The sequence below is a fragment of the Bufo gargarizans genome, chromosome 4 (assembly GCF_014858855.1).
Source record: "Bufo gargarizans isolate SCDJY-AF-19 chromosome 4, ASM1485885v1, whole genome shotgun sequence".
Classification (NCBI taxonomy): domain Eukaryota; kingdom Metazoa; phylum Chordata; class Amphibia; order Anura; family Bufonidae; genus Bufo; species Bufo gargarizans.
Window position 1 is genome coordinate 267,662,550 of NC_058083.1, and position 288,358 is coordinate 267,950,907.

At 44.3% G+C, this 288,358-nt stretch overlaps 3 protein-coding genes across 14 annotated transcripts; 2 read left to right on the plus strand and 1 right to left on the minus strand.

The window, feature by feature from the left end:
• The first annotated feature begins 23,098 nt into the window (after positions 1-23,098).
• Positions 23,099-28,241, plus strand: PRSS35 (serine protease 35). Its single transcript, XM_044289964.1, has 2 exons — positions 23,099-23,350; positions 25,810-28,241. The coding sequence occupies exons 1-2, from the start codon at positions 23,319-23,321 to the stop codon at positions 27,113-27,115; spliced, it is 1,338 nt and encodes a 445-aa protein (XP_044145899.1). The 5' UTR covers positions 23,099-23,318; the 3' UTR covers positions 27,116-28,241.
• Positions 28,242-40,343: 12,102 nt separating this feature from the next.
• SNAP91 (synaptosome associated protein 91) lies at positions 40,344-203,203 on the minus strand. Of its 12 annotated transcripts, none has more exons than XM_044289042.1 (28): positions 203,148-203,203; positions 164,555-164,692; positions 121,367-121,509; positions 118,653-118,728; positions 114,505-114,607; positions 112,214-112,307; positions 100,617-100,728; positions 98,822-98,928; positions 98,585-98,626; positions 95,303-95,323; positions 90,989-91,056; positions 89,025-89,030; positions 88,518-88,539; positions 87,822-87,931; positions 85,448-85,548; positions 76,044-76,151; positions 71,621-71,698; positions 71,435-71,506; positions 65,255-65,332; positions 64,834-64,914; positions 63,422-63,592; positions 48,143-48,289; positions 46,341-46,371; positions 45,618-45,729; positions 45,445-45,528; positions 43,533-43,637; positions 43,355-43,456; positions 40,344-41,634 (listed from the first exon to the last, which is right to left on the minus strand). In XM_044289042.1, exons 2-27 carry the CDS (start codon positions 164,682-164,684, stop codon positions 43,364-43,366), a joined length of 2,295 nt encoding a protein of 764 aa, XP_044144977.1. In that variant the 5' UTR covers positions 164,685-164,692; positions 203,148-203,203; the 3' UTR covers positions 40,344-41,634; positions 43,355-43,363. The 12 variants fall into 12 exon arrangements, with proteins under 12 accessions (XP_044144977.1, XP_044144971.1, XP_044144981.1 ...); XM_044289036.1 differs by lacking the exon at positions 203,148-203,203 and adding an exon at positions 174,996-175,081 and having other exon boundaries at positions 98,585-98,623; XM_044289046.1 differs by lacking the exons at positions 95,303-95,323; positions 203,148-203,203 and adding exons at positions 74,052-74,333; positions 174,996-175,081.
• A 22,148-nt stretch (positions 203,204-225,351) lies between these two features.
• Positions 225,352-227,286, plus strand: LOC122935366 (E3 SUMO-protein ligase ZBED1-like). The gene is made up of 2 exons (XM_044291129.1): positions 225,352-226,596; positions 226,798-227,286. The coding sequence occupies exons 1-2, from the start codon at positions 225,352-225,354 to the stop codon at positions 227,284-227,286; spliced, it is 1,734 nt and encodes a 577-aa protein (XP_044147064.1).
• Positions 227,287-288,358: the final 61,072 nt, after the last annotated feature.

The window sequence follows — 288,358 nt, forward strand, 5'->3', positions numbered from 1 at the left end:
TGGCAGAGGCTCCACTGGTAATGGCAGCAGGAGGCGGCAGCAGCAGGTGCCGCCTCCACCTGTGCGCACCGAGCCTTGAACAGACGCAAGCCAGCACCACCCCATCTGACAGGAGGACGGTGCGTAAGTTGCTTGGGCTTACTTCACCCTGGTAGCAGATGATATGACAATTGCCATCTGTCAGCTGTGCCTCGCCAGGGTAAGGAGAGCTTGGCTGGGTACCACTGCTCTTACCCAGCAACTGAGAGTCAACCACTGGCGGGAGTGCAGATGCAGGGTGGTCACAGCAGCGCCAGCAGCAGTGCGCAGGGGACAGCAGCTCCTACCACTGTCCTGCGGCCACCCCATCCCCTTCCAATAATGCATTCCCACTCCCCCACTCTCTCTGGTACCGGCAGCCAGACCACTTCTTCCTCTGCACCATCTTCTATCGCCTCCACTGCCGTCTGGCGCCAGCCATCGGTTGGCAACGCATTTGAACGCACTACGCCCTATGCCCCCGGGGACCGATGCGTGGGTTCACTCAATGGGCTCCTGGCAAGGGTTATCGCTGTGTGGACGGCAATCCAATCCGGAAGATGTTGTAGCAGGCCCAACCAAGATGGCGTGTACCCAGCCGCTATTACTTTGCCAGGACCGGCGTCCCTGCCCTACACCAGCACATTGTGCAGAATGTATCCATGTCGCTGGATCACGCTACCAGCGACAGGGTGCATGTGACAATGGATGCCTGGACCAGCAGACATGGGCAGGGATGATACATCAGTTTCACAGCCCATTGGGTGTCTCTCCAAGGCGCCAGGGAGGGATCATTAGATGTGGTGGCATCTCAGTTTGTGGTACCGTCCCAGGGTGTCTGAGGAAGAACTGCTGCTCACCCTCAAGCCACTGTCTCCACTGCTACTGAGCCCCCCAGCAAGTGTCCCCGTAGCTACACGAGTGTGGGGTACGTCCGCTGCCAGGCCGTGCTCCAGCTTGTGAGCTTAGGGGAGCAGAGACACACTGGACCTGATGTTCTGGCCGCCCTCCAGGCTCAGTTCCACAAGTGGCTGACACCCTGAAGGCTCCAGGTAGGTATGGTTGTTTGTGACAATGGCAGCAACCTCCTCGCCGCCCTTAATGCTGGCAGTCTAACACACGTGCCCTGCATAGCACATGTCCTCAACCTTGTGGTACAGAAGTTCCTACGCACATACCCAAGGTTGAGCGACATCGTGCAACGTGTACATAGGATTGCCAGCCACTTACGACGCTCCCCAACCTCCACCGTGTCCCTGTCCAAAGTGCAGCCGGACAACAGCCTGCCACCTCACAGGCTGATTGTTGACAGCGTGACGCGGGGGAATTCCACCTTCCCACATGTTGGCGAGGTTGTGGGAGCAGCGACGGGCGGTCAAAGAATACCTGCTGGACCAAGGCACTTCCGGGCCATCACACCCACTCCCCTACATCACCAATGCGGAGTGGGGGCAGATACACCAGGTCTGCCACGAGTTGGCCCCATTCAAGCAGGCAACCAAGATGGTCAGCAGGGAGCATGTCGGCCTCAATGACGTGCTCCCCATAGTGTTTCTGCTGGACAGAACACTAGATCGCCTGCTCGATGCCTTGGTGGAGCAAGAAGAGGCAGGCAACAACGCTCCACCAACACCAGGCCCAGGACGAGAAGGAAGAATTTTTTCAGGAGTTTGCCGACATCCAGGAGTCTGGGCCTGGTCAGGATGGAGAGCCAGTCCTGGGGGCACAGTTAATCCGGGTGTGAGGCAGATCCTATAGGGAGCAGCAGCAGGAGGACCAAGATGCCATGGTCCCGGGCAGCCAAGAAGAGTTACAGTGTCCTCTTCCCCATGGCTGCCCACATGCTGCGATGCCGCAGTAGGGACCCCCGGATCAAGAAAATTAAGGAGAGGGATGATTTTTAGTTGGCCACCCTTTTAGACCCTCGCTGCAGGGGGAAACTGGAGCAGTTCCTCCCAACCAGCCAGAGGGATGCCCGTATGAATAACCTGCAGGCCTGTCTGATCCTCCGGCTGGAGCAGGCAAACCCTCAGCCTCACGCTCCAGTTCTCCCCGCCCATCTCACCCAGCAGGTGGCTTTCCTGAGCAGCTCCAGCAGAGTAGGTGATCTTATGGGTGAGATGAGGTTGTTCTACCAGTCTGCGCGATCTAGTAGCAGTCACCACCAACGGATGGCCTATATGGGTTCTGTCGGTGCTTCCGACAGCATGAGCACCAATGACCCCAATGGAGTACCGGGTTGCCAGGCTGGACACCTGCTATGAGCTCGCTCAGTATGCGCTGGAAGTACTGTCTTGCCCCCCCTCCAGCGTACTGTCTGAGTGGACATTCAGCACGGCAGGTGGGGTGGTCACCAACAAGCGGACCCGTCTGTCCACTGACTCCGTGGACAGACTGACATTTATCAAAATAAACGAGTCCTGGATCTGCAGCGATTTCTTGGCCCCTGCCGTCGGTTCTGGGCGCTGAAGGGTCCCTTGTCAATCCAACTCCTTGGTTCTCCCTCCCAAACGTCGATGTTTTTTAACTTCTTTATATATTTCTTGATTAATTTATTTATGTATGTTTTGATGAATTTATTTATGTATTTATTTATGGATGCATTTATTAATATATTTATTAATTGATGACTTTAGTTATATATTTATTGTTGAATTTCTTTGTTTTGGGCGAACAATTTTTATTTTTTTTCCATTAATTTATTAAACCTCATTGATTTATTCATTAATTTAACTAATTGTTGAAATATATATATATTACACATTAAGCCTGTTAGAATAATGGGCGCTAGAAGAGTAGTGCATAAACATTAGTAGTTACAGTAGATCTTAAATGTCAAGGGAACTTGACCACTAATGTGTTTCATTTTGTACTAGGAAAAACTAAAATGTAAAATTTTTGCAGACTTTGCTTATGCCCCGAGTGATGTAAAAGATATATATGCCAAATTTCAAGAAGATTGGATAATATTTAGAGGTTGCACACAGTTTTGTAAAAGTAGGCAAAAATATGATTTTTTTCAATGTTAATTACTTTTATTGGGAAAACTAGAAATCACAAATTTAAAATAATATTAAAACTAGACACTAAGGCTACTTTCACACTGGCGTTTTGGTTTCCATTTGTGAGATCCATTCAGGGATCTCACAAGCAGTCCAAAACGGATACGTTTTGCCCTTAATGCTTTCTGAATGAATAAGGATCCGCTCAGAAATGCATCAGTTTGGCTCAGATTCGCTCCATTCCGCCTCCATTCCGCTTTGGAGGCGGACACCAAAACGCTGCTAGCGAATCCTAGTGCCTTTTTATTCTTTCATGTTCTACATCCTTAATTCGGGTATCTAAAAATTAATACATACTAACTGATTTGATGTCCCATTCTATATTCATACCAAACGGCTGCAGGGTACCCATTTCGTATATCCATTGTGCCTCTTTTTTATTTATTTGCTTCACAGGGTCCCCTCCTCTCCAATATCTAATACATAAAACCTCAAACCGCTTGGATTTTTTTAAAATGAGCAGATACACTATGCGTTTCTAATCCTTTCCTTATGTTCCTTACATGCTCAGCTATTCTAGTTTTTAACTTTCTCAGCGTTCTTCCTACATATTGGAGTTTGCAAGGACATTCTAATGCATAAATCACTCCTATCGATTCCCATTATATTTTTCCTTTTATATTATAATCTCTTTTCTTATTCGTGGATCTAACATTCTATTTACTCATCAATTTCTTGTCCACCGCCAACCGATTTTTACAACCTATACAGAAACCGCACCATCTGAATGCGTGTCTAGTACATTTCCGGGGATTGCCGTTTGCGTTTAAAAAACTTTGGACCACTTTATTTTTAATTGTAGGTGCCTTCTTATAAATAAAGGGGGGTCTCTTTGGAATAATCTTTCCCAAAAACGCATCATTTTTCAAAATGTTCCAGTTTTATTGGATTACTTGTTTTATACTCGAGCACAATGCAGAATACGTAGTGATAAAGGCACATTTAAAACTATCCTCCTTGTTATTTGTGATTATTTTTTTTTCTCTGGTTTTTCTTGTCTTAACCTCTCTAGGGTATCTTCCTTGTACCCTTTTTCTTTAAACCGGTGTAAAACTATATCACTCTGTTCCTTATAATCTTTAATGTCAGTACAATTTCTTTTTATTCTTTGGAACTGGCCTGGATAGGAATATTGTTTATCCATGGGCCGTAATGGCAGCTGGTAACATCTATATAGCCATTACAGTCCGTGGGTTTAAAATAGGTTTTGTTATGATTTTGTACTGATCAATCATAATTTCTAAATCTAGAAATTCCGCTTTCTGACAGCTAATTTTCTCTGTAAGTACAATGTTCCAGGTGTTATTATTTAGATATACCGAGAACTCCTTCAATGTAGATACATCACCTTGCCATATACAGATGCAATCGTCGATGTATCTTTTCCACAACATTAAACCTCCCAATAGGCCATGAAAATATTAGCGAAACTGGAGGCGAATTTCGCACCCATCGCCATGCCAGATGTTTGTAGGTGAAAGGAGTCATTGTATCAAAAATAATTGTGTTAGACAATATTCTATACAATCTAACAAAAAATTTTTTTGTTGTTCATGTATTTCTGTATCCTTATCCATATAAAATTTCACTCCCTTCAACCCCATCTCATTGGGTATAATGGTGTACAGAGATGTCACATCTGCAGTCATAAGTAAAGTATATTTTGTCACCAATTTGAAATTTTTTAAAATTTCTAAAATATGGCCAGTATCTTTCAAATATGATGGCATAATTGGTACATATTTCTGTAGGAAGATATCTATATACTCGGAGACTCTACTTGTAATTGAACTGATCCCAGAAACTATAGGTCTCCCAGGGGGATTTTTGGGATCCTTATGTACCTTCGGTAGGTAATATATAGTTGGAGTGATAGGATGGGGATTATTTAAGTACTCATATTCCTTTTTATTTAATATTCCTTGAATTAGTCCCCTATCAAGTATTGTTTTCAGATCTTTTTTATATTTTAGCACTGGATTTCCCTAATTTTTTTTATATGTGCCTTGATCATTCAAAATTCTTTGCATTTCACTCTCATATTTCTCCTTATCTAAAATCACGATCCCTCCTCCTTTGTCGGCAGGTTTTAGTACTATTTTAGGATTATCATTCAAAATTTTCATAGCCTCTTTTTCACTTTTAGTCAAATTGTATTTCATGCTTGCTTTTTTTCCTTACTCCATATCCTCTAGACCCTTTAACCTTCTCCCGACCGCCTAACGCAGGGATGCGTCCTGCGGGCGGCCTGGTTATTCCTTATTGACGCGTCAGTGCGTCATCCCGCGAGAGCATTCACAGCGACGCGCGGCTGACAAGTTAATCTACAGCATGCCAGCAGCGATCATTCGCTGGCAGGCTGTAGATGTGATTTTTTTTTTTTAACCCTAAAAAAGTATATTAGATGCTGTTTTGTTAACAGCGTCTAATATACCTGCTACCTGGTCCTCTGGTGGTCCCTTTTGCTTGGATCGACCACCACAGGACACAGGCAGCTCTGTAAGTAGCACCATTTACTACACTACACCCCCCCCCCCGTCACTTATTAACCCCTTATTAACACCTGATCACCCCATATAGACTCCCTGATTACCCCCCTGTAAGGCTCCATTCAGACGTCCGTATGTGTTTTGCGGATCCGCACATTGCCAGAACTATATAGAAAATGCGTTTTCTTGTCCGCAATTGCGGACAAGAATAGGACATGTTCTATAGGCTCTACAAAAAACGCAGTGTTCGCCCGATCAGGCCTGATCTTGTGTGCACACTTGCGTTCAGTTCGCCCCACCGCAGTGACAGAAGTTATTTTTTGTGATCACTGCAAAAGCACCGTAAAATTGGCGCTATAAAGATCATTTTTGAGGGGCATGGCGAGTTCATAGAAGATTTTTTTTGGGCACAAGTTAGTGCAGATTGATTTTTAATTTATTTATTTTTTTTCCTTACAAAGTCTCATATTCCACTAACTTGTGGCAAAAAATAAAATCTTACATGAACTCACCATACCCCTCACGGAATCCAAATGCGTAAAAATGCCCTGTGAAATCCTAAAGGTACTCATTGGAATTTGGGCCCCTTTGCGCATCTTGGCTGCAAAAAAGTGTCACACATGTGGTATCGCCGTACTCAGGAGAAGTAGGGCAATGTGTTTTGGGGTGTATTTTTACATATACCCATGCTGGGTGAGAGAAATATATATTGACAACTTTGTATAAAAAAAAATTAAAATTTGTCATTCACAGAGATATTTCTCACACACACAAAAAAAAAACTTCTATGAACTCGCCATGCCCCTCACAGAATACCTTGGGGTGTCTTATTTCCAAAATGGGGTCACATGTGGGGTATTTATACTGCCCTGGCATTTTAGGGCCCCTAAAGCGTGAGAAGTAGTTTGGAATCCAAATGCCTAAAAATGCCCTCCTAAAAGGTACTCATTGGAATTTGGGCCCCTTTACGCACCTAGGCTGCAAAAAAGTGTCACACATGTGGTATCGCCGTATTCAGGAGAAGTAGGGCAATGTGTTTTGGGGTGTATTTTTACATATACCCATGCTGGGTGAGAGAAATAGCTCTGTAAACTGACAACTTTGTATAAAAAATGGGAAAAGTTGTCTTTTACAGAGATATTTATCTCACCCAACATGGGTATATGTAAAAATACACCACAAAACACATTGCCCTACTTCTCCTGAGTATGGCGATACCACATGTATGACACTTTTTTGCAGCCTAGGTGCGCAAAGGGGCACAAATTCCAATGAGTACTTTTAGGATTTCACAGGGCATTTTTTACGCATTTGGATTCCAAACTACTTCTCACGCTTTAGGGCCCCTAAAATGCCAGGGCAGTATAAATACCCCACATGTGACCCCACTTTGGAAAGAAGACACCCCAAGGTATTTCGTGAGGGGCATGGCGAGTTCATGTACAATTTTTTGTCACAAGTTAGTGGAATATGAGACTTTGTAAGAAAAAAATAAAAAATTCAATTTCCGCTAATTTGTGACAAAAAATAAAAACTTCCATGAACTCCCTATGCCCATCAGCAAATACCTTAGGGTGTCTACTTTCCGAAATGGGGTCATTTGTGGGGTGTTTCTACTGCCTGGGCATTGTAGAACCTCAGGAAACATGACAGGTGCTCCGAAAGTCAAAGTCCGTAAATTCATTTTTTTGCACCATAGTTTGTAAACGCTATAACTTTTACCCAAACCAATAAATATACACTTATTGCTTTTTTTTATCAGACATGTAGAACAATAAATTTAGAGAAAAATGTATATAGAAATGGAAAAATTTTACAACAGAAAGCGAAAAATGTCAATTTTGATTAATATCAAAAAAAGTAAAAATGTCATCAGCAATGAAATACCACCAAATGAAAGCTCTATTATTGAGAAGAATAGGAGGTAAAATTCATTTGGGTGGTAAGTTGTATGACTGAGCAATAAACCGTGAAAGTAGTGTAGTGCAGAATTGTAAAAAGTGGTCTGGTCATTTAAGGGGGTTTAAGTTAGGGGGGCTGAAGTGGTTAAAACTCCTTTTTTGAATGCTTCTATGCATTCATTCCCTTTATTTTCTGGATAAAAAGTTGATTTATTTTTCAAACTTGTATCACCCTGGTTACTTTCTGGTAAAGCTTTCTCTATTGGATTACTGATAATGTATTTTTGTATATTTAATTTCCTAATAAAACGGTGGACATCAAGATAAGTGTTAAAATTGTTCCCCTTATATGTTGGTGCAAATTTAAGGCCTTTGTTTAGCACCAAAATTTCTTTCTCTTTTTAATGTATGGGAGCTGAGGTCATAAATACCTATTGCTTCTCCCGGCCCTTTTTCGCTTGTGGACTTATTTTTTCTTTATCCTCTATACACCTTTTTTTTCCTGGTGTTTCCATTATTGGTCCCTCCTTTTCTTGCACTATGGAATTTGTCCTCCCCCCAATTAATTTTTGGGGAAAATTTTCCTTCTCTATGTTAACTTCCTTTCCTCTGTCTTCCCTACCACTTAATTCTTTCTCCCTTCTGTTATCCTGTGTGTTTAACCGTCCCTTCTCTGGTGTAAAATGTTCTCCATAATGGTTTCCTCCTCTACCATAATTCTGTGGGCCTCTATAATATCCTCTATGATAATGCTGATTCCTATTATTATACCTTGGATTATGGTTTGCATATGCGTCATATCTCCTATAATTGTTGTAATGTTGCCTAGGTCTCTGGTTATAGGGGACATATTGCGGGTAACCCCCCCCCTTCCCTTCTGGTCCATTATATCCCCAATATTGAAGGGAATTAGACCTATAAGAGGGTGGTTCCCTATATACCCTTCTCCCCCCTTGTTGTTGGTTTTGGGGGTCTTTTTTTTTGTTTTAGGGTATCTAATGTTTCCCCCTTTTTCTTATATATTATATCCGGATCTCCCTGTATCGGGAAAGGTATCTGTGACTTTATTTCTTGAACCGTGTCGTCGGCAATTGCTTTTCTATCTCTCCATTTATATACTTTGTTATTTTTATAATCCTTCAAAACTTTCAAATATTTATTTTGTTTTTTCTTTTTAACCTCCTGTTCTACTTTCATTATTTCTTTCTGACATTTCTGAGATAACTCACGGTATTCACCTAATTCTTTGAACGGCTCCAATTTTTCTTTAATCTCCTCAATCCTTTTACATAGCACAGTCAATTTATTTTTCCTTCGTTCTATAATGAATCTTATCGCATTGATGCCACATGAGTTCACAAAATACTCCCAATCAGCCAGCTCCTCATTATCTGTATTAAGATGGGAGCTGCCATCTGAGACCCTCTGGAATTTTTTCTTCCACCACATATTTCTCTAAAGAGATCACATCCCAAATAGTTCTAATTTCTTTTACCATGAGAGTCTCCAATTCAGTGAACACAACATCAATATCATTCATCTGATGGTTTTCCTGTTTTTCACAATAGAAAATGAATATAGAATGGGACATTAAATCAGTTAGTATGTATTAATTTTTAGATACCCGAAATGTAGAACATGAAAGAATGAATAGGCACTAGGATTCGCATGATATTTACTTACCACTTGTCTCCCCGATCTTAAAAGCATAGACATAGTAGCCAGTCAGGTTTCTGTCCCCCTTATATGAGTCTGTGTAGAAGGAGTTAGAGTATGGGCAGTACTTTGGAGGATTACGGTAGACTAATAGTTTGGAAGGTGTGCGGTAACACTGCGTCTGCTCCCCACCAATATTGGAGATGGAAGAGGATTTTTGGGTATATAAATAATGGGACCTCGGTTTATGTTAGTTTTATTTAATTGATAGAAGGTACTAAACAAATGTGGGCTTATTCTTTTTAGCTATTTTAGCCATGAAATATTTTAATGTATGGACAATTTGATTAATGTAATGGAGAGATTATTTATTATATTTTTATATGACTTGTTGTTTTATCATAGCTTGTTTGAATATATTGAGTTATTTATAAGATTTGTAATATGTTGGATTATGTTAAATTTGACAGAGGAAAGCAACAAATAGACTCACATCATGTGATTAAGCACACAGGTATAAAATTGTCTCAGGTACTTGGTTTGTTAGGAGCCCCTGAGGAAGCAAGAGGCAAAACCCGGGTCGGGCGTTTTTATCTGTATTTGATATGCTGAATACAAGCCTGCGTTTGTGAGTACAATAAAAGTGCTTTTTTCCGATACACTTGGGGTATTGCACAATATGTTTTATCTTTATATAAGGATGCCTTGGTGACTGGAGATCACCGGTTGGAATCTGTGACGAGGTTGCTGAAAAAACGCAGAATTTGGATGTTATATTTCTACGTTCACGTGTCTACGGTATGGTGAATAACGCGGACCTGAACGTTATTTTTTTTTCCCCGGAACTTGGAGGAAAATAGGACCTACTCCTTAAGGCCTCATGCACACAACAGTTTTTTTTTAAGGTCCGCAAAAACGGGGTCCGTAGGTCCGTGATCCGTGTCCGTTTTTTCTTCCGTGGGTCTTCCTTGATTTTTGGAACATCCACGGACATGAAGAAAAAATCGTTTTGGTGTCCGCCTGGCCGTGCGGACCCAAACGGATCCGTCCTGATTTACAATGCAAGTCAATGGGGACGCATCCGTTTGACGTTGACACAATATGTTGCAATTGCAAACGGATCTGTCCCCCATTGACTTTCAATGTAAAGTCAGGAGTCCCTATTATACCATCGGATCGGAGTTTTCTCCAATCCGATGGTATATTTTTAATTGAAGCGTCCCCATCTATCACCGTTGTTAGAATATACTGTCGGATATGAGTTAGATCGTGAAACTCAGATCCGACAGTATATTCTAACACAGAGGCGTTCCCATGGTGATGGGGACGCTTCAAGTTAGAATATACTAAGAACTGTGTACATGACTGCCCCCTGCTGCCTGGCAGCACCCGATCTCTTACAGGGGGCTGTGATTAGCACAATTAACCCCTCAGGTGCTGCACCTGAGGGCGGTTAATTGTGCAGGGGCCGCACACTGGCCACCAATGAAACTAATACAATAGAGGGAGGGAGGGGGGCCGGGGGGGGCGGCACTGGCCACCAATGAAATTAAAACTGGGGAGGGAGGTCTGCCCCCTGCTGCCTGGCAGCCCCTGATCTCTTATAGGGGGCTATGATATGCACAATTAACCCCTCAGGTGCGGCACAGCCCCCTGTAAGAGATCGGGTGCTGCCAGGCAGCAGGGGGCAGTCATGTACACAGTTCGTAGTATATTCTAACTAGAAGCGTCCCCATCACTATGGGAACGCCTCTGTGTTAGAATATACTGTCGGATCTGAGTTTCACGATCTAACTCATATCCGACAGTATATTCTAACAACGGTGATAGATGGGGACGCTTCAATTTAAAATATACCATCGGATTGGAGAAAACTCCGATCCGGTGGTATAATAGGGACTCCTGACTTTACATTGAAAGTCAATGGGGGACAGATCCGTTTGCAATTGTACCATATTGTGTTAGAATATACTGTCGGATCTGAGTTTTCACGAAGTGAAAACTCAGCTCTGAAAAATCTTTTATGCAGACGGATCTTCGGATCCGTCTGTATGAAAGTAACCTACGGACGCGGATGCCAATCTTGTGTGCATCCGTGTTCTTTCACGGACCCATTGACTTGAATGGGTCCGTGAACTGTTGTCTGTCAAATAGGACAGGAAACACAGATCACGGCTGCTGATGAACAATGGTGCACTTTCCGAGTTTTCAACAGACCCATTGAAAGTCAATGGGTCTGCAGAAGATCACGGAAAACGGAACAACGGCCACGGATGCACACAACGGTCGTGTGCATGAGGCCTAATTCAGGACTGCAGCTAGGAAGAGAAAAAAAACGTGACTACACACTTCAATTTTATATTGGTTTTTATATTTTCCTTAACAGCCTGAGTAATACGTTCGTCCTAAAAAGCCAATCCTACGTTTGTTTCTGACAGATACCAAAGGTGTCTTAGCAACTGTGAGAGCACTTTTATTTACGTCTGCATCTGGGTAAGTGCTCAGAAGCTGTAGCATATCCAAATCATTCTTTGGAGCCCATCGACTTACAATTGCCTTGTGCAAAAAGCGAACATACATGAGGCTGACAAAATGTGCAACCCGTTTCACTCCTTTCAATTCTCGTTGAGGTGGACTTTTTAAAGGCACAGTAACAGGTCTTTGAGAGCTAGAATTCATGCTGTTTCTCAGGTATTCAAATACTTATGTTCAGCAGTGCAAGACAAATAAATTCTTTAAAAATCATACAATGTGATTTCCTGAATTTCAAAAAAATATATTTGTCTCTCAGAGTGGGAATGCACCTACAATGTGAATTTCAGACACCTCCATGATCTCTAAGTGGGAGAACTTCCAAAATCGCAGGGTGTTTAAATACTTCTGTGCCTCACTGTATAATATTCTTGAAGCCATGTCACCATTTTGGGAGTTATTCTTATCATTTCCAAGGTCATGTGACCGCATAGACAGGATGCGTTTGTGGCTCAGCTTGCGTTCAGTTTCTGGTGCGAACAAGTGATCTGTTATCATGTGAACGCCCTGTCTATGGACATTAGTGGCCTGTGTGTGTTCCTCCTTCGATGCGATCACATTATTGCATCACATTTTTCTTTATGTAATGCGGAAGCAATGCGCCAACATGCGCTTTTAACCAAATGGTACGCTATATTGGATCCATGTTGGTTAGTTCTTGGCCCCCTCCATTATGTGTTTAATTAGTACACCGGTAATTTTAATGACAATTGCTTTTTGACATATTTTTTTAATCTGGAATTGTGATGAATTAAGCAGATAATATGAATTCACATACTTTAAGTTAATAATCTCTTAACAGTATGGATACTTGTATATTATTGATTTTTTTTTTACATTATTTTTTATGTTTAGACACCATACGAATCAAACACATTAAATCTAATTCAATTATTAATGTTTTCATTAAATAATCACCTGAGTTTGTATTTGTAATTGGCACCATTCACTTTTGTCACTGCTTGAGAAAAGGTCCCATTGTGTGGCGCTTTTGGTTGAATAAACGCACATTTCTCGTACTTTTTTCCATTGGGGGACACAGACCATGGGTATAGCTTAGAGGTATTAGTAGGAGGGACACTATGCAAATGAAAGAGCTCCTCCTCCTCGGGCTATACCCCCCCCGACTCCACCAGGAGGAACTCAGTCTTTGCTTAGTGTCTGTCCAAGGAGGTGACGCTTACTCTTCTCCTGTTTGTTATTTTTTTCTGTTTTCAGATGGGGACGCAGGTCAGCATTGCGCTTTCCTGGCCCCCGTGGAGTGTCTGCCACCGTCTTTTGACGTGTCCTGGCTACCTCCCATCCCCCCACAGAAGAAAAGTGGATCCAGGCTCAACATGTCAGCTCTGGCATCCCACCAGCTGCTGGGACGCCTGCTGCCTACCCTCCTCCAGAGCACTGTTCTCCTGGATTGGAGTCAGAAGTCTGAAGAGGCGCATCCCTGCTGGTCTGGACATCGAGGGAGCATGCTGAGCAGATAAGTATTGCCCAGTCCCTCCCCCTCCCTCTGTGTCTGTTTGTCTGTGGCTACCTGGGTGAGCTTGAAGAAGGATCCTGATGGGGCACTTTCTTCATTTTGGCACTGGAGTACTGGCATCTCTTCCCCCTTAAACTGTGGGCTTCAGCGCTTCTCTCGTCGGGCCTTGGCTGCTGCGCTCTCTCAGCGCCCGCCGGCAGGCCGCTCCTCCATGGCCTCGTTAACACCTGCTGCACCACGTGAGGGGAGTCGTGGTGTTTCTTTAAATCGCGCGCGCTTATTTTCGCGCATATTTTCGCGGCGCGCGCTTATTTTCGTGCACGCTTGTTTCGCGCGCTTTTTCCGCGCCATAATGACGCGTTCGGGGGGGCGGAGCCTCGGCATGCCGCTCTGACTCTCCTTACACCGGAGACTCTGTTTGCTCACGGCCGTGCAGCTCCTCATCACTCTACTCCGTTTTGTTATTTTCTTTCTAGATGGGGACACAGGTCGGCATGGCGCCTTCCTGGTCCCCCGTGGAGTGCCCGCTGCCGTCCTTGGACGCTGCCTGGCTGCCTCCATTGCCCCCCAAAGAAGACAAGTGGATCCGGGCTCGACCTGCAGCTCCGGTATCCCACCAGCTACTGGGTCTCCTGCTGCCACCCTCCACCAGAACACTGCACTCCTGGACAAGGAGTCAGAAGCCTGAAGAGGTGCATCCCTGCTGGTCCTGGAGAAGATCTGCAGGAGCAGATAAGTATTACCTGCATCCCTGCCTTACCCCCCTCCTCCACCCCTCCTCCACGTCCCTGGGAGCCTGCGGTCCCCGCTTGGGCATCTGCCATGTCCAGCGCGGCCGCTAAATTGGTCTTAGTCGCCAAGGCAACCATGTCCTTTAATCCTGTGGCGCTAACGACTCCATCTCTCTCAGTGGTCCCCACAGTGGGTGCCTGACTACGAAGAGGCAGCGTGAGCGGCAGCATCCCACCTCGGATGTCTCCGTCTCTCCACCCCCCTCACCTCGCCTGTGGCGCTTTCGGACTGCTCTTCCCCCTCCCTAGGGAGAGTAATCCGAAGGGGAATTATCCGGCTCGGACGAGCCAGGTCCTTTTTGGACTATAGGGCATTTTCAAATCCTGTGACGCCAACCACCTCTCTAAGTGGTTTTCCACAGAAGACGCCCGACTACTAACAGGGAGCGTGAGCAGCAGCATCCCTCCTCGGATGGCTCCGGCTCTTCCCCCCCCCCCCCCTCGTCTAGAGGCGCGTTCGGGCGACTCTCCCCTCCCTTAGGGAGTGCAAGTCTGAAGGGGAATTTCCGGCTCTGATTAGGTCATGGAGCGGGACCCCTCGCCTAAGCTCTCCACCAGGGTGGCTGACTTAGTGGCGACTGTCCGAGACACCTTTATTCTCCAAGGGGATTCTCCTCCTTCCACTGGTCAGGAGTTCCCCCTTTTTCCGTCCAGGCAGTCGGAGACTACCATGTTCCCGGTCCATGAGGGATTTTTCCGCGGTCATGTCCAGGGCCTGGGGTAGTCTTAATAAGGTTCTCGACCACCCAGCGCATGAATATACTTTCCTTTCCCTGCTGACGGCGAGGAGAGGTGTGTCCTCCCCCTAAGGTGGATCCTCCGGTGGCCGGATTAGCCAATTATATGGCCCTTCCTGTCTTAGTCAGTTCCTCTTTCCAGGATGCTGTAGACAGACGCATAGACTCTCTTCCAGGTCCTTTTTTCGCTGGCAGCGCGTCCCTGTGACCTACCTTTCACTCAGCAGGGGTAGCCAGTGCTCTCTTGGTGTGGTTACAGCACCACCACCAGGAACTGGCGGTACGAAATGCGGCTACTGACACACTGGAGTTGGTTCTCCAGATGTCTCAGGCTTCTAAGATTCTTTGCGAAGCTTCTAGGGACATTGTTTCCCTCTTTGCCCGCAGGTTGGCCATCTCTGTCACTCAGCGCGAAGAGATCTGATTGAAGGTGTGGGACGCTGACGCCTCCACCAAGCGTTCCCTTGCTAATCTCCCCTTTGGGGTTTCCAGACCTTATGGGGATCAGCTGGACGAGTTCATCTCTGCATGCCTTTTGCCGTTTCTCATCTGGTAGGCCGTCGCCTGCTTCCTCCGCCGGGGGTCTCAGGTCGCCCGCAAAGAGGCCTTCCTTTACACCAGCCTTCCCGGCACTAGAGGGCCCAGTCAGCCCGCCCTGCTGCTCCTAGGCCTATCACATGTCCCGATTGCGGAATCCCACCATCGATTCCTGCGCTTCGCCATTAAGGGTCGACACTGTCAGTTTGTCGCCCTTCCTTCGGGTTGGCGACCACCCCGCGGGTCCTTGCCACGGTCCTGGACCGCTCATGGCGCTTCTTCGTACCAGGGGCATTCCTTTGCTGCCCTATCGGGACGATATCCGGATAGAGGCCCCCCTCTCTACCGCAGACCAAGGACAGCGTCCGGATCACTGTTCAGACTCTGGAACGGTTCGGCTGGCTGGTAACTTTCCCAAACTCCTGCCTCTTCCCGTCCCAGAGGCTCTCCTTCCGGAGGATGATTTTGGACACCTCGGCTGCCAAAGTATTCTGCCAGCCTTCAAGTCCTCCCAGATCCAGGGGGCAGTGTCGCATCTGCTGCGCTCCCCGTGCCTCTCCATTCGGGAATACTTGCAGGTCCTGGGTCTTATGGTAGCCTCTTTCGAGGCCTTCCATATGCCCAGTTTCACACTCGCCTGGCGCAACAGGAGATCCTTTACCTTTCAGCGGGTTCGGGCAGCTCTCCCTTGGTGGCTGTTCCCAATGAACCTGAGGTCGGGGAGTTCCTTTCTCACATTCTCCTGGACGATCGTCACCACCGATGCCAGCATCCTGGGTTGGGGGGGCGTTTTCCAGTCTCGCACGGTTCAAGGGATTTGGTCGGCGGCAGAGTCTCGCCTTCCAATCAACTTTCTGGATCTGAGGGCGATTTTTTCCGCTCTCTCTCTCTCCTATTGGACCTCTCTCCTTGCGGGCCTCCCAGTGCCGGTTCAAACGGGCAATGCCGCAGCCGTGGCCTATATCGACCATCAGGGCGGGACCCGCAGCCGGATGGTGATGCAGGAAGTGAAGAGAATTCTGACGTGGGCGGAGACGCACGTTCCGGTGTTGTCAGCAGTTTACATTCCAGGAGTGGACAACTGGACAGCGGACTTTCTAAGCCACAACAAGGTGGATCCAAGCGAGTGGTCTCTGCATCCAGAAGTGTTCGAAGAAATCTGCCACAGATGGGACCGTCCGGATGTGGACTTAATGGCGTCCGGGTTCAACAACAGGATCCCAGTGGTCCTGGCTTGCGCCCGAGATCCGAAGGCGTACGGATGGATGCGCAGGTGTCTCCGTAGCAGGACTTCAGCCTCCTCTGTTTTCCTCTCCTACCAAAGGGTCTACGCCAGTTCGAGGCGGAAGGGAATCTGACCGTTCTCATCGCCCCTGAGTGGCCTCGCCGCGCGTGGTTTTTCAGACGTGGCTCGGTTGCTGGCGGACGCCCCATGGCCTCTTCCCGACAGACAGGACCTACTGTCTCAGGGCCCGTTCTTCCACCAGAATTTACGGTCTCTTTGTTTACCGGCGTGACTGTTGAAACCGCCATCCTGATGAAGATGGGGTTCTCGGATTCAGTGGTTAGGACCATGATCAGTCCGGGGAAGTCTTCTTCCTCCCGGATTTACTATCGTACCTGGATGGCCTTCCTGTCCTTTTGTGAGGGTTCGGGGTTCCCTCCCCTTCGTTTTTCCATCTTGATGGTACTGTCTTTTCTTCAGTCTGGGCTTGTGCAGGGACTGTCGCTTAGTTCCCTGTAAGGTCAGGTTTCGGCGCGGGCCGTCAGAGGTCCCTTGCTCTTAAGGGTCCGGTGGTGACCTTTCTTCTGGGGGTGGCGCATTCGGTTCCCCGTATGTTCCCCCTTTGTCTCCTTGGGATCTCAATTTGGTTCTGCGCGCTCTGCAGTCGGCCCCCTTCGAGCCTTTGAGGAGGGTCTCTCTGACTGTTCTCATCTGGAAAGTGGTCTTCCTTGTGACCATAGCTTCTGATACAGCTACATAGCGTAGTGATTAAAGTTCTGGGCTATTATGCAGTGGCTGTGAGTTCACATCCCATCACGAGCTTTTAAGTCAGACTGGTGTCGAAGCTGGCCGCTCTTTCCTGTCAGGAGCCTTTCTGGTTTTCCACCAGGATTAAGTTGTGCTCCGTCCAGTCCCCTTCTTTTTGCCCAGGGTGGTCTCTCCCTTCCACCTTGATGAGGATCTTGTCCTGCCTTCCTTTTGTCCTTCTCCGGCTAACCCCAAGGAACGCACTCTGCATTCCCTGGATGTTGTACGGGTCCTGAAGGTGTATCTCGCGGCTACTGCTTCCATCCGCCGTTCATGGCGCTTTGGATCTGCTTGGCTATTTCCGCGGCTTGTCGCGCTTGTGGTGGAGTTCCCCCGGCTAGGATTGCCGCTCACTCCACTAGGGCGGTGGGGGCTTCCTGGGCAAGACGCAATCGTGCCTCTGCCTCTCAGCTGTGTACGGCGGCCACCTGGTCGTCCTTGCATACCTTTGCATTCACCAGTTGCATACCAGTTGCATTCACTGGCTTCGGCTGATGCGGCTTTGGCCGCAGGGTTTTGCAGGCTGTGGTTCCTGTTTGACCGTTGGGCGTTCCTCCTAGCGGTGCTGATATTTTTTCCCACCCCATGGACTGCTTTTGGACGTCCCATGGTCTGTGTCCCCCAATGGAAAAAAGTACGAGAAAAGGAGATTTTTGTGAAACTCGCCTGTAAAATCTTTTTCTCGTCTTTTCCATTGGGGGACACAGCTCCCACCCATTATTCCTGTTGCAGGAGGGGTCTTTAGTTCAGTTTTCTGTTTCTGGTTGGACCTTATGGCTTGGTCCGATGGTTTCCATGATTTTTTCTTGCTCCTTCTCCTACTGCTTGTGCAACGCCTGAGTTCCTCCTGGTGGAGTCGGGGGGTATAGCCCGAGGAGGAGGAGCTCTTTCATTTGCATAGTGTCCCTCCTACTAATACCTCTAAGCTATACCCATGGTCTGTGTCCCCCAATGGAAAAGACGAGAAAAAGATTTTACAGGTGAGTTTCACAAAAATCTCCTTTTTCTTGATGCTGTGCAGTGTCATGAGTTTATATATATAAATATATATTTTTTATTTCTTGTGGGCTTTACAATCTTAAAAATCCTTTGAAATAAAAATTGTCAAAGGAATATATTGCAATTTGTATGCATGGGAACATATTCCTGCTGCCAACAAAGAACACGCTGCTCTTAGAGGTGTATACTTTTTTTGGGGTTGCCCCGGTCTGGCGGGGGCCCATTCCTGGGAATATATTCCTGCTACAAACAAAGAACCGGCTCCAGTCTGTTCTGACTGAGTTTGGCCCTTATACTACACCATTATCATGTACCTGCTGCTGTCTGTCCTGATGAGTTTGGTCGAGCTATGTGTACGCTTATACTACACCATTACTGTTACCTGCTGTCTGTCCTGATCCAGATGAGTTTGCCCCAGGACTAAAGGGGCCTTCCTGCAACCTTATAGGTTAAAATTAATCAAAAACATAACAATATCTAAAAACGAAAGCACATGTTAGAACGTAAAGAAATATTTATTAACAATGTTGGGGAACAAATATGCCTTTAAGTCAACTTGTTTAGTTGATTATGGAGGTCCAGCAACTCCTGAATCCCCTTACGGTGCAGCTCCTCCAGCTGATGCACCTTCTTATCCAGATGCTGCTGCTGCTGATGTAACATCCTTTGCTGCTCCCGTATTATCTTTTGGTGGGCTCTGATCTCCAGCATTGCCCTTTGGTCGTCCTGCTGCAGCTGCATAATTTTTTATTTACTGTGTACTGTTAGGATTAAAAAAAATATAATAAAATTACTTTCAATTAAGATCAAGAGGCAATTAGTGCATTGTGTGGAGTATTTGTTAAAGCACTGACGATTTACATTACAATTAGTTAGTTAATGATATTTATGATGATTATATAGTTGGTTAGTTATTGATGGTTCAGTATAGTATAATGTTAATCTTCAATAAGTTTTTATTGAATACTTTGCATAACATAGACAATGCGTGTGCATCATGACACAATATCACAATGCGAAGTATAGCAAAGTACATTTTTCCAAAAACATACAGCACATAACAAATGAGGTCCTGTATAGTATAATGTTATTTAGTTGGTTAGTTAGTGCTAGTTCAGTAGAGTATAATTGTATTTAGTTGGTTAGTTTGTGATAGTTATGTTGAGTATAATGTTATTAAGTTGGTTAGTTAATGGTTTTTATGTAGATTACGGAGTTAGTGTCTAGTGTTGTTATTTTCTATTACTGTAGTGTGTGTTGTCCCCTCATTTTTGGCCCTTAGTTTCTGTATATGTTATGGATACAGAATTATATTGCTGTGTGCACATATTTACCTTCCTGGAGGGGGCTGGTGACAACCTCCTCTTCTTCCTCATCAGGAGCTGGGGGGGGGGGGGGGGCGATAATTCAGCTGCTGAGAGGGACCAGCCTCTTCGGCCTCCACCTCCACCATTTTGCCAATATCAGGTGGTGGTGGAGCATCTGCATTCTGGGAGGGTCCAGCATGCTCTCCCTCCTCCTCCAATGCTGAGACCACAACCACCACCATATTCTCTATAGAAGGCCTGCGCTGTACAGAGGGAACTGGAATCACACAATGTTCATATTTTAAACAAACAACTCAGAACCCATGACAAATGCAAATTCACCCCTTAATGACCGGGCCATTTTTCACCTTTCTGCCCAGGCAATTTTGAGCAAATCTGACGTGTCACTTTATGGTAGTAAGTTGTAACTTTAAAACGCTTTTACTTATCTAGGCCATTATGAGATTGTTTTCTTGTCACATGTGGAAAAACTCTGTTACAAAATTTTATTTCTATTTTTTTTTTAAATACAAATTTACAAAAAATTTGATCACTTGGCAATACGCTTTTTGTGATGTAAGGTGTCCAAAAATTCCTTTTTTGACACAGTTTACTTTTTTTTTTTACGGTGTTCACCTAAGGGTTAGGGCATGTGATATTTATATACTTCTGGTTTTTACGGATGTGGCGATACCTAATATGTTTAGGGTGATTGCCCTTAAACTTCCTTTTGAGCTCGGAACGGATCTCACTCACAATGGCCTGCTTCTCAGCGTGGACCCGGGTCCAGTCATAGCCCTGCTCCAACATGCAAGATGCAAGCGTATAATCCCAATATTTTTTTTATACAAATATTGTAAATAATGTCCTCGGCAAAATTTTTAAATAGTATTTTGTCTTCGAAGGGGAAATATTCGATTTAATGTTACCTTTATAAGATTGTATGGTATTGCGATTGTATGTGTGTGGGGTCTGAGCAATTGGATATTGGCCAGCTGAGCAGAGATGTACCTGTCTAGTGAAGTGATGGTAAGGTATGGGGTGTAAAGCTGGTTCGCCTCTCTGTGGTGCACCCTGGGTAACTCTAAATGAACCAGCAAATACTGGCGGAAAGACAAAGAAAGCTTCTCCCGAGTCCTGACCAACAGGACACAAACTCTAATCTATAGACTGTTTTTGTGTGTGTGTGTGGGGGGGGGGGGGGTGTATATAGTGTGTGGCAGGAAAATGGATGTGCAATGTGCATGTTAGAGATATTTCTATGCTGTCCATACGTACATGCTAAGACATAGTGCTGTGATGTTGCAACAATACTTAGCACACCAATCAGTAATATCTACTTAGACACGATAAAAAGTGAAGTTATATGTGTAGTGAAAAAACATTCGGCTCATAAGTGGCGATTTTCGCAATCACGAATATTTTATAACACTATCTGCATATAAAGCGATTGGTCTGACATGCATGTGAAATGTAATCAAATACACTGGTGTAATGTGAAATTACTTACAGTGATCAGGAGTTCTTCCTCACTGTCTCGAAAATTGCTTCCGACCATCTTTTCCAATCGCCTCAAACTTCCGGTAGTTCGAAAACAGTTGCTAGGCCACGCCTTGCCCAAGCCGCTCAACACTACTTGTTTTAGGCTATTGACATTTACTCGTTCCGACAGGGGAACATCCTGTTGGATCTGTAACTACAGTGTACATCTGTGAGCTGCTGAAAGTCTGCCCGGCTCCATTCACTATAATGGGGAATGGTGTGGATCCGGCCGTATATGCCAAGAGGAAACAAGTAAATGCCAGTGTGAAAGAGGCCTTATATTTCATTAAGAAATTTAATAAAATAAATTAAACAATCCAGGGCGATATAATTTTCACTTGATCCCAGTTGCTTAGACAATCGAAACATGTAAGAATTAGTGTTGCTATGTATTTGCCATGGGAAAATTATTTTTATATAATGGAATAAAGTTCAATTAATGTTCCTGGTGCTGGACTACTATTTCCAGAGTTGTACACGGTCTGGAACGAGACCCGTGCAATGGAACGGAAACTGTCTATCCAGCCAAGCTGGAGTGATTATTTTTCTTTATAGGTACACACCGTGTTAACAAGAGAAATGGTAAGGACCAGTTGTCAATTTATTCAAACAATTCCAAAAGGAAATACAGAGAAATGACACAGATCTCTAAGAAAAGGTACTCTGGCATTCTTACTTCACGGGAAATGTATTACTATAGATACTCAAATGGACATATAAGGCTACTTTCATATATGCGTATTGGTTTCAGGTTTTGAGATCTGGCAGAGAATCTCAAAATCTGACCAAAATGGTTCCATTTTGATTACACATCAAGATGCGGTTGTGTGAAATTGAAATGGAACAACCCGTCACTAAATACATTGAAATGGGTGACAGATCCAGTTTTTTAGGATCCTAAAAAAACGTATCCATCACCATTGTTTCTAGTGACGGATCCAGTTTGTTCTATTTCGATGACCGGACACAAAACCGCAGCATTCTGGTCGCAAAACCGAATGCTGACGGAACTGAAGGCATCGTGAATGGATCTCTTTCCATTCAGAATGCATGGGGACAAAACGGAACTGTTTTGGCCCAGTTTTGATATCCTCTGTCAGATCTCAAAGCCAGAAGGCCAAAACTCATATATGAAAGAAGCCTAAGGAAAGATGACAGGTCCTCTTTAAAGAGAATTCGTCACCTGGATTTTGGACCATTACCTACAATAATACATGAGTAGTACTGCGGATATGGGGTCCAGATCACTATCTTTTATTTTCCTACTGCCCTCTGTTTCCCCGCTGTCAGCGCTCACAGCTGCATTGAAATACATTGACAGGGCTTCTGTGCATGAGTCCTCTCCAGTATGTTAGCAGAGCAGTCCAGACTGTGCATTTCAGCGCAGCTGTGGGCGCTGACAGCGGGGGAACGGGACAGTATGAAACAAAAAAATAGAGATCTGGACTCCTTATCTGCAGTACTACTCTTGTGTTACTGTAGATAATAGTCCAAAATTGGCAGATTACAAATTTACTGACAAATATCCATGATGTCAAGTAGATGCAAGATCTTTAATAATATAATGTGTTCATATAGTTTTCCAGCTAATGTCTACATTTTTATTCATATCAATTAACAATGTTAATTATGCAAAAAATAAACTAATTTGATGGCTATGGATATGTGTAAATTCCTAAAGTAATAGTTTTGAAATCTTCCTTTCCAGATAGAAAACCATGTGGCTAGCTACCTTAATGTAAAGATATAGTGTACTACATCGGCTGGAAATGGAAAGGAACATCAGGATGAGCAGTGAGCCTAGTGATGTGCATAATTCCTCAAATACAGCAAATCAGGATTAGGAGACAGAGCTGGACATCTAAACCTCCAGATCACATTCTGCTTTAGGTGAGTTTATAGAAGCCAGCACAAGAACAATGCTTGTCAGTGCCCCCTGCCTGTGGGAAGGGCATGTGCACAATCCAGTTATAAAGAGGGCTGTGCACTACTCTGGTACCTTCATTCCACCTCCTACAACTGCTTTATCCTCAAATATCTCCTAGTATCCCAGCTAAGGCGGCTCAGTACTACTCTGTTCCTCCCAAGCCCACACTTTCTGCCTGCCCTTCTCTTGCCCAGTGCATTGTATGTCCCTCCCCTCTTCTGCATGGGCTGGGGGTGCACTAAGTCCTGCTGCTACCTCCAGGATTGGACCTCAGTGTCTGCACAGAGTGGGAATGAGGAGCTGTCTGCCTGATGACTGGTGTTCACCTGTTCTTTACTAGGAGGTAAGACTACACCATACACATCTGCAGCATCTGTGCCAGCAAGCCACCTGAATGCAAAATACAAGGGTGATGTTTGAAGACCTTGCACTTGCAGAATAACTACAGGATGCTACTACTATGACAGATGACAGTTTATCATGTAACTAAAATCAGAGACAGCCTTTATGATGTGTAAGTGTGCACACCTAGATATATAGGCAAGTGGATGGATATGAGATATAGATAGATATGTATGGATATCTGGATGGACACCAGTGTCCTTTGAGGTTGCAGCATGCAGAATACTGAATATAACCCTATAACCATAGTGTTAAATATTGTTTTATGATTGTTGAAAGCTTGGCTGTAACATTAATGCATTGTGTGCAGGGCCAAGTAGCTGACCATTGCTCTATGTTTGCTGCAAATGTTCCTGTCTTATTATAATCATGTATTCTGTAATAAATGAGCTGGAAACAAATCAGTCTTGTTGTTTTAGGACAGGACCCAAATATGTCCCATTTCTTATCCTCTCCCTACTAATTGCTGAAATTAAATCATAAATCCTCCCCTGAAAAGGATCTGCAACATATTAAATCAGGATTATACACCGGGGCTTAGACTAGGAAGGTCAGATCAAGTTTTCACTATGGGTTTGAATAGAAAAAAGAATAATGTTCACTGCACTAATAGTATAAATTATATATACAGGGCGTATACCATGACAATTAACTGAGGTGATAGGACAACCGTGGAAAGCACTACATTCTACATGGTTACTTTATCTGGTAGTTTCTATATGAATAATAGCAATAATCTACCTCCCAAGTGTCCATCTTTTAAGGAGAAGCGTGGCCCAAAACCAACTGATATGTCTATAGTTTGGACACCTACTAAGAGGTGTAGTCTTATTTCATGGGGTATTGATGGGTCATGCAGCTAGTTTTGAGATAGTTTGTAAATGACAGAATGCTGAAAAGCATGGACAGATCTAAAATAGTGGATCTTCCAAAATGTTGTAAATTATCATCATGTATTGTAATGAATAATCATTAATAATAATATATTACACATTTTCTTTACTTATACAGAGAAAGTTCATGGTATTGTTATATGAAACTACTTTGATATAAACTTGTGCTGCAGTTAGTAACTGGCCCCTTTCTTATTCTCTCCTGCCACCTACTGGATATAGTGAATATTACACACTGAGTTTTTCCCAGGAGCATCACTCATCCCCAGTCCAGAGGATAGGGGTCTGACCGTGTTCCCCTGTTTAAATGGCCAGCCAGCCATTTGAATTAAACTCTGTGGGAAAGACGGAGATAGCCGAGTACAGCACTGCTCATTCATTTACAAATCTTTGCTCATAAAGCATTTACAATAATTTATAATAACATATTCCTCAGCAGTGTATGCAGACTGAAATTCTTACCATAGAAGATTACATGGTCTTTATATTCCATGCATCCAAAGGGAGAGGGGGGGGGGGGGGGGAGACCACAGAAGATCTCTACCTTCTTTATATAAATTAGTTTTGGTTGAAAATCTTGACTTGTAACCAGATGCACAGTATTGCAGCGCAGTGCATTTATTTGGGTTAGGAGCAGCGGCTTGCGGCATTGAAAGTGAATGGGGCAGCTTAAGTGTAATTATACCTGCTCAAAATTGCTATTGTGACAGCGAGCAGGTCAAAAGTGAAGAGAAGGCAGTGCTTGTACGAGTCCGCCCTCCGCTGATCTGAAGATAGGAAAATAATATAAAAAGCAGAGGCCCCTTTAATCCAGAGAACATGAAATTAGATATAAAGTGACCTATTTCATTCTAGAGACATCTGAGGCCAAATTCAATGTTTTGGACTTTGCGCGATTGGGTGCATATGGTATAATCTGCCACTGTTGGATACTTACACTGTGTAACTAGCAGAGAACTGTTATGATTGAGCCTGCACATCAGAAAATTGGGTGCATGTGATACTATGTGAAGCGAGCCTAGGAGATTGCAGAGGGCTTCATAAGTTCAACTTGTCAACTCAAGAATTTTGAATAGCAGGCATATGGGATTTCCAGAGCATCTCCTAGCAATGGTCAGTAAAAAATACAACTGACAAAACACGGATGGCATCTGTGTTCTGTCAATAGTTTTCAAAGACACTTAGACTTTACTTTAATAAGTGTGATTGGTCCTCATCATGGACCAAAGAAGTGCATGTCCACAGTCAGTGCAAAAACAAGGATGTTTAAAATTCATGAATATTTGTGCTTTCTGTGGTGAACACGGACAGCACACATCTGCGATTTACTGACTTGTGAATGATTACACTGATTTAGTGTGATTATTCAGGCACACATTAGTAGGCTATGTACTTGTTACTGTGCTGCTGATACAACTAGCTGGATGTGTGAAATGCTATTAGTATCTGTCTTATTAAACATACAATATAGACTAGAAATTATAATGTATATTTTCTTTTTTTTTAGGTCAAAACCATTGGGCAGAATGTATTGCTTACATCTTGTATTCCTCCTACTCTTTACTGTGATGCCAAGCATCAGTAAGGCAGATGATGAAGGTCAGGAGGGCTACAACTGGCACATCAAGGAAATACCTCACATTCTTAATTCAGATGTTGTCCAGCTCAGTAGTCCAGCATTTCAAGCAGAACCAGTACAGGAACTTCATGGAACCTGTGGAATTGAATGTCAGAAGAACTTACCACCACCAACTCAAGATGACCTTGAAAACTACCTTTCCTATGAGACAATATTTGACAATGGTACACGTATCATGACAAAGGTAAAGTTTCAGCTGCCTGTTGGGTTTAATCAGACCAGTCCCCCAGTAAGACATACCCTGCGAAGAAAGAGGCAGATATATGGCACTGACAGTAGGTTCAGTATCTCTGACAAGCAATTTATGACCAACTTTCCATTCAGCACTGCAGTTAAGCTGTCTTCTGGATGTAGTGGCATTCTTATTTCACCCAAACATGTGTTAACAGCAGCCCACTGTGTACATGATGGCACAGATTACATCAAGAATACCAACAAGTTACGAGTTGGAATCCTTAAAATCAGAACAAAGAGGGAAGGCAGAAGACGTAAGGGTGGCAAGAAAAACAGAGAAAGCCCACCTACTGAAGAGGACAGTGCAACAAAGGGGGGCAAACAGAAAAAACTGAGGGGAAAACAGAGAAAATCAGTACAGAAAAGGTCAGCAGGAGAAGACACAGAACAGACACGGCAGAGATCTGGTAGAGAAAGGGACTCCATAGCTGGAAAGCCTTCCTTCCAGTGGACAAGAGTGAAAGCTATTCAGATTCCGAAAGGCTGGTTCAAGGAAGTATCAGAACATATGAGCCTGGACTATGATTATGCAGTTCTGGAACTGAAACGCCCTCAAAAAAAGAACTACATGGAGCTTGGAATAAGTCCTGAGATCAAGAAGATGCCAGGGAGTAGGGTGCACTTCTCTGGATTTGATGATGACAGACCAGGACAGTTAGTCTACCGTTTTTGCAGCGTGTCAGTGGAATCTAACGAGCTGTTTTATCAGTACTGTGATGCAGAACCTGGTTCTAGTGGATCTGGTATTTACATCCATCTCAAAGAACCAAACAAGAAAAAGTGGAAACGAAAAATCATTGCAATCTATTCTGGCCATCAGTGGGTGGATGTTGGTGCTGAACAGCAGGATTATAATGTAGCTGTAAGAATAACTCCACTCAAATATGCGCAAATATGTCTCTGGATACATGGCAACAACGCTGATTGTTCTCAAGGTTGAACCTTTTTCAGAATATTACCTGAAACTTATGACAGGAAAACTACAGAGAAAGTTAATTAAGGCTTTGAAGGGAAAATGCAGATTTTTAGAACATGCACTATTAGAAGCAACTTCTAGTGCTTGTCCTAATTGTCCTTCCAAAGCAGCAATGAAGGTAATATTGGAAGCTGGAGAAGAAACAGCGCTACCTACAAGAAACAAGGAATTATGCAATGTGGATATTTATTGGAAGAATTCAGCAGCTCTGCTGTAGATATAGAGAACTCAGGACTGTCCTTACGTATGCAAATTGTTTTACAAAATATCCAAGTATGTTCAGACAAATGGCGCTTCAGAATCACTTCATGTTGTGACTTTTGGTTTCATCATGGTAGCAGACAATCAAAGTAACACTTTGGCATGAAAAGCACATGAAACAGCTTGGTTTGTCCCCAGGCATGTACAGCACTTGGCAAAATAAAAGAAAATACAAGTTATTGTAGACATGCTTGCCTATAAATCACGGCCCACACTCTGACATGGTCAACCTTTTGATAGGTTATGGCCAGCTCAAATATACAGCTGTGTACACTAGTTTGCTAGATGTATTCCCTGACACATGTATTTAAAGATATCTATAGCCCTTGTATTCTTCTCTACTAGAGCAAAGTTAGATTATTTGGCCCCATGTAAACTGTCAACTGTGTCCATGTCAGGTGTCACTCTGGCTGGTCACAGGAGACAGTTTTGTTAAATGTTGGTAATTGAGAACACACCAGTCAACTAAACATACATGTCTTGGAGATATGGTGGACATACCATGAAGTAAAGGTGACCTGTCGGAAGGATCTGAAATATTTTACACCCTGATTTTCATACAGAACCCTACTCTCCTGGGAGAAAGCAGGTTGTCCCAGGCATACTTAACTGGCAAAGAGACATTCCCTTTGTAGAGACAATAAGTAAAATGGCTACCTGTGACTAAGTGTATCTAGATGATTGACCATAGACAGGTTTTACCATCTTATTTCTATGCTAAGATATAATGGGGGCCATGTACTAACATTCTATGCCAGTTTTTTGGCACAGATAATTTGTAAACCTTGTCGCATGTGCCATTTTGAAACAAAATGTGGGACTGTTTAACTATTTCTGACACTATTGCCATTTTTCACAAAAGTGGGCAGGATGAGCCAGGTTACGGATGAGATGTCTTCTGCCCGACTTATTTGCCAACATGTGTCCCTGAAAACTGGCACACATGACACCACATTTCCACCTCAGATCCAGGCTGGAGTAGATTTCTTTTCTGGCTCATGGACAGAAGAAAATACAACATATTTATTAAGAGGTGTGCACCACTTAATAAATTGGTCATATTTCCTACCTCCTGGGTTTTTAAGACTGGAGTTTGAAAGGCCCATAGGTATATTGCACCTTTGACTTGAAGTCTTCAGAAAGAATCTGACAATGACATTTCTGACTGCTGTATGTTGTAACTTCATGAAGATCTTGTGTGGACTGAATATACTACATACTGTACTTCAATGTCCCCTCATTTAAACAAATAATGTACAAACCATTTATATTTCGATCCATATAAGATCTGTATGACAACACTGCACCTACCTGAGATCAAAAGGGGATATGCTAGAATTCTCCCAGGAACTCACCATTCAGCTAGAGTTCTGTAACTTCAAGAAATCACATCTCAGCATAGAAGTAAGAAATCTAAAAAGTGTCTACATTTTAATGTGTTTTTGGCAGGTCTTTAAAAACTACCACCACTGCTGGACACATTTTGAAAGGGCATTTATGGTGGCTTTTTCTTTTTTCCAAAGACCATATTCTGCTGTATGCAGATCATTGCAAAGACAACAATGTACTGAGCCCCTGTATGAGTCTGCTGTTATTGTTACTATCTACCAGTTTACTGTGCATATTTAAAATGGTTCCATACATTATTTAAATTGGGTTACAAGCAGGAGCCTAGACAAGTTAAGCCAAGCCCTAGCATTCAATAAAAGCAGGCTATTGCTTCCATCTGCTCGCACAGATATGCATCTAGCCTTTCTGAACGATTCCTCATAGGACTACTAGAACAGGCAGTATTCCAACTAGTTGCAAACTATGACCTCTATCTACCCCATCCCATGACATCCTAGCAGTTGTGAGCCACAGGTTGGAGCCCAACGGGTTAGGCCTAATTCAGACTACAGTCATTTCCATCCACGTACTATCCAGACTGCACATGGGCAGACTGGGAATAAAAGTGGTCCCATGTTGTAGGTAAGTACAAACTGACAGAAGGCAGGGAAACACAAGTAGGGAGCCAGAATTGAGAAAGCTCGTTGGAAGAACGAGTGAAACGTTTTCAAGAAATCTACAGTACGCCCAGTTGCCTTGATTTATTCTTTACAGATACAAGTAGGGAGGGCCTGCAATACTGTAATGTAGCACAAAATACTGTCCCAGCAGAACCAAATACCACAGTGCAGCACAAAATACTGCCGCCCCTCACCACAGTATTCAGGAGGGCACTTGTGGTTTTTGGCCAGGTGCATAAGTACCTGGTGCTTCTATCTTTCATTAATGCTTCGAGCATCAGATTGTTATGTATCCACCCAGCAGCCATAAAAAGGCAGTGGGAATTGGACCATCGGGAAATTTTCCTGTCAGGTTTATGGCCAGTCTGGCTCTTGCCCACGTAGCATGTGGACCCGTTAAAGTAAATAGTTACTTCTGTGCCAAGAAACTTGGAACATGCACCATTTTTGTCCGTTGACCATACGTGAAATGGAAAAAACAAACACAACCAAACACCATACCAGATATGTCCATGTTTTGTAGAGGGAAATCAGAACAGCTGTCTGAATCCAGCCTAGAGGGCAACATTTACGGTATATAAATTATCTGACGTAATGTTCACATTTCACTTTTTAATCCAATGTACAAACGTACAGTATCTTCTGAAACTCCACAATAGGTGCATGTTTGGTTTTAAAAGTAGACTACTGTCCACACACTGCTTCAAAATGACTATTACAAGGGGTTGGCCACTTTCTAAAAGAATCCCTATAATGCTGTAGGCTTGTGGGCACTAGCATAGGAAACCCCAAGCCCCCTCATTGCTTACCTGAGCACCCTGGTTCAGTGTCCTGCGCTGGCCATGGAACAGTGGATGCTGGCAGAAACTGCATCCATGGAAATCAAGATGGCGGCGGTTACTTGTGACTGCTTTCCTGAATACATCATGTTCTGCGTAGATGTTGAAAGCATTCAGTGCATGCAGAGACACAGGAGATTCTGCTGCGTGTTTCTGCACATACCTTCAGCGCAGTATACCTTCAGCTCAGCTGCAGAAGATGGGTCCAGGATAGTAGTTGGTAAATCATGTGACTGCTTCCATCTTGATTGCCATTGCCAAAGTAGCCACCAGCATCCAAATCCAATGTTTACAGACCACAGACCATGGGTAGTAGGGGGAAATAAGGGTGCTTGGTATGCTAGTGCTCACAAGGTTAGGGTATTATATGGATTATTTTAGGAAGTGGCTAACCTCTTTAAGGATATATTCACATGTTGCAGTCAAGTAACAGTCTTGTAAATACAGCCTCAGGGCAAGGTCAGATGTTCAGTATGATAGATGTGGATATATGGAATTCAGAGCACACTGCGGATGTCACCATGCCTGGTTGATACTTTTTTTTGTAACAAGTTGCTATATCAGGGACTATTGTACCCATTATTAGTTTGCATGGAACGGGAATGTGCGCTAATCTATATGTCCTAGACCTAGATCAATCAGTAAATTATTTAATTGAACACATAAGATGAAAGGGGGTTTTCAGCTCTATGATTTCCAGACCTATGATGCCATGCTTGGCGGTTTTGCCATACAGGAATTGACTGCTGTTTCTACGTTTGATCTGTTTATGGAAGCTTTACATGGTGCTTCATCAGGACATATATACATGAAGGCATTTAACGTATAATGTAAGGAATGGTTATGGTGCTAATGATATTTAGCCATTCATTAAAGATATTTTCAATAATGGACGGAGCGCATTTCATTCTCTGTGCCATCTAGATAATATCACATTCTGACAAAAATATCAGGGCTGACATATAACGGGGCAGATTTACTGACCTGGTAGATGGTGTAAGCTTAGATGGGTTTGTCAGGACCTGTACTAGGTTTATCACAGGGACTCAGGGATAGACACTTTTGTCACTATACCAACTATTGGTTGGCTTACTTTGAGACAGAATTCTACAACGGAATTGTGGTAGCTTTGCCACAAAATGTTGCATTTTAGGCCATGTCCTTTTCATGCGAAGCCACACCCCTTTCCCATTAAGCTATGACCCTTTTAGGCGCAGGCACTTTCCTTAAACCAAGATGCACAAACCTGGTCCGTTTTTTCTTTTGGGGGGGGGGTCAAAATCTAGGTGAAGGGGGTTGTTGAACCCGGTACGAGATCATTCTTGCCTTCAGGGAAGTAGTTGGACTTTCTGTAAGGGTATGACCACATGGCCCAGTTGCGACATGGCTGGTCTGTCATCAACACACAGATATTAACAATGCAGACCAACTAAGCAGTGTGGTCTTCATTAGTTACCAAGAGCCAGCTGCTGCCTGTATGGCCACGTAGTACTCAACCGCAGCGCGACTACAACATGGTATCATACCCTTAGGGATCCATGCCTGGATTGGACCGCAAATGGTGCGTCTGCAATATACGACAATGCCCGTGTGCGCTCCATGCTGCGAATGTGGACCCATTGAATGGGTCGGTGATCCACAAGATATGGCCAAAGATAGGGCATGTCCTATCTTTTGCAGAGCTGAGGCACGGATCGGAAGCCCATGAAGAGCAGTGAGGTGTTGAGGTGAAATTCCTGTTTTCGTCTGAGACACTAACACAACTATGGTCTAAAGGGGAACTCCCCAGTGGGCCCCTGAGAAAGGTAGGCCCCCAGACCACCAGCAAAGAATCTCAAATAACCTATATCAATATAAAAAACTGGGTAGACTATCCAGTTTGTTATTATAGACACATCAAAAGGTTAAGATGACCTCTAGGAATAGAGGCAGGCAGGCCAGCCAGAATCCTCTCTTCCTTGGGATCCAGCTTTTTAAGTTGTTGCAGAAACCCCCATAATCAGTCATGTGTTGGCATAATCAGTCAAGGTAGGCCCATGTGTAAAGTTAAGTCCTAGGACCTCATTGAAATGGCAGCATTCTGCATTAGTATTTTTTAAGCCAAAACCAAGAGTGGAACCTACAGAGACAAAGCATATGGAAAGATTAGCACATCTACTGTGTTGTGGACTAATGCAGTGTGAATGATGCCTTAGAGCTCATGCAAAGGGAATGCGTTACTACAGGCCTGTCCTGAGGAGCGGTAGACACTCAGGGTGTGTACTGCTGCATCTTTTCCAAGAAGCCATAAGTAATACCTCCGTAATATAACATGTGCTAGAGCATGGCACCAAAAAAACTTTATTTAAAAGGTGGAGGTAACATGTGAGCCCATTGGTGCTGCACTGCTACTCCTTGACCATACATACAAGCCCCTTTTCTTGCTCAGGAAACTAGTGCATATTCTATAATCTACTCCACCATGGAGGACCCACTAGCATTATTTAGTTGTATCTGCATGTAAAATATACCCAGAAAGAAAAGGCCTTTAACACAATCTACTGTATGAAGATTCATGCGATGTATAGGGAGCACAGGGCCGCTGAGGCCTTAATGATACGCAGGGGAGCACCCAGGAATATTGTCTAGGGGGGGGGGGGGTCCAAAAGGTCAAGAAATGTGGCATGTGCTGTGCTAATTCAATTTTTCAAAGCCCCCTTTATATTTAAAAATGCAGGGAAGGGGTGTAGTGTGTTGCGCCAATTCTTTTACTTGGCGATTCTAAAAGCTCTGTAGGAACACAACAATGCAGGCGCGCTGTAATTTTTTGGGACCGCACATTATTAAAAGCCCCTCCTACATATAATAGGCCACTCCCAACAAACACTGTACAGCTGACATTCTATAGTTGCGGCCTGTCTCTACACATCATACGGAGACGGGAGGACCAGTCCTGGCTGCACTGTCTGCTTCACATTATACAATAAACAGCAGGCTACAGCCAGGAAGCTCCTCCGCTCTCCTCCCTCCCCAGATTCTGCTCAAGGCCTGTGGTTCCCCCCCCCCCCCCCTACCATCTGCCACCCGCCCGTGGTCTTCTGCCCCCCTTGACCGTCCTCACCCAGCTCTGAATCCCCCTTCTGCAAATGGCAGGGGGGGGGAGCTGGAGCATCTCCTCTCTTACATAGCACCACATACCTCTTACATCCAGTGATGTCACCTTTGTTGTAGACCAGGCATGTCCAAACTGCGGCTCTCCAGCTGTTGCAAAACTACAACTCCTAGCATGCCCTAATAGCTGTAAGCTATCCAGGCATGCTGGGCGTTGTAGTTTTGCAACAGCTGGAGGGCCGCACTTTGGACATGCCTGTTGTAGACGTTCACTTTCTTTATCTTCTCCATTCAGACCAGACCACTATGATGATTTTTCAGCCATCTCCCGTCTCTGCAGAGATTGACAGACAGACATTAGTTTCCCACATTTCCATCATCTTCTAAAAGAATCCCTATAATGTTGTAGGCTTGTGGGCACTAGCATAGGAAACCCCAAGCCCCCTCATTGCTTACCTGAGCACCCTTTCCTGCCACCCCCAATACTATACTACAGAAATAGTCCCCCTGGAAATACTACTACCACACAGATAGTGCCCCCTTCAACAATTATTGGCACACAGTGCTCTAAAAAATAACTGCGCTCAGACACTAATAGTATAAACATAATGTCCCCCAAAAATTATTGTGCTAAGCTGATACTGTGCCAGGGTGCCCCCCAAAGTAGAAATAATTCTCTGCCAGAGTACACTTAGTAGTAATAATGCCCCTATAGTGCCCATACTAGTAATCATGTTCCTCATAGCCCCCCAGTAGTAGTAAAGCTCCGCGTAATACCCCCTAGTAGTAATAATTCTCTCTACAATATGACAGTACATAAAATACCCCTGCTTAGTGCCCGCTGTTGAGCTAATGTCCCCATAATGTATGCCAGTATAAAATACCCCTATATAGTGCCCCGGTAAATGCCCTCATAGTGCTCCTCTCCCCCTTCCCCATAGTGTCCCCCATAATATGCCAGTAAAAAATGCCACCATATGCCCCAATAGTGCTCCTCTCCCCCATAGTGCCCCCAAATAATGCCCCATAGTGCCGCTGTCCCCTATAGTGCCTCCCATAATGTGCCAGTAAAAAAATGCCCCCTTAGTGCCACCAGATGCCATAATGTGCCAATAAGAATAAGGGCCCCTTTAGAGCCCCCACTTCCCCTTAGTGCCCCCAAATAATGCCCCTATAGTGCCACCAGATGCCCCATAGTGCCATTCTCCCCTATAGTGCCCCCATTATGTCAATAAAAAAAAAAGCCCCTTTAGACCCCCCAGATGCCCCATAGTGCTCCTCTCACCCATGGTGCCGCCCCATAACGTGCCAGTAAAAAATGCCCCTTCAAAGTGCCACCATATGCCCCAATAGTGCTCCACTCCTCCATAGTGCCGCCCTCCTCTATAGTGCCTCCCATAATGTGCCAATAAAAAATGCCCCCTTAGTGCCACCAGATGCCATAATGCCCCCCCATGTGCCAAAAAGAACAAAAGGCCCCTTTAGAACCCCCACTTCCCCATAGTGCCCCCAAATAATGCCCCTATAGTGCCACCAGATGCCCCATAGTGCCGTTCTCCCCTATAGTGCCCCCCATGTGTAAAAAAAAAAAAAAAAAAGCTCCTTTAGAGCCCCCATAGTGCCCCCCAAATAATGCCCCTATAGTGCCACCAAATGCCCCCTAGTGCCGTTCTCCCCTATAGTGCCCACCATAATGTGTAAAAAAATATTTAAAAAAGCCCCTTTAGAGCCCCCATAGTGCTCCTCTCCCCCATAATGTGCCAGTAAGAAGTGCCACCCCCAAAAAAAAATGGGGCTGTAAGAATTGTCAGATGCCCCCATAGTGCCAGCTCCCCCCCTCCAAAAAAATAAATAAAAAATAAATACACTGATACTTACCTCCGGCTCCATCAGCAGCGATGCAGGCCTCTTCCGGCCTGTGTCCCTGCTGTGTGCTGCCCGGCTCATGCGGCGCGATGATGACGTCATTGTGCCGCCTGAGCCGGCCTCTGATAGGCTGCAGGCATTAGTGCCTGCGGCCTATCAGAAGAACAGGGGAGGGACACACCTCTCCCTCCCCTGCCGCAGCACAAAAAAAAAGTCTGTCATCTATAGTCAAGCCATCAGATATAACCAAATCTGTTCCAGCCCATCAGACAGGGATGAGCATTTACAATATCTGAAAAGGACATTTTTACACCAGGGCTATCATCCTGCTTTAATTGAAGATCAGATCACAAGAGCCGCCAAGATCCCCAGAAGTCAACTTTCTGAAAAGAAACAGAACCAGCGCGTACCTCTGGTTGGGACCTACAACCCACAACTAGAGCTACTGAGGAAAACTGCCAAAAAATTACATCATGTCCTACGTAAGGATGATCGACTAAAACAATCTTCCCAGATCTCCCCTTACTAGCTTACCGACAACCTCCAAATCTAAGGAACATTCTGATCAGATCAAGTTCAAGGCCATGTACCAGAGAAAAAGGAACCCATCCCTGTAATATAAGAAGACGCAAAACCTGTTCCCATATAATGACAACAGATAAGATCCTGATCCCCAACACACAGCAAGCACTATAAGATCCCTGGGACATTCACGTTCTACATCTAATGTTGTTTATCTGATTCTCTGCACTAAATGTTCTGTTGGAGGCCTCTACGTTGGGGAAACAGGACAGAAACTCAATGCAAGGATTAGGTCCCACCGCCACACAATTAAAGAGAAGAAGCTACACTTTCCTGTGGCTAAGCATTTCTGTAGCTCAGGACACAATGAAGAACACATGAAAGTTCTCATATTAAAAGGTAACTTCAAATCCCAAAGAGGTAGAAGAATTTGGGAATACAAATTTATAACACTGCTTGACACTTTAAATACTGGACTGAATTTGTCCCCGGGACTTATGCCACACTACAAGATCTAAAGAATCTTCTATAGACATAGTCGGGGCACCAGGTCTCTGAGATAACATAAATTTAGAGAAGATAACATTTTTACAACCCCTTATCTGTAAGATAATTAAAGGGATTCTGTCACCAGGTTTCACCCCCTCCAGATAAAAATATGGTTATGTTGAGGGAGCTTTAACCATTCCTAATGTGGTCTTATAAATGTAATCTGTAGGCTCATTTTGCTAAAAATACGCTATTACTAACCTGTCATTCATAAAAATAAGGTGCCCAAGGGGATGTAAATGGATCCAAGCTGCCGCCCGCACCCGCCGCCGTTCGTGTCCAGCTCAGCCTTTCCCGACCTCAGCGCCGCCTCAATCTTCTGTGACGCCTCCCGCTCTCCGTCCCTCCCTCCTGCTGTAACATTGGAGGGAGAGCGGGAGGCGTCACAGCGATGTTACAGCAGGAGGAGGGGGGAGGCGTCACAGCGATGTTACAGCAGGAGGAGGGGGGAGGCGTCACAGCGATGTTACAGCAGGAGGAGGGGGGAGGCGTCACAGCGATGTTACAGCAGGAGGAGGGGGGAGGCGTCACAGCGATCTTACAGCAGGAGGAGGCGTCACAGCGATCTTACAGCAGGGGGAGGCGTCACAGCGATCTTACAGCAGGAGGAGGGGGGGAGGCGTCACAGCGATCTTACAGCAGGAGGAAGGGGGAGGGAGGGAGAGCGGGAGGAGTCACAGAAGATTATGAGGCGGCGCTGAGGTCGGGAAATTTGGAAATTAATTTTCAGCTGAGCAACGTCAGTGAATTACGAATGACACACGGATGGTAAAAACAGACACGGACAAACCACGGATCCTTCACAAATGAAAGACGTGCGCTTTTTTTTTTACGGTTGTGTCACTGACGCGGAAATGTGAACGAGGACTAATCCTTTGTATAGGTTTCTGTGTTTCGCTTTCAATGAGCTTGAAGGGGTCTCATGTGGACAGCTAACATGTCCATGTGCCCTCTTAGGGCATATCAACGTAATAAAGAGAAGGCAGCACACGTCACACCCCCATCTATGAGCCAGAAGGAAGAACTGCTCTGCTGGGTCTCCACATAACACTAGTGCAACATCCACCATAAGGAAGTGGTCTGGGTGTGGCAGCTCTAATAGCAAAGAGGATGTCTGTGTTATGGCGATGCATCATGCCTGCTGCCATGCCGCTATCTAGGGTGGCTACCGATGCCACATCACTCACCTAGTGTCACGGCCATGCCCATGACCGTGACTCCTTGACCGCATGCGGTTGCCTGCGGTTTTGTATGGGTATTCAACCATGGGTGAGGGCCGCTGGTGTGTGGCCTCACTTGTGGTTGCCGCAGGCAACTAGCGTGGTATTTTGCAGCAGAGCAGCTTGAGCGTCGCTAGGCAGCTTGCTGCCCTGGCATGCGGTCTCACCTGACTCCCTTTTTGTTAGGTGTGTGTGTTGTGTGCACGGTGTATTATGTTTTGTGTGCACTTCCCCTTATATGTGTGTTTTCCCTTCTGTGTGCTAGAAGGGTTAACTTCCTTCCCAGTGTGTGTGATGTCACTGGGTGTGGTTGACCGGTGGGTGTGGCCTTTTGGCCTATATAGCCTGAGTCTCTTGCAGGCTTCAGTAGGTTGCTTCAGCCCTGCTAGCTGGAGCAGCCTCCTGTGTATTTGATCCACCTGTGAGAGCCACCACTGTGGTCATAAGTTTATGTTCAGTTTGTCTTTGTCTGTGTGATGTTCGGTTTATGCTTTCTTGTATATTTCTGTGCTGCCATGTATCTGGGTTCCGGTGTGTGGATGTATTTGTGGACTTCAGATTTCCTGCACACTGGTCCAGTCAGCAGGGCTGTGGCAGGTGGCTGGAACTAGTGCAGCACCTGCCATATACATTGGTTTGCATTTGTGTTCCCCTTTTCCCTACAGCTTGGCCATTGGGACTCCTGATCCTCCCTGTCTTGGAGGAGTGGGTTGTCCTACTCTGTCACCTAGGTCAGGGCAGACTTGAGGGCTTGTAGGGACTTTAGGTTCCGGCGTATAAGCCCTCCTACCATCAAGGTCGGCTCATACTGACAGGAGACAGGGTCAGCGTTAGGGACGCAATAGGAGATGACCTGCTCCCTAATGCTGTGGTCCTGGCCAAGCAGCGACCGGACATCCTCCAACAACACACGGCTGAGGATTTCCCCCATCCTCAGCCGTGACAGTATGACCACAGTGGTGGCTCTCACAGGCAGATTAAATACACAGGAGGCTGCTCCAGCTAGCAGGGCTGAAGCAACCTACTGAAGCCTGCAAGAGACTCAGGCTATATAGGCCAAAAGGCCACACCCACCGGTCAACCACACCCAGTGACATCACACACACTGGGAAGGAAGTTAACCCTTCCAGCACACAGAAGGGAAAACACACATATAAGGGGAAGTGCACACAAAACATAATACACCGTGCACACAACACACACACCTAACAAAAAGGGAGTCAGGTGAGACCGCATGCCAGGGCAGCAAGCTGCCTAGCGATGCTCAAGCTGCTCTGCTGCAAAATACCACACTAGTTGCCTGCGGCAACCACAAGTGAGGCCACACACCAGCGGCCCTCACCCATGGTTGAATACCCATACAAAACCGCAGGCAACCGCATGCGGTCAAGGAGTCACGGTCATGGGCATGGCCGTGACACCTAGCTTCTGAGCCACTAGACTCTGGTGTCCCATGCTGCAGCCTGGCTGCTAGGTATGTGTATTAGTGTCTATTCATTACTCACCCTGCAAGGGTTAATTCCCCTCTTGCTCTGTGTTTAGCTGTTTTGACTAATGAGCTAGTCAGCCCTCATATGCTGGGCTGTTTGTTTCACTGCTTTCCCAAGCACCTGTTTCCTTTTGGTTTCATTTGCTTGCTAGGCCAGCAAAAGAGCTATAATCTCTTTGTGTACCGACTTCTGCCTGTTTCCTGGATCTTGACTCTCTGCCTGGTTACTTGACTTGTGCCTGTTCACTGTACTGACTCTAAGCCACCTGCCCAGTCCTCTGAACTGTTTCATGGATTCGTACATACTCTGCCTGAGGACTTCAGAAGAGAAGGATTTGGGCGTTCTGATATCAGACAGCTTCAAAATTAGTGCACAGTGTGGACAGACAGGGAAAGCAAATAAGATGCTTAGCTGTATAGCTAGAGGTATAACCAGTAGGAAGAGAGAAACTGTGATCCCACTGTACAGAGTGCTAGTGAGACCACATCTAGAATACTTTGTCCAGTTCTGGAGACCCCACCTACAAAAAGGACATAGATTAAATGGAACGGATGCAGAGACAGGCTACAAAACTGGTGGAGGGTCTTAAGCATAAAACATGCCAGGATAGACTTAATCTGTATAGTCTTGAGAAAAGAAGGCAAAGGGGGACACAATAGAAACCTTTAAATATGTTAAAGTGTAAATAAGGTTCAGGAGGTAAGTGTTCTTAATGAGAAGCTAAACACAACAAGGACTCAATCTGAAACTAGCTGTAAGATCAGGATAAGATCAGGAGCAATGTCAGGAAATATTTTATTTAAAGAGTGGTTAAAGCTTGGAACAAACTAGCAGCAGATGTGGTTGTGAAATCTACATTAAGTGAATCTAAACATGCCTGGGATAAACAGATATATATATTTAAAAAGAAATCGAACTAGATGGACCAGGTGGTTTATTTCTGCCGTCAGTCTTCTATGTTCCTGCCTGCCCTGACTTCTGCCTGTTTCCTGACTACGTGTATTGCCTGATCACCCGCTGTTTTGCACAGGTGTCTCTGATCCCAGTGGGTCAGGAGCCAACCACATCGGGAATATTCCAATAGGTAGCAACCTGGTGGCTCCCCTGCAGCAAAGGCCAGATCCCTGTATAGGGGTTAAAGGATGAGAACCAAGGAACAGCCAGGATAAATCCCTCAGGAGTAGACCAAAGCCAAACCAGTTGGTTGGAACAGTGGGTCTACACTCACTGTCCATATCAGTCTGTAATGAGATAACCCCTCGCATTACAGAAAGTATCTTAATTAAATAAAACATAACAAAATAAATAAAAAACAGACTCAACAAGCAGTTTGCATTTGCTTCTGTTCAAGGTGTTTATTGCATCTTACAGGGCATACATGCACTGGGTCTTTAAACCATGATACAAAGGAAAGCCAGTTGGAAATTGATTTTAAATACTTGATCCCCATTTAGAGTGTATGTTATCCCCACAGTAAATTCAGATACGACCATCGAATAAATAATTAAATTGAAAGACTTACAACAGGTGAACGTCGTTCCTATCCAGTAAACTTCTACAAACAGCTGCCAAGCCACTTGTAACACTGATCAACAGTGACCTTATTTGTATGCACCAAAACCTTAAGCCAAAGCGGTCAGCGCACAACGGGATGAGTGTGTGAACGAAAAAATGAAATGTGCACAATATGTACAAGATGGGGTGGACCTTGCTGATCAGCAGGAAATTTGGTCACAAATGGTACAAAACTACTCACAGTGAACTCAGAGGGAAAAAAGTGCTAAAATAAACACAAAACAAGATGTACGCGTACAATAAAATTTAAGATAAATAAAAATTATATTTTTTTTGTAACACTCCACGAAAATTAATAGCCCTGCTGCAACTACAATGAAGAGATGCGCAGACTGATTTTGCAAAATGGACCAATATACTAGTTTGAATGCAAAAACTGAAAAATATAATTAAAATATATATTATATTTAAAATCAACAAAAAGATAAATATGATATATTTCTGATATGATTTGTCTCTATAGCAGTGCATAACTATATATGTGGAGGAAGATTTCATTTCATATTCATTTAAATTATAAATAACTTTAAACATATAAATTACCACAAAAACAAACAGCTTCATTTTCCACAATTAATAGTCCTGTGGGTAGTTCTCGCACACAAAACAGAGGGTTGAATTGGAGTGTTTTCTGCTGTGATCACACAAGATTTCATACTCGATAGAAGAACAGGGGATGTCCAAACATTATATACATTGAAACGTTCAAAAAACACAGACACATCTGTCCAGACTGCTCAGCACACAACAGCTGCGTGTTCTGCCCCCATCAGGCAGGGACAGGAATAGCACTAGAAGGCATGGGGGAAATTACACCCACTCATGGAAACTGGAAAACACAGAGAACCCAAAAACACAAAAATGAACAAAATATGGTATATAGTAGCGGGTTACTGCTAGGGCAATACAGAATCCTAATGATCACTTTCACAGCTGTGCTACGCGTTTCAGAAGAGAAATCTAAGCACTGGGTTTGGTACTGGTGGCTCACTTAGAAAACTCTGAGCAGCAATCTGTTCTTCGAAGGCTCCAGACATATGTATTCAGGTCACAAAACAGAATCTAGGAGAAAAAAATAAAAATTAGCTTTATGTAGGACTATAATAATAGGTCTACAAAGCCTGTATTAGACCAGCAGATGAGGCGGACAATTGTCAGGATGGAAGCGTTCCTTCCCGACAATTGCCTGCTCGTCAGTGGAGACCTCTGCATTTACATGTAGAGATCTCATCCCCATACATATTTGCGGTCAGCAGACCGTGATTAGACAGCACGATCTGCCATACATTTAGCCTCAATTGCCTTCTGATATATCGGTTTGCACAGCCAGAGCAAAACCATTTGGTTATAGTGGGATATGTATTACACAGCTAGGTATGCACCTGCATAGGACATTACAGCATTACAGACGCACAGTTCTTCTGTACTGCCATATTTTCCTGTGTAAGTACAGATGTAGCTGTCCTGATAATTCCTTTCTCCTATGTGGTACGCCACTGCACTGGCTGTCTGTTCATTTTAGAATACAATTTAAAGTTACCGTTCTCGATCACAAAGCTCTCCCCAGTGCCACACCACTCTACATCTCCTCTCTCATCTCAGTCTACCTCTTTATCCACCATAATCCAAACCTTCCACTTTTTTTCTCTAAGAATTTCTAAGGTTTCTTGAGCTGCTCCAGTTCTTTGTAATGTTCTACCCAGTCAATAAAATTAGCAACATCCACAGTTTTAAGTTTGTCCTAAAGATACATATTTTAAGGCCAACCTATCACACTCCCTAATGTGACTTGTATGCACTTATCCTCCTTATTCTAACTCCTCTCTATTTCCCTCTTTCTATATTATTCCTCAGAACCCAAACCCTCCATACACCAGTAAGCCCTACACCTCACTAATGCACTTGATATCTGTGCATACAGATGCCGACTGGGTGATTTGTTATGACCTTTAAGTATAGTACATTTTTATAAAAGATGGCTGGACCTAAACAAGATTTTTCATATCTTTTGTGCATGAATTGCTGCGGAATATGTTGGTGCTATATAAATTATTTTATTAGGAAAGAAGGAAAAATCGGTGAGATTAGAAGCAGCTATAGTAAACTACCCTTTAAGACCATATTCTGATCTTCAACTCACACGGGGGGAGAAGACATTATTCTATCAACCGAAAATGCTGTATGGCAGTAAATGTAGCTAAGTAGAGGTCCATGGTCCAGCGACCTGTAGGAGCTCCCCGTGCAGCAGTAAAGAGTCAAATTCTCACACTAGATGCATGCCATCACTGGATTTTCATTGTCATATAGCATAGAGGTTAAGCAACTGGTTTTGTTTGTGAAGATCCCAGGTTTGAATCTTAGTAGAGTTTTTTTTCTTCAGATATTTTTTCTTCCATATTTATGCCATAAGAAAAAAGTCTATGTGCTTATTATATTGAGAATAATGTTTTTTAGAAAGCTAATAAATATTACTGGGTTCTTCATAATCCTGTATTGTGTCTAAGAATAAAGCAGTATTCCCGTTCCGCAAAGAAATAGAACATGTCCTATTATTGTTCGCATTACGGACAAGGATAGTACTGTTCTATTGGGGCCAGCTGTTCTGTTCTGCAAAATACGGAATGCACATGGACGTCATCTGTACCATTTGTAGATCTGTTTTTTGCAGACCGCAAAGTACATACGGTCGTATGCATGAGGCCTAAGACTTTTCTGCCTTCTGCTATATAACATCTTCAGGCTCCAATGGTAAATAGTGCCCACAAAAGTCTGAGAGAATTACCTTACAGATTTACAAGAAGTCCTTGATGTTGAGATCCGCTAATGGATCCTTTGAGGGGGGTTTCTTGGGGCTTTGTGAAGCAGGAGTCATACTCGGAGATAGCTGTAAGTAAAACAAAGTAAACACACAGCAACTCAAGGGCACTATGACCAAAACGCTATTAAAAGCAGAATGTTACCGGGGCACCAGGAACAGAAGCTCCACCGAATGACGGCCTTATCATAGGCTGGCCATACATCATTGGCTGTTGGGGCATCATTGGTACCCCTGTCCCAGATGCAGGCTAAATGAAAGCAAGGGTAACAGTTTTACATCACCAGTATCAACATATATGCAGGCACTGTACTTGTAAATCATTAACTTTTCTAAAACTTAGAAGACACATTTATAAATTGCAATAGTGCATCTCAACTACACCCCAAAGTCATATATGAAAAAACTCATTACTAAAATATAGTTCAATACCGGACTACTGGGTGTCACATGCAAATAAGGTAACAATACAAGAGATAATGATAGAATAAAGCCTCTTTCACACGAGCGAGATTTCCGCGCGGGTGCAATGCGTGAGGTGAACGCATTGCACCCGCACTGAATCCGGACCCATTCTTTTCTATGGGGCTGTGCACATGAGCGGTGATTTTTTTACGCATCACTTGTGCATTGCGTGAAAATCGCAGCATGTTCTATATTGTGCGTTTTTCACGCAACACAGGCCCCATAGAAGTGAACGGGCTGCGTTAAAATCGCAAGCATCCCTTATAACATGGTTATAAGGGAAAATAATAGCATTCTTAAAACAGAGTGCTTAGTACAAAAGAGTTTGAGGGGTTAAAAAAATAAATAAACATAAAATAAAACTCACCTTAATCCACTTGCTCGCGCAGTCGGCATCTCTTCTGTCTTCTTCTGTGAGGAAAAGGACCTGTGGTGACGTCACTGCGCTCATCACATGGTCCATCACCATGGTTATGGATCATGTGATGAGCGCAGTGACATCACCACAGGTCCTTTACCCAGGTCCTGAAGAAAGAAGACCGAAGAGAAGCCGGGCTGCACGAACAAGTGGATTAAGGGGAGTTACATTTTTATTTATTTTTAACCCCTCCAGCCCTATTGTATTATGCATTCTGTATTAAGAATGCTATTATTTTCCCTTATAACCATGTTATAAGGGAAAATAATACAATCTACAGAACAGCGATTCCAAACACAAACTTCTGTGAGGAAGTTCGGGTACCAAACATGCCAATTTTTCTCACTCGCGTGCAAAACGCATTACAATGTTGTGCACTCGCGCTGAAAAATCACGCATGTTCCTGCAACGCACCCACATCTTTTCCCGCAACGCCCGTGTGAAACCAGCTTAGGGTGTACAATGAAATAGAACAGCCTGATATCTGGGTGTGTAACAATGCCAAAAAGATATTTTCTAAGGCTCCTTAGCCACATTTTCGAACGTACTAGAATAGGCTTACTAATCCTGTCTAACATTTTGACAGCATAAACGTGAGCAGTCTAAAGATCCACCACATTTATCACAGTGGCTCAGCCTGGATGATAAATCTGGACACTTTTCTCTGACTTGACACCACCTACTGGCGGCACGTTGTAGCATTTTAAGCCACTGTGACTGTCCTTCCAGCTAAGGCATACCCCCTTTTTAATCTAAGCCACTCTTCCTTGGGTTTTTAAAACTCAAAATCAATGTGGGCCAAGGCAGGTATGCCTTGAGCCAGAATTAAGATGCATTTAGCTTAGTAAAACTCCCCTACTGGGAAAAAAATGGGCACATACTGGTGCCAGAGCATGATTTATATTTCCTACTTGGAAAAGTGCTGTAAAACAGCAAGTCTAACCTGCCATTATACTTCCAGAGCATGTGCACCATGTTAATGAATAAAGAGCACACTGAATGGGGAGAAACGTGCTCCACCTTACAGTGCACCAATATTAAGAAATCGCACATCAAAGTTTAGCTGATGAATATGTATACAGCAACAAGGACGCCCCCTTTCTGGACCGAGGAAACAAGCAATTTAACCAGGAGCTGTTCTTTTTAAGTATTTCCTTTATGTCAGCAAACTTACTAGACCAAATCCTGGTGCTGGCTGTGCACCTGGAGAAGCACTTGCTGCCTGGGCTCCTGCACTCCCTGGAGGAACTGATCCTTGCTAAAAAATATAAAACAGGACGAGATACAACATCAGTTAAAGCTGTTTACATAATAAGTATCATGGCAATGGCAAGTGCATACAATTACCATAGAAGCAGTTGATGGACCACCGGATGCCCATGTGGCCGGAGCTACCTTTGGTTGCCAGTTAGCACCTCCTGTCAACTTCTTCTCTCCCGCATTCCACTGAAGGTCTCCCCTGTAACGTTACATGCCATGTTAATATACTGAAACATAACTAAGTCAAGCCATTAAGTATGTGAACCCAGGCTGACTGGTGGACTGCAGTAAATGCATGATCTGTCACACCGTCTTTTAGGCCTGGGCTACATTGGGACTTTTAGCACCACTACTGATTAACCAACTATTGAATGACAGCTGGAGTCCACCAGACTGCATACAACCTAATGTAATCTTCTGGACTGCAGCTGTACTTCAATAGTAAAAAAAGAAAAATAACCCGCCGAGACAACTGTTCACACAAATAAAACCTGAGCATATTGCGCCGCATACCTATATATTCAGCAGCAGTGAACAACGATATCTCTGTGTGAACAGGAGTCTAAAGGAACAACGTGGAGAATCACCCTTCATCTGATAAGCGATTAGAGCACTTTAAGCAGCGTGGATCTGACTTTTTATTGTGTTTTAGGTTTGAGACTTGACCTTCCTCATTCAGACCCAGCAGTGCTTAGTGCTGATAAACTGTCAACTGCATTTTTTTTTTAAAACCTCCTGAATTTCTATTTAAGGTTTCTTAATTTCAACAATAAAAACACCACATTGGTGCGCTGGTTGGAAGCTACTTACTTTTTAACAGTGGTTCCAGAAATACCAAGATCTAAAAAGTCAAAAAAAAAAAAAAAGTTTACGATTGTGCATCTCTGCTGCAACATTATTGTCATGATACCGCCAAACAGTGCATTGTACAGCATTAGAAGAGTCTACACTGATAATATCTGCATATTATGCTAACAGTCAGTGCTCTAGTGGGTGCTAAATGAGCAGTTAAAAAAAAAAAAGCCTCTGACAGCTGGTGAGCACTGAGGGTATAGCCAAAAGGTCAGGTTTCTGCATGCAGTTTTGAAAGCCAAAATCAGGTTGTATCTGTCCTTTATACTTTCAATCCTTTATTGATCCACTCCTGAGTTTTGGCTTCCAAAACTGCACCAGGAAACCTGACCATGTGGCCGTACCCGAACTGTTCCACTGATCTCGTCAGAGAAAGCAGGCTTATGAGCAACAGGGCTGTTGCTGTGCAAACAGGTGAAAACACACACACCATTCTGCCACAGTTTTTTTTTTTTTTTACACCCTTTCCTATAAAACGGACTCGCGAGACTTCGCATAATAACTTCAGAAATTGATTTATACTGTAAAAAAACATTTCCCCAACTCTGGTTCGGTTCCAAGTAGTACCTCCAGTAAATGTTTTTATACAGTATAAATCAATTTCTGAAGTTATTATGCGAAGTCTCGCGGAGTCTTCGGCTCATCGGAGCCAATACATTCTAATACTGTACGGAGTGCTGGCTCTGTACAGTATTGAAACAAAGTTTTATGCGAATCGACTTTGGATGTTTTATCTGAAGTCGATTCGCTCATCCCTATTTGCTATATTCTGACCCCCCCTAACTTTTTCACGGAGCTGTATGAGGGCTAATTTGTTTGTGGGACGATCTGTACTTTTCATTGATACCATTCTGATGTGAGGAGGTGAAGTGACTAAAAAACGTTGAATTGGCCATTTTGTCTTTTTATATTTTAATACTATGGACGTTTTCGCACGTGACAACGCTCATGATGTTAATTTTTTAAAATTATTTATGTATTTTTATTTTGTGGAGGGGGGGTGATTAGAATTTTTCTTCTTTTTTTCACATTTTTTTATAGTTCCCATAGGGACCTATAACAAGCAATGATTTCTCATAGACTCAAATGCATTAGCATTGAAGTTTGTGTTATTATACTTTGTTCCTTTGTTCTGTGGCAGGGGCTTTATAGTAACTAATTTGCGGAAGCCATGTACGACGCTCCCGGTCGTAAACTTCCAAGATGCCGTGGTCACAATGACCATGGCATCAGGGGGTTAAATGTATGTGATCGACGTTATCGTCGATTGCATACATTGGTCCCACTCGCAAGCGGGCCATTTTTAAGTGCCCGACCGCCAACATAAATTTACGCTGGGCGGTCGGGAAGGGGTTAAACCAAGCACTTGTAGGGCTAGCTCAGCTGAATGTAATGATATATTTTGCTTAGCGATCACTTGCTTCATTCTGAAGAAAAATATGCACCCTTTCTCCTCCTGCCAGCCACTAGCTCAGGTCGACTGACAATGTTCCTGCATAGTTATCTCCCCTGGCTATGTTAATTAAGAAGGAGATGGAGAGGCTGGCAGAGGAAAGCGATGGAGCAAGGGTGCACAAAATGGATGGGCCGCCTTTGGTGCACTTTACTGCTCATTTGCATATGGGTTAAATACGGTAATTTCACGGTGACTCCCTTTAACCACATTTTGATAACAATTATTCACAGTAATAGATTACAGAACAAATCCACAAATATGCTCAGAATTGACTTTGTGTATCTATAAATATTACAGGACTTACTGCCTACTAAACTTGCAAGAGAAGAATCAAGGTCACTGGCAAGACTTTTACCAGCGGCGCCGGCATTGTTTGCGGATGCGAGTGAAGATGCTGGCTGAGATGAGGGGGTCATTGTTGGCATAAGAAGATCTTCTAAGCCATCAAATACTGATGTGGAAAAGAAAGAAAAAAGGTAAAAAATAGTATTAGGTTTAGTAATGGGTTTTAGGTTTCTAAGAAAAAAAAAAAAAACAACACCATTCTAAATATAAAGGCCTTTTATTGTTATTATATGACGATATATTATTTATTGTAGTATAGCTTAGGCTACATGCAAACGACAATGAAAAAGCTAACACATTACTGGTGTTTATCTAATCATATATTGTAACACATATTACTGGTGTTCATCTAATCATATATCGTGCTTGTGAATAAAGCAGTAATATGTATATTAGCTTTCTGAGCAGATCTCAGTGTGGCGAAACTATAGACCAGGCATCCTCAAACTGCGGCCCTCCAGCTGTTGCAAAACTACAACTCCCAGCATGCCCGAACAGCCTACAGGTATCAGCCTACAGCAGGGCATTGTGGGAGTTGTAGTTGTACAACAGCTGGAGGGCCGCAGTTTGAGAATGCCTGCTATAGACCATAGAGAAGATGATATGTAGATGCTAGGACACAGCTCTGCCCTCAGCATGTCTAGCCCTGTCAATCAAGTGGAGGGAGGAGTGTGCAGAGCACGGGGAGAGTTACAAAACAGTGCTCAAAGAATTCAGCCCCACCCCTGGTGCTCCAACTCGCTTATTTGCATATGAATCAAACCACTGATAACTCTGACATACTACACTAACAGAGTATCTGACCAATCAAACCAATAATTGGTGTGAATAACAAAAGATCTGTGTGTGTAAAACGGCCATCTGACCAATGATTGCTCAGAAAATCTGTCAGATAATCTGTTTGTGTAAATGCACCCTAAGCCAGATGCTGAAACATATTCTTTTCTACTTATTGGCTTTCATTTTCTGAGAGATTTTTATATTCTGTCTTTTCTACAGGAATACGAGGAGTCGGTCATCTTGTCCGAGTTGCTGCCCCACAGTTAGAGATTTGCCTTACAGCAGCCACATGCATGTATAAAGACAGAGGTCATTGTGCAGGGATGGGGAGGAGGGAAGCCTTAGTGTTCCCTTTCATTGTAATCCTGCCTGTGATCAAAATATGTTGACTGTTGAGAATCCACCCCTACAGAGCAGGGAGTGTCTGTATATTGTGAGGCTCATTGGTCAATGTGAAAAGTGCAAGATTTCTTTTTTTAACGTAGAAAGGGACATGGAAAATTTGAAAAAGGCAAATCACCCAAACGTTTAAAAATAAGATAAGTATAAAAGGTGTTATCCGTCCACAAATGCAAGTTTATTTTGTGATGTTAAACAGTTTAAAAAATAAAATAAAAAATATACTCATCTCTTCACCACTAGGTGCCAGTGCCACAGGTCCTATCCTTGCTGCCATGTGGACTACAAGTCTGACATCCCATCAGTGGTCACATGCCCTGCTGCAGCCGTTTACTGGCCTCAGGGAAGACACGTCCTCAAGCGGAACATGACCAGGCTTAGCAGCCATATTACTCTTGGCAACACGTCATTGTTAAAACCAGTGCACGGTTACAGGGTGAACATGCCAACAGACAACATAGGCCATCCATATCAGATCTGGACTCCCTACATCCATGACGATCAGCTGTTACCATGTAGCTCCCATTGATGTGAATGGAAGCAATGCTGCCTTTACAAGCTCCATCCACTTACATAATGGATGGAGCCGTGTAGTTCTGGTGCCAATTTCCGGCACTGGAACAACACGGTCACAGCTGATCAGCAGGAGTGCGGTGTGTTGAACTGCATGCGGATCTGATACTGATGGCCTATCTTGAAGATAGGCCATCAGTAGGGATGAGCGAACTCGAACTGTATAGTTCGGGTTCGTACCGAATTTTGGGGTGTCCGTGACACGGACCCGAACCCGGACATTTTCGTAAAAGTCCGGGTTCGGGTTCGGGTTCGGTGTTCGTCGCTTTCTTCGCGCTTTTGTGACGCTTTCTTGGCGCTTTTTGAAAGGCTGCAAAGCAGCCAATCAACAAGCGTCATACTACTTGCCCCAAGAGGCCATCACAGCCATGCCTACTATTGGCATGGCTGTGATTGGCCAGAGCACCATGTGACCCAGCCTCTATTTAAGCTGGAGTCACATAGCGCCGCCCGTCACTCTGCTCTGATTAGCGTAGGGAGAGGTTGCGGCTGCGACAGTAGGGCGAGATTAGGCAGATTAACTCCTCCAAAGGACTTGATTAACTGATCGATCTGCAGCTGTGGATCATTGAGCTGCTGATCCTCAATTGCTCACTGTTTTTAGGCTGCCCAGACCGTTTGTCAGTCACATTTTTCTGGGGTGATCGGCGGCCATTTTGTGTCTTGTGGTGCGCCAGCACAAGCTGCGACCAAGTGCATTTAACCCTCAATGGTGTGGTTGTTTTTTGGCTAAAGCCTACATCAGGGTGAAGCTGTCACACCAAGTGCATTTAACCAGCAATAGTCTGTTCATTTTTTGGCCATATACTAAATCAGGGGCAAGCTGCGCCTGTCACCAAGTGCATTTAACCCTCAATGGTGTGGTTGTTTTTTGGCTAAAGCCTACATCAGGGTGAAGCTGTCACACCAAGTGCATTTAACCAGCAATAGTCTGTTCATTTTTTGGCCATATACTAAATCAGGGGCAAGCTGCGCCTGTCACCAAGTGCATTTAACCCTCAATGGTGTGGTTGTTTTTTGGCTAAAGCCTACATCAGGGTGAAGCTGTCACACCAAGTGCATTTAACCAGCAATAGTCTGTTTATTTTTTGGCCATATCCCAGTCTAATTCTGTCACTAAATCCATACCGGTCACCCAGCGCCTAAATACTAGGCCTCAAATTTATATCCCGCTAAATCTGTCCTTAGTGCTGTAGCTGGGCGAGTTATTTAGTGTCCGTTCAAGCACATTTCTTGTTCTGGGTTGAAATACAATTCCCAATTTAGCAATTTCATAATTTAGTGGTTTCTGCTATATCAGAGCTATTTGAAATCTATCCCTAAAAGGGTATATAATATTCAAGGTGCACATTGGGTCATTCAGAATAACTTCACACACACCCGCTACTGTGTATTTCCAAGTCTAATTCTGGCACTAAACCCATACCTGTCACCCAGCGCCTAAATACTAGGCCTCAAATTTATATCCCGCTAAATCTGTCCCTAGTGCTGTAGCTGGGCGAGTTATTTAGTGTCCGTTCAAGCACATTTCTTGTTCTGGGTTGAAATACAATTCCCAATTTAGCAATTTCATAATTTAGTGGTTTCTGCTATATCAGAGCTATTTGAAATCTATCCCTAAAAGGGTATATAATATTCAAGGTGCACATTGGGTCATTCAGAATAACTTCACACACACCCGCTACTGTGTATTTCCAAGTCTAATTCTGGCACTAAACCCATACCTGTCACCCAGCGCCTAAATACTAGGCCTCAAATTTATATCCCGCTAAATCTGTCCTTAGTGCTGTAGCTGGGCGAGTTATTTAGTGTCCGTTCAAGCACATTTCTTGTTCTGGGTTGAAATACAATTCCCAATTTAGCAATTTCATAATTTAGTGGTTTCTGCTATATCAGAGCTATTTGAAATCTATCCCTAAAAGGGTATATAATATTCAAGGTGCACATTGGGTCATTCAGAATAACTTCACACACACCCGCTACTGTGTATTTCCAAGTCTAATTCTGGCACTAAACCCATACCTGTCACCCAGCGCCTAAATACTAGGCCTCAAATTTATATCCCGCTAAATCTGTCCCTAGTGCTGTAGCTGGGCGAGTTATTTAGTGTCCGTTCAAGCACATTTCTTGTTCTGGGTTGAAATACAATTCCCAATTTAGCAATTTCATAATTTAGTGGTTTCTGCTATATCAGAGCTATTTGAAATCTATCCCTAAAAGGGTATATAATATTCAAGGTGCACATTGGGTCATTCAGAATAACTTCACACACACCCGCTACTGTGTATTTCCAAGTCTAATTCTGGCACTAAACCCATACCTGTCACCCAGCGCCTAAATACTAGGCCTCAAATTTATATCCCGCTAAATCTGTCCCTAGTGCTGTAGCTGGGCGAGTTATTTAGTGTCCGTTCAAGCACATTTCTTGTTCTGGGTTGAAATACAATTCCCAATTTAGCAATTTCATAATTTAGTGGTTTCTGCTATATCAGAGCTATTTGAAATCTATCCCTAAAAGGGTATATAATATTCAAGGTGCACATTGGGTCATTCAGAATAACTTCACACACACCCGCTACTGTGTATTTCCAAGTCTAATTCTGGCACTAAACCCATACCTGTCACCCAGCGCCTAAATACTAGGCCTCAAATTTATATCCCGCTAAATCTGTCCTTAGTGCTGTAGCTGGGCGAGTTATTTAGTGTCCGTTCAAGCACATTTCTTGTTCTGGGTTGAAATACAATTCCCAATTTAGCAATTTCATAATTTAGTGGTTTCTGCTATATCAGAGCTATTTGAAATCTATCCCTAAAAGGGTATATAATATTCAAGGTGCACATTGGGTCATTCAGAATAACTTCACACACACCCGCTACTGTGTATTTCCAAGTCTAATTCTGGCACTAAACCCATACCTGTCACCCAGCGCCTAAATACTAGGCCTCAAATTTATATCCCGCTAAATCTGTCCCTAGTGCTGTAGCTGGGCGAGTTATTTAGTGTCCGTTCAAGCACATTTCTTGTTCTGGGTTGAAATACAATTCCCAATTTAGCAATTTCATAATTTAGTGGTTTCTGCTATATCAGAGCTATTTGAAATCTATCCCTAAAAGGGTATATAATATTCAAGGTGCACATTGGGTCATTCAGAATAACTTCACACACACCCGCTACTGTGTATTTCCAAGTCTAATTCTGGCACTAAACCCATACCTGTCACCCAGCGCCTAAATACTAGGCCTCAAATTTATATCCCGCTAAATCTGTCCTTAGTGCTGTAGCTGGGCGAGTTATTTAGTGTCCGTTCAAGCACATTTCTTGTTCTGGGTTGAAATACAATTCCCAATTTAGCAATTTCATAATTTAGTGGTTTCTGCTATATCAGAGCTATTTGAAATCTATCCCTAAAAGGGTATATAATATTCAAGGTGCACATTGGGTCATTCAGAATAACTTCACACACACCCGCTACTGTGTATTTCCAAGTCTAATTCTGGCACTAAACCCATACCTGTCACCCAGCGCCTAAATACTAGGCCTCAAATTTATATCCCGCTAAATCTGTCCTTAGTGCTGTAGCTGGGCGAGTTATTTAGTGTCCGTTCAAGCACATTTCTTGTTCTGGGTTGAAATACAATTCCCAATTTAGCAATTTCATAATTTAGTGGTTTCTGCTATATCAGAGCTATTTGAAATCTATCCCTAAAAGGGTATATAATATTCAAGGTGCACATTGGGTCATTCAGAATAACTTCACACACACCCGCTACTGTGTATTTCCAAGTCTAATTCTGGCACTAAACCCATACCTGTCACCCAGCGCCTAAATACTAGGCCTCAAATTTATATCCCGCTAAATCTGTCCTTAGTGCTGTAGCTGGGCGAGTTATTTAGTGTCCGTTCAAGCACATTTCTTGTTCTGGGTTGAAATACAATTCCCAATTTAGCAATTTCATAATTTAGTGGTTTCTGCTATATCAGAGCTATTTGAAATCTATCCCTAAAAGGGTATATAATATTCAAGGTGCACATTGGGTCATTCAGAATAACTTCACACACACCCGCTACTGTGTATTTCCAAGTCTAATTCTGGCACTAAACCCATACCTGTCACCCAGCGCCTAAATACTAGGCCTCAAATTTATATCCCGCTAAATCTGTCCCTAGTGCTGTAGCTGGGCGAGTTATTTAGTGTCCGTTCAAGCACATTTCTTGTTCTGGGTTGAAATACAATTCCCAATTTAGCAATTTCATAATTTAGTGGTTTCTGCTATATCAGAGCTATTTGAAATCTATCCCTAAAAGGGTATATAATATTCAAGGTGCACATTGGGTCATTCAGAATAACTTCACACACACCCGCTACTGTGTATTTCCAAGTCTAATTCTGGCACTAAACCCATACCTGTCACCCAGCGCCTAAATACTAGGCCTCAAATTTATATCCCGCTAAATCTGTCCTTAGTGCTGTAGCTGGGCGAGTTATTTATTGTCCGTTCAAGCACATTTCTTGTTCTGGGTTGAAATACAATTCCCAATTTAGCAATTTCATAATTTAGTGGTTTCTGCTATATCAGAGCTATTTGAAATCTATCCCTAAAAGGGTATATAATATTCAAGGTGCACATTGGGTCATTCAGAATAACTTCACACACACCCGCTACTGTGTATTTCCAAGTCTAATTCTGGCACTAAACCCATACCTGTCACCCAGCGCCTAAATACTAGGCCTCAAATTTATATCCCGCTAAATCTGTCCTTAGTGCTGTAGCTGGGCGAGTTATTTAGTGTCCGTTCAAGCACATTTCTTGTTTTGGGTTGAAATACAATTCCCAATTTAGCAATTTCATAATTTAGTGGTTTCTGCTATATCAGAGCTATTTGAAATCTATCCCTAAAAGGGTATATAATATTCAAGGTGCACATTGGGTCATTCAGAATAACTTCACACACACCCGCTACTGTGTATTTCCAAGTCTAATTCTGGCACTAAACCCATACCTGTCACCCAGCGCCTAAATACTAGGCCTCAAATTTATATCCCGCTAAATCTGTCCCTAGTGCTGTAGCTGGGCGAGTTATTTAGTGTCCGTTCAAGCACATTTCTTGTTCTGGGTTGAAATACAATTCCCAATTTAGCAATTTCATAATTTAGTGGTTTCTGCTATATCAGAGCTATTTGAAATCTATCCCTAAAAGGGTATATAATATTCAAGGTGCACATTGGGTCATTCAGAATAACTTCACACACACCCGCTACTGTGTATTTCCAAGTCTAATTCTGGCACTAAACCCATACCTGTCACCCAGCGCCTAAATACTAGGCCTCAAATTTATATCCCGCTAAATCTGTCCTTAGTGCTGTAGCTGGGCGAGTTATTTAGTGTCCGTTCAAGCACATTTCTTGTTCTGGGTTGAAATACAATTCCCAATTTAGCAATTTCATAATTTAGTGGTTTCTGCTATATCAGAGCTATTTGAAATCTATCCCTAAAAGGGTATATAATATTCAAGGTGCACATTGGGTCATTCAGAATAACTTCACACACACCCGCTACTGTGTATTTCCAAGTCTAATTCTGGCACTAAACCCATACCTGTCACCCAGCGCCTAAATACTAGGCCTCAAATTTATATCCTGCTAAATCTCTCGTTACCGCTGTCCTGTTGTGGCTGGGAAAGTTATTTAGTGTCCGTCAAAGCACATTTTTTGTTCTGGGTTGAAATACAATTCCCAATTTAGCAATTTCATAATTTAGTGGTTTCTGCTATATCAGAGCTATTTGAAATCTATCCCTAAAAGGGTATATAATATTCAAGGTGCACATTGGGTCATTCAGAATAACTTCACACACACACGCTTCTGTGCATTTCCAAGTCTAATTCTGTCACTAAATCCATACCGGTCACCCAGCGCCTAAATACTAGGCCTCAAATTTATATCCCGCTGAATTTGAATACAATACATTGGGCCAAATAATATATTTGTTGTTGTGGTGAACCATAACAATGAGAAAAACATCTAGTAAGGGACGCGGACGTGGACATGGTCGTGGACATGGTCGGACATGGTGGGTGACGTGAAGCCTCATTCTCTGCTATGACATGCAGACTGATTCTCTGCTGTCATGAAGCCAGATTGTCTGTTACGGGACCTCTCTGCTCTGCCTGTGTGCTAGGCCTAAATATATGCCAATGGACTGTTGCAGTGGTGGGTGACGTGAAGCCTCATTCTCTGCTATGACATGCAGACTGATTCTCTGCTGTCATGAAGCCAGATTGTCTGTTACGGGACCTCTCTGCTCTGCCTGTGTGCTAGGCCTAAATATATGCCAATGGACTGTTGCAGTGGTGGGTGACGTGAAGCCTCATTCTCTGCTATGACATGCAGACTGATTCTCTGCTGACATGAAGCCAGATTGTCTGTTACGGGACCTCTCTCCTCTGCCTGTGTGCTAGGCCTAAATATATGCCAATGGACTGTTGCAGTGGTGGCTGACGTGAAGCCTCATTCTCTGCTATGACATGCAGACTAATTCTCTGCTGACATGAAGCCAGATTGTCTGTTACGGGACCTCTCTCCTCTGCCTGGGTGCTGGGCCTAAATTTATGACAATGGACTGTTGCAGTGGTGGCTGACGTGAAGCCTGATTCTCTGCTATGACATGCAGACTGATTCTCTGCTGACATGAAGCCAGATCCTCTGTTACGGGACCTCTCTCCTCTGCCTGTGTGTGTGCTGGGCCTAAATATATGCCAATGGACTGTTGCAGTGGTGGCTGACGTGAAGCCTCATTCTCTGCTATGACATGCAGACTGATTCTCTGCTGACATGAAGCCAGATTCTCTGTTACGGGACCTCTCTCCTCTGCCTGTGTGTGTGCTGGGCCTAAATATATGCCAATGGACTGTTGCAGTGGTGGCTGACGTGAAGCCTCATTCTCTGCTATGACATGCAGACTAATTCTCTGCTGACATGAAGCCAGATTGTCTGTTACGGGACCTCTCTCCTCTGCCTGGGTGCTGGGCCTAAATTTATGACAATGGACTGTTGCAGTGGTGGCTGACGTGAAGCCTGATTCTCTGCTATGACATGCAGACTGATTCTCTGCTGACATGAAGCCAGATCCTCTGTTACGGGACCTCTCTCCTCTGCCTGTGTGTGTGCTGGGCCTAAATATATGCCAATGGACTGTTGCAGTGGTGGCTGACGTGAAGCCTCATTCTCTGCTATGACATGCAGACTGATTCTCTGCTGACATGAAGCCAGATTCTCTGTTACGGGACCTCTCTCCTCTGCCTGTGTGTGTGCTGGGCCTAAATATATGCCAATGGACTGTTGCAGTGGTGGCTGACGTGAAGCCTCATTCTCTGCTATGACATGCAGACTAATTCTCTGCTGACATGAAGACAGATTCTCTGTTACGGGACCTCCCTCCTCTGCCTGGGTGCTGGGCCTAAATATATGCCAATGGACTGTTGCAGTGGTGGCTGACGTGAAGCCTCATTCTCTGCTATGACATGCAGACTAATTCTCTGCTGACATGAAGACAGATTCTCTGTTACGGGACCTCTCTCCTCTGCCTGGGTGCCGGGGCCTAAATATCTGAGAATGGACTGTTCCAGTGGTGGGTGACGGGAAGCCAGATTCTCTGCTATGGAACCTCTCTCCAATTGATTTTGGTTAATTTTTATTTATTTAATTTTTATTTTAATTCATTTCCCTATCCACATTTGTTTGCAGGGGATTTACCTACATGTTGCTGCCTTTTGCAGCCCTCTAGCTCTTTCCTGGGCTGTTTTACAGCCTTTTTAGTGCCGAAAAGTTCGGGTCCCCATTGACTTCAATGGGGTTCGGGTTCGGGACGAAGTTCGGATCGGGTTCGGATCCCGAACATTTCCGGGATGTTCGGCCGAACTTCTCGAACCCGAACATCCAGGTGTTCGCTCAACTCTAGCCATCAGCACCAAAATCCCATTTAAGGTTTCTGTTTGCATCTCTGCTGGAGATTGTCATATTTGTTGGAAAAAACAATACAGCACAGCATGCAGAGCTATTTTGGAAGCTTAGTATTTCTAACCACAGTTTCAACATTTTACAATACAAAGGCAAGCCTGATTGGCTTTAAAATGAACATTTCCCATTTTTCTAGGGGGCCCTAATGATCTTTATGTCTGAATAAGCAACTAATATTTAAAGAAATGTTCCAAAGTTATAACTAAATATATGGCTTATAGGGGTATTTTAGTCTCACAATACTGATGATCCCTCAAGATAGGTCAGCAATATCGGATCGGTGGGGGTCAGACCTCTAGCTCCCCAACCTATCACCAATTATCAGCAGGTGGCAGAAACAAAAACAGTAAAGCCTCATTCATAAGCCCGTGTCCATGCTCAAATCTGTGAAAAGGTAGTCAGCGATGCATCCATGAAGACGTCCGTGTTTCACGGACACTGTGCAACAAAAAATTTTTTTTATCTCTTTCAATGATCTGTGAAACATGGAACCATAGACTATAATGGGTGTAACGGATCTATCCATGCTAAAAATCTGGACCCACAGACCATGGTAAAATGAACACACATTAAAATAAACGGGTATGTGTGCTGTCCGTGGAGAACACGTACAACACATCTACGTGGCACACTGAGCGAATGAGGCTTAAGACTGTTTTGTTTCTGCCACAAGCAGCTGTCAAAAAACAGCTTGTTGGTGGGGATGCCAGGTGTCTGACCCCCACGTGAGACTGGAAATTCCCATAAAAACTGATCAATACAGATTTGTACTTCATCAAGACTAATAATAATGTCAATATTATCTCAATTGCTAAAGGGGTTGCCTAGATGAAACCACCTCTAGTAAGTGCCCATATTGAGGCACTTTGACATAAGAGAAGGAGGGTCCCTGGTGGACAAACCAATGCTTTTCACTGAAGATGGAGATGAAAAAAAAATATATAGTAGCTATGCAAATCGGACACTTGCTGCTTCCTTATCACTGGAGAAGCATTACTGGTGCTAATTAACAGATTTTAGAGAAAAACTCACCAAAGTAACAGTGCAGCAAAGCCCCAGCATGGAAAGTGTCAAAATGAAAGGAAAAAAATGAAAGCAGTACAAAATGATAGCACAATGATGGCCTAAGCAGTTTATAGTAAGCCCACAACGTATTATCTTGTGCTGTGCATATGGAAATATAAAGCACAACCATAAACCTCAGCTACATCATACACCAAGCATAGGATCCGTCATGCAAATCAAACACTAATGTTAAGGGCACCAACAAAATATATAAAAATACTAAACCATATAAAGTATCCTGTGTAATTAAAAGGCAATTTGTGTTCTAAGATGTACTATGTAATGTAACAACCTATGTACAGCATAAAGCTACTTATTACAACAGTTTAAAAGGGCTGTCCAGGCTTAAGAAATTCCTCTGAGGGTAGGTTCAAACTTGCGTTAAACAGATCACTGGATGCACCCTAGCTAGATACCGCCATTCACCTCCAGACCCCACTCACTATAGTGGGTTCTAGCTGCTTTCTGGCATAAGAGTTGGTTTTCGGCTGGACAACAACTGTTGCATGCAATGTTGAAAGCTGACATTTGGTCAGATCCCATTACATGGGGTGCTGCAATGAATGCCAGTATCCAGCTAGGCCGCACACAGTGAATGTCCACAGGCTGTTCTCTGCTGGAATCCGCTTAAGCGTACTTTCACACTAGCGGTTTTCGTTAACGGCACTAAGTTCCGTCACAGGGGCTCTATACCGGAAAAGAACTGATCAGTTTCATCCCCATGCATTCTGAATGGAGAGCAATCCGTTCAGGATGCATCAGGATGTCTTCAGTTCAGTCTTTTTGCCTTTTCAGGAAGGAGATAATACCGCAGCATGCTACAGTTTTATCTCCGTCCAAAATTCCAAAACACTGGAGGGAATGCTGGATCCGTCATTTTTTCCCATTGAAATGTATTAATGCCGGATCCGGGCCCGAGTGTTCTGGAAAAACGGATTCGGTCCGCGCATACTCTGACCGAAAAAAAATTGATAAAAAATAAATGCCATATCCATTTTTCTGGATGACACTGGAGAGACGGATCCGGCATTTCAATACATTTGTCATACAGATCAGGATCCTGATCTGTCTGACAAATGCCATCAGTTTGCGTCCGTATTCAGCGGGTAGTTCCGGCGACGGAACTGCCTTCCGGAATCCTCTGCCGCAAGTGTAAAAGTACCCTAATGCAAGTGTGAATCTACCCTAACAGCAGGAAATAATGTAAAATTAAATTAGCCATTACTTACCCCTTAAAGAGGTTGTTCAGGCTTTTAATATTGATGACCTATACTCAGGATAGGTCATCAATATCAGATTTGGGGGGGTCCAACACCCGGCACCCCCGCCGATCAGCTAGCTGTATGAAGGGAAGGCACATGTGCCAGCTCCCTTCCTATTCACTAATGAGATAGCAGCAGCAAGCAGAAAGAGAGACAGCATGCACACACGCCTTCCCTTCATACAGCTGATCGGCAGGGGTGACAGGTGTCGGACTCCCAACGGTGACATGCCAAATATGAAAGCGCCAGCATAAAGGCGGTGATTGGCAGCAGCAGTTATGCGATTCACGTATATGGTATCATCGATGCAGGTAAGTAATGGATATTTTTATATTTGACACAAATTTCCAGCTCTTGGGGACATTTCTTAAAATTCTTGATGACCCCTTTAAAGGGGTTATCCAAACCCTATAAAACTACCCCCCTTAATGCCTGGGCACCTCATATAGGTCTTACTTACCCTGCTCCCCAACACCCACGTCACTTCTGGTCCCCACACGGCCACTGTTGCATCTCCCCGTCGCGCAGATCAAAACATACGGCAACGGGGGGGCAGTGGCAGTTGTACGGGGATCAGAGGCGATGAGGGTGCTTGGGAGCAGGGTAAGTATAACTGATATGAGGGGCCTGGGCATTGGGGGGGGGGGGGGTCATTATAGTGGTTCGATAACCCCTTTAAGGGTCAAAAGCAGGAGTGGATCAAAAAATAAACATAAAATAATATCAAGAAAGACACAGAAGTAGGTTAGATCTGTGTATTTAGAGGTCCCCGTGTGGATTCAGCCCATAGCACTGATGCTCATTTAAGTTTAAAGCTATGCACATTTTTGCAGTTGTGATTCTTATTTATAGCATGTAACAGAAATTGAAAAAAAAAAAAAAAAAAATGCTTGCATGTCGTCATATGAGTGATGTATATTTCTCCATATCTTGGCTACAAACTAACCAGGAGATAAAAAATGAGTAGATGACAGCCACTGTCATCTACTCATCATTTGAAGCTGAATGTACCTGCCCATGTCAGATAACAGATGTTACACGGCTCAAGTTATTCTGCGAAAAACATGGCAAACTACCCCCATCGGAGCCCCTGCCTCTTTCTTCAGAGCTACACCCACCCCTTCTCGAGTATGTCAGAAAAAAAGTGTAGAAACCCTAGATGTGATAAATTGCGCCACTTTTTTTAAACACAGTTTTGGCACAGATACATGATGAAATTTGGGCCAGACTGTTTACACGTTGCAATAAAACCACACTTGCAGGAGAAATCCATTTAAATAGTCCCTAACCAATCAACAGACATAAATTAATACCAAAGTAGAATGTAAATATCTCTATAATGTATCTTATCAAAGAAAAAAAAAGCCTTTTTTTTCCCTCTAGCCTTCCTTCTTACCCCTCCTCACTCCATAGATTTCAATGGGCAGCATGCAATTGGATCGGTCTTGTTTCTCAAGATGGATTGAGCAGAGAATATTAGGTTAGGAAGGGGGGGGGGGGGGGGGGAGGAAGATGCATTTCTCTGATAAATTACATTATAAAGTTTCTTTATATTCACCTGTACTATTGATTTACACAGTCTGTTGAAAAGTTAATTATGAGGTCAATTTTCACATAGCAATTATTGCAAGAAAAGATCACAATTACAGGCAAAATTTCAAACGCACCAATTTTCGGCTTCATTTATTAAAGCTAGAGAAGACATAGTGTCTGCACAGATTTTTATAAATGAGGCTGCTGGCCCACTTGATTTAACTACCACTTTATGTCCCCTATAGTAAGATAATTTCTAGTAACAGTTTGCAAGGCTGAAAAAAGACATTTGTCCATCCAGTTCGGCCCGTCATCCTGCAAGTAGATCCAGAGGAAGGGGGAAAAAAAAAAACTGAGGAAGGGGGGAAAAAACTGTGAGGTAGAAGCTAAGTTTCCCCACTTAAGGGGGGGAAAATTCCTTCCCGACTCCAATCAGGCACTCAGAATAACTCCCTGGATCAACGACCCATCTCTAGTAGCTATAGCCTGTAATGTTATCACACTCCAGAAATTCATCCAGGCCCCTCTTGAATTCCTTTATTATACTCACCACCTCCTCAGGCAGAGAGTTCCATAGTCTCACTGCTCTTACCGTAAAGAATCCTCTTCTATGTTTGTGTACAAACCTTCTTTCCTCTAGACCAGGGATGCCCAACCTGCGGCCCTCCAGCTGTTGCAAAACTACAACTCCCAGCATGCCCAGACAGCCTACAGCTATCAGCCTACAGTACAGGATGATGGGAGTTGTAGTTTTACAACAGATGGAGGGCCAGGTTAAGCATCTACCCGCTCTAGATGCAGAGGATGTCCCCTCGTCACAGTCCTGGGGATAAATAGATGATGGGAGAGATCTCTGTACTGACCCCTGAAATATTGTACACGGTTATTAGATCTCCCCTCAGTCGTCTTTTTTCTAAAGTGAATAACCCTAATGTTGATAATCTTTCAGGGTACTGTAGTCCCCCCATTCCAGTTATTACTTTAGATGCCCTCCTCTGGACCTTCTCCAGCTCTGCTATGTCTGCCGTGTTCACAGGAGCCCAGAACTGTACACAGTACTCCATGTGTGGTCTGACTAGCAATTTGTAAAGTGGTAGGACTATGTTCTCATCACGGCATCTATGCCCCTTTTGATGCAGCCCATTATCTTAATGGCCTTGGCAGCAGCTGCCCGACACTGGTTTCTACAGTTTAGTTTACTATCAACTAAAATGTCAAAATTCTTTTCCATGTCAGTGTTACCGAGTGTTTTGTTGTTTAGTATGTAGTAGTAGTAGTAAAGTACAATCTCTAATGACAGATACAAAGGTTTACCAGAAAATGTAGTCTTCAGTATTTTAAGTCAAAATAAGCAAACTAAAGTTCAGAGGCTGACACTCATTGTGCTGTCAAAGTGGCGGTCTCCATGAGGTGGTAGAAGAGAATATTTCATTTGTTTCTGTAACTGCCCCATAGATATGCAAGTAAACTTTACATGTGTTCTGCAAAACCCAATGTATGTGAAAGGTTATTACAATCCTGTGCAAAAGTGAAAAGAAACCCAGCCTTGTAAAGCAACCATAACATATCTATTCAGCACTTTATTCTTTACAATATGTTCGTCCTCACCTGAAGAGTCAAAAGTGCTGCCAGATGTTGCGCTGGCTGCTGCGGGAGCAGGGGCAGTGGCGGTAATTGGCTGACTGGCTCCAAAAGATGTATCAAAGCCTGGCTGAATTAAGTTATTCTGTGCTGGGGCGATGGGTGCAGGGGATGGCGAAATAAATGACCCTCCAAATCCTTCCGACAAATAAGAAAATAAAGACATCTGTAAACTCCTTTCAAATCTGTTCCAACTTTTTGAAATCCACACAATGATCTATTTTAATTACTTGCAAATAGTGTTCTGACGTAGAAGAATAGTCAGCAAAGCAAACCACTGGTTGGCATATTTTTTTTATAAACAGTGCCACACCTGACCATGGGTTGGGTCTGGTATTGCAGCTTAAAGGGAACCTGTCACCAGTTTTATGGTGTCCTAACTAAGGGCAACATAAATAAGTGACTGATTCTCTTAGCAAAATGCTGGGTCACTTTCTTTAATTTACCCAGTCAATCTGCCAACAGCTTGTATTGAAAAGCTCCAGCTCATAATGAGGAGTCCTGAATATTCATGAGCTCCTGACTCTCCCCGCCCACCTGCTGCTGAATGACAGTTTGTTTCCATATGAATCAGGAGCAGGTGGGCAGGGGAGTGGCTATAGCTCTGAATTAAATATACGCTGGACTCAATGACATCACGCCGGACTCCAATCAGCTCATTAGCATGCGGCATGAGGTAACCATCTGTCACACCAGTAAGTGAATATATCTAAGGCACTTTTTAGTAGTTAATGATTGTATATAATTAGTTAGATTATAATCAAATATCCACATGACAGGCTCCTTTTAAGGGCTTATTCTCACATTTGTCTCTGTTTTGCATCCATGTGCTGTCCGTGGTTTTCACTGACCCATTGAATAGAATGCATGTGTTCCGGCAGAACAGGCCGAAGTACTGCGGGTTCCCATGGATTTCCTGCAGTGCAGACTAACAGTCCACGGAAAAACCCTACGTCTGAATATGCATATAGTGTTCAACAGGTCTGTGCGCTGTCCATGGAGAAAGACGACAGATTGAAGAAGCCCTAACTCCACTGAAGTAAATGGGATAGAGCTACTATACCACAGGCGGCACTGGTTATGGAAGAAAGCAGCCATGTTATTTTTAGTCCTATACATATGAGGGCAGTGTAATACAGGTCATGATGAACAGTTTAAGTACCTTTGAAGTAACGTAACATTCTTCTAGAAATGATGCATAAAATACATGTGTATGTCGCTCCTAGGAAATTATGGAAGATGGCTCTGGGTGGGTCGGGAAAGTTATTTTTTTTCCCTTTCTGATGTTGAGCTTTTTTGTTACTTTTGCAAAAATGTCTGCTGCAAAGGATTAGGAAAAACTAAGATCATAGAAAACTATTTTATCAGATGGTAGTTACCTGCCAGGAGATCTGCTGCAGCTGATGAACTCGTAGGTGCCAGAGCTGCGGGCTGTGGTTCACTTACACTTCCAAAAGCATCTGTCACATCATTATGGATGGGGACAAGAGGGAAATAAAAGATCACTGGTACATTGCAGAACTATTTTCTGTTGGATGCAACATGACAAGACAGGAACGACTGGTCAAGAACACTTCGCAAAATCTTCGGGTGATTACATATTTTATGTGGCACCAAAAACCATTGGCAGCACATCACTTCATGTTAACAGGGATGTGCTGCCAGCAATGTGCAACCTCATGGGACCTATGGAAACCCCTGGTAAATGGCTCTCCAACAGTGTCATATCTGTTGTGACCCCCTGGTAAATTCTAATTATCATAACTCTGCAACTGCTTAGGAAGGAAAGCAGGGACCTACCTCCAAATAAGTCAATCACAGGTTCAACCTTGGCTGGCGATGCGGTGGGCACGGGTGTTGGAGCAGCAAATGTGTCCACTGTTGTAATCACAAGATGAGAAAATCTTACCATATTACTGTGTACAACTCAAATTAGCATTTAAAGGGATTCTGACAGCTAGTTGTAGCATATAGAGCTGTGTCCATGCACTGCTAGAGCGCAATTAGCACGTCCGCAATATACATTTTCCATAGCTATGATATGAATGATTTTATTAAGTCTGAAAAACTATTTTATATATATGCAAATGGGGCTAGAAAGGAGCCCAAGGGGCTGTTACCAACGTTTCGGTAGCCCAGCCACGCCCCGCATCCTCCAAATCCACTCCTTGCACTCCCGACGTCATGCAGTTAAAGCGCCATAAACTTGCGCATGCGTGAGTGTGCTGCATGTCAGCGCCGGCATGGTGTCCCTGCCCAGTGTTGGTATCAGCCTCAAGGAACAAACTGCACATGCGCTAGCCGTTATGCGAGAGATTACGGAGCTTCAACTGTGTGACATCAGGGGAGCAAGGAGGGGCTTTGGAGGATGCAGGGCGTGGCTGGGCTCCTGAAATGTTGGTAACAGCACCTTGGGCTCCTTTCTAGCACCATTTGTGTGTATATACACATACACACACACACACACACACACACACGTTTCTGACTGACTAAATAAAACCATTCATAGCTACGGAAAAGATATATTGCGGACGTGCCAATGGTGATCTAGCAGCACATGTAAACAACTCTATTGGCTAAAACTAGCTGTCAGAATCCCTTTAAGACTTTTCTTCAATGTGTTAATTGAGAAGGGTAAGGCTGGGTTTGCATCACTTTTTTATTATAGGTTTAATATACATAAAAACACGTATATGTTAACGGATGCCTCAGACAGATGTCATACAGTGCCATTTTTTGCGGGACTTTGCAGGTGGTGTACTATGCTTTTCCATCCTGTGAGTCCTGCAAAAAGTATAAGTTAACATATAACAAAAAACGTGATGTGAGCCTAGGAAGAAGTGTCATAGAAAAGGCATACTATTTAGCAGCTTGATGCTTGCAGCTCCTCCAGTATCCCCATCCGCTCTGTGTTGTCACAGGTGCCATTAGGGTCACATATACCTGTACACATACCATAAAAAGGCCTCTCTTACAACAGTCCTATTACTCTTACAGGGGTTGTGCAGTGATAATAAGTGTGTAACCAGCCATTTTTCTAATAACGCTTTGCAGGTTTTGGCTCCAAGTGTCTATGTGAGGAAAATGATACCACATGGCATGGTGTCTGCCGACCATGTATGACTGCTCTGCCCCCTTAAGAGCGGCAGTCTCAGCAAGTGTTTTATTGAGGTCAGCCAGTGGAGTACCTGTAATAGAGGCAGACCACGTGACTGCCATAGGGGGTGGGGGAACGCCCACATGAAAATTGCTCTTCTCTTCCCAGTGTGAAAGAGCACACAGCCGCCACTAGGGGGAGCTCAATGCAAAAGAGATTGTTACAGCTTCCATGATAGTTGTACTAATTCCTATTCACTGAGCTCCCCCTAGTGGTGGCTGCAGTCAGCCACCCAGCTTTGTAATGGAAGAGAAGCAAGAGATTTATCAATGTATTTTTGCCAGTTTTCTGGTATTAATACATTGAGAATTATGTATGGGATTTAGAATGACTGCCATATATTTGAAGCACCTGTTCCACCTTTTCAGACATAAAACTCTGATAAAGTAGGTGAGGCCAAAGGCAGCTTTTCTTTTAACACAGTTTGTATGTAATTACAATTTCTGCCACTTGATAAAACTATGTAAAATTTGTCCAAAATCACATGTTCTGCATTGCCTGGGAGGTACTGATCCATGTACACAAAAAAAAAATAAAAAAAAAATAAAATAGGTGCAGGGGGCCCATACTAAGTTTTACTATGGGGCCCTATGAAATCTGTGTACGCCTCTGAGACCAGTAGGGAATTCTGTGTGTGTCTGTGCAACTGAAAATAGGTGCTCATGCCAAGGCCAAGTCCATCTAAGGGGCGGGGCAACTAATGGCGGAGGTCTCGTGACTTGCAGACCGGATGTCTTGCCCCATCACTGAAGGCAGGACTTGTGACACACTGCACATGCGTGCCTGCTGAGCCTAGCATGCTCCATCTAAGGGCTCAGGCGCATGACCGTATGTATTTTGCGGTCCGCAATAAACGGATCCGCAAACATTACGTATGACGTCCGTGTGCATTATGTATTTTGTGGAATGGAACAGCTGGTCCCTAATAATACAGTACTATCCTTATCCGTAATGCGGACAATAATAGGACATATTCTATTTTTTTGCAGACTGAAAATACAGAATACACACAGAGCACCTTCTGTTTTTTTTGCGGACCCATTGAAATGAAGGGTTCCGCATACGGTCCGTAAAAAAACAAAAATGGAACGGACACGGAAAGAAAATACGTTTGTGTGCATGAACCCTAAGGGGATGGAGCAATCAGTGAAGGGGGTCACATGACTGGCAGACAAAACGTCATGTTGCATCACTGTCCCATGACCACAGGTAGGAAAGGGCAGCTAGAGCCCAAGCTTTAAACAAGTTATTAGTAACCGACTGGTTTTATGAAAACCTAATCATTTTTATACAGTTGTATATAACTGAACAACCCCTTTAACAGATAGCACCTCAGTTTACAGAGCTAAACTAGCTAAACAGGACCATGTATGTCCATGCTCTTGTAGTCCAGTCCTCTTCACCTGAATGGGCATGAGCTATAAAAACAGGGACTGTTTCCTGTACTAGTGGTTACATTATAGAAATGGCTGCTTTGGGAATGTCCTAAAGGTGATGTTCACACTGTGTTTGGCTCATAAGAATATATGTATATCTGGAAAAAACACCCTTTTGCCATCCTTTGGCCCTGTGGAAACATGGGAACATTAATATATATATATTGGGGATCGACCGATAATTGATTTCTTAGAGCCGATAACCTGTGAACTTTCAGGCCGATAACTTATACCGATATTCTGTGCGTTTTCAGAATATTATAGGATTATTTTTTAAAAATATATTTTAATAGTTTGGACTTTTCGGATGTGACAATATGCGATATGTTTATTTATTGTTTATATATTTTTTATGTAAAATTGGGAAAGGGGGCGATTTATACTTAATATTTTTTTTTACTTTAATAACTATTTAATAACTATTTCCCCCCTTAGGGGCTAGAGCCTGGGATCTTTTAATTCCTTGTCCTATTTACCCTAATAGAGCTCTATCGGGGTGAATAGGACTTCAGTCTCCCTGCTGCCCTATGCATAGTACACACAGGGCAGCAGGGAGCAGACTATGGCAGCCAGGGCTTCAGTAGCGTCCTGGCTGCCATGGTAACCGATCGGACCCCCAGGATTACACTGCTGGGGCTCTGATCAGAAGCTGCCACTGCCACACACTGCGCTACCAATGTTTTTAATACTGGGGGGTGGGTGCACTGTGCCACCAATGGTAATTAACGTTTAATACAGGAGGCGCGTGTGGGGGCGCAGAATCACATAGCCGGCACCCTGCCTCTGACAGGGAGCTGCGATCAGCAGCAGCAGTTAACCCCTGAGGTGCGGCACCTGAGGGGTTAGCTGCCGCTGATCGCAGCTTCCTGTCATATAGGCTGGGCACCGCCTCCTGGATTTGTATTAGACATTAATTATCATTGGTGGCACAGTGTGCCCGCTCCTCCTCCTCTGCCCATTGGCAGTGCGGCACAGGGGGCAGCGGGGAGGGAGAGACTCCTTCTGCCTTGTGCTGCTGAGATAACATGAGCGATCTGACAGCAGCACTCATGTTCTGTGATGGCGCACTGGACGCATTATTGGCATATTGGCAAGGTTAGATGCCGATAACTTTAAAAATAATATCAGCCGATAATATCGTAACATATATATTAGTTTTCCCATGTTTCTACGGGGCCAAGGGCGTTTTTTCCAGATATACATAAATGGAATATCTGAATTAAAAAGTGTGAATAGAGGCCACCACATGCTCCTGTGATACTTTTATTTATTTATTTTTTAGTTCACATAAGGGTACTTTCACACTTGTATTGTGAAGATCCGGCAGGCAGTTCCGTCGCCGGAACTGCCTGCCGGATCCGGAAATCCATGTGCAAACGGATAGCATTTGCAGACTGATCCGAAGCCATCTAACAAATGCATTGAAAGACCGGATCAGTCTCTCCGGTGTCATCTGGAAAAACGGATCCGGTATATATATTTTTTTGCATCTTTAAAGGTCTATGCATGCATTAATGCCTTTCAATGTAAAATAATGTCTTCCGGAATTTTGGACAGAGAAAATACCGCAGCATGCTGCAGTATTTTCTCCGGCCAAATTAGGTGTGACTGAACTGAAGACATCCTGAACGGATTGCTCTACATTCAGAATACATTAGGATAAAACTGATCAGTTCTTTTCCGGTATTGAGCCTCTAGGACGGAACTCTATACCGGAAAAGAATAACGCTAGTGTGAAAGTACCCCAACTTTAAAAGATGACAATTGCAAACAAGACACAAAAAAAAAGCAAAAGCTTCAGAGAAATCATTTTACAATGGTCTCTAAATGCCACTGGTGTTTGGCCTTGGATGCATTAAACTAACTCCTATGATGGTGAGGACGAGGGTCTTCCCTCAGAAGTTTTAAGGTTACAGATCCAAAGAAAAATCTGCAGACAGATTTTGCTGCGGACTTCACTTTATGCATTTCAAAGGGTTGAATCTGCAGATAAAAATGACCACGCGGCAGATTTAAAATCCACAACATGAATTTCCACATTGATTTTGTACTCAGTGTGTGGAGGAGTTCTCTTTAAAATCCGTCCACTTTGCTGCTACTGTAAAATGCGCAGCGCACACGGCCCCGTGGATATACTGAACCACTGGACCCATGAAGACTTTTTTTTCAGGTCTAGTACAACGACTTTAATAAGGGGTTCTAGATAAATGGGGATGTCTGTAAAAGTTAATAACTGCAATGATTTAGAATTGGACATTGTAACATTATAATATATACATTATAGTATATACATACAGTACATAAAATATTAGATACAAATAAAACCACAGTCCACACAATATTGTTAAAGTGTAATTCCAACCTTTTTAAAGGAGTAAAAAAAAATTATGGCCTATCCTTAGGATATTAAAGTGGCATTACACTGTCCACCGTACGGGCAATGCGAGTGGCGATGGATGATAAAACATCCATCAGCGCTAGTTTGCACCAGCCTGATTACACAGACCGATGTAAATTGAATGCGGAAGAAATGAGTTGTTCCTCCCTCATTCTGTTTTACTATTTAATTGGCAGCACGTCCTTACACAGGAAGGTGTGATGCCTATAATTGGGCATCTTTCATCCTGACGAAAGATGCCCAGCAGCTGATGAACGCGCATCGGCTGCTTAATTATACGAGCCAATTATTGTGAAAGAGCGTTCCTACGAACAATTATGCACGATCGTGAGGTCTAATAGGCCCTTTGGTGGGGGTCAGACTGTGCATCCAGCTGCAATACCAAGCACAGCTGCTACAAAAAGTGTAAGGTTGTGCAATAGGGACTGCAGCGCTCATACGTACTTTGGGCTCCATCAAACAGCTGGTCGACAGTGTGGACTCTCCATTGATTACAACGGTCCATGCTGTAAAACATTGTACTTTTTGTGGCGGCTGCAGTTGGTATTGCAGCTTTGTCCCATTCACTTCTAACAGTTGATGGGCGGTAGTGCTAAGAGGCTGGGCAGTGCCCTATGACTTAGTACCGTTGACTTAGGTAGAGAACATTTTTATTAGGCAGTTGGCCTGGATCCTCAACTAAAGGAACAATGATTTCTATGAAGTACCAAGCTGTGAGGGATTAATATAATATTCAGGCGATGAACGGGCACATGCAGTTACAAATTAGCAGAGCTGAAAGGACACTGCAGGCGACTCTTCTTCTAAGCGTAGGATGTGGGTGATAAAACACAGCATAATAGGCAGCGACATGGACGGTTGGTCAGCCAGTGGAAGTTCATACAAGATAAAATAGGTTAATAAAACCTTAATAGCACAAACATGGCCAACTGTTGCCCATCCATTAGGCCTACATATCATACAAGTGCTTTACACCAAAAAGCACTCACCAGATAAGAGGTCTCCAGTGAGGGAAGTCTCGGGCACAGGAGAAGGCCCATGTGGTGAGGATGAGAAAGCATCTTTCCAAAGCAATAGAAAACAAGAGCCAAGTCAGTTTAAGCAATGAGGAAATTAGAAGTGCGGCAACAATTCATGGAGCCAAAAATGTGAATGAAAAAGATGTCATGCTTTACCTGTACCAAACAGGTCTATGCTAGGTGTAACTTCTGGCTTAGGCGCAGCAGCCACCTCCGAAACAGACTCAAATAAATCTAAGACCAAATACAAGCAACGTTATTCCTTCGATGGTGCCGAGAGGAGCAGATCGTGAACGAACAATCTGTTTCGAATGAGAGACAGGCATGCAAAGAACACTTGCATCGAAAGCAAGGAACAAGCAGATTTCATTTGTATCACAAAACATACAGATGAATCCAGACATGCTGAACCTCAAGTTCCATATTATCACAGCAGAAAATCCATACAGCCATGGACTTTATGGGACAGACATTATCTAGAAGTCTAAACTGTAATCTGAAGTTAATCAAATGTTACCTGAAGGCCTCATGCACACGAACATATTTTTGTTCCACATCCGATCCAGTTTTTGTGGATCGGATGTGGACCATTTAGTTTCAATGGGGTCCCAAAAAATGCAGACTTCCACATGTGTATATGTGCCACAGTCACATGCAAAAAAAAAAATAGAACATATCCTACACTTGTCCGTTTTGCAGACAAGCATAGGACATTTCTACAGTACAGAAGTGACAAAGAAAATGGCGGCGTACACATAGCCGGTATCCGGGTCTTCTGGATCCGCAGTTAGCAGACCACAAAATATATAGTTGTGTGCATGTGGCCTTAAGTGAATCTCCACCCAGGGGCATATCTAGGAGGGGAGTGATGGGGGCATGTGCCCTGGGTTCCGAGTGTAAGGGGGCACCACCAAAACACTTTGCCTTGGTCAGGGTATTTAAATACAGGGTTAGGGCAGCAATCCAAACCTTTGTAGTAAATGCAGCATTAGTTACACTTGACATATACGCCATCTTCTATCTGGAGTAGATTTTAGCACCTGGTGCACAGACTTCCATGCACCTCTTAATAATCTTGCTGCATCTTATGCCAGCTGCCTTTTCACTAGGACCCCCATATGAAACACGAGTCTTAGTAAATGTGTGAATAGTTGTAGGCTCCTAAGCTCCCTCTAGTGGTGGCTCTAGGCAGCCAGAAAGCTCACCTTAAAATATATGGCTATAAAGAGCATTTGGAATTCTACATCAGAAAAATGGTGTGTCAAAAACTCCCGAGTATGAACCTCCTTAAAGGGAACCTGTCACCTGGATTTTGGGTATAGAGCTGAGGACATGGGTGTGCTTTTATTGTGTAAAAAAAACGATTTGATACATATGCAAATTAACATAAAAGAGTCATATCTTACTTGTGTGACCAGAGAAGAGTCATATTTTCAAGCTCTGACTCATCTCAGGTTAAATCATTTTTTATACACAATAAAAGCACACAGAGCTATGGGGACTGGGTATTGCGGATGTGCTAGTTGCCATCTAGCAATCCATGTCCTCAGCTCTATACACCAAATCCTGGTGACAGGTTCCCTTTAAATGGAACCTGTCATCAACTTTATGCCATCTATACTAACAGCAGCATAAAGTAGAGACAGGGGAGTTGATTTCAGCGGTCTTTCATTTAAAAGTAAGTGGTTGCAGAGAACCAACATCACACTCATTGCAGACTGGGCCTGGAAAAGAGTCCCGGCCACCGGAGAAGAGTCCTGGTTATTCATGATCTCCTGCTCTCCTGCCCACCTGCTGATGACTCACGGTCTTCTACCTAGTTTTCTCGCTTTCTCTCTAGGAGAGAACTGCCAATCATCAGCAGTTGGGTGAGAGTGCAGGAGATTATGTCTAACCAGGACTCTTCTCAGGTAGATTTGACTCTTTTTAAGGCCTGGGCTGCAATGCTTATGATGCTGGTTCTCGGCAACCACTTACTATTAGCTCATGAGTGACACATCGCTGAAATCAGCATTTCTGTCGCTATTTTATGCTGCCCTCAGTGAGGTCAGCATAAAGTTGATGACAGGTTCCCTTTAAATATGCACCTGTAGTAAGACAGATACAAGCATTCTGGTACTCCAGCTGATGTGAAACTTCAACTTACAGAATGCTCAATTCAACCGAGCAAGGGCATATACTGGAGTCATAGTTTCACAACTGCTGAAGTGCTGGAGGTTGGTCCCTGATTTAGATGGAGGCCGCTAGACCAAAGTTTGGTTTTGTACGGCTGTTATACTTTTAGTCAGGAATTTGTCAGAGAGTGGCAATTAGATCATAGGGAGATTTTAATATATATATATATATATATATATATAAATTTTTTTTTTTACACAAACACTGAAACATCATTCCTATGCATGTGATATATTACAACTTGAGATTTTGATGTCTGTCTCATTAACATGGTCTCAAAAAAATAACTGAAGCTCAGAAGCTGAACCGGCAATTACAATGAATGGAGAAAGAAAAATAAAAGAAAGCAATGAGAACGGAAATCAAGAAAAACAAGAACACATATTAATCAAAAACCCACAAAGTCATTTACCACCAAAGATATCTAGAGCAGGAGGAGCAGTAGTTGTTGTGGTAGTGCTGGCAGTTGTGGTGGCGGCGGTGGTAGTGGTAGTAGCAGTTGTAGTAGTAGGAGCTACTGCTGCAGCAGGAGCAGGAGGAGGAGGAGGAGAAGGAGTAGTGCCGAGAGCAGCACTAGCAGTGGTTGTACTAGTCGTAGGGGTAACTACAGGAGTGCTGCTTTCAGCTGGCTTCAAAGCAAAAAGGTCCAGTTCAGGAGCAGCTTCTGCACTACCTTCAGATGGGGCAAAAGGGTCTTAGGAGGAAGAAAGTGGAAAACAGATGGACAAGTCAGGAAGGAGTAAGAATTCTTTATCTAAGGATCAGGAACACAGTTCATGCTATGAGATATTCAATGAAAAGGTAATGGTAAAATGTACTACATAAGCAGACACCCTCACGGCAGCATCTACCTGCTCCTACACAGATGACACTGAACCAGCCCGAATAACTATTACCATTAGTAAATGTAACAAATACATGCAAAATATAAGAATATTAAATACACTTCAAGAACAAAATAAATAAAAACAGTAGGGCATCCCATGGCACCTCTTAGATGTAGTTACACTACCGGAAAATTACATAAAATATGAACACCTGGAAGGTTTAATGTGGTTGAGCTGAGATTGGCAAAGTATAAACTGCTCGTGGTGCTTGGTCAATGATCACACAATCAAGCTAGTGCACCCTTTATTTAGTGTTCTGCAGTATAACATATGTGAACTCATGCAAACCCTGCTTTCATCACTGAACACTACTGTTTGCCATTGATGGCTACATCACAGTTTGCAGGAGAGCACCGGTAGAGCAGCTACTGCCATCATGCATAGTGTGCAGACACACAGGACCAACACTAGGTGTCATGGTTTGGGTCGCCATTAGCTACCGTGGTCATTCCTGTCTCATATGTATGTCCAGGACATCATAGAAACAGTCCTACTACCTTTTTTGAATTAGGACAGGTTATTCCAAACAAACTAAAACACCCGTCCACACCCTACCTGCGCTACACAATGTGCTCTTCAGGGTATCCACCAGCTCCTCTGACCAGCTTGATCGCCAGATCTCTCCATCACAGAGAATGCCCGAGACTGGATGGGGTGATGGTTCTCCCATGTATAGCAGCCAATGACCACCATGGCTGAAATACTGGTCAAAGTTGAAAGATCCTGGCATGACATACAAACATCTGTATGACCCTTAACATGCCAGAGTGGCAGCCTGTATCGCAACAAGAGGAGATGCCACCCAGTATTAATGTGACCCTGCTGCAGAACCCAAAGCAGTTTAAATCTCAGCTCAATCACATTAAGTTTTCCAGATGTTCTTTTATCATTTTCTGGTAGTTTAATTTTATAAAAACATATCATAAAAAACGACTGGTTGTTTTGGGCTGGATATCCACTTCTCCTGTGAACTCTTTTGTAATACTCCGTCCATCATCCTGCTTCAGTGAAAACTTCTAGAGCATGTTCATACTAGCGACATGGCTTTCAATGATAAGAAAAGCCATGACACTGATAAATCCATCATCTCACGTTCACCGATGGACCTCATCGACTCTAATAAGGATGTGATTAGTCTGGACAAATCTAAAAAGTTGATATGCTATTTTGAGGAACCTGAAATAGCAATTATTCAATACAGAATGTTATTACTGGTATTGTAGCAAGGTACCATGACTTTTCCGCAGACAGATTAGAACAACTATAAATTGTTTCATGAATGTAAAAACCACCGGATTATCAGGTCACGCCTAAGTCTCAACCAAGGAAGCAATACCAGCAATGACATTGTCATAATGAACTGCTATTAATGCACTATATATATATATATATATATATATATATATATATATATATATATCCTGCAAACAGAAGAGATTGCCTGGACAGGCATCAACAGAAAATCAGGTCAATGCAAGGCATGCTGACAGGTGACAAGTAGCAGATATAAAACCCACCGTTTCCAGAGCATGCATCAAGAGCCGCTGCAACAGGGGTAGGGGGAGGTGGTGCTGCAGCCCCTTCTAATGTTGCAGGTGCTTCACCAGGAGAAGCAGCAAAGGCATCTAGGGTGAGGGGTTTTAAAGGAAGCAAATAAAATAAAAATCAAAAAAGGGAGAAAAGAAGAAGAGTAAGAAATTATGATGAAGATTACATTTCCCTTATACAACATGCGTAATCTTTTCTGACTGCATAAGTAAATCATAGCATATACTAGAGAACGGGCTTATATTGTATAAGGGCTCCATGCATGTGGTGCGAGGGTCACAACCACAAGAATCCACTTACCAGCCAATACAAAGATATTTTTGCTTGAGCAAAGCAGATTTCACTTTATTTATTCTGTGCTTAAGCAAAAATATGCCCCAGGCTTTGCATGACAGAAGCTACACAAGTGTAGGGTAAAGATATATCCCTGTTGGATCTGAGGGCATGTTCACAAGGGGATTCTGAGCATAGTCCATGCAGAAAACCTGCCTCCCTATGTTTTCAATAGGAACCTGTGTCGTATGAATTCTGGTTGGAAATCTGCGTTGTTGGAAAATAGAAGTAGGGAGAGTTCACCTCTTGATGCGGAACCACAGTGGGTAAACCACATACAAATTAGCTCCATTACATGGGGTTTCTGTGTGCAGATCTGCAGAATGATAAACTGCTAATCTCACACAGAAGTCTAACCCTGGGTTCACACCTGAGCGTTTCTGAGACGCGCGTTTTACGCATGTATCTGTCGTGTGTTTTTATACGCGTTTTTATGCAATAGTAAACGCATTTGACACACGTTTGTGTGATTGACTGCAGTGTTGTCCAATGAGTCTATGGGCCAAAACGCCCCCCAAAAAAGCTCAAGAACTTGTTTATGCGTCGGGCGTTTTACAGCGCGTTCAAACGCGCTGTAAAACGCTCAGGTGTGAACTTAGGGTCAGGGTCTGCCTTGGCTTTCAGCAGCAGACTGCATGGCAGATTTCTATTATGGGAAAATCCACCATGTGAACATGTCCTTTGAACATAAGGTAAGAAATACAAAAATTTAATCAGGAGGACAGGAAAGGGGGTCCAGCCCAATAAATTTGTTAAGGCCGATTTCACATTGTGTTTCTGGATTCCTGTTCCATTATTTCAGCCTCTTTCTCAGCCTGTGATGTCCTGTCCATTGGTCACATGGGCTATGTGCAGCTCAGTCCTATTCAAGCCAGGCATGCTCAACTCCCACAATGCCTTGCTGTAGGCTGATAGCTGTAGGCTGTTCAGGCATGCTGGGAGTTGTAGTTTTGCAACATCTGGAGGGCCGCAGGTTGAGCATGCCTGAAGTAAACGATAGACAGCGCAGCCCTTTCAAACACCTGATCGGCAGGGGTGCCAGGAGTCAGACCCCACCGATCATGTACTGGTGACCTACCCTAAGGTCTCAGAAAACCCCTTGAAAGGGCATCTGTCCGCAGATTTGTACCTATGAAGCTGGCTGACCTGTTACATGTGCGCTTGGCAGCTGAAGGCATCTGTGTTGGTCCCATGTTCATATGTGCCGCATTGCTGACAAAAACGATCGTTTTAATATAAGGAAATGAGCCTCTGTACTTTGATTGACAGGGCCAAAAGTGATCACGCCTGCCTGGACCTGTCAATCAAACTACAAAGGGCGTGGCAGTTGGAGAGTGCAGAGCCTCTCGGTATAAGGGCAACGCCCCTGTTGCATATACTAAAATGGTTGTCCCATGAAAAATATTCTACCGTTTTCACACCAGCACCTGGATCTGAATACTTTTGTAATTGCATGTAATTCAAAATTTTGTATAGTCAAAGTTATTACGTAAAATATATCTGTATATCGCTATCTGCTCTTTGTTTGCTGATCATAGTACACATCAAAGATATACCAGGACGCATTTCAGCCTTTGTCAACAGGTCCTAAACACGTCCTGGTATATCTTTGATGTGTACTAGGATAAGCAAATAAAACAAGAATACTGATCAGTAACTACACGGCTGCTGGGATCTTTTTGGCATAGTTTGTTGAGAGCAACTGTGTGAAGGTGAATGGGGCCCTAAAGCCTTTGAACAAAGATGTAATGGCGTCAGTTCTTAGAGGATCCATGTTTAATAGAACAAATCAGTTTTCACCTTTCCTGTAACAGATCCTAAGCAGTCACATTTTATAATGGGTTCACCACATTTCCATTCCTTTCTCAAGACGCTACCTACTGCTAGAGACATTTAGTATGATGCGTCATAAAACAGATTCTGCTCTAGCTAATAGAGGTGGTCCTGAGCGAGGAAGCCCCTCAATGACATAACATAAAAGGGAATTGTTTAAAGGACATCTGTCCACAGATTTGTACCTATGAACCTGGCTGACCTGTTACATGTGCGCTTGGCAGCTGAAAGCATCTGTGTTGGTCCAATGTTCATATTTGAATATATGCAAATGAGCCCCTAGGAGCAATGGGGGCGTTGCCATTACACCTAGGAGCTCTGCTCTCTTTCTGCAACTGCTGTGCCCCGTGAAATTTGACTGATAGGGTCAGGCAGTGAAAACGTCATCATGCCTTGTCATGACTTCTAAAGTCAAAGTCCAGAGGGCGCGGCAGTTGCAGAGAGAGCCGACCTTCTAGATGTAACAGCAGCTCCCCCATTGCTACTAGATGCTCATTTGCATATATTAAAACGTTATTTTTCTCAGTAATGCAGGCAGATATGAACATTGGACAAGCAACAGGTCTGCCAGTTTCTTATACAAACCTGCTAACAGATGCCCTTTAAGCCTTTTGCTCCCATTCAGCAAACAAATCTTGCAAATGATGAGAAAATTAAACAAATCCGGTTTCCATTATAGAACATTTTATCAATATCTAAAAAATGGAAAATCCCCTTCAGCTTTATTTACATTCAATGATCCCTTTAATATATAGTTAATTCCCAGGGCTGAGGTCAAATGTTGAACTATAACATGCAAACCCATCCAATAGAAATCTATCATCATAATATAAAACATTCCCTCTGCAGCTTCATGTTTGCAGAATCCTATAGGCACTGGGAACCACACAGTGCCTTTCGCCTGGCCCTCCTTCTGTGGTGTATGTCATGCCACAGCTTACCAGCTTATGTTCTGGCAGCAACAGGATATAAATACAGCAGCAGGAAGTCTATCAAAAAGGCACCAAAAGTCAGAGTATTCAGATTTACCTTGTACAACTTCAGTGCCGCCTAAGGCACGTACCATATAAAATACCAGGCCATGGCAAAAGTTCTAAAGATGCTGGCAGAGATATACAGACTCGCTTTACATGTGCCAGCAGAATACATGGTAATGAACTGAAGTAGCATGCCAAGGCATTGCGTTTAATCTGTCCAAGCAGCCACACTCATAACCAGTGAATTATGATGTATCTCAATGCTATCAAATGGAGGGTTTATATCTATAAACCACCAGCTTAGTCACCAGTATACATATAAAATACGCACACATATACTACAGGGGAAATCTAACAAGAAGCAAACTAACCTTCTAAAACAGTGACTGGAAATGTGCCCGCCTGGCAAACCCCTGCTTCTAGGAAGCTATGCGCCAAGGCAAAGCATTCCTGAGTGCTGTATTCTAGCTGAGGCAAAGGGCACACCCGCGCTTAAATTCCAGTTCCAGCATAGAAACAGAATACTGGATCCACCATACACTATAACTGGGTCTGTTGGGAGTCTGCCGTGAACACCAGCATTTTGCCAAAGTACAGCTGTATGCATCGGTATTTCGTCCTATTTCCGAAATCTATGATGGAGGCTCCTGCTGGAGCCTTCATCACAGATGTGAACCTAGCCTTTGATGTTCTCTCACCAAGCACTTTGGAGAAGGCTGAAGTCTTGCCAAACTTTCTACTGTAAAAGTGACAGCTCTGGCTGCTTTTATCTTCTGGGGAACCATGACTTGGTTCCAAGGAACACCAGAATTTTGTGGGACCCTCGTGAAGGTTTTGTGGTCTGTGTAAGCAATAAGACACCTTAGACTTTTATGATCATGGCTACAACTACTGAACTATTGAATTGCTGGGGGGAATTCCATGACCCAATATTGCAAGGCCGCAGGACCACCCACAGTCATCTTGCCGCTGTCAAAGGCTAATACTGTAATAGAAAAATTTTAAGTAATTTTTTATTTATCTGACAGCATCACTGTGTTCCTGAATACATTTTGCTGTTAAGTCCATTTGAGGGGTTGTCTAACTTCTAGATATCGATGACCTGGCCTTAGCACAGGTCATCAATGTAAGATTGGACGGGTCATCAGTGTTGAGCAAACTTCTGTTTTCAAGTTTGGCATACAAGGTTTATAACTTATGGTCCGTGGTAGCGGAATCCATAACGGAATTCTTAGATAACCCAAACCTTGTACGCCAAACTTGAAAAGAGAAGTTCGCTCAACACTACTCATTAGCTTATGCCAGGTCTGGAGCTGGAAGCTCTATCCACCATGTAGTCACTTTGCTGAGTTCACTTGAGTGGGACCTGAGATGCAGTGTCCTGGCACAGCCACTACACAGTAGATGGAGCTTCCTGCTTCAAAGTCCTCTGTTATTTCTGGTGCGGGCAGCTGCTGAGGACAGGTCATCAAAATCTAGAACCAGACAACCCCTTTAATGTGAAGACAATTATGCAGATTATTATATTGTAGGATATATATATGTGTCAGGAAATGAAAACAGATGCTTTACGGCCTTACTAACCTCCAAAGAGATCAACATCAACACTGGCAGTACTAAGAGTGGCAGGTGCCGGAGAAACCAAAGGTGCTGGAGTTCCAATGGAAGCAGCAGGAAGGGCACTGGGCTCAGCTGAAAATGGGTCAGAAAGCTGAGGAACCTCTGAGATAAGAGAAGTAGAAGGCGCAGAGAGAGAGTCTACATAGGAATAGGGAGAAACGTTATCTGTCAGCAGAAGAGACAAAAGAGCAGGCAGAAGAACAGCAAAGAAAGGAATACACCACTCACCTTCGCCCAAAAGATCTGTGGTCATCCATTAAGCAAGCGGTTAAAAAGAAAACAAGTGTAAGAGGTATGAAAAGGGGAGAAAGTGTGAATGTTACCTGCAGAGTGTTGAAAAGGAGACAAAGCAGAAAGGCCAGTGATGCCAATGATTTGGAATCCTCCCTACCAAAAGCATAGAACGGATTGAAGCACAGCTCTGTATAAAACAACCCTACGATACGCACCCACACTGCACAAGGTGACAACACATTCTTCTATGGTAACAGACAATTAGGGCTAAATAGAGGCAGAGCTGCACATGGTGTCACATTGTGGCAACAGTAACGGGTGTGCTATGTTTTGGTAGGTAAAATTTAGGATACCCATCACCTATCCATCCTCTATCATTATTTCACATCTCGTTGAGTGAAAGCCCAGGCTTTATGCATTCATGGTCCAAACACGGAACCCACATGATATACCGTGTCACTGAAATTTCAGATACAGTATATGAGGTGAATGCACACACTCCTTTCTACATAGGGACTAGATAGGGTAGTGCAGACGTACTGCAGAGAAAAAAACTTTCAAAAGGGACCAGAGTGCTAGAGGCTCTTCAATTCTAGGACCAGTGGGCGTCACAGCCGTTGGACCTCTAATCTTAGGAGAATGGCATATCCTAGCAATACAATCGCTTTTTGGAATGGGAATTCCAAAAAGCGAATGACATTTATCATGTAGACAACGTTAACACAAGCGAATTACTAATGTATTGTGATTGTCCAGATTGCCTCTTATGCTGGCTTGATTCATTTTTCCATCACAATATACATGGCTCATTTCCAGGGGTTACGACCACCCCGCAATCCAGCAGCGGTGGTCAAGCTTTCACACTATAGGAAAAGATGCCGGCCTCTCTGATGGATGGGACGGTGGGAGCTCACATAGGCAAGTATGTGCAGCAGCTTCTGTACCGGCCAACTCATTTGTGCTGCAGTGGTGGCCATGACCCCTGAATATGAGCAGTGTATAATGTGATGGGAATATGAATCAAGCCAGGCAATATGGACAATCAGAATACATTAGTAAGTGCCTTGTATTCATTTTCTCTACATGATGAATGCCATTTGCTGAAGTGAAACAACCCCTTTAACTATGAATACATCTGAAGCGTATCATTGGGGAAGGATCATTTCAGAGTACACCCCATAGAAACAAAACGGTCTGTACGAGACTAAAATGCCACCATTAATCATGGGCTGTGTACGGTATTGCAGCTCAGAGCCATCCACTTTAAAGAGGATGCATTGCAATAACAGACATACCGTAAGTCATGGGCAAGTTATGCCTGGAAGAAAACAATCAAGTACCAAGATATATCATACACCAAAGACAGTTCTCTGGAGTCAAAAAGTTGCAAAATATTGTGCAAGGTCCTGCTTGGGAAAATATTCCACCGTGTTTACCAAAAGTGGGTGATATGGAGGGGCAATGCAGGGCGGGGCCAAGCCAGCCTGGCAAATTCAGGGTACTTTCACACTTGTGGCAGAGGATTTCGGCAGGCAGTTCCGTCGCTGGAACTGCCTGCCGGATCTGGCAATCTGGACGCAAACTGATGGCATTTGTCAGACTGATCCGCATTGAAATACTGGATTCGTCTCTCCGGTGTCATCCGGAAAAATGGATCCGGAATTTTGAATTATTATTTTTTGCATTATTAAAGGTCTGCGCATGTGCAGACCGGGAAAGCCGGATCAGTTTTGCTGGAACACTTAATACCGGATCTGGCACTAATACACTTCTTTCCGGCAAATGATCAGTATCTTTGGCTGGAGAAAAAAACTGCAGAATGCGGCAGTATTTTCTCCATCCAAAAAACGTAAGAGGGACTAAACTGATGCATCCTGAACAGATTGCTCTCTATTCAGAGTGCATTAGGAAAAAACTGATCAGTTTTTTTTTCCGGTATTGAGCTACTGTGACGTAACTCAAAACCGCAAAACAAAAACTCTAGTGTGAAAGTACCCTCATGATTTTTGCCCAAAAGCTCTAGTGTAATATATTTTTTTCCAGCACTTATCAGCAGGCCCTAGTGTACACAGGTGACACACTCCACTACTATATATCCAATATACTACATTATCAGCAGGCCCTAGTGTACACAGGTGACACACTCCACTACTATATATCCAATATACTACATCAGCAGGCCCTAGTGTACACAGGTTACACACTCCACTACTATATATCCAATATACTACATTATCAGCAGGCCCTAGTGTACACAGGTTACACACTCCACTACTATATATCCAATATACTACATTATCAGCAGGCCCTAGTGTACACAGGTTACACACTCCACTACTATATATCCAATATACTACATTATCAGCAGGCCCTAGTGTACACAGGTTACACACTCCACTACTATATATCCAATATACTACATTATCAGCAGGCCATAGTGTACAGTCGTGGCCAAAAGTTTTGAGAATGACACAAATATTAGTTTTCACAAAGTTTGCTGCTAAACTGCTTTTAGATCTTTGTTTCAGTTGTTTCTGTGATGTAGTGAAATATAATTACACGCACTTCATACGTTTCAAAGGCTTTTATCGACAATTACATGACATTTATGCAAAGAGTCAGTATTTGCAGTGTTGGCCCTTCTTTTTCAGGACCTCTGCAATTCGACTGGGCATGCTCTCAATCAACTTCTGGGCCAATTCCTGACTGATAGCAACCCATTCTTTCATAATCACTTCTTGTAGTTTGTCAGAATTACTGGGTTTTTGTTTGTCCACCCGCCTCTTGAGGATTGACCACAAGTTCTCAATGGGATTGAGATCTGGGGAGTTTCCAGGCCATAGACCCAAAATGTCAACTGTTTTGGTCCCCCAGCCGCTTAGTTATCACTTTTGTCTTATGGGACGGTGCTCCATCGTGCTGGAAAATGCATTGTTCTTCACCAAACTGTTGTTGGATTGTTGGAAGAAGTTGCTGTTGGAGGGTGTTTTGGTACCATTCTTTATTCATGGCTGTGTTTTGGGGAAAAATTGTGAGTGAGCCCACTCCCTTGGATGAGAAGCAACCCCACACATGAATGGTCTCAGGATGCTTTACTGTTGGCATGACACAGGACTGATGGTAGCACTCCCCTTTTCTTCTCCGGACAAGCCTTTTTCCTGATGCCCCAAACAATCGGAAAGAGGCTCCATCGGAGAATATGACTTTGCCCCAATCCTCAGCAGTCCATTCACTATATTTTCTGCAGAAGATCAATCTGTCCCTGATGTTTTTTGGGGAGAGAAGTGGCTTCTTTACTGCCCTTCTTGACACCAGGCCATCTTCCAAAAGTCTTCGCCTTACTGTGCGTGCAGATGCGCTCACACCTGCCTGCTGCCATTCCTGAGCAAGCTCTGCACTGGTGGCACTCCGATCCCGCAGCTGAATCCTCTTTAGGAGACGATCCTGGCGCTTACTGGACTTTCTTGGACGCCCTGAAGCCTTCTTAACAAGAATTGAACCTCTTCCCTTGAAGTTCTTGATGATCCTATAAATTGTTGATTGAGGTGCAATCTTAGTAGCCACAATATCCTTGCCTGTGAAGCCATTTTTATGCAACGCAATGATGGCTGCACGCGTTTCTTTGCAGGTCACCATGGTTAACAATGGAAGAACAATGATTTCAAGCATCACCCTCCTTTTAACAGGTCAAGTCTGCCATTTTCACCCAATCAGCCTGACATAATGCTCTCCAGCCTTGTGCTCGTCAACATTCTCACCTGAGTTAACAAGATGATTACTGAAATGATCTCAGCAGATCCTTTAATGACAGCAATGAAATGCAGTGGAAAGTTTTTGGGGGGATTAAGTTAATTTTCATGGCAAAGAAGGACTATGCAATTCGTCTGATCACTCTTCATAACATTCTGGAGTATATGCAAATTGCTACTATAAAAACTTAAGCAGCAACTTTTCCAATTTCCAATATTTATGTAATTCTCAAAACTTTTGGCCACGACTGTATGCAGGTTACACACTCCACTACTATATATCCAATATACTACATTATCAGCAGGCCTTAGTGTACAGACTAAACTGCTATATATCCAATATACTACATTATCAGCAGGCCATAGTGTACGCAGAGGACACACTAAACTGCTATATATCCAATATACTACATTATCAGCAGGCCTTAGTGTACAGACTAAACTGCTATATATCCAATATACTACATTATCAGCAGGCCATAGTGTACGCAGAGGACACACTAAACTGCTATATATCCAATATACTACATTATCAGCACTTTGCAACCTGCACATAATTTAGCTGATGGTACAAGTTCAGGAAGCCAAAACAAAATGTGACAAAGCAATTAAGGATGCTGGATTTACCTCCCCAAGCACTGGCGGCTGCAGGGGCAGCTGAAGCTGAATGACCGGTTGAGGTGAAGTCTGGCTGCAGATCCAGAAGATCATTGGAGAGCTTTGCTGAACTGCAAAGAACCAAGTCAAAAGGGATTAAGGAAAGCAAATTCTTTACAGTTAATCATATGCGTGCATTATAGGGCAGACATTATAGACTCCTGTGATCTGAACGCAAACCTTTGTTGTTCAGTTATGACTAAATTAAATCTAGATATGCAGAGAAGAGTCATGGGGTCGGCTCCCCAAAAGCTTCTTCCTCTGAGGCTTTGTTGACAGATCTCTCCCCATTTGTGTATAGGGAGAGAGACCTGCCAATTCAGTCAAGCGAAACGTTATGAAGTTAGTGGGGAGCCACCCAGATTTCATAGTAAATTTCATAGTAAAACATAGTTCTTTGTAATGAGGGAGAGCGTCGGGATTTCATGATACCTGTGGTTCAGGCAGCATTATTCTCCTGACAGCTTCCCTTCACATTAATACTTCCACTAATTTGCACTTCTATGTGTGGCGCTCCTCCAGGACTCTAGCCTTCTCATTAAGGTACAAGAAAACTATGGCACTACATGCTTTACCACATGGTCAAGATTATTGAAATGGAAATTTAAAAGTTTACAAAGCGTTTCATACATTTTGATATGTCTCAACATTACATTTTTTTATCATTAGGGGTCTGGGTGATGAGACCTCCACCTATCAAAATCAAGTGGCAAAAGCACTGAGCACTTTGATTCTACTCAGCTCTTGGAGCAGTGGGGGTTACTGGTGGCGTAAAAAAGGACCTGTCACCATATAATGCACTGCAATCTGCAAGCAGCATGTTATATAGAGTAGGAGCTGAGCAGATTGACGTATAGTTTTGTGGGAAAACCTTCACTGTAACTTGTAATTTACACATTTTTATCAGCTTTTTCTGAAATTAACAACACTGTGCACAACTATCAGTGACTGACAGCCATCTATGTATACACACTTACACAGAGAACGCTATCAAATCACTGATAACACCTCCTCCACGTACAGCTATCTGTGACTGACAGCTATCTCTGTATACATACAAAACTTTCATTCACCCGTCCGCAATTTTTTTCCGGATCTGTTCCGGATTTTAAAAAACCCATTAATTTTCAATGGGGCCGGAACGGATGTTATGTGCTGCCCGCATCCGCAATTCCGTCGTCGTCCCCAAAAAAAAAAAAAATTGAAAAAAAGGAAGAAGATAGAACATCTCCTATTCTTGTCCGCAACTGCGGACAAGAAAAGGCATTTTCTATTATAGAGCCGTCGATGGAACGCTCATTGCCGGTGTTCGTGTTTTGTGAATCCGCAATTTGCAGATCCACAAAACACCTACGGACGTGTGAATGGACCCTTACAGAGAGAATGCTATCAATAACTGATAATACCTCTCCTGTGTACAGCTATCAGTGACTGACAGCTATCTATGTATACACACTTACACAGAGAATGCTTTTAATAACTGAACCTTCTTCATGTACAACCAAGATCAGAAATTTAAGAGTATAAATTACAAGTTTTACTGAATCTTTTCCCAGAAAACTATATCAATCTGCTCAACTCTTCCAGCTGTATAAATACTGCCTGCAGATTGCACTGCATTTTATGGTGAAAGATTATCTTCAAAGGGCTTATGCAATGATTAATGTAAAAAATGAAAATCAGACATCATATTGTCATGTCCTAGGAGTCAACAGAACCTATGAACATATCACGAGAATACAAAAAAACATGCAAACGGATCAGAGAACAGAAAACAAGACTTTATTAAACACGACCAAACACAAAAGACATAATCCTGGACAAGAGGCAAGGTAAACAGTGGCTGATGGATCACCACTGGACCAAGTGCACCAGTTTGACTTGGGGCCAAACCCTAAAGGCGTTGTCTAAGTGAACCCTCGATCTTCACAGTATCCCTGATGGTGGGGATAGATGTTCCCGAGGGTTCACCAGGTTGCTACCTCGTGGGATAGTCCCGATGCACTTGGCCAAAATCTTCAAGATAACACCAGCAGTCCAGTCTCAAAAAAAAAAAAACTGGAGCCCAAATAACGAGGAAACAGTTCAGACATAAACCACATACTGAACAGAATAATACAGGACATAAGGCAAACACAGACAAAGATAGATGCCTGGACCCCATGCGGAAAAGATGCATGGTGGTCACAGACGGAGTTGTTGTAATCGTACTGACCCAGAGAATGAAGGTTAGTTCAGTTGAGGTCAGTTTTGCCACAAAGGTAATGCCAAAGGGACAAAACTGAGGAATTGCATTTTTTTTTCCCAACGACGATGACGACTGATCAAAAGTAAGCAGCCTTACCAAATGGGAGATGCAGCGCTTGCAGTTGCAAAAAGGTCAACGGGTGGAGAGGTGTCTACAGTCTTGGATGGAGTAGTGTTTGGAGACGTGACTGTAGTAGCAGGGGAAGACTATAATACAAGAACACAAATCACAATAAAACACGTAGCAATACTGTCCTACTCCACCGCACTATTGTAGCTCTAGGATAACGCAGCTCTTCCAGGATAGCTGCCAATCATTTAGACCCCAGGCTGCAGCAATAAGCATACATTAACTATTTAATTTACCCGTCTGAGCCACATGCTGGAAACCGCTGACCAGCAATGGCTCCACCACTGAATGACTGCCATTGCTCCTGCAGGCAGATCCACTGTTTGCAGGGGTGGCAGATTATAGGGGTTGTCTGTGATGACAACCCCTTCAACAGCAGCTGTCCAGTAGTTTGTGTGCAACGGCTGCAGGAAGACACTTCGAAAACAGACTTCCCAATAATAAATTTAAAGCTCTGTTCACACTCCTGTTCAAAGCTCCCATGTAGCAAATATGGTCCATTAGGTGCCGGTGGTATTTGTGGCATGACAAATCAGACACTGTGTTGTGGTTCTAGCTATAAACAGAAACCACAAGGCGGGTGTGAACATGCCCCAACACATGAAATATACTACTCATCAGTAATTACAAGTCACAAAAGACAAATCTTATCATATTCATTACCTTGCCTACCGGCGATCCAGAGCTGAAATCACAAAAATTATTTAAAATTATATACAACCTTCAGTTTCGCGTGCATATATAGATTTTACGACACAGACGTTTGTTTAAAAGCCATGTAGCTTCATACATTACACACGTTAAAACCACAAATTTTATACAAAAGCAATAATGGGAGACACCGCATGACAACAGGAAAAAAAAAAAAAAAAAAACACAAAAAAATAAATAAAAATCCAAATTTAAAAACCATGGCAATTTAATAATGACAAACAAACTGGATTACACAACAGTGTTACATGTATGTGGAGCTCCATTACACAGAGCGGAGGGTACCTTCCAGCACAGGTCAAGACCACAAAAAGGAATATGCACATGTACATCATTGAAATGTAGGGAAAATGTGCAGTGACATAGCAGTTCCTCCACATGTCACAACTGATGGCAGTGTGACCACCCTAGAGGACCAGCTAACTGGGGGGGGGGGGGAAGCTAATTTTTGGAACTTACCCATCACTGAATGATAAAAGACACAGAGAAGAAACAAAGAAAAAAAAGGGAAAGGTCAGGTCAGCAAACAAGGCCATACGTTTGACATGTTAAACATAAGGCTGTCCTTTAGTGAGGCCTCTTTCATATGTCTGTGTCCACGATGACATCTGTGACAAGATGGTCAGTGGTTCATGAACACTGTGTGTGGTCCATCTGTCATCAGCATTCCACGGATCCTGCCAGGCTGAAAATTGGTTTCCAGAGCATGTCCCAGCAACGATCCTTGAAAACCACAGATGGAATCTGTGTTGTGTCTGTGGTTTTCAGGGACCCATAAACTATAATGTGCATGAGGGATCCGTAATCACGGAAAAAAATAGGGTATACTTCGCCGATGCAGTTTTGGAAGCCAAACTCAAGAGTGGATCATAAAAAGGAGAGAAATTATAAAAAAGGACAGATATGACTTCTCCGAGCTTTTTTAGTCACTCCTGATTTTGGCTTCCACGATTTCAACAGGAAACCTGACCGTGTGGCCGTACCCATAATGGATTTATGCCAAAATACTGGTGGAACAACAATAGTAAATCTGGCTCAATGTGAATAAAAGCCTTCATCAGGATTAGGCCTTTTTTACACTACATTTTTTTGTTTTTCCGTTTTTTGCATTCCGTATACGGAACCATTCATTTCACAGAGTCCGCAAAAAAAAAAAAAAAAAAAAAAACTGAATGTACTCTGTATGCATTCTGTTTCCGTGTTTCCGTTTCTCTGTTCCGTGCAAAGATAGAAGATGTCCTATATTTGGCCGTAAATCACGTTCCGTGGCTCCATTAAAGTCAACGGGTCCGCAAAAAAAACGGAATGCATACGGAAATGCATCCATATGTCTTCCGTATTCGTGCCATTTTTTGCGGAACCATCTATTGAAAATGTTATGCCCAGCCCAATTTGTTCTATGTAATTACTGTATATGCCATACGGAAAAACGGAACCGAAACAAAAAAATAAATAATAATAAATGAACGGATCCGTGAAAAACGGACCACGAAACACTGAAATAGCCATACGGTAGTGTGAAAGAGGCCTTATACTGCATCTCATATGTCAAACCTCACAATATACCGTATTTCGTTCCAAGTTTACAATTGTAAGTACATCAGTTTGAAGGATTTTTATACCATAACGGTTTCTGCAAAAGAAGGATTGTGCATGTACAATAAGGTTTCAAATTATCTAGTAACCAAAACAATTATTTATTGGGGGTGTGTTTCATAATAGGGGGCATATGCAAGTCATTTTGCTCTCTAAAAGTGCCAGACACTTTCAACAGCTCCCATATAGGTGCATGAGACTCTGTATGAACCCAAAAGAAATAAGATTGTAGCATGTTCCGTATGCATCAAGGTGTTATATATACACCTACAGATCCTCAATACATTACCATACAGAGCCTAAGCCCTTGTTTATACCTCCGTGTCCATGATGACACCTGTGACAAGATGGTCAGAGGTTCATCCATGATTTTTTGCTCTCCATGTGTCATCCATGGACACTGCTCAGCTGAAAATTAGTTTCTAGAGCTTCTCCTACCAAGGGTCCGAGAAAATCTCTGATATAACAAGGATGCCATCTGTGTTGTGTCCGTGGTTTTCAAGGACCCATAGACTATAATGTGTGTACGGGATCCGTAATCACAGACAAAATAGTTCATGCTTCCTTGGTGTCACCAAGGACCCATGGTCCGTGGAAAACCACAGATATGTGAACACACACATTAAACTCAATAGATGTGTGAACGGTCCATGGAGACCACAGACGGCACATGTTCATGATTCTAGGACGTATGAAAGAGGTCTAATGGGGTCATCCAACAAAGCCACGCAGAATGAGCGAGAACAAACCTCAGTACAAAGGTTCAGTACGTGCCTATACAACACATACGTACGGAAGTGTATACTAGAACAGATCTACATACAAACCTGCTGCCTTTCTTCCCTTCCAATGTATTTAAATGTTGTTCCAAAGTTTCCATAAGACTGCTCGGTGCCTATGACACAAGCGACACGATATTAGAAAAACGCAAAGCAAAAAGAGCATTACCCTGTAATTCCACAAAGTCATTTTTGTAGATGGAACGGTTATACACACTATAGGTAAAGAAATAACATTTTAGGAACACAAAAAGGAAAATCAGCTCTAGTAAGAGAAGCCACTCACTGAAAACTGGAGCATGCAAATCAAGAAGAATTATAATGAAGCCTTAAGAAAGACGCTGGTTCTCACCATGACAAGGGAATGAGCTTTCTAAAAATTAAAATAAGAGATATTGGGCACACAATATCTAGTGCTGCAGGAACGAATCACAAACATGTATTATACAAAGAGAAAATGCAAGAAGAATAAATGAATAGCTATAGTTAAACCCTTAGAAACTTGCGTATGTCATTTACTCCCATTAGGTCAGGGGTGCACAACCTTTTTTGGTCTGGGGGCCGCATTGTCACATCGCTCTATTTCAAGGGGCCGCAAATAAAAAAAATTTGATCGGCGCTCATCTGCCTATTACACAAGCCAGTGCAAAGTGACTGGGGAGGAGTGATCGCTGCCACAGTCGTGCTGCAGATAATCGGACATCTTTCATCCTGATAAAATATGCAAATCAGCCGACAAATGAGCAATTCCTTGTTTATCGACTGATCAGCTGCACGATTATACTGGCCAGATATAAGATATGAGCGCTCCTATGAACACTTGTTCCCAGTAATTGTCCCAAATATCGTGCTGCAGCATAGCCCCTGAAACCGAAGAGTTATATTTACCTGCTCCCCGCCTCTCCGGTTCTTCGAACTGCCTCCGCTGTTTACACCTGGCAGTGCATGGACATGGTCATACACCACTCAAGACATTGACTGGCTTTAGGCGGTGATGTGGCCACAAGCAGCGTGTCACTGCTGAAGCCAGTCTTTGACTGGAGCCGTACAAGTGACCATGGCCATGCACTGACCGGTGTAAACAGAGCAGGAACCGGAAGATGGAGGCAGCGGGGGCAGTGCAGAGGACCAGAGCGGAGTAGAGCAGGTAATTATGAATTTTCGAAAACTGTACTTTTTTTTTAAAGTATATTTTTTTCAAACTATAGCTCCTTATTCTTAAAATATGCAAACTGATACCAAAATAAATTATTATAATTAGTTGTCTATTTTGTGTAGGCCGTTTTGCTATATAATATGAAAAGTTTCACAAGAATGGGGCGGTAATGGTGACGGTTTTGATTGGTGTGGGTGTTTTTTTATGTATCTTTTTTTTTTTTACTTAATATAAAGAGACATAAAAAGACTTTGGGGCACACTGTCACTTTTTCATAAAAAGACTGTGGTGGGACAGTAAACGCACTTTTTCCTTTTTATTTAATTTTTTAGTTTATTTAGTTCTCACAGTTTTTTTAATAGTTTTTTAACTTTTTTTTTTATATATATTTTTACCACATAATTTGTCCCCAAGAGGTCACTGAAAGACCTTTGGGAGACAATAAGTGACTTTTTTTTGTACTATTACCACTGTAACTGGAGCATCCAAAGGAGCCCCAGTTACCGTACAGGGAAACCAGCCTGCTGCGGAGGCTTTGTACCAGGGCAGGGCTCCTCTGTTCCCGAGACACCCAACGATCACATGATCGCTGGGTCCACACTGCAGAGTGCTCATAGAGGAGAAGGTAGAAGCGCTAATAAAGCGCTTCTGTCTTCTCCTCAGCTTCCCCGCTCTCACTAATAGCCGGGGACCCTTTCTGCTCCTGCTACAGTGCAGGAGCAAAACCTGTGATCCATCTGCTGTGCGGCGCTCTGTGCAGAAACACAGCTGATTGCAGGATCAGCTGTGTTTCTGCCCAGCAGGGCGGGGGCCGCAAACCATGGCTCTAGGGGCCGCATGCGGCCCGCAGGTTGTGCACCCCGCATTAGGTTGATAAGAGTTGGTATTTTCGTAACCGCAATGGGAGTAACGGATCACATAAATAGCAAAGAATATTTTCATTGATGTAAACCCTGACCCTACATCGGTCACTTTGAAAATATATAAATCACATTTCTCTTATATAGTTTATAGAAATAATAGGAGTGACAATAGAAAACACTTATAATAAGGCGAACCGACAAATTGACACCAAATTGTAGGAGTGCTGTAGTGGATAGTGCGAAATATTAAGACTGCCTGCACCACACATTTGATGGCTTGCAAACTTACCACACTGTGGATGAACTGAAGGACTATTGTTCGGCAGATAGGATTATCAGCCAGCAGGTTGTTACTCCCATTGCGGTTACCAATATATCAACTCATCAACCGAATGGGAGTAAAATGACATATGCAGGTTTTTAAAGGGTACTTTCACACTAGCGTTTTTCTTTTCCGGCACTGAGTTCCGTCCTAAGGGCTCTATACTGGAAAAGAACTGATCAGGCATATCCCCATGCATTCTGAATGGAGAGCAGGATGCATCAGGATGTCTTCAGTTCAGTCTTTTTGACTGTTCAGGACGGAGATAATACTGCAGCATGCTGCCGTTTTATCTCCGTCCCCAAAAAACTGAACACTTGCCTGATCCAGCATTTTTTTCCATAGGAATGTATTAGCGCTGGGTCCGGCATTCAAAATACCGCAATGCCGGATCCGTCCTTCCAGTCTGCGCATGCGCAGACCGCTAAAAATTTGAAAAAGAATTGAAACGGATCAGTTTGTCCATATGACAAACGTACAGACGGATCTGTTCTTGCAATGCATTTGTAAGACGGATCAGGAACCTGATCAGTTTTAAAATGCAATCAGGTAGCATACGTTTTGCCGGATCCGGCAGGCAGTTCCGGCGACGAAACTGCCTGCCAGATTCCTCTGCCGCAAGTGTGAAAGTAGCCTAAGGGCTGTTTCACACTAGCGGATGCCGTGCGTGACATCCGCTGCGTGAATGACAGCCAAGACCCGATGCGGACAGCAGAAGCACGGAGCAGTAACATGACTGATAATGGTCCGTGCCACTCTATGATCTCTTTACTACAAAATCTCAGTGAGATAAAGTTGTCACTGTGATTTCGTAGTAAAGAGGTTACAGAGGCACGGAGCATTATCAGTCATGTTACTGCTCCGTGTCTCTGCTGTCCGCATCGGGTCTTGGCTGTCATTCACGGAGCGGATGTTACGTACAGCATCCGCTCGTGTGAAACAGCCCTAAGAGTTTTACTTTAGCTATTCATTTATTCCTCCTGCATTTTCTCTTTGTATAATACATGTTTATGTGATTGGGTCGTTCCTGCAGCACTAGATAGTGTGTGCCCTCCAATATCTCTTTTTTTACATTTATTCTTGCGTGTGTCTTTGGCATGAGCACCAGTTCTATTGTTCTGGGAAAGTTGAGCCACTGTTCACACCTACTTTCTAAAAATTACATTTAATAGCAAAAATATCCTGTCTTTCAATAAGGTGGGGAAAAAAACCTGCACCAAAATCCATATGAGAGAACACACCCATAGTCAGGGATTCTTCTATTATACTGCTGTCCATGCAGTGGTTTAGTGGTGTTCTGTTACAGGAGTGTGAAGAGAACGCTGTGGTTTATACAGCCCTCGGCCATTCAGCTATGATTTAGGTCAGTGCAACATTATTCTTTTATCAATGCTACCATCTGACCATCAGTACAACGTTTTAGATCTAATCTCGCCAGGAGTCTGGCTTTATAAAAGCTTCTACTAATGTAGCCAAGTATGTGCATGCAGGTTGCAGCCTCCAGTATGTAACATATACTTTCAGAATTCAGCAATTTATCATATTCATTTTCAGATTAAAATAAATAATAATTTGATATTTAGACTGTATTACAGACAAATCAGTCAGGCTACCTGCACACGATACGTATTACGCAGATTAGACAAGTGTCATGTACACTTAGATTTTTTTTTTACTCTGTGCAGAAATTGACCTGACGTGCGGATCTTGAAATCTGTCAACTGTTTGTGCGATTTCTGGTACGGATTCTTTTCAATAGACGGGGGAAATATAAGGCAAAAATCGCATGAAATCCACATATAACGCATGCAGATTTTGGTGCAGAAATGTATGGAAATTTGTGTGGAATTTCTGCAGGTCCACGCGCACCTACGTGCAGTTAGCCTAAAGGTTCTGCTACCAATCTGAGGAGATTAAAGGTAATGCAGGTCTTATCATCTCACTAAAAAGTAGATTATAGGAAGTGAGTAAGGACACGCTGAAAGCAAAGTATTAATACTAAAACTTAGCGCCTAAATTACCGGCTCATCGACGATACCGTCCTTAAAAGGAAAAAAAGTTATAGTTAACGTTGAAGCTCATCTAACATAACATCATAATCTGAAGGCAGAATGAATTCCCTTCCTCAGACGCTCAGTTGTAATGTAATGATATGAATGCGTCTACAGGGCATTTTATGGGCTCTCCCAGTGCCCTTTAAAAACACACTGGTAGATTAAATGGCTTTAGAATAAATTGGCCCTGGTGTCTGTTTGCGTGTCTGTGGTAAATAGATTAGGAAAATTAGAAAGTAATTAAATTGAGGTCTCCAGTGCGGCCGACGTTCCTGATGGTGATCCGCTGTACGTGGCTGGAAAGTCTGTTAGCGCAGCAGCTCATGAAATTACAGAGGACCTACAGTGCCTTGCAAAAGTATTCACCCCCCTTGACTTTTTTCGTGTTTTGGTGCCTCACAACCTGGAATTAACATGGATTGAGGATTGGCATCATTTAATTTACAGAGCATGCCCACAACTTTCAAGATTTATTTTATTTTATTATGAAGCAAACAACAAATAGGACAAAATAACAGAAAAAGTCAATGTGTATAACTATTCACCCCCCCAAAGTCAATGATGATGGCCGAAAAGTTTAATTTTGGTCTCATCAGACCAGAGCACCTTCCTCCATACATTTTGGGAGTCTACCACATGTCTTGCCGCAAACTCACAACGTGCCTTATTGTTTTTAGCTGAAAGTAATGGCTTTCTTCTGGCCACTCTGCCATAAAGCCCAACTCTATGGAGCGTACGGCTTATTGTCGTCCTATGTACAGATACTCCAGTCTCTGCTGTAGAACTCTGCAGCTCCTCCAGGGTCACCTTAGGTCTATCTGATTAATGCCCTCCTTGCCCGGTCCGTGAGTTTGGTGGGCGGCCGTCTCTTGGCAGGTTTGCTGTTGTGCCATGTCATTTCCATTTGGTTATGATAGATTTGATCGTGCTCCTGGGGATCATCAAAGATTTGGATGTTTTTTTATAACCTAACCCTGACTTGTACTTCTCAACAACATTGTCCCTTACTACATTGTCCCTTACTTGTGGAGAGTTCCTTGGTCTTCATGGCAGCGTTTGGTTAGTGATGCCTCTTGCTTAGGTGTTGCAGCCTCGGGGGGCCTTTCAAAAAAGGTGTGTATATGTAATGATAGATCATGTGTCAGATTGCACACAGGTGGACATCATTTCACTAATTATGTGACTTCTGAAGGTAATTCGTTGCACCAGAGCTTTTTATGGGCTTCCTAACAAAGGGGGTGAATACATGCGCACATGCTAATTTTCTGTTTTCTATTTCTAAACAATAGTTTAATTTATATATTTTTCTCATTTCACTTCACCAACTTAGACTATTGTGTTCTGATCCATCACATACAATTCAGATTAACAAAACATTGAACTTAAGGCTGTAATGTAACAAAATACGAAAAAAGTCAAGGCAGGTGAATACTGTTGCAAGGCACTGTATCAGCTCTCCTGACGTGAGTTTTTTTGGAAGACAGGTACATATTTACCAAGACTTGTCTCATTGGTTTCTGAGTGACCGGGAAAAAAGTCAATACAGACAGGAAGAATAAGCCTGGTCAGGAGTGGAGTAAAAATAAAAGATTGTTTGTGCGCCTAATTCAGGAAAAAAAGGCGCATCTACATAAATATGGTAGGTCGGCAAAAGTTTTAAAGCTTTTGAATTAGGGTCCATTCACACGTCCGCAAAGTGGGTCCGCATCCGTTCCGCAATTTTGATGAACGGGTGCGGACCCAATCATTTTCAATAGGGCCGCAAAGCATCACACGGTGTGCTGTCCGCATCCGCACTTCCGTTCCGCAGCCCCGCAAAAAAATAGAACATGTCCTATTCTTATCTGCAGACACGGACAAGAAAAGGCATTTCCATTATAGTGCCAGCCATGTGCGGTCCGCAAAATGTGGAAAGCCATCATGCAACGTGGAGCCATAGTGGTTAGGTGTAATACACCTTCTTACTGATGACCAATCAAGATTTTTGCACGTGCACTTTATTAATATATACCAGCAGTTCACCATCGGTCCTCTTGGTTTTTAATATGTATTGTGACCTGTGTTAAATGTCTGTGTGATTTGTGCCAATCATGTGTTTGTGATTTTCTAATAAAATTATGCTATTTTTGGATTACCTTGGTACTATTAGTGTTTTTTGTATTGTATTGACCCACTCCTTTTTGGTCTGTTTTCATCATATAGTAAATGTGCCCCAGTGAGTCCAAGACAGCCAAGCCATGGTCAGGCCGGGATATGCAGCCGTCACAGGAACCATTTTTCCTGACTGCACACACACATTGGACACAGACTATATTATAACTCTGTGTTCTGCCATTCCTGTTATTCCTCCTAGAAATAAACAATTGGGTGTTTCCGGCTAGGGGCAGGCCCCTACATAGCTGAAAGAGGAATAGCACAGAGCAAAGTTTTGGAAAAAAAAGATGCTCCAGATTTGTTATTTTACAAAAAATACAGTATTTACTAAAAATACACATGTCAGGAAAGGTGACTGATACTTATTAATCTTTTTATTCTAAAACTAATGCTGGGTAATTCATGAATAAACCAAAAACCATCTGCAGCAAGTCTATGGAGCTGCAGTCTACACTGTCTGAGTAATGCATCCACAGGCTTCCTCATTGGAAAACAGCAACTGCGCCCATAAGGGTATGTTCACACATCCATGCGCAAACCCTGATCCCAAATATAGAACAGACTTTTCAGTCGTAGAAATTTCTACAACAGCACGTGGGAATATACTATAAAGCCTAGGCACAACGATCCCAGCTCAGAAACCGGGACTGCACAGAAAGCTCCTAAAAGGCTGTGGACACATTTGGTGGCAATTTTTCATCATTGCATTTTACTCATTTTGGGCTAAAAATCATTATTTCAATTGGTCTTTAAATTGTCAATAGTTTTTCCTCTACAGCTTTCACTTTCACTACATCTACAGACTACACACTGAATCCATCAGGGAGCTGCTCTGATGGACTCAAACAGTCAGACCAGCTCTCTGGTGAGAAGAGGGAAGCAATAGTCTGCAGATGTACTGAAAGTGAACTCTCTAGAGGAAAAAAAAAAAGAAACTGTTGAAATTTTTTAATAAAGACCAATTGAAACAATGATTTTTAGCTCAAAATGAGTAAAATGCAATAATAATAATTGCTCCCAACGGCGTCAATAGCCTGTAATGATAAACAAGCATGGCTTCATTGTAAACATCACATAGTATTTAATACTCCTCACCTGAGTAAGATCAGGCATGTCACCTTTATCAATGCCAACCTGCTGTAACACAAAGGAAACATATCAGTGCCACATACTGAGAAACTTAGGAGGTTTACAAAGCAACATAAAAAGAACACAATTTGGGAAATGCAGAACTGTGCAGCGATGTCCAGGCGCTTTATCAGCAAGCAGCATGTGTAGTACATTTCTACATCAGACTACTGGGGATTAGAGGAATTCTTTTATACAGCTTACCTCTGCGACTTTCATAAACTCTGAAACTCTTGTCATTCTGGTCAGGAACCGCTTGTAAATCTCTAGAGCATCCTTGCATTGGCCTTTCTTCATTTCAAAGAATTTCTCTGATACGCGAGAAAAAAAGAAAAAAAAACAAGGGAAATTATATGTAATATAGTTTTCTTAGAGTAGAACTATAAGGCTCCATTCACACATCTGCAATTCTGTTCCACATTTTGCCCAATCATTTCTATGGGGCCACACAATGTGCTCTCCGGATCCGGCAATGCAGATCCGCACTTCCGGGTCCGCAATTCCGTTACTGAAAAAAATAGAACATGTCCTATTCTTGTCCGCAATTGCGGACAAGATGAGGCATTTTCTATTATAGTGCCGGCGATGTGCGGTCCGCAAAATGCGGAACACACATTGCCGGTGGCTTAGGGTCCGGATGTGTGAATGGACCCTAAGCCACACACTTTTGCTTTGAGGTGTCCCTATGCTGGAAATTTTGGATAGCCAAAAAGGGCAATTTAGACAATTTACTGCTGACCACAGGCGCCTTTCCAGGACACGAAGTAGCTAGACAGATGCAGAACAATGGCAGATATCTGTTGCTATGTTATATTTTCCTGTCATTGTCGAGGGAAGGAACAGAGAAGTGAACAGCAGATCTGCTTATCATTTGTAAAAGCTCTTGTTTTATCATTTAGAACAGTGTTTCCCAACCAGTGTGCCTCCAGCTGTTGCAAAACTACAACTCCCAGCATGCCCGCACAGCCAAAGGCTGTCCAGGCATGCTGGGAGTTGTAGTTTTGCAACAGCTGGAGGCACACTGGTTGGGAAACACCGATTTAGAAACAACCTCCACAGGTTAAAGTCTTTCAGAAAATGGCCACCTGAAATCCATAACGTATGGCCAGCTTTATACAGCAAGGTTCAGATAAGTGAAGGACTTTTGGATGATATTTTGAGTAAAGCATATGTAAAGAAAAGGCCATAAAAGGTATACTATTCATAGAGAACACAACCATACAAAACCAACAGGGAACATCAGGGACAACTGGGAACGGTCTACCTTCATTTTCATGACATCATGTGGGGATGTCAAGTGTCCACTATGGGCCAAATACCTGCTAAACCAGAGATGCTCAACCTGCAGCCCTCCAGCTGTTGCAAAACTACAACTCCCAGCATGCTGTAATAGTTGTAGACTGTCCAGGCATGTTGGGAGTTGCAAAAGAAATGGAAACCTAAACGGACCCTCAAATAGGTCAAACCTGTCATGGATCCTGTAAAAATGGAACCCATGCTGTCGGTGTGAAGGCCTTACTACTGTGCATTAGAGAATTACTACTTTTACATTTATAACGCTAAGGCTACTTTTACACTGGCGTTTCAGCTTTCCATTTGTGTGATCCGTTCGGGCTCTCACAATCGGTCCAAAACAGATCATTTTTGCCCTAATGCATTCTGAATGGAAAAGGATCCGCTCGGTATGCATCAGTTTGCCTCCGATCAGTCTCCATTCCGCTCTGGAGGCGGACACCAAAACACTGTCTGCAGCGTTTTGCTGTCCGCTTGACGAAACTGAGCCAAACGGCACAATAGAAAATGGATCTGTCTCCCATTGACTTTCAATGGTGTTCATGACAAATCCGTCATGGCTATAGAAGACATAATACAACCGATCTGTTCATGACGGATGCATGCGGTTGTATCATTGCAACGGATCAGTTTTTGCAGATCCATGACTGATGCGCCCAAAACGAAAGTAGCCTAACCTAGCAGTGCAAATATGACACATACTCACCCAATAAATTAATTATTCCATCATTGTAGCATGCAAACAACTTGATAAGATCTTTAAAAAGAAGCATAAAAGCAGCATTTATAACCCCATTGGTCAATTCATTAGGGTGAACCTGAGGACAAAAAAAAAACAATCATAAGATTCAGAAAGCAGCCTGCAGAGGTAGTGATAATCTATTAAAACAAATGTCATGTTCAAGAAGACCATGTGCAGTTAAAGGGATTGTCCAGTTTCAGGAAAAAAATAAATAAAATCTAAATAAAATCAACCCATGCCATCTGCCTACAATAAAGAATAGATTGTTACCTGATAAATCCAGCACCGCTGCTCCAGTTCTCCGGGCCGGGCTCTTTCTACCCAGCTGCAGGAAAGTCACCTCGACAACACCTGACCACTGCAGCCAATCTCTGCCTCTTTGGTGCAGTTCTGAGGGCAGTGATTGTCTGCGGCAGTCACGTGTTGTAGACGTAACATCACTACTGCAAGCTGATAAACAGACCCTGGCCAAGAGCGGTGGCATGTGATGTGTCAGGCAGGCAATTTTTTATTTCAGGCGGTTCGGATCGTATGCGGTTTCCAGTTTCCTCCTGAAACCACACAACCCCTTTAAATCCACCTACCCTATGTGGTCATGTGCCAAACATGCTAGCATCACCACTGAAACCTGTGATTGTGGTCACGTGGATGACCCAGGAACAGACAGAAACCACTGAAGCATTGGCCCTGGTATGGAGCGGTATTTAATAGGCGAGTAACAGTTGCTTTTTTTTATTCTAATTTCTTAAACTCCAAGACTTTAAGATCTAAATCCTATAAGTTACTGCCCCACTTAAAAGCCCCAAAAAAGGTTCCTGTGTAGATGCACAAGCTATATGGCTGTCAGAATCCCAACTGAAAGAGCAAAAGGCTCATTCATATATTCAAAAAATACAGTCTTCAACAGCCCAAACCCTTTACCACACTGAACAAATTGTGGCTAGCTTTACAGAGTATTACACCCAATTATACTATCTAAACCTAACGTCATCTCCCCATGAGCGACAAACAAGAGTTACCAATACAAAGCAATGGATCTCCTCCCATGATCTACCCAAGCTAATGGAAAGAGAATCGCAGGCAATATCCCGCCCGTTCACAATGACAGAATTGAGAAAAGCCCTTAAGGACTCTTCCCTCCATAAAACCCCAGGTCCAGATGGAATGTCTATGAAGTACTATGACTCTTCAAAACATCCTACTACCTAAACTCCTTCAAGTTTGTAATTCAATCTGGGAGGGGAAACCTTTACATCCACATATGCTAGCAGCCCAAATAACCATTATTCCCAAGGAGGGAAAAGATCCTTCCTTGTGTGCCAGTTGCTCAACACTGATCTGAAACTGTTGGCAAAAATGCTGGCCTCACGTTTACAACCCCTCTTACCTCAATTGATTCACATGGAAACAGGTGGGCTTTGTGGGAGGGCGAGAAGGAAGAATGAACATAAGCCGCTTGATTAACATAATTCAACATGCACATTCCACATCTACTCCACTAGTCCTTCTTGGCACGGGTGCCGAGAAGGCTTTTGATAGAGTGGACCCTGAAAATTTTTGGCATCTCAGAAAGTTTTATAGATGCGGTAATGGCCATTTATATAAATCCCAGTGCAAGTCTTAGTCAATAATACACTATCCCCAGCTTTTAAAATTGGCAATGGTACCAGGCAGGGCTGTCCCCTCTCCCCAGTTCTCTTTATCCTATTCATAGAACCGCTGTTACAAGCTGTACGGCAAGACCAAAAGATACAAGGCATAACCATTAAAGGAACCACCCACTCACACGCTGCATTTACTGGCGACCTCCTTCTCATTATCACCAATCCTATTGAGGCTTTTCCTGCAGTCCATGAGTTGCTAGAACGCTTTGGAACACTCTCCAACTTTAAGGTAATCCTATCCAAGTCACAGGTATTAAATATAACGCTCAACTCACAAACACAGAATAACCTGGAGTGGAGTACACCTTTTACTTGGTCAACACGCAGTATTCCCCTCCTAGGTGTGAACATCACCTCTCGTCCTTTAGCTTTATACTCAGAAAATTACAAAACTATACCACGTATAGTTAACAAACTCATTGCATCTTGGGACTTATCTTTTACCTCCTGGTTTGGACGTAGGACACTTATTAAAACGATAGTACTCCCGGGGGGCGGAGTCAGCGCTTGTTCCGGATGGACGTGTAGAGCGCGGCTCTCCTGCCTGCATATCCCTCACAGCACCTTATTTTAAGCCTGCCAAAGCCAGAAATGGTTAAAATCAGGGGCCAAAAGCCCACTGACCAGCCAGGAGGCAATCGCTCGCAAAATCAAGCGGGAGAAATCGAGAGGTTTATGAAGAAAGCAGCCGCTGCGGCTGGAAGCCGTGAATCTAAGATGGCGCCCGGCACCCCACGCTCCGGTCATAAACAATCAGCCGCCTGCGGTGGTGACCAGGTAGGAGACGACTCTGGTGAAGCGGAATGCCTTCCAATCTCTAGGGCCTTTCTGAAGGAGGCGCTAGCAGAAGCCCTGGGCCCCATAAGTGTGGACATTTCTTCTATTAAGGAAGACGTCAGGCACATAGGTAGGAGAGTGGAGGCCCTAGAAGAAACGCAGGCCTCAATTCTCCAGCACCATGGGGAAGTGTCATCTAGCTTGTCGCTAGCACAGAGCCACTTGAACGCCCTATATACAGCCATGGAGGACCAAGAAAACCGAAGCAGGCGTAACAACCTGCGTTTCAGGGGGATACCTGAGACTGTTACGACAATAGATATTCCTGAAATGATTACCCAGATATGCCTCAAAATTCTGGGCCCTGACTCGGCACATGAGGTCCTGCTTGAACGGGCGCACAGAGCCCTTAGACCAAAGCCAAGGGAAAACGAGCCGCCCAGAGATATTATATGCAGATTTTTACACTTTCCGGTGAAGGAAGCCATTCTAGCCGGCGCGAGGAACTCTAACTCCATAGAATGGGAGAACAACAACATCTCCATTTACCAGGACTTGTCGCAATCAACCCTCAGAAAGCGCAAAGCTCTGAAACCCCTTACAGATTGGCTGAGACAGAAAAGAATTATCTATAGATGGACATTTCCTTTTGGCTTATCCTTCCTCCATGACGGTCGTCGCATCCATGTATCCTCATTTGCAGATCTGGACAAGGCTTACGATCTTCTCCAGCTACCTCCATTGCCTATTGTTAACTGGGACATGGTACAGAGTCTGGACTCTCTTCCGGAACTACCCAAGACCATCCCCTGGGAGCCCCAACGCACCCCAAGACCACAAAGGAGCAGCAGAAGAAGAGGTTCCCTCTCCACCCCGAGACGTCTCTCTATGGTGGATGGCTAACTAACCCCTTTTTCTTTCCTCCTCTCTTTCTCCCTTTTTTGCAATCTAGGAGACCAAGGCAAGCATCAACTGGGACTTTAAGTAGCTGAGTCTTTTATCTTATTTTATTATTTTATTTTATTTCAATTTTGATTTCTTGACTACATGCAATACGCTTGGTGTGGAGCTGGGCCTGCTCTATTTTCGGGCCCTGCTCTCCACTGAGTGGTAGACGTAGAGACAGTGGGGATTTCTCCTTTGAGTTCTCCCATCTGTCTGTATGCCAGGCTAGTCATGCTATAATTTATTTTAATCAGTTTTTTCTGCACTAATGATTTTCAGTCTACACGAGTTCACCTGCATGGAGAAGATTGAATGTGCTGTCTTACCCGCATATTTTCCGTTTCTCCTCCCCTCTTTAAAGACTCTAGACTGCCTTCCTCTTGGACGCTTGCCTGTAGTTACAATCTGAGAGTTGTAGCAACTTCAAAAAAGGTTCTCCAGCCTCCCCCCGTTATTGATACCTAATACTGCATAGGCTTATTCAGTTTTGGTCTTCCTATTATTTTAGAGGGATAGTGCTTCTGGGTTTATTGCCCTTCCCCCCCCCTGTACTCGTTTTGTTACCTCTGAACAGGCAGAGTATGGTCACACCTTTTCCTGTCTGGAGGATACTCATCCTCCCACTGTTTTTATTCAAGTTTTTTGGTTTTAGTTCTATTTGTTCTCACCCTGACAGGTACTTAAGACACATTTCTACATCCTTTTTAGTATGGGAACAGAGACACCCATCGGGAGGGAGGGATTGTGGAGAGGAGGGTCTTTGGAGGTGGATGCTTTGCGGGTCCTCTCGTGGCTGTACTCCCCGCCTCACGATATATCTGATTGGTCATTTACTCAAGTGTATGCCACCTGTAGCTTACAGTCGACACACCCCAATGTACAAGTATGGCGGATTTTAAACTAGCCTCCTATAATGTAAAGGGGCTGAGATCCCCCTCAAAGAGGTGCCAGATCCTATCCCTCCTACACAAGGAAAAATGCTCAGTGATATTTCTCCAAGAGACACATTTTAAGCATAATAACTATCCTAACCTTTCTTTTTCTAGATTCCCCAGCTGGTATCATTGTGGGGCTGGGGGTGCAGCTTCGAGGGGAGTCAGCATAGGTTTCCGCAGAGGCCTTCCATTTCAATACAAGTCCCACATCCAGGACCCAGAAGGTCGATATTTAATCCTTAAAGGTCTGGTAGGACAGTCTATGTTCACATTTGTAAATATTTACGCCCCCAACACTGACCAATTTGATTGGCTTAAAAACACTTTTTCCTTAGTAGAGCAGCATAGAGAGGGATTCCTGCTGGTTGCCGGCGATTTTAACATTGCTTTTAACCCTTTATTAGACACATCTTCTAAGAAATCCCCTATCTCCGCAAAAACTCTCAGGCAGCTACATACTACGCTGCATAAACTGGGAATTATAGATGTATGGCGTTGCCATAACCCAGACTCAATAGATTACTCCTTCTACTCGTCCCCAAATAACTCCTATAGCAGGATTGATTACATCCTAGTCCCACAGGAGAAACTGCAATATTGTACTATGCCCAAGATAGGAGACATCACGCTATCGGACCACTCCCCAATTTTCTGTACTATATCCCCGGATATAAGAAGTGCTAGACAACCTAATTGGAGGTTCAATGAATCCCTCTTGAGTAACGCGAAGCATACTGCCCAAATCTCCTCCTACCTAGAAGAATACTTTCTTATTAATAGCACCCCTGAGGTAGCCCCTCAAGTTGTCTGGGACGCTCATAAAGCGTACATACGGGGTAGATTGATCGGCCTTTGCTCCTTCTTAAAGAAAGAGTCTGAGAAGAAACTTAATACCCTGCTTTTACAAATCCATCAGGTAGAAAAGGCTCACAAGCGAAGTTTGATAGCACAGAAACTTGTAGAACTCTCTTCTCTTAGATCTCAGCTGAAAAACCTTCTGAATGAGCGTTCGGCCAAATTTTTTCTGTCCGCTCAACAGAAGATTTATGCTCATGGAAATAAGGCTTCAAAATATGTTATGAGCCGTATCAAGCAGAGGAGAGACTCCCGTTACGTTCAGTCCATTAAATCTCCCCAGGGTGCTCAATTGTTTAAAGCTGAAGAAATAGCTGAACAATTTAGACTTTTCTACAAATCTCTATATAACCTCCCACCCTCTAATCTCCCTAACCCCTCCATGAGCAGAGAGAATAATGTTAACTTGTTTCTGGAGACCCTTGACCTCCCAACGTTAACTCCGGCACAACAAAACTCCCTGACTAAACCATTCACTATCCCAGAACTCATCACTGCAATTAAAGCTACCCCTAGGGGCAAATGCCCTGGTCCCGATGGACTTCCCATAACTTATTATTCCTCCTTCCAAAATATTCTACTACCCCACTTGCTTCATATATGTAACCTCTCCTTGGCCAATAAACCGCTCTCCCCTGATATGACCAAAGCAGTCATTACGATAATCCCCAAAGAAGGTAAGGACCCCTCGAGCTGCTCCAATTACCGCCCTATCTCCTTACTTAACGTGGACCTTAAACTCTTAGCTAAAATGCTGGCCACTAGGCTCCAAAGCCTACTCCCGGACCTTATTCGGCCTGATCAGGTGGGATTTGTTAAGGGTAGGGAAGGCAAAGATAACACCACTAAAATTTTAGACGCCCTGTTCTACGCTTCACATAAATCCTGCCCCCTGGTCTTGCTGGGCACGGACGCCGAGAAAGCATTTGATAGAGTGGACTGGACTTATATCAGATTGGTCCTGGCTAAATTCCAAATTCCTGTGCAATACATTGACTCTATATTCTCTATGTACACTTGCTCCTCGGCGTCCGTGTCGACAAACGGACTGCTTTCCTCCCCTTTCCCCATTAGAAACGGAACGAGGCAGGGGTGCCCCCTCTCTCCACTCATCTTCGTCCTTGTAATGGAATCCCTCCTCCAAGCCCTTAGACAAGACGGTGAAATTCAGGGCCTTAGAGTAGAGAAGCAAGAGTTTAAATTGGCGGCTTTCGCCGACGACCTGTTGATCATCACCACTAACCCGCAGAGATCCATGCCCAGGATTCTCTCGATACTTGACCTCTTTGGCTCTCTCTCCAACTTTAAGGTCAACCCTTCTAAATCCCAGATCTTACATATAGGCCTATCCCCCACCAGTATTGCCTCCCTCCAAATTAACTCCCCTTTCAATTGGCAAACCCAACAACTAACTTACCTAGGGATTAAACTGTCCTCTCATTTGCCTGACCTCTTTCAATTGAACTATAAACCCCTCCTAGCTTCAATGATAGCTCAAATGGAATCCTTGGACTCTCCCTATCTCTCATGGTTTGGGAGGAAGAATATTTTTATGTCATTGATTATGCCAAAGCTTACATATATGATGCAAGTCCTCCCAATCGCTATCCCTGATTCGTATTTCGCTTCTTTAAACAAGCATATCCGTAAATTTATTTGGCAAGGCAAAAGCCCTCGTATATCCTTCGATACCCTAACTAAACCCAGAACTAGAGGAGGTATTGGCCTCCCAGATCCTAAATCTTATATGCAAGCTATACAGCTTTCCAGAGCAATTGACTGGATTAGGGAACCCGCACATAAATCCTGGCTCCAGTTAGAGACTGCTCTTCTCCCCTCCTCTCCCAGGGCCCTGTTGCTGGCTGACAGACTACCCTCGTCCCAGGCCTCGATACCTAACCCTATTGTTCGCAGCACTTTAAGGGTCTGGGGTGGTCTCTCGTCCATCAGCGGAGCCCCAATACCTCTCAGCTCGCTTATGCTCATAAAGGACATAGTTAATTTGGCCCCCAAAGAATTGAGGGAAAGCTGCCCGTTGCTCATTAGGTCTTCATTGATCCCCATTACTCAATTCTTGGATGTAGAAGGATGTATTGTTCCTGACTTGGAGATTTGCAAACTTTTAGGGACGCAGATTCATAACCCCACCCTATTACACTTCCTTAAGACTGAATTACTTAGCGGGGCAAAAAACTTCCATGTGTTGGAAGAAACAAAATGGTTGGTGGACATGCTAAGCAATAAGCGATATCCTCCTAAATCTATCTCTACAATCTATAAGCACCTGAAATCCCCTACCTCCTTTGTTAAACCGGCAATAGTAGGCAAGTGGGAAAAAGATCTACAAAGATCACTGACTCCTCAGGAAACTTCAAAAATTTTAATCCTACCACACAAATTATCTAGATGCATACGTGTCCAGGAAAACGGCTACAAGATTCTTATGCAATGGTATAAAACTCCTGATAAGACTTGTAGGTATAGTACTTCAGCCTCTGATCTGTGTTGGAGATGCCACAATATTAAAGGGACTTTCTTGCATGTTTGGTGGACATGCGAGAAGATCAATCCATGGTGGCACACTATCATCAAATTATGCAACCAGATATGTGAGACGTCTCTTCCTTGCTCCCCTGAATTGGTACTGCTATTGCTAGGGATGGAAAACCTAGACAGACATAGTAAATCCCTCTTTACCCTCCTTTTAGCAGCGGCTAGACTACTTTTACCCACTCACTGGTTATCCTCTGAAATTCCCACTATTGAACACTGGACGAATAAGGTTGACCAGATATATAGATTGGAGGAGATCTCACATTGGGAGTCACATTCTAGACCTCTCTTCCTGAAAACTTGGACGCCCTGGAAGCGTTACAGGAACTTCCCCTAGGTGTACATTATTTGAGGATTTGGGTTTTTCGCGTCTCTCTCTACTACATCCCATCAGACAACAAATTTCTATCGCTATTCACCGCTTCCTCCCCCTTCCTTCTCTTTCCCCCCCATCTACGAACCTATGATATAGAAGTGTGTACTTTATTTTTATGCCTTTGTGACAGTCCTGGCTCTGCTGCCAGGCTTATACTTTTTGCTGATACCTGTCAAGTTTTTGGCTTAACCGCCTTCTGTTTTCTTGTTTTTAGTGGTGACCCCTTACATTAGGTGTCCTTCGCTTGTGATTCTGTCACTAATAATGTTGTATGCCTTGCTTAATGTGCATTGTACTTTGCCTTGAAAAAATTGAAAACAATAAAAATTTTCAATGGAAAAAACGATAGTACTCCCAAAAGGTATTGTATATTTTACAGGCTTTGCCAATCTTCCTACCTAGAACCTTTTTTCTTCAATTAAGAAAAGTCCTGACGCGCTGTCTGTGGAGCAGAATACCAGATGTGCTTAGCTACTACAGGTCTATACAGGGTCTTAGAATGGCTACGTAACCCTCCGGGGAGGTTAGATGTAGTATTAGAACAAGACCTGACAAAAATTCCACTACGCTCCTTAGTCCTAGCCAAAAGGTATCGACCCGATATTCTGAAACAAATAGCAAATCCACTGACGCGAAACCCCCTTAAAGTTTAAAATTAGTGTATGGCAGGAAAACTACTGACAGGCCCAATCTCCCCTGTATTGCAAGTTAGGGACGTTATGTGGGACTCTACGCCAGAATTAAGAACAATAAACGAGAGAACAAGTGCGAACTCGACTCCAGTTTGGGATCTTATATTAGGATCTCACGGTGGTGATGAGGCTGTTCTTGATAACCTCCAAATGGGGGGTCTAACCCATTTCCAAAGGTCCCATCTCTTGCAGTCATTCGCCGGGGTTCAGATACCTAGTAATAGTACCCCCACGAACTTCGAACAAATGATTATGGGAATTAGAGAGCCCAGTAAAAAAAAAAAAATCCAAGATATGCTCTTTGCTTCAAGTTATTCGCCTTCAACAACAGCTATTAGCAGTAGCAAGGGTGCGGATTGCTTCTAATTGGAAATCGACCGTGGTACCAGCTATCTCACAATGGCTGTCTCAGTGCGATCAAGTGTATCGCTTAGAGCAGATTGCACACAGGGAGACTGGAAAAAATACTGAAATCTTCACGGATTGACTATGGTTTTCCTTGCGATCAGAGCTTCTTCCCTCACTCAAGGTGCATTACAGTCTCAACTCGTGCTGATGTCCATCATTGCTTACATATGCAATTCTATGTCATCTCTCTTGTATTCTCCTTTTAACTTAAAAATTAACATTGTTACATGTTTATGTGTATGTCAGCATATTATGTACCTATGTGCATGCGCACTTCTCTGTACCTTGCTTTCCTATGGTACTGACATTTGTACAACCTTATAATAAAATATTTTAAAAACTACCGTATATGGCTGTCAGAAATGCACGCTGGGTCTGAACAGAAGCTAATTGCCTCGATCGGCTGCATCACACAATTAATCACTCCGTAACAGACTCCCCGCTAACAGCAGAACCTGCCATGCATCAATTATGAATTCCTTTTACATTCAAAAACCACCATTTCTCCTAACAGAAAAAAAAAGAGTCATTATCCAACAAGCATCAGGATTCCTCTAACGCAGGTATGCTCAACCTGCGGCCCTAGCAAAACTACAACTCCCAGCATGCCCGAACAGTCTACAGCTATCAGCCTACAGCATGGCATTACGGGAGTTGTAGTTTTACAACAGCTGGAGGGCCGCAGGTTGAGCATGCCTGCTCTAACATAGCGCTGGATAAATACATACTCAAGTCTTTATCTCCTGTGGGCCAGAGCGAGACGGCGCATCTCTGGCCCTCCGGGAGCAACAAACTCAAAGCTGGTGTAGACTTGAGCTATAACTTATGCCAGTTTCTGGGCCATGGAGACTTCACCCATAAGCTCTGACCTGTTCTTGCCACTTTACAAAAGTTATGAGAAGCTTATAAAGTCAAAATTTTGGCATTGCGTGTGCTATAATTTGCTTCTTTTAACGCCACAAAAGTGGGGCTGTCAGAGATTTTAAAGGGGCTGCCCAGGCTTCTTCTATTGATGAGCTATCCTCAGCTGTTGGAAGGGACAGCGCGCAGTGTGCGCGTGCCGTCTCCAGTCTTTCTTTCTGCTGCTGTCCCATAGACATACAGCAGTGAGCAGGAAGAGAGAAGGCAGACGGCACGTGCACACTGCACACGCCGGCTGTCAGGGAATTAAAACGCAACTGATCTGTCATCAATAAAGGGGTTATCTGCCTTTTTTTTGCCTTATCCTTTGGATAGGTCATCAGCATCTGATCAGCGGGGATCTGACAGCCGGGACCCCCGCTGATCAGCTGTTTGGCAACTGCCAGCACCGCTCCCTTCTCAAATAAGAACTGAACATATAATGGACAGGTAACTTGACAAATACTTAGCCAGTGTTTCTTTTCTCTGTTTGTATACATTACTGCTTGTTAGAATCTCTGCAGTGCACGGTTTTACTTTCCGTGTAATGCCTGCCTCCTCCCCTAGCTCCGAGGGACAGGCGTGTAACACATTACATCGCTTATTTGGAACCGTATAGTCCTTACGCCATTCATGGCATTAGTGCTATCAAGCAATTCCACCAGAAGCTGAATCCACCAAATTCCCTCAGTCCTCTGAATCATTTACTGTGCAGTCAGTAAAACTGTATACCGGTACTTAATATTAACAATGTTTTTTGCTCTCATTGCTCTGCAGGGCTACAAGTATGAAACCTGCGTTAGTTTAGCCAGCATTCTTCATAGTCATAGGATTACCTATAATCTTCATTAAGACTATTTTAATTGTAATTTAAAGGCATATTAACCAGCATACAGTTAGGAATACAGATAATGAGCTTAAGGACACATGCACACAAACATATTTTGTTTCCATGTCCATTCCGTTTATTTTTGCGGATAGGATGCGGACCCATTAATTTCATGGGGTCAGCAAAAAATACGGACAGCACACAGTGTGCAGTCCGCATCAGTACGTCCGTTCTGTAGCCTCGCAAAAATACTGTGACCAGGGATCAGCAGCCTCCAACACGCCAGCTGTTCAGAAACTACAACTCCCAGAATTCTTACTTCTGTAGGAGTTAGAAGAGCAGCAGAGCATGTTTGCATGCTGAGAATTGTAGTTTCACAGCAGCTGGCGTGCTGAAGGTTGCTGACCCCTGGTCCAGAAAGATTGTTCAGCAAGTAGTAATATGCAAGTATCTTGGTGATAGCAGGCCTGCAGCACCTACTATGCAATATAAAAAATATCCCTTTGCTCCAAACATCAGATCTAAGCATCTTTCACATTTCAGCTCTTAGCCAGAGGGCCCATTTATAGGTATCGGAATCCTGGGGAGTGACCATTACCGCAGCAGTTAGCCATATAGCAAACTTACATCAAACTCCAGTAGAGCATCAATTTGTCCCTGTAGTATTGGCATGCCCTTGAGTAACTTTTCTGGAACCATTGTTCGCATCACTCCTTCAGCACTAAAAACATAAAAGGAAATTAAATATTTTATCAAATCAGATTAAGGGTCCATTCACACGTCCGTTTTGGTGTTCCGCATCAGTTCCGATTAAAAAACGGAACGTTATGCGAACCCATTTATTTTCAATGGAATCCGCAATAATCGGACAGCAGTCAAGGTGCTCTCCGATTCCGTTCCGTGGGTTCCGTTATTCGGATCCTGGAAAAAAATATACCCTGTCCTACTATTTGTCCGATTTTGCGTTCCGTCATGCCATTGTAGTCAATGGATCCGTCAAAAATGCGGAAGACATGCTAAAAGCATCCTCATGTCATCCAGATTTTCAGATCCGCAAAAAAAACAGGAACGTTTATCTGACGTGTGAATGGACCCTTAATACATTACTTTACAGTTTCCACTTCTTGCAAATGTTCATCAAGTGAAGGCCTTGCTGGTGCAGACACCTATCTATTCATTACTGGGCAGCAGATGGTGCAGCTGAAACCGTAAACTGCTGCCCAGAAATAATGAATGTCTATGGGAATGAATGATCGGTCTGCCCCATAAGGCAGTGGTGACTGCAGCACAAAAATGCAGCTCTCACCGAAACAAACAGTGCATTCCCAATAGTTGCCTGTGCAAAGAGGAATTTACACCCATCAGTAATCCCCAGTAAGTGGCCAAAAGTTGAAGGAGGTGGAGCAACACAAGCCACAAGTGGGCACGGACAACAGAAGGTAGCCGGGGCCAGCAATACTGCAGTACAGCACAATACACTCCCAGCAAAATTTGATGTATGGTAGTACACCACAGCTTTGCTGGGAGGATAAAATACTGCCCTATCATCATTCTGAGAACAGTTGAATTTAGGAAGGCATCTGCATGCCAGGTTCTCAGAGCATTATGTACCCGGCAGTAAGGATGGCACGGGTGGCCCCCTGTGCATCAGGAGTGGCCAGGTTTTGAGATCCTCTGCCGGATCTGAAAATCAGAAAGCCAAAACGCAGATGTGAAAGTAGCCTTAGGCCTCTTTCACACGGGCGTCAGTTTTGTTTGCCCGGATAAGAGGCGGGTGCGTTGCGGGAAAATGCACGATTTTTCCAAGCGAGTGCAAAACATTGTCATGCGTTTTGCACTCACGTGAGAAAAATTGCGCATGTTTGGTACCCAAACCCGAACTTCTTCACAGAAGTTCGGGCTTGTGATTGATGTTTTGTAGATTGTGTTATTTTCCCTTATAACATGGTTATAAGGGAAAATAATAGCATTCTGAATACAGAATGCATAGTAAAAGAGCGCTAGAAGGGTTAAAAAAAAAAAAAAAAAAAAAAAAAAAAAATTTTTTTTTTTAACTCACCTTAGTCCACTTGATCGCGAAGCCCGGCATCTCCTTGTGTCTCCTTTGTTGAATAGGACCTGTGGTGAGCATTAAATACAGGTAAAGGACCTTTGATGACGTCACTCCGGTCATCACATGGTACGTCACATGATCTTTTCCCATGGTGATTCACCATGGTAAAAGATCATGTGATGACCGGAGTGATGTCATCAAAGGTTCTTTACCTGTATTTAATGCTCACCACAGGTCCTATTCAACAAAAGAGACACAAGGAGATGCCGGGCTTCGCGATCAAGTGGACTAAGGGGAGTTAAATTATTTTTTATTTATTTTTTAACCCATCTAGCGCTCTTTTACTATGCATTCTGTATTCAGAATGCTATTATTTTCCCTTATAACCATGTTATAAGGGAAAATAATAATGATCGGGTCTCCATCCCGATCGTCTCCTAGCAACAGTGCATGAAAATCGCACCGCATCCGCACTTGCTTGCGGATGCTATGCGATTTTCACGCTTCCCATTCACTTCTATGGGGCCTGCGTCGCGTGAAAATCGGACAATATAGAGCATGCTGCGATTTTCACTCAACGCACAATTGATGCGTGAAAATCACTGCTCATATGCACAGCCCCATAGAAATGAATGGGTCCGGATTCAGTGCGGGTGCAATGCGTTCAACTCACGCATCGCATCCACACGGAATACTCGCCCGTGTGAAAGGGGCCTTAGAGATTTTGACAAAGAGGGTTTGCAAATAAAATTGAAAAATTATTACATTTCCAGTCAAAGAATATATATATTCAGTTAATTTCTAGAACAAATTACACCATTTGTCACCCAACATGACTTATTAGATGTAGGATGAATGGACATACCCTTTTTTTACCCTGGCAAAGTCAAACGCCATTTGTCTGTAGGAGAATGCTTTTTCATTGAGATATCTACTGTAGCGCCTAATAAATGTTGACATATCATAACCTAAAGGAGAAAAAGCAAAGAATGGATATTACGTTAAATAATATACAGCACAGTCCTCTGACATATAGACAAAGCTGTACATAAACCTTCTTTACTAGCGGTTGTCTTCACTTTTTCCAGACAGTGGGACAGGCTTCTTTAAGGTTACAGCCACACAGTCAGGTTTCTTGATGCAGCTTTGGAAGCTAAACCAGAAGTGGATTCAAAAGAGAAGATGCTCCTCTCCTTTTTTGATCCACCCTGATTTTGGCTTCCAAAGCTGCATGCCGAACCCTGACCATTTGGCTGTAGCCTAGAGACAGTGTTTGGTCAGTGATTTCCATCAGTGTTTGTAAGCCAAAACCAGTAGTGAAGCCTACACAGAGATACGGTATAATGAAAAGATCTGGACCTGTTCTGTGTTTCTGACACACACCGGGTTTTGGCTCACAATCACTGATGGAAATAACAGACCTGTGTGAATAAGGCCTAACACGGTGATCAGAAGGAAATCATTGCCAAGGAAGCCTTAACTCGATACTCAAACGATAGAGCATCCATGTAATGCATGGACAGGCAAGGTCCACCACAGTGGAGGCACTCTTGTAGAACGGTTTTACATTTAGGCTCATAGATTGGGTCCCTAGTGGAGCACCCCCTCCATAATGTTCATATGGCAAATGTTTAAAGCTAAGTTTATAGGTATGGCATATGTTTCACTATATCTTTAGTGCTAAAGGTGACCACACAAGAGAAAAATTGGCCAACTCCATCAATTTTGGCGAGACAGACCGAGAATATTGCCTTATGAATTTCAACTTGCCCAAAACTGCCAAGTGGTGCTGGCTTCCTTCTCTCTCCAGATTGAGAACATACAGATGAAACTCGAAAAATTTGAATATCATGCAAAAGTCCATTTATTTCAGTAATGCAACTTAAAATTTGAATACGGTGAAAAGGTTCAATATTCTAGGCTCAAAGTGTCACACTCCAGTCAGCTAATTAATTCATACCCCCTGAGCAAAGGGTACCTGAGATTGTGACTTTGGGGTTTTTATAAGCTGTAAGCCATAATCATCCACATTATAACAAAGGCTTGAAATATCTCACTTTGCATGTAATGAGTCTCATATGTTAGTTTCACCTTTTAAGTTGCATTACTGAAATAAATGAACTTTACGCGATATTCAAATTTTTCGGCCAAGCAGAGCATACATGTCTATGGGGGAGAGGGTCGACAGCTATTGAAGGCGCAGCTCTTTGTCTTAGAGGAATGACCATCGCCATAGAATTTAGCCAGTAAAATCTATATTTTCTTAGGCCTGTATCTGGTGCTGAGTGCACCCAGTGCTATAGATCTTTGCACCAAAGTCAATCTACACAATGTATGAGATAATGTTTGTCATGGGTAGAAAATGATATAGGCATCATAGCATGCCGAAAAAACAATAGATCTGTCTGCCCTATGAGAAGGCATCTCCATTGCCTGCACTATGCAGGGTAACCCAGCCATGTAAATGATGATGTAAGTATTTGGTCTATATTTCATGAGGCATACAGAGATGAATGCCAGTAATATTGAGTCTTTTAATGAATCTTTTATCTGATACTTAATGCTCAGAGACATCAATTAGTCCCTATAAAAATTCACCACCAGTCTGGAATCTAACCACAGGTCCTCTGTGCGGGTTCTTTATTGTTTCCTTTGGTTTTCAGGTTTCCAGACAGACAGGGATCAAAAATGGCATTACCATAAAAGTAAGAGCAGCCCCATGAATAAATAATGCCTAACATCCAATGTAGTACTGCACTACTCCATACATCCCCAATAAATTCATTTAACCAGGCCATGCGCAAAGCAGAAGACCCATCACACAAGACCGTTCAGATCTGCAAACCACAAAAGGTGCATTAAAAGGCTTCTTTTCCCATAAAACTATATATTAATCTACTTAGCTCCTTCTGCTCTATAACATGTTGCATGTTATAGACATTTTTTCAATTGGTCTTTAATATTTTCAGTCCCTTTGGCCTCATGCACACGACAGTTGTTGTGTCCGTTGTTCCGTTTTCCGTGATTTTCTGCGGACCCATTGACTTTCAATGGGTCCGTGGAAAACTCTGCTAATGCACCGTTTTTCATCCGAGTCCGTGATCCGTGTTTTCAGTCTGTGAGAAAAATATAACCTGTCCTATTTTTTTCACGGACAACGGTTCGCAGACCCATTCAAGTCAATGGGTCCGTGAAAAAACACGGAGGCACACAAGATTGTCGTCCGCGTCCGTTTTTTGCCTATCATTTGCATAGCAAACTTGACTTGCTACTTTCCTTCATGTCTGGAGATCCTCCAAAAATAAAGGAAGACACACGGAAACAAAAACGGACACGGAACAATGGAACCCCTTTTTGCGGACCGCAAATAAATACTGTTGTCTGCATGAGTCCTTTCTCTGTACAGCGTTGAGATTCTCTAGCAGGAAGCCGTTTACCCTATGTTCTGTCAGGGAACTCAGCCAACGATTCATGTGAAGCCTCTGATTTCTGACAGCTCATAAACACGCATACCTCAATTCTTATCAAACTGATATGCATATGACAAATAAGTGTTTATGACATGTCAGGAGTTTAGAGGATTATACATAGCCATCAGATGACGGCTTAAAGTGAAAGTAAGATGCTTACAGCTAGGTTAAAACTTAAAGGGAGTCTGTCAACTACTCTAAGCGTTTTAGACCACTCAGATCACGTTATAAAACGTTTGCCCGCGCTCCTCTCCTACTTCATCCTCCTCCTCTGGCTTGAAGATCTTGTGCAAGCTCCGTTCATGCGCACTGCTCCGCTATGAACAGAAGCACAGATTTTAACAATGAGCGGGCCCGCCACTCGCACAAGATCTCCATGCAAGAGGACTGCAAGGGAAGCGGTTATCTGGGCACATAGCTGAGGGGCCTGGGCTCTTGCGTCCGTAACTATTCGGTTCCTTTTTCCGATTTGTTTTATCCACCAGACACGCCCTTTAAAAGGGAATCCGTTCTTAAGACAAATTTCCTTTAACATACATCTGACTGACCTGCATTCCTCTGGGAGTGTAGTTCACGGACCCCCTGATGAAAACTTAAGCTACACTTTAGGGAAGCAATCATTGTTTACTTATGGGCATTTTATCCCCTAATGTGCAATTCTATTTTCTTATTCTCAAATTATGCAGCATACAGGTTCACATCAGTTTCTGACTTGGTATTGTGCAGTCAGTCCTGTTATACAGTCTTTTTTTTACATTTGTATGCCAGTTCTAGAAAAAGATAGAATATATCTGCAAAATCCAAACCACACACCCATTTAAGTCAATGGGTCCGGAAAAAAAATAAAAATTATATGCAGACGGCACAACAATTGCATCCATATTTTGCAGAACTGTAGTTTAATTTGCAGACCACAAAACGGACACAGTTAGGCCCTGCATTAGGCCCTATATTTAGCTGTGAGTTCCTTTAAATAGTAGTAGTGAACACCACGAGGGAATAGAAACCTTGACAAAGATGTCACTTATGAAGCATGCCAAGAGTTCAGGGCTAAAACCACAAAAACACAATCCAAGAGCATTCTTCTCAACTTGGATGCTAAAAGTAGCTACACCAGATCATTGTTAAAAATGCTCTTCATCTAGAAGTGACGGAAAACATTATGGGCGAGATATAACACTGTCTACCAGATCCTTTTTCCCTAGGAACAACCTGCTGTGAAGAAACCATAACACGTTACTAAACCAAATAGTTATATTTCCTGCTAAATGTATGAACGATCAAAATAGTATAACAAAAAAGCGGAGAGAAAAAAAAAAACTGTGTGAAAAGAACAAGCTGGTTAAAGTACAGGGTAAATATACAGTGAATCTGCGGGTCAAATCGATAGCAAAATCCACATGCGATACATGCAAGCTTGTTGCGGCGTCACAGCAGATTCATGTCAAGATCTAAAGAAACTTTCCAAGCATGTGAATGTGCCCAAAATACTTAACACACACACAAAAAAAAAGAAAGAAAAAAAAATAAAATATCTTCTTACCATGTGATCCACTTTTGTCCAAAAAGTTGCTAAGATTAAATAGTGTGTTTCGAGATGCCAAATACTGGATGAATCTCTAAAAAATAAATAAATAAAATTAAAAACATGTTGAAAGTAGTCTGTCAGCAGTTTTGACCAAGCTAAACTGCTGACGGGGGTTCAGGAGAGCAGGACAAACATACTTTTGGCAAAGTATTTATCATTATGAGCAGTCCGAATATGAACTTTTCTTCTGCCAGAGTCTGCTCAATGCAGATGTCATGTCAGGTAGGGGACAGGGCAGACCTGACCTACACCCACACCACTGTCCCTACCTACTTGGATGATCCTCCCTAAATGTCTAATGGCTAACTGGCCAACTGGGCGATGGTCCCTGACCTAAGTGCACAGGACCTCCTTAGGGGAAACAAAAGGAGAAGTCAGGCTGAGTCAAAACGAGAGAAAACCATAATCAATCAGTCAGTCAGAGATGAAGTCACTAACATAAAGAAGATCAGAAGTCCAGGAATCCACATGAAACACAAACTAAGGGCTCACGCACAGGACTGCATTTTGTTGTCCGCATCTAATCTACATTTTTTGCAAGTCTGATGCGGACCCATTCACTTCATTAGGGCTGCAAAAGATGCGGACTAAACACTGTGTGCTGTCCGCATCTGTATGTCCATTCCGGAGCAGCGCAAAAAAATAGAACATGTCCTGTTCTGGTCCATTTTACGGATAAGGATAGGACAGTTCTATGGAGGGTAGGACATTCTGTTCCACAAAATGTGGAAAGCATACAGCCGGTATCAGTGTTTAGCGGATCTGCAATTTGCGGACTGCAAAAACACCAATGGTCGTGTGCATGAGCCCTAAGTGAGCAAGGCAAGAAGACCTTACATAACCCGCTTTCAGGAAACACATGGCGCCAGTGCCAATACTGATTGGCCTGCTGTCCCCACTCGCTGATGGGTCAAACAGCCCCACTGTAAGCAGGACTGTGGTAATAGCAAGGCTGGACTCGTTGAGGGAGCGCGGCCAGCTAAGTACAGCAAGCAGCAGAGAATTCCTAGTGAAGCTCCACCTTTAATGTCCTCACACAAGCAGAATCTAGCAGAATAAAACTTCATATTCACACTGTCCATGGTGAGCAAAGCTCCAGAAAAGTTAGGCTCCTTTCACACGGGCGTTGCGGAAAAATGTCCGGGTGTGTTACGGGAACACCCGCGATTTTTCTGCGCAAGTGCAAAACATTGTGAGAAAAATCGCGCATGTTTGGTACCCAAACCCAAACTTCTTCACAGAAGTTCGGGCTTGGGATCGGTGTTCTGTAGATTGCATTCTGTATTCAGAATGTATTATTTTCCCTTATAACATGGTTATAAGGGAAAATAATAGCATAGTCAAATAGCGCTGGAGGGGTTAAAAAATAAAATAAAAAAATTATTTAACTCACCTTAGTCCACGTAGCCCGGCATCTCCTTTTCTGAACAGGACCTGGGGTGAGCATTCATTACATGAACAGAACCTGTGATGACATCACTCTGGTCATCACATGGTCCGTCACATGATCTTTTACCATGGTGATGGATCAAGTGATGGAACATGTGATGACCGGAGTGACATCATCACAGGTCCTGTTCATGTAATTAATGCTCACCCCAGGTCCTGTTCAGCAAAGGAGACAGAAGAAGATGCCGGGCTACGCGAACAAGTGGGCTAAGGTGAGTTAAATAAAAAATTATTTTTTATTTTTTTTAACCCCTCCAGCGCTATTTGACTATGCATTCTGTATTCAGAATGCTATTATTTTCCCTTATAACCATGTTATAATGGAAAATAATAATGATCGGGTCTCCATCCCGATCGTCTCCTAGCAACAGTGCGTGAAAATCGCTCCGCATCTGCTTGCGGATGCTTGCAATTTTCACGCAACCCCATTCACTTCTATGGGGCCTGCGTTGTGTGGATTATCGCACCGCATCGCACAAAGAGGGGCATGCTGCGATTTTCACGCAACGCATAAGTGATGCGTGAAAATCACCGCTCATGTGAACAGCCCCATAGAAATGAATGGGTCGGTATTCAGTGCGGGTGCAATGCGTTCAACTCACGCATCGCATCTGCGTGGAATACTCGCCCGTGTGAAAGGGGCCTTATGGTTTGTACTGCTCTCCCCTGCCCCTACCTAGTAATGTCAGCAGTTTAGCATGGTCAAACCTACTGACACTTTACTTGATTAGGTTTAAAAGGAATAATAAAAGAATGGTACAATGCAGATTTCTAAGAAAAGATGTTCCAGAATAGATGTTTATTGAAGAATATGATTACTAAAAACAGACATTACATTACTATAATATTACTAACAAGAAAAAACAATAGTTAACAGATGGTCACAGGATGTTTGCTTCACACAAAAAGTTTCAATATTTGCATCTCCTCCATTGTGTTTTTCACAGTTGCTACACAAGATCACAACAGATAACTCTGATGCTGGGAACCAATCAATGGATGGCACAGAGGAAGCTCCTGAGGGCAAGTCCACATGAAACTTCATTTGCAGCAAAAAGATCTGACAAATTCCAAGTTCAAGATATGTAGATCTGTTGTGGACTTCACCCTGAGCAATGCAAAGGGTGAGATATGTGATGGAAATCCACAGCACAAAAGGAACACGTTCTGGAGTTAAAATCTGCACTGCAGGACAATTTATGCAGTCTTTCCAGCCTTACCTCATTACCATGGACCATTAGATGATGAGTTGTGACTAAGGCTTTAAACACAACCACCCAGCTGCTATTTGTGGCTCGCTCAAACAATGTGTCCGCCATCTGAGGGATATTCACATTTGTCTCATTAGTAGCTTGGATCAAATCTAAAAAAGACAAAAAAAAGGAAGTTTAATATAATCCAAAAGAAACACACTCAAAAAATTCAAAGTCCTCAGTGACCGTGGCATCTCTGCAGCCCAGTCAGAAAATCCTGACAATAGGTTCAACACATGACCTCCAATGATTTACAGGAAAAAAAAGACACAAAATGGAACAGCCAGAAAAAAAGCTGTAACGACAGAGTATTTCATTATCTATAGGTCAAAATTAAATGGTTAAATAACGTAGAGGGATAGAATATGAAGGATCAATGGAAACTGGAATCACCAACCTAGTGGCCAAATTAGTAGCCACCTCTCTACAGAGGCCGTTTAGAAGGTCAGGCCAATAAAGTCATTATCTGGCTGGTGGCACTCTGATCCAGCCCGTCTCTGCAGTCATGATGTCATCTTCAGCGGTATAAGGCACATAGCCATTGATTGGCTGCAGTACAAGGCACGTTACACTTGCATCTACACAAAGCCCAGGAGGGAGTATCGGAGGATGGTGCTGGAAGTGGCAGTTCTTTCATTATTTTATGACAATTCCTTCCTTACCTGGGAGGGCCTTTATTTAAATAACTCGGACAACCCCTATAATAATAGTGAATGATTTGTACAGCGATATCTAGATGAAGTCTACATTGTCAATATGTAAAATAGCAATTGTCTACAGTCATTCCCATATTAAAAGGGACACTAATCCAGAATCCAAACAAATAAAAAGAACATACAATATGTAACAGAATCTTTATTGCTCCTCTCCTTTCCTATATCACAGTTGCAGACCATGAAAAATATAATAGAAAATCCATGTATTCTTCTCCTAGGCTGCAGCCATGACTTGTCCCCCCTCTCTCTTCCCCTCTGAAGCTAGTGCACGGCCAGGAAGTTTAGGAGGAGGGGGCCGAGTTTAGGCTTCATACTTTGCTATTACACAATGAGCGTGGCCATTTTGTTGGAAGGAATCTCTGTTACCAATAGTAGAAGTACAGTGCCAGACATACTGCCAATAGTCCCAGTAGTACCTCACTGACTCACAGTGGCAACAGTGCAATTTTAATTTTATTTTTTGGCAGAAGAAATTTTACTGATTGCTTATACAGTGACATAAGCACACACAGAGCATCAGGACAGCAATGCTTCCATTACAGTTCTACAGCTTTCCAAGGCTCCTAAAAGGCAGATGTACCGAATTATACCATTATACTTCTGCATAAATGGCCACTTTTGCATTTCAGGATCTTTAGAAAGCCGTGTGACAATATATGTGGATTTATGCTGGAGACCAAACTGGGATGAAGCTTACTCATGGTCTACGCATTTATACTCTATATACCAAGTAGGGAAGCATCAAATACAATTTGAATGGCTGTGCAAACAACATTGTATAATTTTATCACAATGTTAAAACGAAGAGAGACATGAGAGACCAGATAATATCCTAAATATTGTGGGGATTCGCTCTGGTAAACAGGATAAGCGGACGCAGTATAGAGGCACCAACCAGTTTGTAAACCAAAAGTTCAGTGTTTATTCACACGTTAGAAAGTTCACAGAATCAAATAACACTTTCAAGCAAAAGTCACCTTTCAGGATTAGTGTCAGTTCACGCCATGCGGCCTGTTCTGCCAACAAGAGTCCATCAGCAGGCTTTAGTCTGCCTGTTTCCCCTCACAGGGGTCTCAGCCCTCCACCCTGGCAGAAGCCTCAGATCCCAATACAGAGATCCCCTCTGCATGGACCCAGCTCTTTTAAAAGGCAGCTAGGTGTTAACAAAAATCCAGACCGGCACCTGCGATCCAGTCCGGCGTTTGACCTTACCCGACTGCTAATTAGTCCAGCAGCACACACTGGGAGGAAAATGACTGCCTCCACATACAACTCCCTTTACTGTGCCACAATATGTATAAGGGAGTCACCATCTTTATGCTGCACTCACTGGGGCACCTTAAAGCATTGCTTTGTTTGCAGCGTTCAACATCTTCCAAAAGGCGGCAAAAATGGATGAAAAGTATCCACACATCGCTCTTAGGGTTTCTCTTCAAAATATAGCAGGGCACGAAAACTGGTGTAAAAAAAGCTGCAAATTATGGCACAGGCCATATTTATGCTATAGTTTGCAACTTTTTAAAAAGGGGTTTTCCAAGTGTTTTTTACTGATCACCTATCCTCAGGATAGGTCACTCGTATCTGATTGGATGGGGTCTCACACCCGGGAATCCCGCCGATCAGCTGTTTGAGAAGACGCCAGCACTCGCAGTAGAGCCACTGCCTTCTCTCAGCTTTTCCTAGGCCAACGACAACACATTCATCGGTCCCATGGCCTAGGCGCAGCTCAGGCCCATAGAAGTGAGCGGGGATGGGCTGCAATACCAAGCACAGCCTCTATACAACGTACAAAAAAAAATAAAAAATTGGCGACAAGTTTCCAGGGTTTTTCTAAAGTGGTGCAATAATTGGGCTTAGAAAGAGGGCATGGCCTTTCTGACAGATTTGCTACAATTTAAGCCAGAAGCTTGTAGAAGTAATAACTGAAACCTACGCCAGCTCACGTCTGGCTACGATTTCAGCTTCTAGTTCACAGGCAGCCAGAAGATGCTTCAAATTTATTTAGAGGCAGGGTCAGACTGGTCCACCACAGTAACAGAAGATCTTCCGGTAGGCCCAGGTTTTGATACAACAACAATAATTTGCCACTAGGTTTATTTCTTTGAATTAACACCGATTAGACTTTAATCGATGATGTGGAGTTTGGACCCTGAGAATAAATTTCCTCTGGAGGCCCAAGTAACCCCAGTCAGGCCCAGTTTAGAGGCCTGCCTCTTAAAGGGGCTGTCCGGGTCCAGAGCTGAGCCCGGACATACCCCCATTTTCACCCAGGCAGCCCCTCTGACTTGAGCATCAGAGCAGTTCATGCTCCGATTCTCTCCTTTGCCCTGCGCTAAATCGGAGTTCGGGCGACATACCGGGCTTTCCATGGGGCTGCCAGAAAGCCCAGTGACGTCACTGGCATTGACGGGCAGGCTTTAGCGCTGTTCTAGCCTGTAACGTCTAGGGCAGCGCTAAAGCACGCCCATCATAGCCGGTGACGTCACTGAACACACTGCCGGGCGGAAGCTGTGTTATTGTAAACAAAAGATCCCTTGCCCTGCACGATCTAGCGCAGGGCAAGAGAGCGCATCGGAGCATGAGATGCTCCGATGCTAACATCAGCGGGGCTGCCTGGGTGAAATTATGGGTATGTCCAGGCTCAGCTCTGAACCCGGGCAACCCCTTTAATAAATTTGGCCGATATATAAAATTCAAGTCCTAGGAAATCTTCCCCAACATGCTCTGGGTATGGCATGGTTACTGGGGTTTATTCAATTGGTTTATCTGTAGGACTTGAAAATCAGATGTAACAATCTAAAAAAAAAAAAAACACGAAAAATGCTTGTATTTTTTCAAGCGTTTAAACCTGCTGCAAAGATAGTGTGTGTGAAAGTGGCCTAAGAGCGCTCCCACATGTCCTGTCTGTGCTGCGTTTTGGATGCGAAGAAAATAAATTAAAAAAAATGCATAAAAAAAACAAAAAAAAATAATGGGTGTGTTTTTTGCACACACTCTTCCAGCAAGGGAAAACGTACAGCAAACTTCAATGACATTAATGTAACTTAGCTTTGCAATTAAGTTTAATTCAGAGTAAGGCGTGTTACATAATCTGAAAAAAACAGCTGCAAAAATTTGCAGATGTGTGCTGGGCTCCATAAAAATAAATGGGACCGTGTGCTAACCGCAAAAATGCGAATAAGAAACAGAAGAAAAATACGGATGTGTGCATGAGACCTAAAGGAATAAATTCAGAAGGGTTCACATGCACCAAACCGTTAGTCTTGCATTACTGTCTACCAATTAACAAGACGGAGACGACCATTTCTGTAACATCTCCTGAGTCGTTAGCAGAATGCTAATAATAGAGGCTGTGGAGACAGCACAGGCCTCCGGTGTAATGCAGTCTTCACATACAACCCCATCCTTCAGGCTTTTAGAAACAGACCACAAGCCACGCAGTGTAACAGGCCTGACACTATGTACATCAACATCTTATTCCGGTGGAAGCCTGCCATGTGACTCCACAGAATCATCCTCATTAAATATTAGAAAATGTGCAAGAACAGGAACCCAGAGGAGTTTTATCAAGGTTAACGTTGGTTCAGTCTTCCCTTTATATCTCCGATCCACAGTACCGCTATGGATCTTCAAATAGACAGGGAATCCGTTACTCTGCAAATGGATTGTGTATTCTGTAGGAATTGGAGGCACAGTGCAAGCAATTCCCTGATGTGGGCAGCAGTAGCTGGTGAATCAGCAACACCGGCAGATCCTCGAAGGGTTAAAAAAAAAAAAAAAAGGAAGCAACGGCAATTTTTTATTTATTTTTTGCCTTGCAAATTCTCATTTGTGGGGTTTTCTTTTATTACTCCCAAGGTCCTGGTCTGTATTACCATTTTTCTCAAGGATGATGTTCGCTCATATATTTTTTTTCTTCTATAACCATGTATTAACCGCCTCCGGACCGCCTAACGCAGGATCGCGTTCCGGAGGCAGCAGCGCTGCGCACAGTCACGCATATACGCGTCATCTCGCGTCTCTGACGCGCTTAGCCAGCCCGCGCATGCGCATCGCGGGCCGGCAAAAGTTCGAGGGGGGTCACGTCACCAGCCTGCCAGCCAATGATTGTTGCTGGCAGGCTGGCGATTTTTAAAATATCAAATCAGAAGCCAGTTAACACATCATATTAGTAAATATGATGTGTTAAATGGCTTCCCTGCTCCTCTGCTGGTCCTTTTCATCGGTTGGTCTCAGCAGAGGAGCAGGCATCACAGTGAGTACACCAAACAGCACACTTAGCCCCAGATCACCCCCCTGCACCCCAATTAACCCCTTGATCACCCCTTCTTGCCCCTGTCAATCACTAGTGAAAGTGGAAAAAGTGATCAGTGTAAACTGTCACTTTTTTTTTCCACTGGTATTGACTGTTAGGTTTTAGGTATAGTTTAGGTCCCTTGGTTAGGTAGTTAGCGATCAGTTAGCGTCCAGCCCACCGCACCGCAGTCACTTATTCGCTGATTAGCGTATCGCTAATCAGCATTTGTACTTTTATAGTATCTGTAAGTGATCAAAACTGATCACAGTCAGATCTATAATAGTATTAGTGTCACCTTAGTTCGCCCTCCACCAAAAACGCAGTGTTTGCCTGATCGGTCGCCCACACGTGCGTTCGCCCACGCCCGCCCCGCCGCAGTGACCAAAAAAAAAATTTTTTTGGATCACTGCACATTCACTTTACAAGCGCTGCGGCGATAAAAAAAAACAACTGTTTTGATATTTTTTATCAACCGCAGCAGCCTCCGGTACTTCGCTAGCCTCCCATTTGTAAGACAGGCTTGCTTTTTTTCTTGGGTAGTCTCAGGGAATACCCCTAAATTTTGTTGCCCAAATGTCAAACAGGGGGTATTCTTCAGAAGAGGCCTACAGGCTTCTGACCCAGTCGGATGAGGAATGGGAACCCTCATCTGACGAATCTAGCGGGTCAGAATATGAACCTGTAGAAAGAAGTGGCAGTCTGACCCAAAGTTCGGACGAGGAGGTTGAGGTCCCTGATACCACCAGGCGTACCCGGCCCCGTGTTTTTACATATACCCATGCTGGGTGAGAGAAATATCTTGGCAAAAGACAACTTTTCCCATTTTTTTATACAAAGTTGGCATTTGACCAAGATATTTCTCTCACCCAGCATGGGTATATGTAAAATGACACCCCAAAACACATTCCCCAACTTCTCCTGAGTACGGCGATACCAGATGTGTGACACTTTTTTGCAGCCTAGGTGGGCAAATAGGCCCACATTCCAAAGAGAACCTTTCGGATTTCACAGGCTTTTTTTTTTTTTTACAGATTTTGATTTCAAACTACTTCTCACGCATCTGGGCCCCTAAAATGCCAGGGCAGTATAACTACCCCACAAGTGACCCCATTTTGGAAAGAAGACACCCCAAGGTATTTCATGATGGGCATAGTGAGTTCATGGAAGTTTTTATTTTTTGTCACAAGTTAGTGGAATATGAGAGTTTGTAAGAAAAAAAATAAAAATCATAATTTTCCGCTAACTTGTGACAAAAAATTAAAATTTCCATGTTTTAAGGAATTTTATGAAAACCTTTATTATATCAGACAACCCCCCCAGCAAACAGGAGAAGACAGGGTACAGGAAATAGACTCATGGCTTTCTTCATTGAAACTGCCTTCTCTTTCTGAAACACAAGCAAAAGAATTGAAATTGAGTCCTGGCCCAGATGGACTACCCTTACGCTGGGTTCACACCTGAGCGTTCTGAAAGGAGAGCTCTGTATGCGCGATTGTACCGGCGTTTGCAATCGCGCATACAGAGACAAGCGAACGCCGATTGTCGCGCGTTCCTGAAAGTCTATGTACGGAAACGCGCGACAAGACGCCCCAAAGAAGCTCATGTACTTCTTGGGGCGTCGGGCGTTTTACAGCGCGATCGTACGCGCTGTAAAACGCCCAGGTGAGAACCATTCCCATAGGGAAGCATTGGTTTCTCCTTGTTGAGCGTTTTACAGCGCGTAGGAACGCGCTGTAAAACGCTCAGGTGTGAACCCAGCCTTACTATATTATTGCACTTTCCAATCTTCGCTACTCCCTAGATTCCTTGACTTATGCAATAGGGTACTGAAAGGAGAAGACGTACCAACCCAGATGCTTATGGCTCATATAACTATCATACCCAAAGAAGGGAAAGACAATACAATATGCGCTAGCTATAGACCCATTTCGTTTTTAAACAAACACAGATTTAAAACAGTTTGCCAAAATAATTGCAATGTGGCTGAAAACTCTTCTTCCCCATATAATAAATAGTGAACAAGTAGGTTTTGTTACCGGAAGGGAGGGAAGAATGAGTACCACCCGCTTGCTACATATCATAAGACACGCCTCTCGACAATCGTGCCCAGTAGGATTAAAGGCACAGGACCCCAAAAAGGCATTTGATCGCATAGACTGGACTTTCATGCAACGGGGTTTACATAGTTTTGGGATCCCAGAACAATTTATTTTGTCTATTATGGCAATGTATAAAAGACTCATCTGCTAAAGTCATGGTAAATGGATCCTCCTCACCTCCCTTTAACATCACCAATGGAACTCATCAGGCTTGCCCCCTCTGCCCCTTGCTTTTTGTCTTGACAGTGAAATGCCTATTTCAAGCTATCAGACAGGATGACAGAATCCAGGGGATACATCTCCAAGGGGTCCAACATCAACTAGTTGCGTTTGCAGATGACCTGTTGGTGATTATTACGAACCCTGAAAGTGCCTTCCCAGCGATTAAGGCGATATTTGACCATTTCGGGCAAATGTCCAACTTTCTAATAAATCCCTCTAAATCACAGGTGCTAAACGTGACAGACTTACAGAAGCAAAAAACTTCAGAACTTCTTACTCCATATAAGTGGTCGAACATCTTCATGAAATTTCTGGGAGTCAACATTACATCAGAACTTTCACATCTATATACCGATAATTTCCAGAGCCTACCACAGAACATCAAAAGTTTGCTGGACTCATGGGAAATCCCTTTCACTCATGGTTCGGCAGGTGTTCCTTGATCAAAACACTAATTCTACCTAAAGTACTTTACTATCTACAAACTCTCCCTATCCCTCTCCCACAATCTTTCTTTACACAACTAAGGTCCACTGCATACTATCAAAGTTTTTATGGAGTAAAAAGAAATCTAGGCTTAAAGGGGTTCTGCACCTTCATTTAACTGATGATCTATCCTCTGGATAGATCATCAGCTTCTGATCGGCCGGGGTCCGACACCTGGGACCCCCGCCGATCAGCTGTTTGAGAAGGCAGCGGCGCTCCAGCAGTGCCGCTGCCTTCTCACCATTTACCGCCGGGCCGCCCGTCCACTGACGTCACGACTTGTATCAACTAGAGTGGGCGCGGCTAAGCTCTGTTCACTTGAATGGAGCTTAGCCGCGCCCACTCTAGTTGATACAAGTCGTGACGTCAGTGGGCGGGCGGCCCGGCGGTAAATGGTGAGAAGGCAGCGGCACTGCTGGAGCGCCGCTGCCTTCTCAAACAGCTGATCGGCGGGGGTCCCAGGTGTCGGACCCCGGCCGATCAGAAGCTGATGATCTATCCAGAGGATAGATCATCAGTTAAATGAAGGTGCAGAACCCCTTTAAACATTCCTATACCATTCAACCTACGAGACATGGAGGCATGGGACTTCCAGACTTCTTCTTGTATTACAAAGCCATACAGGGTAGGAGATGCATGCAATGGCTTCGGCCACACACTGATCGCTTGGATATCCAAGCGGAATCTTCCTTCTCACAGATTCCCCTAAGAGCTTTATTGCTCTTAGAAGGGAAAAATGCCTGGGTTGATATCAACAATCCAATCACACAAAAGACAATTAAGTTATAGAAATCCAGCCTTGGCCCTTTATTATTATCTATCCCTATCTCTCCTTTAATACAGATCAGAGAAATTCTCTGGGACTCAAACTCTTTGAATGAGAAGGTGTGTCCAAACTTTTGGTCTGTACTATACCCACACACTTTTAGGTGGCCCAGGCCAGGCCGGCTGTTTTTAAATTTAAAATGTATATGAAATTTGTTGAAAGATGGGAGGAGGACCTACAAATACAATCTAATCAGAATAATCTTCAAAAGGGTCTCACTTTAACCCCCCGAATCTCATTGTGTGTTACATTACAGGAGAACTACTACAAAGTCCTCACGTGCTGGTATTACACCCCTGAAACATCACATAAGATATACCCAGAAGTAAGCCAGCTGTGTTGACGATGCAGGATGGAAGTGGGGTCATACTTACACATATGGTGGGATTGTCAGGTGATCTTCCCTTACTGGAGTGAAATATGCCGAGTCCTTTACAGTGTCTGTAGGACCAGTATTACCCCCCTCTCCACAAGTATGCCTGTTGGGCCTGCTAGCTACACCAGAACTCGAATAACGCATATACTAGCAGCAGCAAAAATCCTCATTGCCTCACATTGGCCGAAAGATTCAGCATCTCTATAACTGGATTGAGAAATGTGATGATATCTACAGGATGGAACAAATAGCGGGATGGGAGACCAGACAAACAACCACATTCACTAAGATTTGGAGACCATGGAGTACCGTGGTTTTTCTTTCCAAAGAACTCTGTATCGGATATCAGAGGTGGTCTCTGCAGGATGGGAATACTCCCTTGAGAACCCCCCCTCCTCCAGTGTTCACATATTATAGAAAGATAAACCAACATAACGCTGGCTACTATTTGTTTAAATTGGCCCTTTACTTAAAGGATAACTGTCACATTTAGACCCTAATATAAATCTTCATATATGTAGTTACTAAAAACATGATATTCCAGAATCAGTTACTATTAGACCGACTTATCCCATATTTAATAAGATTAAGCCCTTAGCAACCAGTCTGCATAAAACTGCAATTTCACTATTCACGGCCCTCACCCTGAGGCTATTCCCGCCTGCCCTCACTAGCCAGTAACAATAGCCCCCCAAAAGTGTCAGTAACCAGAGCCCTCCCCCCTAAAGGGTTAATCTCCTGCAGCACAAAGGGGTCCTCTTACCACATGTTGCTTTCATTTATACACTGCGCAGACGGCAGATCTCCCTTCCCTGTTGTGCGCTGCTTCAACTCTGCATTCTCCAGCTCTGCTGAGTGAGGGAGCGCCTGCCAAGCGCAGGGACAGGGAGAAGTGCACACAGCCCAGGCACGGTTATCAGCTGCTGGGGAGGACCTGGCTTTAATCATTTACTTACAGTCCCTGGCTGCCTGTAATCTGACCTTGCAGGCTGAGTGCTTCTGCGTCCTCCGTCCTTCAACACAGACGGACCATGCCTAGCAACCCTATTTTAAGCACAGGTAAAAGTAGGCAGTACAGGGAACAAAAATGTGGAATTAAAGGGGTTATCCCACTTTGCCTTTTTATACTTACCTGCTGCCACTGCACCGTTCACTTCCTGGATTCTGGCTGGGGACGGGCTTCAACTTGATTGAAGTCTTCTCCCGGGCGGGCGCTGGACTGAACGTGCACGCCACCGCGCATGCGTGACTTATTTCTGGCCCATATAGTACAGAGCTGGCGTGCGCAGCTCTGCACTACTCTGGCCGGGAAGAAGTCACCGCCGTGCATGCGCAGCAGCGTGCGCGTTCAGGACAGCGAGCGGCCCGGCCGGGAGAAAAGAAGGAGTCTTCTACGCAAGCGCGGCCAGCGGGATTTTGGAGAAGAGCGGTGGCCATAACCAGGGGAGACAGAGTCACAACAATAAGGTAAGTGGGGATTAATTTTATCTTAAACGGTGGGAATTTGTTAATCAAGTATATTTACAAAAATGATCACTGTCAAATCATTACCAGATTTAACACAGATCATTATGATGGGATAACCCTTTAAGGGGTAATTGACTACACAGTGAAAAGTTGAAATAGGGCCACCAAGGTGATATTAATCACCACAATCCAATATCCCACCAAAAAAATAAAATAAAAATTATATATATACACACACACACACACACACACTCACCTAAAGAATTATTAGGAACACCATACTAATACGGTGTTGGACCCCCTTTTGCCTTCAGAACTGCCTTAATTCTACGTGGCATTGATTCCACAAGGTGCTGATAGCATTCTTTAGAAATGTTGGCCTATATTGATAGGATAGCATCTTGCAGTTGATGGAGATTTGAGGGATGCACATCCAGGGCACAAAGCTCCCGTTCCACCACATCCCAAAGATGCTCTATTGGGTTGAGATCTGGTGACTGTGGGGGCCATTTTAGTACAGTGAACTCATTGTCATGTTCAAAAAACCAATTTGAAATGATTCGAGCTTTGTGACATGGTGCATTATCCTGCTGGAAGTAGCCATCAGAGGATGGGTACATGGTGGTCATGAAGGGATGGACATGGTCAGAAACAATGCTCAAGTAGCCCGTGGCATTTAAACAATGGCCAATTGGCACTAAGGGGCCTAAAGTGTGCCCAGAAAACATCCCCCACACCATTACCCCACCACCACCAGCCTGCACAGGCTTGCACCACCACCACCAGCCTGCACAAGGCATGAGGGATACATGTTCTCATTCTGTTTACGCCAAATTCGGACTCTACCATTTGAAGGTCTCAACAGAAATCGAGACTCATCAGACCAGGCAACATTTTTCCAGTCTTCAACAGTCCAATTTTGGTGAGCTCGTGCAAATTGTAGCCTCTTTTTCCTATTTGTAGTGGATATGAGTGGTACCCGGTGGGGTCTTCTGCTGTTGTAGCCCACCTTTCTTTCCCATTCTGACATTCAGTTTGGAGTTCAGGAGATTGTCTTGACCAGGACCACAACCCTACATGCATTGAAGCAACTGCCATGTGATTGGTTGACTAGATAATCGCATTAATGAGAAATAGAACAGGTGTTCCTAATAATTCTTTAGGCGAGTGTATATATTACACATACACACACACACACACGACAGTTATCCTTTAATATGTATCAGAACTTATATTTTAACATGTAGCACTGAAGTGCTTTAATAGAAATAGGTTTTAAAATAAAATAAAACATGGCCCAGATCACACTTCTGCCATAGGACATCCTGGTGCTATGTCTTCTCCCGGAAAGTGATGCACATGCACCCGCCCATCCACATGAGGTGGTCCATCAGACCAGGCCATATTCTCCTGCTCCATTTCTGGGGAAGCTTTCACAAATTTGTATACACTACAGTAGAATTTAAAGGGGTATTCACCTCTGGAACCCACATCTACCCCTATAACGGGGTCTCCCAACCCCCACTGGTACTGAGGCTGATCTGAATGGAGAGGTGTCCATGCAATAGCTTCTATGGGAGACAGAAAGGATCCCAGCACACTCACTGTTATTTTGCGTATTGGCATTTGGCACAGCCCATTCAGTTATCACAGTAAATCATCTTTGGTTTTACGTAGGACTGCCAAAAAAGAAGTTCAAATGCCGCAGGAAAAATGCAGTCCTAGACAAAATCAGCACGACTACATCTGTTTTTACACAAGGCTTCCCGTTTGTCATTTGTCCTCTGCCTGTATTACAGATACAATAATCTGTGCTATTTTCATACATAATAAATGAAAAAGAGCTACACGTGATCAATATAAAAAAATAAAAACTTTAATTGTCTGCCTTGTTTCCAGTTTATACCGACGACACATGAAAGGGCTCTGTAATTACAGAATCACTTAAACAAGCCTTTCAGGTGAAGAGACTAGAAGGATCTTGCTGGCAATGTGTCGACTGCTGCAGTACAAATATTTTACTAGTAAAGATTTTCTGAATGAGGGCTAATGTATGACTAAACAATCGATGCATTCATAGGCACACGCTTCCAATGAGCTGGCTGCAGGCGTAGCTGCTGCCTCCTGGTAGGCATCGTCTCCTTCCAAGAGCTAGAACTTTTTAATTTTTCCGTCTACGTAGCTTGTTTTTTAGTTGTAGTTTTTAATGGTGTAATTCTGGGGTACACATAGCTTTCTGATCAACTTTTATTACCCATTTCTGGGAGGGGGATGGGAAAATTTTACAGCATTCATTTTTTGGTATAAATAAAATAATATCTTTATTCTCTGGGTCAGTACGATTACAGCGATACCAAATACATATAGATTTTTTTATGTTTTACTAGTTTTGTTCGCCGCTTCCCAAGGCCCATAACTTTTTTATTTTTCCTTCTATGGAGTTGTGAGGGCTTGACTTTTCCGGGACGACTTGTAGTTTTCATTGGTATCATTTTGGGGCAAATTATGCTTTTTGATCCCTTGTTATTAAGTTTTTTCAGTGGCAACTAAGAATAAGTGACCAATTCTGTCATTGTATAAAAAATATTTTTTACATCGTTCACTGCAGGGTATAATTTAAATGATATTTGTGTAGTGTAGGTAGTTACGGATGTAGCGATACCAAACATAAGCGGGAGATTTCATTTTTGCAATTTTTTTCATTGAAAAGCGCATTTTCAATGAAAAAAAATGCGTCTTTCTATTGGATTTTTATTTAATTTTTTTAAACACAAGGGGTCTATAACAGACAATACTCTGATTGCTTTTAAAATACAACGCACTATCCCTAAAGTGCAGGGATGGCCAACCTGCGACTCTCCAGCTGTTGCAAAACTACAACTCCCAGCATGCCCAGACAGCCTACAGCGGAGCATGGTGGAAATTGTAGTTTTACAACAGCTGGAGAGCCGCAGGTTGGCCAGCCCTGCTATAGTGCATTGCATCTTAAGGTGAATGTTATACTGACATTGACCAGCAGGCTGTGCCAGAGAGGAAAATACTCAAGGCTATACCAGACCCAGCTAGCCTTTTCACACATCTGCACCTTGCGATCGCATTTGCGGGGTGCCGATGGGAGACAAAGGGAATCCACTTCCTCTGTCACCACTTACATGAGGCGGGGGCGCCATTGCCAGGGGTTAAATAGCCTGGTTTGGCACTCCTGCCAATCCAAGCTGTTAGAGCAGTAGCGCGGCTCTCAAGCGAGAGCAGAGCCTCCGCTCTTTGGGGGACCCAGCCTAAGGCCCCTTAGTGACTGCCGTACGAAGGCATATTGGTGGTCACTAAGGGGTTAATGGTGTGTTCACATGTATGGGCTTGGCTACTAGCAGCATTTTCCTATGCACCCACTGCACCAACTGACTAGTTTGACATAAAGGGGTTGCACAGCGATTTATATTGATGACCTATTGTCTTGACTTAATAGGTCATCAATATCGGATTGGCCGCGGTCCGACACCCCCACCAATCAGCTGATTGATGAGAAGGCGGCGAACCAGGCTTGCGTCGCCTTCTCATATGCTAGCAATATGCACCCATTTTCACAGATTGGTATACCCCCCCATAATGACCCAACACTTCACACAGGTTATACTTACCCTGCTCCCTGGCACGGCCAACACTGCATCTCCCTGTTGCACAGATCAAAACATCTGGCGAGGATGGGGTGGCGCGGGGCAGCCAATAGCAGGCCCCAATGGGGACGTTATTACCCCCGATGCTAGGAAGGCTCGTCCCCGTCGCAGCCTACTATTGGCTGCCCCCCCCCTCCGTGCGATGTAGTGTCAGCAGGGCGGGCATCAGGAGCTACGCGGATGTCAGGGAGCAGGGCAAGTAACCTATATGGAGGTGCCCGGGCATTAGGGGGCTCATTAAAGAGGTTGGATAACCCGATAAGGTCTCAAATTGATACGTAGTGCAAGATGGTCACTGACCTTTAAAAAAAAAAATATATATATATATATATATATATATATATATATATATATATATATATATATATATATATATATATATATATATATATAATTTTTTTTATTTTTTTATAAAATCAATTGTACAGGTCAATATGAGAAACATAATTCCCTGAATGAGGGACAACTTGTACCACAACACACAAAAATACATACAGTACAATAAACACACGAACGAGCAAGATCAGACAGGTAGATTAGTATGAGAGGAAGAAAGGGGGGGAACGCATCAGGGCAACCCGTGCAATGACACACTCAATCCCTACAATATCCCTTTAAAACTTCTCCTCAGCCCGGAGATGTGTCTTGATGGTAGGCACACTCCGTCCCCGTACCTATACTGTCTATCCTTAAAATGCCCTTTATACACTATCCCATATGGATATCCGGGTAATAGTGTATAAGAAAAAGATGTCGCTTAAATAATCACGTGTCCCGACGCGTTTCCCCCCTTCCTCTCATTAAAGGGGTTCATCAGGGGACAAAAACAGTGTCCATCGAACACAAAGTATTCAACAGACGTCTGATAGATATCAACAGAAAACGGATCTTAAATCTGGAGGCCACAAAACAAAAGACCAAAAGGCCAAAAAACTGACTATAGAGGGAGTCCGCACACAATTATGTATAGATACACAGACTTAAATCCCAGTAAAGAGTATACTTAGCTGGCACAGCTCCAAGTCAGCAGGTCTGGATACACCTGTTGTGTTGTGAGGCCTCCAGGGGGCAAGATGTGATGTAGCTCCAATATGTGTGGAGTTCCCACTGAACCTATATAGCCATATGGGGCTAGTCCCAACCATGGGGGACCAATCAGTGATAGTGGTAATGATCATGTGGTCCTCCAAAGGGGAGGAGCCACTGTAATATGCCGAAAATACTGATCAAAGCTATAGTAAGGGACCAGGCATAGATAGATTGCCGCCGGACTTTAATGAGCTGTATAACTTATGTCAAAATATGCGCATCTACTGTCATATGGGACGTACCAGCCGTCCGGGATACTGGTGGAACGCACGCCGAATGGTAACATGGCTGTGCGTTCCAACTCAAACCAATGGGGACGTCACCGGAAGTACGTCACCGGAAGTGTGTGAATGGAGCGCACGCCACTAGGGATGACCGTGCGCTCCCCCAGCGGCCAATAAAGAGTCGCCGCCACCCAATGGTGGAGACAGGAAGATAAACAATGTCTCCACCCATTAGGTAAGCAGGCCATCCACTGCCCTGTAGGACGTACAGGCCGTCCGGGATGACAGTTGGAACGCACGCCGAATGGTAAAATGGCTGTGCGTTCCAATTCCAACCAATGGGGACGTAACCGGAAGTACACTACCGGAAGTAGCTTGATGGAGCGCACGCCACCTAAAGATATCGTGCGCTCCACCAGCGGCCAATAAAGAGCCTCCGCCGTCCAGGAGGATAAACCATGTCTCCCCCCATTAGGTGAACAGGCCCTGCAGGGGCGCAAAACCACTGTGCTATATATTGATGAAAACGAACTCCAAAGTATTTGAAAAATAGGTCGCAATTGAGAATACATGATTGAGGGCCTCCTAAACCATAGATAAATATAATTATAATTATAAAGACGGTCATAGAGGTATATATCCGCCAGATAATTATTACACCAGGTGATTATTAAATAACCCTATCAATCACAGGGTGTGGAGGGGGGTCCGTTAATCCTAGAGTACATTGCAATAGGAATCCATCAATAATTATAATTCGACACCAATCATTATACTGCACTTATTGTCCACCGGTCCCTTATTACGATCTTTTTGGAGAACTACCACATGATAGTAAATAACGGTGTAATGTCAATTAATGTTATGTTCTTGGCGCAAGCCGGATATAACATAAGATAAAAAATGGGTAATAGATAAATGTCACCCCTAAGATAAACACAAAAGTGGCACTTTGCGTGTCGATGATAATTCTATCCCTTATATTAGGATCAAGCGCATAGGAGTATGCTGAGTGTTTCCAATAGTGTCTGTCTAGACTCAAAATTGCCAGTCTAGAGAAAACATGTAAATGCAAGTTTTTCATTCAAGCCCCTAGGGGACTGGGATCGCAACCGATGAATCCATTCGGCTTCCTTCTGTAGGATCTTACGGTCCCAGTCCCCTCTCCTAGGGGATGGTCTGACGATCTCCAGAGCTGCGAATTTAAGTGATTTTGGATCCCCATTGTGGCATTCCCAGATATGATTAGCCACAGGGGTTTCTTTACGCTTTTTAATATCATTAATATGTTCCAGGATACGTCTACGGAATTCTCTGAAGGTTTTTCCCACGTAGTCAAGAGGGCATGTACATTGCGCCAGATAAATCACTCCTTTGCTCCTACAATTCGAGAAATCTCTGATGACATAATTAGTGCCAGTCGCCGAACAAACATTAGTTTTTGTGTTATTGATGTAACTGCATGCCATGCATGCCCCACAGTGAATGGCTGGTACGTCCCATATGACAGTAGATGCGCATATTTTGACATAAGTTATACAGCTCATTAAAGTCCGGCGGCAATCTATCTATGCCTGGTCCCTTACTATAGCTTTGATCAGTATTTTCGGCATATTACAGTGGCTCCTCCCCTTTGGAGGACCACATGATCATTACCACTATCACTGATTGGTCCCCCATGGTTGGGACTAGCCCCATATGGCTATATAGGTTCAGTGGGAACTCCACACATATTGGAGCTACATCACATCTTGCCCCCTGGAGGCCTCACAACACAACAGGTGTATCCAGACCTGCTGACTTGGAGCTGTGCCAGCTAAGTATACTCTTTACTGGGATTTAAGTCTGTGTATCTATACATAATTGTGTGCGGACTCCCTCTATAGTCAGTTTTTTGGCCTTTTGGTCTTTTGTTTTGTGGCCTCCAGATTTAAGATCCGTTTTCTGTTGATATCTATCAGACGTCTGTTGAATACTTTATGTGTTCGATGGACACTGTTTTTGTCCCCTGATGAACCCCTTTAATGAGAGGAAGGGGGGAAACGCGTCGGGACACGTGATTATTTAAGCGACATCTTTTTCTTATACACTATTACCCGGATATCCATATGGGATAGTGTATAAAGGGCATTTTAAGGATAGACAGTATAGGTACGGGGACGGAGTGTGCCTACCATCAAGACACATCTCCGGGCTGAGGAGAAGTTTTAAAGGGATATTGTAGGGATTGAGTGTGTCATGGCACGGGTTGCCCTGATGCGTTCCCCCCCCTTTCTTCCTCTCATACTAATCTACCTGTCTGATCTTGCTCGTTCGTGTGTTTATTGTACTGTATGTATTTTTGTGTGTTGTGGTACAAGTTGTCCCTCATTCAGGGAATTTTAATTGACCTAAATAAATGTTAAATTTTAGGTAGTCGTACTTCAGTGATATTGACTTAATAATTCTACGACTACCCCTTTCATCTATAAATAGAGCTTTACAATATGAGAAACAGTCATATCTTACCAGAGAAAAATGCATCTTTCTTTGCCGCCTAAACATTTATTTTCAGCTTAGGCTACTTTCATACTTGCGTTTGGTGTGGATCCATTCAGATAATACAACCGTCTGCATCTGTTCAGAACGGATCCGGTTGTATTATCTGTAACATAGCCAAGACTGATCCGTCTTGACCACCATTGAAAGTCAATGGAGGACGGATCCATTTTCTATTGTGCAAGATTGTGTCAGAAAACGGATCCGTCCCCATCGACTTACATTGTGTGTAAGGGCGGATCCGTTTGGCTCAGTTTCGTCAGACAGAAACCAAAATGCTGCAGGCAGGTGTTCGCCTCCAGAGCGGAATGGAGACTGATCGGAGGCAAACTGATGCATTCTGAACGGATCCTTTTCCATTCAGAATGCATTAGGGCAAAACTGATCCATTTTGGACCGCTTGCGAGAGCCCTGAACGGATCTCAGAAACGGAAAGCCAAAACGCCAGTGTGAACGTAGCCTTTTACCATAGATTTATGCAAAGATTATTGAAAGTAAACTGAATATTTAAAAATAGTAGAATACATTATAAGATAAATAATCGCTACAAAGACCCAAGTGAAGGCAACAGTCACACAATTTTGTCACAAGTCTTCCACTGAAATGAACATTGTGCAAGTAGCGTTGCACCAAATGTGCGGTCGGCTAACCCTTCGGGGCAATCAGAAGTGTATGAAATCTTTCAGTGATATAACATCCACCCCTGCCTATAATCTTCACATCTGATTGATAAATCTGCTTTTCAGCTAAAAATGTATTTGTCACCAAGGCGTTGATGACTAGGACTAATAACTGTGTGCAGTCTCACTCATGCATGTTTCTTACACATCAAGAAGCTACTTCCTGCCATATTGTCCCGAGGAGCCAAGCACAAAGCCTACATGCCCCAAATCCTCTCTGCTCTCACTGGCAACCAACCAATGTGAGGCTACTCTTCACCTCTATCCCTGCTGCTGTAGCTATAGCCAAATATATGTACCTTCTGCTTTTCATTACATTTTTCTTGAGTTGGTCAGGGGGTCTGAAATAATTTAGAGGTTTAGTCTGATCTCTTAATCTGAAGGTTAAACAAGGTATCCACAGAACAGGGATAACTATAAGATCATTGGAGGTCCTATTGATAGGTCCTCTACTGATCACACGGAAAAGGAGGTTGAGTATGCACACTAGCGTTTCATTCATTCTCTATGGGGCAGCTGGAGTACTGTACTGAGCTCTTTCCACAGTCCCATAGAGATGAATTGATAGACAGTGTGCATGCTGCCTTTTAATTCATTTTGGAAGGGGTCTATACGAGTCCTTTGTTCTCCTGATCAGTAGGAGTCCAAGTGGATATACCCCCACTGATCTAGTAGTTATCCTGCAGATAGGGGATAACTTGATACAACCAGAATACCTGTCACGGAAGGTGTACAGAAAACTAGAAGACACAAAATGAAGATCCGACTGACTGGATCCAAAACTAAGGAACAAAAAGGGAGAGCCCTGCATCAGACCTGGCTCTCTCCCTAACTGCTCAGCCTATGCAAAAATCTCAATGGTAGATGATCGCATATCCTCGTACCTCGACTGTATAACACCTGAACACCCTATAATAGTGAGGGGACACGGCCACCGGCTCCCTACACTTGATACAGAGGGAGTCAGGGTCACCTGGGATCCAGCAAATAGGAAAACACAAATGAATGAACAAAACTTATCGGTAGAAGACTCAGTAGTAGCATCCAGCATGTACACACTCCAGGAAGTAATATAAACCGCAAAGTGATGCAGTATGGGAAGGGATTTAAAGGGATGCAATCAGTGCAACTACATGACAGCTGAGAGAGGCTAACGAGATGAGAAAATGAAAGCAAAAACAAAAGGAACCTCAAGGAGGAGGTTCTGAAGGACATCTGTCAGAGCTTCTCAGATGTCTGGTGGTGATAATACCTCTTTAATCATGGGCTATGGAATGGGGGTCTAGATTAAATTTGGTGTTTTATCTGGGGTCTGAATTTGTGTTGCTATGAGGAGGGGGACAGGGTTGCTGTAGTGAGGGGCCAAAGATGTGCAAACTATACAATTGCCAGTTGAAGTCGTCATGGTGGTCTGGCCAGGATGGAGAAGGAAACAGAACTCCAAATCAGAGCAAATGTCACTGGATGTAACTGTTGGTATTATGCCTGTGACTGTATCTAATCAGTGGTATACTATAGTGTGCAACGTAATAACACAACATAGACTTCTTGTATGGTCCTAGTATCTGGCCAGTATATGGTGATTTTATTGGTCTTTGCACAGTAGTAGAATATACTCTTCATGACCCTGACCGTAGGGATCAGAGTTTCTGTGTTCCACTCATTTATTTAAAGGAAGTGGCAAAGCATGCCACCACACAAAGAACATTTTTCTGGGCACAAGATAAGACGACTCGTCAAGGGTCTGCTAGTGTCGGCAGCAGGCACACAGGGCGGGGGGGGGGGGGGGATTAGGGCATTGTGGGCAAGTGTAGGATTAACATGGAGATCTGGCACAGGTCAGGTCAGACAACAGGATACAGCACACCTCGCAGGAACTTAGAAAGCTAAGGAACCTAATTGCTCAGGTACCCTCCTACAGGGTGCCTGAAGTGCCTCAGGGTTGCCAGTCATTGGTTGGTGACGATTAGGGTGCGTTGGATGGGCTGTTAAAATGTGAAGCAGGTGCGGGCGCACACTACGGCCAGCAGGCCGTAGCTTGCCTGGAGTGCCAAATCAGACCTAGCGGGAAGAAGACAACAGGAGGCAGGGGTCCAGGCCATCAGGAGAGGTGAGAAAAATAGCAGCGGCTTGCAGCCACCGCTTTAACATCTATGTTTATCACAGCAACACTGTTCTAGAAGACCTGTGGAGTCTCAAGACTTATTTAAATTCCTAAGATGCTTGCATAGCAATAACTTCATAAAGATCGACTTATGTAGCGAGACCTCTACAGCAACGTGTGAAAATGTTTTACTACAAAATCTGGATTCTTGAGTGTTCTCTTTTACCCTGTAGCCATATTCAGACACGTTACATCCACAAGGGCATATCTGCATCCTCGACACCTTACAGAAAAAAAATCTAATTATTTATCATGCTGGTTAAAATGTTCGATGCACACGCTAGGAAGGTCACAAACATCAGAGTGCTTCATTTTTTAAAACAGTTTTTCTGGAAAATAGCATTTATCACCTCTCTACAAAATCCACAGCATTACAACAGCAGCAAAAAATAAAAAAAAATCTCATCCACACGCTGAGGATTATGGATTTCTACAGTGGCTTTCACCCTTTGCAATGCAAAGAGTGCAATCTAAGGAAGATCTGCAGAATTTATGTATCAAAATTTACAGCCAACCCACCACTTGAGTATATAGCCCTATGACCCAAGAGTATATTTACTCACATTTGGTTTGCGGAAACCCATCCATGTGCTATAGAAACAACCCTATTCAAATATAAGGCTTATGGATGAGATTTATCAAACTGTTGTAAAGTAGAGCCCACAGCAACCAATCAGATACCACCTTTCATTTTCCTATAACTACACTGCTTTTCAGTTGGAGAAACACACTGCATTATCACAGCGTCTGTGCAGTCACAGTGTACAAGCGCTGAGGGTTTCAATAGAGGTGGATGAATAACTTGTCTCATAACAAGCCCCTCTTAGGCCCCTTTCACACGAGCGAGATTTCCGCGTGGGTGCAATTCGTGACGTGAACGCATAGCAGCCGCACTGAATCCCGACCCATTCATATCAATGGGTCTGTGTATATGAGCATTTTTTTTTTCCACACAAGTTCTGCGTTGGGTTAAAAATGCGGCATGTTCTATATTCTGCGTTTTTCACGCAGCCCTGGCCCCATAGAAGTGAATGGGGCTTCAGTGAAAAACGCATTGTGTCCGCAAGCAGGTGCGGATGCAATGCATTTTTCACTGATGGTTGCTAAGAGATGTTGTTTGTAAACCTTCAGTTTTTTTTTCACACGCGTGAAAAACGCATCAAAACTAGGGTTGAGCGAACACGAACTGTAAAGTTCGTGTTCGTACCGAACTTTAGGGGGTTTTTTTTGTACCCGGACATTTTCATAAAAGTTCAGGTTCGATGTTCGGCGATTTAATGGAGCGTGTTGAAAGGCTGCATAGCTGCCAATCAACAAGCGTTTAACTCTGTGCCCTTAGAAGCCATCACAGCCATACGTACTAATGGCATGGCTGTGATTGGCCAGTGCAGCATGTGACCCAGCCTCTATATAAGCTGGAGTCACGTAGCGCTGCACGTCACTCTGCTCTTACTAGTTGTAGGCATAGGATGCCCTGGAACCCACCTCTTGAGCAACAAAGTATGGTTCCGTGTAATATTTCTACAAGTGATTGACAATATAGGCTATTTTAAGAGATGTAAGTGTTTCTATAACGTTTTTATAGCGTTTTTTTATATTGGTCTGACCGCAAACTGATCAAGCAGGATAGCACCAAAAAAAAAAATGCACCTCTGCCGCAAAAAACGCACAGATATCGCAATTGCGTTTTTCAAAACATAGTGCGTGTTTTTAATATTTTATATTGGTTCGTCCATAAATTGTGATTCAGCAGGATTGCCGTAGAAAACACATAGATATCGCCAGTGCGTTTTTTTTTTTTTTTTTGACTTTTTGAATTTTTGATATTTTTTGAATTTGAAGCCTTGATCTAATTGATCATGAAGCCGGGTCACAGTTTGACGTCACTTTATGTGGAAAGAGTTGGCAAGTGGTTTTATTGTGTTGTAATTCCTATGTTGGACCTAATGAATAGCGCATGTGCGGTTATACATATATATGCAGAAAATGAATACGTTGCCAAAAGATGTGATCCACATCGGGATCTCAATGTGGCTGAGGTCCCAGAATGCCTCACCGAAATGAAAGAGGGTATATAAAGGGAAAGTGATTGTCCGGTTCATGACAGCAAAGGTTTTACGTTAAAGTTCTGAGGTGCCGACATTGAAAGGCAGCCCCCTGGGGTGAACTTTTGTGTGAATATAGATACACCGTCCGGACTCTAGGACCTAACTCACTCACCAGTCTTCCAAAGAGCCGCGTGAATCACTTGGGACGCAGCCAGGTCACGTGGGACGCCACGTGGCTGATTAAGGATTTTCCTACGGTGACACAAGAGGGGTAACGTACTTTGCCCCATGGGGCCATATTGATGCATCAACTTATGCGATTTACATCAAGTCCATACGCCACACTTAGCGATTGAATGCAGTTATATACACACCACACACGGCGATAGAGTGGTTACGGATTCGATATTAGATCTCATATTTTGATAATACCACTGCTGCTAGCTTTGGATCAGCGGTCACTTCTGAATTGACATTTGTGAATTTATATGTTACAATGTAATAGGTGCATTTATTATATATGTTTTTATGACTAGCCTTGTATGTCAGTATTTTAAGTGCATTAAATAGGTTATTTGACACCCTACACTGGATGTTTTCAGGTAATTGAGTGCCCTCCAACAATCCATTTATCTGGGATAGGATGCTGCTGCTGTGAGGAAGAGATTAGGCAAGACTTTGATATCTGCACTTGGTGTGAAGTCTGTGATCTACAGTATTTTTTGTTTGGGGGTGTAATGCAACATTTTTGTACCCTGCCCTGAGCCCAGTGAGACTGAAAAAAAAAGTTTTAAATCCGTCTGTTATGTGGGCATCGGCGGCCATTTTGTGCAACAGCAGTGCACCAGCACAGCATATGTGCCAGGGACAATCATTTAATCCTGTTCTTGTAGTTCAGTGGCCAACATATACCCATTTTTAAAGTCCACCTGCACTGCATATGTGCCAGGGGAAGGGAAAATAATATAGTCTGAGTTCACGGACCCAGGGAGTGACATATCCCCATTCTTTTGCTGTTGTAAAGTACCCCTGTGCTGCATTTCTGAGAGTGAAATATAATCAGTTAAATCCATCTGTTCCATTGTGGGGTGACATAGTTAATTTTTTTGCTGTAAAGTACCTCTGAGGCCTGCATTGCATATGTGATAGGCAGGCACATAAATTCAGCAAATCCATCTGTTCCATTGTAGGGGTGACACATCCACCATTTTTTTTATGTAAACCCCTGTTCTTCATTTGTGAGAGTGCAATATAATCTCTGTTAAACCCATCTGTTTCATTTAGGGTAAAAAATAAAATAAAAAAAATAAATAAAAATTTTTGGGCAATAAAGTACCTTTTTGCCCTGTGCTGCATTACTGGTAGTTAAAGAAATAAAATTAAATCCATCTGTTTCATTGTGTGCGAGAAAAAACAACAACCTTATTCTAGCAATAAAGTACCTTTGCTGCCTGCACTGCATAGAAGACTGGGCAAGAAGTAAAAAAAATAATTGTCTGTTCCATTGTTGGGTGACATTAAAGGGCTTCTGTCACCCCACTAAAGTGTTTTTTTTTTTTTTGGGCTGGTGAAATTAGTTATATTGCGATATATCACAATATAATTCTGTCACTTACTTTGATCCAGCAGTTTCTTCCAAAAACGAAGTTTTATCATATGTAAATTAGGTCTCTCACAGCAAGTAGGGCGGCTACTTGCTGCTAGCTGCTGCAGAAATCCGCCCCCTCGCCGTGTTGATTGACAGGGCCAGCCGGGATCTCCTCCTCCGGCCAGCCCTGTCGGCATTTCAAAAATCGCACGCCTCTGTGGGTTCGGCGCAGGCGCTCTGAGATGAGGCTCGTCTCCTCCTCAGCACTCCCAAAAAAAAAAAACACTTTAGTGGGGTGACAGAAGCCCTTTAAGCCATTTTTCCCCCCATCAAAAACCCCTGCTCTGCCTAGGTGACAGGGACCTAAATTTCTAAAATTTGCCTGTTCCATTGTTAGGTGACATTAACCCATTTTGGCCGTCAAAAAAACCCTTCTCTGCATTGTCCACAAGGAACTTAATTTAGTAAAAACGTCTGTTACTTCGGTGGGTGACCGCAAAAAATTAGGAGAGCGTCAAACAAGGGACGTGGCCCTGGTCGTGGTGCTGCTGGTGTTGGTGGAGCTCCTGTTGCACGGAGAGGACGTGGTCACGCCCAAGTGAAACACCTTCCTCAGGTGCGCGTAGGCGACAGAACCTTCAGCGCTATTTGGTCAGGCCAAATGCGTCTCTACGAATGGAGAGGCCAGAACAAGTACAGGTGATAGTAGATTGGGTGGCTGACAGTGCCTCCAGTTCCTTCACATTGTCCTCTACCCAGTCCCTTGCTGAAAGATCAGAGTTGGCACCTGCAGCCCATGGCCATCAGTCTTTCACCTCACCCCCTTACAAATCAGCCAAGCAGTCTGAGCCCCATATCATGCAGCAGTCTCTTCTGCTTTTTGATGACTCTTCTAGCAGGGTTTCCAAGGGCCATACATAGCCCTGCCCCAGAAGTGAAAGATAAGTGGGTGGCCATCGGTTCACTCAATCTGTTTCAGAATGAGTACATGGGAGGACCACCGCAGCACATCTCGGATGATGACGAAACACAGGTGCCAACTGCTGCGGCTTTCTGCAGTGTGCAGACCGACAAGGAGGGCAAGGGTGAAGACTGGGTGGAAGATGATATGGAGGACGACGAGGTCATGCGAGTGACCCGTGTAGTCCGGAGGAAGAGGCGGTGGTCGCACAGAGCCACCAGCACAGCAAAAGAAGGAGCAGGGTGCAAAAGCGGAGTGGCTGTCCCCTAGACAGTACGCCTGCTACTGCCCACCGCACCAAGGGACCGAGCACCCCAAAGCCAGCTCCAAGGAGTTCCCTGGCGTGGCAGTTCTTCAGACAATGTGCCGACGACAAGACACGAGTGGTTTGCACGCTGGGCAATCAGAGCCTGAAGCGAGGCATAAACGTTCTCAACCTGAGCACAACCTGCATGACCAGGCATTTAAGTGCAAAGCACGAGCTGCAGTGGAATAGACACCTCAAAAAGGTCTCTGGCTCCTCCTGCTTCCTCTTCTGCTGAAGTCTCGGCCTCTTCATCCCCCTCTAGAGTGACAGTGGCACGTGCCACCCCGCAAACAGAGGATGTGGCAGCAACGCCACCACGTTGGTCACCAAGCATCTCCACAATGTCCATGGAAGCGTTCAGCCATCTCCCAAATACTGGAGAGAAAGAGGAAGTCTCCCCCCCCCCCCCCACCCCCACACACCAGCGATCCCTGGCCCTGAATGCCAACATTTCCAAATTCCTGGCCTTTAAAATGCTGTCATTCCGTCTGGTGGACATGGACGGTTTTAAGAATCTGATGGAGGTGGCTGTCCCACAGTACGTTGTGCCAAGCCGCCACTACTTTTCCAGGCGAGCCATCTCTTCCCTGCACAACCAAGTGGAGGACAAAATCAGGTGTGCATTGTGCAACGCTATCTGTGGCAAGGTCCACATAACTATTGATACGTGGACCAGTAAGCACGGTCAGGGACGTTGTATCTCCCTAACAGCACACTGGGCAAATGCAGTGGCGCCTGGGCCTTAGGCGTATAGCAGTTTGGCGCATGCCCTTCCACCACCGAGGATTGCAGGGTGTTTCTCTTTGCCTCCTGTTGCTTCCTCCTCCTACTCCGCTTCCTCCTCCTCCTCTACCACCTCACATGCGGTCAGCGTAACACCTTCACCACCAACTTCAGCACAGCAAGGGGGAAACGACACCAGGCAGTTTTGAAACGTATCAGTTTGGAGGACAAACCCCACACAGCGCAGGAGCTGTGGACGGGCATGGAACAACAGACCAATGAGTGGTTGGTGCCAGTGAGCCTCAAGCCTGGCCTGGTGGTGTGCGATAATGGGCGAAATCTCGTAGCAGCTCTGGGCCTAGCCGGTTTGACGCACATCCCTTGCCTGGCGCATGTGCTGAATTTGGTGGTAGTGCAGAAATTCCTGAAAAGTTACCCTAATATGTCAGAGCTGCTGCAGGCCCTCTGAGCGTGCTTTTGGCATTCTCACCCCTGCTGCTGCTCGCTTGTCTGCGCTGCAGCGTCACTTCGGCCTTCCCGCTCTCCGCCTCATATGAGACGTGCCCACAGACTGTGCGAGCAGCAGCAGGCGATAGTGGAGTTTCAGCTGCAACACGGGTGAGTCGCTCTGCGGAACAGCACCACTTCACCAATGAGTGGGCCTCCATGCGAGATTTATGTGCCTTGTTGCGCTGGTTCGAGTACTCCACCAACATGGCCAGTGCTGATGACGCCGTTCTCAGCGTTACTATCCCACTTCTATGTCTCCTTGAAAAAATGCTTCGGGCGATGATGGAAGAGGAGGTGGCACAGGAGGAGAAGGAAGAGGGATCATTTACAAGGGTTTCAGGCCAGTCATTCCCAAGTGGCTCAGAGGGTAGGTTCCTGCACCAACATAGGCCAGGTACACAATTGTGCAGCCAGGGCTCAGTTCTGGAGGTTGAGGATGAGGAGGAACTGTGTTCACAGCAGGGTGGCACCCAAACAAGCTCATGGGCATCACTAATGCATGGCTGGGGGATACAGAGGAAACATACGATACAGCTTGTCATTGCCTCTGGGCAGCCTTGCACACAAGTGATTATATGCTGTAGTGTCTCCGCAATGACCGCCGAGTTGGCCACATTTTAACTTGTGCTGATTACTGGGAGGCCACGCTGCTGGATCCCCGTTACAAGGACAACGTACCATCCTTAACGCCGTCACTAGAGCGTGATCGGAAGATGCGCAAGTACAAGCAAACACTGGTAGACGCGCTGCTGATGGCATTCCCACCTGACAGCGGGGGCACAATGGAAGCACAAGGCGAAGGAGGAGGAGGAGGAAGAAGAGATCGCCAACACAGCTGGGGCACCACCAGCACCTCAGAAGGCAGGGTTAGCATGGCCGAAATGTGGAAAAGCTTTGTCAGCACGCCACAACAACCAGCACCACCAGCTGATATGGAATGTCTTAGCAGGAGGCAGCATGTCAGCAACATAGTGGAGCAGTATGTGTGCACATGCCTACAATGCTCAGGGATTATGTCAGCGCGCCGGCTCTTGACTATATTATATTAGAGGCGGCACTGGACAGAGAGGTGCGGCTGGGCACCAAGTTAGGAAAGGACATCCTCTTGGGCACCTTATGCAAGTCATTAGCATATCACTAAAATTGATTTTATAAATAAATAAATCAAGACTATTAGTTAATAAGGGCATAATTTAACACAGCTCAGGGAGACCAACAAGTAGCTATGTTTTACTGTAGGGGGTAAAATGTGGTGACAGAATCCCTTTAAATACTGATGTTACATTGTTGGTTGAAGAAATAACACTTTTTGTGCTAGATAGTACATTTGCATTTCTGGCAGTCAAATACAACCAGTCAATACTGCAGTTACATTGCTGTTTGACAAATTCACATTTTTTGTGACCAAAGTAATTGTATCAAATTCGCCTCTCACACTGTTGTGTGACCTCAATAAATTTTTCCTCTTTATGACACCGTCACTGCCTTACCCTCAGTGAACTTAATAGTTGACTATTGGCGGTTACATTGTCGTCTGACATAAACCATCTGTTAGTTTGGTGGGTGAACGCAAAGAATGAGGAGAGCGTCAAATAAGGGACGTGGCCCCGGTCGTGGTGCTGCTGGTGTTAGTGGAGCTCCTGTTGCAGGGAGAGGACGTGGTCGATCTGTGCCAGCTACATGCACAAGTGAAACACCTTCCTCAGGTGCGAGTAGGCGACAGAACCTTCAGCGTTACTTGGTAGGGCAGAATGCGGCTCTACGAATGGTGAAGCCAGAACAAGTACAGGCGATAGTAGATTGGGTGGCTGACAGTGCTTCCAGTTCCTTCACATTGTCTCCCACCCAGTCTCCTGCTGAAAGATTACAGTTGGCACCTGCAGGCCATGGCCATCTGTCTTTCAACTCACCCCCTTGCAAATCAGGCAAGCAGTCTGAGCCCCAAGTCATGCAGCAGTCTGTTATGCTTTTTGATGACTCTGCTAGCAGGGTTTCTGTGGACCATCCACATTGCCCTGCCCCACCTATGCCCAACCACTTATGTTTCAGGATGAGGACATGGGAAGAACACCGCAGCACGTCTCTGATGATGACAAAACACAGGTGCCAACTGCTGTGGCTTTCTGCAGTCTGCAGACCGACAAGGAGGGCAGGGGTGAAGACTGGGTGGAAAATTATGTGGAGGTCCTCGACCCCACATGGAATCCAGGTTATGCAAGGGACCTGTGTAGTTCGGAGGAAAAGGCGGTGGTCGCACAGAGCCACCAGCACAGCAGAAGAGGGAGCAGGGTGCCAAAGCGTCTGTTACATTCTTGGGTGACATTTTACCATTATTGCCGTGAATAAACCCCTGCTCTGCATAGGTGACAGGGACTGAAATTTCAAAAAATCGTCTGTAACATTGATGGTTGACATTAACCCATTTTGGCCGGTGAAAAACCCCTGCTCTGCATTGCCGACAGGGAACTAAATCTAGTAAAAACGTCTGTTACTGATCGGAAGATGCGCGAGTACAAGCGCACGCTGGTAGATGCGCTGCTGGTGGCATTCCCACCTGACAGCGGAGGCTCAGTGGAAGCACAAGGCGAAGGCAGAGGAGGAGGAAGAGGTCGCCAATGCAGCTGGGGCACCACCAGCACCTCAGAAGGCAGGGTTAGCATGGCCGAAATGTGGAAAAGCTTTGTCAGCATGCCACAACAACCAGCACCACCAGCTGATATGGAACGTCTTAGCAGGAGGCAGCATTTCAGCAACATGGTAGAGCAGTATGTGCACACACGCCTACACGTACTGACTGACGGGTCTGCCCCCTTCAACTTCTGGGTCTCCAAATTGGGCACATGGCCTGAGCTTGCCCTTAACGCCTCGGAGGTGCTGGGCTGCCCTGCAGCCAGTGTATTGTCTGAAAGTGTGTTTAGCACGGCAGGGGGGTTATCACAGACAAGCGCAGCTGCCCGTCCACAGCAAATGTGGACAAGCTCACGTTCATTAAAATGAACAAGGCATGGATCCCACAGGATTTCGCCGCACCTTGTGCAGAATAGACATGTATACAGGCCTCACCCAGCCATTGTTGTACTCTCTTTGTTTTATTTTTTTATATTTTCCAATGTTTTGGGGTCTACCCCCAAAAAACGGAAAAAAAACCAGTGTAGGCTACCTCCTTCTCCACCGCCTCCTCAACCTCCTACTCCATATGGACCTCTTCCTCCTAGATGAAGATTATTATTTTTAATTTTTACGTATTTTATGTTATTTGAAGTCATTTCCCTATTCACATTTGTTTGCAGATCACTTGCCATGCTCTTAACCACATTTTGCTGCCTTTTGCAGCCCTCTAGCCCTTTCCATGACTTTTTTTTAGAGCCATTATAGTGCTCCAAAGTTCCAGGTGTCCGTTAAACTCTAATCAAAACGCATTGCACCCACACGGAAAAAACTGAACTGAATCGCAGAAAAAACAAAAACTGACTGAACTTGCTTGCAAAATGATGCGAGTTTCACTAAACGCACCCTGAACGTATCCGGACCTAATCAGCCACGCTCCCACCCAGTCTTCACCCATCTTCCGAACAAGGGTCCCCCTCGTAATTGAGAGGTGGCTCTCTCCATTTACTTCTACACGGCTCTGAAAATTGTGGATGAGGTCTCAATCGACAGTGTGCATTTATACTTATACTAGTGGATAATGCTATCAGCCAAGGAAAAAGCCAAGCAAAACACAGATCAATCTCGCTAATTATTTTAAGACCTGCAGAGAGCAATGGCAGGCAGCCAATCTATGTGTTCTGCAATAGCCGTGATCATTTATCATTCAGCTGCAGTAAACTGCAAGGTTTTTTATGGAAATGTAATTGATGGAATGCAGTATCAAATCTGAACTGCCCATCCCAGAGCTAAAGATATACCTGTATACAGCCTACACTAGAGATGAGAGAATTTCATATTTTGAAATTCGTTCACACTTCGTTTGGTGGTAAAAGCAGAATTGCGTTATGGATTCTGTTACCACGGACCAGAATGCAATTCTATGACGGAATGCCTTTAGAAGCATTTCGTTATACCTTCCGCCATAATAGAAGTCTATGGCTAGCATAACGGATCCGTCCGGTGTCAGTTATGCAGGAGAGGACTCCACTGCATAACAGAAACGGGACGGATCCATTATGCAGCCCATAGACTTCTGTTATGACGGAATGAACAACGTAATGCCTCTAAAGGCATTCCGTCATAGAATTGCGTTATGGTCCGTGGTAACAGAATCCATAACGCAATTCACCTTTTACCAACAAACGAAGCGTGAACGAATTTCATAAGTGGAAATTCGCTCATCTCTAGCCTACACCGCCGATACCAGTCCAACCCCCCCCCCCCCCCCAAAAAAAAAAAAAAAAAGGACCGTTACCCGTAATTATAAAACTATTTTATACGTAATGATTCTTTAAATAAGGTTTAGCTTATGAATTTATTGGTATGGGGTTGGGAAGTGCATGAATATATTTTTCCCCTTCGACATACCGCTTGAGCCTTCGGTTATTCTGCTACATTGAGAGGATTTACCAATATATACCTCCGATGCAAGGCTGGGACGTAGCCAATAATCTCCATTGTAAAAAAAATAAAAAAAATAGATTAAAAAAAATGGATAAGCACTAATACCGGTTCTTTAGAAATGGCGTAGTCTGCTATGTTAAACTATACACCAAAAATGAAGCATGTAGAAGCCTTTCTTCAGTTTCCGATAATTTGGCATCTTGTTAAAAGTAGCAGTTAGCAGCTTAATTATTCTCCGTGAGGGATACGCCACAGTGACAGCATACATTGCCATCCTTGTGAAGCGGAGTCCATGGAACGTAAAAGTCAGCTGTGTCTGGTTTCCATGGGATCGCTGTAAGAACCTGCTGGTTCTGAACCGAAGCCGCTCTGCACAATAGAATAGTAGAAGCCTCCCGCACTCACTTCTGAGGAATGAGAGCCATTAATCCCATCCATCACTTTCTGCTGTTATAAGCAGATATTTCTGACACCCTACAGGTTTACTAATACTAGAACAATCTAATAAAGTGCACATACATTTCTACAGGATCCGGATAGCCAAAACTGCCTGCTTATTCTTTCTTTTCGTGGTACTGATCTTTACTGTGACCACACTGCAGATGCATCTCCTAGTAGTCTACTTACCTCTCCATCTTATTATGCCTAGGTCATACAGGCAAATATAAAAGGCGTTACAAACACTGCAGTTTTTGGTGATATTTGTCCTTATTTTGGGGGCCCATGGTTCTCTATAGGAAATCAAAGCCTAGAAAAGAAAAAGTGAATAAAAAAACACCACCTCCCCCCAAAAAAAACATAAAATGCAGCATGAATTTCATACAAGCCAAAAAGATGCCAATAAATAAAAAAATAAAAAAATGCCTATGGGTGGTTTTGCACATGACATTTTGATGCAGTTTTTAAAACTGAAACTAGGAGTGGCTTAAAAAGCTGCCTAAAAAAACAAAAACAAAAAACGGCGGGTACTAACACACGTTGCGGATTGCGTGTGATTTTTCCACGATGATTCTCATGCAGATAAACCACAGGTTAAAAAGGTCATGCACACAGTTGTAGAAATTTTTGCGGTCCGCAAAACACGTATGCCATCCATGTGAGTTACACATTTTGTGGATCAGGACGTCAAGTCTTATCCGTATCGAAGACCCCTTGCAGACGAGCATGTCAGGATTAGGTCCGGATGCGTTGCGTCGGCGATCAGGGAAAATCGTGCGAGTGCGTATGCAATTTCAGTTAGTTTTGACTGCGATTGCGTTGCTCAGTTTTTTCCGCGTGAGTGCAATGCGTTTTGCACGTGCGTGAGAAAAAACTGATTGTGGTACCCAGACCCGAACCCGGACTTCTTCACTGTAGTTTTTATTATTTTCCCTTATAACATGGTTATAAGGGAAAATAATAGCCTTCTTAATACAGAATGGTAAGTAAAATGTCGATTGAGGGATTAAAAAAAAACTGACCTCATCCACTTGTTCACGCAGCTGGCATCTTCTTTCTTCTTTCAAGACCTGCCAAAGGACCTTTGATGACATAATCGTGCTCACCACGTGGACGTCAGTGCAGGTCCTGCTGAATGAAGATTACATCATAAAAAGGTCCTTTTGCAGGTCCTGAAAGATGAAGAAAGAAGAAGATGCCGGCTGTGCGAACAAGTGGATGAGGTAAGTAAAAAAAAAAAAAAAAAGTTTTTAACCCCTCAATGGACATTTTACTAAGCATTTTGTATTAAGAATGCTATTTTCCCATATAACCATGTTAGGGAAAATAATAAAAATCTACAGAACAACTAACCCAAATTCTTCAATTCTGTGAAGAATTCCGGGTACCACAATCAGTTTTTTCTTTCTCACGCGCGTGCAAAACGCATTGCACTCACATGGAATAAACTGAGCAACGCAATCGCAGTCAAAACTGACCGAAATTGCGTACGCACTCGCATGATTTTCCCTGATCGCAGACGAAACTCATCCGGACACACTCGTCTGCAAGGGGCCTAAGGGCTCATGCACACGGCTGTGTTCACTTGAATGGGTCCGCAATCCGGGAGCTGCTGTGCGGTGCGGAACGGAGGCACGGATCAAAAGCCCACGGAAGCACTACAGAGTTCTTCCGTAGGGTTTTTGTCCGTGCCTCCACACTGCAAAAAAAATTGTGCATGCGCTTCTTTTCTGCGGTGTGGACCGTCAGATGCGGATCGTGGACCCCATTCAAGTGAATGGGTCCGCAATGTGCATTTGGCAGCCCCACGGTCAGTGCATTGCGGTCTGCAATTTGCCGTCTGCAGCACGGGCCAGGCGAGCACACGGGCGTGTGCATGAGTCCCAAGGCTAGTGTTTTTACTTGCAGTGCATTATTTGTGTTCACAGCAATTTTTTATTGCACAATGTTGTGATTACAGCATTTTTTTCAGGAATCTTCACAGTTTCCGCTACAGTATGACAAAAAAATAAAAATAAATAAAGATATAAAGAAATCCAGAAAAACGGGCCGTCCGTTTTTCTGGATTTATACATTGGGGTAAGAAGCCTATTCCCCTGGAGACGTGCACCCTAGCTTTTTTTTTTTCTTGGTATATATATATATATATTTTTTTATCAAAAACAGGAAGAAAAAAAAATATAGATGCAAAAAACCAAGACCAAATTTGTGCTTCAAGAAGGCCAAATAAAAAAAAGGTATATAATTGTTTTCTCCGTATTTCTCTACACATATTTTACAACTGTGTGAATAGCTCCACTGTCATAGTGTGTACCTTCCCAATCTAGATGAGGAGCAGAAATAAAGTCTTATACTGAATTCACACACAGCATTTAAAAAGGGAACTTGTCATCAACTTTATTCTGACCTCACTGAGGGCAGCATGAAATTGCGAGAGAAATGCTGATTTCAGCAGTGTGTCACACATCAGCTAAAAGTAAGTGGCTGCCAAGAACCAGCATCATAATCATTGCAGTCCAGGCCTTGAAAAGAGTCAAAGCTCCTTGAGAAGAGTCCTGGTTATTCCTAATCTCCTGCTCTCTCCCATCTGCTGATGACTGGCAGTTCTCTCTAGAGAGAAAGGGAGAAAACTAGGTAGAAGCCGGCCAGTCATCAGCAGGTGGGCAGGAGAGCAGGAGATCATGAGTAACCAGGACTCTTCTCAGGTGGCCGGGACTCTTTTCCAGGCCCAGTCCTGCAATGATTGTGATGTTGGTTCTCGGCAATCACTTAGTTTTAACTTTTAAATGACAGACCGCTGAAATCAACTCACCTGTCTCTACTTTATGCTGCCATTAGTCAGGTTTTCACATTTATTTATTTATTTTCACAAAAATGCAGTGACCAGTTTTTTGGGTTGACCTGATAAGAGATTATCCATCAAACAAATATTTGTTTGGACAGATTTCTTTAAAGTGGTTTTACCCCTTCCTAAAAAAAAAATATAATAATAATAATAATAATAATAATAATAATAAATATAAAAAACCTGATGGAGACCACACAACATCTGCCTGCTATCTCCATCAATTCCCCCCTGAATACACCAGCTTGGAATAGCTGAGCATGGGTGTTTACTACCGCAGGGAAAGCGGGAAATGCTGCTACCAGACATCTCTGGTGGCACGGATCTCCCAGGAGAAACAAAGCAAAAGGGCATGTTGAAATCCAATGTCTGAAAAGAAAATAACAATGCAAAATTTAGGCTACAGCCACACGGAGACATGTTACCATGCTGCAAGACAGTGGGGTGACATTTCATATCATGTACAGGTGAAACTCGAAAAAAAAATTGAATATCGTGCAAAAGTTCATTTATTTCAGTAATGCAACTTAAAATTAGAATTTTGTGAAAAGGTTCAATATTCTTGGCTCAGTGTCACACTCTAGTCAGCTAATTAGTCCATACCCCCTGAGCAAAGGGGACCTCAAAATTGTAACTTTGGGGTTTCATAAGCTGTAAGCCATAATCATCCAAATTAAAACAAATAAAGGCTTGAAATATCTCGCATGCATGTAATGAGTCTATCTTACATGTTAGTTTCACCTTTTAAGTTGCATTACTGAAATAAATGAACTTTGCACGATATTCAAATTTTTCGAGTTTCACCTGTATTTCTATGTCCACGACAAGCGGGTAAACAGTGAAAAAAAAAGGCAGCGCTTGTACGAGAGCCGAGTTCTCTTCAAACAGCTGATCGGTGGAGTCAGACCTCTGCCAATCTGATACTGATGACCTGTCCTGAGGATAGGTCATTAATACAGCAAAAGCGGAGAACCCCTTTAACATCAGTCTGGCAACAGGAGATTTCATATGTAGAACCACTTAAAAATGTTGGTCCATAAGATAGGTACTGAGCTCTATCCAGTCCTGGATTATTCCAACTTTTAAACTATTGCACTGTGGAAGAGACTTAAAAGGGGTTGTCCGGGTTCACAGCTGAACCCGGACATACCTCCTTTTTCACCCAGGCGGCCCCCCTGAAAAGAGCATCGGAGCAGTTCATGCTCCGATGCTCTCCTTTGCCCTGTGCTAAATCGCGCAGGGCAAAGGCATTTTTAGGAGTTCCGGTGACGAATCAGGCTCTCCATGGGGCTACCAGGAAGCATGGTGACGTCACCGGCACTGATGGGCGGGATTTAGCGCTGCCCTAGCCAATAAAACGGCTAGGGCATTGCTAAAGCCCGCCCATCAGAGCCAGTGACATCACCGAACACACTGCCGGGCGGAAGTTTCCGCCCGGCAGTGTGTTATGATAAACAAAAGAGACTGTGCCCTGCGAGATTTAGCGCAGGGCAAGGGAGCGCATCGGAGCATGAGATGCTCCGATGCTAGCTTCAGGTGGCTGCCTGGGTGAAAATAAGGGTATGTCCTGAACACGTTCAGCTCTGAACACGGACAACCCCTTTAAGGGATTCTCCAGGATTTTATTATTGATGGCCTATCCAATCTGAACACTGCAGTCAACCACGGTCCTTGGTTACATGGCAGCGCGGTGGGGACTACTGGGGCGGTCGGGGATCAGAAAAGTAAGGCTTTACTTTTGTTATTTTACAGCACCTTAATTTCTTGGGGTCTTGGAAAGTCCATCTAAAGGGTTAGTTCCATGTGGCTTGTCATAAATTAGGTGCATCTACGACAATCCCTGCGTGGAGAAGTTCTTTGCCAACACTGAGGTCTGTTTGCAGGCCAAATCACCTCAAAAACAAATGCTGTGCAAGTGAGGCATTTTATTTGGCCATAAAAAGAAATGCCCAAAACCATGTGTGGGAGCACCCTAAGGTCAGCCTAAATGGCACGCTCTTCTGTGCTTTACCTACACATCCACAAAAAACAAGTTACAAGAAAGTAAATTAGGCATATGGGTCATTTGACCTGGTGAAGGTCAGCTGATGGGGCATACAATGCCTTGACAAAATCTGTTGTGTCTTGTAGACAAAGAACCAGAGGGCCGCACAATAGTGGCAGGGTCATTCACAGAGCACAATTCTAGTGCTCACTCCCGGGAGAGCGGCCTCCATTGTCACCCCCTGGATAATAATTAATGACTAAATTAAAAAAAATATTACTCTCCAGGGAACTACATGTTCTTAGCTGCTGCACATCTGGACCAATTCCAACCAGAGAAGGTCAGGACAAGCACCACAGATGTGACAGATCTGCGTGTGTCTTATGTCACTCTCCACCGCTATGTGATTAGCGGCTGCTCAGCTCTTAGTAATACCCATTTATTACGTTACCTGCCACTGGTGGGACTGTACATCATCCCCACGACTTCTGGTAGGATACGCATGACCTATATTATATTAATTAGCAAATTGGTAAAATACAAAAGTGATGTAATGGAGAAAGGCAGTTTATAACATCATCGAGAAGATGGGGGAAGTAGTGATCTCCAGCAGACTGTATTAAAGTGTCAGAAGAATAAGTGGACATCCTTGAGGTCTCAGCATGAAAGGATATAACCTTTAAAAGACCTGTGGAGCTTGTGGTTTTTCTAAAACAGTCCAGATGAAAGATGCGAAGGGCATGGATTTCAACATGCCCTATCATTTGTTTCCACAGGAGATGAGCCACAGTCAGAAGTGTCCTGCAGTGGCTTATTTGACTGTCCCTATTGAAGGGACCATGAACCCCTCCATGGAGACAAAAGAAGAAGCTGAGGCCATCTCATATGCATTGCCAGCTTAAGTGAAGATGCTCACATCTATGGCACTAACACATTCACTGTTTATTACACAGGAATTTTTTGCAGCTTTTAACTATTATTTTGTGTGCCGCACACTAGAACTACAGATAATGTCCAAAAAGTTGTACTAGCGAAAATCACTATTATTTTTGGCAGGACGAGGGTCCGGAAAACAACTCGTCTCAGGTAACATGCTCTACGCCGCCATTCAGGAGGCCTAAAGAGATCGTATTATATACCTTTTTACAGCCCTATAGGGCCTCTTTCACACGAGCGAGCTTTCCGCGTGGGTGCGATGCGTGACGTGAACACATAGCACCCACACTGAATGCTGACCCGCGATTTGCGGACCGCAAAACACACAATGGTCATGTGCATGAGGCCATATTCTGGCCCCATAGAAGTGAATGGGGCGTCAGTGAAAAACGCATTGCATCTGGATATAATCCGAATGCAGTGCGTTTTTCACTGAAGGTTGCTAGGAGATGTTGTTTGTAAACCTTCAGGGTTTTTTTTTCCGCGCATGAAAAAAATTGATCAACATGGATTGCATCCGCGTGGAAAAAAACTGAACGCAATCGCAGACAAAACTGACTAAACTTGATTGCGAAATGGTGCGAGTTTCACTGAAAATACCCTAAAACCAATCTGTATCGTTCGTGTGAAAGAGGCCTTAGGATAAAGAAAGGGCCCTGGTTCATGGCAGGTGGGCAAAGAGGTGAGAGAAAACTGGAATAATATTAAAAAATAAATAAAAAAAAGTCTGTTTTACGGTGCGCAGTTATGCATACACAGCTTTGGGTCCTAAAGTCACAGAATAGCCTGGACCTGAACTAGTTAATGGCTGTATGATATGCAGCGATGTGGCAGAAGATTGTCAGGAGGGAAGCGTTTTTTCCCTGCAACTGCTTGCTTATGATCTCCTCTACAGTATGGAGAGGAGTGATCACTAATGCCACTGCTCGTCCCCATACTGACTTGTTTGTCGGCAGCAGATCGGGACTAGACAGCACGATTTCTGGCCAGCAAACCATTTTTAAAAATCTGGATTGCCCGATGAACAAGCTTGTTTATCGGGTAATTGGTGGCAGTATTACTGCGCTCGTTAGCGATGATCTGGCAGACTATCTGCCAGCATTAAGACCGGAAATAATAATGGCGCACATAATGAAACAGGGGATTATTCCTAGTCTACAGCTTGGCTAAGGTAATTAGGAAGATATAACGACGGTCACTTGCTAATTACCCTAATCTGATGCACGACATCTTCAGAAGACAAAGGACTGACGGGCTGTACACAAGTAGTGTATTCTACATTGGGTGCTGCTCAGACTCAATTTCTGTATCAGTCCACAACATCCACTCGCCCTTCATCTTTATTAGGCTAGAACTACACGACGACAATAAAAAGTCATGTGACAGATAGGGCACAACTACACTGCAACATTTGTCGCACAAGAATTTTTTATAATGATAGTCTATGGTGTCACACTGCGACTGCCAATGGATTTTTTGCGACTGTCGCATCACAGTATGTCGCAGTGTGACACCATAGACCATCATTATAAAAATTGTTGCGCGACATTAGTGCGACACAAATGTCGTCGTGTAGACCTAGCCTTAGGCTACGTTCACATCTGCATTGTGAAATCTAGTGTAGCCGGATAATGCCGCAAAGTTATGGATCACTACTGACTACAATGGGATCCGACGGGAATCCAGCCGCTTTCCAGCATAAATGCTGGCATTCAGGTGGACAAAAAGTCCTGCATTCACAACTTTTTGTCTGGCCGAAAGCCGGCATTATGGCGGAAAGTGACCAGATCCCTACATTATCCATCTATACCTCTGCCGGAAAAATCTGCTGCATTTCACAACGCAGATGTAAACGTAGGGTAAAAATTCCTAATTTTTAGGAATAATGAACATAGGACATTGAATGTGGACACTGTGGCTACTTCTATTTTTCTTGCACCCGTATGGTGGGAGTGAGGACCACCCATATACTGTACAAGAGGCATCCATATACTCCCAGTGCTCTGTGAGGTCCAACAGTGCTGAGCACTTCTGTAGACGTATGACCCCGTACAAAAAAGGTAAGACATATATATATATATATATATATATATATATATATATATATATATATATATATATATATATATATATATATATATATATATATAATACACATACCCTTGAAGGGACAGGTGGTTTCAGACCTGTATAAAATTACCTCCTGCGGACTCCAAATCACTAACCAGCCAGGAACACACACGGCAGCCATGTTCTTGTTCATTTTTAGTGATTTGGAGGCTGCTGGAGCGTAGAGCGGTTTTACAGAGCTTAAGGGCTCATGCACACATCCGTAGTGTCTCATGGATCCTCATTCGAACCGCATTTTTTTTGCAGATGTGGAGCCATACATTTCAATGGTGTAATGCACTAGGTTGAGATCCATGTTTTGCGGATCCACAATTTGGGCACTGCAAAACGCTTACAGCCGTGTGCATGAGTCTTTATATTGTAGACCCATCCTTACCATCAATATCATATCGGCAGCACCCCATCTATCAGCTGTGTGCAGGAGGCGCTGTGTAGTGGCCTTGCTGCTACCATTTACTTAGCTAGTGAAATGAGCCAGTCAGCTCCCATCACAGCACTGAGGACATGCTGATGCAGAAAAGGCTGGACACTGATGTGAACTCAGCCTAATACATAGCATGATTTACCCAGGGCCACTGATCATATAAAATGCAATCAAATTGATGGGAACAGCCCTTTAAATTTACCTAAGCCTGGACCAACCATTACAAAGTCTGCAGGGATAAAGTGACAGCACCCAGGGCTATGGAGTCAGTTGTGGAGTTGGAGCTAGTTTTCGGTGGAATCAGAGTCAGTAGAAATGTTCCAATTCCAGGTTGAAAAAAATATTATGGTATTAATAGTGTAAATAACATTAAATTTCATATAAATTTAGAAAAGTTTATAAGTGTTAAATCATGAATATATTTTACATTCTATCAAGCTATAAAACCAGTGATAAGCAGGGTGTCCTAGTGGTGATAGATAATCAGTTCTCATCTCCCCTGTGTTCTCTCCTGTCCTTATACTATTAACAGTGATAAGCAGGGTGTTTTAGTGGTGATAGATAATTAGTTCTCATCCCCCTGTGTTCTCTCCTGCCCTTATACTATACGCAGTGATAAGCAGGGTGTCCTAGTAGTGATAGATAATCAGTTCTCATCTCCCTTGTGTTCTCTCCTGTACTTATACTATAAGCAGTGATAAGCAGGGTGTTCTAGTGGTGATAGATAATCAGTTCTAACTTCTCCGGTCCTTATACTATAACCAGTGATAAGCATGGTGTTCTAGTAGTGATAATCAGTTCTCTCCTGCCCTTATAGTATGAGCAGTAATAAACAGGGTGTTCTAGTAGTTATAATCAGTTCTCTCCTGCCCTTATAGTATGAGCAGTAAAACAGGGTGTTCTAGTAGTGATAGATAATCAGTTCTCATCTCCCCTGTGTTCTCTCCTGCTCTTATACTATAAGCAGTGATAAGCAGGGTCTTCTAGTGGTGATAGATAATCAGTTCTCATCTCATATTTTCTCTCCTGTCTCTTACATTAGGTAACTTCATGTTGCTCCAAGACCCTTAGTTACAATTCCTAAAACAGTGCTGCACATGCTCAGTAGTGAAGACCAGAGGAAGATGTTTACTACTGTGAGATGACGGCAGGCATACCCAACTGCTAGACAGAACAGGAAGACCATATTAAAAAGGTATTGTCCAAAAATAAGTAACGTTTCACAGGTGCCCACAGCCTGCCTCTGCTATTGAAAGATTCATACGACGTGTCAGTATTTTGGTCCACAAACCGCAGTTCTACAGACATCTTCAGCATGTATTCCACATTTTTCTCATCCCAGTCACTAGAAAAGACTATTTTCATCTGCACTGTGAACCAGAATAGGACATGTTTTCCAATTTGAGGAACTGCCACATAAAATTGAATGTGTGCGGCCCCCATAGAAGTGAACAGGTCAGTGCTATCCGTACAAAATAAGGAGAGGATACAGGTGAAAAATATGGCGGTGTGCATGAGGCCTTAAAATGACATCACAAGAGACTAGTATAACAATAGAGAATATCTCCTACAAGCAGACGCACTGCGGCTCCAGTTAACTGCCATTAGGCTAGGTTCACACAGAGTTTTTTGGGTGAGGATTTATGACTGGATTCCGTACCAAAAACTCTTGCCAAAACACATGCAGGACTTCTGTATTGCTTTCATTGGGGAATCTGCATCTTTAAGGGGTTGTCTCATCTCAAACAATGGGGGCATATTGTTAGGATACACCCCATTGTCTGATAGGTGCAGGTCCCACCGCTAGAACCCGCATGTATATCAGGAAACGAGCCCCGCAAGGTGGTGGCTGGAGGACTCCGGTCTGGCCACCACCAAGCACTCTCCCCATATAAGCAAATCGGAGCGCACCGCTCATGACAAGCCACTACTCCCATTATCTTCTACAGGCCTGATGGAAATAGCCGAGCCAGCACTTGGCTATTTTTGGCGGCCCCATAGAAATTAATGGAGGACGGCTACACATGCGCAGTGCACTCTACCACTTCCGTTCTCGATAAAGGTGCCCACACCTAAGGGTACCGCACCCATCAGACAATGGGGGAATATCCTTTAAGGCCTCATACACACGGCCGTAGTTTTTCTCTGCATCTGATCCGCATGTTTTGCGTACGGACCTATTCATATCAATAGGGCTGCAAAAGATGTGGACAGCACACTGTGTGCTGTCCGCACCTGGACGTCAGTTCCGTGGCCCCTGCAAAATAAATAGAACTTGTCCTATTCCGCAAAATACAGAATGCACATGGACGTCATCCGTATTTTTTGTGAATCCGTTTTTTGTGGACTCCAAAATACCTACTGTCGTGTGCATGAGCCCTTAGACTGGCAGAGATGGCTGAATGCTGTACTGACTAGCAGTGGGTGTCCACTATATGCATGGACATCTATATATCATACATACACAATATACAAATATATCACACATAATAAAAGCGTGCACTTAGAGAATCCCGTCTACCGCACACTGGAACAGTGATGATTATAAAGGTGGCAGGACAGAAGGGGGTCTAGGGGTCTCTGAGGAGAGGCAGGGGTGTGGTGGAGGAGCATTACTCCAGGGCTGCTGCTCTGCCCACCACAGAAAAGGGTGAGCGAAGGTCACATACATGACACACGCGTGGCACCGCATACAGGTACACACATGGGGCTAATAAAGGAGGTGGTAACTATTGCAGAAAAGCCATTGTACAGTGCAGCATCCACTGACAGGGGAAATATCACACAGACAGCGAGGCCTGTCCCTACACACACACACAGTGGTCCAGCCTAGCGCTGCCGGCACTTACAGTCCAGGTGCTTCTTCTTGGGCCCCATCACCTCATGAGTGGTCGCCTTGCACACCGCTCTGGCCACGGCGGAGCCCGTCACACTGTACTGTGCGGCAGCGATGCGATCCGTCAGCGTCTGGCCCGACATCTTCTCTCCTGTCACAAGACACAAACCCAGCGTCAGTGGAGCCCGTCACATCCCTGCCGGAATGCAGCAGCTAATATGGGGGCTACAGGCATCCTGCCCCCTCACCTGCCCGGTGCTCCTGTGGATGAATCCCCTCAGATGAACGGCGGCTGCAGCACCGAGGTCTCGTCCCTCACAATACAACACATCCTCCTCCTCCTCCTCCTCCTCCTCCTCCCTGGCAGCCTGGGATTAGAATATCACCGCCCCACCCCCCACCTGCACTCACATCGCCCGCTCAGTCTCAATTATTAAAGGAGGAACTGCAGACTGATCCCTACACGGTGCCCGATCTCTGCAGAGCCAGCCTCAGCCTAGTAATACCACCCATCTATAGTGTATATGACCAGATCCCTGGTATAGGTATCACCCCACAGTGTATATGACCAGATCCCTGGTATAGGTATCACACCACAGTGTATAAGACCAGATCTCTGGTACATGTATCACCCCACAGTGTATATGACCAGATCCCTGGTATATGTATCACCCTACAGTATATATGACCAGATCCCTGGTATATGTATCACCCTATGGTGTATATGACTAGATCCCTGGTATATGTATCACTCCACAGTGTATATGACCAGATCCCTGGTATATGTATCACCCCACAGTGTATAAGACCAGATCCCTGGTATAGGTATCACCCCACAGTGTATATGACCAGATTCCTGGTATAGGTATCACCCCACAGTGTATATGACCAGATCCCTGGTATAGGTATCACCCTATAGTGTATATGACCAGATCCCTGGTATATGTATCACCCTATGGTGTATATGACTAGATCCCTGGTATATGTATCACCCCACAGTGTATATGACCAGATCCCTGGTATATGTATCACCCCACAGTGTATATGACCAGATCCCTGGTACATGTATCACCCCACAGTGTATATTACCAGATCCCTGGTACATGTATCACCCCACAGTGTATATTACTATGCATAGTGCTAGATGATCCCAGGTATAGGTATCATACTCTAGTGTACAGTTGAAACCAGAAGTTTACATACACTATATAAAAAGACACATATGCACGTTTTTATCTATATCTGACATGAAATCAGAATAAATCTGTTTTTGGTCAATTAGGATTACCATAATTATTATTATTTGCCAAATGCCAGAATAATGAGAGAGAGAATGTTTTAAGGCCTCTTTCACACTTGCGTTGTCCGGATCCGTCGTGTACTCCACTTGCCGGAATTACACGCCAGATCCGGAAAAACGCAAGTGTACTGAAAGCATTTGAAGACGGATCCGTCTTCAAAATGCTTTCAGTGTTACTATGGCAGCCAGGACGCTATTAAAGTCCTGGTTGCCATAGTAGGAGCGGGGAGTGGGGGAGCAGTATTCTTACCATCCGTGCGGCTCCCGGGGCGCTCCAGAATGACGTCAGAGCGCCCCATGCGCATGGATCACGTGCCATGCGATCACGTGATCCATGCGCGTGGGGCGCCCTGACGTCACTCTGGAGCGCCCCGTGAGACGCACGGATGGTAAATATGCTGCTCCCCCGCTCCCCACTACACTTTACCATGGCTGCCGGGACTTTAGCGTCCCGGCAGCCATGATAACCATTCAGAAAAAGCTAAACGTCGGATCCGGCAATGCGCCGAAACGACGTTTAGCTTAAGGCCGGATCCGGATCAATGCCTTTCAATGGGCATTAATTCCGGATCCGGCCTTGCGGCAAGTCTTCAGGATTTTTGGCCGGAGCAAAAAGCGCAGCATGCTGCGGTATTTTCTCCGGCCAAAAAACGTTCCGTTCCGGAACTGAAGACATCCTGATGCATCCTGAACGGATTTCTCTCCATTCAGAATGCATTAGGATAATCCTGATCAGGATTCCTCCCGGCATAGAGCCCCGACGACGGAACTCTATGCCGGATCTGGACAACGCAAGTGTGAAAGGGCCCTTAGGCTACTTTCACACTTGCGTTTTTCTTTTCCGGCACTGAGTTCCGTCACAGGGGCTCTATATCGGAAAATAACTGATCAGGCATATCCCCATGCATTCTGAATGGAGAGCAATCCGTTCAGGATGTCTTCAGTTCAGTCATTTTGACTGATCAGGCATGCTACGGTTTTATCTCCGGCAAAAAAAACTGAAGAATTGCCGGATCCGTTTTGCCTGATGACACCGCAAAAACGGATCCGGTATTGCAATGCATCTTTCAGACTGATCAGGATCCTAACATGCGTTTGCATACAGTTTGCCTGATCAGGCAGACAGTTCAGGCAACTGAACTGTCTGTCGGAATCAAACAACGCAAGTGTGAAAGTACTCTTAAACTGTATGACTAGGGTCAAACATTTTGGATATCCTCCCACAAGCTTCTCACAATAGTTGGTTGAAATTTGGGCCCATTCCTCCTGACAAAACTGGTGTAACTGAGTCATGTTTGTTGGTCGCCTTGCCCATAAATTTTCAATAGGATTGAGATCAGGGCTTTGTGATGGCCACTCCAAAACATTGACTTTGTTATCCATAAGCCACTTTGTAACCAGTTTGGCAGTATGCGTCGGGTCATTGTCCATTTGGAAGACCCATTTCCACCCAAGCTTTAACATCCTGGCTGATGTCTTAAGATGTTGCTTCAGTATTTCCACATAATCTTCGTTCCTCATGGTGCCATATATTTTGTGAAGTGAACCAGTCCTCCTGCAGCAGAACAACACCACAACATGATGCTGCCACCCCGTGTTTCACAGTTGGGATGGTGTTCTTAGGCTTCCAAGCTTCTTCCTTTTTCCTCCAAACGTAACGATGGTCATTATGGCCAAAAAGTTCAATTTCAGTTTCGTCAGACCACACGTCATGTCTCCAAAAATGTAGCTCTTTGTTCCTGTGTGCATTTACAAACATTAGTCTGGCTTATTTATGTTTCTTTTGGAGCAATGGCTTCTCCCTGGCAGAGTGGCCTTCCAGACCATGTTGATACAGTACTTGTTTCACTGTGGATATTGACACAATCTTCCAGCTTCATCATCTTCACAAGGTCTTTTGCTTTTGTTCTTGCGTTGATATGCACATGTCGGACCAAAGCACGTTCATCTTTGGGACACAGAACCCGTCTCCTTCCTGAGCGGTATGATGGCTGCACATTCCCATCTTGTTTGTACTTGCGTATACCGTATTTTTCGCTTTATAAGACGCACTTTTCCCCCTTCAAAAGTGGGGGGAAAATGGCTGTGCGTCTTATAAAGCAGATACTTCGCTGGCTGTTATGCTGCACAGCGCGGCCAGCAAAGTATCAGTGGAGGGAGGAGGCGGAGACACTCATGGCGGGGCCCGGTGCAGTGACTCTACTCTAATACACCGGGCCCCGCAACTGTTAAGTAAATTCAATCCGATCCATATCTTAATGTATACTGCACTGTTCTGTACTTACTGTAGTCCCGTATGTATAGCATTAAGACGGCGCAGACCGGCAGCTACCTTGGTCATGCGCCGCCTGCCCCGCTTGCCCCAGCTCCCTCCTCATGCGCCCTATACATTAAGATATGGATCGGATTGAATGTACTTAACAGTTGCGGGGCCCGGTGTATGAGAGTAGAGTCACTGCACCGGGACCCGCCATGAGTGTCCCCGCCTCCTCCCTCCACACTGATGCATCTGATGGGGGATCTGTAGATGACACTTATGGGGATCTGTGGATGACATAAGTGTCATCAACAGAGCCCCATAAGTGTCAGCCACAGATCCCCCATTAGTGTAATCCACAGATCCCCCATCAGCATCATCCACAGATCCCCCATAACAGTGCGTCATCCACAGATCCCCATAACAGTGCGTCATCCACAGATCCCCCCATAACAGTGCGTCATCCACAGATCCCCCCATAACAGTGCGTCATCCACAGATCCCCCATAACAGTGTGTCATCCACAGATCCCTCATAACAGTGCGGCATCCACAGACCACCATTAGTTCAAAACCTACCAAAAGCACACCTTTTGGTTCAAAATATTGTTTTCTTATTTTCCTCCTCAAAAACCTAGGTGCGTCTTATCATCAGGTGCGTCTTATGAAGCGAAAAATACGGTAATTGTTTGTACAGATGAACGAGGCACCTTCAGGTATCCTGAAATTGCACCCAAGGTTGAGCCAGACTTGTGCAAGTCCACAATTCTCTTCCTGATATCTTGGCTGATTTCTTTAGACTTTCCCATGATGCTTCACAAAGAAGCAGTGTGTTTCAGGTGTGCATATAAATACATCCACAGGTGTGTCTCTATTTAACTCAGATGTTGCCAACAAACCTAACATAAGCTCCCAAACACATGACATTATCATACGGGCAAGCAAGAATTGTTTAAAGGCATAGTAATCTTAGTGTACAGTTGCAAGAAAAAGTATGTGAACCCTTTGGAATTATATGGATTTCTGCACAAATTGGTCATAAAATGTGATCTGATCTTCATCTAAGTCGCAACAATAGACAATCACAGTCTGCTTAAACTAATAACACGCAAATAATTAAATGTTACCATGTTTTTATTGAACACCCCATGTAAACATTCACAGTGCAGGTGGAAAAAGTATGTGAACCCCTAGATTAATGACATCTCCAAGAGCTAATTGGAGTGAGGTGTCAGCCAACTGGAGTCCAATCAATGAGATGAGATTGGAGGTGTTGGTTACAGCTGCCCTGCCCTATAAAAAACACACACCAGTTCTGGGTTTGCTTTTCACAAGAAGCATTGCCTGATGTGAATGATGCCTTGCACAAAAGAGCTCTCAGAAGACCTACAATTAAGAATTGTTGACTTGCATAAAGCTGGAAAGGGTTATAAAAGTATCTCCAAAAGCCTTGCTGTTTATCAGTCCACAGTAAGACAAATTGTCTATAAATGGAGAAAGTTCAGCACTGCTGCTACTCTCCCTAGGAGTGACCGTCCTGTAAAGATGACTGCAAGAGCTCAGCGCAGACTGCTCAATGAGGTGAAGAAGAATCCTAGAGTGTCAGCTAAAGACTTACAAAAATCTCTGACATATGCTAACATCCCTGTTAGCGAACCTACGATTGTGTAAAACACTAAACAAGAATGGATTTCATGGGAGGATACCACAGAGGAAGCCACTGCTGTCCCAAATCATTGCTGCACGTTTACAGTTTGCACAAGAGCACCTGGATGTTCCACAGCAGTACTGGCAAAATATTCTGTGGACAGATGAAACCAAAGTTGAGTTGTTTGGAAGAAACACACAACACTATGGGCCAGATTTATCATTAGCTCAGGTCAGAATAATGGAGTGAAAAAGTCCCAAACGCTAAAACTGCGCACAAATTTGCAACTTTTTTCTGCTCTGCACTATGCTCGCCAGTTTTCTGAAAGTGGGCGTGTTTTCTTATGTAAATGAATCTCTATACAGATTTACTATTGGGACTATTTAAAAAGTCGCTAAAAAGTTGCAATTTCACTCCAGTGAGGACCATGCTTATCTTCTGAGACTTTTTAAGTTTTTCATAAAAACCTGCAATTTTTTTTGTAAATATGTGCGACTTTTGTAAAGCTGCTTACTGACGGATAAACTGCTACCGTCAAACCACATTTATTACAGTCTTAGGGTACTTTCACACTTGCGTTTTTCTTTTCCGGCATAGAGTTCCGTCACAAGGGCTCTATACCGGAAAATAACTGATCAGGCATATCCCCATGCATTCTGAATGGAGAGTAATCCGTTCAGTTTGCATCAGGATGTCTTCAGTTCAGTTGTTTTGACTGATCAGGCAAAAGAGAAAACCGTAGCATGCTACGGTTTTATCTCCGGCGAAAAAAACTGAAGACTTGCCTGAATGCCTGATCCGGCATTTTTTTCCATAGGAATGCATTAGTGCCGGATCCGGCATTCAAAATACCGGAATGCCGGATCCGTCATTCCGGTCTGCGCATGCGCAGAGCTTTAAAAATGAAAAAAAAAAAAAAAAACGGATCCGTTTTGCCTGATGACACCGGAAAAACGGATCCGGTATTGCAATGCATTTTTCTGACTGATCAGGCATTTTTCTGACTGATCAGGCATTTTTCTGACTGATCAGGATCCTGATCAGTCAGAAAAATGCCTGATCAGTCAGAAAAAATGACATCCGTTTGCATACAGTTTGCCTGATCAGGCAGTCAGTTCAGGCAACGGAACTGCCTGCCGGAATCAAACAATGCAAGTGTGAAAGTACCCTTAAAGGGCCGATCACAAATCTGACTTGGCTAAAACTGACTTTAGCCATATGTGAAAGTGGAGTGAGCTGTCAGAGTCATGATAACTCTGGCCCTTTGTGTGGAGAAAAGGAGGCACAGCACACAAACATCAAAACCTCATCCCAACTGTGAAGTATGGTGGTGGGGGCATCATGGTTTGGGGCTGCTTTGCTGTGTCAGGGCCTGGAAGGATTGCTATCATCGAAGGAAAAACGATTCCCAAGTTTATCAAGACATTTTGCAGGAGAACTTAAGGCAATCTGTCCACCAGCTGAAGCTCAACAGAAGATGGATGTTGCAACAGGACAACGACCCAAAGCATAGAAGTAAATCAACAACAGAATGGCTTAAACAGAAGAAAATACACCTTCTGGAGTGGCCTAGTCAGAGTCCTGATCTCAACCCGATTGAGATGCTGTGGCATGACCTCATGAGAGCGATTCACACCAGACATCCCAAGAATATTGCTGAACTGAAACAGTTCTGTAAAGAGGAATGGTCAAGAATTACTCCTGACCGTTGTGCACGTCTGATCTGCAACTACAGGAAACGTTTGGATGAAGTTATTGCTGCCAAAGGAGGTAAAACCAGTTATTAAATCCAAGGGTTCACATACTTTTTCCACCTGCACACTGAATATTTACATGGTGTGTTCAATAAAAACATGGTAACATTTAATTCTTTGTGTGGTATTAGTTTAAGCAGACTGTGATTGTCTATAGTTGTGACTTAGGCTACTTTCACACTTGCGTTCAGAGCAGGATCCGTCTGGTGTCTGCACAGACGGATCCGCTCATATAATGCAGACGATGGGATCCGTTCAGAACGGACCCGTCTGCATTATAGTTTAGAAAAAATTCTAAGTGTGAAAGTAGCTTCAGATGGATCCGTCCAGACTTTACATTGAAAGTCAATAGGGGACGGATCCGTTTGAAAATTTAGCCATATTGTGTCAACTTCAAACGGATCCGTCCCCATTGACTTACATTGTAAGTCTGGACGGACCCATTTGCCTCCCCACGGCCAGGCGGACACCTGAACGCTGCAAGCAGCGTTCTTGTGTCCGCCTACTGAGCGGAGGACAAACGGTGCCAGACTGATGCATTCTGAGCGGATCCGCGTCCACTCAGAATGCATTAGGGCTGGACAGATGCGTTCGGGGCCGCTTGTGAGAGCCTTCAAACGGAACTCACAAGCGGAGCCCCGAACGCTAGTGTGAAAGTAGCCTAAGATGAAGATCAGATCACATTTTATGACCAATATGTGCAGAAATCCATATCATTCCAAAGGGTTCACATACTTTTTCTTGCAACTGTATGTAAACTTTTGACATTGCAGAAAGTAATAAAAATGCCTTAAAACATTCTCTCTCTCATTATTCTGGCATTTGGCAAATAATAATAATTATGTAATCCTAATTGACCAAAAACAGGGAAATGATTATTCTGATTTCATGTCAGATATTGAGAAAAACATGCATACGTGTCTTTTTATATGGTGTATGTAAACTTCTGGTTTCAACTGTAACTATCCATGGGGTACGAATGTATTATACAAGATGGTCACACAATTTTGTATCATATTCTGTAAATACATTTAATGGGGTTGTGCCACTAATACCAATTCTCCCCTATTCACGGGATAGGAGATAAGTGTTTGATTGTTAGGGGCCTGACTGCTGGAGCCCCAGTGATCATGAGAACAGGAGTCCGGATGTGCCGCCGAACTGCCCCATGAGAATGAAGCGGTAGTGCGCCTGTGCGTCCAGTACTCTAGTCACTTCTATGGGATTGCTGAGTACAGCGGTTGCAGTAAAGCAGTTGTCACCAAACATTTTGAAACTGACAGAAATTTGGGTTTTCACAAAGTTTGCTGCTTCATTATTTTTAGATGTTTTTTCAGATGTTTCTATGGTATACTGAAGTACAATGCTAAGCATTAGTTCATAGGTTTTTCAACTTTTACTGACAAATCCATTGAGTTTATGCACAGACTCAAGTTATCATTAGAGGTGTAATTTGCGCCAAAAAAATACTAACATTACAATGGTGATTTGTTTCAGCTCATATATCAAAAGGCGCACGCCCCTTTTAAAATGTGACCTTTTTAATTAAACATGATTATCCCCCTATTTCTCTCGTTTGTATGAACGCTCGTTAGTGATTTTCTTGGAGTGTAAGGCCTAGTTTACACAAACGTTTTTTTGTTGCGAGTGTACGGGCCGTTTTTTTGTGTTCCGTATACGGTCCGTATACGGAACCATTCATTTCAATGGTTCCGCAAAAAAAAACTGAATGTGTTCCGTATGCATTCCGTTTCCGTATTTCCGTTTTTCCATTCCATTGAAAGATAGAGCTTGTCCTATATTTGGCCGTAAATCACGGGTCGTGGCTCCATTAAAGTCAATGGGTCCACAATAAAAACGGAACACATACAGAAATGCATCCGTATGTCTTCCGTATCCGTTTTTTTCTGAACCATCTATTGAAAATGTTATGCCCAGCCCAATTTTTTCTATGTAATTACTGTATACTGTACATGGCATACGGAAAAACGGAACAGAAACGGAAACACAACGGAAACAAAAAACGGAAAAACGGATCCGTGAAAAACGGACGGCAAAACACTGAAAAAGCCATACGTTTGTGTGAACTAGGCCTTGACATGTTAAGAAACAATCACTTGCAGGCGGCAGATCGCGCTGTCTAACTACGATCTGCTGCCGGCAAACCACTATACGGCACGGGGACGAGTGATGGCATAGAGATGGTTCCTCCCCATGCTGCGAAGGAGATCTCTGCTTGTAATAGCAGCGGTCTCCTCCGCTAGTGAGCAGGCAATTGCCGGGAAGGAACGCTTCCCTCCCGACAATGATGCTACATTTGCTGTGTAATACAGCCTTTAGGCATAGTTGTTAGTGAGCCCACTCACCGACAACAGGCCATCCTCCAAACGCCTTCCCCTCACTGTGCGTGCAGATGCACTCATACCTGCCTGCTGCCATTCCTGTGCAAGCTCTGCTCTTCTGCTCTTGTGGTGACCTGATCCCACAATTTTGCACAAGAACACTGCCATCAATAAAGAATGATACCAAAGCATCCTCCAACAGCATCTTCTCCCAACGATCCAGGAGCAATTGTTGAGGAACAATGTTTTTTCCAGAATGATGGAGCACCATGTCACAAGGCAAAAGCTGTAACTAAGTGGCCTGGTGGACAAAACATTGATATTTTGGGTCCATGACCTGAAACTCCCCAGATCTTAAAGGCCTTCTGTCACCCCACTAAACCTTTTTTTTTTTTTGCTTACTTAGAATCCCTACACTGCGATTTATGCCTACATAATCCTAAAGACGCCCCCTCCGCATTGTGATTGACAGGGCCTGCGCCGCGGCCGTACCTGTCTTCAATCGGCGCAGGCTACACCCGGCGCAGGCGCATTGAGGATGGAGCGGCCGCCTCTCAGTGCGCCTGCGCCGATTGAAGATAGGTACGGCCGCGGCGCAGGCGCCAGATTTTGAATGCAAACAGAGCCAGCAGAGAACGATTCCGTTCCCTGGCCCTGTCAATCACAATGCGGAGGGGGGCGTCCTTAGGATCGGAGGATGCGGCTGCTACCAGCAAGTAGCCGCCCTACTTGCTGGTAGCAAGGTAATTTGCATATTTTAAAAGCATGTTTTAAACAAAATCTACTGGACCAAAATGATTTATTAGATTATGTAGGCATAAATCGCAGTGTAGGGATTATAAGTAAGCAAAAAAAAAAAAAAAGGTTTAGTGGGGTGACAGAAGCCCTTTAATCCCATTGAGAACTTGTGGTCAATCCTCAAAGTGGGAGGACAAACTAATACACAGAACTTATGATAAACTTTAATTACTGATTAGGGTATGGCTACATGGCAGCATTTGATATAATGCTGGTCAATGGTGTCGCAACGCACCACGCGACATGCTGCTACTGCGACAGCTGTAAAAAATACATTCTGGATTTTGTGTTGTAAGCTGCATGGGACACACGACTTCATAGGCTTTAATAAAAGTCGTGTACCACACGCTACTCACCTGCAACTTGACCAGAAGAATGGGTTGCCATCAGTCAGGATGTGGTCCAGAAGCTGATATCCAGAATGCCAGGGCGAACTGCACAGGTCTCAACGAAGAAGGGTCAACACTGGAAATATTAAGTCTGTTCATAAACTTGATGGATTAGTCAATAAACGTTGAAAAACTTATGGCTAGTTTCACACATGCGGCACAGCAATCCGGCAGGCTGTTCTGGCAGAGAATTGTCAAAAATGGCTGCACACAGCAGTTTTCATCCAGCCAAATCCCGGAACTTATGCTGGGCGGCGGCACGATCCCTCTGGTTTCCATTATAGTCAATGGGATATTTACAATCCAGAAAACTCCTGCCGGATTGCTGTGCCACATATGTGAATGTAGCCTTATGAAATGCTTACAACTGTACTTCATTATACCATAGAAACATCTGACAAAAAGATCTAAAAACACTGAAGCAGCAAACTTAGTGAAAACCAAAATTTGTCTTGGCCACGACTGTAGTCTCACAGGCCAGTTCGGCGGCACTTCTGGACCATGGTTCTCGTGATCACTGGGGCCCCAGGGGTCGGACCCCCTGAGATCAAACACTTATCTCCTATACTGTGGATAGTGAATACATTTTATTACTGGCCTAACCCCTTTAATCAAGAGTTCATAACTAGAAATCGTGCTATTCCAACCAGACTACCTTGCCAGTATATCCAGTAAAAGTACAATGTGGCAGATTAATTAATACTGTCTTAAAGTGAATGCGTCATCAGAAAATTGCCTATTGTTTAAACCACATTTTTATGTTAAAGAGAACCTGGCACTACGAAAATGCAGTTCAATCTGTAGGCATAGAGCAGGAAGAGCGGAGCTGATTAATATATAGTTTTATGGGAAAAGATTCAGTAAAACCTGCATTTCATTCATTTATATTCCTGCTTTTTCTGGACTTTGAAGCCTATTCTTGTCCATTTTACAGACAAATACAGGACTGTTCTAAAGAGGCCAGGACGTTCCGTTCCAAAGGATAGGGGATAACCATTAGATCAGTGGGGGTCCTCCCGCGGGGACCACCACCAATTGCAAGAATGGGGGCCACTCCATTTATTTCAGGGGCTGCAGGTGGTACTGGGCCCTCGTTCTTGTAATCTGTGGGGGTCCCAGTAGTAGGACTCCCACTGATGTAACAGTTATCCCCTATCCTGTGGATTTTGTGGGGGGTGGCATGTAAAAACATTTGGGAGTCTGATTTCATAACATTCACTGTGCAATACAAGTAACATAATAACAATATTCTGTGTATCAGGGTCCATTCAGATGACCGTAAGGGCCCTATGCAGTCCGTGCTTTGCTTGAACGGTCTGCGATCTTCAAGATACGGAGACTGACAGGACATCTTTTGCAAAACGGAGGCCCGGATCGGAAGCGCTTTTGTGGGCTTTCGGGTCCGTGCCTCTGCACCACAAAAGGCAGGACATGTCGTAACATTGCCGTAACTTGCGGATCATGGATCCATTCAAATCAAAGGGTCCGCATCCACAAACTGAGTGCACATGTGGTGTGCACAGTGCACTTACATTTGTCTGAATGGACCCTTAGTATGATTAGAGCGGTAACAACAATTTCTTTTTTTTTTTTGCACATTAAAAAGTTAATTTTTTTACAAAATAGTAACATTTCTAGGTTATGTTACTTTTTTTCCAAATATTTTATTTTTCTTAAAGGGGTTTTCTAGGCTCCTTATATTGATGACTTGATCTCACGATCGGTCACCCTGAGTAAGGCCTCATGCACACTGCCGTGTTTCACGGCCGTATGCGGGCCGTGGAACCGCGGCCTGGATCCCTCCTGAGAGCAGGAGCGCACGGCGTCACTGGTTGCTATGACGCCGTGCGCTCCCTGCTGCCGCCGCAATACAGTAATACACTGGTATGATCTATACCAGTGTATTACTGTACTGTGCCGGCAGCAGGGAGCGCACGGCGCCATAGCAACCAGTGACGCCGTGCGCTCCTGCTCTCAGGAGGGATCCAGGCCGCGGTTCCACGGACAGCTCACGGCCGTGAAACACGGCAGTGTGCAAGAGGCCTAAATGGAAGCCTGGCATACCCAGTACACTTAGAATGGAAATGAGCTTCCAGCTCCATTCAATGTGCTAGTTTCAGTGCTGGCAGCTGCGAGGAACAGCTGATCATGGGGTATGGAGAGTTGGAGCCCCACCGGCTGGATATCAATGACTTAGGCCTCATGCACACGACCGTTGTGTGCATCCGTGGCCGTTGTGCCATTTTCCGTTTTTTTTTTTTGCGGACCCATTGACTTTCAAAAATCGGAAAATGCACCGTTTTGCAGCCGAGGCCGTGATCCGTGTATCCTGTCCGTCAAAAAAATATGACCTGTCCTATTTTTTTGACGGACAACGGTTCACGGACCCATTCAAGTCAATGGGTCCGTGAAAGAACACGGATGCACACAAGATTGGCATCCGTGTCCGTGATCCGTGGCCGTAGGTTGCTTTCATACAGACGGATCCGAAGATCCGTCTGCATAAAAGCTTTTTCTGATCTAAGTTTTCACTCCGTGAAAACTCATTTCCGACAGTATATTCTAACACAGAAGCGTTCCCATGGTGATGGGGACGCTTCTAGTTAGAATACACTGCAAACTTTGTACAAGACTGCCCCCTGCTGCCTGGCACCACCCGATCTCTTACAGGGGGATATGATAGCACAATTAACCCCTTCAGGTGCGGCACCTAAAGGGGTTAATTATACTATCATATTCCCCTGTAAGAGATCAGGGCTGCCAGGCAGCAGGGGGCAGACCCCCCCCCCCCCCCCCCCAGTTTGAATATCGTTGGTGGCACAGTGTGCGCCCACCATCGCCCCCCCCCCTCCCTCCCTCTATTGTAATAAATCGTTGGTGGCACAGTGTGCGCCCACCATCGCCCCCCCTTCCTCCCTCTATAGTTAAAAATCGTTGGTGGCACAGTGTGCGCCCACCATCGGCCCCCCCTCTCTCTATAGTAGTAACAACTATTGGTGGCAGTGTGCGGCCTCCCATTCCCCCCCCCCCCCCATCATTGGTGGCAGCGGAGTTCCGATCGGAGTCCCAGTTTAATCGCTGGGGCTCCGATCGGTAACCATGGCAACCAGGAAGCTACTGCAGCCCTGGTTGCCATGGTTACTTAGTAATAGTACAACAGTAGAAGATTCATACTTACCTGCTTGCTGCTGCGATGTGTCGGCTCCCGGCCGGTCACAGACATCGCAGCAGCAAGCAGGTAAGTATGAATCTTCTACAATTGTACTATTGCTAAGTAACCATGGCAACCAGGGATGCAGTAGCTTCCTGGTTGCCATGGTTACCGATCGGAGCCCCAGCGATTAAACTGGGACTCCGATCGGAACTCCGCTGCCACCAATGATGGGGGGAGATGGGAGGCCGCACACTGCCACCAATGTTGTTACTGCTATAGAGGGGGGGGGCGATGGTGGGCGCACACTGTGCCACCAACGATTTATTACAATAGAGGGAGGGAGGGGGGGGGGCGATGGTGGGCGCACACTGTGCCACCAACGATTTATTACAATAGAGGGAGGGGGGGGCGATGTGGGGCGCACACTGTGCCACCAACGATTTATAACAATAGAGGGAGGAAGGGGGGGCCCGATGGTGGGCGCACACTGTGCCACCAACGATATTCAAACTGGGGAGGGGGGGGGTCTGCCCCCTGCTGCCTGGCAGCCCTGATCTCTTACAGGGGGATATGATAGTACAATTAACCCCTTCAGGTGCGGCACCTGAGGAGTTAATTGTGCTGATCACGGCCCCCTGTAAGAGATCAGGTGCTGCCAGGCAGCAGGGGGCAGTCATGTACACAGTTTTTCAGTATATTCTAACCTGAAGCGTCCCCATCACCATGGGAACGCCTCTGTGTTAGAATATACTGTTGGAAATGAGTTTCACGATGTAGCTCATATCCGACAGTATATTCTAACGTAGAGGCGTTCCCATGGTGATGGGGACGCTTCAAGTTATGTTCGGGTGTCCGCCTGGCCGTGCGGAGGCAAGCGGATCTGTCCAGACTTATAATGTAAGTCAATGGGGACAGATCCGTTTGAAGATGACACACTGTGGCTCAATTTTCAAACGGATCCGTCCCCCATTGACTTTCAATGTAAAGTCTGGACGGATCCGTCTGAGGCTATTTTCACACTTAGAAATGTTTTAACAATATAATGCAGACGGATCCGCTCTGAACGGAGCCACCGTCTGCATTATGAACACAAGTGTGAAAGTAAAGGGACTCCTGACTTTACATTGAAAGTCAATGGGGACGGATCCGTTTGCAATTGCACCATATTGTGTCAACGTCAAATGGATCCGTCCCCATTGACTTGCATTGTAATTCAGGACGGATCCGTTTGGCTCCGCACGGCCACGGATCACGGACCCACGGACCCCGTTTTTGCGGACCGTGAAAAAAAACTGTCGTGTGCATGAGGCCTGAGGCCTTATCCTGAGGATAGATCAATATCAGGAATCCCTTTAACTTTAATTGTTTCAATGAGTGTGGTGTGCCAGCCGTATAATACAACAGCATTAAGCCTCATTCACACGTCAGTGTTCGGTCAGTGATTTCCATCAGTGATTTTGAGCCAAAACCAGGAGCGGCTCTAAACACAGAACAGGTGCAGATCTTTCCATTATACCTAATGTCTGTGGAGGCTCCAGTCCTGGATTTGGCTCCCAATCACTGACGGAAATCACTGACCAAAACACTGATGTGTGACTGAGGCTTTAGAGTAGGCACCGCTTCTAACCAAGCCCGATCACTGTAATAGTAAGGCGGCTTGTGGGAAATATGTACTTCCAGCAAAATACTATTATGGCACTGGGCGAGAACGAGGTTAAACCTTACCTCTTCCTGTCAAGCTGTGCCCCCTTTCCTCTAAGCCACATGTCCTTGTATTGCAAGGCACAGAAAGTCTCTAAAACACTTTTTGAGCCAGAATTCTGGTGCATTTTGATAAGGGAATTAAGAGCAAGCTGCACAAGTGCAACCACCCTGCATTCCCCACTATGGTATTCAGAAAAATAGCCGAGCATGGGCTCAGCTGTTTTCGGAAGTCTGATAGCAATGAATGGAGGGATATTATAGCTTTAAATGAGTTTTTCAGAAACAGCACACCAATGTAGTTTGCAATTCACTCTTTTATTTACCAGTGGTATATTCTCAAGTTATTTAATGACATTTATTGCTGTCTGCAACGTTTCGGGCCCATTTGGTGCCCTTTGTCAAGCTGAATGACCGGTCCTCATGTTTCCACGGCGTGCGCACGCCGTGGAAACATGAGGACCGGTCATTCAGCTTGACAAAGGGCACCAAATGGGCCCAAAACGTTGCAGACAGCAATAAATGTCATTAAATAACTTGAGAATATACCACTGGTAAATAAAAGAGTGAATTGCAAACTACATTGGTGTGCTGTTTCTGAAAAACTCATTTAAAGCTATAATCTCACTCCGCGGGTGGAAGGAGGTAACAAGAGACGAGCACCCACAAAAGCCATTTAAGACGCGTGCTGAGGTGTCAGTACGATTAAGAATGAATGGAGGGATAGTCATGCCTGCAGGCTTGAGAAAGACCTTGATGGTCGAAACGTCGCATTTTTTTGCTGGTGAAATAAATTCCACTGAATTGAAGACAGGAGAGTGCTGCGGTTTCTTCTATATGACGCATGCCTGCAGGATACCGTTCTTGAGATAGGATAGGCCATAAATGTCCAACCGCTCCTATCAATATGCCATAGATGTCCCTTGAAGATCTATGCCATATGTGTGATACTGCAGTTTATATTACTGTAGAGCGTGGGCTTTCTGGTTTTATTGCCATTTGGTGGCAGGAAGCTTCCACATGGTGCCAAATACATTTTGCTGGATGACTGCCCCATTGGGAAGGGAAAGTCGTATAATGGACACAACAGTTGTCAGAAGAGACCAGTGCTAAGAACTGCATTCACCAGTCCGCTATAGACAGTACATTACGGCCATTGCGACTACGGAGAGGTACTCCTGGAGTAACTACTGAAGAGAGGATGTGTTCTGGATCGGCCTATATTCTATATGAGTTACATCTAGCCCTCTGTACAGGACAAACACCACAATGTTTGAACACCCACAGTCATAATTCATGGTCAGAATAATCCACCAAGAAAATTAGAATCAAGACACTCTAATGCTTCTCCGGTCGCAAGTCCTGGAAGTTTCAGCCTTGGGGAACCCGAGAATCAACTATTGGTTCCAATTCTTAATATTTCATAGGCATGTTTGATATCCCTAGATTGGTAAAACTATGATTGGAAACTTGCTGGTTATAATATCTTTCTAGGGGATATCTACCAAAGGTTATGACTCAATTTAAAATTGTCCTTTAGCTGGTGACTTTTGTGCATGTGATTACCCCGTCTCTATTCACATGATTAAGGGGAGGGCTAGGTGGGCCTGGTCAAGACCCCTTTAAAAAGCCTCTGGGTCAGATCCCGGAGATGCACCTAACTTTCAACTGTTCTCCCAGCGTGGATCCCTCCCTGATCTAACTGGCATGCAGTTCATTATTTCATCCCTATTTTATTTCTGTACTGTTTGCATATCTGTATTTCCCTTTTCTTGCCATTTTTTTTAAATCTTTTAGCACTGTATTAAATCTTAAATTTAAGTCGTTCCTTGATGCCACAAATGTGATTCTCTACTGGGAAAGTAAAGGGGAGGTTTGGGACACAAGGGGCAGGTCACCGCTGCAGCCTGCTATTGGCAGCACTCCATCAGTGTTGTTTTCTGCAGACAGGGCACATGTGAAGACGGCGTTGAGCAATCCGAGAGGAAATCAGCGTCGGGGACAAAGTAAGTATTGTCAATATGGCGGGTCTGGGCACTGTAGTGGGGATTATTCACTCTTCGATAGCCCTTTAACACTGGCGGGTAAAACTCCTGTCTTTAGAAAATGACCCCCAGTATCAACTACTAGCTTTAGTGCTCTATCTCTGGTATATGTGTGATGCTACACTACATATTACTAATCATAGTGCTTTATACCTGGTATATATATGATACTAAAGTGTATATTACTAACCATAGTGTTATATCTATAGTGTCCATATACTACAGTATATATTACTAGTCATAAAGCTAGATTTATACAACATATGATACTGCAGTGTATACTAGCCATAGAACTTGATCTATAGTGTACATATGATACTACAGGGTACAGACAGCAGCTGAGTCCGGTGTAAATTAGCACCTGAGCTCTGCCCAGAGCGTTGTGTTCTCCTTCACTTTGGCACCCCCGTCCTGGAGATTGGAGACGGTACCATTGATGCCATATCCTAGCAATATGCCATCAATGTCTGAGATGGGTAAAACCCACACCTACTTCCAGAACAGTCCTCCGAAAGCGAAGGAAAGCATACTGAGCAGTCTCTGCGTGCTCTCTATTTATTTGGAGTTCCGAGATTAGCTGAGAAAGTGCGCTTGGCTATTTTCAAGCAGTCCCATAGAAATGAATGGAGGGTGGCCACGCATCCGCGGCTGCTCTCCCCTCACTTTGGGGGTTCCATTCTCGAGATAGGTGCACCTATCTGACATTGCTGGCATTTCCTAGCGATATGCCTCCAATATCTAACAGGAGACAACCCCTTTAAGTGTTCCAGGTGTTCTTTCTTCATTTTCCAGTAATATATTTATAAGATGTGGGCTTTCCTGCCCTTCAGCGGCTGATAGCCAGTGGCTGAACAGCTACCTGCACACGTTGCAGGTTACGCACAGTTTTCCTTGCGGAAAAATTGTACCAGCAAAGTGTGTATGGTTAGACAGATCTCACATACACTTTGCTTCTTCATTCTCTGCGGATATCGACCTGCCATGTCGATTTTGTATGTGGATTTCGCCTTTTGCAATGCAACAAGACACATCAAATCTGCTCCAAAAACCGCAAGTAAGACATGCAGTTAGTGGTGCAGATTTAGTGCGGAAATGAACTGAAATCGACATGGGAAATGTGTGCAGATCTTCTGCTTGTAAACCCGTACCTGTGTGCATGTAGCCTTATGGTATGGTTATACAGAACATTCAAGCCAGCGAGCGGTTAGCAGCTTTGAGGGACAAAGACTACTGATTCCCTTTAAGGGTGGTGTCACAGCGGTTTATGGCAGATTTCCATACAGTTTTTTGAGCCAGAAGTGATTTGGGAGAGAATGAGAAATATAAAGCAAAGACTTTTACTTTTCCTTCCTGTTGGAGTCACTTCTAGTTTTGCTTAAAAAAAACTGCATCAAACACCCTTATGCCTCTTTCACATGGGCGTCATGTTTTTGGCTCAGATAAGATGCGGGTGCGTTGCGGGAAAATGCGTGATTTTTCCACGCGAGTGCAAAACATTGTAATGCGTTTTGCACGCGCGTGAGAAAAATCGGCAGGTTTGGTACCCGGACTTCTTCACAGAAGTTCGGGTTTGGGTTAGGTGTTGTGTAGATTTTATTATTTTCCCTTATAACATGGTTATAAGGGAAAATAATAGCATTCTGAATACAGAATGCATAGTACAATAGCGCTGGAGGGGTTAAAAAAAATATATATAATAATTTAACTCACCTTAATCCACTTGTTCGCGCAGCCCGGCTTCTCTTCTGTCTTCTTCTTTGAGGAATAGGACCTTTGAGGACGTCACTGTGCTAATCACATGGTCCATCACATGATCTTTTACCATGGTGATGGATCATGTGATGGACCATGTGATGACCGCAGTGACGTCACCGCAGGTCCTTTTCCTGTGCACAGCAAAGAAGAAGACAGAAGAGAAGCCGGGCTGCGCGAACAAGTGGATTAAGGTGAGTTAAATTATTATTATTTATTTTTTAACCCCTCCAGCCCTATTGTACTAAGCATTCTGTATTAAGAATGCTATTATTTTCCCTTATAACCATGTTATAAGGGAAAATAATAAAGATCGGGTCCCCATCTCGATCGTCTCCTAGCAAACGTGCGTGAAAATCGCACCGCATCCGCACTTGCTTGCGATTTTCACGCAGCCCCATTCACTTCTATGGGGCCTGCGTTGCGTGGAAAGAGGAGCATGCTGTGGTTTTCACGCAACGCACAAGTGATGCGTGAAAATCACCACTCGTGCACAGCCCCATAGAAATTAATTGGTCCGGATTCAGTGCGGGTGCAATGCGTTCACCTGACTCATTGCACCTGCGCAGAAATCTCGCCCGTGTGAAAGGGGCCTAAGGGGCCCGTTCACATGACATTTTTGGATCTGTTTTTCACATACAGAATCTGCACCAAAAACACCTCCCAATCATTTCAATGGGAGGCAGAACTTCCACGGTGAAAAAAACAACATGGAAGAAGGAAGCAGCATGTTCTATCTTGGGGCAGAATCTGCACTAATTCTCCTATTAAAATGAATGGGAGGCTGAAAAAAAAATGTGCCAAAAACCACGCAAATTTTTTCAATGCGTTTTCAAAATCTGTTGTTTGAACATCCCCTAAGGCCTCTTTCAGACGGACGTTGCGGGAAAAGGTGCGAGTGCGTTGTGGCAACATGTGCGGTTTTTCCGCGCGAGTGCAAAACATTGTAATGCGTTTTGGACACGCGTGAAAAAAATCGGCATGTTTGGTACCCAAACCCGAACGTCTTCACAGAAGTTCGGGCTTGGGATCGGTGTTCTGTAGATTGTATTATTTTCCCTTATAACATGGTTCATCACCATGGTAAAAGATCATGTGATGGACCATGTGATGACCGGAGTGACGTCACCACAGGTCCTTTTCCTGCACATAGCAAAAAAGAAGACGGAAGAGAAGCCGGGCTGCGCGATCAAGTGGATTAAGGTGAGTTTAATTCTTTTTTTATTTTTTTTAACCCCTCCAGCACTATTGTACTATGCATTCTGTATTCAGAATGCTATTATTTTCCCTTATAACCATGTTATAAGGGAAAATAATAATGATCGGGTCTCCATCCCGATCGTCTCCTAGCAACCGTGCCTGAAAATCGCACCGAATCCGCACTTGCTTGCGATTTTCACGCAACCCCATTCATTTCTATGGGGCCTGCGTTACGTGAAAAACGCACAAAGAGGAGCATGCTGGGATTTTCACGCAACGCACAAGTGATGTGTGAATATCACCGCTCATGTGCACAGCCCCATAGAAATGAACGGGTCAGGATTCAGTGCGGGTGCAATGCGTTCAACTCACGCATCGCATCCGCGCTGAATACTCGCTCGTGTGAAAGGGGCCTAAGTGTGAACAGTGCTTTACTAGCCATACAGCTGACTCTCTAATATAGGTCTGAATGCTTGTAGATCCATGGGGTATATATAACGAAGAATATTGCATCAGCCATACTGCTGGATCCTCCCTTAACTGATAATATTAGCGTATTTTACTGGAGTGTGAATGTAATGTTAGCCCATACGGCTACAACCCCCCCCAAAGTATGCATGCTAATAAAATATATACTACTAGAATTAGAAATACTTCTAGAATTGTGTGACGATACCACTAGTCACACTGCTGGATCCCCTACAAATGGATGATACTAGTGTATATTACTGGATATATTGCTATATCCCCCAGTATGGATAATAATGGTTTATATTACTAAATATACTGATATACTCCCTGTATGAATGATAATGGTGTATATTACTGGATATACTGCTATATCCCTCCTGTATGGATGATAATGGTGTATATTACTAGATATACTGATATACTCCCTGTATGGATGATAATGGGGTATATTACTGGATATACTGATATATCCCCCTGTATGGATGATAATGGTGTATATTACTGGATATACAGCTTTTTTCCCCCTGTATGGATGATAATGGTGTATATTACTGGATATACTGATATACTCCCTGTATGGATGATAATGATGCTATATCCCTCCTGTATGGATGACAATGGTTTATATTACTAGATATACTGCTATATCCCCTTGTATGCACGATAATGCTGTATATTACTGGATATACTGCTATATCCCCCCTTTATGGATGATAATGGTGTATATTACTGGATTGGATATACTCCCTGTATGGATGATAATGGTGTATATTACTGGATCTACTGTTATATCCCCCTGTATGGATGATAATGGTGTATATTACTGGATCTACTGCTATATCCGTCCTGTATGGATGATAATGCTGTATATTACTGGATATACTGCTATATGTGTGTAAATAACTATGTTTACATTTTGCACGTACCCGGTATGTTAGAAATTATTACTCATTTTATTTCTTTTATGAATCCTTTTAGATTCAGCTACGAGTTACAACTCCAGTGGACACCCGTTGTGACAATTTGAGCATCGCGGCCATGCATCAGCTATCCACATTCTGTTTTTTTTTTATATATTGCTAACAATTATAGGGTGGCCACATTTATATAGTACTATACATGTGTCATGTTGTAGATTGCAATCTTTTGTCTACCATTTTTTGGAGACATTGAGATGGTGGTTTCCTCCTGGCCCCGGGGGTTACGCTGTGTCTTTTTATAATACCTGTTACACGTATGAATTTGTTTGAGGTCTTTTGGGCGCGTTGACGGTTTGACACGGTAACCCATGCCAACGTTTTCACATCCCCATAACAGTGATGACCCGACTGCTGACCCGGTCGATTCTGACTGTGAGACACCTTTAATCCAGCGGTCTATATTATATTATTTTGTTTACTTTTGGATTTATATAGAGTGATGCAAGTTGGGGGGACACTTTGCCACGGGCAGCATGGGAGCAAGCGCCGTGGGGTTTAAATAACCTGGAGACGCTGCGCTCAGGAGTTAGTTAACCCCAGCAGCCCCAGAAGGAAGGGGAAGAATCATCCCCAGGACAGGACAAGACGAGCAACCACTGGAAAACTAGCATAATGGCTGAGTAACCCTTAACCCTTTCCCTCCACCACCAACAAGCATTAACCCTTTCCTACCTCCTAGAACCCCTGCATTATCCCCTGCAATAATATACCCACTTCCACCAATATATCATTCATTACAGATTATTAACCCTTCCCTACCCCTGCCTGCAAAATTATACCCACTGCCACAAATATATCATTTACCCATGCCACAATACCATTAACCCCTGCATTCCCACTGCCACCAATATTCCCCTACCATTTACCCCTACAATTCCTGCCCATTAACCCTTGCAGTGACATATACCCGTAGGGACAGTGTGTAGCCAGGTGGGTAGGAGCTGCTGTTATTAACGTGTGTGTGTGTGTATTTTTAGGTACAGTTTGGGGTGGAATTGTGTAAGATATTGTATTGTGCTTAGTGTAGTTAGGTGTATTGTAGTGTCGTTAATATATTACTGTGTCCGACTATAAGTATATATATTTATATGTCCATTGATATAAATATATATAGTTATAGTAACAATTAGACTGTAGACCTGTTATTGTGTAATAAATACGTTTTTTGTTCATAGTACAGCGTTTAGTCATTTATAGTAGTAGTCGCCTCCGTAGTAGTAATTCGCACGTAGTTCAGTTCAAAGTAAGTGCAACAAGAAATTAGTTTAGTATTTTATAGTATAAATAGGCAAAGTTATCAATAGACAACTCACAACTATTTATATTAACTATTGATATTAACACAAAATATTAATCATTAATATTTCCTTTAAAGGGCTTCTGTCACCCCACTAAAGTAATTTTTTATTTTTTTTTGGCTACTTAAAGAGAACCTTTCACTCGTATACAAACTAAAAACTAACTCTATCTGTGGGCAGAGCGGCGCCCAGGGGTCCCCCTGCACTTACTAGTATGCCTGGGCGCCGCTCCGTTCGCCCGGTATAGGCTCCGGTGTCTCAGCTCCGTCTGTTGTACTGGACTGATTTTTTGTAGGAGGCGTGTCCCTTGCTGCAGCACTGGCCAATCGCAGCGCACAGCTCATAGCCAGTCTATGAGCTGTGTGCTGCGATTGGCCAGCACTGCAGCAAGGGACACGCCTCCTACAAAAAATCAGTCCAATACAACAGACGGAGCTGAGACACCGAAGCCTATACCGGGCGAACGGAGCGGCGCCCAGGCATACTAGTAAGTGCAGGGGGACCCCTGGGCGCCGCTCTGCCCACAGATAGAGTTAGTTTTTAGTTTGTATACGAGTGAAAGGTCCTCTTTAAATTCCTTATACTGCGATATATCAATCTATAATGTTCTTACTCATTTTCCTTCAGCAGTTTCTTCAAAAAACAGATTTTTATAATATGTAAATTACCTCTCTACCAGCAAGTAGGGCGGCTACTTGCTGGTAGCAGCCGCATCCTCCTTTCATAAAGACGCCCCCTCTGCATGTTGATTGACAGGGCCAGCGAATGCGCTCGTCTTCTGGCTGGCCCTGTCTGCGCTCAAAATCTCGTGCCTGCGCCATACCGGTCTTCAGTCGGTGCAGGCGCACTGAGAGGAGGATGCTCGCTTGGCCGCTCCTTCCTGAGTGCGCCTGCGCCGGGTGTAGATGTGACGTCATCGGCGCAGGCGCATTGAGGATGGAGCGGCCGAGCGAGCGTCCTCCTCTCAGTGCGCCTGCGCCGACTGACGACAGGTGCGGCGCAGGCGCCAGATTTTGAACGCAGACAGGGCCAGCCAGAAGACGAGCGCATTCGCTGGCCCTGTCAATCAACATGCAGAGGGGGCGTCTTTATGAAAGGAGGATGCGGCTGCTACCAGCAAGTAGCCGCCCTACTTGCTGGTAGAGAGGCCATTTACATATTATAAAAGTCTGTTTTTGAAGATACTGCTAAAGGAAAATGAGTAAGAACATTATATATTGATATATCGCAGTATAAGGAATTTAAGTAGCCCAAAAAAATAATAATGACTTTAGTGGGGTGGCAGAAAACCTTTAACATTGGTGAGCCAGCCAGGAGACAGAATAAATAGGTTGTACGCCTATTTATTAATATTAACCCAAAATATTGATAATTAATATTTTCCTTTAACATTGGCGAGCCAGCCAGGAGACAGAATAAATAGGTCGTACGCCTATTTATTAATATTAACCCAAAATATTGATAATTAATATTTTCCTTTAACATTGGCGAGCCAGCCAGGAGACAGAATAAATAGGTCGTACGACTATTTATTAATATTAATGTTAACCCAAAATATTAATAATTAATATTTTCCTTTAACATTGGCGAGCCAGGCCCACTGCTAAGAATTTGCTTTTGTGTTTGGCTTTGGTGAAGAAAATTTGCTTACTCTATGAACTAGTCAAGAGTGACGCTGTCAGGGTCCATTCACACGTCCGCAATTTCATTCCGCATTTTGCGGAACGGAATTGCGAACCCATTTATTCCTATGGGGAAGCACAATGTGCTGCCCGGACAAGGAACTGCGGATCCGCACTTCCGTTCCGCAAAAAAATAGAACATGTCCTATTCTTGTCCGCAATTGCGGACAAGAACAGGCATATTCTATTAGTGCCGGCAATGTGCGGTCCGCAAAATGCGGAACGCACATTGCCGCTTTCCATGTTTTTGGCTCCGTGGATCAGCAAAACACGTTGCGGACGTGTGAATAGAGCCTCAGTGGTTTCTGAGCGTCCAGGGCCTGATAGTTCGGACAGGTAATGCGTTTTTTCAATCGGAGCTAAACACAAGGCAATAGCTACAGAAAAGAACCAAAATCTTTAGATTTTTGAATTTTTACGATTTTCCGTTGCCTTTTACGAACCTTGAACACGTGCGAGCATCAAAGAAGAAGTCGTCGCATACGATCGCTTTGAGAGAACCATCGCCACTGGAGCTGATCAGAAGAAGTCCGGCTGGACCGGAGAAGGCGTTCCGGGTACTAGAGGACCTCCTCCAAGCAGCAAACATGGACAGGAAAGGACAGCTCCAAAGAAGATTGCATCTCAGCAAAACTTGAGTATGGACTTCTCCACACTGATACACCTAACAAAACACAGAACATTTAACCCCATCCTCCCCACCACTTACAAGTCAGCAGAAATGCTGTGGTCCGATTTGTTAGCACAGGTTTGTAGTTATGACAAACTCTGTGTTAACAAACAGACAGTATTGAACAAGGCAACCAAACGGCTTCAAATGCTGGCCAAACGTGTGCATACATTTGAGGTCAGCATTTGTAAGCCAAAGCGTGTTGAACTGGTGTCTTGGTCAACAGAGACAATTCCTCCGACCATTCATTGCCAGTGCTATGCCAGTAATTCGAACTAGGTTTTGGCATTGCGGGCACAGCTGGCAGAGAAGGTAGTCTACCGTTGACCGAGACACGCAGGTGGCTAGAATACAGTCACAGTTAGTAGAGCTAACTGCAGAGGCAGGAGAAAATTGAGGCTCAGTTGACTCAGTCATATGCTGAGATCAAGGCCTTCAAGGATCAGGCTGCCTCTACTAACGTGATGGTAGCCAAATTGGAAATAAGGTTGCTGTAAGATCTCAGCTAATGACTGGCATGCAACAAGTCATCAAAAAAAATTGAAAATGGTGTCGGCCCTTTCTTTTTCCTTAAAGTCAGGGCCAGAATCTCCAAAAATGTTGCCCTGCCCAAAGCAAAAAGGCGGGAGATCAGTCTAACAGGCCAAATCTCCCAAAATTTGAGCCTGTCCAGACTAACAGAGATTTTTCCCTGACTTTGGGAAAAATAAATATTGTATAAAGTGCGTCCCTGAGCATGGAACAGATCAGGAGAAGGGAACACGACGGCAGTGTAGGCAGACCAAAGCCATGCAGGACAAACATCAGATGTTTTAAATGTGCTGGCTTAGGTCATATAGTGAAGCACTGCAAAGCAGGCAAGGACAAAACACTCAGGACAGGAAGCGAAGTTAGGTGTTTCATGGAGCCGCGTTGAAGAGTGCCCTGATCAGCTCAGTGTGCCTCTGCAGAGCACATTTTCCAGTTTACCTGACAGAGGGGAGAGCAGACTCCGCTATGTGTACTGGAGATGGTAGTAATCAACAGAAGAAAATACATGGTACACTAGTATTGTGTACATATATTGATTATTTGTATATTTGTCCATGGAATTAAGGGTGTTGGGTGGGGGAGGGATGAGGATCTGTTTTTGTGTGAATAGGTAGAAGAGTAGATCCCCTAGGGACAGGCCCCTTCCTTTACCAAGATATTTGCCACTTTAACCCTAAGAACGGTGGAGTTTGTAAGGGAGGGACTGAATGTCAGTAGTGCAGTGTTCTTTCCCGCAGTTAGAATTTAGGTACTATGAAATCGCCTCTTACTCCAGAAATTCTGACCTGCCTTGTAAAGACCTACGTATCTGTCCATGAGAGAACCTCCTCAGCAATAGATTCTTCAATCAAGATGAAAGAAGAAGTGTCAGACGAAAGTCGTGCCTATGATGAAAGGAGGCCATTCCCCGGTTGAAGGTGAAAGAAGGTGCTACGTGGATCGACCTAGAGGCGGTGAAGCCATCCCAGAGTCTGACCTATAAAAGACAACAGTGGGAGCAGCTGATACCTGAATGAAAGGAGAAGTGTCGGATGGAAGTACGGTGAGGGCGAAGCCATCCCAGAGTCTGACCCATAAAAGACGACAGTGGGAACAGCTGATACCTGAAGATCGATACTGAAGTTCCAGAGCAAGACCCAGAGAGAAAACTGTGTATTTTGTGGATGGAGACATTTGGTTACGGTGAAGGGCAGGGAAGAGGTCACAGCCACGAGGGATGATGTCTTGGTTACCTAAGCGATTAGGTACAGATTATACTTCAGTCCTTCCTGTACTGTCACCAACATTGAGTGGGGTTGAGGGGGCAAATACATCCCAACACTTCCCTCAAACTTTATTGTTGTGTTCTCGACAATAGGGGGAATGTCGAGGGAAGTGCCAGGTGGGCATATATGTATGGATATATTTATATATATATATGTGCATACGCCCCATTGTTGGTATATATATATATATATATATATATATATATATATATAAAACAGCAAATACCAAAAGCAGCACAGTCAGACAGTGTGCACTGGGTGCAATTCCTCACAGAGGTCGGCTTCTCCTCCAAGATATGTACTTTTCAAAGAACGAGGCAGCACTTCCAGATTTCGGTGGCAGGGTGAAGACCCCAAAACTTTATTCCCAGCAACGTTTCGGCCTACTCAATGAGGCCTTTGTCGAGCTTGACAAAGGCCTCATTGAGTAGGCCGAAACGTTGCTGGGAATAAAGTTTTGGGGTCTTCACCCTGCCACCGAAATCTGGAAGTGCTGCCTCGTTCTTTGAAAAGTATATATATATATATATATATATATATATTTATTTATTGTGACGCAATGAGAGGTTTGGTCTGGGAAAACAGGTATTTTCCTCCCAGCATGTGCTGCTGGACTGATTTACAGCCAGGGATGGTCAAATATTGGACCGGATTTTAAGTGCCGGTCCGGGTTTTGGCAGCACCTGGCTGTCCTTTAATAGGCAGCTGGTCTCAGAAGCCATGTCTTTGTGTTGGGATCTGGAAGCCTTGTGTCTGGATGAAGGCTTGCTACGTTTTTGGCGTGAAAACAGTTTGGTGCTGCTATCATCAAGGACTCTTTGAGGCAGAATTGCTGTATGGTGTAAATTACGATTACTCGATTATGACTGCTATTTTGTCACTTGCCTAAAGTGTGAATAAAACACTGAACTGTTTGTTGCCTCTATACTGTGTACGCTAATCCTGTCTACCAGAGCGAAACCCCACAATTGGTGGAGGATGCGGGCAAGAGCAGTGAGGCTGGCGTGAACACCGATATTTTTGGTTTCTGCATTTTTGTTGTATGTCACGCTTCTATGTCGTACATTAAACCAGCTGTATTACAACCAGTGCCCCACAACAAAATGGAGGCTGTTGTGAAGGGCCTCATGGAGGCTAATTTTCAGCAGCGAGAGACAAACCTGCAGCAACGCGAGGCTAATAAGCAGCAGCAGGAGACTAACCAGCTGTTGCTACAACATGTGATGGCTTTGCAGACAGCAGGAGCAAGCCCCAGCATCCACGATGCCCGGAAAGCAGTCCGTGCCGCGATTCCTAAGATGACTCCCGCAGACGACATCAAAACCTAACTGGTGATGTAGGAGAAAGTGGCCATCAGGGAAAAGCTACCCCGTGACCAGCGTAAGGGTGACCACCACTTTGGTGGAAGAGGGGGAGACAACCCTGCGAAATGTGATGGTGGGAGACGTGGAGGACTTGCCGCCGGGTCCTGAATTGGCAGACCTCAATGTCTCAGAGGATAATTTTGGTACCGCACAACATAGGGACCCAACCCTATCCCGCACCTGGGAAAATGTTAATAGACGGTGAACCACAACAACCTGGGGCAGAGTGAGTGTTTCCCCGTTTTGTGGTTCATCAGGATATGTTGTATCGGGTAAACCAACTACAGGGTGAGCCTATTGAACAGTTGGTGGTCCCCAAGGCTTATCTTGTGTTAGATCTAGCCCACCAACACGTTCTCGGGGATCACCTGGGGATCCAAAAAACTCAGGATCGGATTCTACAGTGGTTTTATTGGCCCAGCATATTCAAAGAAGTGGAAGAGTTTTGTAAGTCTTGCCCGACCTGCCAGATAACTAGCCCCCAGCCCCATTTTTTTCGTAGACCCCTAGTACCTCTCCCGATTATCGAAGTACCGTTTGACCGAATAGCTATGGACCTCATAGGCCCAGTACTGAAGTCCGCCAGAGGGCATCAACACATCTTAGTCATTCTAGACTACGCCACTACCCGGAGGAAATGCACTGCGACATACCTCAGCCAAACTCATAGCTAAGGAGTTAATGGAGATCTTTTCCAGAGTGGGACTACCTAAAGAGGTTCTGACCGACCAAGGGACCCCTTTTATGTCCAAGGTGATGAGGGAAGTCTAAGTTGCTGCACATAAAACTACAGACGTCCGTTTACCATCTGCAAACGGATGGTCTGGTAGAAAGGTTAATTCAAACACTAAAAAATATGTTGAAAAAGGTAGTGTCTAAAGATGGGAAGGACTGGGACCTCCTTCTGCCCTATCTCATGTTCGCAGTGCGAGAGGTACCCCAGGCCTCTACTGGGTTCTCGCCCTTCGAACTGCTATATGGCTGACACCCTCGCGGTCTCTTGGACGTGGCCAAAGAGGCGTGGGAACAACAACCCACTCCACATAAAAGTGTCATTGAGTACGTTACCCAGATGCAAGATCAGATAGAGACAGTGTTGCCTCTTGTTAGGGAGCATATGGAGGCAGCTCAGCGAGCCCAGAGTTGGGTCTATAATCAGCAGGCTCGGGTCCGGATCTTTAACCCGGGTAATCGGGATTTGGTGCCGACCGTGGACAGTAAGTTCCTGGCTAGGTGGCAGGGGCCCTACAAGGTAGTTGAGAAAATTGGAGATGTAAACTACAAGGTACATCAGCCAGGGCAGCGAAAGCCGGAGCAGGTCTACCATGTGAATTTACTCAAACTGTTGAAAGATATGGAAACCTGTACAGAAGACAGCCCGCGGACGGGTTTTCTAGGAGAAGAGGTACTGGCCCCCTCTGTCTGATGCAAGAGAGGCGGCTGCCACAATATAAATTGCTGACAGCCTCTCCTCTAAACAGACTCAGGAGGACAGGGAGTTCGTTAGTCGGAACACGGATGTGTTCACGGACCTCCCTGGACGCACTTCTATAATCCAGCATGACATTGTCACTGAGCCTCAGGCAAAAGTCTGATTAAAACCATACCAGGTACCCGAGGCTCAGCGACAATACATATCGGAGGAGGTGCAGCTAATGTTGCAGCTAGACGTCATTGAGTAGTCAAAAAGTGAGTGGGCCAGTCCTATAGTATTGATACCCAAGCCGGACTGGACGTTGTGGTTTTGTAACGACTTTCGAAAACTTAACGAGGTTTCCAAATTCGATGCGTATCCCATGCCCCCGGTGGATGAGCTCATCAAGAGGTTAGAACAAGCCCGGTATTTTTCTGTTTTGGACCTCACGAAAGGGTACTGGCAGGTGCCCTTAACGAAGTGTGCCAAAGAGAAAACTGCCTACATCATGCCTAAGGGGCTGTATCAAAAAGGTCTTACCCTTTGGTCAGCATGGCGCCACCACCACTTTTCATCAACAAATAGACATGGTGCTTCGTCCACATTGTCGGTACGCTTCGGCTTACCTGGACGATATTGTCATCCACAGTAATGACTGGGAAAGTCACCTACCTAAAGTCCAGGCGGTAGTGGACTCTCTTCGGAAAGCTGGCCTAACCACTAACCTAAAAACATTTGCGATAGGGTTAGAAGAGACTAAGTACCTGGGGTATGTCTTTGGGCGCGGAGTCATCAAATCCTAACTGAACAAAATAGAGGCGATTCGGAATTGGCCCCGACCTGTCACCACTATGCAAATAAAGTAAGTCCTAGGAATGGTGGTGTAAACGGAAGGTAAGATAAGGGAAGGAAACAGAACACGGCAAAGCAAACAAAACAACTGACTAGGCCTCAAATACTAGGGAACCAAGGGGTCACCTCCTAGCAATACATAATACACTTTCCCTAAGCTGCTATGCCCATGTGCATATCTCGATGGTAGATATGCACATGCGCACGTACCCAAGTACACACTGAACCAAACCCTCAGCTGTAGGGAAGAGGGAAAGAGACACCTAGCTCCTTCCAAAACTAAAGGAGCTAGCGTCTCCCTAGAGGCCTAGTCAAACAGACACAGAAGGAAAAAAGTAAAAGGACTTATCTAGAGATGTGTTGGAGCAGACGATCCACTAAACTTTCAGAGCTCACACAAGGCAGAACTATAACCCGCAAAGGCTATAGGGAGAGGGAGGAATAAATTACCTCCTAACCAATTACCTAAAGAACAACACCTGGGAGGAGGTGGGATTCTGTTCAAACCCACAAGAAAACTGTCAGATCGAGTTACGTGCAGCAATTCTGACAGATCTCCTCAGAACACCCACAGGGCAGGGCGTGACAGGTGGGCTATTATATAAGGTTTGTTCCCCACTTTGCTACTCTAGCCACATGTCACGATCAGTGTGGGGGGGAACTCCACACTGAACACAGGAGGGAAGGGGAACAGTAACTGGGCCTGGAAATTAGGAAAGAAACAGGTCACCTCCTAGACAACCCTAATCCGGGCCCAAACTATCTATCAATATGAATGGACCCTGAAGGTAGGAAAATTCATATGCAGGATACCTAGGCCTTTATATCCCTATTAGGCCCTTGAAAAGGTTAGGAACAGAGACAACCCATTCCTCCCCAGATGGATGAATGGAAGTCTCTGTCTTAGGCCCAGATACAAACAACAAGGAATATAACAAACATAAACAAACGTGACACTTAACTTCTGTAGAGACGGACGAGCAGGAACACCAGAGACAAACTCAAACCAGCTCAGCCAAACCCAAATTAATCCATCTGCCGCATAGTCAGAAGGGTGGGGTCAGACTATAAAGGGTAGAAGTGATGACCACTGAGCAACAGTTGAGAAAAGGGAAGTGGTCATTAACCTTATCAACACTGAATCAAGAGAAATCAAAGAGGCTGTTAGATTCCTCCACACTCACAGCCAATCTCTTTAATTTCCTGACATCAGTCACCTGAGGGACCGTGACACCACGCCCTTGACAGGGCTCTTGAAGGGACACAAGTCAATGATGTTTCGCTGGGATGATTGGGCAGAAGAGGCTTTCTCTGCTTTGAAGTCAGCCCTGTGCGGGTCCCCAGTTTTGGTGACGCCAGACTTCAAAAAGGAGTTTATAGTATAGACCGATGCCTCCGAAGTAGGCCTTGGTTCTGTACTGTTTCAGGAAGTCAACGGGGAGGAGCATCCCGTTGTCTTCCTCAGCCGTAAACTCACCCCAGCCGAGACCCGGTATAGTATAGTGGAGAGAGAGTGCCTGGCTATGAAGTGGGCACTAGAATCTCTCCGCTATTATTTTTTGGGGAGAAAATTCCCCCTGGTGACTGATCACTTCCCTCTCAAGTGGATAAGCCAGGCCAAGGACAGAAATGCCCGGGTCACCCAATGGTTTCACTCCCTACAAAACCTTAAGTTTTCGTTGGAAAACAGGGAAGGCCGGATACAGGGAAATGCGGATGCCCTGTCTCGGGTACACTGTCTGGTGTGTGTTCACCCCCTCAGGGATGAACAAAGGGGAGGGGGGTATGTGACACGGTGAGAGGTTTGGTCTTGGAAAACAGGTATTTTCCTCCCAGCATGTGCTTCTGGGCTGATTTACAACCAGGTGAGGTCAAATACCGGACTGGATTTTAACATTGTGAACTAAGTATCATGACATATACAGCGGCGCCCAGGGATCTCACTGCACGTACTATTATCCCTGGGAACCGCTCCGTTCGGCCGCTGTGCCCTCCGGTATCTTCGCTCACTTGGTTATAGTAGGCGGAGACTGCCCTTGTTCTGCTGGGCGGCTCCTTCTCCCAGGCTGTAGTGCTGGCCAATCACAGCGCAGAGCTCACAGCCTGAGAGAAAAAAACCTCCCAGGCTGTGAGATCTGCACTGCGATTGGCCAGCGCTACAGCCTGGGAGGAGGAGACGCCCAGCAGAACAAGGGCAGACTCTGCCTACTATAACCAATTCCCCTAAGTCTCCGCCTACTATAACCCAGTGAGCGAAGATACCGGAGGACATCGCGGCCGAACAGAGCGGCACCCAGGGATAATAGTAAGTGCAGTGAGATCCCTGGGCGCCGCTGTATATGTCATGTTACTTAGTTCACAATGTTTTTCCAGGTGAAAGGTCCTCTTTAAGTGCAGGTCCGGGTTTTGGCAGCACCTGGCTGTCCTTAAATAGGCAGCTGGGCTCAGAAGCCATGTCTCTGTGTTGGGATCTGGGAGCCTTGTGTCTGGATGAAGGCTTGCTACCTGTTTGGCGTGAAAACAGGTTGGTGCTGCTATCATCAAGGACTCTTTGAGGAAGAATTGCCGCATGGTGTGAAATACCACCAACACAGCAAGGTGATCTTTTTGCTCGATTATGACTGCTTGTTTTGTCACTTGCCTAAAGTATGAATAAGACCCCTTTCACACGGGCGAGATTTGGGTTACCCTGCAGCTTTATAATCATAAGGTAACTCGCGTAGGTGTGATATATAGACCACCTAGCCAAGTCAAAGAATTAGATGATCTACTAGTTGAGGAAATAGCTAAAATGACATTGAAGGGGGAAGTTATAATTATGGGTGACTTCAATCTTCCTGATGTAAACTGGAAAACCAAAATAGCTAGTTCTGCCAGGAGTACAGATACAGTTGCAAGAAAAAGTATGTGAACCCTTTGGAATTATATGGATTTCTGCACAAATTGGTCATAAAATGTGATCTGATCTTCATCTAAGTCACAACAATAGATAATCACAGCCTGCTTAAACTAATAACACACAAATAATTAAATGTCACCATGTTTTTATTGAACACACCGTGTAAACATTCACAGTGCAGGTGGAAAAAGTATGTGAACCCCTAGACTAATGATATCTCCAAGAGTTAATTGGAGTCCAATCAATGAGATGAGATTGGAGGTGTTGGTTACAGCTGCCCTGCCCTATAAAAAATACACACCAGTTCTGGGTTTGCTTTTCACAAGAAACATTGCTTGATGTGAATGATGCCTTGCACAAAAGAGTTCTCAGAAGACCTACGATTAAGAATTGTTGACTTGCATAAAGCTGGAAAGGGTTATAAAAGTATCTCCAAAAGCCTTGCTGTTCATCAGTCCACGATAAAGACAAATTGTCTATAAATGGAGAAGGTTCAGCACTGCTGCTACTCTCCCTAGGAGTGACCGTCCTGTAAAGATGACTGCAAGAGCACAGCGCAGACTGCTCAATGAGGTGAAGAAGAATCCTAGAGTGTCAGCTAAAGATTTACAAAAGTCTCTGGCATATGCTACTATCCCTGTTAGCGAATCTACGATACGTAAAACACTAAATAAGAATGGATTTCATGGGAGGATACCACAGAGGAAGCCACTGCTGTCCAAAAAAAACATTGCTGCACGTTTACAGTTTGCACAAGAGCACCTGGATGTTCCGCAGCAGTACTGGCAAAATATTCTGTGGACAGATGAAACCAAAGTTGAGTTGTTTGGAAGAAACACACACCATGTGTGGAGAAAAAGAGGCACAGCACACCAACATCAAACCTCATCCCAACTGTGAAGTATGGTGGTGGGGGCATCATGGTTTGGGGCTGCTTTGCTGCGTCAGGACCTGGACGGATTGCTATCATCAAAGGAAAAATGAATTCCCAAGTTTATCAAGACATTTTGCAGGAGAACTTAAGGCGATCTGTCCACCAGCTGAAGCTCAACAGAAGATGGGTGTTGCAACAGGACAGCGACCCAAAGTATAGAAGTAAATCAACAACAGAATGGCTTAAACAGAAGAAAATACGCCTTCTGGAGTGGCCCAGTCAGAGTCCTGACCTCAACCCGATTGAGATGCTGTGGCTAGACCTCAAGAAAGCGATTCACACCAGACATCCCAAGAATATTGCTGAACTGAAACAGTTCTGTAAAGAGGAATGGTCAAGAATTACTACTGACCCTTGTGCACTTCTGATCTGCAACTACAGGAAACGTTTGGTTGAAGTTATTGCTGCCAAAGGAGGTTCAACCAGTTATTAAATCCAAGGGTTCACATACTTTTTCCACCTGCACTGTGAATGTTTACATGGTGTGTTCAATAAAAACATGGTAACATTTAATTATTTGTGTTATTAGTCTAAGCAGATTGTGATTGTCTATTGCTGTGACTTAGATGAAGATCAGATCACATTTTATGACCAATTTGTGCAGAAATCCATATCATTCCAAAGGGTTCACATACTTTTTCTTGCAACTGTATGTATATATACACACTCTTATATGCCCCCTGTATACTTGTAACTGTGGGCCCAGTTGTGTATTATATATGTATATAGATATGCCCCAATTATCTACATACATCTATATACTTATATCTAAATGTGGGCCAATAATACCCCCCAATCTCGGGTGCCCCCCCCCCCCCCCCCAAGCTGAGGAATCCTCCTGCAGGCGCATGCCAGCAGGAGGGAGATGCCGCCCAGATAACTGGACAATTATGTCTTTTTGTGGGCGCAGCAAAAGACAGAGTCAAAAGAGATCCTCTGCCTTTTGTTAAACATCTCCAGCAGCTCCGGGACAGGGGAACAAAGCGTTCCTCTGACCCTGTGTGTCACATATCTCTGGCGCTGTAATTACAGCGCCAGAGTTATGCGATCACTTCACAGGCGGGAGGATCAAAGCATCCCCCGCCTGGAAGTGCGTGCCGGGACACGCGGGCTGGTGCGGTGATGTCATATCACCCCGCTAGCAGACGTATACTTGGCTGCAGGCGTGCGCGCAGGCGTGCGCACACGCCTGCAGCGCGTGAGCAAGCGCTGCGGGGTTTAAATAACCCTGCAGCGCGTGAGCAAGCGCTGCGGGGTTTAAATAACCCAGCGGCGCTGCGCTCAGGAGCCCTAGAAGGAAGGGTAGGAGAAGAATAATCCCCAGGACGAGACGAGCAACCCCTGGAAAATTAGCATAATGGCTGAGTAACCCTTAAACCTTTCCCTATACCACCGAGCATTAACCCTTCCCTACCTCCTAGAACCCCTGCATTAACCCTCACAATAATATACCCACTGCCACCAATATATCATTTACCCTTGCCACAATACCATTAACCCCTGCATTCCCACTGCCACCAATATTCCCCTACCATTTACCCCTGCAATTCCTGCCCCTTAACCTCTGCATTTTGATTAACCCTTGCAGTGACATATACCCGTAGGGACAGTGTGTAGCCAGGTGGGTAGGAGCTGCTGTTATTAACGTGTGTGTGTGTGTATTTTTAGGTAGAGTTTGGGGTGGAATTGTGTAAGATATTGTATTGTGCTTAGTGTAGTTAGGTGTATTGTAGTGTTCTTAATATATTACTGTGTCCGACTATAAGTATATATATTTATATGTCCATTGATATAAATATATATAGTCATAGTAATAATTAGACTGTAGACCTGTTATTGTGTAATAAATAGGTTATTTGTTCATAGTACAGCGTTTCGTCATTTATTGTAGTAGTCGCCTCCGTAGTAGTAATTCGCACTTAGTTCAGTTCAAAGTAAGTGCAACAAGAAATTAGTTTAGTATTTTATAGTATAAATAGGCAAAGTTATCAATAGACGACTCACGCCTATTTATAAATTATTAATATTAACCAAAATATAAAAAAATTATATTTTCCTTTAACACTAGATATACTGCTATATCCCTCCTGTATGGATGATAATGGTGTATATTACTGGATATACTGCTATATCCCCCTGTATGGATGATAATGGTGTATATTACTGGATATACTGCTATATCATCCTGTATGGATGATAATGGTGTATATTACTGGATATACTGATATACTCCCTGTATGGATGATAATGGTGTATATTACTGGATATACTGCTATATCCCTCCTGTATGGATGATAATGGTGTATATTACTGGATATACTGCTATATCCCCCTGTATGGATGATAATGGTGTATATTACTGGATATACTGCTATATCCCCCTGTATGGATGATAATGGTGTATATTACTGGATATACTGATATATCCCCCTGTAAGGATGATAATGTGTATATTACTGGATATACTGATATATCCCCCTGTATGGATGATAAATGATGTACATTACTGGATATACTGATATAGCCCCCTGTATGGATATTAAATGGTGTATATTACTGGATATACTGCTATATCCCCCTATATGGATGATAATGGTATATATTACTAGATATACTCATATATCCCCCCGTATGGATGATAATTGTTTATATTACTGGAAATACGGATATACTCCCTGTATGGATGGTACTGATGTATATTACTGGATATACTGATATATCCCCCTGTATGGATGATAAATGGTGTATATTACTGGATATACTGCTATATCCCCCTGTATGGATGATAATGGTGTATATTACTGGATATACTGCTATATCACCCTGTATGGATCATAACGGTGTATATTACTGGATATACCGATATATCCCCCTGTATGGATGATAATGGTGTGTATTACTGGATATACTGATATATCCCCTGTATGGATGATAATGGTGTATATTACTGGAGATACTGATATACTTCCTGTATGGATGATAATGGTGTATGTTACTGGATATACTGATATATATATATATATATATATATATATATGGATGATAATGGTGTATATTACTGGATATACTGCTATATCCCCCTGTATGGATGATAATGGTGTATATTACTGGATATACTGATATATCCCACCTGTATGGATGATAATGCTTTATATTACTGGATATACTGATATATCCCCCCTGTATGGATGATAATGCTGTATATTACTGGACATACTGATATATCCCCCTGTATGGATGATAATGGTGTATATTACTGGATATACTGATATATCCCCCTTGTATGGATAATAATGCTGTATATTACTGGATATACTGATATACCCCCCTGTATGGATGATAATGCTGTATATTACTGGATATACTGATATATCCCCCCCCCCCCCCCCCCGTATCCATGATAATGGTGTATATTACAGGATATACTGCAATATCCCCCCTGTATGGATAATAATGGTGTATATTACTGGATATACTGATATACTCCCTGTATGGATGATAATGGTGTATATTACTGGATATACTGATATATCCCCCCTGTATGGATGATAATGGTGTATATTACTGGAGATACTGCTATATCCCCCTGTATAGATGATAATGGTGTATATTACTGGATATACTGATATATCCCCCCTGTATGGATGATAATGGTGTATATTACTGGATATACTGCTATATCCCCCCTGTATGGATGATAATGGTGTATATTACTGAATACACCTCCCCCTCCCCACAGGGATGATAACGCTGTATATCACAGGACATATGGCTGTCAGCCTGAGGGTCCCTGCTTACACGGATAACAATACACTAGTGAGTATCACTGCAGAACCGAGGGCCCATCCCCGCTCTACTATCGCAGTACGTGTGGTGGGAGCCCCGGCAGGAGGATGGGTGCTCAGACCTGTGAATGCGGGGAATGCTCTTCCTCTTCTCTACGTCCTCCGCCGCGATGTCAGCGATGCTGGAAGAAGGAAAGGCTGTTCCCTCCCCCACATGCAGCAGGGAGGTGTGATCGCCCCCTCCTGTCTTGTCCTGTCATCACAGCTAAGCCATGCTGGAGGGATGCGCGCTCAGCCTCCTCCTGTTACAATACGTTGCACTTTATATGTATAGTCTATAATGCCACTTTATATAGGGCGGCAGGTACAGCGCCGCAGACATGTCCTCACTAGTGGAGGGAAGCTTTCTCATACGGAGGATAGCTCCCACTCTATAAATAGCTGCGCTCACCCTACAGCACCACCCCTGCGCTATACAAGTGGTTCCTTCCGCAGCTGCTGCTCTGTATTACCAGTATAGTGCTCTAACATGTCACCCCCAGTATTAAATGGTAGTGGGTGCTCCCGAGTCTCCCACATGCGCCATGAGGGGTGCACCCTGCCTCCATCCAACATTCAGTCAGCCCCGTTTCTCCTGACAACCCCCAGTGCAGACTGGTACAGCCTGCTTAGCTAATGTGAAGCTGCTCTAATGCAGCTCTGCAGAGTCCTGAGCGGCTTATGCTCGTCACTGTCTCCCTGCTCTGCTCAATGGTTTCTTCTAATCAGGTGATGCAGGATGACTAGATTAACCCTTGAGCAACCAGTAATGTAAATACCAGCATTTACATTAGTAAGGGTAGGTAGGTAGGCCTTTAATGTTTTATTAGACCTACCTCTCCTCAGAGCCTGTAAGTTATAGAAGAAAACTCCGCTGGTCAGGGTTAGGTTCAGAAGGACAAGGTGTGCACAGGGCATTGTGAAAAGTATTTTATGTTAAGCCACCGTCAGTCCGTAGAAATAGGTGACTTTTTTTCCTGTGTCAGTGAAAAAAAAATAGATATTTTTTTTTAGGTTCATGGTACTTGACAATTATTTTGGTGGTAATTCTCATCATTCTACAGCTCACAGTAAATGCTGGTAATGAGTTCTTATCAGTATATTGAGCTATAGACATGGATTACTCATTATGGTTTTCCAATTTGTCCGTAAGAAATGTTGGCTGTCCGTGATTTTGGGATAAGTTGCCCCGAAAAGAAAAATCCTGGTTGGCAACCCTGGCCACGCCCCTAACCCACCCAAATTCTAGTCTGCCCAATCCTGCATAGCCTCCTCAGTAACAGCACCCCTTTGTGCCCCACACACTTTGAAAGTGCCCTCTATGTGTCTCCACAGTCTTTATGACTCTTTTGTGCCCCCTCACAGTAGTTGTACCCCTCTAGTACACCCTCATAGTAATAATGCCCCCTTAGCACTCCTCCAAAAGTAAGAATGTCAAAGTAGTTACGCCTCCTTCCTCACAGTAAGAATGCCCCCTTTGTGCCCCAACATAGTAGAATGCCCCCACACAGTAGTTGTACCCACATACATGTTAGGTCCCCTCAGTAATAATGCCCCCTTAGTGCCGCTACACAGTAGTTGTACCCACATACGTGTTAGGCCCCCTCAGTAACAATGCCCCCTTTGTGCCCCCACACAGTAGTTGTACCCACATACATGTTAGGCCCCCTCAGTAACAATGCCCTCTTAGTGCCCCTACACAGTAGTTGTACCCACATAAGTGTTAGGCCCCCTCAGTAACAATGCCCCCTTAGTGCCCCTACATAGTAGTTGTACCCACATACGTGTTAGGCCCCCTCAGTAACAATGCCCCCTTTGTGCCCCCACACAGTAGTTGTACCCACATACATGTTAGGCCCCCTCAGTAACAATGCCCTCTCAGTGCCCCTACACAGTAGTTGTACCCACATAAGTGTTAGGCCCCCTCAGTAACAATGCCCCCTTTCTGCCCCCACACAGTAGTTATACCCATATACGTGTTAGGCCCCCCTCAGTAACAATGCCCCCTTTGTGCCCCCACACTTATGCCCCTATTATAGTGCCCCCTCACAGTAGGAATTGTGCCTTAGTGCCCTCTCACTATAGCGTTTCCCCTTAGTGTCCTCTCACATGCCCCTGTAGTGTTAATAAAATTATAAAGTAATACTCACCTAGTCCTGTTCCCCCACTGACCACCCCCCGGCCAGCGTGTGCCCCTTCTTCTGAGCTAAGCAGGCTGGTGATGTTACCGCATGGCCTCTGCCTGCTGGGGAGAGCACAGGCTGATGAATGGTGGTGGTCCTCAGGGCACAGATACTGCTGAGATTAGGACCTGCTGCAGCCTTCCAGGACCACAGTACTGTCCTGCTGGATCCAGGGCAGTTGGGAGGCATGCATACGTGGAGTATTGTTTCCACTACAGATTTGGCTGCAAATTTCGAAACAAAATTTGTAGTAGATTTGACCATTAATTCACCACAGATTTCACCCTACTGCAAATTCTTGGAGAAGATTCACCGATTTCCACAGCATATCCTTATTTTCATGCAGGCCGTTTTCTTCTACATGAGAATGTGGTTTTGAAACCTCCAGTCACTTCTACTGTACTGTAAATGACTGAGGAGCGTTCATCATAAAACCACGGGAAATCCACCACATGTGAACTTAGCCTAAGAGCCTCCTTCAGACATTCTATAGGAAACTCAGCCATGTTCCAGAAGAGTTATAAAACAGACCGCACGTGGATGTCGTCCGTGTGCGGCAAGTTTTCCCACAGAAAAAAAAAAAGAGCAGTATTCAGTCCAGGAAATACTCCCACAACCTGCATGTTTCCTGGACTGAATACGTGTGTATCTGGTATAATGAAAAGAACTGGACATAGTTTCTGTGGAAGCTCCATTCCTGGTTTTGGCTAACAATCACTGATGGAAATCACTGACCATGGTGTACACTGGCCTATGGGTAAGTTCACTCCAACGTTCAAAATCCGGTAGAGGAACAGCACCATATCTGGCATAGCTGGATAATGCCGGTAACCACTGGATCCCCATTGACTATAATGAGACCTGGTGGTGAACCGACCAAAATGCTGGATTTCAGCGGAACCAGATGCCGGGTCTCCTAATGCTAGCGTGAACCTAGTGTTGGTCTCAGCGGGAACACATTATTTGGGTTCGGGTGACACCAATAAAGATACTTTCCTCTCTCGTTCCCAGCAGTGCACACAGGCAGTCCTGTGTATGCAGTGGCGTAGCTATAGAGGTCGCAGCGGTCGCAATTGCGACCGGGCCCCTAATTCAGTGGGGATCACAGGGCCCCCCAGGAGAGATGGAGTAAAGCGGGCCCCACAAGTGTTTTTTTATTAAGTGCGGCGGGCCCTCCCAATATTTTGTGTGGCTGCGCTACGCTTACTTGTCAGAGTGAGACCTGTGACCTCAGCGGCGGGTCTCACGAGATCACAGCAGCCAGGAATGACGAACCTGCCGGCCGCCTCAGCCCTCAAGTGAGGAGAGCGGAACAAACAAGAGTAGGTCGTTTTTTGGGGGGTTTTTATGTAGAAAATGGTACACACCGGCGTCCGGCTTCATACGCAGGGGGGACATGAATGATGAACAGTGGTGCCGTGAGGCAGTGTGTCTGAAATTAGAAGCCCCCGCGCCAGCCATAACAGGGCAGCCAGGGGCAGCAAATAATGAGGGGCCCGGGGGCAAATGAAAATAAAATACTCTGTGGGCCAAAAATTAAATGTATAGAGGGAGTGGGCGGGGGCAAAATGAAATATAGTAAGAGTCTCATTATATTTCATTTTGCCCCCTACTCCTATATATTTTAAGTTTTTTGTCCACAGAGTATCTCATTTTCATTTAGCCCCCTCGTTATTTGCTGCCCCTGGCTGCCCTCATATGGCCAGCGCGCCCCCCCCCCATCCTTCTGAATTCAGACACACTGCCGCACGGCACCACTGATCATCATTCATCTCCACCCCATCCCTCATATGAAGCCAGTGTGTGCCATACATAAAAAATAAATAAAAGTGACTAGAGTATTATATATTTTTTTATGTATGGCTTCATACGGGGGGGGGGGGGGGGGGCGTCGGCTCGCTGGGGGGCCCCAATTCAAACCTAACCCTTTGCCCTGGGGCCCATAGAACTCTAGTTAGCCCCCGTGTGTATGTACTACCCCTCCACCTCTGAGGTACGCATGGCATATTACTACATGACAGCATTGCCCAGTGACATCCATGCATTACCATTCTAACGCATTGCTGGGCCCAATGCAAAGGTTTTTAATGCCTCCTTCTGTCTGGCACGCATCAATATACCATTTAAAAAAGTATGGATTAGCATAGTAGACCCCTTTCTAGGGAAAGCATAATCTAGGTTTACATTTCTCCGCCAGCATAGGCGTAACTATAGCCATAATTTACCTTTTTGTGGGGAATAAGAATATGCAGTTTTTTTTTTGCTATAATGTGGGTTTTCTGATATACTGTGCTATTATACAATTATACTTACCTTTAATTATGGCTACTTATGTTGCTGTCTTAATTTTCTTACACCAGGTGGTGGGGGGCCCATGTTAATTTTGCTATGGGGTCCTATGAATTATAGTTACACCCCTGTTAACCGGCAGCTATTTCAATAAATGACCATCCATATAATACATTGATATGCCAGATCTGCCAGAGGGGGAACCACTCACTTACAGTGCAGCTCTCTATTGTGGCATGTAGGGGGAAAGCGGGCAGGAGATCCCCCTATGACTTCCAAACAAGGGCGGACTGGGAACTTAACCACCTCCCGTCCACCCATAGACTATAAACGCCCAGGAGGTGGTTCTCTATTTCTGAATGAACGTTCCTGAATGTCCATTCAGAAACTGCAGCTGCAGATCGGGTTGCCTGCTGTCAGTGAAGGCAGGGCAACCCTTAGGCCCCTTTCACACGGGCGAGTTTTCCGCGTGGGTGCAATGCGTGAGGTGAACGCATTGAACCCGCACTGAATCCGGACCCATTCATTTCTATGGGGCTGTGCACATGAGTGGTGATTTTCACGCATCACTTGTGCGTTGCGTGAAAATTGCAGCATGTTCTATATTGTGCGTTTTCCACACAACGCAGGCCCCATAGGAGTGAATGGGGCTGCGTGAAAATCGCAAGCATCCGCAAGCAAGTGTGGATGTGGTGCGATTTTCACGCATGTTTGCTAAGATGACAGTCTGTTCACTGTATTATTTTACCTAATAACATGGTTATAAGGGAAAATAATAGCACTCTTTAATACAGAATGCTTAGTAGAAGGTCAATTGAGGGTTAAAAAAAATAAATAAAATGAACTCACCTCCTCCACTTGATCGCGTAGTTGCCGATCTCTCCTTACTTCTTTAATCATAAGCTGCCGGCTAAAGGGCCTGTAAGGGGTGTTTCAAAATGGGGTCATTTTTGGGTAGTTTATATTATGTAAGCCTCACAAAGTGACTTCAGACCTGAACTGGTCCTTAAAAGGTGGGTTTTGGAAATTTTCTGAAAAATTTCAAGATTTGCTTCTAAACTAACGTCTGCAAAAAATAAAATGGCATTCGCAAAATTATCCAAACATGAAGTGGACATATGGGGAATGTAAAGTAGTAACTATTTTTGGACGTATTACTCTATTATAAAAGCAGAGAAATTGAAATCTGGAAATTTGCTAATTTATCCAAATTTTTGGTAAATTTAGTATTTTTTTTATAAATAAAAATACATTTTTTGACTCAATTTTACCACTGTCATAAAGTAGAATATGTGACGAGAAAAAGCGTTTAAAAGTTATCACCACATAAAGTGACACATGTCAGATTTTAAAAAAATGGCCTGGTCCTTAAGATGAAATATGGCAGGGTCCTTAACCACCTCCCGACCGCCGTACGCGTATATGCGTCCGGGAGGTGGTTGCTTTACTCCTCCTGGACGCATATACGCGTCTTCTCGCGAGACGCGAGATTTCCTGTGAACGCGCGCGCACAGGCGCGCGCGCTCACAGGAACAGAAGGTAAGCGAGTGGATCTCCAGCCTGCCAGCGGCGATCGCTCGCTGGCAGGCTGGAGATCCGAATTTTTTAACCCCTAACAGGTATATTAGACGCTGTTTTCATAACAGCGTCTAATATACCTCCTACCTGGTCCTCTGGTGGTCCCTTTTGTTAGGATCGACCACCAGAGGACTCAGGTAGATCAGTACAGTCCCACCAAACACCACACTACACTACACTACACCCCCCCCCCCCCCCCGGTCACTTATTAACCCCTTATAAACCCCTGATCACCCCATATAAACTCCCTGATCACCCCCCTGTCATTAATCACCGCCCTGTCATTGATCACCCCCCTGTCAGGCTCCGTTCAGACGTCCGCATGATTTTTACGGATCCGATCCATGTATCCATGGATCCGTAAAAATCATGCGGACGTCTGAATGGAGCCTTACAGGGGGGTGATCAATGACAGGCGGGTGATCACCCATATACACTCCCTGATCACCCCCTGTCATTGATCACCGCCCTGTCAGGCTCCATTCAGACGTCCGCATGATTTTTACGGATCCGATCCATGTATCCATGGATCCGTAAAATCATGCGGACGTCTGAATGGAGCCTTACAGGGGGGTGATCAATGACAGGCGGGTGATCACCCATATACACTCCCTGATCACCCCCTGTCATTGATCACCCCCCTGTCATTGATCACCCCCCTGTCATTGATCACCCCCCTGTCAGGCTCCATTCAGACGTCCGCATGATTTTTACGGATCCGATCCATGTATCCATGGATCCGTAAAAATCATGCGGATGTCTGAATGGAGCCTTACAGGGGGGGTGATCAGTGACAGGGGGGTGATCACCCTGATTACCCTGATCACCCCCTGTCATTGATAACCCCCCTGTAAGGCTCCATTCAGACGTCCGCATGCGTTCTGTGGATCCGATCCATGTATCCATGGATCCGTAAAAAATCATGCGGATGTCTGAATGGAGCCTTACAGGGGGGGTGATCAGTGACAGGGGGGTGATTACCCTGATCACCCCCTGTCATTGATAACCCCCTTGTAAGGCTCCATTCAGACGTCCGCATGCGTTCTGTGGATCCGATCCATGTATCCATGGATCCGTAAAAAATCATGCGGATGTCTGAATGGAGCCTTACAGGGGGGGTGATCAGTGACAGGGGGGTGATCACCCTGATTACCCTGATCACCCCCTGTCATTGATAACCCCCCTGTAAGGCTCCATTCAGACGTCCGCATGCGTTCTGTGGATCCGATCCATGTATCCATGGATCCGTAAAAATCATGCGGACGTCTGAATGGAGCCTTACAGGGGGGGTGATCAGTGACAGGGGGGTGATCACCCTGATTACCCTGATCACCCCCTGTCATTGATAACCCCCCTGTAAGGCTCCATTCAGACGTCCGCATGCGTTCTGTGGATCCGATCCATGTATCCATGGATCCGTAAAAAATCATGCGGATGTCTGAATGGAGCCTTACAGGGGGGGTGATCAGTGACAGGGGGGTGATCACCCTGATTACCCTGATCACCCCCTGTCATTGATAACCCCCCTGTAAGGCTCCATTCAGACGTCCGCATGCGTTCTGTGGATCCGATCCATGTATCCATGGATCCGTAAAAATCATGCGGACGTCTGAATGGAGCCTTACAGGGGGGGTGATCAATGACAGGGGGGTGATCAGGGAGTCTATATGGGTGATCACCCCCCTGTCATTGATCACCCCCCTGTCATTGATCACTCCCCCCCTGGTAAGGCTCCATTCAGCCATTTTTTTTGGCACAAGTTAGCGGACATTTTTTGTTTGTTTTTGTTTTTTCTTACAAAGTCTCATATTCCACTAACTTGTGTCAAAAAATAAAATCTCACATGGACGCACCATACCCCTCACGGAATCCAAATGCGTAAACATTTTTAGACATTTATATTCCAGACTTCTCACGCTTTAGGGCCCCTAAAAAGCCAGGGCAGTATAAATACCCCACATGTGACCCCATTTCGGAAAGAAGACACCCCAAGGTATTCTGTGAGGGGCATATTGAGTCCATGAAAGATTGAAATTTTTGTCCTAAGTTAGCGGAAAGTGAGACTTTGTGAGAAAAAAAACAAAAAAAATCAATATCCGCTAACTTATGCAAAAAAAAAAAAAATTCTAGGAACTCGCCATGCCCCTCATTGAATACCTCGGGGTGTCTTCTTTCCAAAGTGGGGTCACATGTGGGGTATTTATACTGCCCTGGCTTTTTAGGGGCCCGAAAGTGTGAGAAGAAGTCTGGGATCCAAATGTCTAAAAATGCCCTCCTAAAAGGAATTTGGGCCCCTTTGCGCATCTAGGCTGCAAAAAAGTGTCACACATGTGGTATCGCCGTACTCAGGAGAAGTTGGGGAATGTGTTTTGGGGTGTCATTTTACATATACCCATGCTGGGTGAGAAAAATATCTTGGTCAAATGCCAACTTTGTATAAAAAAATGGGAAAAGTTGTCTTTTGCCAAGATATTTCTCTCACCCAGCATGGGTATATGTAAAATGACCCCCCAAAACACATTGCCCAACTTCTCCTGAGTACGGCGATACCAGATGTGTGACACTTTTTTGCAGCCAAGGTGGGCAAAGGGGCACCTTTCGGATTTCGCAGGCCATTTTTTACACATTTTGATTTCAAGGTACTTCTTACACATTTGGGCCCCTAAATTGCCAGGGCAGTATAACTACGCCACAAGTGACCCCATTTTGGAAAGAAGACACCCCAAGGTATTCCGTGGGGGGCACGGCGAGTTCCTAGAATTTTTTATTTTTTGTCACAATTTAGCGGAAAATGATGATTTTTCTTTTTTTTTCTTTTTTCCTTACAAAGTCTCATATTCCACTAACTTGCGACAAAAAATAAAAAATTCTAGGAACTCGCCATGCCCCTCAAGGAATACCTTGGGGTGTCTTCTTTCCAAAATGGGGTCACTTGTGGGGTAGTTATACTGCCCTGGCAATTTAGGGGCCCAAATGTGTGAGAAGAACTTTGCAATCAAAATGTGTAAAAAATGCCCTGCAAAATCCGAAAGGTGCACTTTGGAATATGTGCCCCTTTGCCCACCTTGGCAGCAAAAAAGTGTGACACATCTGGTATCGCCGTACTCAGGAGAAGTTGGGCAATGTGTTTTGGGGTGTCATTTTACATATACCCATGCTGGGTGAGAAAAATATCTTGGTCAAATGCCAACTTTGTATAAAAAAATTTGAAAAGTTGTCTTTTGCCAAGATATTTCTCTCACCCAGCATGGGTATATGTAAAATGACAGCCCAAAACACATTCCCCAACTTCTCCTGAGTACGGCGATACCAGATGTGTGACACTTTTTTGATGCCAAGGTGGGCAAAGGGGCACATATTCCAAAGTGCACCTTTCGGATTTCACCGGTCATTTTTTACAGATTTTGATTGCAAAGTACTTCTCACACATTTGGGCCCCTAAATTGCCAGGGCAGTATAACTACGCCACAAGTGACCCCATTTTGGAAAGAAGACACCCCAAGGTATTCCGTGAGGGGCATGGCGAGTTCCTAGAATTTTTTATTTTTTGTCGCAAGTTAGTGGAATATGAGACTTTGTAAGGAAAAAAAGAGAATAAAAAAAAATCATCATTTTCCGCTAACTTGTGACAAAAAATAAAAAATTCTAGGAACTCGCAGTGCCCCTCACGGAATACCTTGGGGTGTCTTCTTTCCAAAATGGGGTCACTTGTGGCGTAGTTATACTGCCCTGGCAATTTAGGGGCCCAAATGTGTGAGAAGAACTTTGCAATCAAAATGTGTAAAAAATGCCCTGCAAAATCCGAAAGGTGCACTTTGGAATATGTGCCCCTTTGCCCACCTTGGCAGCAAAAAAGTGTGACACATCTGGTATCGCCGTACTCAGGAGAAGTTGGGGAATGTGTTTTGGGGTGTCATTTTACATATACCCATGCTGGGTGAGAAAAATATCTTGGTCAAATGCCAACTTTGTATAAAAAAAAGTTGTCTTTTGCCAAGATATTTCTCTCACCCAGCATGGGTATATGTAAAATGACACCCCAAAACACATTCCCCAACTTCTCCTGAGTACGGCGATACCACATGTGTGACACTTTTTTGCTGCCAAGGTGGGCAAAGGGGCACATATTCCAAAGTGCACCTTTCGGATTTCACCGGTCATTTCTTACACATTTTGATTGCAAAGTTCTTCTCACACATTTGGGCCCCTAAATTGCCAGGGCAGTATAACTACCCCACAAGTGACCCCATTTTGGAAAGAAGACACCCCAAGGTATTCTGTGAGGGGCATGGTGAGTTCCTAGAATTTTTTATTTTTTGTCGCAAGTTAGTGGAATATGAGACTTTGTAAGAAAAAAAAAAAAAAAAAAAAATCATCATCATTTTCCGCTAACTTGTGACAAAAAATAAAAAGTTCTATGAACTCACTATGCCCATCAGCGAATACCTTAGGGTGTCTACTTTCCGAAATGGGGTCATTTGTGGGGTTTTTCTACTGTTTGGGCATTGTAGAACCTCAGGAAACATGACAGGTGCTCAGAAAATCAGAGCCGTTTCAAAAAGCGGAAATTCACATTTTTGTACCATAGTTTGTAAATGCTATAACTTTTACCCAAACCATTTTTTTTTTGCCCAAACATTTTTTTTTATCAAAGACATGTAGAACTATAAATTTAGCGAAAAATTTATATATGGATGTCGTTTTTTTTGCAAAATTTCACAGCTGAAAGTGAAAAATGTCATTTTTTTGCAAAAAAATCGTTACATTTTGATTAATAACAAAAAAAGTAAAAATGTCAGCAGCAATAAAATATCACCAAATGAAAGCTCCATTAGTGAGAAGAAAAGGAGGTAAAATTCATTTGGGTGGTAAGTTGCATGACCGAGCGATAAACGGTGAAAGGAGTGTAGTGCCGAAGTGTAAAAAGTGGCCTGGTCATGAAGGGGGTTTCACCTAGCGGGGCTGAAGTGGTTAAAGAGGACCTTTCACCTAAAAAAAAAAATTAAACTAAGACCATAGCTTAACTTACATGCCCCCATGAAGTCTTGATCGTTTTTTCTTTTTTCAAACTGTGCCCCCGTTTGTCCGCTATGCCCTCCGGAATAATTCCCGCCGTCTATGCTAATGAGCCAGCCTCAAATGGGCTGGCTTTAAAAGTTCTCCTCGGCGTGCCTTCTATCTTCTCCCTGGCACGGAGCGCATCCAATCAGCGCTCCGCTCTTAGCTAGGGAGAAGACGCTCCAGTTCTCGCGAGACTTCAGAGAACTGGAGCGATTTCGTCTATCCGGCTAAGAGCGGAGCGCTGATTGGATGCGCTCCGTGCCAGGGAGAAGATAGAAGGCACGCCGAGGAGAACTTTTAAAGCCAGCCCATTTGAGGCTGGCTCATTAGCATAGACGGCGGGAATTATTCCGGAGGGCATAGCGGACAAACGGGGGCACAGTTTGAAAAAAGAAAAAACGATCAAGACTTCATGGGGGCATGTAAGTTAAGCTATGGTCTTAGTTTAATTTTTTTTTTTAGGTGAAAGGTCCTCTTTAAGGGGAAAGCATTTAAAAAAGCAATGTTTGGGGACTGACGGCTGCTCCGTGCAGAGTCTCTTTGCACTCTGGCTAATATGGACGGTTCCTGATTGACCTTCATACATCCTGAGGTTACATGTAAGTGAATGGGTTTCATCTTCAGTTTTTTGGGCTTCCTGCACTTTAAAATCACTACAGCTTAGAATGTTACTTACAGTACTGATGTAATGCAAGGCACCAACGAAACAGACCAGTGAGGATGAAGTCAAAGGGGTTTAATAACAAAATAAACAAAGTCCAGGTAAACTTCACTGAGGAAACGTCAGGCAAACAAAAAACGAAGGAAAGCCAGAAGTAGTCCCGATCCGTGCATAAGTCTCTTTGCAACTTGCCAGGTAAACGGATGCGTCAAAGAAAGTCCCGGGTCCTGGGTCCCACTGGAACGGACGGAGTCCCAGCAAACTTCAGTCAGTAGCTAGAAATATTGACCTGCGCCTGGATAAGGAAGGATAACAGTGGGCACTGACTGACCTGGGAGGCCACCATTTATGTGCCTGCTAACAAATCCCAGGGCTCCAAGTGTCCACTCCCCATAGGTTATGATCCTGCCCTACACCTTTGCGCAAGGCTTTGGTCAGTCATTAGTCAATTAGATCAATGCCAGCCCCCTAATCTGCTTTGAACTTGCGGCCAGGTGCTATTCCCTTTGCTGGTCGGCGAAGCGCATAAGAAGCGCGACCGCATATACCCTTGCGAACCCGTTTTCAAACGTAAATGCAGATGCACGACAGGCTCTGTGAGAGTGCGCGAGCACCTCGACATGGACACAGTATGGAATCCGCAATGGGCACCGGAGACTAGATCGGCCGCAGCGTACTGCCACTAGCTCCACGAGGACCCTTTTTGGTCACATCGGAGTGCAAGACAGGTGAGGATCTTACATTACCCCCCTCGAGGAGGCGGCTCAGAAGACTCCAAGCGAGCTTTCCCCAGATTATCCCGGTGGAAGACTGCCACCAACTCATCTGCATGCACCTGACGAGCAGGTACCCAACATCTCTTCTCTGGACCAAAACCCTTAGTATTGGAGAGACCTCTGAACAAAACAAGAGTCCAAAATCCTGTTCACCTCGAACTCAGACACCCCTTGGACCTCCAACAGGGGTGGAGTCTAAATGAAGGGGGCGGAGTCAGATGCCGATTTGAGAAGTGATACATGAAAGGTGTTCACTCCTCGAATCAACGGTGGAAGAGCAACTTTGTACGTAACTCGGTTGATCTTCTGCGTCACCGGTTATGGACCAATGAATCGAGGACCCAACTTGGAAGATGGCTGACCAGCAGAATGTTACGGGAGGAGACCCACACCTGATCTGCCACCTTAAACTTTTGCTCTACAGTGCGATGACAATCAGCAAATTTCTTATGTTGCGCCACCGCACTGCGGAGATATCGCTGAACCGATGAGCAAATGGGACGAGCTGGCTGCTCCGATGTCTGTGTCCGGCCGGGAGCTCCTCCTACTGGTAAGTGACAGCAATGCGCCGCACAGACCTGTCACTTACCAGTAGGAGGAGCTCCCGGCCGGACACAGACATCGCAGCAGCCAGCAGGTAAGTATGATGCTTCTACTATTGCTAAGTAACCATGGCAACCAGGACTGTAGTAGCGTCCTGGTTGCCATGGTTACCGATCGAGCCCCAGCGATTAAACTGGGACTCTGATCGGAACTCCGCTGCCACCAACGATCGGGGGGGGGGGGGAGAAGGGAGGCCGCACAATGCCACCAATGTTATCAATGCAATAGAGGGAGGGGGGGCCGGGGGAGGCCGCACACTGCCACCAATGTAATTAATGCAATAGAGGGGGGGGGGAGGGCGGGGGGCGCACACTGTGCCACCAATGTTATTATTACAATAGAGGGAGGGAGGGGGGGCCGCACTGGCCACCAATGAAATTTTAACTGGGGAGGGAGGGGGGTCTGCCCCCTGCTGCCTGGCAGCCCCGGATCTCTTACAGGGGGCTATGATACGCACAATTAACCCCTTCAGGTGCGGCACCTGAGGGGTTAATTGTGCTGATCACGGCCCCCTGTAAGAGATCAGGTGCTGCCAGGCAGCAGGGGGCAGTCATGTACACAGTTTGTAGTATATTCTAACTAGAAGCGTCCCCATCACCATGGGAACGCCTCTGTGTTAGAATATACTGTCGGAATTGAGTTTTCACGATGTAACTCATATCCGACAGTATATTCTAACATAGAGGCGTTCCCATGGTGATGGGGACGCTTCAAGTTAAAATATACCATCGGATTGGAGAAAACTCTGATCCGATGCTATAAAAAGAGACTCCAGACTTTACATTGAAAGTCAATGGGGACGGATCCGTTTGCAATTGCACCATATTGTGTCAACGTCAAACGGATCCGTCCCCATTGACTTGCATTGTAATTCAGGACGGATCCGTTTGGCTCCGCACGGCCAGGCGGACACCAAAACGACTTTTTTTTCATGTCCGTGGATCCTCCAAAAATCAAGGAAGACCCACGGACGAAAAAAACGGTCACGGATCACGGACCAACGGACCCCGTTTTTGCGGACCGTAAAGAAAAACGGTCGTGTGCATGAGGCCTAAAGGGAATCTGTCACCTGCTTTTAGCATTTAAAACTTTCAACATTGCCATGTTCAATAAAAGTACCTTTTTTCCTGCAGTGGTCTTCTTACTTTATTTTGTTTTGTCATTTTGATTAAAAAAAGCTCTTTTTCTGATAGGCTATTGAAGCTCCAAGGTGCCCAGAGGGGTGTTTTTTTTACCTCTTTGGAGCCCAGTGACGCCCCCCTGCAGTGCCCAGCCCGCCTTAATTTGAATCCCAAGAACACCCCCTGATCCTAAAATAACCTCCCACAGCCCCGGCAAACAGTTCTGCCCCCTTGCCACGTCATCTTCTACCTTCAAGAAATGCCCCGTTCTTCCTGTCGGCCTGCGCGATCATCAAGCTCCTAAGGGGAACAGCCTCAAAAGTCTCACTGGGCATGCGCGAGATTTCTGGTGGCCGACAGGAAGAAGAACGGGGCATTTCTTGAAAGTAGAAGATGACGTGTTGAGGGGGCGGAACCGTTTTCCGGGGCTGTGGGAAGTTATTTCAGGATCAGGAGGCATTCTTGGGATTCAAATTAAAGCGGGCTGGTGTCACCACCAGACATCTGAGAAGCTCTGACAGATGCCTTTCAGAACCTCCTCCTTGAGCTTCCTTTGTTTTGCTTTCAGTTCCTCATCTCGTTAGCCTCTCTCAGCTGTCATGTAGTTGTGCTGATTGCATCCCTTTAAATTCCTCCCCATAGTGCATCAGTGTGCGGTTTATATTACTTCCTGGAGTGTGTGTGCATGCTGATCCTACTTCCCAGTCTTCTACAAGATAAGTGTTGTGCATTCATTTGTGTTTTTCTGTTTGCTGGATCCCAGGTGACCCTGACTCCCTCCGTATCTAATGTAGGGAGCCGATGGGCGTGTCCCCTCACTATTATAGGGTGTTCAGGTGTTATACAGTCGAGGTACGAGGATATGCGATCATCTACCATTGGGATTTTCGCATAGGCTGAGCAGTCAGGGAGAGTGCCAGGTCTGATGCAGGGGTCTCCCTTTTTGTTCCTTAGTTTTGCATCCAGTGAGTCGTATATGCATTTTGTGTTGTCTTGTTTCCTGTACACCTTCCTTCTACATTATAAACCGCCAAAACCGTCTCAAGCATCGATCCGGTTTCACTTTTGACTGAACGCTTCCAGGGTCTTTCATTGGAGGTAGCAGATCTCCGTAAGACTCTTTCTCAGTTTCAAGTGACCGGTTCAGCTTGCGTTCCTGGAGTTTGTTCTGAGCCTAAGATCTCGCTCCCGGATACGTTCTCCGGTGGTAGTGAGAATTTTGTGCGTTTTAGAGAGGCTTCCAAACTCCATTTTTGCCTTCTTCCCCATTCCTCTGGTGATGAGGAACAGAGGGTGGGGATCATTATATCGCTGCTCAGGGATAACGCTCAGTCCTGGGCCTTTTCGCTGCCGGTGGGGGCACGGCCCCTCCGTTCAGTGGATGAATTCTTTTTAGCCCTGGGTCAGATATATGATGATCCGGATCGTATTGCTTTGGCTGAGTCTAGACTACGTCTGTTATGCCAGGGTAAACAATCCGCAGAGATATACTGCTCAGAATTTCGGAGATGGGCAGCTGATACTGGTTGGAATGATGCTGCACTACGAAGTCAATTTTGCCATAGTCTTTCAGAGGGAGTCAGCCAAGCGTCTGAACCCGAGACAGGCCAGATGGTCTTTGTTCTTTTCAAGGTTTAATTTTGTTGTCACGTTCCGCCCTGGGGTTAAGAATGTGAAGGCAGATGCCCTGTTACGTTGTTTTCCGGGAGGTGGGAATTTTGAAGACTCGGGTCCCATTTTGGCTGAAGGTGTGGTGGTCTCTGCTCTTTTTCCTGAATTGGAGGCAGAGGTGCAGGTAGCCCAGTCAGAGGCTCCTGATCTTTGTCCTCCTGGGAGGTTGTTTGTGCCTCTCGCTTTAAGACAAAAGATTTTTAAGGAACACCACGATACGGTCCTTGCTGGGCATCCGGGGGCAAGAGCCACAGTGGATCTCATCGCTCGGAGATTCTGGTGGCCGTTGCTTCGTAAGTCGGTTGAGGGTTTTGTGGCAGCCTGCGAGACCTGCGCTCGTGCCAAAGTCCCTCATTCACGGCCATCAGGTCCTCTCCTTCCCTTACCCATTCCTTCCCGTCCTTGGACACATCTGTCCATGGACTTCATAACGGACCTGCCTCGTTCCTCGGGGAAGACTGTGATTCTGGTGGTGGTGGACCGTTTTAGCAAAATGGTGCATTTTATCCCTTTTCCTGGCTTGCCCAATGCTAAGACGCTGGCGCAGGCATTTATTGATCACATTGTCAAATTGCATGGTATTCCTTCGGACATAGTCTCTGATAGGGGCACGCAGTTTGTTTCCAGATTCTGGAAGGCTTTCTGTTCTCGCTTGGGGGTTCGGTTGTCATTCTCTTCTGCTTTCCACCCGCAGTCGAATGGCCAGACAGAGCGCGTTAATCAGAATCTGGAGACATATCTGTGCTGTTTTGTGGCGGAGAATCAGGAGGATTGGTGTTCTTTTTTGTCCCTTGCTGAGTTTGCTTTAAATAACCGTCGTCAGGAGTCCTCTGATAAGTCACCATTTTTTGATGCATATGGGTTTCATCCGCAGTTTGGGACATTCTCTGGAGAGGGGTCTTCTGGTTTACCTGATGAGGACAGATTCTCCTCGTCTTTGTCATCTATTTGGCAAAAGATTCAGGATAATCTAAAGACCATGAGTGAGAGATATAAGCGTGTGGCGGATAAGAGACGCGTGCCTGGTCCGGACCTGAATGTTGGTAATCTGGTATGGCTGTCTACTAAGAATATCAAATTGAAGGTTCCCTCCTGGAAGTTGGGTCCTAAGTTTATTGGGCCTTACAAAATCTTGTCTGTCATCAATCCTGTTGCCTACCGTCTTGATCTTCCTCAGACTTAGAAGATCCATAATGTTTTTCATAAGTCCTTATTAAAACCTTATGTCCAACCCATTGTACCCTTGTCTTTGCCTCCTCCTCCGATTATGGTTTATGGAAATCTTGAATTTCAGGTCTCTAGGATTGTGGATTCTCGTGTTGAAAGAGGGTGTGGAACATCCCATTATGGTTTAAACTGACCACAAAAATTTAGAGTACCTAGAAACTGCCAAGAGATTCAACTCTCGACAAGCTTGGTGGGCATTGTTTTTCACCCACTTCAATTTTCGCCTCACGTATAAGCCAGGTTCTAAAAATGTGAAGGCAGATGCTTTGTCCCACTGTTTCCATCCTAAGCTCTGAGCCAGAGACTATTCTTCCCACTAAATGTTTTTATGGCCACCCTAGGGACCGCAGAGTTAATGGAGGACTTGTCCTCTCTTCTCGAGCCTTCATAGGCAGAGAGTCCACCTAACAAGCCCAAGGGGCGATGGTTTGTATCAGTTAACCTTCGGTTAAAGGTTATCCAACAGCTTCACGACTCCAAGTCTGCAGGGCATCTGGGTGTTAAAGGGAATCTGTCACCTGCTTTTGGCATTTTAAGCTTTCAACATTGCCATGTTCAATAAAGTAACTTATTTCCTGCAGTGGTCTTCTTACTTTATTTTGTTTAGTCATTTTGATAAAAAAAAGCTCTTTTTCTGATATGCTAATGAAGCTCCAAGGTGCCCAGAGGGGCTTTTTTTTCCTCTCTGGAGCCTAGTAACGCCCCCCCTGCAGTGCCCAGCTGTCACGGAAAGTGTACAGGAAACAAGACAACACAAAATGCATATACGACTCACTGGATCCAAAACTAAGGAACAAAAAGGGAGACCCCTGCAACAGACCTGGCTCTCTCCCTAACTGCTCAGCCTATGCGAAAATCTCAATGGTAGATGATCGCATATCCTCGTACCTCGACTGTATAACACCTGAACACCCTATAATAGTGAGGGGACACGACCACCGGCTCCCTACACTAGATACGGAGGGAGTCAGGGTCACCTGGGATCCAGCAAACAGAAAAACACAAATGAATGCACAACACTTATCTTGTAGAAGACTGGGAAGTAGGATCAGCATGCACACACACTCCAGGAAGTAATATACACCGCACACTGATGCACTATGGGGAGGAATTTAAAGGGATGCAATCAGTAGAACTACATGACAGCTGAGAGAGGCTAACGAGATGAGAAAATGAAAGCAAAACAAAAGAAACCTCAAGGAGGAGGTTCTGAAGGACGTCTGTCAGAGCTTCTCAGATGTCTGGTGGTGACAGAAACAGACCAGTGAGGATGAAGTAAAAGGGGTTTATTAACAAAATAAACAAGTCCAGGTAAACTTCACTGGGCAAACGTCAGGCAAACAAAAAACGAAGGAAAGGAGTAGTTCCGATCCATGCATAAGTCTCTGTGCAACTTGCCAGATTAACGGATGCGTCACAGAAAGTCCCGGGTCCTGGGTCCCACTGGAACGGACGGAGCCCCAGCAAACTTCAGTCAGTAGCTAGCAGTACTGACCTGCACCTGGATAAGGAAGGATAACAGTGGGCACTGGCCGACCTGGGAGGCCACCTTTTATGTGCCTGCTTACAAATCTTAGGGCGCTAAGTGTCCACTCCCCATAGGTCATGATCCTGCCCTACACCTGTGTACAAGGCTTTGGTCGGTCATTAGTCATTTAGACCAATGCCGGCCCCCTAATCTGCTTTGAACTTCTGGCCAGGTGTTATTCCCTTCGCTGGTCGGCGAAGCACATAAGAAGCGTGTACGCGCGACCACGTATCCCCTGGGAACCTGTTTTTGAACGTAAATACAAATGCACGACAGGCTCTGCGAGAGTATGTCAACATGGACACTGGAATGGAATCCGCAATAGGCAGACAAGCTCGGCCGCAGCATACTGCCACTAGCGCAGCCAAGCTGTCCCCGAAAGCCATGCGGTCTTCTCCTCCGGCGCACATGCAAACGCATCCCCACGTCGGTTCGCAAAGAGGTCGGAGCTGGTGTATCAATGGAGACACGCGTAACCTGTCCCACAGCTCCACGAAGACCCTTTTTGGTCACACTGGAGTGCAAGACAGGTGAGGATCTTACAACTGGAGTACAATTGCAGGTTTTCAGTAAGGCATTCTGGGGGATCAATTCACCCAGAACAAAACCATAACATCACAAGCTACATATCCACAGCAAAACTGGGATGAATATGTGGAAAATCCTCGTGCCTGTGGATTGCACTGTATGGATTGTATAGTGTGAAATCCATTATGAAAATGTGCAACTTTTCCATAACATAATTACTTCCATAGCATGGTCTTGTTTCCACTACTTGCCACTAGGGCTGTCAAATATAATCGATGCAGCGATGCATCGCGATTCGACCCCCGGCGATTCTGCATCGATGCGGTTGCTTTAAATAATCGATGCATGTTGATGACGTCAGCGTCGCGTCCGCCGTGCAGCCGAGTCGAAAAAAGTTTTTGGGCGCCTTCTTTCCCGCCTCCCGCCGACGTGTCAGAGGGGGTGGCCACAACATTGAGTGAGCCAGGTCTGAGTGAGGAGGAGCCGGAGGCGTGGTTTCCGGCTTTCCGCGCATCTCCGGCTCCCAGTCAGACACTCAGAAGCCGGCGGCAGAGTGGACGTGCGGTGGCTGGCGGCGAGGTGAGTTTTGTCACCTATGAGTATGTAATATCTAGTACCTCCAAAGCGCCTGCCAGTGCTGCTACCTACACAGCATATACACCTACCGCCTGCCACCTACACAGCTCATATTGCCGCTTCTCATACCTTTGCCGCCCGCACCATGTTTCTTCTTTATCTTTTTCGGTTGTGTCTCTCTTATTCTTCCCCTCCGTCTACAGTGGACGGAACTTTAGGTTCCGGGTCTATGAAAGGCGGTCAAACAGCGGCCCCTAGTGGCCAGTCTGGGAATGTCTACAGTCATCACAGGTGATCCGATTCCACACTGACAACTCTCAGCTAAGGGCAGGGATCTGAAACTGCTGGGGTGTCAGATTTACTGACAGTTACTGATCCTGCACCATCAGAGCCCCTTCACAGTTCACTTCACACGTGTATCAGACTAAGGCTACTTTCACACTAGCGTTCGGGCGGATCCGTTCTGAACGGATCCGCGCATAATAATGCAGACGGAGGCTCCGTTCAGAACGGATCCGTCTGCATTAAAATGGCAAAAAAAAAGCTAAGTGTGAAAATAGCCTCGGACGGATCCGTCCAGACTTTCAATGTAAAGTCAATGGGGGACGGATCCGCTTGAAGATTGAGCCACATTGTGGCATCTTCAAACGGATCCGTCCCCATTGACTTACATTGTAAGTCTGGACGGATCCGCACGGATCCGATTCCGCACGCCTCCGCACGGCCAGGCGGACACCCGAACGCTGCAAGCAGCGTTCAGCTGTCCGCCTGTCCGTGCGGAGGCGAGCGGAGCGGAGGCTGAACGCCGCCAGACTGATGCAGTCTGAGCGGATCCGCTCCATTCAGACTGCATCAGGGCTGGACGGCTGCGTTCGGGTCCGCTCGTGAGCCCCTTCAAACGGAGCTCACGAGCGGACCAGCGAACGCTAGTGTGAAAGGAGCCTCAGTCCCTACTGAGAGGATGGTTATTGTGGATACAATGTAGCATACACAGGATCTATCAACCTGAAACCTCCAGGACTAACATACTGATGGTCTCTCAGGTTCTTTCACACTTGCGTTTTTCTTTTCCGGCATAGAGAGTTCCGTCCTAGGAGCTCAATACCGGAAAAGAACTGACCAGTTTTATCCTAATGCATTCTGAATGGAGAGCAATCCGTTCAGGAGGCATCAGTTCAGTCCCTCTTACGTTTTTTGACCGGAGAGAATACCGCAGCATGCTACAGTTTTCTCTCCTGCCAAAAATCCTGAACACTTGCCGGATCCAGCTTTAAACTTATATTGAAATGTATTAGTGCCAGATCCGGCATTAAAATTGCTGCATTGACGGATCCGTTCTTCCGATCTGCGCAGACCTTTAAATCTGTGAAAAAAATAAACACCGGATCCGTTTTTCCAGATGACACCGGAGAGACAGATCCGGTATTTCAATGCATTTGTCAGACGGATCCGCCTGACAAATGCATCCGTTTGCGTCCAGATTGCCGGAATCCTCTGACGCAAGTGTGAAAGTAGCATTAAGCACAGCCTCGAGCACCAATGTAAACTCTCTACCGCCGCCTACCAGCTAGAAATGACTGGGCCCCATAGCAAAAAAAATTTATGGGCCCCCGGTGGTGACCTCTATGAACCTTGTAAAGAAACCAAGACAATGGGGACACGGGACATAGCTTTCTGTAGCAGTTACATCTGACTCCGGTCCCCAAGGGGCCCAAAGGCACCAGCATTATAAATGGCACATGGCATGTTGTGCCATTTATAATGCTGGTGCCTTTGGGCCCCTCGGGGACCGGAGTCAGATGTAACTGCTACAGAAAGCTGTGTCCCCATTGTCTTGGTTTCTTTACAAGGTTCATAGAGGTCACCACCGGGGGGCCCATAAATTTTTTTTGCTATGGGGCCCAGTCATTTCTAGCTACGCCCCTGCGCAGGTGCCACGTGCCAGCCAGACTCTGCCACCTTGTTGTGACAGGTAGGTGACCATCACACAGATACACCACTCACAGAGACTGCAGCTGGTCACTGCCTGTTATTACCGTACCTAAAAAAAAAAATTGTCACCTCACCTGTCCGTTTTTCCTCACTCCTCAGGCTCAGTCCAGTCCACCACAGGCAGGAGGAGAATCGCTCCACCACCAGCAGCCAGCAGTGTTACTTTTTCTGTTGATCTCGTGGCAGGCTTTAGGCTTAGTCACTCAAATTCAAGACTTGTGTCATCCCTACTCACAAATTCACATAGATGCCTGGCATGCATTGCATTTGCTAGTAAATAAAAATGGCAGAAGTAGAACAAAAGGAACGAGAGATAAAAAATGCACCTAGCTTTATAAAAGCAAACATCTGGGAACATTTTGGCTTTTATGAAAAAAGTAGGAAGCACGAATTGGACAAGTCATACGCTGTGTGTAAAATCGGTCACACAAAAATTAAATATCTAGGGAATACTACTAATCTGAGAAACCACGTCAGCCGTTTTCACCCAGAAATGCTAAAACCTACCACCACCACCACCACCACCAAGGAAATGAACCCAGATCAGCCAAGAATTGATGCAATGTTACAGTCAACTTTGCCGCCCAACTCTGAAAAGGTAAAGAGAATAACAAAAGCTGTGGCAGCTTTCATAGCGAAGGACCTGCGCCCTTACTCTGTTGTGGAAAACACTGGGTTTCGCTACCTTTTGAAGACGATAGAGCCGCGTTACAAGATCCCGTCACGAAGTCACTTTACAGAAAACGTCATACCTGCACTCTACCACGAAACCAAAGCTAAGATAATTGCATCAATGAGCCAAGCAAGTCGAGTCGCAATAACGTGTGATTCCTGGACTTCAGTCACGACAGAGTCTTATGTTACAATAACAGCACATTACGTTAGTAAGGACTGGCAGATTTTGTCGCATGTACTGCAAACGAGAGCCATTTATGAGTCTCACACGGGTGCTCATCTGGCAGAGCTACTTTCTCATGTTGTGGAAGAATGGCAGCTGTCCGATAAATCTGTAGTGCTTGTGACCGACAACGCGTCAAACATGATAGTTGCAGCTCAAGTTGGAAAATTCCCCCATGTGAAATGCTTCGCCCATACACTGAATCTTGCATCCCAGCGAGCGTTGAAAGTGGCCACTCTCTCTAGGCTTCTTGGCAGAGTACGTCGGATATCCACATTCTTTCACCGCAGCACTAGAGCAAGCCACTGTCTAAAAGAGAAACAGAAATGTCTTGGCCTGAAGAATCATAAGCTGATAACTGATGTGGCAACAAGATGGAACAGTGCATACGACATGGTCGAGAGGTTCTTGGAACAACAACCTGCAGTCTGTGCCACCTTGCTGTCTCCAGAAGTCAGAAGAGGAGAGTCCGATCTCTGCACTCTAAACGAAACAGATGTGTCAAATGCAGAGGACGCCGTGAGTGCATTAAAGCCAATGAAGGATGCAACCATGCTGATGTCAGAAGAGCGCAATCCAACAGTTTCTCTCATTGCCCCTATAAATGCACAACTTCTCCAGAGCATGACAGACACGATGGGAGACACACCCATGATCCATGAGATCAAGAATTCTATTAGAACAGATCTCCAGAAGAGGTACAGCAGTGAGGCCGAGAAGAAGATCCTTCATACAGCCTCTGCACTGGATCCTCGCTTTAAGGGACTGCCTTTCATCCTCACAGATGAAGAAAGATTGGAGATATTTAAAGGAGTCACTGAGGAAGCTGCATCCTTGGAGGTAATTAAATTAATTTGAAGAATTCCATCATGTTTCTTCTTGAAACGACAGTAGCACTACCACGCTTCTGAATCTGATGCGGTGCGGGAACTGTACTGTCCGTTTCCTGTGCTTTTTCATCACCCCATCAGAATCAAAGGCATTGACATTTGTGTTTTTACTTATTGTTTTTTTTTCCGTTTCTTTTTTGTTCAAACACAGATTACATCAGATGAGAGTGAGAGGACACAAGAGGATCATCAAGTGCCTAGAAGAAAACAAACTCTGGAAGAAGAGGACAGTTCACCCATCGAAGACAACCATTCTGAATCTCCACCATCTCCTCCCAAAAAGGCCAGATCGCTGCTTGTGAGTTTGCTGGGACAGTCTTTCACTGACACTGAAGGTACAATAGAACCCAAAAAGACCCCCTATGCCAAGGCTGAAGAGGAAATGGAAAACTATTGTAAAGCCCCACCTCTGCCTCTCACTGAGGACCCTTTGAACTGGTGGCGTGAGCATGAGGTCATATTTCCCCTCCTTTCTCGGCTGTCAAAGCAATACTTGTGTATCCCAGGTACAAGTGTGTCTGCAGAGCGGGTTTTCTCCACTGCAGGAGATGTGGTAACTGCAAAAAGAAGCGCCCTCAAACCAGACCATGTAGATCAATTGGTGTTCTTACAGAAAAATCTACATGTTCCAAAATGCTGAGCAGTGTTTTTAATTTTATAGATTTTGTTTATAGCATTGTCTCTGCCACTGAAATTTTTTATTTCTCTGTCTCCCCTGCCAGTGCCAGACTCCCCTTTCCCTTCCCCTCCCCTTTTCCCCCTTCCCCTTCCCTTTTCCCTTCCCCTCCCCTTTCCCTCCCCCCCCTTCCCTTTTTCCTCCCCTTTCCCTTTTTCCTCCCCACCCCTCCCTCACGACGAGTTACTCCAACTCCATCCCTGTCATTGTCAACAAGACCAGTTACTTAACGGTTAACGCCAGTTATGCCACTCTCGTCCTCAACGGAACGCACTCAGTCACTGTGACTGACTGACTGGTGGGGTGCCGTCGTGGCACTGGCAGTCAGACTGGCAGTGACCGCCTGCAGGTGACTGGCAGTGGTCGGCAGGTCGTGGCAATTGCAAACGATCAATGAATGTAACATTTTGTTATAATATGTATATTTGTAATTGTATAATATCATATATTCTAAGTTCACTGTGATGATTAATCAGAATATATGATATTATTCTAGCTTTTAGCAGCACTGGAGTGGAGAGGAGATGGAGAATGGTTTTCTATTATGCGACTGTCCGTCCGATCCATTTTGTATTTTTACACTGACGTGTTTTTTGGTGTTTTCCCAATGTGTCTGTCATGCTCTGTGAATTTCTGACTCTGTTTAGGGGTTTAACCTTCAACCAAAAGAATTCTGTATTTAATTCCAGACAACTGACGCCCGCCAAGCCACCAGAGGAAGGCAAATCCTTGAAAGAATAAATTGAAACTTAAAACCTGGAGTAAATCTTTATTGGATCACACAAATACACATTCACACAAACCAAAAAAACACACACCGACCTTCTGACATCATGTCTGACTATGGTGGCTGTGCCACATTGCCCGTTCTGTGGCCTGCCCTTTACCATTATGATTCAGTGAGGAGGATGTGTGTTTATTTTTTTTCTGGTATTCTGTGGTGTGTGTTTGTGATCCCATAAAGATTTGTCCAAGGTTTTCAGATTCAGTTGAAAATGTATTCTGTCAAGGATTTTCCAGCTTCCTCTAATGGTGGCATGGCTTGGCTTCAGTTGATGTATCGTGGTAGAGTGCTTGCTGAGTGCTCAGTGCAGGTAACGTTTTCTGTAAAGTGACAACTCTGAGAGCTTATAGCACTGATCTAGACGTACTACCCATCTGGTGGTGGTGCTGGTGGTGGTGCTGGTGGTGGTGCTGGTGGTGGTGGTGCTGGTGGTGGTGCTGGTGCTGGTGGTGCTGGTGGTGGTGCTGCTCCTGCTGCCAAAACAATCACGGTGAACCAGGAAGTTCTGCAACACAGACAACTTGAACACACTGTGTGACAGACAGTTCCTGACTGGCAAACATCACAGTGAGTGAACCTATAACACAGTCACTGTCACACTGACTGTGTTATAGGTTCACTGACTCACTGTGATGTTTTACAGTCAGGAACTGAAGTGCTCCTTTTTTTGTAGGTACTGTTTAATATTATATAATATATATTATATGGTAAAACTATTGTAAAACTTATAAACTAACTGCACCAGCCAGGCCAGCACAACAGTTTAATGTTACAGAGACACTGACAGTACTGTTTTAAATAAATACTGTTGTCTGCTGCACTGTTTTGTTCATTCAGACTTTGCTATATGATATGCAGGGAACTTGGTATGATTTGTTTAAATAGCAGATACAAATAAATATTTTTGTGCAATTTCTGACTGATTGAATTAATTTTTTGATGTAAAATTGAAAAACAAGGGGACTTGGGTAATAATCTTGATGCATCGTGATGCATCGCCGAATCGAATCGAATCGAATCGTGGACTTGATAATCGTAATCGCATCGAATCGTGAGACGAGTGAAGATGCGCAGCCCTACTTGCCACCAGCCTAAAGGGGTGCTCAGACCCCTAATTAATACATTCAAATGGCTGTAAATGGCACTAAATGAAATGTGGTGACAGCAGAAAGCACTGTAACCCCCAAGTGAGGAAACTGCACTTTTTAAAATCTTACATTTTTAACTCCTCTGTCACTCAAATGTTAATCTTAGGGGTCAAGACACTCCAGTGGCATCTCTAGAACCTCAAATCTGAATGTCCCCCAGGTCACCCATCTGATTTCAGAGATTTCGAGAGTACAGCTCTTGGGGCATTCGCTATTAGATATCAAACATAAACTTAACATAAACGTAATGTGACATAAATCTTTTCGTGACATAATCTTTATGACCACAAGGGTGGCCCCCACTGGCAGGTGGAAAACACAGGAGGCTGCTCCAGCTAAGCATGGCTGAAGCAACCCTCAGACATGTGCTAAACACTGAGGCTTTAAAGGCCAAGAAGCCACACCCAACAGTCAGACACACCCAGTGACTCACACACACACTGGGAAGGGAGTTAACCCTTCCAATACCAAAGAAGGGAAAACACAACTTAAAGGGGAAGTGTCCAAACCAAGAACACACTGTAGCTGTTGCCGCAGGCAACGACATGGGTGGCAACCATGTCCTGGGAGTCAGCCCGAGGGCCGGGACACTGCCACCACATGTACACATACAACCAAAAGTTGCCACGGGCAACCACAGTGAAGGGAAGATGTCAGTGCACACTAAACATAAAACAGAGTGCACACAGACATAAAAAAGTGCATACATACACGTACACAACTCCAAGGAAACCGCACACAAACCTGTTGTCCGCGGCAACCGCACCTGAGGCAAACAACATTATGCCTCCAGCTGCGGTTGACACAACAACCCAAACCGCGGGCAACTGTATGCTGCTCCCAAGGAGTCACGGCCATAAACATTGTCGTGACAGAGCTTTAATACCTCACATAACCTGTGAACAGGTGTGGTGCCGTAGACAACCCTTTTAAGGGCTCATGCTCACGCGTGAGGCCGTGCCCGTATTGCGGCCTGCACACATTCACTTGAATGGGTCCGCAATCCGCAAGATGTGGAAGCACTACAGAGCGCTTCCGTGGGATTTCGGTCCGTGCTTCTACGCAAATGGCAGGCACACGGCCGATGCATTGCAGACCACTATTTGCAGTCCGCAGCATGGGCCGTTCGTGTGCATGAGCCCTAAGGAGTCAGCTGATTGACATTATTTTAAGGGGTTGCCCAACTAATTTAAACACTTCACTAAGGCCCCTTTCACACGAGCGTGACGATTAGGTCCGGATGCGTTCAGTGAAACTCGCACTATTTTGCAAGCAAGTTCAGTCAGTTTTGTCTGAACGCGATTGCGTTCAGTTGTTCAGTTTTTTTCCGTGCGGGTGCAATGCGTTTGAATGCGTTTTTCACGCGTGTGATAAAAAACTGAAGGTTTACAAACAACATCTCTAAGCAACCATCAGTGAAAAACGCATCGCACTTGCTTGCGGATGCAATGCGTTTTTCACGCAGCCCCATTCACTTCTACGGGGCCAGGGCTGCGTGAAAAACGCAGAATATAGAACACGCTGCGATTTTCACGCAACGCAGAAGTGATGCGTGAAAATCAACGCTCATGTACACAGGCCCATTGAAATGAATGGGTCAGGATTCAGTGCGGGTGCTATGCGTTCACGTCACTCATTGCACCCGCGCGGAAAACTCGCTCGTGTGAAAGGGACCTAAATGTGGTAAAAAAATATCCTATACTCAGCAGTTCATCTTTTGGAGTACTGCAAAATGGAGTGGGTTTAACTGGTGAGTGTAGATTTTTTTTTATTGTAGCTCATTTAGTGGCACTGGGGAAGTTTTTAAATACGTCAGAACAACCCCTTTAGGGTTCATGCTCGCTGCTGTGATTTTTGTCCGACTCCACTACCTCTGTTCCATACGCAGTGCTCAGTGTGAAAACTGATTTTGCCTTAAGCCTGCACTGTATAATCTGTAGGCAGAGTTCCTTTTAAATAGGTCTCCAGAGCTCTGCCATCGTCTTCAAATGCTGGGTGCCCCAGTGACCCAAATGCCACTGTCTGTGGAGAGAAGGAAGCACGTGGCCTAATCCAGCAGGGTCACAACGGAAGACAGAAGCCATCACTGAAGTGAAGGAAGCAATCAGCTGGAGCCATGGCTGACCTTGGGACTCACCGCAGTGAAAATGCATACAGAGCAAGCTTTTCTAGTTACAGCTGCTCTCAGCCTTAATTTTAGCATTTATAGGGTATATGCTCCAGTTGCGAGCCACATTGCACCAATCAACAAGAGCTGGCATGAAAAAGTAGGCAGAGGCCTTCAGACAGAGCAGTGGAAAAAGTTGCATCTGCATGCTGATAAAATCAGGGATAGGAGACTCATCGCTGACTATGGGTACCAAGGTGAATTTTCAGTGTACCTGCATCCCTATTTTAAATAGCTCTAAAGGGAATCTGTCAGCAGTTTTATGCTGCTAGGTTCTAACAGCTCCAGTGCATGCCGTTGAGTCCTGATATTCATGAGCATCTTGCCCCCTGCCAATGCTTGACAGTTTATTCCAAATGGGGCCAGAGAAAATTTGCATATACTCCAGAATGTTATGAAGAGTGATCAGATGAATTGCATAGTCCTTCTTTGCCATGAAAATTAACTTAATCCCCAAAAAACCTTTCCACTGCATTTCATTGCTGTCATTAAAGGACCTTCTGAGATTATTTCAGTAATCGTCTTGTTAACTCAGGTGAGAATGTTGACGAGCACAAGGCTGGAGATCATTATGTCAGGCTGATTGGGTTAAAATGGCAGACTTGACCTGTTAAAAGGAGGGTGATGCTTGAAATCATTGTTCTTCCATTGTTAACCATGGTGACCTGCAAAGAAACGCATGCAGCCATCATTGCGTTGCATAAAAATGGCTTCACAGGCAAGGATATTGTGGCTACTAAGATTGCACCTCAATCAACAATTTATAGGATCATCAAGAACGTCAAGGAAAGAGGTTAAATTCTTGTTAAGAAGGCTTCAGGGCGTCCAAGAAAGTCCAGCAAGTACCAGGATCGTCTCCTAAAGAGGATTCAGCTGCGGGATCGGAGTGCCACCAGTGCAGAGCTTGCTCAGGAATGGCAGCAGGCAGGTGTGAGCGCATCTGCACGCACAGTGAGGCAAAGACTTTTGGAAGATGGCCTGGTGTCAAGAAGGGCAGCAAAGAAGCCACTTCTCTCCAAAAAAAACATCAGGGACAGATTGATCTTCTGCAGAAAATATAGTGAATAGACTGCTGAGGACTGGGGCAAAGTCATATTCTCCGATGAAGCCTCTTTCCGATTGTTTGGGGCATCAGGAAAAAGGCTTGTCCGGAGAAGAAAAGGTGAGTGCTACCATCAGTCCTGTGTCATGCCAACAGTAAAGCATCCTGAGACCATTCATGTGTGGGGTTGCTTCTCATCCAAGGGAGTGGGCTCACTCACAATTTTGCCCCAAAACACAGCCATGAATAAAGAATGGTACCAAAACACCCTCCAACAGCAACTTCTTCCAACAATCCAACAACAGTTTGGTGAAGAACAATGCATTTTCCAGCACGATGGAGCACCGTGCCATAAGGCAAAAGTGATAACTAAGTGGCTCGGGGACCAAAACGTTGACATTTTGGGTTCATGGCCTGGAAACTCCCCAGATCTTAATCCCATTGAGAACTTGTGGTCAATCCTCAAGAGGCGGGTGGACAAACAAAAACCCACTAATTCTGACAAACTCCAAGAAGTGATTATGAAAGAATGGGTTGCTATCAGTCAGGAATTGGCCCAGAAGTTGATTGAGAGCATGCCCAGTCAAATTGCAGGGGTCCTGAAAAAGAAGGGCCAACACTGCAAATACTGACTCTTTGCATAAATGTCATGTAATTGTTGATAAAAGCCTTTGAAACGTATGAAGTGCGTGTAATTATATTTCACTACATCACAGAAACAACTGAAACAAAGATCTAAAAGCAGTTTAGCAGCAAACTTTGTAAAAACTAATATTTGTGTCATTCTCAAAACTGTATATATCAATACAGGCCACTAGGTGGCAGCCTTGTATTGATACAGTGCAAATAAAGTCTTCAATGATGGCTATTTAGCCATCACTGAATACTATGGGCAATTGAATAATTGCCAGTTATTGTCACCCAAGCCGACAAAAAAAAAGGTTTTTAGAAATATAAAAAAATAAAAAAGAACAGTCTCACACAGCACCGTACACATAGCTACAAAAATGTTATAGGGGTCAGAATATGGTTATGTTAAAAAAAAAAAAAAAAATCCTCAAAGGTTTTAATTTTATTTCAGTATTAAAACCCAAGAAAAATTATACAAGTGTGGTATTGTAACCCTACTGACCTGGAGAATGAAGGTAACAGGTCAATGTTACCACATAGTGTACAGTGTAAAAAATAAAAACCTTTATCAGAATTGCATTTTTTCCCAATTGTACCCCATTTGGAATTCTTTTCCCACTCCCTACTACATGGTATGCAACCGTAAATGGCGCCATTACAAAGTACAACTTGTCCCGCAAAAAATAAGCCCTCATAAGGCTATGTGAATGGAAAATTAAAAAAGTTAGGACTATGGGAAGGCGGGGAGTGAAAAACGAAAACGCAAAAATGGAAAAGTGGCCAGATTCCGTGGCCAGATCTGTTTGTCATACAGTTTGCTGTATACTTGCTAAATTGTGAATTGTTGAGGGAGAAATCCACAGTGGAAATTTGCTGCAGATCCCATGGGAATTTTTACCCAGGATAAGGTTTGGTAAAATATTTGCTGCTAATGTAAATGCTACAGGTTCTGTCTGCAATTTCACAATGGAAAGTCTCCAGTGTATCTGCCCCTCTGGCTGTACACTTGTGTTTTTAAATGCTGACTTAGGCCTCATGCACACGACCGTTTTTTTTAAGGTCTGCAAAAACGGGGTCCGTAGGTCCGTGATCCGTGACCGTTTTTTTTGTCCGTGGGTCTTCCTTGATTTTTGGAGGATCCACGGACATGAAAAAAAAGTCGTTTTGGTGTCCGCCTGGCCGTGTGGAGCCAAACGGATCCGTCCTGAATTACAATGCAAGTCAATGGGGACGGATCCGTTTGACGTTGACACAATATGGTGCCATTGCAAACGGATCCGTCCCCCATTGACTTTCAATGTAAAGTCAGGAGTCCCTTTTATACCATCGGATCAGAGTTTTCTCCAATCTGATGGTATATTGTAACTTGAAGCGTCCCCACAGAGGTGTTCCCATGGTGATGGGGGACGCTTCAGGTTAGAATATACTAAAAGAACTGTGTACATGACTGCCCCCTGCTGCCTGGCAGGTGCTGGCAGGCAGCAGGGGGCAGACCCCCTCCCCCCCCCCCCCGTAGTTAACACATTGGTGGCCAGTGGGCCCCCCCTCCTAATTAAAATCTCCCCCCCTATCATTGGTGGCAGCGGAGAGTACCGATCGGAGTCCCAGTTTAATCGCTGGGGCTCCGATCGGTAACCATGGCAACCAGGACGCTACTGCAGTCCCGGTTGCCATGGTTACTTAGCAATTTGTAGAAGCATTATACTTACCTGCGAGCTGCGATGTCTGTGACCGGCCGGGAGCTCCTCCTACTGGTAAGTGAAAGGTCTGTGCGGCGCATTGCTTAATGATCTGTCACTTACCAGTAGAAGGAGCTCCCGGTCGGTCACAGACATCGCAGCTCGCAGGTAAGTATAATGCTTCTACAAATTGCTAAGTAACCATGGCAACCGGGACTGCAGTAGCGTCCTGGTTGCCATGGTTACCGATCGGAGCCCCAGCGATTAAACTGGGACTCCGATCGATACTCTCCGCTGCCACCAATGATGGGGGGGGGAGAGATTTTAATTAGGAGGGGGGGGGGGCCCACTGGCCACCAATGAGTTAACTACAGGGGAGGGAGGGGGGGCCGGCCGCACTGGCCACCAATGAGTTAACTACAGGGGAGGGAGGGGGGCCAGCCGCACTGGCCACCAATGAGTTAACTACAGGGGAGGGAGGGGGGGCCCACTGGCCATCAATGAGTTAACTACGGGGGAAGGAGGGGGGGCCGGCCGCACTGGCCACTAATGAGTCAACTACAGGGGAGGGAGGGGGGGGGCCAGCCACACTGGCCACCAATGAGTTAACTACAGGGGGGGGAGGGGGGTCCCCCCCCCCCCCCCAAGGCAGCAGAACGCTGTTAGAATATACTGTCGGATCTGAGTTTTCACGAAGTGAAAACTCAGCTCTGAAAAAGCTTTTATGCAGACGGATCTGCGGATCCGTCTGTGTAAAAGTAGCCTACGGCCACGGACGCGGATGCCAATCTTGTGTGCATCCGTGTTTTTTCACGGACCCATTGACTTGAATGGGTCCGTGAACTGTTGTCCGTCAAAAAAAATAGGACAGGTCCTATTTTTTTGACGGACAGGAATCACGGATGCGGCTGCATTTTCCGATTTTTCCACGGACCCATTGAAAGTCAAAAACGGCCACGGATGCACACAACGGTCGTGTGCATGAGGCCTTATCCTCTAGATCAGGCATGCTCAACCTGCAGCCCTCCAGCTGTTGCAAAACTACAACTCCCATCATTCCCGGACAGCCTACAGCTTTCAGCCTACAGAAGGGCATAGTGGGAGTTGTAGTTTTACAACAGCTGGAGGGCCGCAGGTTGAGCATCCCTGCTCTAGATAGGTCATCAGTATCCGATCTGTGAGGGTCCCGTTCAGCCTTCTCATAGCTCACCTTAGTCCAGTGATGTCACGTTCATGTGTCACATGGCCTAGGCGCACCTCAGCCCCATTCAAGTGAATAGGGCTGAGCTGCGATAACAAACATAGCTGCTATACAATGTACGGCGCTGTGCTTGGTAAGATGAAACGTGTTGGAAAGCCCCCTTTAATAAGAATTGTTATACAGTAATGGGGTTAGAGTGTAATTAGGTAGAGTGTCCACCAGGTGGCTGCCATTCCTAAGATTTTAGTAGGAGTATTTTGCCTTAGGGTCCATTCACACTTCTGCAAAACGGGTCCGCATCCATTATGCAATTTTGCGTAACGGGTGCGGACCTATTCATTTTCAATGGGGCCGCAAAAGATGGGGACAGCAGATCGTGGGTGCAAAAAAAAATAGAGCATATCCTATTCTTGTCCACAGCCAAGGACAAGAAAAGGCATTTCTATCTTAGTGCCGGCCATGTGTGGTCTGCAAAATACGGAACGCACGTGGCCGGTGTCTGTGTTTTGCGGATCTGCAGGACATCTTATTGGACCCTTACAGTAGAATACTGTATGTGCACTAGAATGGCATGGTTCCATTTTTTTTTGTGTTTGCAGATAAAAACTAGTCAGAAAATGGACCACCAAAATATTTATTTGTTTCCCATTATTTTGGGGTTATTAAGTTACAGGGTCCATATGGTTATATGCAGCATTTACTGTAAACTGAAATTTTAGACAATTACAATCACAAAAATAATCTGCATAAGCTCCTCCAGCTTCAAAATTAATTATTCACCGATTTATCATTTTATACAAACACTGGGAAAAAGTCTACTGTTTTTTTGCCAACCATATGTGTTGATCTTTCATTGCACATTCACTAATATCCATTTTCACATTGAGTGTTCATCTGTACTGCTTTTTTGGATGTACTAGTCCTTGATCTCCTAGTTTTAGCTATGAGCATACAGAAGCATCATACATACATATTTTTCTTCTATTTAGTAGTAGCTCATAGAATTGCTGTGTGGTTGTATAAAATAACCACTAGATGGCAGCAATGCCCAACTGGAAATCAGGGAAGATGTCCATAGCCTTAAAAAATTCACATTTTCTAAGGTAAATTACAAAATTGACCACTATGGGTGATCACTTAAGGCTTCTTGCACACGAACGTTGTGTGCCCGTGGCCGTATTGCGGCCTGAATACGGTGGGTCCGCAACACCAGCCCGTGTGCACTCCGCATCACGGATGCAGACCAACTCACTTGAATGGGTCTGCAATCACGGAGATGTGGAACGGAAGCATGGATCAGAATCCCACAGAAGCACTACAGAGTGCTTCCGTGGTGTTTCTGTCCGTGCCTCCGCACTATCTTTTTCCGGTGCGGACGGATCACGGACCCATTCAAGTTGAATGGGTCTCGATACATCCCGGCTGCCGCACAGACGTTGCCTGTGCAATGGGGACCGCAATTGAAAATGAAAACGCAAAAATGAAAAAAACTCTGGTACCTTAAGTGTTCAAACAGAAAGTGCCCGCTAACAATCCACATCCCCTGGATGAACTCATGGAAAACATCACAAACACTATCCGCAGCATCACAAGCAGTATCAGCCGACATAATCCCACGTGCCCAAAGATGCAGCTTTTGCGACTTGTGGGTAATTCACTTGTTCATCTCGTCATACTATTGCTGGAGGTGGGCTGCTTTTTCATAGGCCATCCTGTATATCACTATTTGCTTAGTTTATTTTTGACTGACTATTCATATCCTGGACTGCTTAGGTATATGCAAAACATTTTTCATAGATGGAGCGTTGAGAAAGGTCTGATTGGACTGAAATGCCTGGCGATTATTAATGTGGCAACAGAGTTGTATTTTGATACTCACCTGGATATGCTATTTGGAATAAAAGCCTTCTTCGCTCACTGCATAAGACATCCTTGTGGATGCCATACATTTCTCTACATGAACATTGAGAAGGCAGGGCTGTCAAATCCTTTCTAGGGACCACAAGGGGTAACAGAGTGCAGGCCTCATTCCTCTAAACAATCTTCTGGGTGTAGAGGCATTTGGATTAGTATGGAGGCATGTGGTGAGAGATTCCCTTTAAAAATACTACATTCAAAACAAATTGTCCATTTCAAGCATTTTTTAAAATAGACATGAAAATATCTCATTTAGCACTCTCACATTCATGTGGAATTATTACTGTTTCAAAGCTCGGAGCCCAAAAATAAACTTGTTTTCTAGTTTTTTGCCTTTTCCTGCTGTTATCTATGGGTAGCTGAGGACAACACCTTTGCCAGTACAGCTGATTTATAGCTTCCTGGGATCTACCATTTATATATGTTAGCAATGTTATTAAAGATCACTGACCTATGACAGTGAGCTGTCACCCATGGCACTCTATTACCCGCATGCTGATCTGGAGATAGGGGCTGTTTCATTTACACTTTTACCCAATGGTATCTCCGGAAGGTTAAGAGTAGACTTCAAGCTATATGGTACTCAATATATAACAAAGAAAACAGTTTGCAGCCACAAGAAGGCAATATTCTGGGATGGAAGGTAAGCGTTAGTAAAGCGGTTTTCAGGCCAATTTATTTCTCTCTTTTTTTAAAACAGATTCAGAAATGCTATAAAAAATAAAATGCTCACTTTACCGATCCCTAGCTGCTTCTGTTCCAATGCTTCCATGCAGGGATGGATTGGGAACTCAAAGTGGCCCTGGAAAAACGGAGAAGTGGCCCATGTTGGAGGCGGAGCCAAAATGGCAGAAGGTGTGGCCAAGTAGGCAGTTTTTTTTTTGCAGGGCAATCTGTAGTTTTTATTGATACCATTTTGGGATGTATATGCCTTTTTGATCACTTTTTATTATTTTTGGGGGATGAAGCTACAAAACAGAGAATCCACAATTTCACTTTATGGAATAAATACATTTGTATTTTAATAGTACGTGCATTTTGTGCACAACAATGACAATGATCTTTATTTTTTATAATTTATTTTTTGTTATTAATATGAGGATAGGGGCTTATTTAAATTTTTATAGTTATAAAAATTTTGTTTATTTATTTTAACCTCCCCCCAGGTGTCTGATTTACCATTACAGCCTATAAGACCAAAAATGCCAACAGTGTTTGGGGATATACCCAAGGCTGACTCTATATATGGAGTCAGATAGGGGACTCCTAAGCAGAGCAGTGACTCCCTGCTGTGTTAAAGAGTGGATATGATGTAAAAGTCTAGACTATTGTAACTCTTTACTAATCGGTCTCCCTCTCACTAAACTCTCCCCCTTTAGTCTGTCCTAAATGCTGCAGCCAGGCTCATCTATCTATCCACCCGCTACACTGATGCTACTAGTCTGTGCCAGTCACTTCACTGGTTGCCCATCCACCACAGAATACAGTTCAAATTTCCCACCCACAAAACTCTCCACAGTGCCGCACCTCCATACATCTCCTCCATCATCTCCATCTACCACCCTATTCTCCGTTCTGTTAGCGACCTAAGATTAATATCCTCCATAATTCGTACCTCTCACTCCCATCTTCAAGACTTTTCTCGAGCTGCACCTACTCGTAGGAATATTCTGCCTCGGAATATTAGGTCAATTCTCAACTTCTCCACCTTCAAACGTGCCTTAAAAATACATCTTTTCAGGCAGGCTTATCATGCTTCCTAAACTGACTGTTCCCCAAGTGACCTATCCCCCACCAACTCCTCAGGGCTGAACTTGATCCTCTAACAGTCCCACACCCCAAGCAGTTCGGCCTACACAACTGCTTTCAGTACAATAATGGCTTGACTACTACATATCCCAATCAACTACCTTTTTTGCCACCCCCACTACCTCATAGATTGTAAACAGTGATAGCCAGTTCGCCGTGGTCGCCCGCGAACATATGCGGGCTGACATCTTTTTTCACAAGTCCAGCGAGGCACAGGTAAGCCCTTACCTGTGGCGAGCTGGTCTGAAAACAAATGCGGTCACCGGGAGCAGGCAGTTCCGAGAGCAGCCCGATGAAGGCCCCCGGTGGCTGTTCTCGGAACTGCCTGCTCCCGCTGACCGCACTTGTTTTCAGACCGGCTCGTGCACAGGCACAGGGGAGGGCTTACCTGTGCATCGCCGGACTTTTGAAAAAAGATGGCAGCCCGCATATGTTCGCGGGCGAACAATGCGAACTGGCCATCACTGATTGTAAGCTCTTGTGAGCAGGGCCCTGACTCCTAGTGTTTCAGTTGTATATTAGCCAGTTACGTTGTGATGTCTTTTGTTTTGTACATGAACCCTTTGAATTTGTAAATTGCTGCGGAATATGGGGGCGCTATATAAATAAATATTATCATCATTATTAAAAGAGAATATGGGACCACTGCAGGTGAAAGGCGCAATGTAAGGTGCATTGCCCACCCACCCCTGCTTCCATGATTTCCAAGGTCTCTTCTTCCTGGTCCCTCCCAACATGCAGGAAGTGACCATTCGGTCGATCACTGGCTGCAGAGACCCTCCTCAGCCAACTTCCTGTGTGTCAAAAGGGACCAGGAAGCAGACAGTAGTCCTCACTGTATTTTTATAGCATTTTGAGCCTGTTGAAAAAAAATATTGTGCAGACAACTTTGTAAACATACTCAAGAGCTTTACGAACTTTATCACACCAGCTTGCCGGAAATGTTGATGGACTTTGCTCCAGTGTGTATATACAATCCTTGGAAACAGTAATCCAGCATTACAGACCCTTAAAATCATGAACTTTATTCAGGTTCTATTAAAATAATATTTTCACAGCAAAAGTTTAGCAATTTAATTCCAACACATTTCAATCGATAGGGTGATCTTGGTGATACGTAGATGTCCTGCTTTCAACTGTCAGATAGGCCTCATGCACACGACTGTTGTGTGTTTTGAGGTTTCGCAAATTGCGGATCCGCAAAACACGGATGGTGTCTGTGTGCGTTCTGCCATTTGCTGTCCGCATCTTTTGCGGCCCCATTTTAAGTGAATGGGTCTGCATCCAAGCCACAAAAACTGCGGCTCGGATGCAAATTAAAACAAAAGTCGTGTGCATGAGGCCATAGTTGAGTGCTGTAAGGCCCCTGCTCCACCATTCACCCAGCCGGTGCTCTTGCCAGCAGGCGTGATGCAGTGACCTCATCGCACCTGCAGGACGGAACAGCAGAGCGCACAGGCCAGGGAATGATGACCATTCTACGGCTATGTACTCAGCGTAGCAGGCATGATGGGGAAAGCAGGAGGAGCTCCTTTCGGGAAACAGGGCTAGGTAAGTATTTTTTATTTTATTAACATTACAGACTTCACTTCTGGAAGGGGGAACTAAGAAGGCATTCTGCAGTGTGGGGGCAATCAGGGGGCATATCTATTGTGTAGGTGCACTAAGGGGACCATATCTACTATGTGGCGTCAATCGTTACATATCTACTGTGTTAACTTATGGGCATTATTTTTATTATTGATATTAAAAATAAAGTATTAATTAAAGGGGTTTTCTAAGATTTTTAATCTGATGACCTATCCTCATCAGTATCAAAATCTCTGAAAACCCCTTTAATAAGGCATACCATTGAGGCATACCGTAATATGATGTTTTGATGAAAGGTTGCTCTTGTTTTCATATTTCAATTGACTGCATTGGACTGTGGTTATATTTTGACTTTTTAAAAGTTTCATGGTATTTTTGAAGTACTCGATTATGGGTAAGAAGTTCTCTGTTTAGGCAGCAGTCACGGAGAACAATAACAGAAAATGATAAATGAATGTATCTACATCAAAGTAGGTATCATCTATAATGGACCTCCAAACTACAGCAATCTCTACTGAGCACAGTTGATGCAGAGACATAGGGCTGGGTATGCACAATACACTAGCTGATAAGTGGATAATTACATTAACAACTCTCCGGCTGTTTAAGGATCCATTCACACATCCGTAGTGTATTGCAGATCCGCAATACACCCGGCCGGCACCCCAATAGAACTGCCTATTCTTGTCCGCAATTGCGGACAAGAATAGAACATGTAAAAAAAAATTCGGAAGGCGCGGACCGGAAGTTCAGGGCCGCGCTCTGGAAATGCGGATGCGGACAGCTGTGTGCTGTTCGCATCTCTTCCGGCCCCATAGAAAATGATAGGGTCCGGATTCGTTCCGCAAAGTTGCGGAACGGATCCAGACCCATTCTACGGACGTGTGAATTTGCTGAGTTCTATAGACTACAAACCTAGAGCAAGATCAAGCTGAGAGCTATCCTTCCCAACTCTAATATACATGCGCACTCGGTTCATCTGCACATGTATGTGTATTCAAAGTGGTTCTGCTGAGAAAACAAAAGGATTGTGCTTGATGCAATAATGTGTCATTATGATAATTCATTTCAATTATGTAAAAATCCCTGTGTGACTCATTACAATGGTGAAAATCGCAATCACAAATCATGCTGCTAAAAATTCAGATTGCTAAATCATAAAATTGGGAAATCTAAATCCAATGGCTTCACGGCATGCATTATAGGGATATGGAAAGCTATCGTTCTTGTATATTCACACTTTGCGGTCACCACTCTGCCACATGAGAAGACTCCAGTGATGTAAATTAAATTCCGCATTTTAGTTACACCTCTGAATATATATGCTAACCTTATTCCAGATTTCTAATCACAATTACTGGAGGCTGTATAGAAGGCACACGTCGGTTCTGTGCCCGGTTGTGTCCTATCATCACAAGCCTAAACACATGTTACACAAGTAATTAAAAGTCACTAATGAACCCAATGATCTTTAATATATTTGCTCATTTTTATCTTGACTTTATTTACTTTTGGGTTGGTTCTTAATTAATGTGTGTGAACGCTCACCACTAAACTGTGATTGGGACCCGATCAGTGTTTACACAAAGACTTATACCTGGTGTCACTGCCTGAAGGAATGTGCATCCCTGGTGGAGGTGACAATTGCTCCATTAGCATGCCACAACTGTCTATAATCCCACGACAAACACCGCTAATAGGTCCCCCCATAATTCTTTGCGGCAGAGATTTACTGTCACCAACATAAAAAAGAAAAGCACTTAAGGCTATGTTCACATCTGCGTTGTGAAATTCGGCAGGCTGTTCTGGCATGGCTGGATAATGCTGCAAACCGCTGTATCCCCATTGACTACAATGGGAACTGATAGGGATTTGGCCAGTTTACAGCATAACGCTGGGTTCACGCCTGAGCGTTCTGAAAGGAGCGCTCTGTATGCGCGATTGTACCGGCGTTTACAATCGCGCATACAGAGACAAGCGAACGCCCATTGTCAAAACGCCCCAAAGAAGCTCAAGAACTTTTTTGAGCGTAGGGCGTTTTTCAGTGCGTTCAAACGCGCTGTAAAACGCTCAAGTGTGAACCAGGGCCATAGGGAAGCATTGGTTTTCATGTGTTGAGCGTTTTACAGCGCGTTTGAACGCGCTGTAAAACGCTTAGGTGTGAACCCAGGGTAAATGGTGGCTTGTGGTCAGATAGAAAGTCCTGCATACAAGACTATGTCAAGCTGAAAGGATGGCATTATGGCAGAAAGCAGTTGGAATCCATCGTAGTCAATAGGGATCCAGCGGTTCACAGCATTATCCAGCCATGCCAGATACGGTGAACTCTGGAAGCTGTTCCTCTGCCAGATCTCACAACAGAGATGTAAACCTAGGGTCAGATGGGCAATTACATTTAATAAGTGTCAGCCAAACTGGCCAATTTGAGACAACTATACAGTAGTTTGGGGAATTAAGGATCAGCCAGTTAGATTTTAACTGCCCAATACGTTTTTTTCCGGGTAGATAAGACACTGACAGAGGTGGCTTTCTTTACTCTTCCCATTAACAGCACATGCATGCTTGGCCAAGCTGAATGAGCATGTCTGTGGGGGCATCGGGAAAGATAGCAGTCGGCCAAACAAGCAGCCATCTAGGGATAGAACGCAGGAATAACCATGACTCTCTCAGGCACACACTGCCGGTATTAAACTGTAAACTTCCGGCAACAGCTGTAAATTAGCAGTTGATAACCTAAAAAATATATCTGTACTATGTTAGTCAGCAAATAGAAGATTACTTTTTTTTTATTTATTCCTTTGTGGTTAATAACCTTTAATCCTTAAAGGGGTATTCCAATTACATTACGTTATCCCCCATCCACAGGATAGGGCATAACTATTGGATTGGTGGGAGTTCCACTGGGATCCTCACCGATCACGAGAACAGGGCCGCTGTAACCCCTGCAGCCCCCTGAAATGAGAGGTCAGCCAGGCATGTCAGCAGCTGCTTCATTCGTTTCTATCGGAATTCTGGAACACAGCACTTGGCTATCTCTTGGCTATCATTTCAGGTGGCTGCAGGGGGGTACAGGGCCCACATTATTGTGATTGGTGGGGGTCCCAGCGGTAGAACCCCTGCTGATTTAATAGTTATAATATAAGGATAATGTAATGTAACCAGAGTACCCCTTTAAGGACTGATCCCATTTTTATTTTTGCACTTTTTATTTTTCCTCCTCACATTCCAATAGCCATAACTTATTTTATTTTTCCAATGAGGGCCCTTTTTGTGGGACAATACATTTTTTTTAATGACACCATTTCATTTACCATGGGGGAAAACAAATCTTTGTGGGGTAAAATGGAAAAAAAAAACGCCAATGTTTTTAGGGTTTTGACGTTACCACGTTCAATGTGCACTATAAATGACATGAACTACTTATTCTGCGGCTCAATATGATTACGGTGATCATTTTGTATAGTTTTTTTTTGTTTTATTACAAAAAAAACTTTGAAAATGTTTTTCTTTTCTTTGCATCGTCATTTTATGACAGCCATATCTACAGTCTATAGAGCTGTATGAGCAGGGCCGGATTAACGTAGGGGCGGATGGAGCTGCAGCTCCAGGCCCCTGCGTGAAAATAGGCCCAGCAGCCCGCTAGGCTGCCTCGGCCCACTGGCGGATCCAGGGGGGGGGGGCAACGGGGAGTGGGCACAGGGAGATGAGCCATTGTGGAATCACTCATCTCCATAGTCATCTGTATCGCTGTCCTCAGGACAGAGATACAGATGCTGTGCTGTGGCGGGGCAGGGAGAGGCGTGTCCCTTCCCTGTGTCTCTGATAGGCTGCCGGCATCAGAGGCCAGTGCAGGCGGTGCAATGACGTCATCGCCCGGCCGGCCTGAGCCGTACAGTGCGGGACACAGGCTGGAAGAGGCCTGCATCGCATCGCTGACACATGCTGGGGGGGACTCTTGTTCCTGGCACATGATGGGGGGCTCTTGTTCCTGGCACATGATGGGGGGCTCTTGTTCCTGGCACATGATGGGGGGCTCTTGTTCCTGGCACATGATTGGGGGGAGGTGCTCTTGTTCCTGGCACATGATTGGGGGGGTGCTCTTGTTCCTGGCACATGATTGGGGGGGCTCTTGTTACTGGCACATGATTGGGGGGCTCTTGTTACTGGCACATGATTGGGGGCATCTATGGGGGCACATTTTATTGGCACCTTATTGGGGGCATCTATTGGCAATTATTACTGGCACATTAGTGGGGGCACTTTTTACTGGCACATTATTGGGGGCACTTTTTACTGGCACATTATTGGTGGGCACTATAGGGGAATCTACTGAGGCCACAAAGAAAGGGTATTTTATATGGGGGCTCTGTACAGTATCATTTTATACTGGGACACATTATGGTGGGTACTGTGGGGGAGAGGAGTACTATAGGGTCATCTACCGGGGGCACCAAGAAGGGGTATTTTATACTTGCAAATTATGGGGGACACTGAGGGCATCTACTTGGGCACTATATATGGGGCATTTTATACTGGTACATTATGGGGGCACTAGGAAGAAAGGGGGGGAGCACTATGGGGGCATTTACTGGGGGCACTATAAAGGGGTATTTTATACTGGCACATTATAGGGGCACTATGGGGACATTAGCTCAACTGGGGGCATTACAGGGTGGTATTTTTTGCACTGTCACATTATAAGGATAATTATTTCTATTGAGGGGGGCATTATGGTGGGCTTTATTACTCCCCCATGGTATGAGCCACCTAGTAGCAGCACCAGCCTCTCCCTGCTCTGCTATTCCTCTGCCCCTTTTCCAAATTCTTATTATGAAATCTTTCTCATTAGGATAAAAAACATCAGTTCCACCGAGACCCCCAGCCAAGTGTTGAAGTGGTGTCCAAGATCCCCAAGGGCTAAGCCAAGTAATTGTAAGTTTTCATGTGAAATATGTTTGTTATACACATATAGCATACACTGTGCCACACAATATACAGTATACCGCTACACTGTCTAGTCTGTTCTATAAGCACTATTGTTTTTGCCCTGTGAGTTCATGCCTGCACCTTCTTTGACACACACACATCCCATATGCGCTGTGAATGGGGATTGTGGTGCATGCACAGTCTCAGGTTCCTACAGACTCCACATTTGTGTACCGCAATCCCCATTCACCCATTCATGGCACATGCGCAGGATCTCAACGCGTCGCTGTCAAGTGAGCCGTTGGTGTCAACCAAAAGAGTGGGCATGACTTCACATGGGAGAGGTGTTACGGTCTGGAGGGCACAGAGGACCCCCTACCACACCTCTTTTGACACTCTGGGCCCCCATAAGAGTTTTACTTAAAAATGTAAAAAAAAAATTTAAGATAAGTAAAGGCTGAAGAACGGATTCCATAAAGGTATGCAAGGTATCGATACATCAACATCTATTCAGCTATGCTGGTGATTTCATATGCATAAGGTCTATTGCACATGACCGTATGGCTTTTTCTGTATTTTGCGGTCCACGGAATGGAACAGTTGGCCCCTGATAGAACAGTACTATCCTTGTCCGTTATACGGACAAGAATAGGACGTTCTTTATTTAAACGGAAATACGTAAAATGAATGCATACGGAGTACATAGCGGTTTTTTTTTGCGGAACCATTTAAAAACGTTTGTGTGCTTGAGGCCTAAAACATATGACAGATGCACTTTATTTGTGTTATAAAAAATTGCTTTGCGTTGCTTTTTCATTTTCTATAAAAAGGCCCATTAAAATCTTCAGCACCAGGCCCATGATGCTCTTAATCCGGCCCTGTGTATGAGGGCTTGTTTTTTGAACAACGGAAATGTGAACAAGGCCTAACTCTGTATCTCAGAAATGGCTGAACATTTTTAATAAAGACCTACTGAAAAAAATATTTTTAGCCCAAAACAAGTAAAATGCAATCATAAAAATATAATTTTGCCAAATGTGTCCATAGTAAAGCAAGCAGTCACTGATGGCCAACATAATGTATTTTTATCTAACTGATTTAATCCTGTAACAGGTAGGGGCATCACTAGGGCTTGGGCCCAGAATGTAGTGGCTGCTGAGCATACAACTGTATTGCCATTCTTAAGACAGTGGTACAACTGAATACTAGAAGGACATGGGAGCCAATGGCTCCCTGCCCCACTGTTCACTCTAATGTATAAAAGGCCTCTAGGCCTGAAGCACATGAGCCAGCAGGACTGCGTAGGCCAAGACACAGGCTGTGTGTTGATGTAATCACAATTGCCTGAGCCAAGAAGCTGGCTATTCAGGTCACGGACTACTGCTGGGGGCACTACGTGGGTATTCTACTTACTAGGTCACTACAGGAGAGACATTATAACTACTGGGGCACTACAAGAATGATTATAACTACTGGGGCACTCTAGGGAGCATTATATTCACTGGGGGTACAATAGGGTTCATTATGCCTACAGGGGGCGCTGTTATTTTGCAAATAAAGTAGTTTGTAGCTTCGGGGAAACGAGCAGGCATAGTATTAGAGGCAGCAACAGGCTAAGGCTACATGCACACGACCGTATGTGTTTTGCGGTCCGCAAATTGCGGATCCGCGAAAAAAAAAGGATGACATACTGCATATCCATTGTAAAAATGCCTATCCTTCTCCGCAAACTAGAAAAAAAATAGGACATCCACAATTTTTTTTGCGGGGCAACAGAACGGACATACTGATGTGGACAGCACACCATTGAAATGAATGGGTCCGCATCCTATCTGCAAAAAAAACGGAACGGACACGGAAACAAACAACATTCGTGTGCATGTAGCCTAACTCTGTTGGGGTACCGGAGGAGAGGATGATAAAAAAGGAAGCAACATGAGATGTCTGTTGGACAAATTCTACAGAGACATGGCTGAAAAAAATCGTCATGATGGCCTGGTCCAAAAAGAGAATATGAGGAAAGAGAACATCAGAGGAAACATCACTGGATCATTCTCCTGCATGTGTGATAGTGCTGAATGTAAAGTCCATCCAAATATGCCTTTAGCACTGGGGCTGGGGAATTGGATCGGAAATTTGACACCTATCCGTTGGGGCATGGACCCCAAATCTTTTGAGACCCTAGCGATGTCCCTAATGTCAGGGTGCAGTGTATGTCACAGGAACAGGGATCTTTATCACAATTTCTATAGTAAATGACAATGAATTATTTTTGCAAGTGTTTTGTTTGGTATAAAGCTCCTGAATGATTTCAAATGTTACAGTTCCTATCAGTTATTGCCAACTTTCCATGTTATGGTAGATCTGGTTGGATAGGGCACTCAAGACTGGCTGGTGACATACACTATATGTAGGGTTGCGGGTATCGGGTTTGGATTTCTGTATCTGAAACCAATATTGTTTTAAAAACTTTATTAAGAATCAGGAGCGTTGCTAGGATCTGAAGACATCTGGGGCACGAGCCCACGTGAAGCCACGCCCTCATTGCCACCAGGGGGGGGGGGCCTTCACAGTAGTTATTAACCCCTTTCAGCAGTCCCCCCTTCAGTGAATGGGGTACTGCTGAATGGAGTTAATAACTACAGTGAAGGGCCTAGCTGCCTGGGCAACCCCACAGATCATCCATTACAGTGCCATCCACAGATCCCCCTCCCCACCGCTCACAGGAGTATGCATTTATAAACTGTAATCCGTATCCTGCAGTAACTAACTTTAAATCAGCGCTCATCTCTTTACTACCTTACACTCAGCTCCAGGCAGTGCGGGAGGCAGCGCTCACTCACCAACGTAACGCACCTGCGCCGCCTAGTGGGAGGAGCAGGCCCGTGACGTCAGTTACCGAATCTGAGTGTAAGATAGTAAAGAGATGAGCGCTGATTTAAAGTTACTGCAGGACACGGATTACAGTTTATAAATGTATACTCCTGTGAGCGGCGGGGCCGGTGTAGAGTAGCGCAGGAGAGTCAGAGCAGAGAGCGCTGTGACTTGTATTGCGGCCTATTTTGTAGGGTTTGGCCCAGGTCCCTTAGACATTTTAGACAATTGTATGTTTCCAATTTAGTGTGAACAGTTTGGGGAAGGCCCTTTTCTGCTCTAGCATGACTGTGCCCCAATGCACAACACAACCTGAGTTGTCCGGCCTACTTTCTATTTAAGACCGGCACTCGGCATATACTATTGTCATGAGTAAGGATCAGAACCCGACGATCCAAAACTCGTAGCTGTACATGCTGGATTTTATACTGCACCTATCGAATAAAGATTATTATGTATTACCACTACCATCCTGGAAGCTGGATTATTTTCTCTTGCTGTTTTTCTCCACGCCTGGTTCCTGGCGTTTTTCCGGGTCCTCCACTGGTGGTGATTCAGATGAGCTCCGCCATATTCCATTGTGTTTTCAATGCACAACACAAGGTTCATAAAGGCATGCTTTTTTGTGCAGTAGACCATGACCGGCCAGAGAGGAGCTGTGGAGCTTCCGATCCCTATAGGACAGGAAGTGATGACTTCACATCCATCATTCACTGGCCTTAGTGGTCACATGCGGTTCATGCAGATGTGACTGACCACTGAGGCCAGTGACTGAGCGATCATGTGCCCTAAGATACAATGACAAATTGACAATCGATCTTAGCCTTACTCCTTACTCACACAGTCAGTGTTTGGTTACTGGTTTCCATCAGAGATTGTAAGCCAAAACAAGGTGTGGGTCCAAAACACAGAACATTTGCAGATCTTTCCATTAGGCCTCATGCACACGGCCGTTGGGCGGCTGTGGCCGTATTGTGGCCCGCAAATGGGTCCGCAATTCCATAGATGTGGAACGGAGTCACGGAACACCAGAAGCACTATGGAGTGCTTCCTTGGTGTTTCTTTCCGTTGTTCTGCACCGCAAATAAATATGACCCGTCTTATTTTTTTGCAGTGCAGACAGCCCACGGACCAATTCAAGTTAAATGGCTCCGGCCCGCTGCATGGATGTTGCCCGTGCATTGCGGACCCCATTTGCTGTCCCCAATTCACGGAACGGCCGTGTACATGAGGCCTAATACTGTATTTCTGTGTGGCCTCCATTCCTGGCTTTGACTCACAATCACTTTTGGAAATTACCAACCAAAACACTGATGTTTGAATAAGGGCTCATGCACACGAACGTATTTTTTTTTACGTGTCCGTTCAGTTTTTTTTGCAGACCGTATACAGAACCATTCATTTCAATGGGTCCGTAAAAAAAAAAAGGGAAGGTAGTCCGTGTATATTCCATTTCCGTATGTCCATATTTCCGTTCCACAAAAAAATAGAACATGTCCTATTATTGTCCGCATTCTGGACAAGGATAGTACTGTTCTATTAGGGGCCAGCTGTTCCGTTCCACAAAATATGGAATGCACACGGATGTCATCCATATTTTAGACATGAACAACGTTCTAGGGAATGTTAAACCTGCTAAAAATTCCTGATTACCTGATGAACGAGCGTTCGATGGTTCGTCAGGTAATCGGTGGCAGTATTACACTGACAGTTCCTACGAACGCTGGTTCACGATAATCTAACCGAACATCAGCCGGTGTAATACAGCCTTAATGCTGGCCATACACATGAGATCACAGTAGGTAGGAATGGCCGATTTCAGCCGAATGTCTTTTGAAAAACTAGCACGAACTGTCTACCAAAAATGTATCTTTCGCCCTATAAGACGCACCCCTCTTAAAGTGGGGCTAAAATGTCAGTGTGTCTTATGGGGCGAATACTAATGAGCGCTTCTATTATTGACACACTCCTTAGTACAGGAAGACCAGGAAACGGTGAATGTAGCGCTCCCGGGCTCCGTACTCACCACTCCCTGGTCCTTAGCCGCTCGCTGTGCTGTGACTGCGCACAGCGTGAGGACGTCAGCGTGCTGTGACCTCACACTGTACAGTGTCAGGTCACAGCCTAACACGTGGCAGGAAGAGCCGGAAGAGTAGGAGCTTGATTCCCGGAGTGGCAGTGGCTGCATCCAGAGCAGGAGAGGTAAGTTGATTTATTTGGTTTATTATTGTTTTCTTAATCTAAGGTCTGAATGGGGATCTTAACATTGGGGGTCTTATCTGAGTGTCTGAAAAGGGGTCTTATTAACATGCTGGTCTGATCTGAGGTCTGAATGGGGGTCTTATCTGAGTATCTGAATAGGGGTTTTATTAACATGGGGTCTGATCTGAGGTCTGAATAGGGGTCCTAACATTGGGGGTCTGATCTGATTGTCTGAATGGGGTTCTTATTAACATGGGGATCTGATCTGAGATATGATTAGTGGTTTTATTAACATTGGGAGTCAGATCTGAGGTCTGATTAACATTGGGGGTCTGATTGGGGCTTTGACCTGAGGTCTGATGAAAAATATTTTTTTCTTATTTTCCTCCTCTAAAACCTAGGTGCATCTTATGGGCAGGTGCATCTTATAAGGCGCAAAAAATGGTAACTGGCTGTGCTGGAAAATTCCAGGAAAACTGCATATTTATGGCATGATCGACCAAATCCATGCTCAAAAACTGGATCCCTGGCAGCCAGTTTAGTCTATCTTTCCTAAGACACGTGCAATTTGAGTCTTATAGGAATGTATAAAGATAGTGACTAACATGCGCTAGGAGCTGTCCTGCACATAATGTAAATGTACACTTCAAGCCCATTGTGAAAAGATCCTTTAACAGCTAAACGAGTTTACTAAACACACAGAAAAATTCTATCTGAATGGCTGAGGAGATGCAAAAAACATGCTAGTGAAGTGGTAGCAAACTACTTCATTAAGTCTCAAATGTGTCATATTCAGCCAACGGAAGGCACACACATAGAAGGCTTTTTACATGGTTGTAGATGTGGTCCATCATTCCTTAGAATTTTTTGCCACAACAGGAGCAGCGATAAAATGTAATACTTTTTATAATTTTAAAAAATGATTAATTTTCTTCCAAGTGCAAACTTTTTGCTCTGGCTGAACAGTTATAATGATCAAATCTGTGCTATGCAGTTAGCCAGATATTATGCTAATGAAAAGCAACCAAATATTAATTCCTATAAAACAATTTAAAGGGGAGAACACTGTATACTTGTTTGATGATGATTAAGACTTGAGGTGAGAAAGTGTGCTCTCTGCTAAGGGCATTAGTCAGTCCTTATTCTCAGGCTTAAGGTGTTATTAACACTCCCCTGTTTGTCACCGCTGTGGATGGCGAGCAAGAACAGATTAAGCTGTGTTATTTACATTGACACTTAAAGGCTTGGTCCCAAACCATGGCCACATTTTATTATTTGCTCAGAGATCTGGATGGAGTGTAAATGTTTGCTGAATCTGGCCAATGCACTCTAATATACTTAATTTTCCTCATTCTGGCTAGTAACACTTTTCACACTTAAACCTGACAAGTAGCAAAGTGTAAGCACAGAGACAGCAAATGCAACACTTGCAAAATGGTTTCCCATGAAAACTGTCAGTTATAAAGATGAGGAATTCACATGGCATGATAAGACGAGTGGGGAGAAAACATACTTGGAGGCTTAGGGTACAGCCTCACGGAACGGTTGTGATACGTTCGGGTTGTGGCCGCGCTGTGGTCAACAAGAACCACGTGGTCAATTAGCCGCGGCTGCCTTTTATTTAACTGATGAAGACCGCACTGTATGGTCAGTCTTCATTGTTAAAAAGGTTGTTCGGGCTTTTATTATTGAAGATCTATCCTCAGGATAGGTCATCAATCTCAGATCAGCGGGCACCCCTGCTGATCAGCTGTTTGAGGAGACGGCGCACGCAGTGCGTACATGCCATCTCCCTTCTCGCAGCTGAATGTTTATTGGACATCAGCAGGGAGACGGCACGTTCGCACTGTCCTCATACAGCTGATCGGCGGGGATGCCAAGTGTCGGACCCCCGCCGATGTGATATTGATGACCTATGCTGAGAATAGAAAAAGCCCGGACAACCTCTTTAATGGCCGCGCGGCACCTTCTATACCGCACAAGCATTAACAGTGAAGACTGACTATACAGTGTGGTCTTCATTAGTTAAATGAAAGACAGCTGCGGCTAATTGGCTGCGCGATTCTTGACCGCAATATGGCAGCTCCATGTGGCCATACCCTTAAAATGAATTTGTGAACCTCTCATGACCCTGCATGGCTTAAATTCATTCACTTTGGTTACATGACTGCGGTAAAAATGACTGAATGCTGTACTGAGATTAACAAGACACGCTTCACCACAAGCCTGTCATGTACCTTAAAAGTCTCCCATATGGAGTAAGTCGAATTTGAGGGCTCATTCATACACAACGTTTTAGTAACAGCACATCACCCGCTCGTTATCAGAACCAATTAAAGTCTATGGCGCTGGGGGGCGTGGCCTGACTGTCATGGAGTAAGGATGCACGTCCCTTCAGCTCCTCCGGAATCCTGCTAATATCCTGTCCATCAGTAATCCCTGTGCTCCTGGTACCCCACTGAGTGACTCAGGAAGAATCGGGTGTCGGCGGTGAAGGACTTTTGGGTTTCTTTTGCCCTGTTAGTCCACTGCCGCTCATGTGAGGCCTCTGGATTCAAACAGACCGGAGACGCCATCTTGGCGACAGGGCCTTCTCAGGATGGCCCTTCTCGTGCCCGGACGGAGTGCATCCAGATGAGGGGGACGAATTGATCTATTCTCTCGGACTGGCGGGTACATCCCAGAGTGTGAGTTCGGACTTTTCCCCATTACCTGTACAAGTTGTCTTTGCGGGTCCCTGAGTGGAGTTACGAGTGCACCGTTGCTGAGAAGAAGCACAGCACTTTGGAGGCACTAGATCCAGGAACTCACAGGAGGCCGCGCACTCGTAGGAGTCAAGGCGGGGAAGGAAGCTGAACCTGACTGCTGCCCGAGTAACCCCTGAGGCTGTTGGCTGTCTGCAGTGGGTGAGACAGGACGAACTGCACTCACATTGAGGTACCCAGCGTTATCTCCCCGCAGGCTAGCAGAACCTGCTGTAACCCTCTTTCTGGAGGGTGGAGACAGGGAGTTCTTAGAGGCTTCATCGGGTTTTCATTAGATTCTGGGGGTCTGTGCCCTGTTCTCATTCTACTTGTCAATTGATTAACCCGATACGTCTGGGACCTGTCTGCATCCCGCATCACTCAAGAGTACTATTGTATACACCATACTCTGCAATTCTTTCTATATGGGGCATAAAACAGGCACGCCTGGCAGTTTCCCATCTCCCAAATTAATGGTGGACAGTATGAGTCAGACAGAGGCCCAGGGGGATGATTGTCCCGCCGAACAAGTTGAGATCAATCTTAGCAAAATAATGTCTGCAATTACAAGTTGCCAGACGGCTCTTAGAGTCAAAATAGACCACATTCAGGCGGACCTTACCTGCCTCCGACATGATATTGACAAGATTTGTGAGAGAATCGTAGAGGTAGAAAGGAGTCTGGGAGAAGTGGAAGACACGCCGCAATTGGGGGAGAACAATGTGCGTGTACTTCAGCAACAAGTTAAATCGCTAATAGCAAAAGTAGAAGACGCAGAGAACCGTAACAGACGAAATAACGTCCGCATCATGGGTCTGCCCGAAAGAGCTGAGGGACAATCTCCAGGGGACTTTGCAGAGAACCTTATAAGGCAGACTCTGGCCTCCATTACTCTCTGGGCCAGTTTTGCGGTTGAACTGGCCCATAGAATCCCCACCAAACTCTTACCTCCGGGGTCCCCACCTCGTCTCCCTTCATCCTAAAAGTCCTGAATTACAGGGACCACAACGCTGCACTAGCGGCGGCCCGCCGGCTGAAGGACATTAGATTTGACAACACCAGAATCTCCTTTTATCCGGATTTTTCTTCAGAAGTCCAGAAACAGAGGAGGCAGTTTACAGCAGTGAGAACACGTCTGCACGAGAAGGGCCTTGCTTAAGCCATGCTATATCCAGCTCGTCTCAGAGTCCAGGACGGAGAGTCGGTGAACTTTTTTTCCACTCCGGAAGAGGCATCTGACTGGCTCGATCGGAGGGGATGACTACATACGGGTTCCTAGGATGATGGAACTCTATGTGTATTTATAGATGGCTGAATTATAGGAAGGGGCTACAGTTAGTTTAGATGTCCCAGTGATCCCCTGGTTCTACTTCGGTTAACTAAGGTGCTGTGGACAGTTCGTGATGGTCCCCCCATATTTCCAATAGGAAGTTAATTTATTTAGATTTGAGATAACAAGCTCGGATATGTTGGGGAATTCTGGGCAGGGAGGGGGGTTAAGACTGATGTTATGGTCTAGGTGGTATGTTATATTTCTGTGTCATGTCTTGTGGTTTGGAAGTGGGCGTGAATGGTCTGGGCAATCTAGGATCCTCTTAGGTTACAGTAGTGTTCCCACCATGATGGCTACCTGTCGATTTGTCTCCTGGAATGTCAGGGGACTCAATGATAAAATTAAAAAGGCCCTGGTCTTTTATCTCTTGAAGGGCTATAATCCTGATGTGGTGATATTGCAGGAGACACATCTGAAGGGGCAAAAGCTGCTGGCGCTAAGTAGACCGTGGGTGGGATCGAAATATGCTGTTTACAGTACCCATGCGAGAGGAGTTTCAGTGTTTGTGGCAAAATCGCTTCCTTTCCAATTGTACTCAGTTCAACTAGATATGTCTGGCCTTTTTTTTTATTGCACATGCGGCGGTGAGGGGCATGGATTATATATTAGTGGGTGTGTACATTCCTCCCCCTTTTCAGAGAGATGTGTTAGAGGATATCATGAGGAGAGTAGCAACTTTACCATCTGCCCCATTAATCTTGTTAGGAGATTTTAATGCTGTCCTTGATCCGGATTCGGATAGACTTCGCCCGTAATTGGTCTGAGGCATATGCCCTTACGGAAGGGTGGACATATCTGCATCCGGGAGAACGTCAGTACTCCTGCCATTCTGCATCGCATCCAACGCTTTCCCGAATTGACCTAGTATTTGTTAGAGATTTGTTGCCTAACTTGATCAAGGTAGAGTATCTACCGAGGGGTATATCGGATCATGCCCCCTTATTGGTCCTCCTCGCCCAATCATTGCCACCCCCTGAGAGGGTGTGGTGGATCAACTGTAAGTGGTTAGAGGTCCTAGCATTGGCCTGGGCGGCGCAGCAGGGCATGAAAGATTATTGGGAGAATAATGAGGGCTCCTCTGACCCCATAATAGAGTGGGAGGCCTTTAAGGTGGTTCTATGTGGCACACTCATACACGCGATAGCTACACACAGGAAAGAGTTGGGGGCTACCAGAGCCAGATTAGACAGATCTATTAGATAAAGAAAGAACATATCTCCAGACTCCTAGTGAGGATAATCGCATGATGTGGGAAGAGGCGCAAAGAAGACTTAGTCTCCACTTGACAGAGTATACCCAAAATAAATTATTATTTCAAAGACAAGCTCTGGTGTTTTTATCTAGAACTGAAATGCCTCAAACTGTGGTTCCTTATATTACATGTGTAGATGGATCTTGGGTAGTTCGACCCGGGGAGATTTGTGAACAATTTGCCCAGTACTACTCTGATCTCTATAAGCTCTAAAACACTTTCTTTACCTGAAGACATGTGAGGTTTCCTACAGAGCATTTCGCTTACTCCTCTTTCCCTCATAGATGGGAATTTTCTAGATGGTCCTGTGACAGTGGGGAAGGTTAAGGCGGCAATTGAGAGCATGGCGGTTGGGAAATCGCTTGGTCCGGATGGCTTTTTGTTGGAGTGGTGCAAGCTAGATATAGATCTGCACTGTGCACGACTCATCAAGCTCTTTGAATATGCTTTTCAGGCAGATAGGTTGCCACTATCTTTTATGGAGGCAACTATCGTGGTAATTCACAAACCGGGGAAGCCTCCGGACCAGTGCAGCTCCTATGGACCGATTTCCCTCTTAAATACAGATACAAAAATTTTAGCAAAAATATTAGCCAGACGCCTGGGGTAAGTAAGTTATCAATTATAGACCCAGACTAATCTGGCTTCATGCCGGGCAAGACTACTGATAGGCTATTTACGAATTTACAGGTCAGACATGATAATGCAGGGTCACGAGCGCTGGCTTCTCTTGATAATGAGAAGGCCTTTGACTCTGTGGAGTGGCATTTTATTTGGGAGACGCTAAAATGCCTGCAGTTTCCCCAGTCCTTTATCAGATGGGTCCAGTTGCTGTATCAAGCTCCCAAAGCTTGAGTAAGGGTAAATGGTGATCTATCCCGACCTTTTAGTTTACATAGAGGCACCAGGCCCCTTGTTGCCGCTCCTGTTTGCCCTCATTATTAACCTCTTACCCACCTGATTAATAATAGTTTGCTGATAGAGGGGTGGTCGATAGCAGGTATACAGAAAAAATTGTCACTGTACGCGGACGACATGTTAATTTATTTGGTGGACGCTGGACCCTCTCTGGAAGCACTTCTGGATATAGTAGATGAGTATGGGAGATATTCGGGCCTCCGGGTGAACTGGGCTAAATCCAGGCTGTTCTTAGTTGATGTAGAGGTTAATTCAAAAATATCCCTGTTGTCACCCCTGAAAGTGGTGGAGAGTTTTCTGTATTTGGGAATTCTAATTCATAGGGACCCGAGGCAATCATCTGAACATGGTACCTACAATGGTGTACATTACACTTAAATTAGAGGTGTGGGAGAATTTACCGTTAGTGGGTAGAATAAACATAGTCAAAATGGTACTGCTGCCGAAGCTTCTTTATATCTACAGGGCAGCTCCAGTTAAAATTCCTAAGTCACACTTTGATTCCCTAGATAGACTACTGGCACCCTTCCTGTGGAGACGCCAATCCCCTAGGTTGTCGAGGGAAACGCTAAAAGCTCTATATGCACAGGGGGGACTGCGATTGCCAGACATGAATGTTTATTATATCGCAGTCCAGCTAATGTACGCGTCTTGGTGGATCAGAGCAGATGTAAATAACCCAGCAGTGGTACTTGAAGCAGCTCTAGTGGGCTCATATGAGGCCCTGACGAATGTGGTTTACAGAGGAGAAGGAGGGCCCAGTTTATGGTACTGTACTGAAGCCATGACTAATGTGATTGAGGCATGGACACGGTTCGTGGAGACTCATATTGAGGATCCTACTAGGGAGACTTGGTCTCCATATATACCCCTATGGCGCAATAAGCGCCTTCGAGAGCTCCTTCTGCTGCCGGAGTTGGAATTTTGGCCGCAGAGGGGGGTTAAATATTTGACGCAACTCTTCCAAGGGGGGACATTCCGCTCTTTTGAAAATCTCCAGGACGAGTTCAAAATACCTCGAACAGGGTTTTATCGTTATCTCCAGCTTAGACATGCCTGTGAGTCCCAGTTCAAATCCTTATCTATAAAACTGGAATGTGGACCCCTGGAATCTACTGCTAGGCGGATGCATCCACATAAACCTATTGCCTCCTTTTATGAGGAGATTATAAAATTACAGGACTCTCCGCTTCAGCAATCGTTCGAGCGCTGGACGGATGATATTCCTGAGTTAGAGGCGTCTCATCTGGAGGAGTTGTGATCTGTATGGCGGTCATCTGTTATAAGTGCCCGTGACCAACTAATCCAAATCAAGTGGGTTTACAGGGTGTACCTGACCCCAGTGCGCCTGTACCACATGCGTCAAATATCGAATCCTTGCTGCTCGCGCTGTGGGGATCTGAGGGGCTCCCTGTACCATATGATATGGATGTGCCCAGTTGTACAGTCGTATTGGAGGGGGATATGTAGCTTTATTAACACTAAATTGGGTCTTCCGGGGATATGTGCGCCTATGATTTGCTTGTTGGGCTTGGTATCTGAGGTGATCCCCACCAAATTGCTCCGGTGTTGATGTTTTATGGTAGGAAAACAGTTCTGTTGAATTGGAAACCTAAATGCCCGACAATTGAAAAATGGTCACAACTTATAAATAAGGATCTTCAGATGTATAAACTGATGTATGCGGCCAGAGGAGTGCCCGATCGTTTCAATAAGATTTGGGGAGTATGGGTGCAAGCCCAGGGCACGGCTTGAGGATGGATCCGGGTGGAACAACGGATTGCCCAGACGTGTAAATGAGTGAGTGTATGGGTGTCGTTCCTAGATGTCAATACCAATGACCAGGGGAGAATGCATACTGAACCATATGCATATACGACTATCTCACCTGTAGGAATGCTATTTATGTGAAGTTTGTATCTGATTGACCTCTGGTGTTCGGCCTGCGTGCTGTCCTTGAATTGTTTTCCCCTTGGGGATTGTTGTACTTTATTTCTTGGAAAAAAAGATAAATAAATACTATAAAAATAAAAAAAAGAGTCTATGGCGCTATTCACATAGCAGCTGTTAAAAAAAACAGGGGTAAATTATACTGAGGGCACTGGGGGCCATTTCTTATATGGGGGCACAAAGGGATCAATTACTTATACTAGGGATCACGAAGGGGCCATTACTTATACTGGTGGGCACTATGGGGGCATTCTTTATACCGGGGGACACTATGGGAGCCTTTGGATGTCCAGGAGGCACTATGGGGGTCATTATGTATACTAAAGGCATTGCAGAGGTTTGAATAAAAATAAAAAAAAGCCTATGAATTCCTTTTTCTTTTTGGTTCCTAATAAAGATTTATATATATTTTATGTGACTTTTGGTGTGCATCTACTTGGGCATGCGCTTTCTTGCTTTTCCTTTGGTTCTATAATTGCATGCAGACTGCACCCATAAATATTTTAGTGGTGCCCGGAGTTTTTCTCTTAAGCACACACGTCCCTTTCTCAACCCATAAATGAATGGTCTAGTGCTTGCCTTGTCTCCTTCCCATTGTTTGGATGAGAGATTTGACTATTGGGTTTGATAGTCATCACACACATTCAAACTTATTTAGCCTAGGAAGCACAGGGCCTACAGAAGTAGTACAGTAGTGAATTCACAGGTCGCTGGATTTGTTAAATATGGATCTTGTCAAAGTCAGGATTTGGAAAGCCTCAGAACGGTGTCAATGACATCAGTGAAGCTCTATGAGACAGAGGTCTCTTCAAAGGGGTCTTATTGTAGGAATTTCTTACATAAAAGTCAGCTTCAGTAATCTGATACCAGGACTACCATGTTTTTGTACTGTCTGCCATCCCTGTGGATTGTCTGTACATTCCACATCACAGGGAAAGCCAATAAAATGTATGGTTGCACTATTCAGGTTACACATCAAATATATCTTATATAGACATTCTCTAAATCCCTCTGAGACTGAATTTATGACTGTGTCACTTAGAAATATACTGAACACAAATTACCCTTGGGGGTAGTGAAGATAGAGAATAGGGACCATTCTTGTGCTTCATAGGTGTCCCCACCCAGTACTAGACAAAGGGGGTCCTATAGGAAGAACAGAGAGAGGTTCATTTATATACAAATTACATATATTTGTATTCCCTATTCAAGCCTATTGGGTGTATAGCCCCTGATCCAATCCATCTCTCTTTCACAAAGGGCTTCTTCACTGGCTAACGGTGTGTTGAGCGGAAAGAAAATGATCCACTAGGGAAGCCATTTTTTGGTCCTAATGTTAGACTTATGGTGGGATATTCTCTCTCCAATTCTTTGTGTAGCCTCGTCCACATATTCCAAACCACATGGGCATGTGATAAAATATATAATATAACTGCTCGTACATGAGAAATGACCACATGTTGTGTATTGCCTCCCTCTACTTTGAAGGAGCACTAAGGGGGAGCACTATTGTGAGGGGGGAACTAAGAGGGCAGCACTGAATGGCCATTAAGGAAGCAGCACTTTTGTGGAGGCACTGACGGAGCAACAATATTGTGAAAAAGCACTAAGGGAGCGTTCGGCAGTGTGGGGGCACTAAAGGGTAGTAACTACTGTGTAGGGACAATAAGGGAACTGAGTTAGAGGAGTGGCTTAGTGAAAAAAAAAATGCTGCGGCACACTACGTACACTGTTGCTTTAGTTTCTCCTTGGGCTTATCAAAAGTTGGGAGGTAGACAAGAATATGGTTACAGTTCCACAGAGAGGGCACAGTCACTCAGTGATTGGCTGTTTGGTCTTTCCTGGCATTTCCAGCATGTTGAGCTTGGACCAGGAAGTGAAGAGCAGAGGTAATCAGAAGAGTGTGAAAACAGCAGGGTCAGTTGGTAACTATGGCTTATTTTTTATTTTTAACACGTTGTGGCCCCTTTAAAAAAAAATTAAGGATTTTCAGCAAAACACCCTAAAGAAGCATCTTTTCAAGAAGAAAGTTAAAGCCAGCACATTAGGCCAAGTTCATTGACAAAACCTGATCTGTACATTCTACTCAGAATGCAAAGAAAAATTGGGGGTCAGTCAGCACATCCAGTGCGCAGGTGTGCGTTGCCATGGCGGAAAGCACAAAGGCAAAAAGTATATACAATGCAACAGCACAGCACTCTGCAAACCAAACAAAGTACAATAATGCCAAAATAATAGAAAGTATTCTGGTGCTAATGCTACGCTAATAAATTTCAGATGCTTGGCAAATCATTTTGTACAAAATTATTTGGGCCCGTCCGCCACACGTCAAGGCGATCTCAGTAAGACGGGAACCTAACACTAAATACCACATTAACTGGTGCCATACCGGCCTCCATTACATTCGGGGAATGCAGGTTCCACATGCATGCCGAGCCCACATTATATTATGCCTCTTTTGGTGCCAAAATGGCCTCCATTATATTCAGGGAATGCAGGTTCCTCATGCATGCCAAACCCATACTATATAATACCTCTTTGGTGCCGGCCTCTATTATATTCAAGGAATACAGGTTCTACTATCATGCTGAGCCCACTCTGTATTCCACCTTACCTGGTGCCAAATGGCCTCCGATACCTACAGGGAGAGTAGGCTACAGCTTTATAGCTATACTAATTAAAATCAGCCCATAGGGCAGACAGGTTAATCAGGAGTGCACGACCAACACCATCCACACCTCCAAGAATGGCTTGGAAAAAATGTTGGACATCTTAAGGTACTTTCGCACTTGCATTGTGAAGATCTGGCAGGCAGTTCCGGATCTGTCTAACAAATGCATTGAAACGCCGGATCCGTCTCTCTGATGTCATACGGAAAAACGGATCCAGTATTTAAATTTTTTTGCATTTTTAAAGGTCTGTGTCTGCGCAGACCTGAAAAACTGATCTGGTTGGTACCAGATCCGGCATTAATGTATTTCAAAGGAAAATAAGGCAAGTGTTCCAGATTTTTGGACAGAGAAAATACCGGTATTTTCTCTGGCCAAATACAGTTACAGTGACTGAACTGAAGACATCCTGATGCATACTGAACGGATTGCTCTCCATTCAGAATGCATTAGGATAAAACGGAACTCAATACCGGAAAACTTTAACGCAAGTGTGAAAGTACCCTAAATGATCCATCAATGTAAATGATCAATATATATGAGCCAGTCATAGTAATATAGGGGGGCATTTATTAAGACCGACGTTTTAGACGCCGGTCTTAATAAAGCCCTGCATTTTCGGCGTAGACCTCTACATAACTTCAGAAGACCCTCCGCCACTTCTAAATGTAAGACAGCATCCTAGCACCCAATACACCCGGCCGGCACCCCCATAGAACTGCCTATTCTTGTGCGCAATCGTGGACAAGAATAGAACATATTCTATTTTTTTCGGGTTGCCGCGGACCGGAAGATCAGGGCTGCGCTCCCGAAATGCGGATGCGGACAGCACACTGTGTGCTGTCCGCATCTCTTCCGGCCCCATAGAGAATGATTGGGTCCTGATTCGTTCCAAAACGTTGCGGAAAGGATCTAAACCCATTCTACGGACGTGTGAATGTACCCTAAGGCTACTTTCACATTTGCGCTTTCCCTTCTCGTTATTGAGATCCGTCATAGGATCTCAAAAGCTGGAGAAAACACTTTCATTTTGTCCCCATTCATTGCAAAAGGGGACAAAACTGAACAAAACAGAATGCACCAGGATGCATTCCGTTCCGTTTGGTTGCGTCCCCATCGCGAACAGAATAATGTTGCAAGCAGCATTTTTCTGTCCGCGATGTGGTGCGGAGCAAGACGGAACCATCCTGACACACAATGTGAGTCAATGGGGACGGATCCGTTTTCTCTGCCACAATAGAAAACAGACCCACTCTCAATGACTTTCAGTGTGGTGTTCATGACGGATCCGTCATGGCTATTTCATAACAGATGCAGACGGTTGTATTATCGTGACAGAAGAGTTTTGCTGATCCATGATGGATCAGCAAAAACACTGGTGTGAAAGTAGCCTAAAATGTCTGCCTATTAGTTGACTATTTTGCAGTCCAAAGTAGGGCTGCATGATATGGGAATTTTGTGCGATTGCGATAAGGGCCCTAAAAATTGCGATAATGATATGTGATGCGATATTTTAAGGGAATTGTGCTAGTGGTCTATTTGCTTGAATTTTCCCCTATGAGCCGGTAACGCCGCCACAGGAGCCCCTGCCGTGACCCGTCACCCAGGTACCGTATTTTTTGCTTTATCAGACGCACCTGATTTTAAGACGGACCTAGGTTTTTGAGGAGGAAAATAAGAAAAAAAAGATTTTGAACCAGAAGGTGTGCTTTTGGTGGATTTTGAACTAATGGTGCTCTGGGTATGACATTGTTATGGGGGATCTGTGGATGGCACTGTTATGGGGGATCTGTGGATGGCACTGTTATGGGGATCTGTGGATGGCACTTTTATGAGGGATTCTTTGGATGGCACTGTTATGTGGGAACTATGGATGATGCACTGTTATGGGGGATCTGTGGATGACACTGTTATGGAGGATCTGTGGATGACACTGTAATGGAGGATCTGTGGTTGGCACTGTTATGAGGGATTCTTTGGATGGCACTGTTATGAAGGATCTGTGGATGGCACTGTTATGGGGATCTGTGGTTGGCACTGTTATGGGGATCTGTGGATGGCACTGTTATGGGGGATCTGTGGATGGCACTGTTATGGGGATCTGTGGATGGCATTGTTATGAAGGATTCTTTGAATGGCACTGTTATGGGGACCTATGGATGACGCACTGTTATGGGGGATCTGTGGATGGCACTGTTATGGGGATCTGTGGATGGCACTGTTATGGGGATATGTGGTTGGCACTGTTATGGGGATCTGTGGTTGGCACTGTTATGGGGATCTGTGGTTGGCACTGTTATGGGGATCTGTGGTTGGCACTGTTATGGGGGATCTGTGGTTGGCAATGTTATGGGGATCTGTGTATGGCACTGTTATGGGGATCTGTGGTTGGCACTGTTATGGGGATCTGTGGTTGGCACTGTTATGGGGATCTGTGGTTGGCACTGTTATGAGGGATTCTTTGGATGGCACTGTTATGTGGGATCTGTGGATGGCACTGTTATGGGGATCTGTGGATGGCATTGTTATGAGCTATTCTTTGGATGGCACTGTTATGGGGATCTGTGGTTGGCACTGTTATAGGGATCTGTGGATGGCACTGTTATGGGGATCTGTGGTTGGCCCTGTTATGAGGGATTCTTTGGATGGCACTGTTATGGGGATCTGTGGATGGCACTGTTATAGGGATCTGTGGATGGCATTGTTATGAGCTATTCTTTGGATGGCACTGTTATGGGGGACCTATGGATAACGCACTGTTATGGGGGATCTGTGGATGGCACTGTTATGGGGATCTGTGGATGGCACTGTTATGGGGATCTGTGGATGGCACTGTTATGAGCTATTCTTTGGATGGCACAGTTATGGGGGATCTGTGGTTGGCACTGTTATAGGGATCTGTGGATGGCCCTGTTATGAGGATCTGTGGTTGGCACTGTTATGAGGGATTCTTTGGATGGCACTGTTATGGGGGATCTGTGGATGGCACTGTTATGGGGATCTGTGGATGGCATTGTTATGAGCTATTCTTTGGATGGCACTGTTATGGGGGATCTGTGGTTGGCACTGTTATAGGGATCTGTGGATGGCACTGTTATGGGGATCTGTGGTTGGCACTGTTATGAGGGATTCTTTGGATGGCACTGTTATGGGGGATCTGTGGATGGCACTGTTATGAGGATCTGTGGATGGCATTGTTATGAGCTATTCTTTGGATGGCACTGTTATGGGGGACCTATGGATGACGCACTGTTATGGGGGATCTGTGGATGGCACTGTTATGGGGATCTGTGGATGGCACTGTTATGGGGATCTGTGGATGGCATTGTTATGAGCTATTCTTTGGATGGCACTGTTATGGGGGATCTGTGGATGGCACTGTTATGGGGATCTGTGGATGGCACTGTTATAGGGATCTGTGGATGGCATTGTTATGAGCTATTCTTTGGATGGCACTGTTATGGGGGATCTGTGGTTGGCACTGTTATAGGGATCTGTGGATGGCCCTGTTATGAGGATCTGTGGTTGGCACTGTTATGAGAGATTCTTTGGATGGCACTGTTATGGGGGATCTGTGGATGGCACTGTTATGGGGATCTGTGGATGGAATTGTTATGAGCTATTCTTTGGACGACACTGTTATGGGGGATATGTGGTTGGCACTGTTATGTGGATCTGTGGTTGGCACTGTTATGGGGATCTGTGGTTGGCACTGTTATGAGGGATTCTTTGGATGGCACTGTTATGGGGGATCTGTGGATGGCACTGTTATGGGGATCTGTGGATGGCATTGTTATGAGCTATTCTTTGGATGGCACTGTTATGGGGGACCTATGGATGACGCACTGTTATGGGGGATCTGTGGATGGCACTGTTATGGGGATCTGTGGATGGCACTGTTATGGGGATCTGTGGATGGCATTGTTATGAGCTATTCTTTGGATGGCACTGTTATGGGGGATCTGTGGTTGGCACTGTTATAGGGATCTGTGGATGGCACTGTTATGGGGATCTGTGGTTGGCACTGTTATGAGGGATTCTTTGGATGGCACTGTTATGGGGGATCTGTGGATGGCACTGTTATGGAGATCAGTGGATGGCATTGTTATGAGCTATTCTTTGGATGGCACTGTTATGGGGGACCTATGGATGACGCACTGTTATGGGGGATCTGTGGATGGCACTGTTATGGGGGATTCTTTGGATGGCACTGTTATGTGGTGGGGGGGGGGGGGGGCTGTGGATAAGGCACTGTTATGAGGATGTGTGCTATGACACATAGGGCCATGAGGGGGACCAGCATAAGATGCTATATGTGTGGATGACATAGTGAGTACAGAGGCTGGTGATTTTATCAATAGGAGAGCGATTGTTTCAGCAGTAAAGAAAGACTTTGCATACAAAGACAGTTATGTGCGCGGGGCCCGCCACAACTTGCCTCCGGCCCCTCCCCACACTGTAACTAATGTATCGCCGGCCACGCTGTGCAGCATAGCGGCCGGTGATACATCAGTGTCAGCCACGTAAAAAGTCAACCATCGCTTTATGAGAAGCACAGTGTGTCTTATAAAGCGAAAAATAATCACAGAATTTTGGGGTCAGCCAAATCGCAATGGCGATTATTGCGATACGATTGCTTTGGCGATATATCGTGCAGTCCTAGTCCAAAGCTGTTCCATAATAGTCATACCCCATAGAAGCTCATAGAAGGTTCCACTGATGCATGGCTGTGATTGAACTGGAACCACAATGAAGAGACTTTCTATTAAATGGTTAATCACAATGATACCAATCTGTTAGGGCTCATGCACACAACCGTATGTATTTTGCGGTCCGCAAAAAATACTGGATGACATCCGTTTGCATTCCGTATTTTGCGGAACGAAACAGCTGGCCCTTTATAGAACAGCACTATCCTTGTCCGTAATGCGGACAATAATAGGACATGTTCTATTTTTTTGCGGAAACGGAAATACGGACATACAGAAACGGAATGCACACGGAGTAACTTCCGTTTTTTTTTTTTTTGCTGACCCATTGAAGTGAATGGTTCCGCATACAGTCTGCAAAATAAACGGAACGGACACGGAAAGAAAATATATTTGCGTGCATGAGCCCTTACTCACACATGACCACCAACTGACAATCTAGCGCCCAGAAGGTGGGCAAGTTTCTTGATGACATAATTATGACCTAACTACTGGTCCTAGTAACTTTAGGATCAGTAATTATAATCTTTTGTCTGTAGTACAAAAAAAACTCAATTATTTGCAGTCATTAGAATCATGATGAATAACCCAGAAACTATAGTTTTCATATGGCAGAAAGTATGGGTTTCACATGCCAGTCATAATCCGAAAAGCACTGGAGTAATGCGCCAAAGTTATTAAGAAGCACACACCTCTTAATAAACTCTGACCAGAAAATAAAACGTACCCCTCCTAGTGCCAACGGGGCATTGAAAGGGTAAGTATCTTTTTTTATTATTATTACATTGCCTACGCTTACACACATTTTTGAAAATCTTGGGTACACTGACCATGGGCGACAAAAAGTTGGAAATGATTGCACAACTATGAAATACGCCATCATTTAATAAAGTCCCCCTGACAATTTTTTTTTTTACATGCCCAATGTCTAGTTTTAGAGCGCTCCACAGGGGCAATCTTTACACACACACACACATACACATATATATATATATATATATATATATATTTGTATATACATTTATATCACATAAGGTTAGGGATTGTCCGGATGATCAATCATTTTTCTAAAATACTATTTTAAAGGATTTTTATCCAGTTGTGTAGGTGATGAGCATGAGGCCTCACTAGCTGTCCTCTCACGTGGCACAGCAGGAGGGCACCATCTGCCCCAGCACGTGTCCTGCGCCCCCGGGTGTGCACTTTCACACCCGGCCATGTGTACCGGCCTGGGGGGAGGGGACTGCAGCAGGCAGGCGTCAGGATATAATGACAGGGGCTGCCATCCCCGCCAGCCAGCAGACACGGAGATGGACTCCCAGCGGACAGGGGCACCCAGCACCGAGCACACGGCGGACCCCGCCAGGTCTGACACCCTGCATTGTATCTGCCTTGTATTCTGGCCTTTGTCCCTACCCCATGCTAACTGTGTGTATTCCAGGTGTGGGACCATGTGGAGACCGTGGCATGAGCCAGCACTGACCGCGCACAGCCTGCAGCAGGTAAGTGGGCACTGGCAGGAAGGTCCCGGAAAGATCGCTTGCTTGCAATTAGTCCCCATGATATGAACTGCTTCCCCATGGAGAGTGCCTCATACAGTCATATCATGAGACATGAGGGAAGATTTAATTCATTTTTCACTCCCTGCCTTCTTGGGGCCATAACTTTTTTATTTTTCTCTTCACATAGTGGTAGGAGGGCCAAGTTGTACTTTTTAATAGCACCATTTACTATGGCTACCAGTTTGATGGGTTTTGTTTTTACGCCACCACAGCGATACCACATTCATATAGTTTTTCTTGTGTTTAATATTCATATTCTGTCCCCCATATCTTTTTTATGGTTACGTCTACTGAGATGTATGAGGGCTCATTTTTGCGGGACAATCTGTAGTTTTTATTGATACCATTTTGGAGTGTGTGTGACTATCGGTCACTTTTTATTCCATTTTTAGAGGTGAAGTGATGGAAAAAATGCAGAATGTCAATTTTGATTGTTTTCCCTTTAAGCTGTTTATCTTGTGGGATTAATATTTTTATATTTTAATAGTACGGGCATTTTCGGGTGCAGGGATGTTAAATTTTTTTATTGTTTATTTTTTTATTCTTGGGAGTGATTAGAATTTTTTTTAAAAAAAATTTCACTTTTTTTTTACTAAGTCATTAAGTCATCCTAGGTGGCTATCACATGCAGTTCTTATTATTGCCTCTTGTATTCTGTAATTCTGCATTATTGCTCATCGCAGGCATTAGATCTGGGCTCAGCAGGTTATGGCAGGTGCTATTTTTAAAGACCGGGCCTCCACCTTACATGTATGGGGGAAAGGTTTAAAAGAAAAGCATTTTGAGGGAGATCTTTCAAAACTGGTGCAAACAGAAACTGGCTTAGTTGCCCATACTAATCAAATTCCACTATGCATTTTTCAGAATTCCTTTGGAAAGTGAAAGGAGCAATCTGATTGGTTGCTAGGGGCAGCTAAATCAGTTTGTCTTGGCACAGATTTTGATAAATCTCTCCCTTTGTCTCCGATAGTAAGGCCTCTTTCACACGACCGTTTTTTTTTTCCGTTTTGCGGGCCTTTTTTTTTGCGGTCCGTATACGGTCCGTATACGGAACCATTCATTTCAATGGTTCCGCAAAAAAAACGGAATGTACTCCGTGTGCATTCCGTTTCCGTATTTCCGTTTTTCCGTTCCGTTTAAAGATAGAACATGTCCTATATTTGGCCGCAAATCACGTTCCGTGGCTCCATTAAAGTCTATGGGTCCGCAAAAAAACTGAATGCATACGGAAATGCATCCGTATGTCTTCCGTATCCGTTCCGTTTTTTGCGGAACCATCTATTGAAAATGTTATGCCCAGCCCAATTTTTAATATGAAATTACTGTATACTGTATTTGCCATACGGAAAAACGGAACGGAACAACGGAACGGAAACGGAACCACAACGGAAGCAAAAAACGGAACAACGGATCCGTGAAAAACGGACCGCAAAACACTGAAATGGACATACTGTCGTGTGAAAGAGGCCTTACATTGTTAGGCCTCTTTCACACGACAGTATGTCCATTTCAGTGTTTTGCGGTCCGTTTTTCACGGATCCGTTGTTCCGTTTTTTGCTTCCGTTGTGGTTCCGTTTCCGTTCCGTTGTTCCGTTCCGTTTTTCCGTATGGCAAATACAGTATACAGTAATTTCATATTAAAAATTGGGCTGGGCATAACATTTTCAATAGATGGTTCCGCAAAAAACGGAACGGATACGGAAGACATACGGATGCATTTCCGTATGCATTCCGTTTTTTTGCGGACCCATAGACTTTAATGGAGCCACGGAACGTGATTTGCGGCCAAATATAGGACATGTTCTATCTTTAAACGGAACGGAAAAACGGAAATACGGAAACGGAATGCACACGGAGTACATTCCGTTTTTTTTGCGGAACCATTGAAATGAATGGTTCCGTATACGGACCGTATACGGACCGCAAAAAACGGCCCGCAAAACGGAAAAAAAAAACGGTCGTGTGAAAGAGGCCTAAATATGTGGGTGTCTAATAATCTACCTAGAATCTATGTAATGTGCCTCCTGTCTGCTCTACAGCCATCAAGTGTAATCCAGGGTCCCATGAATGACGACGTTAAACTCCCAGCCTTTCAGCACCCTGTTAAGTAAGTACATATGTCATTCACTTCTTTATTGGGAAGAGCTGAATTATGTTCTTAAGGCCTCATGCACACGGACTTTTTTTTTTTGCGGTCCGCAAAAATTGTTTCCGTTGTTCCGTGATCCGTGTCCGTTTTTTCTTCTGTGGGTCTTCTTTGATTTTTGGAGGATCCACGGACATGAAAAATGAAAAAAAAAATCTAAGTCAAGTTTGCCTTTGAAATGAAAGGAAAAAACGGACACGGATCACGGACACGGATGACAATCTTGTGTGCATCCGTGATTTTTCACGGACCCATTGACTTGAATGGGTCCGTGAACTGTTGGCCGTGAAAAAAATAGGACAGGTCCTATTTTTTTCACGGACTGGAAACACGGATCACGGACGCTGATACCAAACGGTGCATTTTCACGGACCTATTGAAAGTCAATGGGTCCGCGGAAAAAAACGGAAAATGGAACAACGCCCGTCATGTGCATGAGGCCTAAAAAGGAGGTTTAAAGTCAAGAAATAAAGATAATACTATTATCTATCTATTTTATCTATCAATCTATTATCTACTGCATCTATCTATCTATCTATCTATCAAATCTATTATCTTTCTATTTAATCTATTTAATCTATTATCTGTCTATCATCTACTGTATCTCTCTATCATCTATCTCTCTATCTACCTCCATCTATTTACCCATTTGTCTAAAAACGACGTGACATGATTCCAGAACCATTAAAGGCATGGCCTATTATACTGATAGTGATGTAAGACCATGTACATGTTTAATAGGAAGCATGTCATTGCAGGCCTTATATACAGTGTACTTCATTATTCTGTTTGCTATGTGATGATGTAATTTAGAATGTGTAACACTAAACCACAGAAAACCCCCTGGCCTTGTCCATATCCACGGTGCTTCTTAGGCTACATGCACACGACCGTTGTGTGTTTTGCGGTCCGCAAATCGCAGATACGCAAAACACGGATGGCATCCATGTGCATTCCACAATTTGCAGAACGGCACGGACAGCCTTTAATATAACTGCCTATTGTCCGCAAAGCGCGGACAAGAATATGATGTTATATTTTTTTGCAGGCCACGGAACGGAGCAACAGATGCAGACAGCACACAGAGTGCTGTCTGCATCTTTTGCGGCCCAATTGAAGTTAATGGGTCCGCATCCAAGCCGCCAAAACTGCGGCTCGGATGCGGACCAAAAAAACGGCCGTGTGCATGAGGCCTTATCAAGAGACACAGACAAGTAGAGGGGCCCAATGACTTATCACAGTTATCTGAAGCACCAATTCCAGAATTCGGATTTTGTGATTTGGGGGTGGTTAGGTGCAGTACTTCCCTCTGCTCTGTCCCTGTAGCAATTTTGTTGCCACTGACTAAGGATACTTGGCTGCCTGGTAGCAACACTGACAGTGTTAAACCATGGCAACATTTGAAATGTTTCTTGCAGTCATTAGCCGTTATATCTACTAGCCACAATTCAGACTCATCAGGACCCATGCAGGGTTGCTACCCACCAGTTGTATGCTGAAGAACACAGAACGAGGGTGGTCACTGCTGAATCTACTGATGCCTTCATCACAGCCGGACAGTTTACCCTAGCAGTAGATGATCACTAGCATTGTAGATCTAGCACTAACAAGTGAATGTTACTTTTTACAGACTTTTCTGGCCAAAGTCAAAGTGCTACGACTTCTTGTATCAGGAGGCTGAAGAACTACTCAAGAACTTTCCAGTTCAGGCCACCATTTCTTTCTGTCAGGAATCAGACAGCAGTTCTTCTGAAGATGAAGAGGCTTATGAGAATTAAGTCCTTGCATTGTATATATTACATCCGACTCAAAACTACAGCTACACATCTAATGGGCCATAATACTGTTTTACTGCCCTAATACCGGACAGATTGTACATAGTTATATGACATTCAACATGATCACGGTGGTATTCTAAGGCTAGTTTCACACTAGCGGCAGGGGAGTCCAGCAGGCTGTTCCGGCGGGTGGACAGCCTGTCGGATCCGTCCTGCCACTAGTTCACGTGTGCCCCGGACTGCCGCTCCATCCCCATTGACTATAATGGAGGTGGGGGCGGAGTTCCGGCGGCAGCGGACAGCGAGAGGCAGCCAGACTAAAAGTACGAGATGCAGTACTTTTAGTCCGGCTGCCTCTCGCCGTGCGCTGCCGAAACTCAGCCCCTTTTTATAGTAAATGGGGACGGAGCGGCAGTCCGGGGCACACATGAACTAGCGGCAGGACGGATCCGACAGGCTGTTCACCCACCGGAACAGTATGCGTATTCCAGATGGATCAGCTCATAAAGGAGCTCATCTATTGCAACATTTGGATGGCTTCAGCCAAAAAAATATCACTTGTCCATCTCTTAACATAAGGTCCACAAAGGGTCAGTTTTATTGACCAAAAGGACTATCTCGCTTTTTATATGACATTTTATAACATATATATATATATATTTGTAAAACAATGTTTCACTGAAGATACTTGAAATAGGTTCTGCTGTATGAATGAGTGTTTCTCATTTAAAATCCTTCCTTACAATGTACCAGTCTACTGATGAATGGATTTTAACTGAGAAGTACATGTTCACCCAATGCTTATCTATGGAGTTTTAACCTCATAGGTTCTCTATGTTTCTAATGACTTGTGAGCGATGCACAGGCCACTGTAAAAAATTGCATTTGTCCCTAGTTTCAATGTGCTTCCCTGGGACACTGCCTATAACTTTACTTAAAGGGGTTGATCCATCTTGCCATTTTCACGTGTCCTAGGTGGCCGGACTTAAGGAACCAGCAAGTTGCTCTGCTGTTGCCCTAACCCCCATTGTGGTGAATGGGCGCTATGTGAACAGCATGGCAGAACAAGCTATGCTGTCTCCGTAAGTTCTGGAGTTACAGAAGAAGAGTAGCTTGTTCTTCTACGCTGCAATGGGAGTCAAGGAAATAGAGGAGCGACGTGCAACTCGTTCCGTAAGCCCAGCCACCTAGGGAATGCGCTTACTCCCATCTTGCCATGGAAATGGCAAGGTGAGACAACCCTGTTAAAGTGCCAACTACAGTTATTTATATGGCTTCTATTTGATGCCACACAAAAAGAAATAATTGTGGAGACATGTGCATCTACTAAATGTTCTCCTTATCCTTCTCTATGTAAATTACAGTCTGTGCTCCGTTGGTCGGGGCCCATAGTGCTCATCTGATGATTCCTTCTGGTTATGTAGACTTTCATTTTACCAAGTCTTCAGAAATAAGGAACCATCATAAGAGCTCCCTCAACACAAGATCATTTACACATTCCACCAGCTGGCCATTTTGAGGATGCACTTGAACCCAACAGCTTCTGTGTAGTAGGACATATATCCTAAAATTAAGAGCCATCTGGTGAGAGATGCCCTTTAGTTCAGTGCTATACTTCTGAGGTCTTTTATACATTTTGAGCATCTGTTCCCCTCCAAGCACTTTCTGCCTTGAATATAATTGTATGTACTAATTTATTTCACATGTATTTTACTGATGTTATTTATAATAAAATGAAAATTTTGCAAAGCTGTGATGTAGTCTGTTTCCATTGCTGACATAGCTGTCTATATATTTAAAGAACATGCACATGGGTCTTGTGTCACATAAACTTACATTTTACTGCGTTGCTATTAAAGGGGTTTTCCAGGAGTTTAATATTGGTGGCCTTTCCTCAGGATAGATCATTGATATCAGATTGGTGAGTGTCCAACCCCAGTACCCCTGTCGATCATCTGAAGAATTGCAGCAGTCCAGTGAGCACTGCGGCCTCACCGCAGCTTACCAAGCATATTGTATCGCAGCCCAGGCCCATTCACCTGAATGGTAATGAGCTGTGACTGATGAAAATGATGTCACTGACCTGGTGAGTGCCGCAGTCTTTTCAAACAGCTGATTGGCGGGGGTGCCAGGAGTCAGACCCTCCCAAGCTGATATTGATTACCTATCCTGAAGATAAGCCATCAGTATAAAACTCCCAGAAAACCCCTTTAAAATGATGTTTTGAGTGAAGGACATTGTATAAAATTAGGGAATTGCTTTATAAGCAACCTTCCTAATATAAAGTTATTACTAGAGTCACTCTTTTTACAAGCACAAGCAATTCCAATAACAAAGCTGAAAGGTTATGGGTTCAGACAACAGTTAAAGGTGTTTTCCCATCTCATAAAGTGATGGTATATTGCTGGAACATGTGATTAATTTACTTATATTCGGTGGGAGTGCGACCTCTGGGACCCCCACCAATCCTGAGAATGAAGCTGGAGTGCTGATTTAGCACTGCTGCCTCTTTACTAATTGGCATATACTAGTAGTAATATGTCATCACTTTCTAAAATGGAAGTACCCTTTTAACATGGTCACTGAAATAAAAAAAAGGCCTTCCAGAAGAAATATATAAATGACCGATTAAAGAGAGTTTTGAGTGTTTAAAGTATATGTGCGCCTTCGGGGACAATTTTTTTTTAATTATTGCATTTTACTCAAATGGTCTTTATTAAAACTATTGAGCCATTCTGTCACAAAGGGTTAACTGTTTCTCTTGCTGCGTGCATCCTACTTTCACTTTGTGCCGGTGATCTAATAAACCTTTGGGGGTCATTTATCAAACTGGTGTAAAGTAAAACTGACTTAGTTGCCCATAGTAACCAATCAGATCCCACCTTTCATTTTTCACAGCTCCTTTGGAAAATGGAAAAAATCACTAAAATAAAGTGGCCTAAATGGGAGGAAATGCTCAAATCCCCCAAACAATGTATCGTGTTTATAACCGGGGTAGCGATTCTTCTGCATGTGATCCATTGCTAGCGGCTATCCCGACCTAAAAATGAATACAATGGAGGATGTCTGCAGTGGACCACATGCACCACAAAGTTGCATATCATTGTGGTGCACCTTTTGCAGTGATTGATTTATTTATGATTTCAGAAAATTGAGATACAAAAACATGATTTTTATTTTCCAAAAATGCTTTTATTGTTTAAAATGGAAATAAATAGACATATTATGTATTGCCGCATCCGTAACGACCTGCTGTATAAAAATATCATGTGATCTACCCCCTAAGGTGGTAAATGCTGTAAATAAAATAAAAACGGTGCCAAAAAAGCCATTATTTTGGCACCTTACATCACAAAAAGTATATAACCAAGCAATCAAAACGTCTAATATAGACCAAAATCAAACTGTCACCTCATCCTGCAAAAAATGAGCCCCTACAAGAGACAATCGCTCAAAAAATTAAAAAAAATGTAGCTTTCAGAAAATGGAGTCACAAAACGTAAAATGTTTTTTTTTCCAAAAATGCTTTTATTGTTTAAAACCGAAATAAAAAAATACATATACTATGTATCACCACGTCGTATCAACCTGCTCTATAAAAATAGCACATGATCTAACCTGTCAGGTGAACATCGTAAAAAAAAACTAAAAATAAAAACTGCCAGAACAGCCATTTTATGGTTACCTTGCCTCACAAAAAGCATAATATCGAGCGATCAAAAATAATATGTATCCAAAAATACCTTATCCCATGGTTTCCAAAATGGGGTCAGTTTTTGGGAGTTTCTACTTTAGGATGCATCAGGGGGGCTTCAAGTGTGACATGGTGCCTAAAAGCCAGTCTAGCAAAATCTGCCTTCCAAAAACCATATCGTGTAAAAACCAGGACCATAGGTTGTCGCAATCACCTTACCAGGACACTTGCTTGGATGTAAACAGAGCTTCTTCTTTATTGGTATTACTTTTTGCCAATATTTTAAAACTACGCGTTTCGGGGGTCTAGCGCCCCCTTCATCAGGTTAAAATGGCTCGCGCCTTGAATGCATTGCACCCACACTGAATCCGGACCCATTCATTTCTATGCGGCTGTGCACATCAGCTGTGATTTTCACGCATCACTTGTGCGTTGCGTGAAAATCGCAGCATGCTCTATATTGTGAATGGGGCTGCGTGAAAATCGGAAGCATCTGCAAGTGCGGCTGTGGTGCGATTTTCACGCATGGTTTCTAGGTGACGATCGGGATGGGGACCCAATCATTATTATTTTCCCTTATAACATGGTTATAAGGGAAAATAATAGCATTCCTAATACAGAATACTAAGTAAATTAGGGATGGAGAGGCAAAAAATAATATTAAACTCACCTCATCCACTTGTTCGCGCTGCCCGGCTAGTCTTCTTTCTTCTTCTTTGATGACCTGGGAGGAAAAAGACCTTTGGCGACGTCAGTGCGCTCATCACATGGTCCATCTCCATGGCGATGGACCATGTGCCGGACCATGTGATGAGCGCAGTGACGTCACCAAAGGTCCTTTTCCTCCCAGGTCATTAAAGAAGAAGAATGAAGAGAAGCCAGGCTGCGCCAACAAGTGTATGAGGTGAGTTTATTTTTTATTTTTTTTAACCCCTCATCCCTATTTTACTAAGCATTCTATATTAAGAATGCTATTATTTTCCTTTATAACCATGTTATAAGGGAAAATGATAAAATCTACACAACACCGAACCCAAACCCGAACTTCTGTGAAGAAGTCCGGGTTCGGGTCTGGGTACCAAACCTGCAGATTTTTCTCATGCGCGTGCAAAACGCATTAAAACGCTTTGCACTTGCAGGGAAAAATCACATATTTTCCCGCAACGCAACCGCATCTTTTCCTGCACGTCACCTGCAACGCCCATGTGAAAGAGGCCTAAGGCTACATTCACACGAATGTATGAATGAGTCCGCATCTGTTCAGCAATTTTGTGGAATGGGTGCGGACCCATTTAATTCTATGGGGCTGCAAAAGATGCGGACAGCACACCGTGTGGGGGCTGCAAAAGATGCGGACAGCACAACGTGTGCTGTCTGCATCCATTGCTCCGTGCCACGGCCTTGCAAAAAAAAAAAAAAGAACATGTTCTATTCTTGTCCGCAATTGCGGACAATAGGCATTTTCTATGATAGCCGCGGCATGTGCGGTCCGCAAATTGCGGAATGCACATGGGCCGAGTATCTGTGTTTTGCGGATCCGCAATTTGTGAATCCACAAAACACCACGTTCGTGGGAATGTAGCCTAAAAGTGTAGTCTAATCTCAGAATGGGCCATCCACTGACCTCCTTTAGCCCAGATGTGATGAACAAAGGAGGTCAGAACTATGAAAACTGAGGGGGACATTTATCAAACCAGGTACATCTGGTTTTTGGTGTAAAAATGTCGCACAACATGCCAATTGCTGTGTTTTCTGTGACATTTAGAAGGCATGCCACTTATCAATCTGGTCTATGTTTAAAGGGGTTATCCGACCCCTAAAATGCCTCCCCATATGCCCGGGCCCCTCACAGAGGTTGTATCTACCTGGCTCCTCAGCACCCACGTCACTTCTGACGCCCACAGGCGCCGCTACATCTCCCCGTTGCGTGGATGAAAACATCCAGCGTTGGGGGGAGTTAGCCAATAAGCGGGCTGCGACAAGGATCTCCTTAGCGTCATCTGCAATGCTAGAGAGGTTCGTTCCTGTCACGGCCTGCTATTGGCTCCCTCCTCAGCGCCATTCATCTGCGCAACAGGGAGATGTAGCGGCTAACAGGGAGATGCAACGGCGGCCGTGCGGTCGTCAGAAGTGACGTGGGTGTCGGGGAGCCAAGTTAGTACAACCTCTGTGGGGGGCCCGGGTGTATGGGGAGGCATTTTAGAGGTTGGATAACCCCTTTAAGGCTGAAAAGTGAGATTAGACTTGGGTTATGGGACATTTAGTACCTGCGACACTTGGAAATGTCACAAAACAACTCCCAGAAAAATCCCATCCTACGCCAGGCAGCCCCCTGGTGTATTTTTTAAGACTAGTCAAACAACACAATGCAGTTGCAGCTAATACATGAAAACTGTGCACCATTTTCATAAATTTGGTGCAACCACACAATGCAAAATCAGCATGCAGCAGCATGTAAAAAAATAAAAATCAAACAAACCCTAACTTGCCTTTAAAAGCTCCCTCTTTTCCATTTCCTTGGCTTCTGGCAGTCCTCACCACACTGCAAGTGACAGGGACCTATTCTTGTTCACAAGAGCGCTGCAGCCAGTCAATGGTCTCAGAGATTAAGTGTCTATGACCAGCACATCACTGCAGAGGTTCAGCGGTGATGTGCTGCTCTTAAAGCCTCATGCACACAACTGTATGTGTTTTGCAGTCCGCAAACCACAGATCTGCAAAATATAGCTATTGGCCGTGTGCATCCCGCAATTTCCACGGACCCTATAGTCAAAATGCTTATTCTTATCAACAAAACAGACAAGAATAGGACATGTTCTATTTGTTTGCGGGGAAGGACATATGGATGTGACAGCACACAGTGTTCTGTTTTTTATGTGGCCCCATTGGAATAAATGGGCCCGCATCCAATCCGCAACGAATGCAGATGTCATGCAGAAAAAGATATGGTGTGCATGAGGCCTTAACATGACAGCTGAGTAAAGTGAGTGGCTGTAGCGGTCTCGTGATCAAAAATGGGTCCTCGTCAATTCTAGTCCATTGGTGACTGCCAGGAGCTGCAATGCTGGAACAGAGAACTTTAGAAAAGGCGTTTTTTTTTTCTTAAACACACTGCAGTCTACCCCTGGAGTTTTAATTATCCCCAACAACCCTTTTGAAGTACAGTTGCAGTGAATTGAACATTCCACATACAGATCTTGTGATCTCTGACTTTCTGAAGAGTAAAAGGGGCTTGATCTCTTTGTCACAGCACAAAGACCCCATGAGCTATTCAGACATGTCTCATTGACATGTCCAAAGATGTTCCAAGGTGAACGTTCCATTTAGAAAGAAGGAAGCTTATCAAAAAGATACCAAATAAGGCACAAACACAACCCCTTACAGAGCCTAGTTAGGGTTTCATGGACACCTTTGTGGCATTTTTTTAATGGTCGCATTTTGGGCAAAACATTTTTCAATAGGTGTTTATTAAAAATGTTCAGCCTTTTCTGAGATACAGAGTTAAAGGTCAGTCTGTTTGCAGGCTGTCAGTTTCTGTTTTCTTTGAATCCCGTCATCTGATGGCACACGTGTAGCTTTTATCTCCTGACCTCATAAACACGTAAAGGCTGTATGACATACAGCGATGTAGCAAGTGATTGGGAGGGAAGCGTTCATTCCTGGCAATCACCTGCTCGTTAGTGGAAGAGACTACTGCTATTACATCCAGCGATCTCCTCCACAGTATGGAGAGGAGCGATCCCTAATGCCATCGCTCATCATCATACTGACTAATTGTTTGCCAGCATTATATCGTGATTAGATAGTACTATCTGCCGCCGGCAAACAATGGTTTTTAAACCAGTTTCTACGGCAGTATTACACTGCCAGATCATCGCTAACGAGCATTACTACAAACATTCGTTAGCAATGATCTGCCAGTCTAATACAGTCTTTAGTCATATTCCTATCAGTTTGATAAGAGTTTAGCTACCTGTATAATTAGTATTTACTAAAGAGCACTAATTACGGAAAATGCCCGGAGGACCCCTCTAACTGGTGACATGTTATTTACAGCAAAACCAAATTTACTGGAATACAGTTTATGTTTCACTACTTTTGTATGATACATTTTTTTGTTTTAATAATTTTGTTTGCCTCGCCAGATTTATAGAGCCATAACTTTTTTATCTTTTTACCATCAATGGAGCTTTATGAGGGCTTATTGTTTTGCAGGACAGGTTAGAGTTTTCATTGGTACCAGTTGGGGATACATATGACTGATTACTTAGCATTGCTTTTTTTTTTTTTTTTTTTAAGTAAGGCTACTTTCACACTTGCGGCAGAGTAAGACGGCAAGCAGTTCCGTCGTCGATCCAGCAAAACATATGCCACCTGCATTAGTAAGACTGTTTAGGATCCTGATCAGTCTTAAAAATGCCTGATCAGTCCCAAAAATACATTGAAATGCCGGATCCGTCTTCCCGGTGTCATCCTGCAAAACGGATCCGGCATTTCTTTTTTCACCTTTTTTTCAGTCTGCGCATGCACAGACCGGAAGGACAGATCCAGAATTCTGGTATTTTGAATGCCGGATCTGGCACTAATACATTCCTAAAGAAAAAATGCCGTATCCGGCATTCAGGCAAGTCTTCAGTTTTTTTCGCCGGAGATAAAACCGTAGTAGACTTTGAAACAGAGTGCTGCCGAGGCTCTGTGAGTGTGCTCTCACCCAGGCTAGGCTGAGGGACCACGAGGATGGGAGATAGCCTGGAGTTTGGGGGACCAAGCGACGCCTGCTGAGAGAGAGGGTCGCACTGCCAGAGTCAGGCGGACTGCTGATCCTAAAATCCCCAGACGTACGGACTTAGCTACAGCCTGGGAGGCTGATGGATGATGGTCTGGCAAAGCCGCACCTGAGACAGTGTGTGAACTGTGCTCTGTAGGTGAGTCAGGGAATATGTTATGTATTAGGCAGTGCCTAGCCGGGCAGGTGTTCATTTGTATCGTTTTGTGTGTGAAGACTGCCAAATAAATGCACCGTTTGGACATTAAAACCTTTGTCTGGAAGGAAGTTTGTGATGATGATCCCCTGTGAGAAAGACGATCCCTTACACCAGTTATACATGGCAGATCTCAGTTGCCATTGATAGGCCTCTGGATGCCACTGCAACTCATAGGAAACTTACTATTGTATTGCAGGGGTGTCAATGGGCATACAGAGGGAGCCCTTTCCCTCTGTAAAACCACTTTGGTTCCAGGGTCTCTATTGACCTCAGCATCTAAGAGGTTAAATGGCTTGGATTGGAGTAGAGATGAGCAAATAGATTTGTCTCAATAGCCCAACTACTTCACCTGTGGGGGGCTGTCCCTACAGGTGAAGAAGCGCCCACCTGCCATATGACTGAGAGCCTGGCCCTGTCTTTTTCCTGCCTGCGCTGCTGCCAAAGCTCAAAATTGGTTTTGGGAGCAGCTACTTACTACACACCCCTGCCCAAAAGTATAGCAGTGTGTGATGGGAGTCATAGTTGTCTGCTGTTTTGTCCCTCTCCATGAAGTGTCAACTGATTTCCTATAATAACAGTCTGGACAGGATCGGAGTTGTAGTTCTCTCCTCTTATACCCTTCTCCCTATAATATCTACTGAAGCCATTTAATTACAGTGTGGACATGATATACATCATAGAAATGTTAGGCGCCACAGCCAGTCATTGACTGCAGCAGTCTTGTCCCACGTGTCAAAATGGATGTTGATGCGGGGAGACCCGGGACCTGCAGAGCTGGCGGTTGACCTAGAACCTATTTGCAGGGATCAGGTAAGTATGATCACCACCGTGGCTCTGGTCACAAGGTGATTCCACACCATATATGGCGGATGCCTGCTGGGGTTGAGGGGAAGTTGTTGGCGGCAGACCCCCCATTCAAAAATGTGCTATGAGGCCCAGGCATTTCTAGTTATGTTTCAAAGGTCATTTATTGGTATTTCAGTATAAGTAAGCAAGTACTTACAATGAGATTCATATATTAACAAATCATCTTACACATCACAATTATCATCTCTTGAAGATACACACTTCATTGATCAGAGTTTCCCATACACCAAAATGAAAGCGATCTACTTCCAAACAAGAGGAATAGATATAGTATTCCATCAGAGCTGTGATGAGTCATACTAATAAAAACAGGACTTACAAAGTAATGCTTTAGCGCAAGTCTGAGGAATGGGAGAAAGACAGCCAAAGGTAGGAAATGTGTCAGTGTGAATAGCCGACACCTTTTCACATAGTAAAATTATATTGATCCTATCCAACACTGCTTGAAAGCTGAGCGAGTTAGAGCGCCATTTGAAAGCAATGTGGATTCTAGCCGCTAGCAGTATGAATTGGGAAATTTAAATCTGGCATAGGTCAACCAGTGGGGTTTATCACCTAGAAGGCATAATGGTAGCGTCAATGGGTAGTTACAATCTAGCACTGATGAGAGCAAGTTTGTTATTTGAACCCAAAAGCGTTTAGCAATTGGGCATGACCACCAAATATGTAACATTGACCCATCTTCATCACAACCACTAAGCACCTAGGGGAAACTTCTGGATATATATGGTGGAGTTGGATAGGGACCATATACATTCTGTGGAGAATCTTAATAGAAGTCTCTGCTAATGTGACTTGCCATGAACCCTTCGTGATACCATCTGGAAAATAAGTATTCTTGTTGCAAGTCTTCCTCCCATGCCCTCCTATAGGGTAACTTATCTCCTTCAGGAGCAGCGCTGAGTGTCTCATATATCCTTGACAACAATCTCTATCTATATAATGAATAAGTAATAGTACGTTCAAACGGGGTAAATTCTATGGTTTGATCAGATGTTTGTAAGGTTCGTAAAAAAGAGAACACCTGGTTCATATTAAAGTGTTCCCTATCAGGAGGTGAGTATTTCTCTTTGAAATCCGCGGGGGAGAGCAATTTGCCTCTAATTAGAAACCTATGTAATGTACAGAGACGGTTAGTTAGCCACCAAGCAAATTTGGAGTGCTGGAGGCCCGGGGAGAATGCAAAGTTTCCTAAAAGATACAATAAAGGAGAAGGTTTGGATTGTAATGCAAATTTGAATCTAACCGACCTCCAAAGTATCAGCGAATAGTATGACAGGAGGGAATTAATGCGTATGGTAGGAGGAATAGGATCGGTATTCCAAATCAGGGCTTTCCATGTGTAGGGGTAATATTGGAGTGCTCTATTGCAATCCATAAAGGGTGTGTCAGTGGGTCCAGGTGAGTTAGGAACATTTGGGCCAATCTAGCTGCCTTGTAGTATTTCACAATATCTGGAACTGATAGTCCACCTTGTGACTTGTGTCTGCACATGGTTAATTTAGAAATGCGTTGGCGCTTGTTTGCCCAAATAAACCTAAGCACATCCCTTTGAATGGACTTCAGATCACTTATTTGGGCTGGTATCGGGAGCGACCTAAACAAATAAAGAAGTCTTGGGAGGACTACCATTCTGATAATATTTATCCTTCCCACCCATGAGACCTGCAAGGATTGCCAGAAGGTCAAATTTTGGCGTACCTTTCGGTACAGTGGTAAATAGTTTTATAAACCTTATCAAGTTTATTTGGTAATAGTACCCCTAGATAAGAAATGTGTTGAGAGGTCTATATTGGAAAGGGAATTTTTGTAGTAATATTGATCTGGTTGTGGTGGGAGTATTACATAAGAGCAACTCAGACTTGGTGTGATTAATTGAGAGACCCAAGGCTTTGGTAAAAGAATCTAGTAATTTTAGAAGGGAAGGTATGGAGATGATGGGGTTGGTAATTGACAATAGTAAATCATCTGCAAAGAGACTTAATTTAAACTCGGTCCTCCCAACCGATAGTCCTTTGATGTCATTGTGGGATCTGATATAAATTGCTAGTGGCTCAATAGCTAATGCGAATAATGCTGGAGAAAGAGGGCTTACCTCTACCAATTGGAATAGGAGAGGCCAATGTGGTAGGAAGCTTAAGATAGGCTTCTGGATTGGAATAGAGTGTTTGAATAGCCATCAGAAAGGGTCCCTTGATTCCCATAGTTAAGAGGACCTTGTAGAGATAAGGCCATGTGACAGTGTCAAAGGCCTTCTCAATATCCAGGACCAGTAGTACTAATCGAGTCTTAGTTTTATTAGAGATTTGTATGATATTCAGAATTTTTCTTATATTGTCACATGCCTCTGCCACTTTGATTGGGAGTGGTAAATTCAGAGATAACTATATCATGGTCTGACCACGAAGACACAACATGTCTGGAATAGAATAAATAGGGGAGGAGTGTTGTAGATGCTAGAATCATGTCAATTCGGGAATACAGTTGGTGGGCTGGTGAGAAATATGTATAACCTCTTTGCGGTCCATTGTGTTCCCTCCAGGTATCTGCTAAGGAAAGGGATTTTAGGACGTGTCTGATCTAGTTTACATGAGCGATAGAACGTGGAATTATAGGGTGAGCTGTGCGGTCCAATACAGGGTGAAGAACAAAGTTGAAATCCCCGCACCAAAGTAATTTATGGAATGAGAGCGGTTCAATTACACGGCTCATGCTTTCAAAAAAGGCAATGGAGTCATCAGTAGAGGCATAAACATTAACCAGGCACAGGGTCTCCTTCCTATAGGTCCCCACAATAATAGCATACCTCCCATTTGGATCAATACAGGCCAGAGTGATAGTCAATAGAAAACAGTTTTTCAATAATGTAATCACCCCCTTCTTTTTATTGTGAAAGTAGATGAATAAAAGCTTGTGTACTGTGGATGGAAATACCCTGGGTGGGAGGTAGGGGTAAAATGCGTTTCCTGCAAACAGATAATGTCAGGCGTATGTTTAAAGGGACACTGACAGGCCCAATAACCATAATTAGCTGTACATATCCATGCACAGGTCTTCTAATGTGCATTAAAAACATATAAGTATCCCCCCTGTCCACATTATGAATACAGTTAACTCACGTTTTATAACCTGAACTAATCGCTGTTCTTTCTGCCCAAGGGGCGGGGTTTCAGCTTCTCTTGCGCCCAGCCAGCCTCAGCCCAACCGCCGCTTTGAAGCGCCGCCCAGCTCATCAATATTCACTTAGCTGGGCGGCTTCTGCAGTCCCCGACCTTCCGAGATCCGGCGCATGCCCAATAGAAAGCTATGGGTGCCGGGCACATGCGCAGAAGCTGAAAGCGAGTCCGATGCCCATGACAGTTTGCCTGGTCTGCCGGAAAAGCTCCGGTAAAGTCTGTGAAGGAGCAGGAGTACCCGGTAATCTAGGTCTCCCTTTGGTGCGGGTCATCTTCGGGGTCCCTTGCATTAGTTTCAAGGCTTAGTGGAGCCCGGTAAAAGGCGCTATATTCAGGGTTAACTCGACTCGCGGAGCCGTGCGCACGCGCCCCCCAGGCATTTCTAGTTATGCCCCTGACATTGGTAGCATATTCTACTGATATGCCACCAATGTATTACAGTGGGAGAAACCATTACAGCTAAAATAAATTGTTCATCAATACATAACTGAGAAACTGAAGCAACCTATAACAGATTAAAGCACCAAGGCTACAAGCCCTGGAGCCTAAATAGTATCAAGATAGAACAGCAACAAAGTAGGGAGGATCAAGCTCAGACTGGCCCACAGGCTAAAAGGTGAATCCCCTGGTAGGCCTTTGAGCAAGGTGGGCCCTTAGTCCCCCACAACCTGCACAAGTGGCACTGTAAACTGACTGCACTACATACAGATAGGGGGCACACACTATCTCAACCAGCCTATGTTCATATAAAAACTGGGTTGATTATTTATCAAACTATCCAGTTTATTTTTAAAGAGAAATCAGGTGGCTGAAGTGACTTCTAGGCACAGAGACAGAACTGCAAATATCTTTTCATTAGGGACCCACCATCTCAATGTTGATGCAGGGACCCCCATAACCAATCATCTTTAGGATCTTGCTAATTCAGTCCCATTGAAGTTAATGGGGCGGCTTGTAATTGCACCTGATCACCGCTGCGCCGTCGACGGCGAGCAGGTAAACAATGAAGGGAAGGCTACACAAGCACGGAGCGTCACCTTCTCTTCAACCAGCTGATCGGCGGGGGTGCCAGGTGTCGGACTCCTGCCGATCTGATATTGATGACCTGTCCTGAGAATAGGTCATCAATAAAAATAACTTGGACAACCCCTTTATTACCTGTCAGAAATAAAGGGTGCAGTACAACTAGTAATTTAAAAACTAGAACCAGGCTCCACTTATACGAAGCTGCTAATAAAAATGCAAGAAACGCGTCTTTCATTTCTTTATATTGATCTTCAATACATGAATAACTCTGTGTATCCCATCACATCAGTGAGCTGGCTGTTCTGTGTGCATTAGTTGTGCAGAATACATAATTTTGGAGGCTGGTGACTACCTGGTCCTGCACATTTCATATCAGATCAGATCACAGTAAACAGTCAGGTCCATAAATATTGGGACATGGACACAATTCTAACATTTTTGGCTCTATACACCACCACAATGGATTTGAAATTAAACAAACAAGATGTGCTTTAACTGCAGACTGTCAGCTTTAATTTGAGGGTATTTACATCCAAATCAGGTGAACGGTGTAGGAATTACAATAGTTTGCATATCTATCTATCCATCCCACAGGGGTTATATTGTCCAGCATGGTGCAACCTCCATACATTTGCTGTACAGTATACATTATAATCCCTGCACCATGCTATACAATATACATTAGAATCCATACACCATGCTGTTCAATATACAATATAACACCTACACTGTGGGGTTATGTTGTATATTGTAAGGCATGGTGTATGGATTATAATTTATACTGTACAGCAGTGCAGGGATTATAATGTATATTTTACAGCATGGTGCAGGGATTATAATGTATACTGTACAGCGTCGTGCGGGGATTATAGTATATATTATACAGCATGGTGCAGGGATTATACTGTATATTGTACAGCATGGTGTAGGGATTATAATGTATATTACACATCATGGTGTAGGGGTTATTGTATAGCATGGTGTATGAACTATACTATATATTGTACAGCATGGTGCAGGAATTATAATGTATTCAGTACAGCATGGTGTAGGGATTATACTGTATATTACACAGCATGCTGCAGGGATTATACTATATTGTACGGGATGGTGCAGGGGTTACACTGTATGCTCTTTAATGTGACAATTATCTTAGGTTTTCCTATCACCCACCTTTGATGGCGCTGTGCCCAGCTCCGAGCCAATCCCGCTCAGCAGCTGCCAAGGCTTAGAGGGAACACTCATGACCTTACAATGACAGAAGCCATAATCCTGTCAGTGCAGCAGCAAAAGGAGCAAAAGGGGCATATGAAGCCTTGTGTCCCACTGCACGTGTCTCACTTATATGAGGTGTGTCCATTCACACTGCGCCATGTGTACACAAAGTCCACAGTGCTGACAGTTCTCACACCTGGTGCCTCGTAATGGGGAGGACTTTAGTAGGACATAGACTATCACAGGGCTCACCTCTGAATGCTGTAAAGAATGGCTGACAGCGAATGTGGCTCCAGACGCATTTTATATATTAATGTCACAATAATACAACACTATATATGAGCAGTATCTGACACTGAATATGGCCACAGCTTAAAAGGGCTTTCCGACATTTTAATACCCCCCCAGGTAGGTCATCGGTATCTGATTAGTGGGGGTCTGACACCCGGGATCCACATCGATCAGCTGGGTGATCTTTTGGAGAAATGTCACTGTATGTTATGTTGTTGACTTCCTGTGGACAGACTCTTACTAAAAGAAGAATTAGTAGACCCTACTTTAAAGAAACCGTAACCTGAAGTCTGTCCTATATGTATTTGCTGTAGAGAAGAAGCTGAATCCAATGTTCTGCAATGAGATTATTACTTTGGAGAATATCCAGAAACATTTAGGGTATGTTTAAACTTAGTGGTTGAGGTGTTTTGCCATGATTTTTTATAATTTGGTTTAATTTTTTACAGGTGCAACAGATTTACAACATTTATTTGGCATCAAAATTTTGGCAGAAGCACATCCACTTATTCTGATGCCAGTTGATGCAGCATTAAAGGGAATCTGTCACCAGTAGGGTTGAGCAAAGCGGGATTCGGATCATAGATCCAAAGTCGCTTAGGTCAAAACTTCATTTGAATGCTGTTCAGAGATTTGTCTCCATACAGCATTCAAATGTATGGGCTCTGGCGAGGTAAAAATTGTTATCACCGAAGTTTCGCAAGACTTCGGTGAATAACTTTAGCCATCGATTTTTAAACTTGAAACCCATA

Coding starts and splice junctions, on each gene's coding strand:
- PRSS35 (XM_044289964.1), top strand. CDS start 23,319: ATGACTGGTGTTCACCTGTTCTTTACTAGGAG. Junction 23,351..25,809: donor CACCTGTTCTTTACTAGGAG/GTAAGACTACAC, acceptor CTTTTTTTTTAG/GTCAAAACCATTGGGCAGAA.
- SNAP91 (XM_044289046.1), bottom strand. CDS start 175,026: ATGGCAACCCATTCTTCTGGTCAAGTTGCAG. Junction 76,152..85,447: donor AGCCGCCAGTGCTTGGGGAG/GTAAATCCAGCA, acceptor CCCTCACCCTAG/ATGCCTTTGCTGCTTCTCCT. Junction 43,457..43,532: donor CTTCTGTTCCTGGTGCCCCG/GTAACATTCTGC, acceptor TTTTACTTACAG/CTATCTCCGAGTATGACTCC.
- LOC122935366 (XM_044291129.1), top strand. CDS start 225,352: ATGCTAAAACCTACCACCACCACCACCACCACCAAGGAAATGAACCCA. Junction 226,597..226,797: donor AGGAAGCTGCATCCTTGGAG/GTAATTAAATTA, acceptor GTTCAAACACAG/ATTACATCAGATGAGAGTGA.